This window comes from Scomber japonicus, chromosome 3 (genome assembly GCF_027409825.1).
Source record: "Scomber japonicus isolate fScoJap1 chromosome 3, fScoJap1.pri, whole genome shotgun sequence".
NCBI lineage: Eukaryota > Metazoa > Chordata > Actinopteri > Scombriformes > Scombridae > Scomber > Scomber japonicus.
In genome coordinates, this window is record NC_070580.1 from 24,062,303 (window position 1) to 24,350,660 (window position 288,358).

At 39.4% G+C, this 288,358-nt stretch overlaps 9 protein-coding genes and 1 pseudogene across 12 annotated transcripts; 5 read left to right on the forward strand and 5 right to left on the reverse strand.

Moving 5' to 3' along the window:
• Window positions 1-16,668: 16,668 nt before the first annotated feature.
• Window positions 16,669-31,372, forward strand: igsf8 (immunoglobulin superfamily, member 8). Its single transcript, XM_053316358.1, has 8 exons — window positions 16,669-16,799; window positions 17,021-17,183; window positions 21,013-21,393; window positions 22,747-23,208; window positions 25,929-26,107; window positions 26,786-27,038; window positions 27,652-28,104; window positions 28,784-31,372. Exons 2-8 carry the CDS (start codon window positions 17,129-17,131, stop codon window positions 28,909-28,911), a joined length of 1,911 nt encoding a protein of 636 aa, XP_053172333.1. The 5' UTR covers window positions 16,669-16,799; window positions 17,021-17,128; the 3' UTR covers window positions 28,912-31,372.
• Window positions 31,373-33,450: 2,078 nt separating this feature from the next.
• soat2 (sterol O-acyltransferase 2) lies at window positions 33,451-49,215 on the reverse strand. Its single transcript, XM_053316361.1, has 16 exons — window positions 49,069-49,215; window positions 46,673-46,814; window positions 46,117-46,175; window positions 45,757-45,875; window positions 45,577-45,630; window positions 44,926-45,033; window positions 43,771-44,053; window positions 41,127-41,202; window positions 40,179-40,263; window positions 39,574-39,619; window positions 39,132-39,261; window positions 38,457-38,554; window positions 37,598-37,696; window positions 37,213-37,348; window positions 36,516-36,661; window positions 33,451-35,263 (listed from the first exon to the last, which is right to left on the reverse strand). The coding sequence occupies exons 2-16, from the start codon at window positions 46,749-46,751 to the stop codon at window positions 35,207-35,209; spliced, it is 1,575 nt and encodes a 524-aa protein (XP_053172336.1). The 5' UTR covers window positions 46,752-46,814; window positions 49,069-49,215; the 3' UTR covers window positions 33,451-35,206.
• Window positions 49,216-60,059: 10,844 nt separating this feature from the next.
• Window positions 60,060-111,043, reverse strand: kif5ab (kinesin family member 5A, b). Its single transcript, XM_053316356.1, has 25 exons — window positions 110,915-111,043; window positions 93,714-93,801; window positions 91,619-91,692; window positions 91,170-91,274; window positions 90,676-90,724; window positions 89,644-89,699; window positions 89,369-89,456; window positions 88,995-89,119; window positions 87,411-87,515; window positions 85,245-85,393; window positions 83,712-83,860; window positions 80,471-80,697; window positions 79,530-79,598; window positions 78,145-78,351; window positions 75,321-75,467; window positions 73,961-74,149; window positions 73,182-73,299; window positions 70,497-70,561; window positions 69,153-69,262; window positions 67,568-67,669; window positions 66,997-67,057; window positions 66,804-66,875; window positions 66,538-66,642; window positions 64,387-64,603; window positions 60,060-60,367 (listed from the first exon to the last, which is right to left on the reverse strand). The coding sequence occupies exons 1-25, from the start codon at window positions 111,041-111,043 to the stop codon at window positions 60,060-60,062; spliced, it is 3,114 nt and encodes a 1,037-aa protein (XP_053172331.1).
• Window positions 111,044-112,572: 1,529 nt separating this feature from the next.
• dctn2 (dynactin 2 (p50)) lies at window positions 112,573-126,554 on the forward strand. The gene is made up of 14 exons (XM_053316365.1): window positions 112,573-112,750; window positions 113,041-113,109; window positions 116,315-116,411; window positions 117,423-117,484; window positions 117,714-117,812; window positions 118,595-118,755; window positions 119,326-119,479; window positions 119,689-119,754; window positions 119,993-120,031; window positions 120,256-120,333; window positions 121,247-121,318; window positions 122,342-122,444; window positions 123,930-124,021; window positions 125,726-126,554. Exons 1-14 carry the CDS (start codon window positions 112,715-112,717, stop codon window positions 125,810-125,812), a joined length of 1,215 nt encoding a protein of 404 aa, XP_053172340.1. The 5' UTR covers window positions 112,573-112,714; the 3' UTR covers window positions 125,813-126,554.
• A 6,902-nt stretch (window positions 126,555-133,456) lies between these two features.
• On the forward strand, window positions 133,457-137,764 carry ddit3 (DNA-damage-inducible transcript 3). The gene is made up of 4 exons (XM_053316369.1): window positions 133,457-133,579; window positions 135,035-135,096; window positions 135,546-135,754; window positions 135,974-137,764. The coding sequence occupies exons 3-4, from the start codon at window positions 135,599-135,601 to the stop codon at window positions 136,754-136,756; spliced, it is 939 nt and encodes a 312-aa protein (XP_053172344.1). The 5' UTR covers window positions 133,457-133,579; window positions 135,035-135,096; window positions 135,546-135,598; the 3' UTR covers window positions 136,757-137,764.
• A 143-nt stretch (window positions 137,765-137,907) lies between these two features.
• mars1 (methionyl-tRNA synthetase 1) lies at window positions 137,908-157,364 on the reverse strand. Its single transcript, XM_053316351.1, has 21 exons — window positions 157,123-157,364; window positions 154,174-154,264; window positions 153,750-153,828; window positions 153,295-153,426; window positions 152,213-152,288; window positions 151,779-151,963; window positions 150,528-150,637; window positions 150,173-150,289; window positions 149,032-149,235; window positions 146,893-147,094; window positions 146,285-146,359; window positions 145,822-145,992; window positions 145,259-145,354; window positions 143,681-143,798; window positions 143,264-143,477; window positions 141,648-141,779; window positions 141,132-141,236; window positions 140,573-140,768; window positions 139,873-139,944; window positions 139,142-139,273; window positions 137,908-138,493 (listed from the first exon to the last, which is right to left on the reverse strand). Exons 1-21 carry the CDS (start codon window positions 157,223-157,225, stop codon window positions 138,344-138,346), a joined length of 2,760 nt encoding a protein of 919 aa, XP_053172326.1. The 5' UTR covers window positions 157,226-157,364; the 3' UTR covers window positions 137,908-138,343.
• A 307-nt stretch (window positions 157,365-157,671) lies between these two features.
• arhgap9 (Rho GTPase activating protein 9) lies at window positions 157,672-199,538 on the forward strand. Of its 4 annotated transcripts, none has more exons than XM_053316352.1 (22): window positions 157,672-157,919; window positions 165,958-166,036; window positions 169,765-170,105; window positions 171,280-171,478; window positions 171,587-171,981; window positions 175,253-175,504; window positions 176,584-176,676; window positions 181,000-181,065; window positions 183,355-183,531; window positions 183,601-183,687; window positions 184,783-184,844; window positions 184,997-185,084; window positions 185,702-185,797; window positions 186,418-186,516; window positions 188,838-188,943; window positions 189,291-189,410; window positions 190,587-190,685; window positions 192,273-192,350; window positions 192,717-192,770; window positions 193,612-193,746; window positions 195,222-195,327; window positions 198,281-199,538. In XM_053316352.1, exons 3-22 carry the CDS (start codon window positions 169,884-169,886, stop codon window positions 198,465-198,467), a joined length of 2,721 nt encoding a protein of 906 aa, XP_053172327.1. In that variant the 5' UTR covers window positions 157,672-157,919; window positions 165,958-166,036; window positions 169,765-169,883; the 3' UTR covers window positions 198,468-199,538. The 4 variants fall into 4 exon arrangements, with proteins under 4 accessions (XP_053172327.1, XP_053172328.1, XP_053172329.1 ...); XM_053316353.1 differs by having other exon boundaries at window positions 183,355-183,501; window positions 183,589-183,687; XM_053316354.1 differs by having other exon boundaries at window positions 183,355-183,501.
• Window positions 199,539-204,088: 4,550 nt separating this feature from the next.
• Window positions 204,089-234,076, reverse strand: LOC128355892 (zinc finger E-box-binding homeobox 2-like). The gene is made up of 8 exons (XM_053316274.1): window positions 234,014-234,076; window positions 211,068-211,355; window positions 208,574-208,783; window positions 207,312-207,505; window positions 207,026-207,137; window positions 205,235-206,748; window positions 204,902-205,085; window positions 204,089-204,717 (listed from the first exon to the last, which is right to left on the reverse strand). The coding sequence occupies exons 1-8, from the start codon at window positions 234,072-234,074 to the stop codon at window positions 204,089-204,091; spliced, it is 3,192 nt and encodes a 1,063-aa protein (XP_053172249.1). The 5' UTR covers window positions 234,075-234,076.
• Window positions 234,077-241,327: 7,251 nt separating this feature from the next.
• gli1 (GLI family zinc finger 1) lies at window positions 241,328-252,040 on the reverse strand. The gene is made up of 12 exons (XM_053315765.1): window positions 251,970-252,040; window positions 249,393-249,641; window positions 248,692-248,783; window positions 248,358-248,556; window positions 247,064-247,232; window positions 246,804-246,911; window positions 246,295-246,435; window positions 245,938-246,087; window positions 245,345-245,509; window positions 244,731-244,973; window positions 244,192-244,510; window positions 241,328-243,891 (listed from the first exon to the last, which is right to left on the reverse strand). The coding sequence occupies exons 1-12, from the start codon at window positions 252,038-252,040 to the stop codon at window positions 241,328-241,330; spliced, it is 4,470 nt and encodes a 1,489-aa protein (XP_053171740.1).
• Window positions 252,041-252,333: 293 nt separating this feature from the next.
• On the forward strand, window positions 252,334-252,433 carry LOC128356314 (uncharacterized; annotated as a pseudogene).
• The last annotated feature ends 35,925 nt before the right edge of the window (window positions 252,434-288,358 follow it).

Below are 288,358 nucleotides of genomic sequence, written 5' to 3' on the forward strand. Positions count from 1 at the left end.
GTGTGTGTGTGTGTGTGTGTGTGTGTGTGTGTGTGTGTGCGTGTGTGTGTTTGTGTGTTTGCATTCGCGCACATGCTTTCCTTGCTGTCATACCTCCACTAATCAATTATCTGCTTTTTGTTTTTTTTTCATGTTAACTCTTAGTGATTTCTTTGAAGATTGTCATGTCAGATGGTATGGAGCTGTTGCCCACAAATCAGCCCACCACCTTTTCCTCTCCCCCCGCAGGTCTATACATATTTAGTCAGTGCCCCCAGACCCTGACAGCAGCTGGTGCTGAGGTTTGGGTGGGAGCTCATTACTCTTTGGCGGCGTCCTGCCAAAAGAGGGGGGAGGGTTTTTTAAAGGGAGTAAATTGAGGTTTTCTTTTTTGGGTTACTTTATTTCGTATGGGCAAATCCAACTCCATGCGTCGTGTGATCTGTTCCATGTGTCTTGTGTGCCACCAGCAGTCATCTTTGGTCCCCTCACCCTGGAAATAACTTCCGTTCTCCTTGATTTAATGAACTCCCCTCCTGGATGTTCTTGTTGAACTGAAATAACCAAAATTTCACTCAAGGCGTTCTGACATTTTTGTCAGCTTATGAAACCTTCTCATGTAACATTTTCTTTCTTTATTTAATAGTTAATGGTTCATTTCCTGCCCTACATTAAAAAACAAAAAAACAAAAACACTTTTGCAGGTTTTACTTGATGAATCTGATAAAGACAAACCTGTACACAGCGTAGGCCTGTCATTTAACTACAACTGTGATTGTTTCTGTCTGTATGGCATTTTTCTGTCCCTCATGAGATCCACTTCAGCTCTGTGGTCCACCACTCTCAAGACAAAGCCTCCATCTCTCTGGCTCCTTTTCTTTTAACAGAGGATTGTTCAGTGCTTTACATTTGATGTTTTAGTGCCATAACGATGTGGTTTGGAGGACTGGAACTATCGCTTATTTATGAGAGACATATTGCGCTGCAGGAGAGGATAATATCTTCAAGTGGGTCACAAGAGTGCATTTGTCTCTATGCTTTAGATGGGTGACCAACAGTATCAGATATCCCCATCTATTGAGTGAGTGTTGTGGAACATAAGTGAAGTGTTCTTGATTTGTATTTCCTCTTTTGGAGAGGAGACTGATGTGGGGACTTCCTGGTGATACTGATCAAAAAATGGGATCAAGGGGAGCAGAAACAGGTTTAGAAAGAGAGGGGCCATGCATTAAAACAGGGTTCAGAATTGTCAAAACAGTGCTTCATGTGATGCAGAAGAGTTAAAACTCAAACTGGAAAAAGGCTGTAAGCACTCATAGAAACGGTGAGAGGAGTGGGCAGGGCATACAATTCAGAAATAGAAATTACATTATAGGTAGGTAAAATAAGCATGTCGTACCTAAAGGGGACTTTATTACTTATAACCTAAAACCCCTAAAATCAAAACAAAAAGGCCAAGCCGCACCATATGTGTGCAAGAGGAAGCTCAAGTCTTCTCTTCTTCAGACCACCCAACGCTTCACCCACACACTCTCCTGAAAAACACTGAGCCTGTGCAGGACTGAATCAACCAAACTTCACATATTTCACAAGATCTTGGAACTAAGTTTAATTCTTTCAGTTCATCTATTCTTTTATGATTGGGAGAAACCCCAAACCACACAAGCAAAACAAATGAATTAAAGGTAGTATAATATGGGAGTTAAGTTATTTTGAATTAAAAGTGCTCTGTTGATGAACAAAAGTTAAAGCAAAACTTTGATCAGTTGGGACTTTTTTTTTCCAATTCCATCTACGAGATAAACAAATTCTCCACGCTGAGTGACTCCACTGGAGTGCAAATGTAGAAATTCTCCCAAAGTCCATGGTGCTTTGACTGAAAATAAAGAAGAAACCTTCCTTCCCCCCACTTGCCTGAAGCCACAGCATGTGGTCTACTCTGTTGCTGCTCTAAAAATGGCAGGCGGGCGGCCTCGGGAGAAGCCCAGAACAGCCTCCACCGTAATGGCCGTGTGGGTGTGGCCCCTCGTAGATGGCTTTTGAGGGGGCCCCTCCCGGACGCCCGCACCCCTTGCCAGCGCCCAAGGGCTCCAGGCTGCCTGACCAGAGACACCGCGATGCGGCCCACGCTGAACCCAGGCCGAGCCGGGCTAGGGTGGGCTGGGCTAGGCCAGGGCCAGCATCAGCTCCACAGCTGCTTCACGACAGGTTCCTGCAGTCCTGCCCTCTGCTGGGGTCACAGAGGAAAAGGACAACAGACATAAAAATGTGGAAAAAAGAGACAACTTCATACCAAAGCCATGTATGTCTATCTACGTATGAAAACTTTCAAAGACGACAAGGTGCTCAATTATGGAGCATTACAATAAAATAATTGTGTTTATCATGTATTACTGATTTCTTCAACTCCATGTTTATGTTTGCTGTTATGATATTAAAAGATTTTTTCTTAAGAATATAAAAAATAAAGGCAAACATTATAAAACATTACACATTACAAAACTGTGGGGCTAATGTTATTTACATGTTGAACTATATGCCATTTGTTCAAATCTAACTGCAACAATGTAGTGGTGGGATGTACCTAAGTACATTTACTCATGTACTGTATGTATATTTGTGAGGCAGTGTACTTTACTTGAGTATTTTATGCTAACTCCACTACATTTCAGAGGGAAATGTTGTACCCTTTGTTGCACACATAATATTCACAGCTTAAGCTGATACTCTATAATGAGTTTATGAAATATGATTCATCCAATGCTATAAGTTAAACTACCCAACATTAAATAAAGGAGCTCAAACACAACCAACCACAACAGTAGAAAGCTGCTTACATTTCAATTAATTTTGCATGAATCATAATAATCCAGAATGTTTTTACTTTTAAATTTGTAGTAAACTTTTGATAATGATTTTTAATTTTTTTTAAAATACAGAACATGTGATGGAATATTTTTACACCCTGTACTGGCAATACTAAAAGGCCTCGATATTACTTCCACCAGTGCAACAAATAAAGTTAAATCAAATAGGGGACAACACACTTATACAAAACACAGACAATGTGTACAGTCAGTAGTAGGTGCCTGGCAGTAGCTGACGCCAAAAAATGAGAGAATGAAATGAGCTGGTACACTTTGTGCTACCATTTCCCCTGTTTTTAATGTGGTGAAGAAAAGGCTTTAATCCTCAAAAGGTTCTTTGGCAGGTCAAACAAACACAGTACAATTCCATGTACGCATCCTGTAGAGGAGTAGCCTGTCATTGAAAGAAACATACTACAACAAACCTTTTAGAACACTGTCCATTTGAGTTCATTTTTCACATCTTAAAGCCCTGTAATACAGAGATAATTCAATGAATGAAACTTTGCTGCACATCATGTTGTAGTCTTACTGTGTTTGAGTTAAGTTAAAAGTCGCTGATCATGTTGACTTTTAACCCCTTGGCTCCTATAGTTGATATGCATTAAACATGTGTAATACATCACTGCATGGGTTATGTTTTGCATGTGAAACTGCACGCCTGATGGTAATGCTGCCTGAATGGTGATAGTAAGTGATAGGGTGAAGCCAGCCAGTCACCTTCTGGTTTGAATCAGCGGAAAGGGATTGGAGGGGGTTGCTTTCGATACGATGGCTTTTATTGCCTCTCCTCTTTGGTTTTAAACAGATCTGCCTGTTTGTGGAAGTGTGGCTGGCGGTTGGCTCCTCAGCTGGCAAGGCAGCGGCGTTTAATTGCTCTTTGTTGTGGCGGGTTGGGGGAGAAGGAGGCCCTGTGGTCGACGCTACACAATGGCACTTGGGCCTGCCAGAACACACATTGGGACACACATCACATGCACCTACACACTCACACAAGCATGCAATGCATATCTGAACACATACAGATTAGCATGCATGACCAAATTCACAAATGTATACCTAAACTGGTATATTTCTATAATTATTCACATTTTCCTAATAGCGCAATATTCTTGATGGTCCTGCCTTTTGTATTAAAAAAAGAAAAAGAAATTGATCTTACCGCTCTCAAGCCACCATATAATAGTGCACATAGGAAATGGCTTATTGGTGTAACAATGTTGGTTTAAAATGGATTAACTAAGTGTTGGAGGAAATAAAAGGGGAATTACGGGAGAATGAACAGAAGCAGCATGGTTTGTATATTTGTGCTGTTCTGTGAATGGGCAAGCATATAATTATCACATTTACGAGGAAGAGCTGCTGAATAATGGGTCACAGTGGGCGTAGTGGGGCAGTGTATCCTCCCTGGTTCAGCCCCTCCCAGAGTGAGTGTGTGCATGTGTCTGTGTGAGAGAGACAGAGAGAGAGAGAGAGAAACCTGAAGACTTTTGATTAACAGTCTTCTTTCAAGGTTAACCCATTTTGTACATCATGTGATGAGTCTAAAATGTGAACAGCATGCATCTTCCTGTAAACCAGATCACAGTCTGCCTTTCGCTACTGAATGTACCAATGACACGTCACATGTAGTTTTACCTTCCACCATCTCAACCTCACCGTCTCCAGTGATGTATTCGTCCCAGCCAAAAATTTCTTTGCCTTGTTTACTTTTCCTGCAGCCCCTGCACGTGTGTTTATCCAAAACTAAAGTATTCTTTTTTCTGCTCCTCCGTCACGGTGGCTTTTTGTGTTCAGCTGTGGTGAGTTTTGTGTATTTTGGTGTAATTTACTCCTACAATTGGAGGAATGATGTGCTCTTCTGCTCTGCCCAGCCCACCCCCCGTCCTTCCCTCCTTCTCCTCTTCCCTCCCAGAGAGGTTCTTTTCCATTGATGCACTTACTGTAAAGTGTTCCCTCTGCCTCCATCACTGACCACATCAACTTGGCCAATCACTGATGACTCATTATACACACATAAACAGAACAAAGCACAAACAGTCATCACAGAGTAACTGCATACGTTTACACATGCAACACAGCAGAGTGTCTCTTAGCTCCCTCTATCTGTGTTGTTCTTTTTTAACCCCCCCCCTATTCTCTCTCTCTCTCTCTCTCTCTCTCTCTCTCTCTCTCTCTCTCTCTCTCTCTCTCTCTCTCTCTTTCTCTCTCTCTCGCTCTCTCTCTCACACACACACACACACACACACACACACACACACACACACACACACACACACACACACACACACACACACACACACACACACACGCAGACACACAGACACACACGCACACAGTGTGGATGTGTGCAGAATGAACAGAATGCTACGCCGCTGTAATTTTTGGAAATGAAAATGGAAACTGGCACCAATTAGGGAAACCAATAAAGTAACCTCAGTTCTATACGTCTGCCAAGTGGTAGAGGGGATTCAACTGGAGAATATAGAGTTACATCCAGTCTTTAGGTTATCATCCAGATAACATCATCCAATTTTATACCATGGATGCAATTACATCTCTGCTGTTACCCTTGTCTCTGGCTTCACAGAAATGGGACAACATACTTAGATACACATACATACATTCATATGTATGAGGCATATTTAGTCTTGGGATGAAGTTGGGATGAACTTGTTATGTGCATTTCAACATCTTGTTATCTCATACATCACAGTTTCTTTCAGCAAGACAAACTAAATCAGCCAGCTTAGTAGCCTTTCATTAGGTAAGTCAATGTTTACTTCCGCTGGCTAACAGCGGAGCAGTGAGAGGGACATGTTTTGATTTACTTAAACACTTACTAATTGTGACCCTCATGGCTGCTGCGATTAATTGGTTCCTGCAGAAAACTGTATATAAGAAAGGAAAAGGAAGGAGGCAGATGGGGCGGTAAGTTTAATCCTGGCTCTGGTAGAGACAGAGTAATGGGGTAATGATTCTGTGGCCCTCTGGTGATGATGTGGTGTTGAGAGAGCAAAGGAGAAAGGAAAAGAGAGAGAGAGAGACCTGAGCTTCAGGAGAACCACTAAATGCTGCCACATTAATCCACAGCAGTGACGCCATGCCACACGCCAGTCACACGATAAGCCACACACTCATATATAGATGCACACACGCATGCACAACACACACGTACACGCACACACACACACACACACACACACACACACACACACACACACACACACACACACACACACACACACACACACACACACACACACACACACCTTTCTCTTTCTTCTTCTTGCAAGCACACATACATCAGGTACAATAGCCAGGTGGGCATGAGAGCTCAATGACTGCAACTCAAGAAAACACAAGCAAATATAGAAGACATCTTCATCACTATGACAACACAAAAAACAGATAAAACACAAGCAAGCTACGCAACATACATTTGACAACACATTTGAGGCATAAAGTAACAGGCTGAAAATACTAAAACACTACATACAGAAGGTTGACAAAACAACTTATGGTCCACTTACTAGCTTTTTCCATTGTATCACAGATTTTTCTGCAGGAGTTTAACATAAAAGTGTTTATATGTTTCAAATGGCCTCAGTCGAAGGCGTGTTGAAAATTGCCACCAAAGTGTCCTCCTGGCTGCATTACACTGCCTCCCAGATCTCTCATTCAAAACAACGGTAGTTGATGGAAAAGTCAGAAAAAAGCTAATAAGTGGACCTTGAAGGATTCAGTATGCTTGAAACAAATGTTGAGATGTGTTGTTCGATCAAATCTGAAGGTAGAATTGTTTATAAATGTTCCAAATGATCACAGTGGAAGGTGGGGTGAAAAGAGATCCTAGATTTCTCTCGAAGAACTTCATGCCGTGATGAATTGTACAAATGGGGAGAACAGTAGGCAACAAACTGTCAAATTGACCTCTTGTCAGTGATTCCAGAGAAAAGTTTTCTTTTAATTTTTAAATTGTGATTGCACAATTCAAATATTGCGGGAGATATTGGTTAGACACTAGCATTAGCCTTTCACCACCTACGAGCATGTTCAGATTTTTGGTCACGTCCCTGTTCTTGTGCGTGTTTATTATCTAGTGTGTGTTGTCAGACGGGTGAATGTGTTTCTCTTCTTTTTCTTATGTTTTATTTATTAGCAGTAATCTGAAGCAGCAATGTTAAAGTTCATGCTGTCAAAGTGATGAAAATGTTTTTCTCATTTGCTCACCTTTTGTGTTTCTTAAGTTGGAGTACATTGAACTGTCTTGGCCACCACACTCACACATGTATTTGTGTGCATGAATACACATGCTGAGACATTAAACACAATATGAGGAAGTATGTATACATGCTGCACAAATATGCATGAACATACAGACCAGACTCTGGTCTCTGCATGCACTGTTTGTATTGCATATGCATGTTCTATACACAGAAGCAAACAGTTGCATTGTTGCATTTAATTCACAGACAAGCACACACAGGCAAATAATATCTTACACGTAGGAAATGGCACAGAGATGTGCAAACATTCACTCCATATAAATACTATTCTGGGTGATGAAGTCACAAAAGTCTCAAAGTATGTTTTCTTTTTATGAATCCTCCCTTAAAATGATTCATGTATCAACTCAAATATTTTTTATTCCAGAGTGCAGTTTGTTTTTCAAAAGGAAAAGTCCCAAAACCAGTTCTATGTGGCTCTTTGTGAGCACCCATTAATCCGTGTCCTGACGTTTGCTTCCTTTATTGCTCTTTTCTTTCCCCTGGGCTGTCACTCCTACTTCACTCCTCCTGTTCTATACCATCTACCGTTTCCTGTCTTCCATCCCTCCCTCAGTACCCTCACTCCATCCTTACTACCCCCTCTGTCTCCCTCTGCTAGTCTTTCTGGCCTCTCTGTCTTCCTCTCTCTCTCAGTTGGACTCATGTGGGACTGATTGAGCTTGAGGATCCAGCCCTCATCAAAGGCCGAGTGTGGTTGAATGCGAGCAAGCCACTGAGGCTCCAATCTCGCACTGGTTAATGAGCCCCCTCTCCCCCCTTCCTCCTCCTCTTCTTCCTCACCCCCCCCAGCCCCGGCATCCCTCCAGCGGCAAGCTCATACAACACAGCAGCTTGCCCTCAGCCTCCCCCCTTTCCTTCTCTTTTTCCTCTTTCTCTTCCCCTCCTTCCTTCCTCTTTCCCCCAGTCTCTTCGCACTTCAGTATTATCATATAACTCATGTCTTTGTTTTGCTGCTACCTTTTCCCCCTTTCTCAGCTCATTCCCTGCTAATACAGCTTCCTCCTCTCCTCTATAATTCATCTAAATTTCAGTATTTCAATCGTCAAATTCTCTCTTCCTCTCCTCTTCTCCCTTTCTCCCTCGTTCCCCAGTCCCTCCGCTCTCCGTCAGCCACAGCCCCTCCACAGGCTCAGCTCCAAACCAAGGCTGGCGTCTGTCTCTCTGTGTCGGACCCCCTCCACCTCCTCCTCCTCTAACCACCACCACCATCACCACACTGATGATACATACACTCTCTCGCTCTCTTGCTGTGGACCCTGACTTTAATCACTGCACGCACTCAGGCACACTCCAGCCACACACTTGCAAGTGCACATCCTGTGCACACACACACAAGCAAAAGCTGTACACAGGTGGGCGACTTGTAAGCAGGGACATTTAAGCACGTGTGCTTGTAAACACACGCACACATTGGCATAATTTTGCTTAAGAATTCATGAATAATTTATCATATCCGCCGTTGGTTACATTTTACTGTAGTGCAGCAAGAAAAATGCCACAATAATTAACATGAATGCAGTAAGTCAGGGATCCAAAGGAACCACTTTTGATCCCAATCCAGATGGTGAGTATGCTTTTGGTCATTAAAATTCAAGAATTTCTTGTAAACATGAAACCAATGAAAAGATGGCACAATCTTGTGAAAAAATATAATTTAAAACAGTATGTGCTGAAGAAATATACAAAATGTATCTGTGTATCAAAGCAAATAGACATGAATGAACAGAGCATAAATAGAGCAAACTATTTTCATTTGAAGGATGTTGCCCACTCTCTGTTCATCAAAACCTAATTCAAATGAGAAATGAGTCTTAACATTTGCTGGCATAAACAATATTATAGATACATTTAAGCCTAACAAACTTTTCAATTACAGTAACAAGCCACACCTGATTATGAGTTATGTTGGTTTATACTGTATGTTCATGGTTATTTACTCATAGTGATAACATGTGTTCTCTGTTTGTATATTTCCTGATTAAAAATGCATGAATCTGACACATAATTCACACAATTTTGGAAGAAAGTGGAGGAAAAAATTATTACATTATTCATAGATATGATTTGTGAATTTTAAGACTTGAAATGCACATTCATCATCTGGAATGGCATGGTTTTAACATGAGTTATCTTAAAAGACCAGTGTGGAAGATTTAATAGGATGTAGCAGTGAGGCTGCAGATTGCCTCCAAGTGAATACCCCCTTGCTCTAAGCATGTAGGAGAACCTACGGTGGCTGTGAAAGGCCCTTTCTAGAGCCAGTGTTTGTTTGGCCGTTCTGGGCTACTGTAGAAACATGCTGGTGCAACATGGCCGGCTCTGTGGAAGAGAACCTGCTCCATATACTAAGGGGTCATTCTAAGGTAACAAAACACACAATGACTGATTATACATTGATTAAAACATAATTATGAATATTATATTCAATTTCTGCAAAGTTCCTTCCTCTAGATGCCACAAAATCTTACACACTGCACCTTTAACAGTTAGGAATGCACTTACCTCATCTTTTGAGGATTTCTATTCTGCCTAGTTATCTGCCAGTAGCATCTGACTACTACCTAACTATGAGGTTTCTATAATGGCTCTCCAAGGCATATTTACTGAAATCATGTGTCATGATCAGTACATAATGTTTCACTCTCATGTTTAGTTGCAGTTAGATTGTTTTATAGAAATGCCTTTGACTCATGTCTCTGTTGGTTAGTTTTGTATAGAAAAGAGTCACAGTCCAGTCTGGTGTATCTTTCTGTGGGGAACCATCTTTGGCATGCAGACAACGGCATGCAAAGCACATTTCACAGCCAAGAGCTTCATTTTATAATTTGGCCAATTTACTCATCAAATTAATTAGCAACAGCTGATGATTCAAACAGCACATCTCAGCTGACTAAAAAAGAAAAGGCAATCTGTGAATGTTTACACAATACGCTATTCAAAAATGTAGATATTCTTACTTTTATACATGACGTGTCATCTGCATTTGGTTACTTTTTGCTATTTGCCATCTTTCTTCCATAAAATACTGCCAGACGGCTACAAAACGCTGCCCATGTATCATCACTTTATCACTCAGCCTCACACCAGTTCTGGCCCATCTCCCGTCTTTGTTGTGTGTGTGATTGTCTGAATGAGGTGGAGGGGGAAGACCAGCAGTCAGACCACTGCATATGTTTCCAATCCTTTCTTCCAGACCTTCCCTCTCCACTCTTGGCCTCCTCTTGCCCCCCCATCTTATCCTCTCCTCTCCTCTGTGTATGTCTCTTTTTTCCATGTCCACCAAATTGCCCATTAGACTTTCTATTTGTCTATCTGTCGGCCTGCCTGTCTGTGGCGTGGCAGCCAGCTAAAACTATCCTCCAGCCCATGCCAATTACACCATGGGAGACCACTTCTAACATTTTATAGTACATGACTGCCAGAAGCCAACCAGGTCCTCTTACTGCATACATACACTTAGACCTAAACAGTTTATTGGGATAATGCAACATACAAATGAAACAAAAACCCCACTCCCATCTAGAGAAAATAGATCTTACATTTTTAGGAATACAAGTTCAAGGCTTTAGTTGAATGGCACAAAAAGAGTTAAGTTTAGAAGACAATAAAGCTCCTCTTCTATTCTGTTTTTGATGTTCATCATGTAACTGGACATAAAAAAGGGTATAACATGACATCTGGTTTTATCCACATGGAGTTTCACATATATGTTATTTATATGCTCTCAAAGCTTTTTTTTTACCTTCTCTTTTAAGAGAAGCTTGAAAAACCAAAAAGTCCTCTGTTCCAAGAAAAACTGACTGATCAACCTCACACATTTCCAGTCCAAGACGGTGACCGAAAGAAGTCAAACGATGCGGTCAAATGCTTAGCTAAACATTGTTGTTGCATTCTGTAATAAAGAGAGGAAACCTACAAAAACCCAAGGCTCTCTGAGAGAAAGTTATTAATATCCTGTCAGCAGTAAATTAGCTGTACGTGTACATGTCCCTGCGCCCTCTCTTTGTTTTGTCTAGCAGTGGTCCTCCCACCACCACTGCTGGCTGAGTGTGTGTCCCCTGTCGCGGTGAGACTGAGGCAGCATGGTGATAAAAGTGCTGACAGAAATGGAGCCCAAATGGAGCCCATATACAGTACATGTGTACATGTGCTTGCCTTGTGGAAGGATGATGTATTGCCAGCACCAGAACGTGTTTGTGTATGGACTCTATCTATATGTGAGAGAAATAAACCAAATAAGCGTTTAGACTGAGTCACAGTTGAGATGATAAATGGTAAAAGGATGAAAATGTGGAGAAAGAAACAAACACCGAGAGAGGGAAACTGTCTGTCGGTGCCAATGATAATAATTTTGGAGCAGAATGAACAAAATGAATGAACAAAAATGTCTATATACAGTCAAAAGTTTGGACACACCTTCCCATTCACTTGGATGAAAAAGTGTGTCCAAACTTTTGACTGGTACTGTATACCTATGAATTGATGCCACACACAGTGAAAGGATCCTCTTGACAGTCCTGGTGAGGTCCCGTCGATGACAGGGGTTTTTGCCTGACTGCAGAACTAAGTAATTAGAGACAGTCTCCAGTAGGTTACAGTTTAGTCTGTACTGGCCTTAAAAGAGACAGAGTGGGAGTGAGTGCACAAAGAAGAAGGTGAGAGGAGAAAGAAGACGTAATAAAGATCATTCATTGCTGCTGAATTGTGTCCTGGAGGCAGGAATGAATGAAGTATTCAGATCCTTTACTAAAGCTCCATATATATACAGTATATATATATATATATTATTATACTAACAATGGATCAAAAGACAATGTTAAATGTGAAAGGAGTTACTGATGAACCCACAAGGAATCATGAGCCCAATGAGCCAATATTTTCCTCCAGCACTATGGAGCTTTTTAGCCTCTTTTTGTTCATTGCTTTGGATTTCTAGCCCACAAATGCCACTATCATTAAAACAATTTTTTAGTAGCAGGCAGCTGTTTTCAGCTTTGATGCACCAACTGTGTGATACCTGCCCAAACAGACACCACAGAGAGAAGAAAGTCAAAAATCTAGCAAGCTAGAGAACTAGATATTTCCTTTAAGAGTTGGTGGAGACAAAAACAGAACTAAGGAGAGTGAATATTATTGTTACTTTGTCAGATTGCCCAAAGATTGTCTGCTGGAGGTAACAATAAACAATAAACAGGTCCTATGAAAGTTACACAAAGTTACTTTTCAGTTTGTTCTGCTGCGACCACGTTGCCACAACTATGAATGAATACAGCTTTAAAGCATCCACAATCAATATTTGTATATTACCAATGGATCATATGACTACATTGTTTACAGTTTACTCTTTCACTTCTCATCAATGTTGACTGGCAGTGGTTTTCAGTTAACTAAAAAACGACTGTATGCTACCCATCTACAGTAGCACAAAAATCACAGAAAGACAAAGCTAGAGACTAGTGAACTTTGTGAAGCATTTTGCAGCTAAAGAGCGAAAAAGAACTTAAAGGACTGAATATTGGACTTATACTCATCAGGTGGTGAGAAACATGACTCCAAATGAAGGATAATGTGCAGCTTAAAACACATTAAAAATAACATATAATGTATCCCAGAATGGCCCTTATCAAGTTATTGTTACTACACTACATGCTGTGAAGTGTAATAATTCACCACAAACAGTTTTTATATACTGTTTAAAATACTTAAAAATGACATTTTGTATGCTCATAATAGTTCAAAATTTTAAAAAAATTAAAAAAATCTTAATCAACAAATTAACTACAGTAGTAACTATGTCAAAGAAATACAGTCTTGTAAAAATTTCAATAGTGTATATCCCTCTGAATACAGTGTAGTAGATGTATGAAGGATAAAATAAAGATAATCAAGGAAAGTCTCAGCAAAGTACCTCAAAATTTTCTTTAAGTACAGTACTTTAAAGACAGATATCACTTTCCACCACCAACTCGAGGCATAAAAGCAATAGTTGGCATAGTTGAAATTAAACATCTACAGCATACAAACTCTAATAGCCGAGAGTTTGGGATTTTAGGATTGCCTTTCATAAGTAATAGGCTACACAGACTTGTGCACAACAAGCAGTGTGCAGATCAATGCCGCTTTTAGAGGTTTATTCCCCTGGAACAGGATCAGACTACATCATGCTCTAACTGTCCAACTCGGTTAAAATTGCGATACATTGGAAGGCGCAAGACTGAGGAAGTTTACTCTGCATGAGTGCCATCCCTCAGTGCTAGTGTAGGCTCCTGCTGAAGTCTGCATATCCTGCTCGCCGCCTTGTTAACCCAGAATACCCTAATGACTTCCCCTCTCCCTCTGCCGAGCCACACTGTGAAGTCTTCCATGTTTCCATGTAGCTCAAAATGAGGAGTGGAGACCGGAGAGGAGTGAGAAAGAAAGGAAAGGAAAACAAGGAAGATGGAGGATAGCTGGCACCACTAATGAGGTGTGCTCTGATGGCATGAATCCTCCTCAGAGAGTGCAGCATCAGAGTGAATCTATCGACTAATGAGCATCCCATATACTCATAGCCACATATAGGACCATATCCCGCCACACTCATCTGTAATGTTTCTCTATTTCATTACTTTAGCATTTCATATTTCTTGTGACTCCAGTGTGTGGAAAAATAGTCAAATAACTGATTAAACTAATTTATCGCTCCCCTTTGAGAGAAATATAAAAAAGAGACAGTGAGGTCAGGAAAGTAGCAGAGCTGCTTTTACAGGCCACAGAAATGTAAGCTGGGTTTTATCGCTGTTTTACATCATTGTCAACTCATGGAAAGTGTTGTTCAACAACCTCATAAGGATGATTCAGAGTTTTAGAAGTCAGAAGAGTGGATCAGTATTCATGGATTATTGCTACCTAAACTACATAAGCAGTGGTATCACAATTTATCTGTATCATTACAAGCAATCTGCCTAAAGTAACAGTGACAATTAAGCGGTCACTCTTTTTCATACTTATTTTTATTTTTATTATTTTTGTGTGTTGTGTGGTGCCTATAAAGTCTAGTATGTGCATGCTGTAGATGTTTGAAGCACTCAGTAAGGCAATTGGATGTCGCCATCTTGTGGTTGAGTTAAACTGTCCCTAATTTTTCATAGATGTGATTCATGTATAAAAACTCAATTGAGCAAGCTTGCTAACACGCACCAATGCTCAAATGCATAAAAGCACACAGGTATTACAGCGCATGTGTGCACAAAAGCACACAAATATTATAAATTCAAAAATAAAACATGCATGACATGTGAGTGTTCACACACAGACACAGAATAAAGGCCAAGCATTTTATAAAAGGGTTAAAAATGTGTTTCCTGTAGTTCTTCAAGAATTAGCACAATGTACTGGTGTCAGATATATATCACATGTCTACAGTATATAGATAGATAGAGGGGGTATAAAAAGCACAAGCACAACATACACATACAGTGTTGTAAATCATTTTCTTTCAATTATGATTTAAAGATCTGATCATCAACTTATGTTAAATTTTCACTTAATTGTCGAATTGCGTAGATGTTAATCATTCTTGTTCCTAACAATCCTCTGTAATTTCTAAACCTGTTTATAAAATGTATCAGTAATTATACCAAGAGCCCAGTAAAAGTGGATGACTGACAGTTTATGTTTCTTCTGAGATTTTTCTGTTTGAGCTATTAGTCAGCCAGACTAGAAGACAGAAGTGAGCCCAAGCTGCAGTCACACCTTTGCATTTTTTATTTCCAACAGCATCTCTACAAACCCACACTCCCCTTTAGATTCATTATAATTATGGAATGGATCAACCTGAGACTATACTGATATTTTGTTGTTGGTAGAGTTTCTATTTCAATTTCAATTTTGGCAATAATTATGGATTTTAAATATGAAAATTAAACTTTCACACATTTTAACTTGTCAATCATCATGTGTAGAAAATTATAAAAGATTAAAAGTGTAAATGATTACATTTTCATTTTATTTGCAAAACTGAGAAGGACAGAAGCATAATGCTGCAGTTTAAAGAGGAGACAAAGGTTAATTAATACCAGGTGTGTCAGTTGATTGCCCAGCTGTGTCCATTAGGCTGATGATGTCACAGGTCTAAACCAAAAGCCAGATGGGGGTTTCAACTTTACTCATATATGTTTCACACATCTAGATTTCTGTAAATATCATCAGTAAATATCTTAAAGGTAAAACATATACACACACCTAAAAAAAACTGTAGCCTGCTTTAGTTTAGTTGTGGTTACTGTGCAACAACAAACCACTACAGCTGAACATTTCATATCAGTATAATGTATCCCTTACTGCACATCTCTTCTTTTTATTGTGTGATTGCTGCACCTGCAAACTTTCAGCAATCACACAACACTACTTCTTCTTATTCCACATATGAACTTTTAACTCATTACTTTTCTGTGTTCTAGCATATTCCAATGATTATTATTTTTAAAACATTCACATTTATAAAGGCAGTCTACAGGAGGAACAATTACTTCTGTGTTAGGGAGAAACTACTTACATATAGTGGTGTTACATAATTGAAATACAAATTAAATGTAATTGAATCTGTCACAGTTATTGAGAAAAAAAATTTGTAATTAAATTACAGTTACTTATGAAAATGTTGCAAAGACCTTTAACATTTTTCTCAGGAGGAGGATTTTTGCCTCATTTTGAAATATTTAACATGTTATTGAATACATATATTGCTGTTTTTAATTATTTGAAATCAATATTTTTATTATGTTTTTTTAAAATAAATCATGACATGTGTTTAAATGGCTTCACAGTTACAATTAAGCCCATGTCAGACTTTTGACTTTTTTCATAAAATTTCTTTATTTTATATTCCAAAATCTACATGAATGAGTTAATACATTTTCAAATGAAAGATAAATCTTGCTTTATAAGAAATGATCTCCCCTATACATCATGTCAGTATCCATGAAAAAACATCTCAACTTAGATTTTGTTGGTCTTAATGGGTACACTTACCTAAGAGCTGAAAACATTCATTAGAAAAAATAAATAAATCAAAAAGTAATCAAATGTAAAAAGTTACATTAGTTTGATTAAGTTATTTAAACAGTTACATTACTTATTACATTTTAAATAGGGTCGCTAGTAATCTGTAACCTATTACATTTCCAAAGTCACCTTCTTAACCCTGCTTCTCTGTAACATAGTCTAGTATAAATCATTAACCCTTCTTGATAATCCCACATACCATAATACTGTATACAGCACAGGTCCATTTGTATTTTGTTCTGGCGCCCCCTTGTGGTTCAAATAAAATACGTGCATATTTCAACACTCTCTATTATCATTGGTTCAAAATGTCACCGTCGCTTTCTTGACCAATGGCACCCGTTCAATTTTCTTTTCTCACACTATTTGCATGCATGCTCCTCCCTATTTTTGTAGCCAACCACTCCTCCTCCTCCTCCTCCTCCTCCCCTACACACACACACACACACACACACACACACACACACACACTCTCTCAACCCCCTGTGATGCCAAACCCTCCTCGGTTGCATTGCACGGCATGTCTGTGTGACTAGGCGGTATAATCTAAAACCAAACCCGGCTATAATGGAGCGCTCGATTTGTTGACGGAGATGCGACGGTGCATGAAGAAAAGGTGATTTCATTTACAGCCTTGCAGATCAATTCTTGCATTAATAATAATAATAATAATAATAATGGATTCGTCTGGCTGCTAGCTGTTGGCGCTAACTCTCCTCTCCTCTGTCTGTGTGTGTGTGTGTGTGATCTCGTCAGTGTATTGCTACATTGTTACTCATCATCATCATTTCTTCTCCCTCATTAATAATCCCGTCATGTGTGTTGTTTCGTCTGAAGACAGTTGGTCTCCGCAGCTTGGTGAACTATGATCGGCATTAAACGACAAGAGGAACACGGAGAAGGAAATCTGAGTGAACATAATCCGTCTGGACAGCGAGGGGGGAGATGAGGCTCATGATGGCTTCAATGAGAGCAGCATTATTCGTTTTTCTGCACTGCTGTGAGTACAGCCGCGTCTGTTTTTCTACCTGTTTGAGTGCACACTGTGACTGAAACGGCCTGGCCATCTGTCACATGCACTTACATGATTGTTTCTTCATTCATATCAATCTGACTGTTCGTTTAGATGTGGAGTACCTAGCCGGGGCTCTTTAATAGTTCAGTCTGCCGTCTTTTTTTGCCTGTGGATATGGATTTTGTCTCTGTGGTTCATCAGTGGGGCACTTATCAGCATTTCATCTCACATGCCTGCAGCCTGCACGTTTCTTTTATTAACCACAAACCAAACATGGCTTTAATGGATGCTACTGAGACAGTGGTGTCATAGAAACAGGTGCATCTGTCATTGGAAGTGAATTGAAGGAAAGGTTTTCCCACACAAATGAAGTATAAAACAGATTAGATACACATGAGGGAAAAAAGTCAATATCTAAAGTTACTGGTTACTGTTTGTGTTAGCTTTATTATACACAATCTATATTTCTTTATACTTATCCCCAATTTTGTGTTTTATATTATGTACAGTAACTATTATTCTTCATCACGTTGTATTTGCACTACCTCCATGTGTGTGATCATTTTCTGTTTTAGTTGTGGCAGCTAGATTATCACTTTACCGCTGCATTCTTTTATTCTTGTGTGTTTTGGTGTTTTGTTTGTCTCGTATAAACTACTGGATGCCTACATTTCCATCAGGATCAATAAAGTATCTATCTCTCTATCTAGCTATGAGGTCAGAGGGAAGTGGAATAACCCAGAAAAGTCCCTCAACTAACACAACTCTTTATTGTTTTGTTTTCTTGAAGTCATTTGGTTTAAAATAAATTGGAAAATAGTGAAAAATGCCAGTCAAAATTTCTTAGATCCCAAGTTTACATCTTCTAATATTTATTTATTTATTAATATATTTATTTGGTGACCAAGAGAAGTAAATCTGGACCTCTTGAGGAACTGGAAGCTGGAAGTTGTTTAATTTTCTGACAAGCGACTTATCATTTAGATCAAGATTTTATTTTCTTGGCTAAATCGTAAATGATAAAAGGCTTCAAAAAGGGAATGTGACCCAGATAGAGGAAGGTAGTAAAGTCATGATCTGAAACTGTGTTTAAATATTTGTGACATTCAGGACATCTGGCTTTAACCTCATACTTCCCATTTTTAAAAATGTTGTGTGTTTTGACTCAACAGTTTGCAGAGAGAGACAATATAATAGTCTGAATTCTATCAGACACAGTACAGACAGGGGTCCCTGGGACATAAATAGGGTCAGTGGTCCATCATGCATCTCCTCGTGGACTCTAAGAGAATTTGGCCCCCCCTGGTTGCACGGTGTCTAATCCAGACAGTATTGAGCATTGTCACAAGCTGCAGTGTCTCCCAGCCCTATCAGTCCGAGCCCAATGTTAATTAGGGCTTGATCCGCTTAAGCCTCCCACTAGTCTCCCATGTCATTATCTATGGGCGTGTTGTTACTGGGCCGCGGATGGCCTGTGAGAGAACTCCAGTTGTTTTTAGGTCTGACACACACGGAAAGGTGGGGAGTGGCAGCACACACCCTTGTTGTATTTCTAGTTGTTCAGGTAGTTATCAGTTTTAGTTTAGGGGAAAGGGTGTGTTCGCAGGTGCTTGTTCTTTGTTGACTGTCTTGTCTGTGGATGTTGTTGGGTGTTATGTCAGGAGGGTCATGTCTCATTTGAATTCAGAGACGATGAGTTTATTTCTCAGCTTTTGGCACCACCTGCAGATTAATCACTTTGTAGGCAGCCAGTATTAAAGATGTGTACACTTCTTAGCAAAATCATTTCTTACCCTTTATTGTAACCTTAATAGAGCTCTGAACATGAATTCCTATCTCTCCAAATAAGCAGCAAGTTTACCAGAGATTGGCTGTGTGACCTCTCTCTCTCTCTGGCTACTTAAATCACTTAATGTCACTACAATTTCCAATGAAGACTGTTCCTTTTTGATTGACATTCATGTCTTTTGCTTTGTTTTTAATGTATACAACCACAGTTTGGAGAAGTGCTACTCATAGTTAGAAGAACATTTTTTATTATCTTTAAAAAACGTGAGGAACTGTTCTGCTTTATGTTTTTGTTTAAGGAAGCAAAACTAATTGGGGAATAAATATATGATATTTCCTGTCATCTTAGATTAAACTTCTCATTTTGGAAAGAGGAAATTATTACTTGTATAATACTGTATGTATACACATCTTTGGATGCAGAACTGATGTTTCCCTGTAAAACTTGGCCTCTCCCCTCTGACTGACTCAGTATCAGCATCGGAATATTTGGTACAAGTACCGTATGCATGAGAGAGTAGTAATGGCCTGAGCAGTTTCAGTGCCCGTGGCTGAAAGAGTTTCTGTTTTTAAATAGCCCAGGTTGGTCAGAGTCCATAACTATTTCAGAAAGATTCTAGGGGAAGTGGGGTATGCAGCCAGACAATGAGACTCATTGAAATACAATGACGCCTGAACCTGGCTGCTCTCAACCCCGAGGCACTCACTCACACTGAATATTTTTACTCATAACCAGAACACTGAAAATCTTCCACGTTGCCACGTTTCTGTTAAACACTACAGGGACAGGAAAGGAATAATATTTTATTTTCCATTGAGCCCTGAGCAGAATCACTCAGCTCAGGGAGTCTTAGTGTGAATTGTCTCCCCAATACAATGCACTCTGTGACCTTTAATTTTTGCTGCTTTGAGCAATGAAATATTACTTTTGAATAATGCAGCAGCTGCAGCTGGTTTTTCTAAGAGTTATGAAGTTGTGCATAAGTGTAAAAGGAAGACACTGTTTATATTAGGGCCACAACTAACAATTATTTTTATGATCCATGAATCTGGCTTATCTGGAGTATTTTCCATAACATGTTAGAAAAAGGACATTTGTGCTTATAAGGCTGGCTCTGCTGTTCCAATTCAGCCAAAAATGTTGACAATGGTTTCCCAAAGCTCAAGGTGATGTCCTTAAATGTCATCTTTTTGTCCCCAGCAACAGTCTACAATTCAAAGGTATTCATGTTCCTGTCACAGAGACCAAAAGAATCCAGAAAATGTTCTGAGTTTGAGTCATTCTCACTGAAAGAAATGATCAGATTCTCTGGTTCCAGCTTCTCAAATGTGAATAATTTCTGATGTGATTTATTCCTCTGTGATCGTGGACTGTTGGTCAGAACAAAAGAATACATTTAAGGATACCACTTTGGACTTTGGGAAACCATAAACAACATTTTTCCACAGTTTTGGCAGTTTTATAGACCAAAGAACTAAACAGTTCATGAAGAAAATGATCAACAAATTAATTGATAATGAAAATAATTGTGAGTTGTAGCCCTAATAATAAGTAATTCGAAGAAAAATAATGAAAATAATTATTTGCTGGATTAGTATTGGTTTATGCTTTGAACACCGCAATCTAAATGCCAATGAATTTGATTGAATTTGATTACACAGTATCAGTAAATGATAATAGCACTCTTTGTAAGACTGCAAACTTGTTTCAGTATTTAGTGGACCGTTCCTTTTTAATCAGTGAAAATAATTGTGGAATGAACTGAAATGATTGTTTTTCATTTATACTACGTTGTCATTGTATTTGGAGGAAGCTGGCCTTGTCCCAGCCCTAACTCCACAGCTATTTCATCTATTGATTCCCAGTTAGCCAGTCATCAGCTCACGATATTGATTAGTGAGTCCATGTAGCAAACATGCTGCCAGGCAACACTGTGACCTACACAAACCAAGATTGTAACAGTTTCTAAACTTTCCTTTCTGCTCATCGCTCATCATCATTGGTCTGTTTATTTCTCATCCGCAGTGCTCCAGTATGCTGTGTGTCGTGATGTAGGCCTTCCCTCTGGACCCCTGTACCGTGTAGCAGGGTTCTCCCTCTCCCTGCCCTGTTCTGTGTCAGGATATGAAGGCCCACGCACACAGGACTTTGAGTGGTACCTGTACAGGGATGATGCTGGTGGCCGGCAGATGGGAGTGGTGTCCACAAGGGATAAAGGTTTCCCCTACGCCCCGTTCCAGACCCGGGTGAAGAACGGGGAGGTGAGTGTGGACAGAGACTCTGGGGACAATGTCCGGCTTGTGATCCAGAGGCTCCGGGCTGAGGACCAGGGGAAGTACGAATGCTACACTCCCAGCACGGACAACACCTACCAGGGCAACTACAGCGCTACGGTGACTGTCAAAGGTAAAATATGCACATAACTTCATTTCAAGAAAGGCTGGTGATATTTTTTTTCTTATTGTTTAAAACCAATGTAGCCAGTGTTTCCAAAGCCTGATAAAGCTTATTGCTCTGTGACATACTCCTACCTTCAGAACACATCAGCTGCACTGGTTTAGGTGTTCCTTCATCACAATGAACACGACCACTGCAGTTTATTTTGAGTTAATCCTATACACACTCTCCTGCTGCTATAAATACTCACTGGTGCATCAAATGCCTAATAATCTGTAGCAGAAAATACATCCTCAACAAATGCTATGGCAACTCCTGTTTGGTAACTGTGTTGGTCACTGAGCCCCTTTTAGAGTGAAAATATCTTCCCATGTTTAAAGATTTAGATCTTCAGTGGGAAATAATGGGCTTGGGCTGACTACTAGAGACAAGGTCAGGAAGTTATAAAGTATGATTGGTTTTGGAATTTAATGGAATTTGTTGACAGTGGTAAAGGAAATGAATACAGAAGTTTCCCAACTATGATAGCAGCAACACATATAAGTTACAAAACATACGATACAGGCATAAAAACAGACAAAATATGAAGAGCGTAGTCAGGCCTCAACAGTACAGATGAGATCACAAAGATCATATTAGTTTAATAAAGACAAATACAACACATGGAATACATGCTATATATTAAAAAACAATCAAATCAAACAAGTACAATGGACAAATAAAATCATGGCTGTGACATGTGGTATAAACCAGGAAACTGATGTGATCATGTTCTATCTTGGTAGGTTTTATCAGCAGCTTTGTGCTATATCAGCCAGATGTAACACATTTTTCATTATTTAATCATACTATGTGTTTAACTTGGCACATGATGACATTCCTCATTCCTAGCTATCATTCATGGTTACCATCTGGAGTTTCTCTTTCTCTCTCACTATCTACAAACCTGTTACACTTACACAGAGATCCAGCTGTTCAAGCTAACAAAAATAATTCGGCAAGTTTACATCACCCATAAGGTTATCAGTTCTGTTTCTTTTCATCATCTTGCTTTGTGTGCTGCTCAGCTTATGTTTGTAGGATGCTGGGTGTTCGTTTTGCAGCAAGTGTATTATCGGTCATAATAGCCTGCTAATCCCACTTTCTGTGGCAAAGCTAGTGCCCAAAGCCAAGGGTGGTACAGTAAATGACTCGGAGTGACTCTTAGCAACCCCGTTTCATGATTTGCTTCTAAACATAGAAAGGTTTAAACAGCACACAGGCAGTGGAAAGTCAATTTGGCACATTTTTCTCTCTCATCAGGCTGCTGCAGCCACTTGATGTAATATGATTGTCTGTCTGTATCCCTTTTTGCACTCGCAGTGATCCCCGACACACTCCAAATCAGCTACACCCGCACACTCACTAGCCAGCCCGTGCCAGAGGGGGCCCAAGTAGTGCTGACATGCTCGGCCGGCATCCGGTCGGAGCAGCTCACTCACCTGTCCATCATGTTTGGGAAGCGCGGTGGTGGAGATGGATCAGGAGGCGAGGCCGGAGGGGAGGTCAGCACAGTCAGAGAGATTATCTCCATCGACAACATGCTGGGGGTCGTCCCCGGACGTTCTTACAAGAAGCGGTACGATAATGGAGACATCACGCTGGAGAAGAGGAACGGGGAGGGTGGACTGGGCACGTACGTGATGAAGATGACAGGGGTGCAGCCAGATGACTCGGGCGCATATTTCTGTGAGGCGTCGCAGTGGATTCGGGACCCTGATCGATCATGGCAGAAGATTGCACAGAGGACGCTGGATATCGGGAACTTGACCGTTCAACAACTAGGTCAGTGTAACTAAGAAACTGTGCCAGACTTTGTGCTGCCAAAACTATGACGGCATGTTTCAAGTGTCATTGCACATTGCACAACAGCGACTGTCCAAACAGCTTACGTTTAAAAATCACATGATGTTAGTTACGTAATTATACTGCAGGTAGTTTATAAAGTAGTAAACCACACTTAGAAAACCAGGTGTTCTATACATTTAGTTGCTTAGGTTAAACTCAAGACAATAAAAGTGAATGTGGAGCTGAGTCGTGGGAAACCGCTGAAGTTCAAGGTTGTCAGTTCAAGGTTCTTGATTGTGTCTTTGTGTGCTGTTGGAAGTGGCGTCAGTCAGCCTGGACTTGTAGCGCTTTTGAGTACATTGGACTCTTTCCAGATTTCAGACTTAAGCTCTTTATGCTTGTGTTTCTGAATGTGTAACTTGCTGGCTGGCTGAAGGACCGGTTTACTGACTAAATAGATTGGCAGCTGATTAAGTAACTGTATACACATCTATATAGAGCTTAGTAGTAGAGTTTCTGATTGTTACCTGGACGACTGCTTAGTTTCTGTTGTAGCTCTTTCCAACCTGGCTGGTGGGAATCTTCTTTTATTGTCATTATAACATTTCATATGTCTTACCCATGTTATATAACCTATGTAGTGATGGATCACATTTTCTTCTATGGCACACATAAATGACATGGGTTGGTGCGTCCACCAGTGAATCAATATGACAATAAATTAATATTGATAATGACAATACTTAGAGTACAGGTTCAGTACAGGTTGTCTTGATCTTCTGACTAACTGATTGTGATGCCCGCTTTCAGACTGCCAGATTGACAAGCTGGATGTTCAGCTCTCTTGTTGATTATCCAGCTGGATTTAATAGGTCGATAGCTGGCAGGCCTGGCAGCTGGAAATCTGCCCGTTGCTTTGCAGTTTGGCTCATTTTAAATTCTAGAGAGCTTGTGTGACTCTAAAGGATTAAGTAATCTTTTCTCCCACCTTGTCCTCTTGTAGCCCGCAAAGATACTATCTTTCTTTAAGACTGATCTGTCCATTCCTGCAAGATCAGCTCTGTTTTGTCTAGTAGCTCTTCCTCAAACTTTTTTTTAACTTACTGGAAAGGGAAGTTAATCTGATAGAGGAAAATACTGCAAATGTTTCGCCACCTCTATAGCTCCATTACATATGTTTTAGTGAAGGGTTCACACCCTGTTTAGTTAGATTTGAATAATTGGGTTACTCTAAACACATGTTTCATAATGTTTTATTTCAATTAATTAGTTCCTGATTAGATGTCCATTCAACTTCTTTGTACTAATTACAACTGCAGCAGTTACTCAATGAATGAAAATGAATGGCTAACTGTTTTGATAATCAGTTAATCATTTTGAATATTTAATTTATTTCTCAGTTTCAAGCTTCCTTAATGTACTGTAAATATTTCCTGGCTTCTTTAGTTCTCCGTGATAAAAACTGAATATCTTTGGGTTGTGAGTAAAATAAGAGATTTTAGGTTGAATCTTAAATTTTGAGAAACACTGACATTTTTCACCATTTTCTGATGTTAAAGACCAAATGGCTTATTGATTAATTGAGAATAAATTAGACCAATTAAACAATAATGAAAATAATTATTAGTTGCTGCCCTAGTGCTAAGTAACTATGTAATGGAGTTTATGTTATTTAGGTCATATTTTCTTCTAGAGAAGTCAAAGAATTGAATGAGAAACAATGCATGCATTGTCTTCACACAGTCACTGTCAAGCATTACTCAGCTCTACAATGGTCTGACATGTGTCCTTTTGTTTTTATAGATAATGTGTCTATTATTGAGCAGATCTGTGTTTGGAGAAGTGTTGTGGTTGAATGAGGCTTTGCTAAAACAATGAATCAGTGTTAATATCTAATTATCCAGGCTATTTGTATTTACAATATGAAACATTTTTAGTCAATCAAAGTATGTTCGTTAATCAGTTGTTTGTTTACTGTGATACTTTATGTCTGTGAATCAGTCACACAGTAATGTAATCTTCATGCAATGACAGACAACTACATTCAAATTATGGAACATATCATTTAATATAATACATAAACCAGTCAGTCAGATCTTGTGTTATATTTACACACACAGTATAATCCTGTTATTGGTTTTCTTATTGAATTATTTCTCTGTTGTTTCCAATATGGCTGCAACTAATGGTTATTTTCATTGATTAATTTCTTGATTGTGTATAGAATAAAATAAAATAAAATAAAAAGATAAAAAATGATGATCACTTTTTCCCCCAAAACCCACGAGGGCATCCTCAAATGTCTTCTTTGTTTTATTCAGGTTACAATCATAGAAGAAATCAGATATGTCCATGTTGACACAGAACATACAGAAAATATGATTGGTCTGAATGTGTGTAATGTTTGCTTTCTGATTAAAGTGGTTATCTTATATAATGCTGATTGTTGTGCCTCTCTTGTAAGTCGGTCTAGAAAAATCTGCTAAATAACAAAATGTCAAATATAATCTGCAGTTTGTCATCCTGAACTTTTGAATATGTTGCATCCTGAAGAAGCCATTCCCTATAGAAATGATACTCGCACTACTGTAGATCACTTCCAGTAACATTTTTTGTCATCATAGTCTAAGTGTTTTTTTTAAGTCCTCTACTAAGGAGGATTTCTGTTACTCAAACTTTATACTAATCTCCCTCCCTCTGTCTCTTCCTCTCTGCAGCGGAGTCTATGAAAGTGACATCCTCGCCCAAAGGAGAGGTGACACTGCAAATCGGTTCCCCTCTCATCCTGACCTGTGAGGTGTTGGGGCTGCCGTCTGACGTAAACTCAGGCCTGCTGGTTTACTGGATGAAGAGGGGCTCTGTAAGCAACGAGGAAGTTGGGGCCGGGGGAGTCGAGGTACCGTGATTCTTACTGTGATGACTTTATTTAGAGTAATTGTTTGTTATTCGCAGGTTACTGCTCAGTGTGTGCGATTGTCCTCAGAAGAACACTATAGGAGATTTGGTGTGTTTGTTTTGCACCTAAATGAAACAAAGTATTAATGTCTCTAAGGGGGCACACAGTGAATTTATCTTTCAGTTTGTGAGCGGCTACATCAGTCAGCTCCTGTGAGGGAACATGTCTTAATTGTAATTTCATGGCTAATTAGAGTTTGTGTCTTAGCACTTAGTCACTAGCAAAGTAGTTTGTGTTTTTTTTCTTTTTATTAGCACAGTATTACTTCCTTACACTTTGGGTGTCCTTACAAAATACTTTAACTGACAGTGAATATCATTTCCAACTGGGTAATGCATTTTAGTCGGCATAAAGTTATGTTTCTTCTCTTTTATAGTTGATGTGTTAATAATTCAGATAGGTTTGGAATATTTTCTAGTGTGGTGTGTTCAAGTGCAAAAGGCAAAGTTCTGACAAATGACAATGGAGAGCCTTTTTTATTCAAGAAGTAAAGAAATTAGTATTTGATCCACATCGTCAATCTAAATGTATTGACTGTTTCTAGTAAATGCCCTAAAATAAATCAGACTTCACTTCGCAGTCCATTATGTACTCACACACGCTATATTTTTTGTAAAGGTGGAGGTGGCCCGCATGAGCACAGGCGGTGTAGTGAGTTGGGGGGACGACCAAAGCCGATCCAGTGGCGGCTCGATGGAGAAAGTGTCAGACGGGAGGTACTCTCTGAAGCTGTTCTCAGCCCGCCCCTCTGACTCTGGGGTGTATCGGTGTGTGGTGAGTGTGTACGCTGGAAAGAGAGACCCTGGTCCCTCTACTCCTGCCACACTCACCCTGAGGTCTGAAGGAGTCACCGTCAACCTGAAGACCAAAGGTGAGAAGCACTATAGTACACAGTATGTCAGAAAGTAAAAGTTTAACTTGGAGTATAGGGCTGAATTGGCCACAGAAGTTTGGCAGGGATATTTATTTAAAAAAAAAAGAAAAGTATTTGAAATAAAAGTAAAAATACTTTCATGATTGTCTAGTCCAAAGTTGGTTGACACATTGAAACTGATGACTAACGTAAGTGATGTTTTATTTCCACTATTCCATTTCCTGTTAAGGAAACTCTAAATTGTTTGGGTCTGGAAAAAAAGTTTTTAAACTGTCATGGTGGCTCAGAGGAGGCCTGGGCATTGTGCCATTTGGCTTCAGTGTGCAGGTCTGCACCAGGGTCAATGGAATGTGTCATCCAAAACTTTCAGAAAAAGGAACATCAGGGATAAAATAATAAAGTATTTGGCTCAAAGGTAGACTATGGATCAGACAGAACAGGAATCTGTGGTTTGGCTCTCTTCATATTCATCACACGTGCGTCACATGTGTTAGCTAAACTTGGGTTCACTTTAATCATAGTTTTGATCTATGAACTTTTGTTCTACACTCAGACATGTTTAGTTGACACTTCATAAACTATTCTTCAAATGTATCACTTCCTTCCTTAGATGTGTTAGTTTCTGCTGTGGCTCAGCTCCCTCGAGGCCCGCTGTTAAAAAGAGGCAGCACCATCACCCTGATCTGCAACGCCACCGTGAAGACCACAGGTCCTGCCCAGGCACAGGTGCAGTGGCTGCGATGGCCAATCCCTGAACCACTTATCAAGAGGCAACGGAGCCCAGCAGTTTCTCCCCCAGACCCCCCAGTTGAAGAAACACCCAGACTGGTAGCTGCTCTCATGTATGACGGTGTTGTAAAGATCTACACCAACAGTAGCGAGGTTAGCGTCGACCGCTTGTCAGCTGTCAGCTACAGACTGCGGGTCCACACAGCCACCACGGAGGATCAGGGCATGTACGCGTGTCATGCTGAGGCATGGGGTCAGGACCCACATGGAGGCTGGTACAACACGGGGGTCAGAGCAGAGTCAAATGCAGTGACGGTTTACCTGTACGCCCGAGGTAAGCATCTCACAATGAATAGAATAAATAATTGATACATTTTCTAATTTACGACTCTCATCTGGAAGCTGCTCAGTAGGGCCCAGATACTGGATTTTTGTGGCCAATGCTGATATTGGGGAGTAAAAAAATTCCAATGTCAATATATTGGCCAATAATCTTATATACACAGAATATACATGTTGTGTAAAAAAAACATATCGGCACATATCTCACAACATATATGGGTGGAGGATAGTGCTATGTCCAGCACAGTGTTCATGATCAGTTGTACACTCATAACCCACATTTATGGGTTGGCAATGGCAGTAAAAAATTAGTTGTTGACCTTCTTCTCTCTGTTTTACATAACATCCTTTATTGAGACTAAATGGCTGAGTCACCGGGGCAATCTGTGCTTTTAGTGTATCCAGCAGCACAGTCCATTAACTCACCGCTAATCAATATGTGTGCTGTCTGTATTTAAGAAGCACTCTATACATTCATTTAATTTGAAGCAAACAAATCCTTTTCAGAACATATTTTTCTTTATGAACGTAGATTATAATGACATCATCTTTCACCCACTCTGCTGTGTTTTCCTTCTTTAAAAGAAAATAATGAGGTATATTTTTTAGTAATTGTTGTGTAGTTCTCTAGTCTTCATGCATCCTTCCCTCTTTTTTTTCTCTTCTACCAGCTGCTGACCTCCTCCTCATCCCTTTGGTTATTGGAGTGTCCTCCGCCTTGTTCGTGGGCATCCTCATCATCGCAACTGTAACCTGTTGCTTCATGAAGCGCCTGGCGAGACGGCGTGGTCAAAAATAAGGGCAAACGTTAGGTTGGATCAGTCAGAGGGACAAACTCTCAAGTGCGGTTAGGGTTGAGGTCAAAGGTTAAGGTTAGGGTTACGCATACAATAAAGAAACATGTACAAATCTTGTAATTGTCTCTCTGGCTTTTCCAATCTAGCATGAGCCCAAAAATAAGTGTTCACTATTACTGCCTGAAATGTCCACAGAGGCAGAAAGAGGAGATGCACTAAACACAATGACTGAAAAGGTCAAGAAATGACTTCAAAACAAAATGAAGTGAAAAATAATGTCACCTTGTTAGCTGGTTTTCTGTGTTCTGACCTACTTGTTTAACAGTCAATGCCAAAAGATTCTGTTTTATATTCTCCTATATTTTTATATCCAAATCTTCTCTGAAAACAACATATTTTAGTGCCCTAAATTTCTGAAGCCAACACATAGTGACTCCTCTCCACTTAAGTGGGCAGGGACATCGCTCCAGTTTCTGGGAGTCCCCTCCCACACCAACCCTCTTTTTAATCATTCCTTTCTTATAGCTTATCACTCTGTTTCAACTAGAAATTGGTCAAATTAGAGGAGCTAGACATACAATTTCATCTTGAATAGATGCGTTTTACGACAAGGTCAAAAGTAAAACAGGTACTGTAAAGTTTACAGAGATACTGCTACAGTAAAATGGTACTAAACACCATTCAGCCTCAGTTTGTATATTGCTGGTACTGCAGATCATCCTAACAAAGAAAAATTTTTTTTTTCACTAACTGTTGATACTGTTCCAGATGTTCCTTCTCCAAATGGCATGTTTTGTTTTTTGGTCACAATTAAATGTACATGCATGGTTAAGCCTCTAGCACTGCCACTGATGGTCACATGAATGCTGATGTGAAACTTAATACGAGCAGGGATCTTCCACTGCCTGCTGTCCAGCACTCCTCTGCATATAAACAAAGCATCTGTCTGTTGCTTAATAAGGAAGGCGCTGGCTGAGGACATTCTGATGCCAAGACCAATTGACGACTACCGATTCTAAACACAAGCATTCCTTGCCTGTGATGCTTCACGCTGTCATGAGTTTTCTATACAGACTTATGTAGATGGACAAAGAGAAATGGAGGAAATATCCATTATGCACTGAGCTAAAATATGTTAATACTCTATGGAGTGAAGCTGTTTTATTTTTCTTAATGCAAGTAAGACTTTGTTCTAATGATGTGTTTGTCTTTAGCGAGGCACCTGTGTTTAACATTCTGCAGCCGTCTGCTCTGTTCTTTTTAAAGCAGTTAGACAAAATGGGACTGGGACCAAAGCCCCTCAGTATCCTTCTTTTACTTGATTTTCTTCCAGCTGAAAAAGTGACTTTGCTGTACTTGAGGGACATTTGAGTTTTGTGTTTTATTTAATGTTTCCTTTGCTCTTGTCAAGTGACTGAGATAGAAAATCAGTACTGTGAAAAAGATTTCCCTGTTTGTTACACTGAATAACAGAAAAAAAGTTGTTCCACGCTTTGTCCCTGAGATGAAGATTTCCTAAGCTGTGCAGTCATATGACTAAATTGTTTAGTGAGGTCTCACTGTCGTCGTCATCGTAGTTGTCATGTGGTTAAAAGCCACGCATTCATTCTGCCAAGACGGCTGCTAGCCCAAGGAAATCTGTCGGACAGATTTGCTGTGGCTGTGCACTTAAATGGGTGAAATCCATCCTCCTCTTCCTGTTACTTTGGAAAAGTTAAGATACATGTTCGTGGAAAGGAGGAGGAAAGTAAAAATGTGTTCCTATCCAGCTAGTTGCAGGTCATCTTTCCAGCTTTTCTTAAATTGTTTGCACTGAACCATACTTCAGCCTCAGTCCCTGCTGTCAGTCTTTCTCCTGGTTGATTTTCAACACGAGAGTCCTCCTAAATCTGTCTGTCCTCTATAAACCCTGATTATAAATGTCGTTCATGAACATTAGGGAATAAAATCACAGCTCTGCTTGCTTCCTGAGCCACTTTGTTCCAGATCAACTCCTCAAAGCTGATTTGTTCCCCCAAGTACCCACCCACCACACGATAACACACACAAATCACACAGATGCACGCACAGCGCTGCCTGGCATTTCAGATGGAAGTAAGTGAGTATCTGTGTGTTCATCTCTAATCCCAGTTTATGGCTGCACTGTGTTCTGCTGCTGCCCTTCCCCCTCCTCCCTCAGTGGCCTACAGAGTCGGCATGGTTCGCTTTCTATTCATTTCAATCTCTCTTCCCTGAGAATTAACAGCCAGCTGTAAAAATTGTAGCACGTAACCTGTAAAGTTTGAAAACTGCTGTTTAAGTTGTGCTCTCGTATTAAACCCCTTTATGAAGGTGTTATGTTTTTGTTTGGATTGTTTACTCATGCTTTAATACCACTGTTCCTGAATGCATCTTGCTGCCATTGAAATATACAAAGGCGGGTTATTACTCAGTTTGTTTCTTATGGTGCTTTTGGCAAACCTGCCTATTGATAAACCAATAAACCACTATGGATTTATAATGTCACTGTGGTTTTATTTATTCCTTTATTTTCTACTGCTATGACAAAAGTCTTTCCTGGAAATGGAACCTGGAAATGTTCATATCAGAGGCCACTGGAGACAGTTGTGGTATTGCAGTACATTCTGCGGTGAGGAAAATAATCCAATCTGTCTGAAGAAGTGTTCTCGTGCTAGTTGAGCATATTTTCCATCCATAATATGAAAACCAAAACATTTCTTGTGGGTGCTGCAGTTTCAGTTTTTCAGAGTTAAAAGCAGCCAAGCAGGGGTTTGGATTTCAACTCAAGTCAACTCTCAGCACTTTGTGATGCAGGCAATAGACGTGTGTGTTGTTACAGAAAAAGATGTATTGTATCAATTTAGTAATGTTCTTGATGCAGGGTTGACAATTGTGTGGTGAGTTCAAAACAGCACAAAGGAAGAAAACACCCATCTCCAGGACTAAAACACACCAAAGTTTTATAGAGTTACAGTCAGAGATTACAGTCAAGATTACAAATCCTCATGTGTTTATACTGGCTGCATTACATACTCTATATAGTACATGCATTGTACAGCTCAATTTCTTACTTGACAGCTTTGATACATTCATGATGTCCTTTAGATTCAGTTAACAAAACAACTGATAATATCTACCAACCATACCAACAAATGATTTTGACATTACATCAGTTAAGCATTAGCAAAACTAAAATAAAGTTACAATAATAATGTTTTGTATTAAAAACTATCAAATGATCAAATGTGTAAAGAGAAAGTAGTCGCTCAGATGACAAATCTATCAATCGGTCAATCAAACTTTTCATACATCGTAATGTAAAACAAAGTGCTTTACATAGTCAAACAACAAACAAACAAAAATCAATAAAAACAGGAACTGAAGAAACATGATCATAACTCATGAATATGCAATGAGTAAACACCAGAGGTAGGATAAAAATGTAAAAATACCCAAATAAAGGTGATAATATATTAATAAAAATATAAGAAAATATATAATAAGGAAATAATAAAATAACCCACAGAGAATTATCACTTCGCTCTACAGTTGCCCTCAGCGTCATTTGATTTGATTTTACTTTATTGTCAGATTTCTCTGAAGTTGGTCTTGCATCACATGGTGACTGTTTTATATAGATAACAAAACACATAAAGCTGTACATCAAAATGAATGGATCCAGGATTTAGTTTCCTTACCTGCTTTCACCATTCAGTGCTTAGTTAACAAAAGTACACAGGTAGGCTAAGGAGGAGCAAAAGATTTGTTTCCATGAAACATTTTAGTGACTTTCAGCTCTTTGTTTTGGTTTTGCATACTGCAGATCAACTGTCTACTGTAGGTTCACTCTCATTGCTCTCATCATCCTTGTTTCCAATCATATAGGCTAAGAAAGACAGTGGGCAACTGATTTCAGCAAGAAAGATCTGACAAACCAATTGTACAGTACCTGACTAGCACCACATGGCAGACGACAAGGTTGGAGACTAATTGCTCTTTTCCATTGCGGGAGCCTAACCACCTGTAACTTGAAGCCTCCCATAGGAATTTCAAAGCAGGTAGAGGACAATGGAAACAAGAGCAAAACCTATAGTTGTAAATTCAGTGATGGAAAAACACTATTAACTGGTGAATATAGTGGATCATTTAGCAGCTCAAGAGCCAAATACTGTATTTCCCTCAGAAGTTAAAGGAGACCAAAACATAGCCAGGAGAGTGAATGCTTCACAAGCTGGCTAGAAACATGACTCCTGATGTGTTCATAGACTGTCTATAACTGTCTATAACTGTCTGCTAAAGATATTTGCTTTAACAACTTCATACTGTAGGGCGATAACATGGCAGTGTAGAGTTTTCAGCTTGTTCTGCTGCACCAAAGTGGCCCAAAAACCTCTGTTAATACTGGTTAAATGTGAGGGGATTAAGCAATGTGGAGGGTTTTTAATTTTTCCAAAAGTCCTTTCCCCCTCTCATAAAAATATCCCTGCAGACATAATCTCAAATTGAATCAGCTGTATGGAGGAAATGAAGTTGGCTTATTAATGGCTGACAACTGCATCCACCAAATAAATAATGTATGTGACAGCTCCTCTGATGTGCTCAAAAGAAAGCTAATAAAAAGGATGTCAAACAAACCTTTTAAGATATAAGACATAGATTAATTCAAACAGAACATTTGATCTGACATGTCAAAAGCAACTACAAATATAGTTCATGTTACAGTTGACACTGTCGCCTGCTGTGCCACTCTGAGCTTCTATAGTATTGCAGTATATCAGTTTACAGTGCATTACATCACTAATGCAAATACTGTACCCATTTTAATCCTCCTCTTCCTGTATGACTTCAGAGGGACGTGGCAGGCAGACACACAGGCTTTGTGGCTGACTGATAAGAAGCTGTGCTGCTTGGTTGGTTAACATACCTGCTCTCTCCACCAATCCCTGATGGCTGTATGTCAACGAGGCAGGATTTAACGTGCAGCAAACACTGTGGCAACACTTGTTTTAAACTGTCATTGATTTGGCCTGTCCTGTGTGAACTGTTTTCTACATCTAACAAACAGTAAAAATCAAAGACAATATTCTGTTAACAGGCAAAAATAAAATCACTTCCCTTTTGTGTTTTGTAACAATGTCTTGCTTTAATATAAATACAGCAGAAGTTAAAAAAAGAAAAAAAGAAGAAGCATTTATACATTTTATTTAAAGTCTACAATAATTCTTTCTTCTTGAGAGCGTTTCATATATAATTTAAAGATCCCCTCAAGACATGTTTTAAGATGTAGATAAAATGCTCTACTTGAATAATAATTTCTGTCTGGTACGGTTTTTCCACACACAAAAAGTTCAGTTATCAGGTTAAAATCAACAAAAATGAACTCCTTTTCCCCTCATTAAAAATGCCAGAATGGATGAATACATAAATACAAAGTCCATATAAAAATAATAAAAATAAAAGGTCTGTTTTCAAATTTCCACATTATATTTGTGTAAATTCTACGACTACGACTGGTTCTAAACTGGTCTTCTAGTTTCAAATTCTGCACATACATCATTCTGCACAGTGAAGCTCACACATCCAACTGAAGGAATGAAAAGAAAAAAACAATTGAGTGGAACGTTATATATATTTAATAATATAAAGAATCACATTCAAGGAATTAAAGAAATTAAGATTTCTTACTGCTTGTAAAAAATATAAACAGTAAATATTTTTCCCCCTGCACATTATTTTGGAGATTGAGCTCTTAGGCAATTAGCCTAGCTTAGCATAAAGTCTGGAGGCAGAGGGAAACAGTTAGATACACTGTCTCTAAAGGTGAAGAATTTGCATATCAGTGCCTCTAAAGCTGGCTAATTGACACATATCTCATATCTGTTTAATCCATTTTCACACAACTTTGCATTTGATAAACACTTTTCATTTTCAATAAAAGGTCTACCTATTAATTAAGGTAAAACTGTTTGCTTACAGAATCATATTCTATAAGCACTTCATAATAAAAAACAAAATGAAACACTTTTCAACACTATTAGTGCAATGATAAATTGGAATAATCCAGTGGCGATCAAAAGTAACGCCACATCTAAATAACAACATAAAGGTAAAAGTGACAGTCACATCTTGACCCACAACTTCTTTACACACTGAAAATAGAAAATATCATATATTTACATGTGTTTCATGGTGTCATACCCATCACATTTAGCTCATCATGACTCAATTTCTTTGCATTCTTCCATCCTTTCTTCATTCATCCCTCCAGCTCAGGAAAATAATCAGCTGTCAGCAGCTTTATCTCTGGATGCTGCAGGACCAGGAGCGAGGTGTCACCAGCTCCCAGAAACTATTCTGTTAGGAAACAGTCAGAGTTTGTCTAAATATTCATACAGCTCACCTCTTCCTCCTCCTCCTTCTAGTAACATTATCTTTAATCCTTTTACATATTATATATTATCATCATTTATTGTCAAATAATCTAATTTTGCAGATGTCACTTCTATTTTTAGCAGGCTAAAACAGGTCTGTCTTAAGTCATTGTGTGTGTGTGTGTGTGTGTGTGTGTGTGTGTGTGTGTGTGTGTGTGCGCGCACGTGTATGCATGTGTGTGTGTGTGCATGTGTGTGTGTGACAACACTGGATTTAGCTTGGCATACACAGAGATGGCGTAGTTCATAGTAGAGTGAGTAGTAGAGTAAGAATGTTAAGTACATCTGTGCCCATCTGTCATGAAAATCCTTCCCCCACATCTGTGACTTCATCAAATGCTTGAAGTTGAAGTGGGCTCTTTAAGGGTTAAATACATGTCAGATTTACACAAAAACTACTACAGTATGGGGTTATGTGTATCAGTGGGGTGTGTTCTGGGTGTGTTATCTCTTTAATAACACATTTATGCACATTGTACATGTACATACAGTATGTAGTAACAGATGCTCATGAATGAGTGCTGAGATGACAAAGCCAGGATAATGAAAGAGTGAAAGCAGTTATTTGTTCAACAGACACACTCATCTGGTTACTGACGTCTGTGTGACGTCCAATTCGAGCACCAGGGTTGTGTAATCTAGTTATGTCGTATATGTGAGTTTTTTTCTCGTGTTTTATTCTAGTCTTAGTGTCAATTGTATTTAAAGTTTATCTGTCTACTGTCTAATGATGTAATTGTAGTGATGTGTACAAACACACACTGAACAGTTTGAAATCCACAACAGTCACATAGTGTCTACTTATGTATCTGTAGCTCCGTCTATTTAAAGGAAAGGTTTTTGATCTTGTTTAGTTATGCACAACTTTTTGCCTCATCACTCCATTCTGTTGCATCTTCTCAATGCATTTAAACATCAGTCCAGTGGGACAGGTGTTTAGACTTTCAAACAGCTTAATAAATCTCTCAGAGGAAGAATCCCATTGATTCTACATTAAATAATATGAAACAGCATTTATAAAAAGGTCTAGGCAGATAAAAAGTAAACTTATTTTTTTAGAGCTGAAATGGTATCTATCTATAAAGATTCTAATTTAATCAGCACAGGGCCTCCTATGGTATTGCTCCTTGTGGCCTTTTCACCACCTGCTGAGTGTATGTTGGTGGAGTACTTACCCCTGTACGAGGACAGTGTATCTGTGCGTACCACTCCTGGCAGTACAGACACACCTGGACGCCCTGACCGAGGAAGAGACACGCCCACATGATGACATTGAAGACAGGGCTCTGCCGCTTGTCGTTCATGGTAAAGTTGAACACCACTAAAAGAGGACAACATGATATGAGTGGATGTTGTTGTTGTTGTTGATGTTGTCTATTTTTTTGGGTGGGTGGGGGAAATTATCTGTAGCTAAACAGTAACACTTTATTTGTGTAGGACATTAGTAAGGGACAAACAGTACAAATGAACACATTTTGGCAAATGACAACTTTGAGTTGCAAAGGACAAGGACACAATGCACATGTTTCTTGAAATATAATGAGAGCACTCCCCTGAAAACACCAAATGGATGTCTGTTAGAGTGAATAATTACAGATTTTAACTTTGAAGGCTTGAAGGCAGAGTCCAGGAAGTAAAAAGGGGAAATTTACATATTTTTAACAAGCTATGGACGTACAATTCAGAAGCGCTGCTTAGAATTCAGCAATGGTAATGATGCACTGTAGGCACTGAATATTTTCTTTCTTGTTCTTTTCTCAATTTAATGTTTCCTTTTTTATATTTTCATGTCATAGCAACCATGTTAGAGCATAGAATGGCAATCATTTCTGTTATGAAAATAATTCCCTGAATAATGAGTATATCCCTCACCTCCAATGACTGCAAAGAGGAAAAACATGACAGGATAGAAGAAGCCGAAGCCCATGGCCAAGGCGTACTCATGGACCACAGCAGAGACGATGAACACGGAGAGCATGGCAGCTGTTCGGAATTTCCTTTTCGACAGCTGCAGGGATCAGAGAACGAAACAGAGAAAGACTCAAAGTTCAGGGGTCAGGCTCGTTCAGAGGAGAATCTGTGTCACTAGAATTACGGGATGGATTTTAAGACAAGTATACACGCTTCACCATGTGACACTCTGCTTTGCACATGCAGACAGAACTATAATATGACATTTACATTTTGTTTGTAGTTGTTATTTATTTATCAACTGTATTTAATTTTGGTTTGCTGTACTGTATGATGTTCAGCTCACCCAGAGGAAGTCTCTGTATCCATAGTAATAAAGCCAGTCGTGAACCACCACATTCCAGGTACGATAATAGTTGGCAAAAGATGTTGAGTTCCACCAGTCCTGGAAAAAAAGAGGATAATTAAATTAGCATGTGTGTGGATAAAAATAAAAAGAGTTTAGGGGCCTGAATTCATTCATCCATTTTCAAAACTACAAAACAAAACGTCAGATTGTTAGTGTATAGATTAAACAAATGAGATGTGCCATATTATTTGTTTATACAAGCTAAGGTAATTGCCTCCTGGCTGTAATGTACAGACATGAGAGAGGTATTAACAAATGGAACATTTCCTGTAATGTACGTCTGTAGCTTTAAGATTTGGCCAAAAGACAGAAGTTGAAATGAGGTTTTTGGCTAACACATGATGCTGATCTGTGTGTATGGAAAAATAAATTCAAAAATAGTTCTGTACAGTGCACATTGTTTGACTTTTGGTTCACATACAGCAGCATTACAAGATGGATCTTTACTTCAGAATGACTTAGACCTAAATCAGTCAGCCAATAAGAGTATATCCAAATGCTTATGTATAAGCATGCATTGTGTACATTCTCAGTTATGGCAGAAAGTCACATGATCACACAATAAGAGGGGAAGTGGACAACAGAGAGGGTAGGCAGGTATTTTCAGACACAGTCTAAGTCAGAGTTTAGTTTCAAGAACAAATTGTACCAGTAGTATTTGATTATTTCAAACTGTTGTGGGACACAATGCTCTAATTTCCCTTGACAGTAATCATAAATTTCCCACCTGGAAAAGCAAGCATGTCTGAAAATAATGATTCACGTGGGAGGTGATGCCACACAAAAGCAGCCGTACCTTGTAGAACATTCTGTCAGCAAAACGCAGCAGCTCCCCAAAGAGGTTCAGCCAGCAGTGCAGGAAGGCAAAGAAACACAACAGAAGGAACATTATACCTGTGACACACAACACACACACACACACACACACACACACACACACACACACACACACACACACACACACACACACACACACACACAGACCGAGAGAGAAGAGGGGTTATAAGAAACACTTCGATTCTGGGCATTGCTCCCAGCTTCCTCATAAGAATTGTAAGTTGACACTGATGCTTTTATATCGGCAGTTACTCAAACAGCTATTCACTTAAAGAGAGTAATAAACATGCCAGTCTTTGAGTACCTGGTCTGATTGCATAATAGCATATTTAATCTTATCACTTAAAAACTGGAGACTGTTTCCTCCATTTGGATTGAGAGTAATATATTAACCAGTACTGACTCTCTCAGAGGACAGAAAATAGAGATTATAAGCAGAAGTTATAGTACTACAATGCAGTCACAGGTGAATTTGACTTTATATGTTTGCTTTACATGCAACTTCTTTCTAATATTGCCACTATTAATAATATTGTGCAACTTTGTACTGTGGTTGTATGTGTGTGTGTGTGTGTGTGTGTGTGTGTGTGTGTGTGTATGTGTGAGTTCATGCTTTTTGGCTGATAGAGAATACCTGGTAGTATTGAGTTGAACACAGCCAGAACAAATGTCCGTTTACTAAAAGGCTGGTTGGTCTCATTTTTGAAGAAGGGCACACAAAGTCGCACCAGGATGAAGTAGCTGTAAAACAAGCAGCCCAAGATCTGCAAATGAAACATAAAGAAATATAAGAAATATAAGAAAAGTTACAATGACACCCTTAAGAAAGAAAAACACCCAATATAGAGAACACACATATTGAGAATCAGCACTAGATATTTGAAGATACTGATGTACAGTATGATGTCAAAGACTAAAGCTATTAAGCACTTGCTTCACAGTGTGACACAGGGACAATCTCTCCTAAGCCAGTAACCCCACAAAGTCCTGCTTAGCATGTTGTATTATGTATTCCAACTCAAAGATGATTAAATGTGTAAGTGAAAATGAAAACATCTCGCAGAGTTTCGTCTTACCATGCCAAGAGTAACGCCAACATAATTCCATCTTATGTGGCTATTCCTACAAAGAACAGACAGAATACAACTACTTCAGAAATGCATACTGTAGTACTGTACATTGTGTCTGTTGTGTGTCCTTTTCTTTATGTCAGGTTGCCTCACACTGCCTGTTGGCATGACTATATATAGACATACTTTGTCATCCTAAATTATAGACTCCAGATCCCATCTCCTATCTCTCTAATTGGACATGATTGCTTTTAAATTAATCTCTCTCTCTCTCTCTCTCTCTCTCTCTCTCTCTCTCTCTCTCTCTCTCTCTCTCTCTCTCTCTCTCTCTCTCTCTCTCTCTCTCTCTCTCTCTCTCTCTCTCTCTCTCTGTTTTTCAGGTTCTCTCCTTTAATATAGATTTTCATTTGTCATTCTGGTGGGTTTTGAAGCTGCAGTTAATGACAAATCCCAACCACTACTTAGCTTCAAATTGTTGTACCAAGAGTTTACGCTGTAAAGATAAATATGACATTCAGCTGTCATTTGTATTCACATCATTTCACTAATTATAGGAGCAGAGCGCAGGATGAGTAAAAGGGATTGAGGGAACAGTAAAAAATGTATCTTACCGGGGATATGATTCTCTGTAGATGAGAGTTGGACAGAAAAGGAAGTAGAGATAACTGGAAAGTGTAGGGAATTTGGGATTCTCTCCTGAAAAAAACAACAAAAAACAATAACACAACAATTTATTGGTAAATGTGATTGGTCCAGTTTTAAATTCTTAGACCTGGTGATGAAAAAGCTTTTAACAGTCACAGGTTTCTTTTATTTCAAAGGTCTGTGGCTCCAACAAGCTTTGTGTTTCATTATGTGACATAATAGCCGCCATTAAACAGTTTCATTTGTGTTTTCTAAAGCTTCACTGTGCCTTAAAGTAGGAACCTGTAAACTAATGGCTGTCTTTAACGTGAAACTAGTAGGCTTATTACAAAATCATTAAGACATTATGTGAAATTGTCAGCCTTAAAGCTTCTAATCTCTTTTTATATATTATTTGCTGTATTTCAGTCAAGCTTTAGCAACTTACCATCACTGAAGACAGTTTTTTTATGGTGAAAGAGTGCTGTTTTTTGAAAATCTGTGTTAAACAAGGAGCTTATTTTCAAATCCACATTCAAACTGAGACATGCAGAAACTTCTATACTTCTTTTTGTTAGTTTTACTGTTTTACCCAGGATTATGTCAATTGGAGGTATTGACACTGCATAGAGTCAGTATTAAAGTTCATTACCATGAGAATTCACTGGCAAAGGCTAGAGAAACATTAGAGAAACATTAGTTTCCTAACTTTATCTCCTACTTACATACCTTTACAGTCCTCTTACCCCATGGGATGTATATACTTGTATGTGAGGGTATATATTGTTATTTTTAACTTCAGCATGAATCATAATGCAGTATCCTGCTGAGTTCTGTTTCAGTCATTTTTCTCCAGTGTCTCGGAGCAATGCCGTGAGTAATGATATTGCCTGAGGAATAAACACACCTGACATCAAAATAAATCAATACAGTACCTTCCGTTGGCTTATTCTTCATAATAACAGGAGCAGTTTCTCTCATGAATGAGTAGCTCTTCATCAGGAATCGAATCTGGAAGACAATCATATCTGCAGTTATAACGTGAAGTGAGACATGATGTATCAGTATTAAGAGCATCTATATTGTCTCTTAATTACATGAATCATCAAAGTGTCTGAAGCAAAACAATTTTATGGCTTCATCCTTTGTTTCCAATGCTATATGGTTTATATATATCATTGATATATGATTTTTTTCTGCACATACACCTTTATTCAACAGTGGACAGACAGAAAACATGGGAGAGAGAGGGGGGTCTGACATGCAACAAAGGACCTCCGGCCAGAACTGGGGTCGGCTGCATATGTGGCATGTGCTCTAACCACTTGACCACCTGCGCACCCCAATATATTGTTTATTTGAGTTACAGTTATATCTTCTGTAATGAATCAAGATGAAGTACAACTAAAGGGAAATGTATGACAGGACAGACTGACTCAACTACAGAACTGGTTTATCTTTCTTTTTTTTAGCAATTCAATAAATGTAACATTTACATTTCATTTGTGCATTAACATCTATATCAAACAGTGATAAATAGTCTCAGAGTTACAAATAGACTGATTGGACCAGGGTACAATGAGGATTGGGACTGGCTTTCCCAAGTGTATCTAAGCACTGAGATTATCTCAGTCCATCGAATGGAGCTGAAATGATCTAAGTACTAAGACGGTTTTGGGAGACTGGGGCCAGTATAATAAAGAGGATGAGAAGGTATTACAGCATGTGTCCATGGTGTACAACTGTTGGCTACACTGAGATCTGCTGTCTCTTTGATGGCTTTCCACTTGGAAAGCTCCCATCCCTGCTTTCCTTATTACAATGTTCTGCTGGTGGCAATGAATGGCTGCATTTAACATTTGGATTACCAATAAAAATACTGTTATCTACAGTGCAGGCTTTTTTTTCTGTAGAGGTTGTTTCTAATAACAATTTTTTTTTGCCTGGGTTTTATTCTGTCGGTTTGATTTCATGCTCAGCAGCAGTTCACATTGCAATAAAAATCACATTAATTGTTCTGCAGGAGTTATTGAAATATATGTGACACCAAACCTGAAAACCTAATTTTTTCAGGAGGAAAGCTGCTGGAACTGCAAGAACTAATGCTCTGCTTGTGTGAAAAATGTAATTTTGAATGACAAATTGTGGAGTGTGTATAGCTGCTATTCCCAGTGATCACACATGAAGCCTTCTGTTAGTTCACATAGAGCAGTGAAGTGCTCACATGAGCTGCTCTACATTAACTGTCTCATTCTCGCTCTGTATCACTGACTCATTAATGTATCAACTGTTTGACTACCAGCTGACTAGTAACATCCAATCACATACATATAAGAGTACTCAGCTGCTTTTATCAACTGTGCGTTCTCACTTTTACTCTGCTAATTTCCTATGCTTACTCTGCTTGCTGTCCCATCTTCTACAACAATAAACCTCCTTGTTTGGTATTGTTATCTCAGCTAAGCTCTGACTCTGTACAGGTGTGTTTCAATGGGGAGTTCTTTGTATTGTTGTTGTTTTGTTTTGTTTTTTGCAGAATTGTTATTGCTGCTTAGATTCGTTGAGAGTTTCCTCAAAGAGCAAAGTATTTTCCAGTAATTCAAACTGTATGAATATGAAATTTCTTCCTGAAATTATGAATTCATGTGTCCATTGCAACTATTTACAAGTGAATAGGCTACAATACATAGAGTAACACTCCACCTTGTTTTTAGTTTGATGCATCTAAATAACACATCTCATCTTTATTATGAAAGTGCACTGAGACTCAGGGGAAATTTACGTTTGCATTCTCTGTGTTCTTTGAAGTCAGCCTAACTGCCAACAATACTTTGTCTCCTCAAGTGGCGCTGCTAAAGGATTAGGAGGTGCTGACAGTATGACTGTCATAAAAGAACACCTCAACTTCTGCAGTTTTTTTAAAACCTCATGAATAGCAAGGGTGAACATGTTTTGACACTTATTTATGTTTAGGTATCTTTTCAGACTATTTTTAGTTCTTTGTGCTTTTTAGTTCATCTCAGTGTGTGCATGTGTCATCTATTTTGTTTTATTCTGTTCACTGATATTATTTCTGACTAGTTTATCAACTCACCTCTACATGGTTCTACTGTTTGGTGTGGATGACATACTGACTGATACTCAGTTTTTGGGGCCAATATTGGTATGTGAAAGTTTAAACAATATATTGATAAGGATCACTCAAATTAGGGTATTAAATGATTGTAACCAAGATACTTTATGTACTCAAATTGACACTTTTCATAAAGCCAGCACTGTTAATAAATGACCACAAAAAAATCATCTGTGCAATTCTGTACTGGAATTTCTTGTTACTTATTGTATCCTGATTCGTTATATGTGTGATAAGTTTAAAATGGCAAGCATACAATATTGTGGATGGCATTTACATTGAAATGTCCTGTGGGGGGGGGGCAACATTTTAGCACTTATAGCATTTACAAAGAACAATCTTTATAAATGAATGAACTCATAATACAATTGCTACTTGAAATTTACTTATGGGCCCAGTAAAAGCTTCACTATGTTTATTCTTGAAACACACACACAAACACTCACCTGCTCCAATATAACAATAAACCGTGAAGCTGGTGGCAGTTGGTAGTGTATGACCACATAGATGGGGAAAAATCCCAGCACACAGGTCTGTATGGCAGACAGCAATAGACCTGTCCCCAGGGACAGCCCCAACTTGGAAGGGAAGATGTGATACATTGACCCCCAAGACACCACAGTGTAGTAGGGAACCAGCAGAGTGTAAGAAAACATAAGCATCCACACCCAGGTGACAGTGCCCAGTTTCCCAAAAGCGTAGAAGAACAGGTCAAACTCCAGGACCAACCTGAAATTTAGGAACAAAATTAAAGTGGTCAGCTGGATAAAAGGACGCTACATAAAGTACATACAGAGTATTGCATAAAGACAAGAAAAAGTCATAAAAATGCTGTTTTTAGTCTCTGATTTAAGGCAGATGTTGGAAAATCAACAAAGTACTGTAGAAGCCAGTGGGTGGTAATTGTATGTGTATAACATTATTTAAAACCCAGCCACTTTGTTCTGTGCAAGTTAAAGTGACCATTAAAAAAAATCATATTAAAGCATGAATGGCTTTAATAAATGTGCAGGCATACTGAAACTCATTGCTCCAATTACTTTCTCCTATTTGAGCTGACGCCTCCGGTGATAATAGATGTAAATACCCACTCATTGGTGCATGTTGAAGGATTTGTTTAAAATTCATCAGGGCCAATTGCAAGGGTCATTATTTCTTCCATTGATTTACCCATCAATGTTAACTGAGGGCAGATATGTGGAATCATTTGCACACAATGGAATTGCCTGCTAGCACTTATTCCAGTGAGAAATGTAAGAATTAAACTTAGAAGCCTCCAACTGTAAACAGCAACCAAATCATTACTGAACTGCCCAAAGCAACAGCAGAAATACTCAGAGGGATTGATTGCTCTATCTTTCTCCTGCCAGAAGAGCAGACAGGCAGGGAGGGATGGCGAGAGGGATGGGGGAATAGAGGGAGGGACACAAGAAGGTTTAGCTGGAGAAAAAAAGATAAGAAGTGAGTAAGAAGTTTTTTTAAGGCTTCAAGGTAATTGAGTTTCTATTAGACTTGGTTCGTTCAGGGTCGTAAAGTTTGAGACCTGTCACTGCTGTAAACATATAAGACTCCACAGGGAAATGCACACATCTCACACACACCTGCCCTGGTCAATGTAGTCGACAGCTAGCGTGCTCAGGCAGAAGATGAGGAGCACGGCGATGAACATGTGGTAGATGGTCCTGATGTGGCTGATCTCAAACAGTTCACTGATGAAGAGGAGGAAACACAGAGACAGGATTAACAAATTCTCTCATACAGTAAAAGCGGCTCAACGTTCTATTTCTGGGCTCATCTGTATTCATACTTAATGTTTATGGAGCTAGAATAAACACACCTACAAACATGATGGTGGGTTTATGTGAATGATCTGTTTCTGTATAAACTGCTACATGTATATGTGGACCACATAAATACTGATCTTTGTTATAATGCCAGTCTTTCTTTAAAATGTTCTTCAATTTCAGAAAACATTCATGATTTCTCAGGTATCAGAATGGTATATGAGGCAGTTTTTAGGGGACTTAACAAGAGAAATATGTATTATGATAAATAAAAAATAAAATAATTATAAAATAAATACAGAACATTCAATATTGGCTTTAATAAATACACATTTTTGGTTTTATGTCATTTTATGTTGGAGTATATTGATTTAATGTTGATGACCTTGTACTGACTTCCACACTGGTCTGCACCTCACTGTGTGTGTTGCCAAACTTAGAAACAGACCGTCAGTCTGTCATACTCACTCCAGCAGTGATGCCCTGTCCATGAACACTTTGCCATCATCCATCTTGTGAGATCTAAAACAAAATGCACAGGAAAAAAGACATACAGCAGTTAAGTCATTTACAGTAGTAAGTGATACAAATGCATCCACTTAACAAGTAAGCAGTGTGAAAAGAAAGTTCTCTTCCTCTGCTCCTCACCTAGATTTTTTTGTCGCCTTTCCATTAACTGTTGGCTGGAATTCAGTGAAAGTCATAGTTTTGTCCAGAATATCACCGAGCTGATCCTGGACCTGCTCCATGATTTTCTCCTTCACTCTCTACAGGAGGACAAATGCAGAAAAAAAACATTTTTAATTTTCTCAACTATATGTTTATTATTCACTCCACATCCCATGTACATGTAGCTTCCTATAATATGCACAGTGTTATGTATCACTTTATGCTGGATCATGTTTACTCTGAGCAGCCTTAACTTCTGTATTTGCTCTTTTCAAATGAGTAAGACAGATGAGGGGCAACATTTCTGAGGGACTGTTGGCCTGGCTGGGAGTGAGTTACCTGTGCATGTTTCTGCCACTGTCTCTCGTCTTCTTCCTGTGCATTATTATGACTCCCAGCTGCGGAGAAAAGAACATACTTGCCTAAATCAGTCAACGGTGAGTAAAGTATGCTGCACACATGGCACGTAAAACAGGTTATTCAGTGCATAAATAGGGAGAAAAGGTGGAGAAATAAATAGTGGAACAGATGTTAGAAGAATCCCATATGTTGCACATATTTAAGTACATAAGTATTTCTACATGTAGAAAGTGAAAGAAAATCTTATTTTAGGACCATGAAGTAACCATGCTTAAAATGAGCTTGAGTTCAATGAGCTTTAAAGGGTTTTGTAATAGTACAGTAGGATTTTGTAAATGCTTTTTGTTCTTCTTGCTTTCCCCTTTCTAATAAAATATACATTGAAATTGAAATCTGCCTCAGTCTGTAAGTAATCATACAAATAAAAAGAACAAGAAAATATGCATTTACTTCCAACAAAACAATACAACACAATAACACTACATAGAATATTTTCTATGTATGGGGGAGTATGTAAATATATTATTATGCATACTGTGACTGGAGATCTCATCTGATGTACGGGTCTTGATGTTTCTTTGCCGCACTCCATTCGGTTTCTCTTCAGTCGTCATGGTAACCACTGACCCTGGCCACAACACTTAGGGCTATACGTACTGGAAGTCAGCTGGAGGATCCTGTGCATATCATAGTTGCAGATTAGTTTTAGACACACTGTTGCTTCCCTGAGGTTAAATGATGGAAATGTGTCGTTATGTGTCAAGTTGGGAGACCCTCAAAGCACTAGTAGAGCTTTTTGACCTTACTCAGAAAAATTAGGATACACACATGGTTCAGTTTCAATTCTTAATCTGAGGTAAATCCACATTAGATTTCTCAGAACAGAAATCAGATACTGCACTTCTTTCTTTGAACTGAAGCACCCCAATAACTGATGTCAAATTAAGTTTTTTCCCACTGAAAGGTAGAACAAGGGTGCAACATGCTTGTAGGCTTCAACCTTTAGTGAGCAGTGCAGAAATAACTATTGATCCTTTGCTGAAGTTTGACAATGTTGCACTGAGGATCTTACAACTATAAATTGAGAGATTAAATTAGGTCACAGGCCCATTGCTGAAAGGTTGCCTCATCCTAAAATGAATTAATATTCATGATGAGCCTCCGTGCAAAGGAGGTGAGCTTCATCATGTGAATACCAAACTGAAAACATGTACAAACTCCTGGTCTGAAAGCAAAAACATATAGGTCAAGGGTTTTGAACAGTGGTTACCTACTGTTAGTTTCCATAACAAGAGTGTTATCTGCAGTCATTGCAGTTTAAGCTAAACAATGTAAACAAATGATAAACTATGTCCCCAGTGGAAGTTCACTACAGACAGAAGACTGAAGGAGAAGCTATGTGAAATAGACTTCCATGGAGGAGGGGAAAGACAATGAGTGACCTCATTTTCTAATCCATGTGTTTTGATCACTCCTCAAGAGAAATGTCACTGAAATTTGCACTGATGAGAAGACAGATCATACATTATGTGGTTGCAACACATGTGATGGCAGAGAAAAAGACCATGTTTTGTTTCTGAGCAGATGAACCCTTATGTAATGCATCTTTGTAGAGTCATTTTTACAGCAAACTGAAGATGAGGAATCATGTTTAGTCATGTCGAACTTATCGGCTTGTGCTCCTTTTTACTTTGCCACTTTCAGCTTGTCTAACTTTGGTTAAAATGTCTTATTATCTTTAAGTATAAGATTTATTGAATGTTGCTGTTTGTTATGGGAATCATAATTGATAAATAGATTTTAAGAATACCAAATAATTTGCATTAATGTTTAACCTTTTCTATAACATTTAAATTTTTCAAGATTTTTTATCATTATATTATTACATTAATCTTATAGGAACGATCAGAACAAACACGACATTTGTGACATCAGCACCACATCATGGTTTTGATGGATTGTTTTGAAATTTGGATTTAGGTTTATGTCTCACTGCCATGTTTGACAGTAAATGGGGTCAGAAATTCCAAATATGGACAAAGAAAAGCATGCCTGTATTGAACTGATGTGAAAGCAATTGTAATAGCACTTGTATGATCATTCTTATACTACATCTTAAGGCATGTATGTATTTTGGCCCCTCTTCATTAAAGAGAACATTTGAACTCAGTAATTCAATCCACGTTCTCACAAAAAATATTTTTTTAATTGAAAGCTACAAGGTCTACATGTGACTGAGTTATAGCAGTATATGTTTAGATTTTCATTTTTGATCATGCTGTAGAGTTACAAGGTTATCTTAGTTTTTCAGGGTTTTAAATATGAACATTGAGCATTCTTGTGGTGTATTAGGCTCGGATCAGTAGATGTGACTAATAGCTTCATGGCATCCTTATCTTAAAAAGTTACCTCCAAATGACAGCTTGTGAAATGTATTACCATCATTAAAATAATGCTGATGATAGCATTTCAGATGATGCTCTTATTTAGAGGAATATTAGCCAACCTGAGCTTAATTGATGTTCAAATGATGAACACATCTTCAAGATTTGTAATACTGCGGAAAATAAAGCCAACATTTATGGTCATATTTCAAAACAAACCTTTCAGTTCAAGTCCTGATCTATATCTTATCATTACTGACATATGACTGTGCAACATCTAATTTATTGCTTTGTGACGCATTTTGGTTTCTTCATTTACAGAACAAACTCAGAAATGTCAGTAAGAACTTCCAGTAATCACACTGAGTTCATTCTGCTCTGTATTTGTTACATCTTTTAAAGTACAATTTGTTCAAAACTGCAGATAGTAGGAACCAAAGAACTGTCAAATTTTAAATCATAAAAGTGGCTGATGTTAGACACAGATGTGTCAGGTGGAGGTGACATTCACAATAAATATTTGTCACAGTGTCAGCTTTGTACTCACAGTCTTTTATCCTCTGGCACAGTCAGCGGTCCACATGGGGTGAGAGGCTCTGTTTCAACTGATGCTTCCCCACCGAGAGAGTTGATGGAGTGTTATAAGAAGTCTGTGTCACAGTTCTTGTGATCTGTGTCCTCTCCTTTTCGCTGCTGCTATTTTGCACTTTGCCCTTTTGGCTGCTGGCTCTGGGTAGACCAAGTCCTCTGCTGTCCAATCCCTTTACACCTCCTCTAGCGGATGTATGAGATCATGCAGCAAAACAATAAAATCGGATCTGTTCACTGGGATTCAAGGGGGCTGTTGTTACAAAATGCATTATTATTGATTTTTATGTATATTTTTTGGCCTAGCTGAACAACACTGAGAGTCTACAGTCATGGTAGGACTTCCTCATACTTTATTTAGGAAAAGCTACGCTTAGTGCTGACATCAGCACTTTAACATGCATTTCAATACAATAGTCAATTAGCACTAAACAAGTACAGCTGAGGCTGATGGGAATATCAGTTATTACTATTCATCTTGAGGTAGATATGATTGTCTCCACCAAATTTCACGTTAATCCGTTCAATAGTTTTTGAGACACCCAAAACCAAACATGTTGACCTCAAGATGGCGCTACAAGGAAAACTCAGGGGATCATCAAAGTCAGTAGAATTCATCTACTGGGGGTCATGAAGAAGATTTGTACCAAAATGTAATAACAATCAATCCCATACCTGATGAAATATTTCAGTCTGGACAAAAGTGGTGGCTTGATGAACAGTGCCATGCACAAAAACACACAAGAATATCTTATTAACTGTAACAAAATAATGCTGGGTGTCTGAAAGGTCTCAGTCATTCGGATTAAAATAAAACTTGTAAACTTTCTTATTTGGGGATACAATCATGTCTGCTAACGTGGATTTTACGCTAATAAGAAAGTATGACAGCACTTAGTGTAGGTCATACAACAACGTGCTGATCTCATAAAGATATAATAAGCACAGGAAGAGCAGTTACGCATGACGTAATGACGTTGAGAGAACAGAATGATGGCAAAGGTCATTTGACCAATGTCTAACAGTGTGATTGATTTACAAAATCAAAGCAACAGGAGACAGTGGTGTAACAAGGGTAAACAAGTCTACCTCATGGCAGCACAACCTCTCTGGGTCCTGGGTTACTCTAATCGATTTGTTTTGGTTGAATCACACTGTCACACTGTCTCACTGTTTTAACTCTAACCGACATGTTTTTTTTTTTCGGGGGGGTGGCAACAATTTGGAACATGTACCCATTAGTATTGCCATGCAAGAACCCAAAAATGCCTAAAATGTTCCAGCACAGATCAGAGTTTATCCTCATTGTACATAATCTAAATATTTAGAACATTGTGTCTAATGACTAAATCAAGAGCAAAAGTAACAATATTAAGCCTAGCATTACTGCTTCTGCTTTGTATCGTCTTGGGATGACATTGCCTCTGTTGTCAGGGCAGCTGTTCATTTGATTTGTTTTTTATGTATATTTTTACGTGCTAAAAATGGTAATGTGTAAGTGAAGAAACTGCTTAACATGTCAAATACAATAGGCGTAATAAAGTTATGACAAGACAGTGTAATAATGGTATGCATCATGGTATCATCTTTATTGAAAGGATTTTTCATGAGATAACAGTACTGTTTCTCAGCAGCTACAGAAGAAAGTACCCCATGCACTAAATCACACGCTATAAACAAACCAACCAACGCACAGATGTACAAACAAACACAGACATTTTGCCTCTGTCTTTTTTTTTATCACTCTATCATTCTTGTCATAGTTCTTGTTCTGCATATTTAGGCTACAGTATCACATATTATTTTTTTACTTTGCCAGAATATTTTCAGATCAGTTACGGTTACTGTAAGACAAACATTTAACTTCAAACAGTTCTGTATACAACCATAGTGCATGTCAGGATAATGGTTATTTCTTCATGGGTTTCATTGACTAACAGCAGGTTGAAAAAAAAAAAAAAAGAGGTCATTCACATTCCACTCCAGGTTTCTATAGGTTGTGTAAACACACCTCAGAGATAATGTAAAGTTTTTAAGTTCATGACATTTTTTAACCTCTGGAGAAAGTCAACCTGAACAATTACAAAAAGTAATAAATACTTCATGTAAAGACTTAAAAAGAGGAAGAATAATAAGAAAAAAAAGGAAGAAAATAATGTGATAAAGTGCTCCATGCATTTGTATTAAGCCTCAATATAAAAAGAAGAGATGGTCACAAAAAAGGTCGTAAAAAGTCAACCCAGTTAAACAGAGACAGCTCCTGTTCTCCACAAAACACACACACGTTCATCTTTAATGCATTCTGTAGCCCCTAACCCTAATCTTCACCACCACAACTAAATTCCTTAACCCAATTATTGGGTTATTATTATAAACTGAATGTAAACCCAATGCTAACCTTAATCTTAAAACCAACCCTTTGAAGTTGTGAGGCATAGATGTCCTCACAACACAGAAATGTCCTCACAATGCTGGTTTTCAACTGAAATGGTTTCTCTCAAAGGTAGAACGACATGCTCACACACACACACACACACACACACACACCCCTACACACACACACACACACACACACACACACACACACACACACACACAGTACATGCACACATTCACAAATCCAGTACTGTCCCTCCACTGTCAACTTTGACTCTCTCATCCTGACTGGCTGATCAGGAAGTCACTAAAGAGAGTGCAGCGGGTGAAGTGGAGTGACTGGCAGTGTGACAGTACACAATCTTTCAACTTATCTGCTCAGACAACTCAGACTGTACGCAAGTCATACAGTATAATGCAATATGTGTATATTTTGGGGTCAAAGGTCAAACACATCATTGGTTGACGAGGTGCTATATATGACTGTGTGTGTGTGTGTCAGAGGGATAAGATGGGATAAGACTCCTGATAACCGACAGTAACCTGAGGTTCACTTCTGCAACAGAGCTTATATGGGCTATTATATGGGCAGGATCCCTTTTGAAATGACTCACTACTGTACTGTATATCAGGGCTTTGGTTTCAATCTGAGGTGGTCCAACAAAGACCCATAGGATTAGTCACCTTTTCTGTACAAATTCATTTTGGAACAGCAGCTGCACACATGCTCGCATTTTCATCCATGGACAAAACAATGTAAATCTGAAATCTATAGCATTCTCTGACGTAAGAAACAATATCAACGTAGTATATCTATAACACACATCAAAACAAATGCTTCACATTCAACAACTGCTATAATCAAAGAATAAATAGCAAATAAATAACTTTAATTTAAAATAAAGCAAATCATAGATAATGCATATATTTATTTCAAACTAGAACTAGAAGTATAAAAATAGTTGCTACACAATTTTTTTCTTCTTCTTTTTTAATCTGCCATGCTTTAGGATGACATTATACAGTATTCTCACAGACGATCCCTGACTGCCAGTTTTTGCAGGGTTAAATTACAGGTTCAGAACTCTCTATGCTATGCTGCACTCAGCCCGGTCAAGATAATCAGTAATCATGTATTTTTGAAGTTACTGGTGGTTGTGATGAAGTTACTTTTCAGACCACACAGCCAGTGCTGGGTGTCAAAAGACAAACATGGTGACTGATGTTAACTGCAGATTATTTTAGTATTTCATTTTAAACAATGCTTTTAGAAACATCTTCATTTAGCGCTGTGGGTCTTTCTGTGCTTAATGAGATAGTGCCACTATCAGTTGTCAGGGTTAGGGTTAGGGTTAGCTAGAAACAGCAGTATGGATGTAGGGGATATTTGGTTTAAGGTTCCTTTCAGTCTAATAAGTGAAAAACATTGTAATATCTGAAATATATCCTACAAGGTTACCAAAATACAAAACTGTCGAAGAGTCTTGAGGAATTATATACTTATATATAAACTTTTGTTTCATTAATTTGTGTAAAAAAAAAGATCTGATCTGTCTGCTGTTGCTTTGAGAAACTGTCTACAATTAAGGCTTGGCCAGTCTTTAGTTACTGCAGGTGTGTGTATGTGTATATTAGATCCAGTGGTGTGTGTTCTTTGAGTGTTTATCTAAATGGTAACACTAGTCTACATGTCACAAAGCCTGGCTGACTATTGTTACTATGACTAGTGGGGCTGTTTCTAAATATGTTCATATAGTAATTGTAATATATTGTCATATTTTTTGGGTGGCAGCACAAATTAGTAGTATTTCTTTGAGTTTGGAAAAATTCACTTTAATGGATAAGTCTGGTGATATTCTATTGATCCTACTACCAAGTTGCTACATCCATTTCTCCTGGCCTGTCTTTTTTTTTGAAGAAGAAGAAATCTGTTTGTCTGTGTTTCAGGTCAGTGTCATCCACACTTGAACTTCAATTTGAACATCTTTTCAGTGGAGCTGTATATCAACCCCCAGAACCAGTGCTCCTGGGTGTTGCCGTTGCTGTTGCTAAGCTTTTTGCTACTGCTATACTTAGTGTTTTGATACTGTACCACATTCATACAGCTCAGGTTAGCTTTAGGATACATTTGTAGATAACTTTTAAGGAAGTATTGTAGGGGTTGTCCACAATTTATTTTGCTTTTCTTATTTCCTATTTTGTGGTTAGTCAGTGAGATTAGGGTTGTTCTTCTGTTTCATTCTGTAGCACAAGTGAGCCTTTGTTGTCCAGTTAGTGTGAGGTTTTTTTTTAATACCCTGATGTCTTACTTGCTTAATTTCTGCAGTTTAATTCTATTAATGATTTTATGTTAGTGAATGTTACATATTCTCATATTAAGTGTTTCTACAGTGCTTTAAGCAAAGAGTTTGGATTAATTTATGTTGCTCCCTGTGTTCCCTTAGACATTAGAGGTTGTAACACAAGTTTTGCCTGTGGTTTGAGTTACTCATATAGCTTATGTTACTTTGTTCAATAAATCTCCATTGTTGTTGAAAACACATCAGCAAGTCACACAATTACAGTGGCTGACATGTTCTTTCATTACAAAGAACAGAGACGCTGTGGTTTATTTTGAGTCAATCCTACAAACACCGTCCTGATCCTTTAAATACCTAATCACTAAAATACCAAATGTTTATTTATCCGTGGCTGAATACTCTAGAGGAGATCCCAACAAATGTACTCCTGTTTGAGCTGCATTTATGAAAAGTGTCCAACAGTTTTTGGAAATCACTGAGCCTTTATTTAGCCTGTTTTAAAAGATTTATGTCTTCAGTATGAAATAATAGAATTAGGGCTGTGGAAGTCTGACAGTAATAAAAGACAGACTAACACATTGTTTTATTTCCATCCCTCTTCTTTAAGAATGTGTTGATAGTAGGAAAAGAAAAGAAACAGAATATCACCAGCCTTATTCTTTAAAGACAACTAGTGTTTAAGGGAGAATTTCCCATTTAGACTAACTTCCAGTGAAATGAAACATTTCATGATTATGTTGCCTCACTAGAACTCTTCCTCTTTCATTTTTTTGCAAGAAGATCTGAAGCCCAAACATCAAAAATCAACATGCACAGTCAAAAGTAGTAGTGAAGTAAGCTTGAAGCTGGCACTGTTTTCATGTTGTTTAACACAGTTTAACTTGGATATTTCTGACCTATATTTATGTTTAATGTGAAGCTGACTGTTGGATGTACTGCTTTTATGTCTTCACTCATTGAGGCAAACAGCACTCTCTAGTGGTCACACACAGTACCACACCTTCTATTCCCCCATCTTTCTATTTGTGGTCCCTTTGTATTTAAAGTCATGGGGGAGGGGGGTGCAGCAAGATGCCAGGTGAGGCATTTGAGATGCAGTACTTGTCACGGCTTCTTCTCATACCCACAAATACCCCACATCATAGCAAAGGAAGGAGAGGCGATTGAAGAGGAACGAGCAGGGGCAGGAAGAGGTACAGAGAGGAGGAAGAGGAGGCGGGGACATAGAAGAGATTGAGGTTTGTTTACAGCAGGTAAAGGATGGAAGAGGAAGGGGGACAGTGATCAGCTGCATGCAGATTTACAGAGGAGGCCTTGGAAAAACATCTGCCTGGAGAGAGAGACAGAGAGAGAGAGGGGGAGAGAGAGGGAGAGAGACAGAAACAGAATATAAGGGCGATAGTCAAATACATTTGAGAGAAAAAAAGAGAGAGAATGATGGTAGAAAATAAGAGACAGCAGCCAGTGAGTCATGCTAACACTGCCAGTAACACATCACAAATCATTGTATTCCTGTCTTTACTGAGAGTTAGTGTGTTTGGAAATGCACAGAGCAGTCTGGGGTCAAATTTAGACTTCATAGAACGTACAATTCACCACCACAGTGAAAACTTCATATTTAGTCTGCAGAAAACTTTATACCACTTTATAGAGCATCAAAATTTACATTAAACATTTCTATTTCTATTCATAGTACACGTATAATATTGTCTGCAGTTCAGGCTGAGTGGTGTACTACTAGCATATTACACACTGTGAAAAACATATTAGTGTGCAAATTTTACAGCAATAGTTTTGCAAATTACGTGTACATTTTCAAATGAGGTCAATTCACTCATTTGTGATGGTGAATATTATTAATTACAGGAAGAAGGAAACTTAATGATAACCTGTCAGTACAAAAGTAGTGAGATAAGGTAAAACCCAGAAGTGGCGAATTTTATTTTCCTTTTTTTTATGGGTATTTTCAAGAGCAATATATTTTTTATATAATCTTTAACTCTGGTCTGGGATTTATAAAGCTTTTTTTTTTTTTTTAAGAGAGTGCTGATCTGAGACAGATGCTGTTTATGTCTCACAGTACACTCTGTGGCTGGAGGTATTTTTAGCAAGAGAGGCCACAGAAAACTGCCTGTCACAGCTTGTGTGTTGCAAATTTGGTTAACATGATTCAAGGGTGGAAGACTGAATATGAATTATGTTTGCCAACATTTAAATGTGATCAGTGGCATTGAATGTTGGCATTCATACAGTAAAGCGAGCATCTGCAGCATCAAACATTTTTTAAATGTCAACTATATGAAAACTATCAATTAGCAGATGATAGGAGGGAAATATGCTCATGTACTGTAGCTTTAAAGGCTTTAAGTTTTCTTTAGAGTAGAATACAAAGGTAATACATTCTATTTTTAATGTAATTTCCAAATTATTATGAATGGATTCACATGGGTTAAGCTATGATTGTTAATCAGTTAATCTTCAAGCTATTTGTTTGATTACTATTTTCTATCCTGTGTTTCATGAAGCTGTGTTATTTAGCAGAGATATTCCACGTTCTTACCTGCTCTGGTCTATTAGCTGGCTGAGGCCTCCGGTTGCAGGTTGTAGAGTTTGGCTGAGTCCTGATTGTGACAGACGTCACTTCTGGACACAGAATTGACATTCAGACACATGCTACCGAACATATCAGAATCACAGGCGGCCGCAGTATCAGCAGCAGCAGCATCCAGCGGCAGTGACAGGAACAAGGGGGCAGTGATGGAGCAGAGAGACACAGCAGTGAGGCAAGCAGATTAGTGATGTTTATTGGTGTTAAACAGAGGAGATAGGTGCATGCTGGGTGAATGTGGCAGTGCAATATTTCAAAATATTCATTGCCCATCATTGACTATTATTAATCACATTATAGAGAGAGATGTTAAGTTAATCACTAATGTCTTACAGAAACCATTCATGTCCAGTTTTCCCTTAAGTCTCCCAGACAGGACCTTCAATTGAAGCTGAACTGTTTGTAAATCATTGAAGTATTACCCACATAAACACGGGAATTCATCACATCTTACATAAAAGAAGCTAGATTTTAGAGATTTCTGCTCAAAGCCTTCAGTAAGACAGCAACACATAGCAGCAGGTGTTTTTCAGTAATCAAAGCGGGGGCACAAGTCTTACCTGTTGTCATTGATATCTGTGGTGTTTCCTGTGGACAGAAAGAGGTGTATAAGGAGGCAGGCAGGTGCACAGTGAGAGGGGTGGTGGGTAAAATAAGGTGAGATGTGAGTTTGTCACAGACACGTGGGTTTAACCAAAACAGCTCAAAGCCACTGAAGACAGAGACTTTGGGACAAGCGTCTGCATAATGAAGTAGAGCTCCTCATACCTGAATGACAAAATGGTTTGTCAGTGAATTTAAAATTACCCATATGACCAATTTGCTGAATCTGTGCCCCCACTGGAAATATAAAAATATCAAACTACTCCCTCTTCTGCTGCAGAGCACAGTAAATATTCACATAACTGCAAGAGGTCACTTGTCAGAATAATACACATGGGTCATTTTTGCCATTTATACAAATTACCATCCTGACATTTTTCTGATGAGGATTGCTTCTACTTCTACAACAAGGGTAAAAAACCAACAAAACAACAATAAATAAGGATGAAGTGGTAGAAGGTAAAAAAGGATTTCCTAAGGACCTCTAAACATTTCACCGTACACCTTGCACTTACACAGAAGGTAGGAATATTAGGATGGCTCCTGGATCACAGTTACATTCTGTAGAGCCCAATTTAGGAAATTAATTTGCGAGAGCAGCATGAGCAGCACTATGTCAAAACCTTTACTGCAGCAGCCACTGCATTTCTACAGCCACTTACTACGGAGGTGTGTGCTCTGCCTCTTAGCTACCCCAGCGGGGATCTGTCAGCAGATATTCATTTGGCTTTTTATTTCTACCCATTGACACCAGGACGCACTGCATGAAGGGGCTTCAGATGTTTCTCAGTCTCCAGTGAAAGTAAGACCTTCATTCATTGTTATTCATGGAAGGACGTTTACTTAATTTCTTTGCTCAAATTTGATGAGTTGGCTATTATCAAGAGGCCACATTTCTGACTGGATTATACTGAGTTTAATCTCAGTAGAAAAATTATATATTATCACAGTTAATAAAAATCTTACCCTGATGGGAACTGTCAAGGCTATTCCTAACTAGACTGAAAATTACAGAGAGAAAGTAAAAACTTTGAGGTACAGTACATGCTGTGCAGAGCTATTTGGCTTTACATTTTACACCGCTCTATCAGCTCTCATTGAAATTCATGACACTGAGTGGAGTTATATCCCAGAGTGAAAATTACCATGGCTGGACCAGATGGAATTTCCCTCCAACTTTGACTTCAGAATACATTACAGTATACAAGCATTTATTTCAACATGTCATGTTTCCATTTTAGGAAGAAGTGCTAAATAAAGTACAAATTGAAAAAAAAATCATAAGTTGCAGACTATCTTTAACAGTTCACATTTTTAAAAATCTGTTCAGATGACTCATTTTAGCAGCTGTCAGCATTATGGCTGCATATTTCTGAACCAAAAGGGCACAAATATCAGTGCTTTCCCTGTTTGTATTTTCAGGGTTGAAAATCTGAAACAGCGTAATGGAAATCAAACCCCCCCAATAAAACCAGCCTGGTTTAAAGGTCCACTGCCCACTGATGTGGCAGTGGACAGCATCACTGATATCTGACATTTAATAAAAGGAAGGTACTATCACAGCAGATTGATATATTATCTCTGACCCTGTTTCTGACTTTTATTGATATACGGGGAGAATCGAAGAGGTGTGGTGTTGTTATACAACTCTACAACTGTCAACACTGGGTCAGTAGCTGAGGTGGGCATCCAGCCTGTCCAGACGGCTATCTGTCTGGCTGAGTAATGACACTGCAAGCCTAATCTATCTCCTCCAGAGTCAGTGGTTGATGGACACACACACGCACACGCACACACACACACACACACACACACTGTAGAGGCAAATGTGCAAAAGTAACAAGCAGCATCATCGTCTTATAGCAAACTGAGAGCATTTTCGTTGGGATTTTTTAAGATATGACAGCATGTCATCTTATTAATATATATACACTTTATCCTAAAACCATTTACCTATGTCAAAACCCTCCTCCTGACTGTGCAATGGCTCAGAATTACATTTAAGAATGTTCTGACTACAACCTCATTACATGAAGATGAAAGCAAGAAGAAAAAAAAAAAAGACACAGCAGGCAGAATTTTTATGGTAGCAGCAGGGCAATCACTGTAAACTAGTTTAACAGCCAGACCTCTGTAAGAGTATATAAAATAGCATTCAAACATAATGGCTGGTAAGATAGCATAATGGAAATCACTAAAAAAAACAGCCGTAATAGCAAGTGCATTTACCCCCAGCTGATTGTGATCATAATATTTCTCATTACTTTAACAGGTTTTGTCTGAATAGAGCTCACCATTTTCTGAATCTAGCATCTCTGCAGTGTTGGTGTCTGCATGGCTCGCAGTTTCAGCTGGAGGCCTACAAATAGCAGAAAGAGATATTTCAGTAACACTGAAGGATCTTTATATTAGTTATATGAAGTACATGAAATGAAACTGTGATGTTGCACATATCCATCTACAAAAACCGCTAAAGCATTTTTCAAGCAGAGTAAAATAATGCAAAAATACTGATTATTTGCCAATACAGTACTCCCTATAGTAATAAAATGCATAAATTAACTTTGCTCTGAGTATGACATTCCACTACTAATTCCATTAGAATTAGTAGTGTGATAAAGTAATCATAATTCAATGTCTACTTACTAGCTCATTTTAGAACTTTCATCTACATGTCACTGTCTACATTCATGGAGGGTTGTCATGACAACTGTACTGAAACAGTTGAAAGTTCTGGAAAAGGCTAGTTACGAACATTTTTTGGACCTTGACCATGACTATTAACCTATTTAACCAAACTACTATGTTCATGGTCAAGAAGCTGAGGTGTGGTTGAAAGCACAAGAAAAAGTAAGTAACCTTGAGGTAATAACATTTTGTCAAAGTACAATTTCCATGTTCAATAAATTGAGGTATTGTTGAAAACATCTGCAGCAAAGAAGACTTTAAATAAAGATTATTTTGTAAAGCTATAATTTACAAAGAAGGTGCGATACATTTGAAAGCAGCCAAAATGAGTTAAGAGTAGCCCCTGTGCACCATACTATATGCTCCTGGGTTTACTCACATGTTGTTTTGAATGTCATTGTTGTGTGTATCGTTTGTTTGGGAGTCGGGGTGTTTCGTGGGGCTGTTCTGGTTGGAGTTGTCTTCAGGTAACCGGGGCTCGCTCTCTGGTGTCTGAAGAGTAGGAGGAGGAGCAGCAGCAGGAGCAGGAGCAGCAGCAGCAGCAGGAGCAGCAGCAGCTTGTTCGCTGTTGCTGTTGTGGAAAACAGCATTGCAGAAGGCAATGGGGTGCTCACTGTAGCCTCGGATGAAGAAGGGGTTGGTGGGAGAGCACACTGGGTAGTGGCCAGGTCGCACAGGCTTGGCTGTTAGAGATAGCACAGAAATTGATATATTGATTGATTCACTCATCCATGAAAGATAGAAACACTTATTTTGCCCAGTTACTGTTTACTGTTTCATAGTCTACTATGACACAAAATAATATAGCCTTTTCAATGTGAATGGAATACTAAGAATATATTAATATACACCACAACATTACAATTATTCTCTGTTGATTTATGATCCAAGAATGATTATTCTAAACACACTCTCAAATCAATAGCTCATTTTCTCCTAACAGCATTGCTTTCACACAGAATTGAAATGCATAAGTGCAATTATCTGATGCAATAGACAAGTTAGTGATTAAAATTGATTACACTGCTTTTCTAATGTATTTCTGTCAGAAGAGCATGCTCATAGAGTAAATCATTACATCCTAAATATTCCTGCCAACTTTCGTTACTTTTCGAGCATAAATGTTTTGTAAATTTGGTTTTATCATAATGCCAAAAGAATTAATAACAAGCATTTGATTTTTTGATTTTTTCATATTTTAATACAAACTAACACATAAATTGAATTTAGTTCATGGGTTCAACTCATGAGCCATCAGGTCTCAGGCATATTTATATATTCCACAGAGTTTCAAGTAGTTTGAGTTCCTGAACATGAAACATGATTGATACAGTGCAGCTCACTGATGGAGGAGGAGGCATATGAAAATGGTGATGATCTGGTGAGGGAAATGAAGGAGACAGATGACAGCGTGGAGAGGAGAGGAGGGCAAAGCAAAGGATGTTGCCTGTGAGGAAGTCACAGCAGGAACATGAAAGGGATGTTTGCACCGTGCCGAAAGAGTTTTCTCACAGTGTGTTGCAAGGGCAAATATCAGATGTGAGGAAGATGAAACATGGTGGCCAGACAGACAGAAGTGTTTACATGCGGAAGTGGTGGAGAGGATTTACATTTACATTCTTTCATTTCATTTCTAGACTAGTAGAGTTCCTATAGTAATCTACATACAGTAAATGTGTCTGCGGTCTACAGTGCTACGTATAAAGCTTTTCATTTTTAGTTTTTTACTCTTTACATATTTTATCACACACATAGACAAAACACACAAATAAAATATAAAAAGTACATGTGAGGGTGTGGTAAAACCACAAACATACAAAATCACCAATACATTTAAAATTTTGGTGTTCATAAATTGCACTACTTATGCAGATAAGCATGACTATTGATGTGTTAACAGTATGAATAACAGTTAAAATTAGTGATTATTATTGTTCCAAGTCAAATGTTTTTGACAACAGGGTGTTATTAAGTATTCTTTGTACATAGACAATAACACAAAATAATCCATTAAATTTTCATTCCACAAGAAAACTGACCTCTTAATGTTTTATACAAAGGCAGATGAAGATTCTTAGCCTGTCGAATTGGTTAATTATGATATTGTGAATTATTAACAAAATAATATGTAAAACTGTAAAGTTGACCTGCATTCTTATACCTTTAAAGACACATGTACATATTTGAAGAATACTAATGCCAAAAACAGTGGACAGTTGCAGTTTAAAAAAAGAAAGAAAGAAAGAAAGAAAGAAAGAAAGAAAGAAAGAAAGAAAGAAAGAAAAGAGGTGCACTTGGTACAAAAAGTTTGGAAAAAATTAATAAACTGTTTGTGCAGCTGCAGTATTTTGTCCAGATAAGTTGGGAAAGTACTTGCCCATTCAATATTACAGGATGTTAATTATGGATAAATGAAACTAGAATGTTAATATCAGTCACCCCCTTTAAGTCACTCAGATCAGAATAACTAAGAGGTGGAAAAGAACCCTTTATATAATCTAATGGATTCATTTTTGTATCAACTTTCGTTTTTGCAAGAGTTGCGCCAAAACTTGAAGAGAAATGATTGAACCAACAAGCTCAAAAGGATCAATGAAAGTCTGTAAAGTTTGAAGGAAATAGTGAGGAGGCCTTTATTCCTTTTTTCTTTGAAGTAGCTGTTTAATAATATCTTCATGTAGCCTTGATATTTTATAAAGTGATTACTGAAGAACCTTTTCATGGCAGCTCTAAGGAGGTGACCGTATTTGTTTTTGTACAGTTTATATGTAGATACATTTGCCTTATAGCCTTCTAGTGAGACAATTTGAGAGATTAAGAAATGATATATCTGATAAGCTTATGAAATTCATGACTTTGTTTCATAGTTAAAAGTATTAAATCATGCATTATTAATTTGTGTAGCAAATGTGTCTGTTGGTGGTAGGTTTGCTATGAGTGGGATAAAAAGAATTAGCATATAAATGATTTAGAAAATCTTCTTGGAGAATAAGTTTCACTTTTAGAATGTCCCTGAGACAATGGCATGATTTGTTTTCCTTATTTTACAAAAGTATTAATGAGACTGTTATTAAAACTATGTCAGTGTCTGGTGGTTGATAAATACTACCTATGACCACATTTTGATACTTTTGTCAAACATAATTCAATGAAAACTAATTCAACCTCTACCATCAAAATATAAAATATAAAATATAAAAAAGGTTATGTCGATTAAAAAATTTTGATGGACAAAGATCGAAAGTCCTACAGACCTGGACTGTCTGATAAAGAGAGTAGAGTTACAATATGTCAGTTCAGAAAGTCCTCATCCTAGTTTAGATTCTTCAGTAAGTACGGTTATAGAAAACTAATGATTTAAGGAGTATAAATAATTTACTTTTAGGGAGACTGTGAATATTTAAGTGCAAAAGGAATCCACAAAGCAGTTATATTGAAATTCATTGTAGCATTCTCAAGAGTAGGAAACGTTAGCAACTGAAAAGAAGTTATCATCAGGGTCAAAATCTCTATCATGACAAACATTTTCATCTCTGTTAAGTTCAAATGAATTAAATAACACACTGTTATTGACTGTAAACCTATGTTTAGTGACAACACTGTCAGACAAGGATACAAGGAATTCTTCATCATCAAATGCATAGAAAGGAAAGTGATGCACAAACATTACAGATCCATGGTGTCCAATTGCAAGATGTCATTTTAGGCAAAGGTGTACATTTTAACCTTTGTGTCGTCCTCTTGGGTCAAATGAAACCCATTTGTACAAAGTGAATAGCTGAACACAGACTTTTGGCATTTTGAGAATTTCTTTTCTGACTCCTGTAATATTTATATGTAACTGTTTTAAACAAAAAGTATATAAAATAGTTTCTTAGTTGCACTCAATCTAATCTGTATTGGAATCACTATTCCTGAGGTGTTTTCAGGGGACGGTGAGTAATCAGTTGATCATATCTCAGATAAGTGATGTCCTGTCTCTTTCTGGCCTCTCTCAGTGCTCTTTACAGATTCTGAGTAATCTTCATTACATTACTGTTGTTACAAGATTTATTCTATGAAGAAATACTTTTTCTTAAAACTAGTGGCTTGCATGTCATGGTGATAGATATTTTTAGATATATTTGATAGATATTATTCAGTCGGCTACAGAAGAAATTAAACTTTTAGTGACAGAATTTCAGTGGACTTACTCATATTGACATAATTTCATGACATTTACTGCCTTGAATTAAGCAATGAGGATAAGAAATTGAGATGCACTGGCTGATGAATTTATCTCATTGTGTTACATGAGTTGGAGCTTTTTGCCTATGTTGTGCAAAAATTACAGTGTTGATTGCACTTACTGCTCTCAGAAGTATTTCAGAAAACATACTTAAGCAAATGAGAAAAACTACTATGTACCTCCATATAAAATTAAATGGAAGGACTTGTAGACAGTTGTGTGTGTGATCTGATTCTGGACTGAACTGTGAAAGTTATAAAATAACATTGGAATAATGCATGTTAATACCCACAGATCAGATTTGAATGGATGGATGCATTGGGCCACTGCACTGTCTACCTACAGATTAGAAGATACAGTTGTATTATCATCGTTTTATCCGATTACATAGCTTTTACTGAGATATATCACTGCTGATGGCTGTGAAATTGTTTTGCAATGGTTAAATCCGTGAGTGTGAGGTGTATGTGTTACCTATCTGCGCGGCATGTGGCCTGCGGAAGGGATTGCGGGCTCTCATCACATCCTTGATTCGCTCCACCTCCTGCTGGTAGCGGCGCCGGTCCTTCATGGCCCCTTCCTTTGCCTCCTTCAGTGCGCCCTCCAGTGCCTTAACTCGCTCAGCTGTAGACCGAAGACGCTTCTCCAGTTTTGGAAGCTCACAACGAAGATCTGCATTGTCACGCACCAGCTGTGACACACACACACACACACACACACACACACACACACACACACACACACACACACACACACACACACATTCAGTATGTCCCAAGATGACAAAAAATGTCTATGACCTTGTAATAAATATTCTCTTACAAAAAAAGAAAATGTTTGTAATATTGCTAATATCTTTGTTGATCAGTTTCCATATTTGTCAGGGATACGATTAGTCCCCTCTACAGTTTTGCCTGATCGTTTTGAAGAGCAAGCAATGAGAAGAACTCAAAGACTGTTATACATTTTTAAATGTTTCCAATTTCAATTGTTCTGCCACCTCCACCAGAAAAGCATCCTCCTGTTTTGCAGTGTTAGAGATGCCCCCTTTAGACAAGAGCACAACAACGATTATATACGACAACTCACGTAGCAACCACATACAGTAAGCTCTTGATTTGAAATGGTACATTTTTGTCGGTTAGGTGCAGTGGGGTGGAACAGAACAACCTCAAGAGTGACCTGATAGTCAATCCGCCATAGAAAAAGACAGCCACACTGTCTTTGATGTTGGGGAAACATGGTCAACCACCTTGAATTGAAGGTTAGCTCACCTGAAAACACTGGTGTAAACACACTAAAATAATAAATAAATAAATAAATGAAAAAAATAGTATGATCTCCTCAAAGGAGGAAAAAATGTACAATACAATTTGTGTAATTACAGCCTAAAACTAGTCCTATGCCACATGATGTGGAGTATAATGCTGCTATAGATTATGGCTTTGCTCATATATGTTTAAACTCTTGAAACTAAATAAAGATTTACTGATGTTCAGGTTCCCAATAAGTGGAGAATGATTAAGCACTTTAATCACAGAGTCTACAGCAATGTGATCTTGCAAAACTAATTCGCATCCTGAACAGATACTGAACACAGTTCAAAGGTTAAGCAATGGATGAAGGATGCAGGAATTCAATAGAACCACCTGAGGGTCAGCTGAATTGGTTTATTGTTTGGTGGTGAGTCTGTTTTAAAAGAAAAACAAATGGAGACAGGTTCTCACTAGGGGTACGTATACTGGTATAAGATTGTGACAGTAGTACAGATAGATGGATAGGCAGACATTATCTGTACAGTAGCACAGAAACTCATCCATAGTGCTCTGTCCACTGCCTGTCTCTGGGACCCTTATCACTTTCCACTTGGAGTTTGCTGATTTATAAGCATGACTTTCGTCTTCCTTTCCAACAGTATCAGCAGGTGGTGGGTGGGATGGACTCTCCCAGCAGCCACTTTAGGATTGCTTTTCTGCTTGACAAACTGCTGCAGTGCAGCGCTCACCAATCTGCCAGACTGAGTATATGTGCCAGTCTGTAGAACATTTAGCACATCAACACTTAGTCCTCTGCTGTAGTCCATTTAGGAATATGAAAGAAAGATGTGAAGTTCTGTGGTTGTGTCATCTTTTTAAGCACAAGGGTGCTTTAGAGAGTTTGTGTGCAGGCTTAAAAGAGCAGAGTGTGTTTGTGTGCACCTGCATGAGGTTGAATTCATTTGTGTTTATCAAATCTAAGTAACAGTTTTATGCTGCGTGGCTTCCTTTCCCTGAAGGCAGCATGGTTTAACACCTCCTGCTGTTCTGTTTTCAAGGATACTTTCATGTGAAGTTGATGTAGCAGGATGATTGATGGTGCTTTAACCCATAGGAGAGCAATGACAAAAGGCGCACACTGCTCTGTATTTTAATACGGCTTACTCTTTATGTCTTTCTCTCACATTATATTCAACTAAGACATTTTTGCTTCACTGCTTTGCCACAGCATACTGCATCAGGCTTCCAGGCTGTAACAAATTGGATGATATGGCCTAATTCTTGAAGAAATACAGGACAGGTAAGATGTTATTTTCTGTTTTCCATGGCATGGAAATTTTTATATATATAGATATAGCTGCTGGTTTACCTGTTTGTGAACTTTTGTAAGCTGCTCCAGGTTGTTTTCAAGAAAGGAAATCTTCTGTTTCTGGGTGATATATCCCCCACTCTCATCAGGCTCCATCTCTGCACTCTGTTGACACAGGCAGTAGATAACAAAATATAGCTCACTGCAGATGCTGTAGTTCCAAAATAGTAATTTGCCACCTAGATCTACATGAACTCTAACTACAATGACTATATGATGGGTATAAAAGATTTTTATGCTGTGCAGGTTGCTTGTGTCTGGCTTACTTTTCTAACTCGAGCCGTGAGGTCTTGAACAAATAGCTTGCGGAGGTTGTGGAGGGTGTGGAGCTCACGAGCCTACAGTAGGAAGAGACAGAGAGATAGAGGAAATGGTGCTGTTGGAGCAGTTAGAAAGTATTTGGTGGATCAGTGGCCTCTAAGGGAGCCTAGTGAATCGTGACAGCAAATAATGACTTACAACAGTCTCTTCCAGCCCTTTGAGATCTTGCTTTGACTGCTCGTGTCGCTCATGGAGAAATCTGTAGACAGACAAAATGATAGATGGAGAGAAGTGCCACATTGTTGCCAGAATAATTCATGAATTAAGAACAAACGCAGCATGGACTGGCTGCCCCACTCATGGGCTGTTACCCATCTGCCATCTGATGTAATACACTGCAAAGGTTATTGCAGAAAAAGGCCCATTAGTATCAAGCTGCTACCTAGGTCCAAAACTCCATAATGAGGATACAAAGAGAGTGAGACAGAAAAAAAGAGACCAAGAAAGAAAGAGACAAAGAGAGGGTTAACAGGGTTGACTTCCAGCTCATTTTAGTCACAATCTCTGTGATTGTATTACCCCACAGAAAGAGACACATACTGTTAATAGAATGAGAGTCCGAGCCACAGAGTTGGAGGAAAACAAATAGACAAAAGGAAGACAAATGACAGAAAGATGGAAGATGGGAATCAAAAGAGGCAGCTCGCCTCAAGGTCTCCATATGGTGAAATGTTTGAAAGCTGTCCAGGACAGCAAAACAAAGACTCACGTCAGTTCCTCCAGCTGCCGGCTCTTGTGATGTTCTTGACTCTTGAGACGTTCAAAGTTGCTGTGCAGTTGCCTCAACTCCAACTGCTGTTTCTGGTTACAGCTAAAAAAGTTGAACACCGGCTGAGTCAGGGAATCACTAAATTGGTTCAATCATCTATATGTAAAAGAAAAAGCACAATCTCTTTCTGTCTATAATATTAACTGTTAGGGAGGAATCCAAGCAAATAAAAGTCCCTCAAGGGAGATGCCAAAATGTGAAAAAGAAACTACAACACAATAGATTAAACCTGGATGGAGAACTCACCTTCATTTTATTTAACTTAACATCTATTAACCTTATGTTCACTGCTGAATTGTATTTATTTTGTTATTTTGGAATAAATATTACAGTAGGTCACTGAACACAGATTTATTAAAAGATTTCTGACAGATAGTACAATTATTTAATATGACAAGTGCTTGTTATAATGATAGTTTTAAATCCCTTCAGTGCAATGTCATCACTTTACTGTCAAATAACAAGACAAAATTGTCCTGAGTGTGTGGACTACAGCTCCAGCACAGTGGCATTCAAAGTGACGGAAGCAAAAATGAAAGCAGGGCACCATTTACTGTAGAGTAAAATCAGATCAAAGACACACAGGCATTTTGGCTGGCCACAGGAACACTTAAGGGGCCCAACTGTGTCATTAGGTCAAGCATGGAAGTGTCAATTACGGTACAGACATATGCTGTTTTTTTTCTGAATGGGGCACTTTACAATTAAATATAATATTCCACAAGGGGCAGATTTTTACCTAAGGTTTTAACCATTTTTAAGTTTAATCTCGTCTTATCTTTTGAGAGGACTTGATTCTTACATCGGAAGAAGATTTATTGTATGCAATTGTATGCTTTTCTTTTTCTGAGGGGCCACTCTGCTCCTATTTCAGCTGTGTTTCACCTCACTGGAAACCATCCATCCATTTTCAAGCTGCTTATCCAAATCAGGCTGTGCCAGCAGGACAAGCAGGGCAGCCCAAATGTCTTTTTATTAAGAAATTCTCTGCAGCTGCTCCTTGGGTGTTACCAGAGACTCTCTAGGCCAGCTGGGAAATGTACTTTATTCCCTCCCAGTGGGTCACAGTACATCTTCAGAGCAAGGCACCTGAAGGCTCAATGGTTCCTTGCACTGAGGTTCAGCAGCGGCTTCACTCCAAAGTCCTCCCAGACTGCTGTTTCCTCAACATGTAAACCACCCACGGATATTGATTTTAGTCCCTCTTGAAGCTAGACAGGGCTTAGAGTTTTTTGAGAACTCAACTACTGAGACCATATATCCCCAATTTTAGCATTTCCACACTGCTTATGAGGGTAGAATTGAATTTCTGATTTGAGCCCGCAGACAGCTGACAGAGTGGGAAAATCTTCTCCCTTTGAAACTATGTACAACCTGTATTGTATAGTTTTAAGGGTAAAGGGTATATCTCCCGCTCTTCTCTTCAAACACTCTTTTACAAGTTAAGAATTTTGAAAGTAGACTTTTCATTTAGAAAGGGAGCCTGAATATCAAAGAAGGTAAAGAATTACAATGAAGCACTGACTCAGTTAAGTCGTCGATGATCTTCTGCTTTTCATTGATCTCGTCTCGCAGGCGGCCAAGCTGTTTGCTGTGCGCCTCACGGTGTGACTCCATCTGCTGCTCCAGAGCCCTCTGAGGTATGGGCAACAAGAGAGGGTGAGAGACATACATGTATAATGAGAGGAGAGAAAGAGTGACAGAGAGAAAGAAGCATATATTGGTTTAAAAAAGAGGTGGGAAACAAAAGGAAAACACAATGACTAAATAATGAGAGGGAAGAGAATTACATGCACCATTGCACATGTGGATATGCAAGGCCAGCTGGGCATTAAATGCGCGCACACACACACACACACGCACACACACACGCACACACACACACACACACACACACACACACACACACACGCACAGCAGAATGAAGAGAGTAAGGCTTGATGTCACACAACAGTACACATGCAAAACTATACTCATGAGTACATAAACATGTGCACACATACAAACAGATAATGAACAACAACAAACAATGCCAACTGCACAGTGTTTGGCAGCTGAAAACTTCATGTGTTGCATATTTACATGAGCACTCAAGGCTGGATTACCAACTGGGCAACTTCATGAGGCCCCAGACCTCCAGGCCCCAAAAAAGTGCTAGAGTTTACTGTGTGACAGCTGCTTTTTGGTAATTACAAGAACAAGCAAATGCACAGCTTGTACAGCTTTGTACATATTTTCTGTGAAGAGGCTCTGTCCTGTTTTATGAAAATCTGGTTCTAACAACTTCATCATTGTAGGTTATGTTATGTTCACATGGCAAATTACTAAAAACTAACAGGCATGCTGAAAACCTTGGGTCCAGTAGTATTCCACTAATAAATTACTTGTTGGTTTCTGGATCTTGTGCATTACACATGAAAATTTGACGACTACCGGAGACTGATAGAATAATGTTTCAATAAATCCTTTAGTCTATTGACAGAAAATGAAACATCAAGAATCTTGATGATTGATTGAGTCATTTATTGAAGAAAAATGCCAGATATTCATTGTTTCCTGGGTTTTAAATGTGAGGATTTTCTAATTGCTTTCAAAATTTAATATAATTGGATTTTGGACTGTTAATTGGACAAAAGCCAGACATCTTTCACTTCATTTTTCAAACATTTAATAGACTAAACAATTAATCAGTTAATCAATAATGAAAGTAATTGTACTTGCAGAACATGTACTAGTGTAGTGACACACACTCATGGATGCAGTTGCACACACACACACACATACGTACATGCACACCAGCAGTTAGCTGGCGCTGCAGTCGTATGATAAAAGGTCATTACAATAAATTGCTCACTGTCGTCATGGTTACCTTTATATCACAGGATTCCTGAATAGGCGTGTGATTCACCCCCTTGGCCACCTGTGACATGGTCTCTAAAACACACACATCCACAAACAGACACACACACACACACACACACACACACACACACACACACACACACACACACACACACAGTTAGAAAGAGAAAGACAGTGAGAGAATGACAGTGAAGGAAATGAAGACAGAGAGGTAAAACAGGAGTGAAACTCAGGAAGAGAAAAGCGGGCAGATAAAAGAGAGTATACACTGATGTAGATGAAAGAGGTGACAGTGACCTGACTTTGACTGCACAGTAGTACAGCGGTAGATGTTGACAACAAGGTCAGCTTGATCTAAGTCATGCCTTGGGAGTAACAATGTCTATTATTGCAAATGACAGCTATTGTGTCACACTGATCTGATCTGCTGTCGACTCACTATTCTTCCTGGTGTCTGATGATGAAATTACAAAGCGCCGTTCCCCGCAACAGCACGATGTGTGATCAACATGACCTGCAGCACTTTGTATTTATACCTCTGTAATGACTCGAGGACCGCCTGGCTTGGCTGTGAAATAGCGACAAAATTGATTTACTTGTCCTTAAATCTACCAGTTATTTAATGTAGTTCTGTGGGACTCCTCAGGAAGAATGACTTACATTGCCTTTGGCCTGATTTGTGAATTGTGTCAGTATCCTGGTAGCATCTACAGTCGGCTGTACCTCATATACTGCTGGACTTTAGATGAATTTCCAAATGTACCATTAATCTATTTGTGCCAGTATTGTGAAATGTTTGGGAGCTTAAGCTGTTCATCAGCGTTTACCCTTGTTTTTCTTTTTCTTGACAGGATAGAAAGGCCTCTGGCACAGACTAAAACTCTCCATTGAAGCCAATAAAATTGTTTCAAACAGGGAGGCACTTCCTTCTTGTTCCAGCCCACTGGAGCTGAAATGTAGTGGCAAATTTGTGGCCTTTTTACATTTTACTTTGTTCAGAGATGATTTTGTTTGACTGTGTCAAAACATTAAACTTACATTTGACTTTGGCATCTCAATACGGCAATTTGGCAAGATTTACAATGCAGATTAATCTGTCATCCTTCATTGGGCAGTGAATAAGAACGTTATACAGTCAAGTACTTGAAGATCATTTAATCATTCATCATTTTAATCCCTTCACCACAATGTCATATTAAAACACATGCATTTATTGGAAGAATATTCTATTTCATACCAGCAGTTCATGTCAGTTTATACTGAACACAGTTCGTTCTGTTTTCTTGACCACTTGACCTTGTTGATTGGATATGCTCTTGTAGCCTTGAATTTTGCCTGATTTATCAATTATAAGTCTGTTGTTTTGCTTGCCTGAGCATATTGATAATTTCCTCCTTCACTTTACACTCTAAATAACTTACACCTGGTTTTTCAATCACATATGTAAAATATCTCAACCTAAGCCTGTGGCTACAGCACTTTGATTACTGTACACATACACCATCTGGACATTTTATTTTATTTTATTGTACAACACTGATCATGTTAAAGCTGTATTGTTCCTTGGACTTTAGGTTTGGCTAGATTGTTGGATTTGACTTGATTCATATATTGTAAAAACATGCTGTATCCTCAACCTGATGGTATATTTCACCATTTCTGGATTAATACATTGAGGGAAGTGCTTTGCACTTCAAATCAGTATTTTTCATTCATCACTGTCGGGGTTGTGAAATGAATTGCGGGCTACCAGTCAACCAGTGCACCATTTTGTCCAGCCTGAAACATCTAAACACTAACATTAAGGTGATCCCCTTACTTTTCCTCGAGTGCCACCACGAGGTTAGCAGTTTTGGATATTAGTGAAGTTTTAAAAAACTGAATAATTGAAGTGAAATTTGAGATATTCATGGCATAAAAATTGGTCAAAATGTTCATCTGTAACATATCTGAACATCTATTGGATGGATTTATACAAAATCTAGACATTCATGGTTCCCTCATGATGTATTCTAATGACTTGGGATATGCCCCGATTTTCCTCTTTCACCACCATGAAGTTTACATTTGTGAAATTTGATTCATACATTTATATCCGCCTCAGAATAAAATTAAATACTTTTGGGGATCCTTGACATTTCATCTAGCACCATCATCAGGCCAAAATGTGAATATGTCCAATACTTTATGGGTTATGACCAAACACATGTATAACATCTATATTCCACCAGTGTCTGCTGTCAATACGTGTTTAGTGCTGAAAATGTTAGCATACTAACAAACTATTTAGATGGTGAACCTGGCAAACTTTATATTATGAAGGGTCGAGCTGCAGTCTTGCAGACTTTCCCTAAACTTACATGACACATTAACATGACCACCCAACCCCTAATCTTAACCATCACCCTCCTGAAGTCTAAACCTAGCCAAGTGGGTGTGTTATGTAGTAAAGTCGGTTTGTCATGTAGATACATACGTTTGTGCTGCATCAGCAGCTGGATATTTTTGATTATACTGTATCTGCTAAACATCAGCATGTTAGGATTTTCTTGTGAGCATAAATTCATTAGCATGACTTGGGATTTTTAGTTGGTTTGTTATCTTTTTATTTGTTTTTGATTAGATTAATACTGAGGGACCTATTGTTGTACTTCCATTGTTTACCACAGAATAATGATATAAATGACTCTACCTCGAGCTTGGAATTTGGCCAGCTCCTCGCTCAGAGAGTCGTAGCTGTCCTCCAGCTGTCTCTTCTTCAGCTCCACATTCTGCATGTAGTCTGTTAGAGAACGGATCTTTGCCTCATGCTGAAAGTCACAACAAAGGAACTCAGATGCAGAAAGTATACTGATGAGGAACGGACCTCTACCCAAGAGAGCACTCTACACTCACAGACTGACAGAGATTTCACACAAAGGATAAAATGTACTTTTAACTTACAGTTAAACGGATATAGTCCACATTGAATATTTATGATCCCTGTTCATTAGGGAATCAATTTAAATACCAAAAATAGTCAATTTCATGTCATAATGGCTCCAAGCAAGCACATCAACACAACGAAAACAAAACACACAATCTAAGAGTAGAGCAGCTGATGCAAATAATGTTTTATTGCCACAAACAGCAGAATGACATTTTGAGCACACAACTCTCCATCATAGTAATTACCATCATAAAAAGGCCTATGTAAGTATGTGCAATCTTAATTAGTTTGATGAAGAGCTGTGCGCTCGAAACGTCACTCTTGTTTGTGGTGATGATGAATGTTTTAGCACTTTGAGGTTTCAAAGTCTATTGTCCTCATTTTTTCCACATCAACACCAACGTTTCTCACTGGAATAACAGATTAAACAAACTAACATTAGATGTTTGCAGAGGTTGCCAGTTCCTCTAGCACTTACATCCACCTTTCCCTTTTTCCATATATTACTAGTAACCACATCATCTTTGTATCTGTGTCATCACCTGTGAAATGAGGAGCTGACACGAGGACAGCTCTCTGCCAGTCTCCTCCATCTTGCGGTGACACTCCATTTGAAGGTTCTCCAGGTGACGGCAGCGCTTCACCATGGACTTCACCTCTGACTTGATCTTGCTGATGTAGAGGCGAGCAACTGTGAACTCCTCCTCGATCGCACCAGTGATCTCCATGGGCTGTAGACAAATCAGGTAGAGAGGTGGAGAGACAGTTAAAAAAGAACTGGATTTAGTTAAGATTATTTAAAGATGGCAGAAGTGAGTCATCTAAGAAACACTTTCTGCCATTTTGTATTCACATCCATTATGTTAACAGTATCATTCAGCAGATGCTGTGATTCAGATGCTTCTAAATTAACTGTGGAAGATGTGGAATATACACATCAAAATCAATATGAATATGACAGCTAAGATATTCCTGCAGACATGCGTATAATCTTACCTCAGGTGTTACACTGAAAATGTATTGTCAGGGGTATTTTATGTGTGGCCCTTCAGCTGGGTCATCATTATAAACACACACATAGACACAGTGATTTGTTTTAAATGCTCATCAAGGTTTGTGAATGTCCACAGATGCCAAATATGTCGTGCTGAATTAGAGATAAATGTGCATAAAATCATGCACAGGACATCAAAAAATGTTCCACTCTGTCTAGAGTTTTAATGTCTCATTCAGTGCAAGTGTGATGAAGCTTTAGCTAAGCTTTGGAACAAAAAGATACAAAATACACATAAAGTTATATGACACATTGTTTACTCCCCTTATTATATCCGTATATCCATACACTGGAATTAGTGAGTTAGCGTTTGGCAACACCTAATTTTGGTGAATCTGCATGTTGTAGTGTTAGCTACTAGCAGCTCCTGTTTGAGCTGAAACCAGGGATGTACTGGCAACAGTCACAGGATTACATCATACTAAAAATATGATGATGAACAGGCATGCTCTTATATGGAGCTTCTTTTTTATATGATTTCTGTGTGTATTCGTAAACATTTATTCTCAATGGAGATCAGAAGCACTGCTATCAATAGAAATAATAGGTCTTGCTCACTGCAGGAATATGTGTTTAATGTTTCTGTGTTGTGGTTTAACAAAATTTTACCTCTGAGAAGAAGAGAGTCACTGTATCAATTGGGTATACATAGTTAAATGTTTTTTCTAACTCTGATACAACCTAAGGGGAACATGGAGATCCAAAAAATTCTAGTTAGAAGTTATGAGTATAAAACTAATAAATATTTAAAGAAACACTGCATGCATATCATCTTTTGTCACAGACATGAGACAAGAGTCTATTTTGACTCTTTCTTTCTGCCAACCTTCATCTTCTACTACACTCACCAGCTTGATATCCCGGTTCCCGACGATGGTACTGAACTCACTCAGGTCCTTCATCAGCCCGTTGAGAATCTCAGCAATGCGTTTCCTCTGGTGGCTGCTCACTTCCCGGATACGGGACAGCTCTGCCTCTAATGCCATAAGGTGAGCCTGTGGCGGGAAAGGAGTTAAACAAGAGAGTGAACAAAGAGGAAGATGAGAGGGGAGAGTGGTGTTGCGGTGTGAGTGGGGGAAAATGGAAAGGGGAGATAGAAAACCCAGGGGACAAACAACATGAAAAACAAGGGAATAATAAAGAGAGAGAACATAGAGATGAAAAGGATTGAAATGAGGATAGATCTCACACCTGAGAGCACACACTGCAGCAAAATGCACTTTAACCCCTGACCTCTTTCTCATAATGGTGCTAAATTACAAATCAATAAACTACAGAGGCAGAGATAGTGGGTGATGACACTGGTGCTGGATGAAAGAATCAGGGGCAGTGAATGATTAGGTTGAGCTTAACTTATCCTTCTCCATTTTGCTCAAGCATCGTTTGAACACCATGAACAATTTGGGATCAATCAATACAGTACAGGTGTGAACAATCTCAGAAACAAATTATTTAATCTTGCAAAATTGAGCCTTAGTTTTTCAACATGAGTAAAATTAGAAAAAGAAACAAATGAAGAAGACCTAGAATTTTTCTTTTTTTTTCTTGGTTCAGTGGTTCAGTGTGACCATGGCGAATTTGTATTCGTCCATTTCTATATTAGTGGTGCTATAGTAACCAAAAATTGTCTTGTTTCATTTTTTACTATGTGGATCGTCAATTATCACAAGAATAGTGCACCTGAGCTGTTTATTTAATGATGCATTTTACGTTATCGCCCCCCATGGATCATCAATCATTTGAAAGCACCATTAACCACCTGCTTCAATACAGTTGCATTCAATTCTTTATTAACCTCTCCATCTTCATCTCATTAATTAACTAAAGCCTCCTGACAATTTTCCAGGTCACTTCTCATGTCATAACATTAAGTTAGCATAAACAAATAATAATTAAATAATTAACAGAATCGATATGTTTATGAATAAGTAAAGGGAAGAGAGTAGAAACGCTGATAAAAAATGTTCAGTTTAGTTGATAAGAGATTTATGGAGGGATATCAGAGAGAATAGATGGCTGGGGGAACGATGAATGGAGTTAATCATAATGATACAAAGGGGCTTAAATGGATGGATGGATGAAAAAAGGTGTTTAAAGGAGCAGATAAGTGGCAGCGACGGTGAGCGATGGCATGGCCTCCTTCAGAAGGTGAGAGGAGTTTCCACTAGAAGCACAGATGAAGATGGCTGAGGGGACGGTTGGATGAAGGCAGTGATAAATGTACCCCATTGAACATCTTTTTCTAGGTCAACAGCCCTATTTCTACTGTAGATGTGGAACATTTAAAAAAGCTGCAACACTGCACATTAGCATAACAGCTGGGATGCAGCATGGGAAGAATTAGTTGTAAAGAGTGCCTCTTAGGCTGGAATAATTGGATTTTTTTTAGATCACTGTATAGTTGATTATATGCATGTCTTGCATACAGTTTCACATTTTGTCAAAGTCAAGGAGTAAAGTCATTGACGGAAAGGGTTGTAGAGGAGGAGTGAGATGATCCCACTTTCAGCTGGGTTTAGTACACTAAATTGTGCAATTATTGTCAGCTCTTTTTATCAATTTTTGGTTGGCTTCTAAAGACAGAAGGAGAGGGCAGGACACACTGTAAAATGGTGCATGAAAAATGTAAGCGTTTTTAAAAAGGTGAATAATGATCCACTCAGCCCACTGATCCAGTTACAATAACTTTATTAAGGATTGACCTGCTCTGCCAGTGGTCTTTCTCTTATTTCTATCCCTATTCAGCTTTTTCTTTTCTTTTCCAAATGTTCTCTGCCACTTATTAAAATTATGCACAAAGGTCCAGCTATATGCAACTTTTTGAAACCATCAATACACAGATAGAGCTGTTCTATCTATGTTTTTGCCTCACTGATTCGGATAAAGAAGAAATACAGCCTCCTCAGATTGTTAAAAAGACTGCATAAAAAACTGACACGAATATGACTGAATATAAATGTTGAAAGGCCTTTCTTCATAAAAGCTGAATATCAAAAATAAAATTTTGCAGGCTTTGTCGCTACGTTTTATTTGAATCTTGACATTATGTGCTTGCGATCATTGTGTAAAACAAGCAACCATGTCTCAGCTGAACCTATTCATTCAACCATACTGTCATTGCTGACATTAAGTGCAAATTCAGGGTTGTGCTAAAGAATCACACACTTCATGTCCGATTCTTGATTATTGTCCAGAGTGATGATGACAAATATCCACAAATATCCCAGTCCCATGCTTTTATTGTTAAGATTTTATGCCTTAACTAAGAGGTTGGTTGCTTACATTTTTTCCCATACAATCCTGCATTTTTTCCCCTATTACTTTCACTTTTTCTCACAGTGGGTATATTCATGATTAATCTTTGCACTATCATTATCTTTCCTTCATTGTAGTTTAAGTCTAATTCTTCTCATTAGCTCTCTAATTGCATTATGAAGATACATTTTTTTAATTCCTCAACACTCTTTCTCTCCCCTTTTAAGATGTAAATATATTCTAAATTATACAACATATCCATCAGTCCCTTTATTAGTTTTTGATAACAATAAGACAGTCATTTACATATCCTTCTCTGTCTTTGCCTCTCTGTTTTTCTTTTTCTCTTCACCCCCCATTTTAGTCACCTTCATGGCATGAAATATTAACAACTGAGCCTGCTGGCAGCAAACCCACCATTTTCTTTGCGAGCTCCTCAGCCAGCAGTTTGTTCTGCATGCTCTTCTCCTCAACCTCCAGGCTTTTCTGGTCGTAGTTAACTGCCAGCTCCTCCAGGGCTTGCAACACCTCCTTCACCTCTGCTTTAGCACATTCATTCTCGGTTTGCAGCCTGCCGAGCTCTGACTGCACTCTCTCACTGTCACCCCTGGATGATGCCAGAAGCTGAGGGAGACAGAGATGTAACAGTTAAACATAAACTGTAAAAATAAGAAATGAGCAGAGAGAGACAACTTTAAAGAAGCATTGCACACACCAAACAGACTCTTTATTATTTATAAGAAAGAGCTACTGGGTTTTTATAGGGCATAATTACAGGATGCATTTTGTTTTCTGGGAAATAACAGTATATGTGCAAACATTACTACACAGTATAGGTGTAACTTAACAGAGGAAACATTTTAATACTCATTTTAGTATATCTCTTGACACTGTAAGAGATGACATTATTTAGCCACAACTGTGTTTGCTTGCATGAGCACTACTGCAGCCCACTGTGGGTCATTTCACAGAATGGATGGTCATTAAGTGTGGATGTTTCTCTACCCAGGGTGCCTGCATGTTTGCACTGTAGCTCAAAGCTTCTGTTTGGCCAAATGGATGTAAAATCATATTACTGTCAACGAGCTAAAGTCGGTTGTTAACATCATGTCAGCTCAACCAACAGCAGGCCCATATTGAGATATGAATGAACTAATTTAGCAAATGTGGAATCTTTTTCTTGGCAGTGTATCACATGCCAAAGACTGTTATAGACAGATCATTTACACCCTGTAAATACTGTTTTAATCATTTTGATGGAATGATTTAATCGCTGTCTCTCCCACAAAGAGCATAAAGAAACTAACAAGACCATTTCCCGTATATTGACAAAGATGTTGGCACCAAACTGACCCCCAGCACATCAAATCACACACTGTATCATTTTTTTGGTTTATCAGACTCATGAGCAAACTGAACCAACATGTGTCTTCACTTTCTCATACAAAAACAATGTGTAACAAAATGAACAATTACCATATGTATTGCTCATTATGCATCCGTCCTTCATCTTTTTATTGACCCTTCCCTTTCCTTGAGCAGTCACTGAAACCTATTCTGTTCTAAAAGATGACATGCAATACACTTATGAATAAACAATAATGCTCCGTGTTCTTCAAGAGCATTCTGGCACCTGAAAAGAGTTTTTTTTTTCTTTATTTATCTCAAGGGCAGGGTAATAAACCTCTCACGGTGTAGTTTTATTCAAAGTGCGACTGTGATTACTACATTTGCAAGCGCTGCAGCTTAATGTAGGCCATTTAACCAAACTGATGAAAGGATGTAAAACTGTGGTCTTTTACCTCCTCCTGGTCCAGCATCTGCTCCTTCAGCTTCTCCACCATCTGGCTCTGGTGGTTGATCTCGTCATCCTTCAGTGGTGAAGACACATGTTGAAGAGATACAGGTCATTAACAGTTGTATGTGTTATGCACATGAACTGAACATGTGACATGAACATGGGGACTGTACACATTCAGAGATGATATGCAACAGTGTCAATACAAATGGTTTTTATTTGTTTGTCTATGCTCTATTAATCATGCATATCACAATGGACAAAGCTAAACCTCTCAGTGCTCAGCTGCTTGCAACCAGAAACAATGAATGTAATATAAAAATACCACAGTTGTGTCCTATGAAAAAAATCACTTGATATATGACATAGAGCACCCTGCATCGAGTCTACCATAGCGGGTATACCCCAGAAGTAGAGAAAACATTAAATGTATGCATCCCCAATGGATTGTCCTGTATGTGGAACCACTCACCTGGATATGACTGTAGGTGAAAAAATGTCAAAACGGTTATAGATTGCTTAAAAAACAATGGCTATTTTTCTCAGATGCTTTTCAAATAATAAAAAAAACAACTAAAGGTCACATTGCTTTGAAACTGGTTGTGTGAAATTCATGGTACTGTATATCTGCTGATAAATGTTTAAATGATACATTACAGCACTATGGTCCAGCATACACGTACATGGGCAATGCATTAAATAAATGAAAGCTTTAATGCTTCTCAATGTAGAACATTACTACTTCCCCAATCACATCTGTTCCTAAGAGTTGCTAAATTAGTCACTACTATGTGTCTGCTCCTGAATTGATTAACATGAATAATACATGTGTGACACACTCTTTATATTCATGCATGCATACTATTACTACATTTTCAGCCATGGTGTGTAATCAGCTCTAGATTCATGCACACAAATGGCCCTCATGCGTCATCCATTTATCACCTTATCATCAAGCTGTTTGTAAAGCTTGCGGATCTCCTCCTCATATTTCTGACGCTCTTCCTCAGATATGCGCACAACAATAGAGGAGGCAACAGAGCAGGGGCTGCAGGGGGTGCAGGGGGTGCAGGGGCTGCAGATGTCGTGAACCGGCTCCTCAGATTCGGGAGGCACCAGCGGGACTTCCTCCGATCCTTCTCTCAGCTGCTCTAACATGGCAAAAGCCTCACCTACAGATAAGGGACATAATATTTGATCTTTAGCAAATCTGTTGTTCTCACCTCTAGTACACCCCCTTTGGATTCATGCGTTAAATAGGGATTAGTGTGTTAATCGTCAGCATGTCCTTTCCCTACTTGTAGTACTGAATACATCCCTACTTCTGAATCTCAGTTTTGAGATATTTCTGTCATTGATCATTTATAGGCAAGCAGACCCTGCAGCAGTGCAAAATACTTAGACATTAAAATGTAAAATGTCTTGTATCTGGCTTTTGCTGAGACTCGTCTAGTAAATCACAAATAAAAAAGGAGAGAAGGCATTGAACACAGTTAAACAATAACACAGTCAAAATGCTAAATATGTGCACAAATAAAGGCACTTATTGGCAGGAAGAACATAGAAATGGGTTTGGACTGGTAGCTACTCTTAGATACAATGTGTTTCAGGCATTAAGAGGCTTATACTGACATATCTCTAGAAACAAGAAAAAGGTAGGACGTGAAGTCATAAATACATTGTGGGATGCTTATAATTGTAGGTATAATTGAGTGTGATTCTCTTAAATAATGGCATATTTAACACATAAATAATTTGTTATAATGTACTATATTTATTATTATTCTCAGTCCACTGAGACTTGCTGCATTCTATAGCTGCCCTCCTTTTTTCCCTTTGTGTTAGTACTGAACCATTTGGTAAGCCTTTATTCACTGTTTTCTGTGGACTCGTCCAGTGATCCACAGCACCGATTTGACTGAGAAAATGTAGCTGGAAAGCAGATCAATCAGGAAATTGAGTGCTTTGACCCTTCAAGACATGATCAAAATAATCAATACTTAAGATAGTACACCTTTCACTGATTAGTTCCTCCAGTCTAGTTGAAATTGTGCTAATCAATAAAAGCAGCTGTCAGGCCAAATGTAGTAAAAACCTGCATGCACGTGGCTCTGCAATGTACACTATAAGAAAGCCCTGCTAGACAGAAATGTAATTTGAATTTATTGTATGAGACAGCTGTTCCTGTCTTTGGGCCATCCTTGGCTAAGGAGTTGGGAACCATGGTACAAGATGGAGGTCAACAGCATTTGTCCTAGGGAGTTCCTGGCCTGAAGTGGACAACAATATGGGGAGCAGAGTGTGTGTTTGTGGGGAGGAGGGGGATTGTATGCATGTATGTGTGTCAAGCACTGAGGAAATGATATTCAATAAAAACACTGAACAATAATCATTACACGGCTTGAATGTCAAAACGATCACTAGCATTGATAGCTCTGACATTTGAACTGACTGCAGTGCAGCAGGAGTGTGTGTGTGTGTGTGTGTGTGTGTGTGTGTGTAGTGCATTATGTGTTTGTGTCTTTGTGTGTGCACTGATGCAGATGTGTGCATGTGTCATCTTCCAGTCCTACAGGCAAACACCTTCTCCCACTTTCCTTTTTGGTAAAGCTTACAGTTAGGGCCGGCCCAAGCTTGCCATCAACCAGACCCTAGTTATACTGCTACAGGCCTAGACTGCCGAGGGACTTCCCATGACGCACTGAGCTCCTCTTTCCTCCTTTCCCTCCATCTGTACACATGCATGCCCTATAAATGCATGTTACTAACTTGGCATCTTCCCCCAGCTTTGTGCTTCCTTGCCTCTCAGGTGACCTGCAGTTGCAAATCAGCTGCTGCCTGTGACCACCTGCTGTCCTCTTGGTTCCACTTGACGCCCACTGCTACTACTACTATTATTATTAGTGATATTTGCCCATTCCTACTGCTATTATTACGTGTCACATATCTATTATCATTATTGTTGTTGCTGTGTCTCTATGTCTCTCTCACCCCTCTCTTCCTCCTTCTTTCCAATCGGTCAAGGCAGATAGCAACATACCCAGAACCCGGTTCTGCTCGAGGTCTCTTCTCATTAAAGAGGAGTTTAAACTTGCTGCTGTCGTCAAGTGCTTAGTCATGGGGGAATGTTGTGTCTCTGTAAATTAGAGAGTATGGTCTAGGCCTGCTCTATGTGAAAAGTACCATGGGATAACTTCTGTTGTGTTTGGTGTTATAAAATTGACTTGACATGTGTGTGTGGTAACACGAGAGAAGACCAGGGTAAGTTCTGACTTTTCTGTAGATGGGGTTAGCCTTTGTCACTGCAAGGATTACTAATATATAAGGATTCATAAAACATAAAGTCTAAAGAGTTTTCTTGCCTTCAGCATATTGTGGGGGGATCCAATTATACAAAGTGTAAAAGTCTGTATAATATGTATTAGAAATAGCCACAAAAGGCATTTTGAAGTGTTATGGGCACAAATCCAGAGAGTCTGTTTGGCTGCTCTCTCCCCATATCTCTACTGGCATCTATTCAGATGAAATCAAATGAGGTTAAATCTGCACTTACGTGGACTGAAATGTAATGTCTGCAGCCTGGCAGGCTGATAAAATTTTAAGTCCTGTTAGTGAGCGCTGTAGCATGCATGAATAGGGACTTGAACAGGGACATGGAGTGTATTTATTTTTCTACAGAAGAGCATGTATAGGTTGTTCTCTGGATTTTACTATCAGTGGTCTCTAGCAAATCTCCTTAACTGAAAATACCACATTTCAAATATTTTACCATTCAGTTACCAAACTTTCATGGAAATCCATCCAATAGTCCAACACTTCACCCAGAACTACAAATGTGAACCTTGTGGTGTTAGATGAAAAGTCAGGGAATCATCACTCGTCATCATTAGGATACATCATCTGGGGATCATGAATGTTTTACAAAATTTCATAACATCCATTACTTGTTGAGGTATTTCAATCTGGACCAAAGTTGTGGACTGAACTGATCGACATTTCCAGCCCTAGAGCCATGCTGCTAGGATGGCCAAAAATATCCACTTATTATGATTCTGACATTAACTACAAAAGGCACCGATAATGTCAAAATGACAGGGCAAAAATGTTCATGCTTCATCCCAAAAGGAAGACTTTCAGTTATTCAGTGTTTTGGGGGCCGCCAGTGTGATATTAGTGCAAGTATTACCATTCTTCCAACGGTTCAGCTCAGCCTCAAGTCTCTGAATTGTCTCCTTCATTGACCTGTTCTTCTCCTTTTCCTTTTCATACTTCTTCTTCCACTGCTCCGCTGTGAGCTCCAGGTTTACTGATACAGTATTTCTAATGGTCTTGGCTCTAATTGGAGGGAAGCAGTAAGAAACAGAGGGAGAGCAGGAACAAAAGAGATGGAAGGGAACAGAGAGAGGGTAGGAGGAAAAGATGCAGCAGAGTGAGGAACAAAATTTATAGAAAAGACAGGAAAAAGTGTGAGAGAATGGCAGAGAATAGAGGAACTGTCAACAAGGGTATTTCAGCCCTGGCTGCTCAATGAAAATGGGCTGGCATCTCATTAATTTGTATGCAAATTGGGTTTCTGCCAACTGTGTTTGATGCATGTAGGCAAACGGAAGTATACTTTACATAGGCAGGAACTCAGAATGTAAAAAGACCTCTTGAGCATATTCACATCAAAATACAGCAATCATGCAATTCATAAGAGAAATAAATACATATGTGACTGTAAATTATTTCTTTTTTATGACATAAATGACGATGCTGCAGCGACAGCACTCGGTTCTGGCTGTGAATTTCACATCAGTAGCTATCACTTAATTTCACACTCAAGTGAGAAAAGATTGTGTACTTATTCATTTACTTCATGATATTAACCAGTCCTATCCTATTAAGTTGTCTAATCACATCAGAATTTAGGTAACACATAATTTGGACTGTGAAACACTGATAATCAAACATCAGGGGAAAACAGTTCAGAACAGATTGAAAATGGCATTATCCTTGACTGTATTCAAAACCAAAGCAAATGATTAAACCTCACTCTAAATGCTGAGTTTCAGTACCCTCCTTTGAATGCTGTAGAATCCCCAAAAACATTTTGTAGACCTTTTTACTGGAACATTATTATCATCATTATTATCATCGACATTGTATTTTTGATGTCATACTGATTTTCAAAGATTTTTTCTGCAGCTACTGTGGTAGACAGAGGGAAATGAGAGACCACATATTCTCTTCAGTAAAACTCAAATATCTTCTGTGGGTTGTGTCACTGCCTTTACTCGGTTGTACATTATTTATTTCAACCAACACTCTCGTGTCAGTCTCTACTCACGGAATTCATTGGTAGAGGAAAAAGGCTGGAGATGCGTGAGGCTTTTTTAAAGGATCTTTCTTTCCATCTGTGAGTTTTTTTGGGTTGACACTGAGAAATAGGAGTGGAAAAGCTGGCAAGCAAACCAAACGTCTGCTTGTGTAAGTGCAGTTTACCTTTAAGATTAGAAAAGACCCTCTTTAAGCAATCCCAGCACGATCACAAACCAAATTCTAATACAAACCCTGCCTCTAAAGCAGTGTGTGAGTAAAGTTGGAGGCAGCAATATGTGGACTGCATATCTGAATTCAACACATTTCAGCAGAAAAACATCCCAACAGCTGCAGCCGAGCGAGACAGTGTTGTGTGTTGTTCTGCTGCACAGTGCAGGCTACTTAGTGTGGAAGTTACCTTTGGCCAAACATCAGGGTGGATTTGGTCTCTGCATCATTGTAGCTAGAGGGAGAGCAACAGATGAACATAGTGGTGCGACAGTTCCCGCCCAGTGAGTCCTGTAAGATGCGAGTCATTTTGCTGTCACGGTACGGCACGTGGGATTTCTACAAAGACACAATGAGAAGGAAGGAAGGAAGAGAGAGAATCAAAGATAGTGAGAAAAGAGCAAAGGATCACAAGACTGTGGAAGATATTCTGAATTGTTCCACAATCATGCGCATTCCTTTCTGTAAAAAACTTCAAATAAGTGCTGTGAGCATCAACACAGAACAAAGAAAGAAAGGGTTTCTCTTGCTCTTCTGCAACAGTCACATTATTACCTTTTTAAACCTTTAAAAAGACTTCAGAAAATACTGTCCTTGCTCACTGGATAAATAATGAATGCCAGTAGATTTATGAAAGATTTGTGAGGAATTTCACTAGCAACGATCACACCATCAACAAGATGTTTAATGATTTATTAAAGATCAAGGATTGATGTGTGTAGTTTTTCCTCTTGCTGTGACCGTGTTGTAGGGAAGCTTCACAGGGAATCTGCGTAATGACAGACCATCAAAACCTCCAGTTACTCAAAATAAGATTGAGCGGATCTGAGGCCTTTGAAATCTGAACAGATGTAATGATGATGTGTTTTTTTTGGGAGGACCATGAGTTGGGGATGCTATTGCAGGAGCCTGAAGTAGCTGTGCTGATCCTGAAGGAGTTTGTTCAGTAATGAACGGGAGAAATGTCAGACAAGGAGAGTCCAGGGCATAAGTGGAACCTGAATCGAGTGGCCACAGAAGATCTGCCAATGTTGTGCTCTGAGATTTTTTCGGAATAGCAAGTAATTTGCAAGGGTCTAAAAGGGATTTAACATTTGGACTATAAGTAAAAGAGTGGCTGTAGGCTGACTAGATTGATTGGTTTGAGTTTGCTTTAAGTATTTAAGTATTTTCAGTTATGAGTTTGGGGAAGAAGCTGATGGCGCAAAGGTAAACTTTTATGGTATGTATTTTAATAGCCATCACAGAATTGGTATAGATTATGAAACAAGTCAAAGTGACGAGGTCAAAAAACAGGAGGGTTATCTCCATCTCTCATTATAGAACCCCCCCAAAGCCGGAGCGCCATCAGAAGGAGTGGTATAAATAGATGTCATGAGGTGAGTAAGTTGGTCGTCATTAAAGAAGGTGATTCTTTTCCAGTTGGCAAGAAGGTTGAGCCACAGATGGAGTTGTTCAGCATGGCTTAAATTGTCCGGGGAGATGGAAGTCAAGCGTGATGGTATGGAAGAAGTGATAGATAGTGACAGACAAAGACCACCCTTGGGGAATGATGCATAGGGTTGCATAAGTTGACTCGTTTTGGGAGGGAGAGAACTTGGCATTTGTTACATGATGGGATGAGGAGGAAATTGGAGATCGGAAGGCTGATTTGGTTGAGCTTTTCGACTGGGAGAGAAGCCAGAAACAGATTTGCGTCAAGTGTGATTCAGAGGAACTGACTGTAGTCAGAGTGACCAGGCCAGAAGCGGCCAGAAGAGGAAGGGGAAATGATGAGCTGATGAGAGATGAACAAGGAATGGAATCCTAAGGTTGTTAGACACGATCCAGCAGAGGGAGAAAAGTTTAGGGTCACTTTCGCAACTGAAAGCAAGCCCAACAGTGACATAATATGCACCTTGCTAATGACACAGAATTGCCAGATATTAGGAAGGATAGGGAGAACTTTGAAAGCGCTGGTGATGTTCACTTTTGAGAGCCTCGATCCTTTCCGGAGTATTTCTTGGTTGTTAAACCAAGGGGCTGATTTGGAAGTTAGGAAATTGAGGATGAGCAAATGGGCTAGTCATGAAGCCTTCTTTGACTTCTTTGGCAACAAAGCGAATAAACATATTTTGGGATTTTATGTTCTGTTATTTGACATCATTTAGCACCAACAAATTTTCCTCAGTGAGAAAATGTACGTTGATAACTTTTGACTAATTTACTGCAGCCTCATCTTAATTTTGGATTACATTGTTTTGGCAGCAAACATTAGCTGCCTGTTAAAGGCAAACAACTAAAAGAACAGGCCTTAGGCAGCCATGTTGTCCAAGAGTCTTGATAGATAAAGACTGATGAGATTTTTCCACCATACCGTTCCTTCAGCCAATGCTGAGATGACATTCCCCAGGGCCGACAGAGACTTGTTGATGTTCTTGGCTTCATCCAGCACGGCTCCCTCTGCACCTGTCTTACTGACCTGACACAGATACACACACATTGGAAGAATTAGATTGTAAAATACATATCATCATAAAAGTGTCATTAGGGGAACCATATTTATTTCTCTAACAATGCTTTATTTTATGAAGCTTATGGTTTCCTGTGTTGAAAGGAATTATATATAACTGTAAAATAAAGACGTTTCCTGGAAATGACCACATAATTTGATACTAACTATATAGCAAATGAGACAATGAGTGCAATTGGTAAACTATCAATCCATGATTTAGTAAGCTGGACATACAATATATATACACATATGTAGAATACTTCAACATTTTTGGAGAAGTCTCCAATAATAAATAAATAATGAGTGATATTTGTTTGGATTTAAATGGAGTTGTTCTTTCAAGCAAGATTCTCTGTAAATCAATAGCTATTACCAAACTCAAATAACTCTCTCAGAAATGTGTCTGTTTCTCTAATAATGAGTGTTGTGTTGTATTATGATTATTTAGAGGCAGACATGAAACACTGAGAGTCAACCAGCATTTGAGAAGATTTCTGCAAGACGTTGAACCTTAATTGGAATGGCACAACACATTATGTCATAAGTGTCATGGGACACAATTATTCACAGTATAATGAGGCGCTTAATTATAGAGGGTAACAAGTCAAAGCACTTCGTGGAATATGCACCGGCTTCCTCTTCAGTCAATAATATTTTGTATCGAAGTCTAAGCAATTGTAGGGCAGAATCATTTCATTCTTCAACCCCAAGACAATTAACAGATGCAGCATCCGCATTTATTAGCTAAAAACCACAGCCATCAGCACCTATCTGGCCATCCACTACTCGAAGCACACACTCTTCTATATTTCACATCAATACTATCAAACACTAAACTATATTCAGGAGCCAAGAGCTACGTTCCACTGTGTCTTTAATCTATTTTCTGTCTGCTTTGTGGAATATGACCTATGTCCTGGAGATAAATTGTTTTATAGATGGTGTGATGAGGCAGACTGGCTCTACAAGGCCTTGAAACAGGAGAATAATTAGCTGTTTGTAGCTACAAAACCAGCTGTTTGAAGCTTTTGTTTTGATTTTTCTATTAGAGTTGAGTGTTTATTACTTCTTAGAAAATGATTTTCTCTGTATCAGTGGAACTGATTGGATTACCAAAAATGAGCAAACACTAACCTTGATATTGCATCAACAAGAGACAAGGCCAACCCCTTAAAATAAAAATCGGCCCTCTGTATTTAAGAAAGACTGTTAGAATTTAATATCAACAGACTGCAGTGCAATAAAGTAAGCTTTCAACGGCTTTAAGGGTGAAGTTCAAAGCTTTAATACATTGTTTATCTGCGTCTTTGAGTTCTGCAAATACCAATTCTGAAAAAATACCTTTTGGTCTCAGAGTTTCAAAAATCCTGCTGAGAGTGAATCTGGTGACTCTGGCACTGTAAAGCCTTACTTTTAATATTTCACAAGAGGAAACATTTGTCTTACCTTCTCACTACCTGCTAGGTCAACAAGGTACAGCTTCCCACTCAGCTTCTGCTCTGTTTCAACATTTTCCTGTTTGATGTTTAACAGGAAGATGCTGTGACTGCGTGAACTGTGCTCATTCATATCTAGGGGAGGGGAGGAGAAGAGTCAAACACCTTTGAGAAAATGTCATTCAATGAATTATTTCCCTTAGACAGAGAGTTTTCAAACAAGATGTTGACTCTACACCTGATCATGCATTTCTCACCATGGCACAATAACCTCATTATCCTTTCATTGTAAATAAAATAAATAAATAAAAAATAATAGCATGAAACAATTGACAAGCACAAGCTACAGTATGGAATGACAGGAAGATCCACAGTGGGACTCACTGGTGACAGCAACGTGACGGTTGGCCTTCCCTTCATCTATCACATCCATCACTTCACCAGGACTTGTGACAAAGCGCTCAGTACAGCCCTTTGTGAAAGAAAGACACATGCACATTTTAACACAGAAGTACACATGTATTTCATGTAACAGCACGCATACAGAAATGAGAAAAGATGGAAGTTAACCCATAACATAAAATACATCTACATAGTAAAAACAAGTAAGTCAACATTTAGTGTCAAATTGAATCATATCATACTGTTGGATTACTCACCTTCACAAAAGGAACTCGGTGTTTGTCTTCGTGCACTGACAGGTTGGTTTTTGTCACTAGGGTGAAGGAAAATAAGGAGAGAGGTCATTGCGTTACCTAAAGCATTGTAGATATGTGTAAGCAAATGAGTTTCCGTATATGAATGTGTGTTTTTCCTTGCAGCGCAACTATAATCAGACATGACTATGGCCCCTGTATATCTGTGATTCAGACTCTACAAATGTGGCATGAAGAAATATGTGAGGCTCTAGCTATGAATGTTTTTAATGAAACTGACATATTTTTTTCCAAAGTTACTGAGAAGATGAGCAGATGAATCCACTATTGTCGACAAACAAAACTTACAGGCCCAGATTCCTGAATTAGTCATTTCACATTTGAAAATCATATCTGATCAATGATGATTACATTTCTCTGGATTGTAGTGGCTGCTTTTTTTCGTGGAGATTGGGCATTCTTGTGTGCAGATGCATGTGTGCAGCTGTGTGTGCTTGTTTTATCACCCTATAGTCCCTGTTCCTCTTTGCAGATACAAGGGATGTTGTTCTTTGTGCTGCCTCGATTCATCCTGCTTGTTGTCAGCTCTGTTTTTGTTCATAGCTTAAATGTTCCTCAGCTGCCATGGACTCCCTTGCATACAAAGGGGGGCTTTCACCACCGTCTCTGGCACCATTAAAAGTGTAATCACAAGGATATTGCCTAAAGCTCCCTGTCCAGGTCTCTCCATCATTTTATACTGGTTATATGTCTGTGTGATAATACTGTGGCATGTACTGCAGTGTGGGGCTTATGTGTATGGTGTGCAAAACAATAGCTTTATTGTGTGAAGCAAATAAACAGAAATATAAATGTAGTTTGTATACTTTTTCAATTTGTATTCCTAAATCAGAACCTATTGAGTTTTTATACTGCTACCCTAATTCATAATAATCACACTTTAACAGGTTATGTAGCTATAAAGGTTTGAATTTGCAACTGTGTACTGCAAGAAAATTGCAATTTGAGTTTCACCATCTCAGTGCACTAACATACCATCCAGCAGGTCCCGAATTTTATCCATGTATATCTCAAAGTAGGATACCTGCAGCAAAACAAAAAACATGTGGCAGCTCATCTTTAGAATAAAGGTATAGAGACAGAGAAAAAATGATACAGATAAAGTGAAGATATAAGGCCTGTTTATTGTACAGATAATCAATGTAAAATCATGTAGCAGTAATCTGTCATCCCATGAGTCTGTTGAGGTATTATCCCCTATTAAAAGACTGTGGTGTAAAAGGGAAAAAGCACAAAAGATATTGTAGGATTACCATAGGTTTATATATATATATGTCATGATTTATTGATGCTTGGCTGATTCCACTCAGCCTGTCCATGTGAGGGTTACATCAGAGGTTCAAGCTGAATTCCCACTGAATATATCATAGTGTTTGAGCATGTACATGCACGTGTGTGTCTGACAGAGCAGGACAACAGACTGTCACAAATGCACGCATGAGCAGACACACATGGGAATCCACACCGACCTTTATATGGAATTCCAAGTTCTCATCCATTGCAAATATGTGTTCAAATATGTCCTCAGCGATGCGTGGAATGATGCCCATTCCCTGGGGATCATGAAGGTTCCCCTATGACAGGAAAGAGGAGAGATAAGAACATGTCACTGAAGAGGTGGATAAATGCAGACCTTGGGTTGAATTAAGTAGAGAGAATAGTAAAAGAAGGGAGAGCAGGGAGACTTTTGACTTGAAAAGGAAAAGAGTTGTTTCCCAGAGAGAGTTGTAAAGGAGGTTAGTTCCCACAGAAGGCTGGGGAAGACTGATAGAGCACAATGACAGTGATGGAGGGAGATGTACTGTCAGGAAGAGCAGAGGAGGAGATAATCCATTTTTTAAACAAAATGTGTGCGTTTGTGCGCTCGTGTGTGCCCCAGCAAGAGGTCTACCTTTTGAATGATTTAGTATTACTGTACCTCCATCGTATGTGTCTTTCCAGAGGAAGTCTGCCCATAGGCAAAGATAGTCCCATTGTATCCACCAAGCACATCTAAAGTGAGAAGGGAGAAATGAAAAGCATGTTAAAGAAAGAAGAAAATAAGAAAATAAAGAAATCTTTCTCTTAGGTCTATTACCTCTTTTGCGGCTTCATGACTGCTGTCATCTTAAAACAACCTGTTCATACATTTAATTTGTATGTATTTGCAATTAAAAGTGAAATTGCTTTAAGTGCTCTCTGTACCAATGAAACTGATCTGATTTTCAGGTGATTTCTTGTATCCAGTTTTCTTGTACAACGGCTGAGATTTGAGGTTGGGGGTGGTTGAGTGTGAGCAAGCTCTTCTGCGTATGTTTGCTATGTAATGATGTCATTGTATGTATGCATGAAATGAGATGCTATATATCAAGGGGGCTATGCTAATAATAAATTCAAAGAAATTGAAGAGTGACATTGCAAGAAGCACCTTGAGTTTTTGACTGAAAAGCGCGTTACAAATTAAATATATAATGATTATGATTATGATTATTATTACGTCTTACTGGCAGTAGAAGTGTCAGATAGAATAACAGATTTCAGCCAGATATGAACATAAGTCAGGAACACAGACAGAGACACATATTTTTGACCTTTGTTCCAAAGACATCAGGCTGTGCCTCATAAAGCTTCTGTGCAGTGAGAAGTTCATGGTATTTAAGCTTGGTTAGGCACTGAATGACCTCTGTGGATGCGCACTATAAACAACATCTACCCTGGGTGTTGGAGTCACCAGGAGGCCCTCAGCAAAGTACCAAGCGAGCATAGATATATTATTCTCTTCATGCATCTGGTGGGAGCCACAGTGAAAACAATGCCTCCTGAACCGTTGAGGTTATAAAGCATCACAGTGTTTAATGTCATATCGCTGACACAGTCTAATAAACCCACCGAGCTAAAAGTCAAACATGGATAAATAAAAACATATCACCCTGAAAGACTGTCTGTCAGAGTTTAGCAGACCACAGAGTAATCAGAAAGGCTCACGACTGAAACCATGCTGCACCCTTCTCTTTCACTCCACTCTCCTCATCTGCACACCCTCTTGTGTTGCTTTTACTCTGAGTCTGTCTCCGCCTCCACACTGGTCATAGTGAGACAGAAACAGAGCACGACACATGAAAGAAAGAAGAAGAAAGAAGGAAGAATAATGTGTTCCAGCAAATGAAATGAAGAAAGCAGGAGACAAGATTGCCGGAGACCACAGCTGAAGGGAACACAGACCGGAAAGCGATACAGAGGGAGGACAGCATGAGTGTGAGAGAAAGATAGTGAAAAGGGCAAAGAAAGAGAGCAAAAACAGAAGAAATAGACAAAGTGTAAAAACGGATACACGTCTCTTTACTGCAGACCATAGCAGCCCTCTCTGGTCTCGCTTGCCCTCTCTGGTATTCTTTTATTCTGTCACATTTTGAATCTCACTTTTGTCATTCCCTCATTTTGTTAAAACTCTAACCTTGAGTTCCTCCAGCCCTGCCTGTGCTGCCATTCGTCTTGCAGTTTTATTTCTTCTTTCCTCAGCCTACATGGTAATCTCACACTTGGTAAGTAATCTCCCCCGAAAAATCAATCTCTTTTTCTTGCTCCATCAAGAACTACTTCAATGGAGTTCCACGCTAGCTTTGAAGGTGGCACAGAAAATGAGACGCTAAAGGGTGAAAAAAAGAGGAAGCAAGCAGATACAGAGAGATGCAGACGGAGGGAAAGGTGAAGGAAAGAAGATTTGACTCTCTAGGGTGTTAATTCCGTTTGATCTCAGGCCTTCTGGATATGCCAGTCCCACCATGCTGTGATAGGCATGCATCTTGTTAATCTGCACATTTTGATGCTGTATACCTGTAGGTCATGTGACTACATCATGTCATGGACATTTTTTTCTCACTGCCTGTAAGGAGCTGCTAATTCATGCAGGCACTGTATGGAGACAAAACTGAAAAATCCGATTGGAATAACCCAGGGATTCAAAGCGTATCGGCTTTCCCGCTCATTTTCACCTGTATCTTGGTCAAAAGAGACTAAATGCGTACGTGACTCACCTTTGACAATCTGCTTGGCGCAAGTGTTGTAGACCTGTACCTGGGTGGTGTTGGTGGGGAACACCTGGTCAAACACGTAGGACCTCCCCTGTGAAAACCAACACAAACACAGTCAGCTAAAAAACACAGACAGTTTAGAGAGTGCTTTAGCTTGTTGTCAACACCTCGTCTCCCCCTGTGACTCGCTGTAAAATCTGCCCTGGGAAGCTGATGAAGCTGAGCACAAGAGTGTGTGTGTGTGTGTGTGTTTTTTGTGTGTGTGTGTGTGTGTGTGTGTGTGTGTGTGTGTGTGTGTGTGTGTGTGTGTGAGAGAGAGAGAGAGAGAGAGAGAGAGACAGAAAAATAGAGAGAGAGAGAGAGAGTTCACACATCATGTTTATCATTAAAACATTATGTAAGGCCTTATTGCCACTATAAAAAAAAGCACATAAATATTTCCTTTACACACAAGTAAACATGCTTTATGGCTGCTGTGTCCATCTGTGTGTATTAGACCTGAATAGCAGTCCATATATCACATTTAGAGGCCCATCTGTCTCCTTTTGAGTGATGTGCATCCCATGCCTGTGTGTGTAATTTTATTTGTGTGTGTTTTGTGCTATTGAGAGAGCAGAGGGTGTTTTTGAATGAGCACAGCCTAGCTTAGACCTTGCGCAAAGGGCTTTGTGACCCCAAGAGAGAAAGAGAGAGAGAGAGATCCCATCTGAGGTGAAGCCATTAGAGACGGTGTTCAAGGACTGGCAACATAAAGTGATTGAGTGGAGAGAAGAAGTAGAGTGAAGGAGTAGACCAGAGTAGTGGAAATGCAGTGAGAGCAGAAGAAAGCATGTGACCTGAAACCAATGGCTACACGTGAGAAAGACAGAAGAAGAAAAAACACACAAGAAGCAAAGGGAAAACAAACAAATCTGTTTTTCTGCTCATTGCAGGTCATTTAACCGGAATGTTAGTCAGCAAACCAGCCAATGAACTAATCGCAACCAGAAATATGCCAGACAGGCTTGAATTTCCACTCAACCAGTTAATTAGTCAGCTAGCGTCATCTAGCTGAGAAGCCAGTTATTAGCCAGATATCAAGTGAACCATGCAATCAGACAGACTCGTATCATATCAGACAAGTTCTGGTTGTGAAGATAGTCATGGAGCACTGAGTTCAGTCTCATCTTGTTCATAAAAACTGCTAGACTGTTAACAGGTCTAATCTTATTTATGGTACAGTGAGTTTATACTGTATGTGGGAGTAGGCATGCATATGTGCTGACAGCTGACAGTTATCCAGTCTGGACCACCCACAGGAGCAGAAATACTGTATAGAACTGGCCAAACATACAGTACAAGACAGGTTTTTCTAAAAAATAAAAAAGAATCACTCTTGAATTGTTGTGTTTTTGTTTAATGACTAATATTGTGAGCATTAATGGTATAAAGTATATTGTAGTTGTTGTGGTGACTCTGATAGCATTTCTGTGCAAGCTTACCTCAGCAGGCTAGTGACTAGTACTTAATTCTTAATTTGTTTGCTAATTAAAAAACATTGAACGATATTTTTGCCTTATGATATTAAAAGTTTTTATTCCTGTTATTTTCATTTGATATAAAATGAACACAAAATACGTTAAACCACACAATTCTAAAGGAAGGTAGGAGGAAAGAGAAAAAAAGCTATATATCTAAATGAAATTAAGGAAAAGCAGGAGGCAAGGGATTGAGACCATTTACAGTAGGGTTCACTGTTAACAATATTCAAGTTGTTAAGGGTTGCAGTTCAGTTCATGTGGCAATAACCATCTGCCCTTTTCAGGACAATTACATTCAACAGTCACTTAGCTAATCAGCAGACAGTAATCATCCCATTCCTATAATCCCTTACTCATACAGTAACTTGTCCACTGAGGACAGTCTTATGTTGGTATTTAGTGCACTAAAGGAGAGAAATTCCTTAATTATTTTATCATAGGTGAAAACTGTGAAAGTGTTTCAGACGGCCAGCCGCTGACTTCATATTAAGAAGATATATTGTTCTAACCATTACTCTCTTGAAAAACAGGCTGGCAGATTTGAACAGCATAGAATCAAACCGTGAATGTTACAAATGTCTTGGTTACATGGTATATTTTTAAGCTATTCAACGACCAGAATGGGCCAATTAGTTTGTTTGATTACCGACATACGCATCGTGTCAAATTACTTTAGTGCTGTTTCACTCTGATTTATTAACAGTGAGGAAAACCAGACATCACACTCATTTGGGGTCTTGCCACATTACTAACCATAGAAACATGACTCATTAATGTCCACAGCATGTTTGCACAACAGCTGCAGACTTCTCAAATGGTAATCCATCTCATGACTGACAATAAAGGTTTACTGTTGCTTGTGTAATCTGGGTGTACATCTGGGCAGGACTTATATTGAACACACAGATCAGCAGATTTAGATTCTGTCACAAGGATTGCATAGTGAGTGGGAAGCACACAGTCTATGGTAGGAAGTGGGAGTGCTATGTTACATAAGCAATGCATTTAATCTATATACAAATGCCATGTGTCTTCTTCTGCTTTTGCCCCCGTACATGGAAAAAGGGTAAGGGATGTTTTCCTATGTGGGTAATACATTGTTATTGCTGTTAAGATAATACAAACTTTACTGACCCCTAAAAAAAACAAAAGTGAGGGATAAAAACTGTTTAAACAATGGAGGGGAACACAAAGTGAGTGGTGCTCCAAGAAGCACCCACATATCTGCACCATCATGTAATTATTTGTAATTGATGTTAACACACTGACCAGTCATCATGCTCAATGCTTTTTACTGTTACATAATCTACCATAAAGAAAATGGAAATCTGTCATTACATGTGTTTCTGCATTTAATATAATAGCCATACAACCCGAGAGAATGTTCTAAACCGTAATTATGATCGCACCAATAGTCTGGGATAAAGTATGGCAATAATCCCTTGCACCTCAGTATTACATATGGGCACCGCTGCTTCTCAACCTTTTAAATAACACAGTCAACAAGCAGCTAGACACAAAATCCCAAAGCACACACATTTGTAAGTGGCTTGAATAATAAGTTGTCTTCCAGGCTTGCATATATGGATACTTTGTAGTCTAACTCATAATTTATCATGTTTCTTCTCTTTTCACATGCACCTTTTTATGCTGTTTTTAAAACCACATTCAATATTAAAACCATGCATTTATTTGCCAGTTTGTGCACAAGAGGTACTTTCTTTTATTGTTTATATAATATGTTATGGGAAGTGTTAATCAATGCTGAAATTCTAATCTTATAAGGGCACCAATATTTTACAAGTCTTTTTATTAACCAGTGGAATTGGACTTTATTAGTTCAACATTCCAGTTTACTTGCATTTTCATCTGGTTCAGTACAATGAAAATGAGATATAAATACTGTTATACACAGCAGCATGTGATCCCTTGCAGTGTTGCTATGGTTTAACATGCTGTCTGGTACATAGCTCACTAATAGCTCACTCACTCACTCAGTGCTTTGAGGCATTGAAATCACCTGCATTAAGAAAAAGACTAATAAAAAGAACAAGAAAGTTTGTCCTTGTGATTTTTTTCACACCATTTCAAAAGTAATTATTTTGAGGCTATTATATTGAGTTGTTATCCTGAGATTAGGTAAAACTTTCTATTTTCGTCTGCCAAGAGAATCTAGATGTTTTTTCTCTTGCCAGTGAGTGCCTCTGTGCTAACCTATTTTATTAAGAAAAGCCGTAACTAAGGAAGCAAAAAAATGCAATTTGTGCCACTCCCAAAAGCTGGAGCTAAAAATCAGGCAGCGTTACTGCAGAATAAGACACTGAGTGGGAACAGTACCTCAATGACCTCCCACTTTACAGCTCTAGCTTTGCATAAAATAATTTGTTTCTGACAGAGGGTGGAGACAGTTTGGCACAATCTCGGCTTCAATTCTCTGTATTTTCCTTCTATTTCTTAATAAGATGAACTGCTTAGTTGGTGTTCTCAAGTGCATTAATCACAGCTGCAGGTATAAACAACCTCCCCATCACAAGTAATTAAATCTGACTCTATTCCCAATGAGCCATTTGTAATGCTACACTGTAGACACATGCAAACCATGCTAAATAACAGAGGGGGAGAAAGAGGGAGAGGGGGGATCATGATGTGGTCTTCATTGGGGTGAATAAAATTAGTCAGTTATATAAGCTGCATGAAGAACAACCCTTTTCCAATCATTTGTTTTGCTGGCTACACCGTTAAAGTGCTAATCTGCTCCTTTGCTGCATAAATATGATAATGGCATAAATGTACTAGACATTCTGTAAGCTCTCTATCTGCATCTCTCTCTGGCCCTCCTCTCAGAATAGGTACAGTATAGACACGCTTCCTTGTTTGTCTGTATAATTTAACAGATGTCATTATTTGCATGCATATTGATGTAGGAAGCTGGAGTTGGAAACAGAGTGTTTGTTCATGTGCATATGTGCAAATAATACATCCAATTATGCTTGTACATGCAGACACTGTTCATGGCCCTCAGCTTTGTGTGCGATGTCAAACACCCACATGCCCTGTCCAGCCTGCAATCTGCTGCTGTCTGCCAGCAGACAAAGAGGCAGTGGGCTGCAGGCACTGAGGGGGAGAGAGAGGTAGAGACCAACAGACAGACAGAGGGAGCGAGAGAGAGAATTAAAAACTGCAGTAATCAACAGAAACTGGTGGGGGATGGCAAAGAGTAGCCAATAAACAAAAAAAGAGCTGAACACAACTGAAGAAAATGGGAGACTGACCAATGAGAAGCAATGAGAGTAGAAACATCAAGACCTGTAATCAACATAAACTCCAACAAAGAGAGACAAAGGGAATGAAATGCAATCAAGATCGAAAACCCACAGAGGAGTAAGACAGAGAGAATATTACAAGAGAGGCAATCAACTGAAGGAAAGAAAATAAATGAACAACAGTCAGGAAAAGAAAAAAAGAGAGGGTGAAGGGTTACAGCGACAGATGTTGAATTTAGATGGAGGTCTGCTGCTAAACAGGGTTGAAAACTCTGGGGACCAAAGAGGCTCTGCACTAAACAGAGGGCTTGACATGGAGTACACATACACACTAAACCATGTATTGATGTCAGAATGCATCCAATAAGTATACCTAAGTCTTCCAAGTTTAAAGACAAAACAGTTTGTCAGAGCTGTGCTTTGCTGAGTTTTTGACCACTATGGAGCAATGTTTTGATGACTTGGTCCTCATTCTGTTTGTATCTAATATGCATGGGTGACATAACGTGCACCGCTGACAGTTGGTGGAGGTAATGCACCAAAAAACAAAAAACAACTTACCAATGGAGCAGGAAAGCAGGGAAGAGGAAGAGCTCCCTTGTAGACATGGATGTAAATAATGCAGATTTTAAAATGTCAACGTAAATGTTTAATGAGGAAGACAATGCTCTTAATATGTTTGTTAAGTGTAAAGAATACTTAAACTGCATTTAGGTGGGATAAAAGAAATGTAAACATAATCTAATCTGCTTACATGAAACTTAAAGGATTGGGTGTATCAATGATGTGTAACAAACATGTTGAGTGCCTGTCCTTCCTCATAAAACATTTACAAAGCAGAATTTAGGAAATATTTGAAACATGCAACATGCAAGCAAACTGGGGACCCGCCCATCACTATGGTTCAAATCTCCATAGAGTGCCTTTAAGATTAGGGGAATGACCAAAGTCAAGGTTAAAAGAAATCAATCATTGTTGAGAAACCAGTGACAATGATTGCTGGTAGGACACTGGATGCAAACACATCCATCTCCTTTGTAGATTGTGTTATTCCAACCATCTTCCCAACCTCCTCGCTAAGTACCTCATACTACATGTGCTTTGGCATTACTAATATGTCCCAAAAAGGTCACTTGCCAGGAAAATGTAACACTAGTCATTTTATCATAAATGTCTTTCTGGCTGAAGAAAGTCTCTACGGTGCAACAGTAATATCCACAAGAAAAGTCTGACATAGAAAACACCCTCTACATATGGTGAATATTTGGTAACTGCCAATACTTGCTGAGAGGAAACAATACTTTCCAACACAGAGACACCATTCAGAGAGGTTTAGCTCTTGTCACATCCTTCCTCTCCATCTGGTTTCACACCAAAGCGTCCCTCCCACTATCCTGGAGACATATAGCTAAATATTTTAAAGCGAGAGCTGTATGAGATGATAAGAAGATTAGGCATGTGTTCTCCTCCTCCTACACATTGGTGGGCTGACAGTCAGGCAGGGAGGTTGCTGCTCATTTTTTGCTCTATGGCTCCTTTGCAGTGGTTTGGTGTTGGTGTGTAAGCTCGTCTGAGGGCAGAGGAGGAGGAGAAGGAGGAGGGGTCTTATGTTCCCTTATCATACTCTGTGTGTGTGTCTTGGGTTGTGTCGGTCTCTGTATAAGTCTCTCGCACAAAGTCATCAACACTTCTCTCTACCCTCACACAAATGCACGTACAAGCACAGTGAGGGTGACAAGGAAAAGGAAGTCAGGCTGCCAATGTCTGCTCCATCCGTCAAGCTAATCAGGCTTCGAGCCCAAGATAACAGCATCATTAGGGGTTCTCTGAACAATAGAAAACCCCTCATAACTGCAAAAGCTCCAGTCACACAATATTACCAAACATTACTGTATTTCCTAATTCACTTTGCTGACAAGTCAAAGCAGAGTCAACTGGCACAATGCCTCCAGGGCAAAACCACTCTCAGTGCCTCAGATATAATGTGGTGAAGATAAATGCTGAGCTGCAATGGCAATGGTATTAATTTTGAGTTGTCTTCCAGCTATCTTTTACTTATCACAGCAATTTCTGTAGCTATTTTACTTCTTTTTTTTTACTTTATGTCTAGCTTAAGGGAACTTTAGTTTACCACCCAAGCTTACATTTTTAACACTCATCTAATAATTTCACTTATTTTCCTGCATCAAGAAGTTTATTAAAGATCCACACAGTGAAGTGGAGCAATTAGTACCCCATCAAAGTGAAATACTCTGCATAATTTATGAGGATGAGTGAGGGAAACAGGAGACAGAGGAGTGGAAAGTAGAGTAAAGCCTTGATTTGGCCTTGTTTGCTGGGTTTCAGTCTAGAAAAAATGAACAACATCAAATAACAGCAGAGTGAGAGAAAAAAAGAATTTGAGGCACAGTGAGGATGGTGAAAACATCTGATAGTGAGAATGCAATCCACTACAGATTAACTGAGATGGCAGACAAACAATTATAGAAATGATAGACACTAATAGAGAAAAAACTGCAGTAAAAACAATCAATAGAAACAATATTTTCTCATTGTGTCTTACTCCTCAATGCTCCTGTCTGTAGTAAATAGTTTGGAATACTGAAAGGTGGGTGTGAATGTCTGGTCAGATTTGTCATCTTTTTTACTCCTTCATCCATGATTTATATCTATTTTGACACTTGAGTTTCAGTTACACTATTTCTCTTGGTGAGGTGTACATTGTTTTTACCTTAATCATAAAACCATTTAATGTTGTCACTGTTACATGCTAAAATGTAGCACAACAGCAGCACTAATTGAGCAGATTCATTAGTTACACAGGAGTATCTAGCTAATGTTAGCTGACATTAGCCATCATTAGCTACTGGCAGTACTAGACATAGTGATGCTATGGCAGCCAAACTCCCCAGTTAATTGAATCGAGAAACAGTGCTGCTTAGAGGAGGAAGCATGTGTTATTTCTCTGAAAAGTAACATACTGTACTGTAGTCTTGCGTTGTCACAAGTCTTTAAAAATAGTAATTTGAACATTTACAACTCCATGACAACTGAGCAAAGTCTATCTAGTGATAAAGATCATGTGATAAGAGCAAATGCTCTAGAATATCTACTAAATTAACCTTGAGGTTAAGATAGTTTTTTCAGTTAAATCGTTGTAATTTATACAATTTTATTCAGTAGAAATTCTTGTAGAATGAGAAATTAGAGTTTCATAGGATTAATTTCATTTCATAAATGTCAGTAAAGTATTAAATAAAATATTGTGTATCAGCTCTATATTATCACAAAATCTCAAAAAAATAAATAGTTCTCCTGTCTTTACTGTGTTGAGAAAAACTAAAGCACACATTGACGACCAAGAGAGCAGAACAACCTCTAACAGCATAGTACACAAAAAAATTGTACCCAGTCCAAATTGACTGGAAATGAGGGTACTCCAGAGAGAAGAAGAAAATAAAAGAGACTAAAAGAGAGGAAGAGAAAGAGCAAGAAGGAGAGAAAATCACTTCAAAGATGATGCAGACATCTCCCAGTTTTTTTACCTTACAGACTTACAGAAATCCTACAAAAAATAGCAATGAACCTTGAGAAAGAAATTAGTTGTCTAACATGAATTGGGATCAGTGACCTCAGCCTGGAGCAAAGAGCTTCGATCACAACCTCAGACAGTCGGCTAGCCCAGCTATTAGCTGCTCTCCATCTCAAAGGGAATATTTGATATCAAATGAAATTTCTATGGTCTTGTGGGCTCGTAGTCATTATTTGCATTTCACCCTAGAGCCACCTGTTTTCAGTTCAACCTGCATATAAGTAAATCCAGTCAAAATTAATTCACATAGGATACAAGAGTACTCCTGACAGCAGCTTTGTCTCTGGCTGCGTTTCTCCGGCACAACAGGGAAACAAGCCAAACACATTTAGCATTTTGTTTTTCAGGTGGCAATCTTACCTCAAAAAAGTCCTAATGTAAAAAGATAAAGTGCTCTGAATGTGTAAAATCATCCAGTCAACACTTACTAACACTGTAGGAATAGACATCAGAAGTATAGTTTTATCTGAAAGATTTGTCGAATAGAGGAATATATTGTTCACATTATGAGGGAAAATATGAGGGGAGAGTGAAGCCAAGTTAAAAAATCAAAGCTATTAACCGAACCATCAATCCTCCTCTACTGGTAATTCAATTATGACATAAACCCGTGAGCCAACTGTATTGACTAAATTTAGGTGAGAAATCATGCTCCAGTGATAAGATAATGCAGGCAACATATTGAAAGAAAAAACTCAGACAACTCTAGCTCTGTGTAAAACTGAAATAGTTTTGTGTGGTTCTGGTCCACAGTACCAATTAAATCTGAATTTAGAGCCTCCACACTGTGACGGATCCTTTAAAAGTGCCAGAGGAGACGCAGTAATCCACCAACTATGCCAACGAGCTGCATCGCACCATTAGTATGAGCCTTGTTAATGTCCACACGTGGCACAGAATGAATACTAAATTAGACCATAAAAGGGTAGGACGGAAGAAGCTACAGAAAGGTATCATCATATGCAAACATTTCTATTAACCTGTATACGCTGGCAGCAATGATTAAATCCAGTGAAGCTAGGGGAATAGCTCGGTGGAAAATTAAGTAATCCTAGAACTAGTAGTGAGCAATTATTTAAATTTGCTGTAAAAGTCAACAACATGGTTATTCTCTTTGTAATTCAGCTGCAACTAATAACAGAGGCACGCAGTGAGGTAATTTAGATAATAAGAGGCCTCCAGAAAAAAAAGAAAGAAAAGCGAATGGCATTAAGAGTCTGCATAAAATTGAATTAATTAGAAACTCAGACAGAAAAGGTGGAATAAAATAGCAAATAACGAGCATCAATGTACCTAAAAAGAAGCAGCACCATGGGTTAGGGTTAGTGCTGTAGCCCGGATAGAGCTTGGCAATATATCAATATAATACTGTGATATGAGACTAGATATCATCTTATTTTGGATATTGTAATATCGTGATATGGCATTAGTGTTGTCTTTTACTGGTTTTAAAGGCTGCATTACAGTAAAGTTATGTCATTTTCTGAACTTACCAGTTCTAGCTGTCCTATTAATTGATAATTGATAATAAATCTCAGTGTGTAAAAAGCACCAATAGTGATCCTTACAATATTGCTGTAATATTGACATGGATGTATTTGATCAAAACTCTAACCCTCACCCAACCCTAAACCAATTTTGTCCATATCACCCCACCCAAAGCCTGGAGAAGTGTTTTTTAAGTCTAGAGCTGAGACAAATCCTGGGCCATGCAAAGATTAAAATAAGCTTGAAATGTATGTATGCCAAGATTTTCCAAGTCTGTTATGTAATGTAGCTTGAAAATTTTTAGCTGGTCATCTAAAATCAGGGTAAATTGGATTAACCAAATAAAAAGAAATGGTAGAGGAAAATGTGCTTGAAGGCGCTCCCTTGAGAAAGGTTTAAAAATAATCAGTGACCTAGAGTAGATGTCTGTGCTTTAAAGTGTCAGTTCGATAAACTGATCTGTGATTAATTGAGAGAGTAGAAGTCCTAGGCATGCAGAAGGCAGGGATGGCTCCTTTCATCTCCTGTTATCAGGCTAATATAGCCCTAACTGCTTGGGGTCTTGGCATGTGCATACACGTGTGTGAGCATGTGCCATCGGTTACGATGTGCTGCCCACAGACACCGACGGAAGACATGAGGACCATGCAGTATCCTGGGCAGGGCCGTGGCTAATGAGGAAAGGATGCTCCATTATCATTCCCTGGAGCTAAGAGCCTGGTAGTCACAGCCCACTTCTGTCATAAAGGGAGAGAAGTGGGCAAGAAATATGTTGACAGATTGGCACAAGCTCATCTAACCCTGGCACTCATGGACACTGAATAAAAATAAAGATGAGCTCAAGGAACTGGCAGCTAATATCCTGGTAAGTGTGGCTGCTAACTTAATTGGTGTCAATTTAATATGAATATTAAGGAAAAGATGAGAGGGAGAGCTGGAAGATGTTATTGGTATGAGTAGAAAAATTAGGTTCCCTGTAATTTAAAATAGGACATGTTAGCCACAAAGTAGTACTAATTAGAATATTGATTTCTTGCTTGAAATGCAGCCAAATGAATCTTAGCAAAGCTGTTGCTCATTTTGTAGGTCCTCACACTCTGGGCTGACTAGTAGAAGTGAACTTTGCCAAAGTTACTTGATCCTCTCATTTTCAGGCTCCTGATTGGCAGTAGTCTCCCCTTTGACACTATTAAAACCTGCTAGAAGCCTCTGCCAAACTTAATGAGACGAGGCTGAGCTTCTTCTCTTCAAATCTTCCCAAAACTCCTCCTGAGTCATGAGAAAATGAGCAACAGAATCATTACACCATGAAAAAAGACTAAACCGGGAAAAATACAGGGAGGCATGTATTGAAGAAGAAAGAGACAGAGAGAAAGTGGGGAGATGAGCTCTGATCCCAAGTGGTAGCTGCTCTGATGGCCACTTCCAACGGGAAAAATGAGTGCAGATCTTGACCCTACACAGCAATCCCATTACACTGCCTAATTGGATAGGGTGTGTGCACTGCAGTGATAGAATTAGAGCACTAAAGCGTGTACTGGTGGGGGTGAGGGGAGCTCTTCAGACCTCCATTTCTGGTGCTGTTCGGTTTTTGTAGACAGTTAAACCCATTGCAGAAAAATATCCTTGAGCAGAAACAGCTCCAATGGAGCTATAAATAACAAAAGGTACGAGACAGGTAGATGACTTTACGCAGCGCCCGACATGCACTGTCAACAGTTTGTTTCAACAACAGCTGTTTTCCCCTCCTATTGTCTCACTAATCAAAAAAGGAGAAGAGAAGAGAATCAGCTCTCAGCCGAGTACGACTGAGGAGAAGCCTCTGCCTCATCAGAAATCCAATAAGCAGACATCCTGTGAACCAAGTGGTCTTAGATAAATAATCAGTTAATTTTTAATAGCATTACATGCCTATTTTCTGAAACAGAGGCACACCATATGATCACAATTTCTTTTCATAAATGTCAGAAAAGCTTCAGGAGAAAATAAATGCCTTCCTGTGGAAAAAGCAAAGCCCAACTAAAAATGGAGAGCTTTACTGCAGAATATACTCTTGTCAGCAAACCTTTTGACCAGACCGTTGTAATCCTTTATTCTTCCTTAAAAAAAATGTAAACAACCAGCAGTGGATATAGCAGCCTTTAACAGTCTGAGTTTCTGTGGTAGACACAGAGAACAGCAGCCTGAAAAACTAAATTCATAGAATTATAAATGGTCTCCAGAAAATAAAGAATCAATAGTTCTTTAATGCGTACATTTCAATTGGACTCGTTAACAGTGGTGGAGGGACCCATTTCAATGCAAACAAGCTGGTCCTGCTCGCTATCCATCATAGTCAACAACAACAACAAAACAAAGAAATCAAACAGCTCCTTGTGATGATGACAGGGAGGTCAATGCAGAGATTACGGGCGTGATAGAAAGAGTTTTTAAAACTATAGTCAGCACATCCTCACAGCACATGCACAACACACACTCAGATTCAACACACAGTTTGAATCTGACAGGATTACAGCTGAAAATGTGTGTAACAAACATGAAGTTTTCTTGTTTGTCTTGTATGTTGGTCCAAAATCCAATTAGTCTGGCCTTCCTTGTGGATACAGGCTCATTAAAATGTATCTCTAATCTCTGAAAGTAATGGCCCATGATAACAGGGACCCACTGTTTCAGAGACAAAGTGACCTATAGTATATGACACCGCAGAATAAATCCACTGTGGCCATTTTAAGCATTTCCCATTACTTCTTTAAAACAGCCATATTTAGAAAGTGAAAAGGATCTAATAATCTGTATAACAAATTATGTCATCCTCTCTTTCCTTAAATTAAATTCAACCCAAGCATGTCGCTGCAGATAATCCAAAGAGTCTGCAACAACAATGGCCAAATGAACCATAAAATGATTTCATTTTGGAGACAGGGAATGGCAATGATGCTGTTTACTCTTTTGAGCACTAGTGAAGCTCTTGAAGGTCTTGCTACTTAAAAGACAGATGCGACAACAAGCAATCATAGAGTGAAGATGGCAGTTGGCAGACTCCTAACTCATACCTTTTCATCATATACTGCCACTGGTATCATGCATGAATGCATACAGTACATTTTAAATAAACCAAACACAGTTCACTAGCATATGATATCTATATGTAATAGCCTGAGGAAGAAGAGATTCCATATCTTTCTGCCTCTGTGGCGGCCATGATAACTTATTTATTCATAGTACTGAATCCGAAACATGAATCATCGTGGCGCTCTTTTTTCGCCTGCCAGAAGATTAGGAGGGACAATCTGGCCCCCGTGACGCCGCATTACTCCAGACAGTGAAATACAAGAGACAGCTGTGTCAGTCCACTGTGGCGCAAACACAAAGGCCGTGCCTCAGGGCAGTACAGGCTGAGTATGGCTATTACTGTCACAAAACACGGAGCCTTGAGGGGGCCATGGTGTCAAAAACTGGTGGCCATGCATGTGAGATGAAAAAGGAGATGAGAATCACGCTAATTGTAATAAACACGTTCATTTTTGTGTCACACAGGTAGAGGCTGTAACACTACCGCTACTGTCATTAAAATTACTCATGGGAGAAATGGTGTTGCAATGTGCTTCAAGGAACTGAGAAGAAACCTCATTATCTAAGAAATGGATGTGCAATACAATTTGCTGCACTGGAACACAAATATAGTGTACTGCTGTAGCACTGCCCTTCCACATTTCAGAGACATGGTACTGATTCCATACTGGTGTCCAGTGGACACAGTATAGTGGATCCTCATCAGCAGTCAGGTCACCAAACCTGAAGTCAAGTCAAGTCACACATCCTCAGTGTTACATGTGAGTCAAAGTTCAAGTCATTAAAGTGATGCTTGAGTAGTGTAAGCAAACTGAGTTGAGATCTTTCTACTCAAGTTTGTCTCCGTGCAACCAACTGAGGCCTCACTAATCAAAATTTTAATTGTAGCAATCAATCAAATGACTATGTGTAATTTGAAAGGGGTTGCTCATAAATCAACCCACAGCCTTCTCTGTACTTACCCACAGCCCTGCAGAGCACTTTTGCATCTTTCAGCTCATTGTTTTGCAACTTAATTTTGATTAGTCTTCCTTGCATTGTTAGTCTTGTTTATAGCAGCATCAGGTAGCTGTTTTAGTAAAAAAAAAAAGCTCTAATAAACCCATGTCTCTGCCCGGCATCAAATGGCAGACTGGCCAAAATTAGTGCTTAACTGGTGAATATAGAGGACCATTTAGCAGCTAAAGAGGCTGGTATTTCCCTCAGGAGTTGGTGAAGATTTAAACATATTGGACTTGTCCACCTGACGTTCATTAGGTGGAAAGAAAAATAACTCCAAATACACTAATGTTTCTCTGTGTGGGCAACTGTTTGCTAACTAACAACTTTATTAGGTGATTATATGTCAATGTTTTCACAGCAAAAATCTAATAAAACTGACCTTTGCTCAATTTTACATGAAAATGTCCTTAAATAACTGACTGAATAGAATTCGGGGTAATGAAGGTCATTATCCTGCAAAATACAAACTTGTGTGGCAAATGGAAAACGGTGGAAAATCTTAAGCAAAAGTTACAAAGCCTCACTTCAAGTAACCCTTGTTAGGATAAATAAAAATGTACCTTTGTGGCACTGAAGTCAAATTAATTCATCAAAACAGCTCATTTTCGTAACTCAATTGGTTTTTTTTGTGTGTTGTGTTTTCTGTGCTCATCAATAAGCTGTTATGTTGCTTTTTTCACAACTAATGAAAGGTTATTTATATTGACAGGTGTTTCAATTGAAATTTAGAATGATGCTTAAAAGGATGGAAGGCTAATATTTAAGTTAATGTCTTAAGTTCAATTACAAGGCTGAGTTAAAGTAATCAAAATTTCCCTTCCGAGCTGATCCGGGGGTCATCAGGATTTGACTGTGGTATGAAAACACAGAACATCTTATCAGTCACACCTCACCGCTTCCTAATATTCTGAGACCCAAGAGATGTTCCCTCATCAATTCAGAGCACACCAACACAACATCTTGCCAGATCTTTAATCTCTCCGAGTTTTCTCGTGCCTGCCATCCAGGTGCAGTCGAACCATCACTCAGCAACTCAAATCATTGCCTCTGTCAGTTAACAAGTTTGGAAAGGGGTCTCCCTTAAACAGATATATGTGGGGGCATCATCCCTGTCTACATGTAAATTGTTTTTATCAACCGTCAGAATGTGAGCGCTTAGTTGTCACTACCTGGTCCCTGCAGCATGCCCGCTTGCCAGTCGGCCTTATATTCTAAATCCTGATCTAATCTGACTGCCGCAGCATTTCAACTCTCAGGAGACCCATTTTTTTACAACTTCTTCTCAGAGTATTTCAGAGCTACAGAGGGGAAAAACACACTCAGAATACATTTGCACACCTAAAAACCCTGCACCTCATAAACGCCTCCACAGTAATTACCCTGACAAAGATGAGATCTGCGCTCATGCTTTAGTAATTACATTCATCTGCACAGAGGGAAATTGCGGAAATGCATGAAATGACTGAAAATACAAGAAAAGAGCTGCACGCTTCTGTTTCCAGACATGTTCAGTTTTGAAGGTACCTGCTTCTGTTGTAAGGGGAAAACAGCGGTACAGTGTACGGGTTTTCATTTGAGACTGACAGATCACAGTTTGCTTAATTGGGTAATATGATTTCAATTCATTTCCAGACTCACAGTTTCAAGCTGTCATCATCTGTAGGCTAGTATGAAGGATGCATTTCCTCCATCTGACACACTATGGCCTGGAGTAGAAACCACTGCATCAACAGAAGCACTGGCATCAATCAAGTCATTTTCATAAAAAGATTTAAGGGATAGTATTACATTTAAAATGGAGTAGTTCACATCAAAATAATACGATAATAAACATTCATTCTGGTTTTAGAAGACATTCTGCTGCTACATATGAAAGACAGCCAAGTAGGGATATCCAGGCCAACAATGCTGCCTTGCATTTCAATATTAAGGTTGAGTGTGTGTTAGTGTGTGTCTTTATGTGTGTGTGTGTGTGTAAAAACAGAGTGAGCGGAAAAGGATTTTATTCTATCTTCATCATCACTTGAAGTCAACCCTCAGGCCAAGTGGGTGTGGATTTCTCTCCCTTTGTGTTTGTGTGTGTGCACATGTGTATATGTGTGTGCATGGTGGAGAGGGATGGGACTGAAATGCATGCATATAGGTTTACAATGTATATGTGCATGTTTGATTAAATACATACTTGTCTATTTTTGTATACATGTCAAAGTCTATATGTGTGTGTGTATGTGTGTGTGTGTATGGTGGAGAACAGGAGCTGTCGGATGGGATTGAAATGTATGCATATAGGCCTTCAGTATACATGTGCATGTTTCATTACATACATTTGAGTCAATTTCTGTAAGCATGCCAAATTCTACATATGTGTGTGTATGTGTGTGCGTGTGTGTACAGTAGGTGTGCCTTGGCCCAGAGGTGCTTTACATCTACAATGAGAACATTTGCATCTAGAGCACTCTAATCTCCCCTCTGCAGGCCAGTGATTGTGCTAAAATGTCACAGTCAGAGAGATCACAATCACACTGTTAACCTCTGCCTCAGGTTTGTAGCCATCAGATTAATACACATTGTTATAGATTAGTTCATTTCCATTGCTGTTCCATTGACAGTAATCATCAGCTGCTATTATGACAAATGCAAAATCCATTCACTGGACAGAAACAACCCACAGAGCATAATTATGACTCATTACATTTGCAGCACCTAATGAATTAATGATGCATTAAAAACTGACTGCATCAACAACATCAATCAATCCTACATAATTTTCTGAGACAGGAAACACACCAAAATCCAGCAGACCAATATTACAGAGAGGCAGATAAAGAGGAACAGTGTGGGATCACTAAGGTGGGGTCCAGATGTTTTTTTTTTCAGAAACAGATTAGTTTTTTAATAATTTCTTTTCTTCTTTTTTTTTTAATCAAAACGCTGGGGCTTGTGGAGGTCAGTGATTTTGGGCAGCATTTCACAAAGACAGAGAAGATGCTGGCTTTTCATCAATTTGATCTAGCATGCTCCCCCTCTGCAAGACTTATAGCTTAAATGACAGACTTTGCCTCTTGCCTTTTAGTGGCAGGATAATGCAACATCCTGATCATTACAATATTGGTAAGAAATATACTTAGTTTGATCCCTGTCAGAAGCCTCTCAGCCTCTAGTCTTGTCTGGTCGGTATTTCATGTGTGTGAGATGAAAAGTGTAGCCCCTAGCGTTGGCGTTCATCGACTGCACGGACAGATGACAAAAGGGTTAGAAATAACTTACCCCAAGGATGACAGTGTCCTCTCCATGAAATACTGGGATGAACTTATCTCCGCGGATAATTTCGGACTTGTTCAGTGGACGAAAACGACACAACACCTTGATATTGCATTCTGCATTAGCGTCAGCCATTGTGCGGATAAAAAAACAGTGGACGCGCTTCCAGAAGAGGAATTTCTTAAAACATTAAAAAAAAAAAATTAAAATAAAATTAAAAATAAAATCCCTGTGCAACCTTTTCCAGAAGACCAGGACGCAGACTGAGACCAAAGGCTATTCCTACATGCAAAGCGAGTCTGGTAGGCGAAGCATTTAGAAGAATGGACAACTACGAGTTTTTGGAGAGACTACAGTCAAATTCATTGAAGAAATGCAAAACAAAGACCAAAAAAAGCCGGTTTGATGGTGTTTCCTGTTTAAAACGCCCCTCTGAGCAAACTCAATGCAGTTGAATTGTGGAGAACAGATGGAGAGTTGTAAGTCCTAACTGGTCCGGGAGGCAGTGTCTGGACAGGCTGCAGGCTCTCAGAAGCATGCCTTGCATCACTGTCATCCCCACTCTCTTACTGGGGGCGGGGCGGGGTGAAGTAGTGACTCAAATCCTCTCTCATCAGCACCACTGAGCAGAGGGGACCATGGTGCAAGGAGGCGAGCTCTGACTCTGCTTCTTATTCCTGCTACCATCACTATTCTGGCTTCGAAGGAAAAGTCACCAAACTTTCGTTTTAAGCATGCAACACTTAAGTTTCAGCAACTTCCACAAAAGTATTTATAGCATCCGGTGAGATGTTTGTGATCAGTAGTTTTGGAAGAGAGTATTTGCAGATCTGCTTGCACCAGTCTGGTCGCTATGGCAATGCTGTTTTGCATGACTGTTGAGCTCATTGGTAACAAAGGGCTTTATAAGTGTTACCCATTTATTTAAAGGGGCACGCCAGCTACTTAACACTACCCTTCTATAAAGTTGGCAGTTTTTATTAATGAACAGTTAAAGCCAAAGCAGCAGAGAATAGTTTCTTTATATAATGCAAGCAACTCAGTGGTGTTCATTAGACTCCACCAGCATCGGTACATACCCACACCTCAAGTTTGTAAAGAAGTGTCATCATAAGGGGGTAATGTTCTCCTCCCAACCACAGAATAAAATGTCTTCAAAAGCTAGAATAAACTGTCTTCACTAGCTGCTCATGAGTAAACACATTTAAAACTATAAAATGAATATGCAGGAGAGTTTCCATCAGAGTGATTCATCTTCTTAATCCTCCATCTTTGGCTCGTTCATTGAGTCGCTTGCTCTGGCCTCTAGCGCCACCGTGTGACAGCTCTGTTACAACTCAACTATTAAGCTTTCTGAAAATAAAGGCACAATAATGTTGTCGTTAGAGTGAAGCCGCCGTTAAAGCAAGATTAATACAACAGAAAATACGTGTTTAACCATAGAACGGCCAAATCCAATTAAAACGATGCTAATATCCGTAAACCGTATTGGCCAGACGGGACGCATGCGCAGAGATGCTCCACTTTTTCGGGTATGTTTGTTTTGTTGGCTTGGGTGAACCGTCGAAGTCTGTCCCGTTACTGAAGCCAATGTAGCACCGCCCATTCGCCAGCGCTTGCCACAAACCCAACGCACCCGCTGTCAAATGAAGCTAGTGACCACATCAGCCGGCTGAGAGACTGCTGGCTCATCTATCGATAGCTTTTGTTACTGTGTGATCCGATTCATCGATCATTTGAACGTTTGAGGATCGTTTATATATTCTTTCTTGACTTGTTTGTCTCGTCTTTGCTTCTCAACCAACAATGGCTGATCCTAAATACGCAAATTTGCCAGGAATTGTAAGTGGCTAACGCTAGCAAGACAGATTAGCTTTAGCGGTGACAGCTAAAGGCTAAGTTAGCCGACACCCCAGCTATTATTATTGTTTGCAATTACTATACAACTAATAAATGTTAATTATTACCTACTAAGTTTACAGCTAACGTGGTGAGATTCAATGCAAGCCACCAGAAACTCAGTGTTAGCAATAGTACATGTTGTTGAATGGGCCAGGGCGTTGGCCAGGCTAAATGCAATAAACACAATATCTGATAGCGTAATGTCATATTTGTATTAATTGTTTCTGCAGGCTTTTAACGAACCGGATGTATACGAGACTGGTGACCTGCCAGAAGATGACCAGGCTCAGTTTGAGTCGGTAAGTGGGCGTTTTGAATGCATTTGGATCTGTCCATTTCAAGGCTGTTAGCTCACGTTAAATCGCTGCACATTATATCATATGTTAAGAGACAAAGTACTGATTTTATGCATTTTAGTGTGTACGTCAATGTGCATTAGCAACCAAACCATACATACCCATATGGCAAATTATTCATTGTAGCATTAATTTAGCAAAAACTGAATTACTTACACCAAAATAATCTGATCAATAACTGAGCTGTATGAAACTGTCATTTCATTTGTCCTGTCTTCACTAACTCTGTAGAGGAAATTATAATTGTTTCCTTTGTTTTTCTTCTGAAATATGTACTGTATGTCCCATTCAACCACTGTTAAATATACAAGTTTGAGGGAACAAAGTTAGTTTAAAACGTTGTCATAATCAAACTGTTATTGCATCTAATAACCATCTAAAGTTAGTGGCAGTTTTTTTTTTAGAGTTCAGTGTTTTCAGTATAACGGTGCTGTTAACAGTAAAGCGTTGTTATTGGTCAGACTTTGTCTTTAAACTTGTTTGGGCTGTTCACCGATCAGCTGAGCGCAACCTAACTGGAATCTTCCCTTCCATGTTTCCACATTCGTTCCTCCCATACCCTTGCCCTTGTTTTGACTCTTACCCACCCCTCCCGGGACCCTAGTTTGTACAAGTAAGAGTGGCTCCATTTTACTCGCAGCGAGCTTAATGCCATGCTTTTTATGCATGTTTACGTAATCTCATATCCACTTTTCCTCCTTCTATTGTGATTGGGATGAAATGAGAAATAGATTGATGGAGTGACCCCGTTTGTGCTCTTTAATTCATCAATTTTTGATTGTGTTGAAGTGCAACGAATTGATTCTTTTCCTCCTATTTGCGTTGCTTATTTAAACCTTTTTAAGGGCATAATGAAGCTGATGGGTCTTCAGCAACACTATATTTTCCTCTTTCACTGACAAAGCAGTGAAGGCTAAAAAAAAGTGTGTCTGTGTGAGTGTGAGACACTACCAGGAGAAAGAAGTGTTTGTTTTAAAAATGCCCCTTTTTTAACCTGTCATGCTCTAGCAATTGCTTCCTGGCTAACCACTCTATTCTGACTAACTGGACGTTTTAAAGGCCTCTACACACTGTGCGATGACTGTAATCTTGTTGGTTTATTGCATGTCACAGTAAATCTTGGTCACAATCTGTATCGGACTGTACTTTATCCATTTTGAGGCATGTGGGATTGTACTATGAATGGATGGACTACGAATGGCTGGTGAATAGTCGTGCTATGATGAAAAAAAATAACGTGACAGAGACACATCTTCAGCTCATATCATCGCTCCCATTTTTTTGTAAAGGCAGCCATAAATAAAACAGGCTCTGGCTATAGCGCGAGCACCTTATGAGTCCCACAAAGTTCTTTTTTGTGTTCCCTTTCCATCTTGTTATCTAAAAGTTCTGATTAAATTTTAAGTGCATATGATGCCACATCACTCACTCTGCATTCATCCCATTGTGAGATTTTGCTCCTAACTTTCTGACACATTAAATATATTGACAGTGGCTGCTAAAGCTAGAAATGGGCTGCTGGTGTCTCACAGTGTTCTCTAGGACCACTGTTTTTAATGACTGGCCAAAGATGTCACCTTGTTTCACCTACAACTGTCAACTTTTGTTTGGGAAAGATCGCACAGTGTACAGGGGCCTTTCACTTGGATATATTAACTACTTTGGTATAGTCTAGAGGATCCTTCACTTTGGTTATACTGCATGTTGGTAAGAGTATACCTGACCTGAATGACTTATAATAGTAATAACAAAACACTTTACAGGGTTTTTAGGCCTTTCTTTACTACTTTTATACACCTTTAAATCACCCGTTACCACTCATTCTGACTCATGTGTTGTTGTTTTAAACACCACTCCCCTGCATCCATAACATAATGCTGTGAGACCAGTAATGCCCTCCATAAGAGCATGTGGTCGCACTGCATTATAAAGTACAGTATATTATTAAAAGAGAAAGTAACTTGGTGGTGTTTAATGGACCATCATAACCACCCTGACTTGGGAAAGAGAGAAAGAACTGGAGACATCATAAGTGTCTGAACAAAGTGTCTCCAGGGTTTTTTAGCAGCCACTCTCTGAACACTGCTTTCTTTCTTATCTTTCCCCAACCCTGGTCAACTGTTCCTGTTGTGTGCATGGCATGTGATAACCACATTAATCTGTGTTGTCTCTCTCTCTCTCTCCCTCTCTTTCTTTACCCCCCTACTTTTTTCTCTCCCTCTGCTCTTCCGTTACTTTCTCTAACTCTCTTTGGAAACCCAAGGAGCTGGTAAGAGCCTGACTAACTCTCCTCCGCTTCCTCCCCCCTACACTGTCTCGTGTTCTGTGTGTTTTATTGGTCTGTTTTTTGCATTTTTTTTTTTTAACAGAATCTGTGTGTGAGCTCACACTCATGTCATCTATCTGTTTGTGTCAGTGGTGTTTTAATCCTTTCCACGGTCTCTAGTTCATCATAATTGATCACTAGAAAGTTTTGATCAACAGATCCACAGTCTTGTGTGTTCCCCAAGATCACTAATCAAAGAATTATCATTTAGAAAATAAAGTGTAATGGCTTCCAGCTTTGGTTCTGCCTTTTTCATTCAAATAACTTTTTTTTTTTTACCATTGTAGACTTATACCACATGAATTACATATTTTTATAATGAAGTAAACATTTGAAAGATGATCTTAAGATGATAGAATCAGGCCTAGTTGAAACTATGGCTGTGATATCTATATTTCTTTTGCTAATTTGTCTCTTGCCTGCTGGTATTCTAAATCATGTTGAAATCCTGTTGTTCCCGTCAAGCCAAGGCCACAGTATTGCTGTGAAGCTGTTGTAGATTTTCATGATTTATCCCTACAATGGCTTTTAATTTCAGAGAGTATCTGACCTTGATAAGTAATGATACTATTGAGTCAACCGTATATTTCGATATCTTTAAATCATTTTTCCGGGGCGATGATCAAGTATAAGATTTCCTCTCAGATCTTGCAAACCTGTCAGCATATTTCAAGTTTACCTTGGGCTTTGAGACTTTTTGGCTCACTGACTCAAGAAGCAAAAGCAAATTATTAAGTCTTTTTCGTCTCTATAGTCTAACTTGCCTTTTATGACATTGTGAATATGTTCGCCTGACTGGATTTCTTGGTGTTTCAATGACAGGAGGAGCTCTGCAGTGACAGCGTGGAGAGGATTGTGGTGAACCCCAACGCAGCCTATGACAAGTTCAAAGACAAGCACATCAGCACCAAGGGACTTGGTCAGTTTATATTGGACAATCTTTAACTTATCAACTTAATTAACTTACTTAAGAATGAGGCAGGAGTTATAATACATTTCATTTTTATTTTGACAACAAATCCCAGGAGAAGACTAAAACCATTATGTTATGACTCAGTACTGTCTGACTTTCTAACCTCATCCATGGCACTCAGCTCCAAACTCATTAATTTTTTTAATATTTAGAAACTAAATCAAAAGTATAGTTTGTTTATTTAAAAGTTCAGCTACATTGATGAGGACTATTGTTTCTGGTGAACATTACTCAGACTGGAGTAATTACTGCATTTGCACTATTTTAATATATATGTGATGTAATGAGTATTTTGGGCACTGAGGTTTTTGTATGTGGGATTGACTCGAAACTAAAGTGTTTATGTGGTAATGGGGAAAAAGGAGGAAAGTAATATATACATGAATGATTACGCCAGGCCTTGGTTACACAAGTAACACTTTTTAGGAGAGTGAATTCATTTGAAGGTTTTTTTCTTATTTTGGGATTTGTTTGAAAAATGTGTATATCTCCCACCTTATAATTGCAGATTATGAACATAAAATATCGCTGAGACTGGAGAAGTTGATCAAGGCACACTATTCCTCTCTAGCACACTATCGTTAAATCATTTTCAGCTATCTTGCCTTCATTAGGGTGGTGGCTGAGGTGGTTTTCCAGTTTAATCTTTAACAGTCTAACAATTAGTCAACCATAACTACCCAGTGTAAGAAACAGCAGTTACAAAAATTCTTTCACATTTAAAAAAAACCAAAACAAAATACAATATTTACTCTTCATTGAGAAATAAATAATAAACATACAACATTACAAACTACTTTAAAATATTCATTAAAAAATACAAGAGTGTTTCTTTTGTTGACTTATATTGACAAATCTTGCTCTGGCTCAGACTGGGCTTCACAATGACCAGTAGGCTTTTGTTTTTTTTGTCAATTTCTCGCTTTCTCTTACAACCTGTTTATCTCCTCTTCACAGATTTCTCAGACAGAATCAGTAGAAGCAGAAGAGTGGGCTATGAGTCAGGAGAATTTGAAATTGTGAGTACAATCTGTTGAGCAGTAAGTCCTTACTTGTTCTGTTAGAAAATGTTCAATTTTGAAGGTTAAAGCACCATCATGAGTTTTATTTCACTCAATACATGTATTTCCCGATAAAGTCAAGTTTGAAAGTGGTGTGTGGTGACTTGTCTCAGGGCTCCTCTGTCTGTACTACCTACTTTGCTGTGTTGCAATATTCATACATTTCCCCGCTCTCGTGTTTGTTAAGCTGGGAGAGGGCTGTGGAGTGAAGGAGACGCCCCAGCAGAAGTACCAGCGCCTGGTGAACGAGATCCAGGAACTCAGTCAGGAGGTGGATGCCATCCAGGTGAACTATCATTCTCACACACACACACACACACACACAGACAGACAGACAGAAGCACATTAGTCCAATTACCCGGCTTATGTCTTGCAGTCTGCACATAAATTCAATAGCCTTACAGCTAGGGACCTTCTCCTGCTCTGCTTCTTGACCACATCATCATGTATTTATTAAAGGGAGTGCAACCTTTTGGCAAGAACAATTTCAGCAGTGTAATATTTATACTCAGTTCGTACAGTATCACTATAGACCAGAGGATCTGATCTAAAGTTCAGTGTTGAGTGTGTGCAGTGAAGCTCTAAATTCAACCTGAAAATGAGTTTTGACTAACACAAATCCCACATCTCAGAAACTAATTAAACTTTGGGTGTCATTAACTTGGATGCACACAGAGTAGGGGATGCCGCTGTTTGAGTCTTAACACCCCCATTCTAATTCAACCTGTGAACTCATACGTATAAATACATGCTTTCATTATCAATTAATCTGTTGATTATTTTCTCAATTAATTGATTAGTTGTTATGTCAATAAAATATCAGAAAATGGGCAAAAACCACTGAACAAGAAAATATTCACATTTTAGAAGCGGGAATCATAGAATTTGGAAATGTTTTTCTTAAAGAATGACTGCAAACAATTGATTTATTGAAACTATTGGCAATTAATAGTTAGCAACTAATTCATTGACTAATCATTGCAGCTCTACATTGTTGTACCCCCCTAAAAGTGCCATGGCTGTCATGAAGTAACTCACAGACTTTGTTGTTATCCCTTCTGCTTTCAGACCGCCACAAAAGAAAGCAATGCAGAGGAGCGCCTGACCCCAGTGGTACTTGCCCAGCAGGCAGCCCAGCTCAAACAGCAGCTGGTTTCTGCCCATCTTGACTCACTCCTGGGACCACAGGCACACATCAACTTGGCCGACCCTGATGGAGCACTGGCCAGGTATTACAAAGAGAGTGCACAAACATCTGGCAGCTGAAACTTGAGGCTACAACTTGTCAGACCCTGACAGAGCGATTAGATACTAGGCAGTGGATGGACGGACACAGCGGGAGGAAGAGGGTAGTATGGAGAAATTGGAGGAGTCAGCAAAAGATGGTCAGGGTGAAAAGCTGGGGAATTAAATTCACTGAGCCCTGAACTATGACCCAGATATTTGTAGTGCAAGTATTAAGGGTAAGGCTGTGCAGCGATTGAGAAAGGGAGAAGAAAACTGGAGAGGGTGAGAGATTAACTGTGAGAAGACAGAGAATAAAAAACATACTGCTGGTACATGTCTGACCCCACACTGGGCATGTGGGAGGGGAACTGTTTATGGAGAGGAAAAGAGGCAGCAACATAAGGGAGAAAAAAAGAAAGAAACTAATGTCTTCTAGAACAGATCCAAGCTCACTTTGACCTTGCAATTGAGTCTGAAAGTATTGGAAAGAGAGAGAGAGAGAAGAGAAAGACACAGTAGCACGTGGAGCCGATAACCATATTGAACAAATAATCCTTTTGTGTCTCACACAGGCGTCTGCTCACCCAGCTGGAGGCGGCCAAGGGCAGCCGTGTCAGCGCCACAGGAGACAGCAAACCGACGGCATCAGCTAAGGGCCCAGATGGAGTGGTACTCTATGAGTTACACAGCAGACCCGAGCAGGAAAAATTCAATGAGTCGGCCAAGGTACAGTAAGAGTGTATTGGATGAATGGAGTGACAAAATCATAATGGCTAGACGATTTTTGTTTTCGCTCTCGTGAGAGGAATGTCACAATATTGAATGGCAATAAACAGGACAAAAGGCAGGAAGGTATGTGCGTGGGTGTTTGCGTGTGTCTTGTGGGAAGCTGTTGTCATTGCCAGCCATGTGTTGCCTTGTTCTTGTCCCTGTAGATGGCGGAATTGGAGAAGCGTCTAGCTGAGCTGGAGCTAGCTGTTGGCTCAGGATCAGACAAGCAGGTAAACAGGGACTCACACACAGTCATTACACACATCCTCCCTAATGCTTTTTTCATTCATTCACACCAATTCTGTCGATCTGCTTCCCTCTTTGACTCACGCCACCAGCATTTTCATGCTCCTGTTGCTGTGTAACCATCCACAAAGAGAAATTGAAATAAAATCTTCCAGTAGATTCATGTAAATTATGGGGGCGGCTCTATTGTCTGTTGTGAAAATAAATGTGTTCATATTGTAGGGACCTTTGAGTGCCGGCATACAAGGAGCCAGTTTGATGGTGAGTAGTGAACTACTTTCTTTGGGAACATGTATGCAGTTTGTGTATTCATAACACTCTGTATCTGATGTGCAGCCAGAGAACTGGGTCATACTTCAAAGATGACATCAGCTCCAACCAGTTTATTTATTGCTGCTCTGCTAGTAGCAAGAACACAAAGTTTTGTACTCAAGCTTATATATAACTTGTGTGTGTTTGACTGTGCTTGTGCTTGTTTGTATCAGGATACTTTAGAGCTCCTGCAGGCGAGGGTCAGTGCTCTGGACTCTGCTACTCTGGATCAAGTGGAGGCCAGACTGCAGGTACGACTAAAGACTTCTAGAAGAAGCTCAATATTTCATTATTGGCATTGGGTACAGAGCTGGGCTCAGGATTTCACAAACCAGAAGCTGACAGTTAGTTAGGGTCTGGCAAAGGTGTCACCCAGGGAGATTTCAGACATCTTTCGTAGTGTGAAATTTTTTTTACTTATAATCCAGTGAATCAAAAGCTGTCTCATATATATGTTACATTTTTATAATGTAATGTAATGTATAATTAAATATAGAGAAATTATATAAATGGATTAATAAATAATAAAAATAAAACTTTATATTGTAGTGTGGATGATTAATTGAGGAATCTCAGATCCTTTTATATTTAATATTTTATTCCTCAAAGCAGTAATTGGACAATACTTCCAAGTGGTTAGGTGGTTAACCAACCAATATTTTACTAATGAAAAAATAACAAAACACCCCACACAATGGATGATTATTAAAACTCAGGGATGTATTTGATTTGTGGAATACTGATAAATGCTGAGCTTTAAAAATGTGTCTTTGTAAGTTGTAAATATATGTATATTTCTTTTTTAAAGATTTTTTCGGCATAGATGCCTTTTATTGAGCAGTAGACAGACAAGAAACATGAGTGAGAGGGGGGCGGTGTGGCATGCAGCAAAGGACTTCTGGCCGGGATTTGAACCAGGGTCGGCTATGTACGTGGCATGCGCTCTAACCACTTGACCAGCCGCGTGCCCAATATGCTCATTTTCATATGGTTGGCTTACCTGTGGCACAGCCTGTAGAGAGAAACTGTCAAAAGTTTCATCACAGTATTTACCACAGTGTTGACATTTAATTTGAATCTAATCAATCAGGTTTTCATCTAAATGCCTTTTTAAAATGCCACCTATCACTTAATGAGCATTAATGACTTTTCCCTCTCTTTTAGAGTGTCCTTGGGAAGATGAATGAGATTGCCAAACACAAAGCAGCCATTGAGGATGCTGATACACAGAACAAGGTTTGTAATCTTTTCAGTTTAAATCTCAAACTTTGTAAAACCATTAATGCACACTAAATGCACTAATAATCTCGTGTGTACATATTTAGTAAGACAACATAAAGTCCACCTATGATTCCTTTGCAGTTGTATAATACGTATATTAATCTTGGAGCCTCACAGAAGATAATCGGGTTCATCTAGGCAGTTAGACTAACCATTGAAGAGCAGCTCCATATTAACTAACAGCTGCTGAAGCCTATAAGCAGTCTGAGTCTTTTTGGTAGTGTGTTCATTTCGAGTCAGTATTTCATGATTAATTCATGAAAACTCATGAAGTGAAACTTTTTCAAGTTTTTATGTTAAATCCGAATTTAAAGTCTGCTCGATTTAAGTAAGTGAGTGCTGGATAGGCCTGTAGAGGGCATGCTAATAATATAATGGGTAGTGACAAACTCATGCAAAGTTCTTTATTGTTCATATATTTAAAGGTAATTGTACACTACTGTTTTGTTATTTTCAGATAAATACTGATATTGTGATTTTTTGAATAGTGTGTGACATAATTACTCACAGGATGATCTATAATAGTGACATTGAACCCACAATAACCAGGCCCATGTCCTAAACCTAAACATACAGTGGAGAGTGACCAGATCATCTAAACAAAGCTTAACAAGGACAAAATTTAAAGTAGTGTGAGGTGTATTTGTAGCTTTTCGTACCACTGTGAAATGTTGGAGTCAAATTGGTGTTACTGTTGATCATTATAATCAGTGTAAGTGTTTATGTTCAAGCTTGAAAGTACAACCACACATTGGCTTCACTGCTCAAATGTACCACATTAACTAACACCATGTTGATTACAGACTGCTTTGTGGGAATTCACTCATGAGTGTGTATCAGTACGATGATTATTATTTCATCATGGAAACTGAGGAAAAACCCAGGGCTTTGGGTTCAGAAAACATTCCCTTCCAGTCTTTTGACAAGTGTTTTCTCTGGTATTAACTCAGTGTGTGTGTATGTGTGTTTACCTGTCAGGTGTCGCAGCTTTATGACGTGGTGCAGAAGTGGGATGCCATGTCCACTTCTATACCTCAGGTGGTGCAGAGGCTCGTAGCTGTCAAGGAGTTGCATGAGCAAGGTAACACATTAAAATACATGAAACTCTCATAGCTGTGACACAATATTAGCTGTTTGTGTGGAAGAGGTTACTGTCATATCACATCAGTCCATTACAGTATGAGTGTACCAATGTTGACTACATGGTACATATTACAAATATTGTCATAATATTGCTCAAGGGTTACACTGCCTGGCCAAAACAAAAGTCAACACCAAAAAGAAAGGTCACACCCTCTAATATTTCGTTGGACCGTCTTTAGCTTTGATTACGGCATGCTTTCGCTGTGGCATTGTTTCGATAAGCTTCTGCAATGTCACAAGATTTATTTCTGTCCAGTGTTGCATTAATTTTTCACCAACATCTTGTATTGATGATGGGAGAGTCGGACCACTGCACAAAGCCTTCTCCAGCACATCCCAAAGATTCACAGTGGGGTAAAGGTCTGGACTCTGTGGTGGACAATCCAAAAATTAATGCAGCACTGAACGGAAATAAATCTTGTGACATTGCAGAAGCTTATCAAAACAATGCCACAGCAAAAGCATGCCGTAATCAAAGCTAAAGGCAGTCGATTGAACCCCAGTAAAGATAATGAAAACTTGGATCACTTATGTCTATTCTTTTATGTGAGCGTAGAAGAACCTTGAAATGGCACCCATGAGAGTTCAAGGAGAAGACGTATGTAGGTTAGTGGGGGAGGGGAAGTACCATTAAAGATTCAAAATATGTAGAATGAAACCACGGAACATAACAGGATGTGAACCCGGATCATGTTCGAGGCGGCATCTGTGCTGGGAAGTAATACTTAGTCTGGAAAATTTGCATCCACAATGGGAACATCTCAGTGTGAGACAAAAGATGAAAACTAAGCGAAAATGGGACTCAGACGGATAATGGAATTAGCCAAAACCATGCCATTCTATTACAACAAAGGGCAAAAAATCACTGAAAGAGAGGTTCAGAATGGTAATAGAATTAGACTAAATCTCGCAACACTGTTAAACACCCCCTTGGGGTGAAAGAGATGCATGATATTTTAGATCACATTATCATCTTTTTATTATTTAGCACATGAAAGCAGAACCTTGGCATTAATAGATTGTATTGATAATTCATTTCTGAGAGCTGAAAGAGGTCATTTATCATCCAGCGTCTCTGTGCACCAATTTGTCACAGTCTGAAGCTGAAGTGTTCTTCACTCTACAGGGTTTAGCTGCACTCTTTCTTTCCTCCCCATTTCTTTCTTGATCTTTCTTTCCTATTGAAAGCAAACAACTGAAATGCTAAAAGTTTTTTTTAATCACTCAAGCCGATCAGCCAAGATTAAATTCCTCCTTGTTTCTGCTTCACTTTCACTACAAGAAAAGCAAAAGACAACACTGCATATTTTAAAAGGGTGTTAATTTGATAACCAATAATCAATCCCACTTTTTTTTCTCCCTCTTTCTCTCTCTCCATTCCTGCCTCATGATTTCTCTTTATCCAACCCCACCCGTGTCGTAGCCATGCAGTTTGGCCAGCTGCTGACCCACCTGGACACCACTCAGCAGATGATCAACAACTCTCTGAAGGACAATAACACCCTGCTAACACAGGTAATACGTTCAAGCTGTATCAAATACAAAGACTGTCAAATCATTTCTAACTCAAAGTAGTTTTAACAGTAATGACCACCATTGGCATCACTGTTGAGATTTCAGACAATGAGTAGTTATCACAGAAGAGGTGAAGAGGTGTGTATCGGGTAGCCTGCTCAGATACCAGTAAAACCAGCTCCTGTGACGTTCGTTGTGGTTACTATGGCCACACTGGAAACAATGGAGGCGGCAGCAACAACTACTCACTGTCTGAAAGCACTGTCAGTGAAGCCAGTGAAACTGTATGTTTGTCTCATTGGTATACACACAAAAAGATTTGTTGATGACTCAAGCAAGTGTTTATAAAAAATTGTTGCAGGTTACTTTTCTTTCAATCAATGAATCAACTAATTGTTTTGTCTCTAATATTTAAAGCTATATTACACAGGATTTTTTAGTCTCTAAGGGCGCACTCACACTACGCAATCATACTGTGCCCAAGCACGTTTGCCCCCTAAAGTCCGGATTATTTGACTAGTGTGAGTGCAAGTGTACCGTGCTTGAGTACGGTACACTTCCCTTGCACGGTACAGTTGGAAGAGGTGTGCTTGAGCACGGTACACTTGGTCACGCATGCGCACTACTTTAAATCCCAGGAAAAGAAGCCAATTTTCCCAGGAATCCCAGGAAATCAACGATTTTTAAAAGGCAATTAGCTGAGACATTATGCACATATGGGTTCCCAATTCGACCATTTTTTGTGTATTATTTTATCATTATTAAGGCAAAAGTCCATCGATATTATAATGAATAGGCTATAGGCTTAATATTAGTTTGCATCCAGCGTGCTGCGTGGACTTCATTACATCTGCTGCACGGCTGCTACCACAATTATGAAATGGTAAGTTTATTGTCTGTGACTGTGATCCTCATAAAAGTAATATTTTACAAATCTGCATTATATAAACTAACAAAATTTGTTAAAGTAAGTCATTTGGCGACTTTTAAGCCATTCAATTAAACTAAGTCTTACTTTTACTGGAGTAAAGAGTTGAATCAGTACGTCTGCTTTTGCGAGAGTCTTTTTTACTCAAGTATCTGTAGTACTGCATACTACATAGGCATGACTCAGAAGAACAAGCTTGCATTTTTTAATCATAGTGCGTTGTGTTAATTGATCGGCTGTGTTGTGTTTTACCGGCGCACAGCACACGAACACACACCTGTGCATGTTTTATGAGAGTAAACTGTCTGACTATATGTTTTTGTGCAACGTATGTGTCGGTGGCAACCGTGCTTGAGTACACTTGGGTTTGAGGTAATGTGAGTGCGGGGGACAGGGGAGTGGGGACATTAGTGCTGGTACGGAACAACTGGCCCTAGTCTGTGAAGGACCTGAGCCAGATTTTCCAAATTTAAGAAAAAGGCATCTTGTGCTGCTGCTTGCCGCGTGAGCAACAGGATGTTGTTGTTGTTGCAGCTCACTTTACGGCCACCAGTGTCACTATTGAGAAGGAATTTCTGATTTTTACAAATTGAACCTTTAATTCTATCATTGACACGTTTCTGCCAGCACATTGTCCCTCCTGCTACTTCTCTGCCCAGACCAATATATTTCTCATCTAAACTCTTATCTACCTCTTTTTCCAACTCTTAACTCTTACCCCTTTCTTTCAGTGCCCACTTAACTGGCTTTTTGTCCCCCCTCTCACGCTCTCTCAGGTCCAGCAGACGATGAAGGAGAATCTGGGGGCTATACAGGAGAACTTTGCTGCACTAGATCAGAGGATGAAGAAGCTGTCCAAATAAATGGTAGCACAGTTTGGGCCCAAACTAGGAGAGTGTAGAACATGGACAAATAAGAGCTGGCTAGAGAGCACAGAGGGCGGTTGGGGTTTAACTCTGTCCTTTCTGGCCATCCCTCTCTTGCTCTCTTCCTCCGCCTCTGCCTTTTTTCACAAAGCGGAATGTTAGAAAGTTGGAATGATGGAAAAATAAAGAAGACCAAATGTTCTTGTCCCACCCTCCTTTCCTCTTCCTTTTTCTTGCATCAAATTGATATCAGCTGAAAACACATCTGTCCACTACAAATGCCACTGATTGCAGTCCCCTGTTATTGAGTTTTAGACTGATTGGTTTTTATTATTATTAGTATTAAATATGAGAAATTCTATTCCTATTCCTTCTGGAGCCTCACACTATTACTGGACTTGTACTGTATACTTTGGTCAAATTAAAAGGATCACAGTAATGTTGGATTGATAGATGACACATTTGAGATGTCAGCTGTGTAGGAAATAAAAAGATTTACTGTCTTGCAGTGCTGTAGCAGGAGCACGTTGTGCGAAAGTCAGGGCCGAGTCACAGAAGGAAAGCTTGTAAATATGCCTGTGTACCTTATTGTTTCTTCACGCTCAGTCGCTTGTAACTATATTATTATGACTGAGATCAGATGCCACATGAAAACTTTTAATCTGCTTTGTCATTGCCTACAACTGTATTGTACATCTGTGGTCATGAAAAAACTGATCAATAAAACAAAGTGCAAGAGGTTTGGCCCCTTATTTCATGGGTAAATGTTTTAACATATGTAACGGTTTTCCTGCTTTTTAATTACAGTAATATACTGCACAGTATTTAACAGTCCTGATTTGACTTATGAGAACATGTTATAGTCTTCTTGTTCATCTTTCAGAGAAACATACAGTATCTTCCTGTGTGGACAATATGAAAAAAATGCAGGTTCACAAAAGGTTATAAAGGTGAGGGACAGTAACATACATACTTTTGAAAAGCTGTGAGCACAGAAACAACTACCTGGTGATGAAACATCCTTGTTTTGCATTTTAAAATATGACCATGATACTCAATGTAAAGCAGTTTTTATAGAGAATAGCAAATGTATTATTTAAATAAATAAATAAAATCCTCCTTTCAGTGTTGTTTTGTAATAAAATGTGCGGTGCTCATTTATGAACACTAGGTGGCAGCATAGCATTTAACAAAGCTCAGACCCACATTGTATAATGTTTTCATAAGATACTCCCAACCATAGGTTGTGAATAATTCTGCCATACTTTTTTACGTGTTTCTTTACCATCAAATGTACCTGCAGAAACCAATTTTACTACACCACAAAAACAGTAAGCAATCTAAAATTTACAATTATAATTTGGCATTCTTTATCAAATGGATTTAAAGTGAATTAAAAAGGCTGTTTTTGGTTAATATGACACTTCCTACAATAAATTGCATTACATTACTACATTTAAAAGTACTTAAAATCAGGTGAAAGTCCAACGTTCCCAGTTACGGTCTGGCTATGATCATGTCATGGCATGTCATTCCCTCACTCTCTCTCTTTGTCTCACTCTGGTCATTTCCTGTCATCTCTACTGTCAGCTATCTAAGAAATGCATAAAAAGCTCCCCCAAAATTATAATAAAACCATTGTCCAAAAGCATTAAAAGGCATGAATACAACCACACCAGTTATACTTTCCCGTGAATGAAGGTGTGTGAGACAGTAAAATCAGAGCACAAAGGAAACAGGCCAGAAATGATAACGCATCTCTTCCAGCACTGTAATGGTGGTTTTACATACCATGGCTATTTTTGTTATCGCCCACAGAGTAAATTAACAGGGGACACCCAGTGAATTTCCCTGTGAGGTAAACCTCAAATCCATCTGGTATTATTCGGTTTATAAAAAGCATTAAAATAAAATGCTGGCTCATGTTGGAAGTCAGGTGATTGCATTAGTGTCAAAGGCTGAGTGATAAGATAATGTAGGGAAAGGATCAGGTGCTTCTGGTGAATCATTCAGACAAAGCAGCTCCTGTGTGTTAAGTAACGGCTACAACCCGCCACAAGTGGATTAATCGTTTACCAAGATGTGGACAGAGTTACCAAAAGCAATGTCCTCTTCAGCTGGATAGAGCCCTTTTTAGACATGTCTGCCACTGGATAAACTGGCTCTATAATAAACCTGATAAACCTCTGCTGTTGACCATAAGGATTTCTCATTAGCCGAACATCACAGCTGCCTTCAACTTCCTGTATCACATGTTTTTTTTATATATTTGAAAGACTAAGTAGTGATCGTGGACCCCAGTTTTCCATTTCCCCTTCACCAGCCGTGACGACTGGCCTGCTTGGACAGGACATATCAAGTGTGACTTCCAGGGAATTAGATCCAGAGCTCCAACTTAGAAGGGAATGCCCCAGATGAGCACAGGCATACCGTGCACTATATATCATGTTATACTGTATTTGTCCTTCTATTTTGGTTGTAGTAGATTAGGTCAGCACTGCTCCATTTGTTAAAACACATTTGCACACAATTACAAACTCAGGATTACAAGGGGATCAGCTCAAAATATTGTTAACAGCAACAAGAAACACAATTTCATTTTAGATTGAATCTCCCTGTGCCCATGAATATGAATGAGGACAATGAATGACTGATAAAACAGAACCCCCTTTAAAAACTAGATTATTATCAGCCAATTATAAATCTAAATACAATTTCATAGGAGGCTTTTAGTAACATAAATACCAATTTAACTCCAGTCATTTAAGAATCACGGCTACTTAAATGTGTCAGCAGCCCGCACCCACATTTACTCCACTGGACAAAGTAAATATTTAAGTCACGAGGTAGCACACAGCAGCTGAAGACAGAGGAGGCTGTGGGGAGTACCAATCGCTCCGAAATCACCGTTTCTGGTGCTGATATGAGAAACTGAGGTGGAGAGAAAGAGAACGATCGAGTCCGAGTGTGGAGTGTGTGTCTCGCTGCCAGTATATCCACCTGTTCATACAGACTTTTAAAGTTTAATGCCCTACAGTCTCTTGTTTTGGTTTGATTTTTGTTTTTATCTTTTTTTAAAAAAAAAAACTTATCTTTGACACAAATGTCTGTGCCAAGATATGAAGAAATCCTGGCACTGATAGATGTTAGAGGGTGGTAACAACACATTTTGTAATAATGTCTGTACTGTAATGTAGTTTTTTCAATAATGTCATTAAAATCATAAAAATGTCTAAAACGTAATCAGTCTGACTGAAATGAGTTTGAGCAATCGACAGGTTGTGGGAATTGATTACATATCAATCATGTAATCAAATATTTAACAAAATTCCAATTAATTACCTATACTGCAGTATTATTAATAAAATCACTAATATTAATTACATCGACTTGGACAAATAGTGGTTCAATTACTAATAATTGAATAATACTGATGAATACAATTGAAAATAAGCTACAGAGAAGAGAAAGCAAATAGCACAAAGGCTCCTCCATCTGTTTGTCAGATTTCCCGAATGGGTCTGGACAGGTGAGCAGCCTGGACTGAAGCAGAAACAAGCACACAAGGTAAGCGGAGTAAAGTGGAGTAAATCCCGTTGTGGGGCAGAAAGAGGCTTGTGGCAAATTAAAGCTAGAGACAGCAGGGTGAAGAAAGGTGAGGCTCGGAAGATAAACAGGGTTTAATAGACTAACAAGATTGTCGGCAAAGTCGTCCTAAAGCTCCAAACACAGACGTCTCAGCAAGTGGGTGTGACATTTAGCTGTTAAATCTGACTTGAGACGGGATTGAGTAGATAATATTATAAATTTTAAAGAAAAAAATTGCAATTTTTCCAACTTTGAGGACATAAATATAGCTGACATCTTACTTGTAAAGGAGATGATCGATGAAGAAACCTCAGGAGGAATTAAAATGCAAATTAGTTAATTAATGGGCATCTTCTTCAGATAATAAAGAACTGCAATAGTGGCCTCAGCTGAGATGGGCATTGACAAAAGAGACGAATGCAGCAACAACGGGGACCTAAAGCGCAAAGAAAGACAAAGCACTGTTAGTCATAATTGCTGGCAAAATGTCCCATTTATACATCCTTGAAATATCACGGTCTCAAGAACACATTTTTAAATAAAAAATGAAAAAAATATTTCATTACGGAAACATGCGACCAGAGATATTAAGAATATTTCTTTCACCAATAGACCAGCGTTTCTGATAAGGTGAGGTCTTTCTGCTTGTTGTCAGGGACTCAGGAAAAGAGTTGAAACACACAATGAGATAGGGCAAGGCAGGAGAAGGGAGTAAAAAAAATAAAAAAAGGATTTACTGTATCACCAGTACATGTTAACAGCTGTATCAGTTGGTCTCAGTTCAGAGACGGGAAGGATTCCGACAGCTGGTGTGTGTGAGTGTTTGTCAGGGGGGAAACTGGGTGTGGAGCCTTGACCAAGGGCACAGGACACAGAGAGAGAAAGGGAGCGTGGTGGCTGGAAAATTCCCCAGACTCTAACTGTGTGTAAAACAAAAGAAAACAATGACCAAGAACTGATTTCGGATGGACGATAACTTCAAACATTAACAACCACTGCTGTCGATTGAACATTTTTTTTGTTTCGTTGTTGAATGTCGGTTAAAAATCAGACGCCATCATTCATTCTCAATCAGTGGCAGTATGACAAAGGGCAGAAAGGAAATTAAATTCCTCTCTCACCACTTACACAAAAAACCCTCTACCATTTTAAGAATGAAAATAAATGAATCTTAGTCCTTGTCATTGTGATTTTGGTTGTTTTTATATGCAAGTCTGTCGTGTTGTATTGTCTGGTTAAGTTATGTGGGTGTAACCAGACTAGTTCTGGTTGTTTTGCTTGTTTAAAAAAATATACAGTATATGTGTAATAGTATATGTGACATAGTTACATGGTGGTTAAGTTTTTCTAACATAAAAATAAAAATAAAAAAGAAGTAAATTCAGACATGACAAGGCATACAAATGATTGGAATTAGGCTGCAGCAAGCAACACATCACAACAATGCTGTGGCAACTGATATCCTCAAATACAACCATCAGTCATGAGTGAATCTCATCCACAGCTTGTTTACACACTTGACAAGTGTCATAAAAAACAACAGGACGTGATGTAAATAATGAAATAATTAGTTTATCTCGTCTATAATTCACTATATGTTTGTTTATGTATACTTATTTCATAATAAAGATCTCAAATTAAACGACAATCAGTTACAAAAACAGAGACCATCATCATCATCATCATCATCAGACTATTCAGAAAAAAAAAGTGAAAACGAGGCAACCTAGATCCTTGGTTATAAACAATGTTTTATAATGAATACAACACAGACGACGGGACTGACAAAATAAACAGACGGCTGGGTGGAGAGGGAGGGGTGTAGAGAAAGTATGCTGAACTACTCAGCAACAGCCACTCAAGTCGTGACGTGTTCACGGTGCTTCCTGCAGCGCTTTAACCCGGGTCCTAGAGACAGTATTTGAGCTTTCTATTCGCTACTTGGCGCTGTTGCTATGGGGCTGTGCATGTTGAGCCGTGCACGGCGCACCATGCATGGAGAACAGTTTGTGTGCTGAGTTTGGGATTAGGGCAGAAAAGTGTCAGGAGCCCACATCAAGAGTGCGACATGACGAAACGTGGTCTAGTTTTAGTGTCATTCATTGGTTTGTTTTTGGTGCTGGTGGTGTTGTCGCTCTTGTTTACCTTCTTAATGGCTATGATCCAAAACGGTCATATAGGGTAACATATGACTATATGTCTGCTTATCTATCTCACTTACTGACCTCGTTGACCTTCTAAACTCATATTATATCTTTATTAAATGTTAATAGAGGAGTTGTATTGTGTGAACTATGATATATTATCAATTCTATTGTACTAAATCATGTTCTCAATGAGGAACCTGCATAGTGAGGTTATGTTTACAATACAATCTATTTAAGTCTTATCTGTAACATATAGGGACTGTAGTGGGTCTATGTGTGTGGGCCAGGCACACTTATGAGATTTCCCCCCTAATCACATTAGAGGACGAGCTATTAGTGAGTCTTTTTAATATCTATGGTACTCCGTAAGTAAATAGTGACTTTATATAGGTTATATGGTATCATAAAGCTATCTGCTGTTTATTTTTCAATAATGAATTCATGTTGACAGTAAACTAGTATAGAAACTAGTATAGGATATTTATATATACAAATGTGATAGTATATAGGGACAACAGTGGGTCTTTTATGAAAACTAACATTTAAAAAAAACAAAAAAACATCTGCTTTATTGCAGGGGCGTATCTAGGGCTGAATAGTGTTGTTTATTAAAAAAATAAACTATAGGCTACCATAATATGCAGATAAAATATTGTCTTGTAGTGACGTGCCAGCCTATATAATTCTTGTATAATCTAACCTTTATTTAAAGAGAGACACATAAGTAAACAATAATTGATAAGAATGTAAAAAAAAAAAAGGGAAATAAAATAGAAATAAACACACCTATATATGAGACAAAACACGATGGAAAGTTTGTTTTTGGTGTTTTGTATTGTGAGTTAATGAAGAATTGTGTTGAATTTCAAGAGCAGCAGCTGAAAACATAAGCGGGCATCAGACTGGGGGGATTGGGTGTGTGTGTGCAGGGGGGGGCAAGTCTTGCTTTCGGACCCCAGCCAAGCACAGCCACACATCGGCCAGCCGGGTCCTCATATCTCGCGGTATGAAATGCCCGAGAATACGACACCACTGTGCATGTGTGCGAAAAACTATGTGGCATATCACAAATAAATAACCCAGAAATACAAGACATGCGTCCAGCAGCACAATCACGCTGGCACTCACACACAGACACGTCTCGTTTTGGAGAGAAGGGCAGGTGATTTTTTTTTTTTTTTTTTTTTTGAGGTGTTTTTCTCCCCCTCTCTCTCTCACTTGGTTGCCATGGAGTAGCTAAAAAGGCGTGTGTGTGATAACATGCAGTGACAACGACAAAACTTTAGACAAGCACCTGTAATAAAAAGGCAGGTTAATATAAAACATCTCCAAACAATTCACCAGTAAATAACCACTAAATGAGCCCGTTACAGCCCAGTAGAAAACCATTGGTGAGAAAAATCGATTCAGCTTTTGTGTTCCCGGAAACAAACAATTCTTCGACATTGGATATCCATGCATATATGTATATTTTTAGATTTTTTTTTTTTGTTAGAGCCAACACTGTTTAATAAAACATGTTCTGATTCTGCTGGTGTTATCCCCAGCTAGAAATTGGTTGCCAAGCATTGCATCATTCCTTTCATGTGACTCCCATACGCCCCAAATTCGTCCTGGCCGTCTTATGACTGCATCACAATTGCTGCTCGTACAAACTATACAGGGCTAAAGAGAAGAGAGGAACAACCAGCTGGTACGTTACGACCATCCGCGCCCCGCCTCGGTGCTGATTTCCGCCACTCTAATTGGATGTCGCCAAGGAAAAGATCTTAACTCGGCTCTTCTGATTGAAGGCTCGGAACGTCAGTCATTCGTGTGTGGCCGAAGTTCGGTTGTGACGCAACTCTCGCTTCCCATGCATAGTTCGGTTGGCTTCTCGCTCGATATAAACACCGCCGGGAGTTTCCGAAAAATCACATTCAGCCGTCAAGACTGAACAATGGTTAACATGAGCTATCACAAATTTTCACTAAAATATCCACATTCAAGCTCAAGACAGTCGAGAAGGCGAACGAATAAAAGAAAAAGGGTAAGTGGAGCTTGTTGTCGTTAGTTTGATTATTATTATTTCATGTTTTCCGTCTTTTTAGAGGGACTATCCACTTTATTTAACGCACTCCTTAAGTATGTGAGCTGGTGAACTGGAGAGAAAAAACAACGTGGATTATTTAGGCAATACCATTAAAAATAGAATAACAAGTTTTAATCAGTCATAATAATGGAAAAGCTGCAGTACGTCCAAGTTTAGTTTTGTACGCGTTGTCTCTTAAGTTGCGAAGTTTTCAAGGTTTTGACCATTTTTGAAGCGTATCAGACATTGTGAAACAAATGTTGTAAAGCCACTACATAATCAGACACTGAAGTGTCATTTAATTTGAACATGTCTTATAGATATTTTAAAACATTAATGTTACTCCGTCCGCGTGACGTCTGACAGTAATTGGTGGGGCTGTTGACTCGATACTGAGCGGCTTGGTCATATTTGTGGTTTCAATTGTTGATTTTTTTAACAATCCCGTTTTGAGTAAATATTTATAACATTATTATTAGATGTTATAAATAGTTTGCTTCTCTTGTTTTTTTATTTCTTCCCCCCTCCTCAACCCACTCTTTTTCTTTCTCTGTACGTTTCCTTTTGTTTCGCCCATTCCTCCTGCTGGACTTACATTTCCATGACGTAATTGTCTTGGCTTACAGTGGACATGTAGCCCAACTAAAAAAAAGAGAGAGAAAAAAACAAATGTGTATTTTTTTGGCGTTCGAATAAAATAATAATTATGTTTTATTTAATAAAGTTTTAATGCCGGTAGGCACGCGTTACCACGGCATGTTAGATCAGTTTTTATTCTTCATGACTTTGTAACTGTATTATTAACACCAATACCAAACCTATACCTATGGAAGAATGTTTTATTATTTTTTTTTATTGTTAGAGGAAATGAGAAAAGTGGAAACCCTTATATATAGAAAATGTTTCCGTTTCGAGCTTTGTCTACATACATTGCAGTAATTATGAAGTATTTAGTTTGGTAACTTTTGGTCCAGATATCAGTAAACAGATAATAAAAGCAGCAGAGTGGACTGTCAGACCTGCACAGATCAATATTAGCGTTTACTCGTCATTTTTAACCACTTGTTTATCGACTCCAACCTGTTTTGAGGACCGTAGAAAGCAGGGGGCGCAATAGACAACATTTTGGTCTTTGTTTACAAGAATTAAGTGACAGGATTTTTTTTTTTTTATCCTTGTTCATCATTACAACAATTACTGGCAATATTTTTGTCTTATCAATTCTTATATTTTTTTTATTATTTTACAATAACTGCATTTCATTTTAAGGTACCTTTTTGTTTCCAGACTGAGCTTGTTCTGTATTTGTGCAAATCATCATTTTGATTGTGAAATCTCAGCAAATTCAGTCATCAGAAGAAATATCTTTAATAAAAACAAACTAATCAATAAACTACTTGTTTTTCCTTTCAGAATTGTTGGAACAAACTATCTCCAACACATTGGCAGACTTGATTAACAGAGACTTTCTAAAGGTAAATTGCTCTTCTTATGTTTGACATTCTGAATGCTGCATTCATTTTGAATTGATTTATTCTGTTTGTTCATTTGTACATGAACTTTGTGTTTGACTTGAGTTCCTGACATTTTCTACATATTTTGAATATTCAAAATCCTCTTATCAGCACTTTTACTGCAGTACTGTCATTCTGTGTCACTTATTCCACTTCATAAATCAGTGGATTACACAACATACTGGTCTATTTTCATCATCATTTAATCATTATACAGATAAATGCTTCTTGTAATATTTTCCTTTGCGATACACACCATCTTTTATCTTGTAATATCTACAAACCATAATTCAACCATTTGCAGAACTGTGAAGATTAAAATGAACAAGGCGGAGCCTATCGTGACGTGTCAGTCATTTAACATGTAGCTGCTTTGCACTTTTCACTTCATCCTTGTTTGCCCCTCTCAGGTCCAGTGTGAAGCGTGTGGCCGAGTATCTGTGCGTTGCGACTGATTGGCGAGATGACTGCCGAGTGGCTACACCTGCCCCCGCCGTACCCCCCTGGAGTGGGGCCGTTGTGTGGTGCAGAGTTGGAGGCGTGGTATGAGGACCTGCAGGATATTCTGGGCTCCGACACGGGAGGGGCAAAACTGGCGCGTGCCCCCACATGCACCGAGGTCAGTAGCTTGAATCAATTGCCTATCACACCCATGTTGGGTGAGAGCATGTGTGTACATTGTTTTTTCTATAATATTTCTTTTTTTTAAGGTTCGTTTTACTTTTTTTTCCTCTCCGTTAAAAAAAAAAAAATGTAACTCCCATACTCTAAAGTTAACTTACCCGGTGACATTTGAAACGTTTTAATAGGCGATGACATTTATGTTTTGTGTTTGTAGAAGGAGCCAGAGTTTCTGGATGTTCTGGAAAGTTGTTCTCTGACGTGGCTGACGGATGGGAGCCAGACGTGGGGCGAGGGTGTCCAAAGGGCAACAGAGGAAATCCACAACAGCCAGCCTCTGCATCACACCTCGTCATCGTCCTCCTCTTCTTCCTCCTCCTGCATGAGTCCAGCTGTTCCAGAAGAGCGGCGAGCGGAGGCTGAGAGTGGGAGAAGTGGAGATAGTTCGGCAGGAGGTGGCAGTGACCTGCTGCCCCCAGAGTTCTTTGAGTTGCTGAGCGAAGGAGGAGTGGGAATGGTTGATCCGAGCGGAGCGGTGATCAGCAGTGGCTATTATTACCACCACCATCAACACCACCAGGCTAATAATGTCCATCCTGCGTCTCCCTCAGCTAGTGAGGAGGAACTGCCTTGTGTCCCAGATTCTCCATCCTGCTCCTCTTCAGCCTCCCAGTCGCCATCTCAGAATTGTTCTTCCCCGTCCTCACCTGTCTCTTCTCCTTCCGCCTACCCATCCTCCCGCCTGGGAAAACGCAAGAGGACCACCAGCGAGAGGGCCAACAGTGCCTTGTCCTCTTACGCCTCCTCTACACAGCACACATCCTCATCATATTCGTCTGCCAAAAAGAGTCGCAAAGAAAGAGAGCAGGAGAACGAGAGGAAGGTACAGGAACTGACGGAGCAGAATGAGCGTTTGAAAGCAGAAATTGAAAGGTTGGGAGAAGAGGTACAGAGGACACGTAGAGCCCTGATAGAGAGACTAGTCAACACCAGGAAATGAGGGGGGGGGGAGAATGGCAGGATGGAAGAAAGGAATAAATGACAGGTCCTACAGAATTGGAATAAGCAGTGGTGGGGAAAGGTGTACTATGGTGGACATGAAATGCCTCTTAAGACAGGAAAGATATTTTTTTTAAGAAAGGATTTTTGGAAAAGAGAGAGAGTTAAAGATGGCAAGAAGGAGGAAAGTGATGAAAGTCAAGACAAGGAAAGGCACAGAAAGATGGGCTGCAACAGCACTGCGGCAAATAAAAAGACACAGCATGTACAAAGGAAAAGGAAGAACAGAAAGCTCTAAGTGCAAATCATGCAGTGGTTTTGATGAATGTTTGTCATTTTATAGAATGCCTAACATAAAGTTCCATCAAATAGGACTGGATATAGGACATTCTAGTTATGAGCATTTGATGATTTGTATGTAGGACAGAAAGGAACTTTATTCAGAGAGTGCATTTCATTGTCATCCCTTCCCACCATTTTGCAATAAATTGTAACTCCTACTTAAAAGGGCTGCAATCTGGCTAGCAGAGATTATTTGCCCCAATTTGTGGAGAGTTAAGGAGCTCAGGAAAAGTTTTGAAAGTGCCCATTGCAGTGTGAGTATGAGAGAATGATTTTTGTGGGAGAGAATTCATACCTTTTCTTACTTTTTTATAACCCATGGCTTGTGTGTATGTGTACTTAAATAAAGCAAGTAGGACCCGGCTATACTTTCGAAGCTGACCTTTTCTATCAATATGTGAATTAGTAGTAGAATTATAAATTGTTCTACCCTGATTTACTATTTTTATATAATGCTGTAAAATATACACTTGTACTGTAATGGCTTGTACTGTAATATTGCCAACATAGCCACTGTTATTTTCTCATTGTAGTCACATAAATTGTTAATCATAGAATAATATGCATGGCTTTTATCATTGATGGAATCAAATTCATGTATTTTACCATACTATTTCTTTTATCCTTCATTGTAATCTCAAATTTGCAATAAAAGAAAGAATGTGCATTTTTTGTGTCATGTGGTGGTTATTTTTAATGACCTGTTTATGAATTATTATATTTATTGAAACAAAATGGTGTTATAACATATGTTGCAGGTAATTGGGGGTGGGGGGGCGTGGAGTACAGACAATATTTAGGTGAACTTCATTTATTTTTTGGGATTCAAAAAGGGTATTTGTAGCAAAAAGCAAAAAAACAATTTTCCAGAGGATATAAAAACATGTTTAAATGCTCAACACACCTTCCAACGCTAATATCGTATGCTGACTTTATCACAGGGAGAGTATAAAATCAGTTTCTTTTGGTGTGGGGATTTGGAAAAATCCCTCCATTCTGTAGCTGTATTCATTTGACTCTCTCTTTGTGTGTTTTCATTTCCCCGTCGGCCTATCCAGCATTTCATTAGTCCTCAGTGCCAATACCACATTGTCTTAGATCCTGTCACGGCTTTGCCTTAAGCTAATACCCTCATCTCTCTTAGTGTACATCTTGTTCCCATTCTCCACTATCATACCTCAAACCATTCTAGTCTTTCCTTCCCCTGACTAACCTCCATCATTTTGCCTTCAGTTTTTTTCCTGCCTCACTTCTTCTTCCCCTTCTGAGGTGCAGGCCCAGGGATCTTCCCTTCCGCCAGAGCCAGCTGTTTCTTGAGGTCCAGTAGTTTGGCCACTTCTGCTGTGATCACGGCTTTCTCTGCCTTCTGGGCTTTGAGTTCTCGCACCTTGTCCCCCTGTGATACACAAGATGACAGGTTTAAATATATTTCTTACATGGAAATCTGTCTGATGAAACAATTCAGCTTATATGAATAAATATAGGTTGGCAGCTTTCTTCACAAACAGTAAATCAATTAACTAAAATGGCAATTTGCCCATTTGGAATTAAACTCCCATATCTTGAAGCGGTTTAGAAATATTGAAAATCAAACATTTGATTCTTGAATATTTAACGCCTGCAGTTTAAAAAGTATCACGTAAAACTGAACATTTATACATTTTATATAATACAATTTTGATCAATTAAATACAAATTCAGACATTACTGGATCATTTCCCAAACAGAGATATTAATAAAATGTATATTTCAAAATTATCCGTTATTTTTTTATCTGCGGCCAACAGTTTGTTGCGCGCCTGATTTTGATTTTTGGAGCGATCATTTTCATTCCCCTACGGAAGATGGTATCCATTTTTTTTGTCCAGTTATTAGACGAACATTTTAATAAAAAGCAATGAAATTAAAACAATTAAATTGAAAACAATATCACAAGAAAAAAAAAAAAAAAAAAGTGTTAACTGATGCCAAAATGTGTAGTTAGTAAGAGTGAGGTTTCCAGTCGATGGATTGACAACACGTTACCAACAGCCTGCGATCTCACCTGCTCAGCCACGGCTTGAGTGAGCTGCTTGGCTTTCTCTGGGTCCACGCCGTTCACCGCCGCCACCTCAGCAGCCGCAGCAGGAGCTGGCATAGTGGCGGACTGAGTGTTGGCAGCGCTCTGAGCCGTCATCTGAGGGTGGAAATACACAGATGTTTGAATTTGAAACGATTTGATGGTTATTATTTCTAGAGATTACTTACTTCATCTCAGACAATAACACTCATCACTCAAAATGCCGACGGGATTTCATGAGTCAGGATGTGTGAATAGACAATGAATCACACTGGACACACGGGGGTGAGTGAAAATTCAAATATGAAGATGTTAAATGAGCGGCTAGTATTAGTGAAGGCATGCGGTGATCAACATTAACAAAGCATCAACACAGTGGACTCCTAAACAAATGCCGCTTGGTACCTTTTTTTTTGGTGGTTCATCTTCAGGCTGGAAGCAAGCGGTTGAATAGAAGTTTTAAAAAGGGATTATTTTTAGCTAAATGATGGACGCTTAATAAATGGTTGAAGCATTTATACTGCGTTTGCTCCAAATCATGTTTCAAAAGACAAATAACCCGATTAAGTATAAATTTGTACTCTTGACGACAGTCTAACAGGGGCCCGTGAACACCATCAATTCTTTCTTATTTTATTATTGATAGTCAACCTATATTACAACAAGATCTGACTGAACTCATGCACCAACCATTAGACATCATAAACATCAAATACCTGCTGTCCACCAAATCTCTTCTTCAAAGCCTCAATCTGGTCCGCTTCTAATTTCTGGAACAACGGACTGACCTGGAAATAAAATGAGTTGGCAGTTGAAATAAAAGGTAGGTATTCAAAAAAAATATATGCACCAATATTTGAAAATTTTGTAATTGTGGATCCAGCCCAAGTGCAGTTTAGCTGGAAAATGTGATCTGAAGGCTCTATGCCCATCTTTGAACAAATAGTTAATGTAGTGTAATGTAGAACCACAATGATGATACAGGATGTAGTTGAGAAGGTGAGCATAGGAACACTGTGCAGTCTTGGTCAGACATGAGTAGTGCAGTCCTGCTGCTCCTTGTCTGGAAACCTTAGGACCAATCACAACAGCCTTGGAGACTGGATGCAGTGTTGGCAGGCTGCTACAGACACAGGTCACAACAATAAGGCCTGAAGGGACAAGTGGCCTGAGAGAAACTTGCTGTGCAAAGACTTAAGCCTAGAAACACCATCTAGCCTATTATACTTCAGTGTGTGCATGTGTGTCTTGACATAAGTACAATGTCCTCCAGAGCGTTGAAATACTGACACACTGTTGCATCCTCATTGTATCACCCAGCGTCAACATATTGGACACATTCTGTGCGTCTGCACATGTATGAACTGTGTGTACTGTGTGTGTGTGTGTGTGTGTGTCTTTTCAGGTCATACTCACAGTGCCGATGCGGTGGCCGGCACTCAGGACACATACGAACGTGCCGGTGCCTTGCAACATGGTATTCATGCAAGAGTTAGGGGCATTGAATTGATCCCTGATGGTTTGACTAACGGTTGGCATGTAAGGAAACAGCATCACTGACAGCAAGCAGGCGACATTCACAGACACACCGGTCACTGTGCCTGAACGCAACCTGAGGAGGAGACACAGACAACCATCAGTTGGTCTGATCATGAGCATAAATTTTACGTTATCTTGTATCTATCTCCTCTAGTTGGCAAGGGATACAATTTTTTTTTTCAATTAACTGATTTTTCTGAATTCGATCTCATATGTATCATTCACTTAAATATTACACATATTTAATTTCTATGCATTCTGAGCTACATGTGAATGAGTGAGTCCTTGTTAAAAAGGTGAGTGGTCATTCTCTGGTTTCACATAAAATGTAAATGTACACATCTACATCACAGCTACCAAAGTGCAAAACTCACAGATCCATCTACCTTGTATGTAATAACAGATATAGATACTGAGTTGATCAAGGCCATCTCACCTTTCTGCGTCTCCTCCCTTGATCTTCTTCCAGGGTTCATTGACCTGAATGTATTGGTTGCCATGGCGAGAGATGTTTAGGATGTGTTTAAGAGCATCACGGATTCTGGAATATTAAAAAGATATGTTTGTGTTTGTTTTTTTTAATAAAAAAAATCTAAATCCAATGATAACTAAAAAGTGACAGCATACCAATGTTAATTGAAATTTCAATTTTGTGACCACAACCAATGATACAGATTCTACTTCAGTATCAGTCCAAACAGTTTTTTCATCTTATGTTTCACCTCTAATGTTGAGATCAAACAATTAACAACTTAATGTTGCTAATGAAACTAAACTGACAACACACATAGAAATTTACTTGAATTATTTTTAATCACTAAATTAAAAAACACTGACCAAAAGAATTATTATTTTAAATTCTTTGAAGTAATTTCAACTAAAAAGATACATTTCTGTCATCATCACCTCACTTGGACTGCTTTTGATGGCTATGTGGTTCACATGTTCTTACTTGACTTTGTCCATGAGCTGGATGTACTGCTGCAGCTCCCAGCCCACCAAAGCCAGGAGCTTCTTATCTTCCTGCTGGAGCTCCATTGCAGGCACGCAGCCATCAAAGAACTTGGTGACAAACATGCCAGCTCTGGAGGAAGGAGGGAGAGGAGAATGAATGAAGATGAATAGGAAAGCAAGACAGAAAAAACTGGGGGTCAGAGAAAAATTTGGGAATGGAGAGATTAAGGCAGTGAGTAAGAGGGAGAGAGAGTGAGAGCTAAACAAGCGAAGGGCATGTTACTTGACTTGCTAATTGTTTATAAATTATAGATTTTGTTGCCAGATGTAATGCAGTGCTCTGCCAGTGTAAACCAACACAACAGTGTGCTGCATTAAGCCTCTTCACTGCTCCCTCATTGCCTCTAAACTGGGGCTGTGTTGGGAGTAAGTAATTTTTGAAACAAGTTTCATGTGTACAACAGGAGGATGTTCATAGTGAGAAAGTTTTTGTCATGTCTGATGCAACAGACCGTTCTATATTTTACTCATCTCTCTGCCTCTGAGGGAGCCAGACCAAAATGCTTTGACAGGGATGTAAAAAATGTATAACAAACAATAATCTTGATGTGTGAGCATCATGAACCTTGTGTGACCTGCATTCTTAATTGTTTAGTCATTTGATTAGTGAAGCTGTTAAGCCCCTAAGTATTTTTTATCTTGGCAAAATGAAGTCTTATTGTCAAAATAACTGAATTATCCCAATCAATACTGTAATGTGTACTGCTAGGAAACAATCAGATGGGATTTACCCATTTGAGATTTTTAAGCTGCTTGTGAAAATACAAAAAAAAAATGTTTCAACAGCAACTACCCTTAAAATGACACCTCGAATGGTTGATCAAATTTGAAAAAATTGGCATAAGATGGACAAACTGTCTCTAATGATGCAGTGATTTAGGGACTAGATCCAGGCAAGGACAGATTTTCTTTTCTGAAGCAGAATACTTTCTACCTCCAACACCTTAGGCTGGATGCAACCTACAAGATATTTTTGAACCAATTAGGCATCAACGTTGCTGCCCGAGACCAATTTTGAAGATCAAGGTACTTTGAAAAAAAGCTGCTGAGAAAAATCTTTGATGTGGGATTTAACCCTGATCTTTTAAAAATCATTTGAGGCAATGTAATTGGGGCTAAATTACGCCATCCCAAACAAATTTAGAAAACTAGGGTGAATCTCTTGTAATAGTTTCTGCTCTAACAGACTTTTTTCAACAAGTATAACAATCCCAGTTGTTAATTGGACTAGATGACAGTTTTGCTGTGTATTTACTTTTTGAGTAAAACTTACTGTACAGAATATGAGCAACTTGAGGTGGAGTGCCCCATTTTTTATTTCACTAGAAATCTAATCAAAACAATTAAAACAGAAACAATAACACACCCAAATGTCACAAATGCTGACAGTGGGGAACAAGTATAGCGTTGGAAAAGCTGTAAACAGAGAGGTTACGGTTATCTTGCTAGGACCATAGATTTAATACATTTCTTAAGCCAGTCAATGTATTACTGACCAAGTGTCCAACTTCCTAATTAGTTAAAAAGCTGGAAATCTATTCCACAATGACTAACCGGTTGATGAAGTTGCCCAGGTTGTTGAGCAGCTCTGAGTTGTTCTTCACAGCCATGTCAGCCCAGGAGAAGGCTGAATCCTGTCCCTCTGGACGCACATACAGCAGGTAGAACCGCCACACATCAGACGGGATACCCGTGTCCTTGGCCATGTCTCCAAACACACCAACACCACGACTCTTGGAGAACTTAGTGTCCTCGTAATTTAGATATTCTGAGGTAAAATTACAGAGAAAGTTACTAGTAAAGGTCAGCCCTCACCCAGAATATTTAATTTCCAGTGTGAATGTGATAATTGATCAACACAGGATAAAGTGCAAAGTAAAGATCAACTTTGAAGCCCAACCTGAGTTAAATAATCTATTAGATAAATAATTTATCAGCTGGTGGAATGAGTCAGTCATAATAAGCACTTACCAGTGGCAACAAGGTGATTGACCAGAGTGTAGTTGTCCTGAGCTCCCAGTAGGGAGCAGGGGAACACCACACTGTGGAATGGCACATTGTCCTTGGCCATGAAGTTGTACAGCTCCACCTGGTGGCAGAGACACAACATTGCACTGAGAAGATGACATCATATTAGATCATCATGAGATCATCCAGTTCAAAGAGGACTTATCAGCTCTCCCCAACCCCCATCGCTCTCTCCCTCTCTTCCTCTGTCTGGAAATACAGGCCATCACACACACATAACAAGCTCAATCCTGGGATTTTAGATGGAGAGAGATGAGATGAGTCAATGAGAGTGAGGAAGATAGCTACGATTATGAGAGCAAATGTTAGATTTTCTTTTATCTATAAGGTTGTAAGTATTTTTAATGAACTTGCAGTTGAATAGTCCACATGTAAAATAACAAGTGATAACTAGCAGTTGTTTTCCTGTTCAACACTTACTGTATGTGGGGGAAGTGGAGTAATGTGAAAGCTTAAAACAACATTCACATATTTGTACATACAAAACATCAAATAGTTCCCTTTCTGATAAAAGTATCATGAGCAAGAAACAAGAGAACATAAGTACAACCTGATAATGCTGAGAAGTTTATCTCTGAGGGGATGAATCTTGACAAGATGAGACACAACCACCCTACTAACACACCACCATACACAAAGACACACAATACCTAATCATAAGCCTGAGAAAACAGAACTGTTTTCAGATTATGATTGAATCTGGACACAGTTGTGATGGCTCGTCGCAGTTTGTTCCAGAGACCAAGACCAAAGTAGCTATAAGTGGCTTTTCCACATCTGGATCTTATTGTAGGTACAGTTAGAAAACCACCACCTGATGACCTCAAAGGTCTGACTGGATTGTATTCAGTGAGCAAGACAGAAATATACTGAGGAGCCAAACCACTGAGTACTCTAAAGACTATAAGTAGAACTTTGAAGTAAATTATTTCAGTATTGCAGGGGGAGCCAATGAAATGATTTAAGTACTGGAGTGATGATTTGGTTTTTGCGTGTATTGTATGTGTGAAGACCGCTGTGCTCTTGGTGAGCTGGAGGATTGTTGTTTGGGTAATCCAGCAAAGAGAGAATTACAGTAATATAACCTGGCTGAGATGAATGCCTGGGCCAGCTCCACAGAGTCACCCTGAGCTATAAATCCTCCTATAAAAGCTATAACTTTTGATACATTTTTCAAGTAATGTCACAGATCTGGATGGAAACCACAAAGAACAACACATATATAAATTGCTTTCAAGACAATCTACAGTGTTTACTTTGTAGCTGCGGGTATGAAACTAAATATGCACTGTAACGAAAGAGGTTACATCTTCCTCTTCTGTTTCACATTAGGGTTAGATAGGGATAGGAATTACACAGTGTTCTAATGGAGAGTGAAAAATACCAGATGGGGCAATGAAAAAGAAATCAGACCCATTGTGTGTTGAAAGAGGAATAAAAAAAATCTGTGCCAAGCTTGTGCATCAGTACTCTGCTTAGTTCACAAATTCTGACAACATGTGTGCTCGGGGTGGGCGGTACCTGATGAGGATTCTTCCACCACTTTTCCCATTTGTCAGTGTAGTTGGCTGTAATGGACAGATAACCAATGGGGGCGTCAAACCACACGTAGAACACCTGCAGAGGCAGCAACAGAGTCATGAGACATGACAACAGCTACAGTTCTTTGTTGTGTTGCAGAAATGAATTCTGGATGACAAGAATCAAACTGAGAAACAGCACACAGATTAACAGAAATGAAAAAATCCTGTGTGGGGTGTGAGGTGTATAAGAAAATACTTATTTTCTTATGTTTAGGCAAATAAGGCCTAAAAAGTCTCCCAGTGAGGCAAGTGTGTTCTTAGTAAGCACTGCAGTATCATCAGTCACTGCACAGTCATTTTCAATGTTTAATTAGGATACTGACCTTAGATATTAAGGTGCTTGCATTTATTATCTTCTTAGCAGGTAATATAGCTAAGCAGTGGGACTTTGTTACTTTCCACTGCATGCAGAAATACCAAACTAAAAACAAGCTAACCTTCTGAAACAGCAAGATTTATAATGTGAATAATTATGTTTTACTATAAGTGACAAAAGCAGACCTTCTCTTTAAAGTCAGGGTGAGGTACTGGTGTTCCCCATCGAAGGTCCCTGGTGATGCAGCGAGGTTTGAGTCCATCTCTCAGCCAGGAGCGAGTGATCTGTTTGGCATTTGCTGTCCAGTCTCCTGCGCTGGTTGACTTGTCTAGCCACTGCTCCAACTGAGCTTCCAGCTGAGAGAGAGAAAGAGGGGGAATGAAAATTCAAACAAAAGCACTCAAATGTCTTAACTGTCTTAAAAATGTCTTTAAACCACAGCTCTACAAAGAGATTAACCATTTTTATAAGACAGTTACCACAAGCATAACTGCCTTCCACAAACTGGCTGACTTTGAATGCTGCTGTACACTTGATGCTTGTATTTTCTAAACAGGCTAACTCTAGCTCAATCCCTGTGACAAACACCCCCCCCCCCCCCCAAAAAAAAACGAGTAAGAACCCCAGAGTTTAGTGCGAAAAGCATACCTTTGGCAAGTCCAGGAAAAGATGTCTGGAGGAGCGAATGACTGGAGTCTGCCTGCAGACTTTACACTGGGGTTCCTGGAAGGGACAGCCATCAATGATCAGGTTTAATTCAATATAACCAGATTTTTACCAGAATATTCAATTTAGATGAGTATATTTATCTACTGAAGCCTACGCATTTTCATGAGTTCCAGACAGTGATGTCGAAATGCTACATCTACAGTAAATGACAGCTTGCAATGTCTCTCCCTTTAAATAAAGAGAAAGGCTGTAGAAGTGGAATACATATACATATATACATATAGTAAAAGAGGGACAGCTGTCTCTAACAGCAGCCTATACTGATCATGTGTGTATGATGTGTGTCGCCCTTGTACTCTAGAGACTGTTGAAAGTGCTTCTGGGAAATGTTCATTAGGAAGTCACTAATAGAATTAGAACGTTTGGAAGGTTTTAAATATCAGAATATTTTTTGCTCTTAATATATTTTCACATGGATGAATACAACTAGTATGATGCTGTCACCATCATTCTCTTTCATCATTATCATCTGTGTCTTGCCCTTTATCACCACACTAAATATGTACATCTTGCCCCTAAGAACTCACCCTGAGCTCCACAGCATTGATGAGCCGCCCACACTTGTCACACTGGTCTCCACGTGCTTCCGGGTAGCTGCAGTGGGGACAGGTGCCTTCTACAAAACGGTCAGCCAGGAAACACTTACAGTTCTCACAACGCAGCTGCTCCACTGTCTCCTCAATTAGGAAACCACGCTCGTGGAGTCTCCAGAAAATATTCTGGGATATCCTGAAGGGATAAAAGAGGAAGGACATGGGTGAAATAATCTCCAGGGGTGTGCCTGGGATTAGGGCTGGGCAATTAATCGAAGAATAATTGAAACCGACATTCAGAAACTCTAATCGACTTAATCTTGCTCATGTTAATTAATGGTGGTGTTCACTGTTGCCATGACAGTAAAGGTTGCATATCTTTAAGGAATTTGAAAACTTGTCTCCAGTGATCATTTTAACCCAAACCATGATCTTTACATAGTTCTAATCAAGTAAACTAGACATTAACCACAGCGTCACACCTTAAAACATCATTATTTTCACTCCCTAAAGATACTCATGTGTGAGGGCAGCAGTGTAAAATACTAAACAAAAGAAACTGTGAAAATACATAATTGTTCATCAAGAGTGGAGATAATCGTTCATTAATTGTAATCAAGGTTAAAAGTTCAATTAATCGTGATTTTGATTTTTGCCATAATCGCCCAGCCCTACCTGGGATACAAAAAAAAGAAAGAAGATTTTTGTTTTTTGACCTAAGCAAAAAGTGCATGAACACACTGAACACACAGTTGTGTTTTGTGGCGACTGAGCAGACATTGATCTGTGACTCATTTTTGGTCTCAAGTGAATACTGTTATCTTAACTAACTGGATCTGTACAGCGATACAGAAAATATAGCAATATACTAGAAAAGGAAGATGGGAGTTTGTTTTATTGATTATTAAATGTTGGGGGGGGGGCAAAGCTTGTGGTAATCTTTGGTGGGTTGGTAAATCTAAAATGTAAGACCGAACATTCAAAGCACTTTTCATGAATCGAGTCAAAAGTCTTTAATCTGTGGGCTGTTTTCATTTTTTCAAAGAACATACTGCTGGTGTGTGATGCCTTTTATGTTGTACTCTATTAAAGCCAATGCTGCAAAACAAGAGTTTTTATCTTTGTAATCCTTTTCAATGTACAAGCTCAAGGATTAAAGTCTAATCTTTACTAAAGAAAGGTGCTTCTCTTTTGTTTCCCCATTTCCACGTGTGAATACGTTAACTCAGCATAAGCCTTCCCATTGTGACCTATATTAACTTCTACATGAATTAAAAAATAAATACAATTCTGACATTTTATCCATACAGCATGGAGAGCACTGTGATGCCTAATGACATGCTCTAACCCTCTCCGTTACTTTCAGGGTTTAAATAATTCCTTTGAAGAACAATCCATAACTTCAAAAAAAAAAAAAAAAAAACTTAAACTGAATTGTCAAAGTTGTGAAATAGGAAAATTCTTTTGAATAAATACATAACCAAACTTTCAGAATGATTCCTCACCCAAAGCTATTTTTACACACAACCCACGACTGGTGTCACACAATGACTGTATTTCCAAAAATCACCTTGTGTTAAACTTATGGGTACATTTATTATTTGCATGTACTATGCTGACAAATCTACTGAAGTATTTCTGCATGAAGCCTCCATTAGAGCACATATGGCAGCAGTAAGCTCTCCTTATAAAAGAACACGTCATATGATCACCAATCAACAGCAATACGAGCAAAACGTGGTAATATGATTTTTTTTATTTTATTTGGTCACCCTCTGAAAAGCAATATTACATGACTACAATCATGCTGAATGATCTCTGAGATTAAGTCAGAATTATTAAGCTGAATTTATGGTTGAGAGGGCTACACGTCCACACCAGTATTTGCTGCAAGATTCCAGTAATCCTATGTTACGCAATTCTAGGATAAGCGTAGTAATCGTGTGGAAACGTGTTTGCCTTTTCATACCAAAGCTGAGCATTGTCAGAGTCACATATAACCCAGATCAGGACCTGGGTCTTGAAGCCAAGTCTTGATCATTATTGGAGACAGAAAAGCCTCGTTTTTACTATCATACGTCGCCATTAGTCGTAAATAGGCCAACTACAGCCTCCTTCCCTGCATTTACTTACTGTGTTTGCTTCTCTGTGGTGGTCCTGCCAAAAAAGTCAAAGTCAATCTGGAACCACTTGTAGATGCTGGAGTGAATGGCATGGTACTTGTCACAGATCTGCTGCGGAGTCAGGCCTTCTTCTCTGGCTTTGTTCTCTGTAGCTGTGCCATACTCATCTGTGCCACATACGAACAGCAGGTTGTAGTCTCGCAGGCGGCCATATCTTAGAGAAGGTAGTTGGAGTAAGTGGGACAAGAGATTAGACACTAAGATCTCAAATAGTGGGTACTAAATTGCGTGCACAGTGCAATAGATTGCGAGTTTTGTTTGCGTGCGTTTTGCGGGTGATCTACTAAGAATAACTGCGTAAATGAAAACAGGTGTAACAGGATGGAGACAGCAGTATTTAAATGAGGGATTTGCGTGTCTGAATGGAGAGTTTGGACGAACAGAAAGCTGCAAGCGCAAAATGAAATGTGATCACATGGAATTAGAGGTTCTAGTGGAAGAAGTCAACAAATATATTGAGTTATAACAAAAAACAAATATTACCAGAAAGACCGACATATGGGAGAGTATTTGTGACAAAGTCAATGCTGTTAGTAAAACCAAAAATATTCCACTCCAAAAATATTAACACGGGTGGAAAAAAATCCATCCTGTCATTGTGCCTCCATCTCCTCCTCTCCACAATAACAGAAGTCATCTGTGCGCAGTGTGCAGTCGGTTAATACCTGCCCTTCAAAGCTATTATTTATAGTGTATAGTTAGCGTCAGAAATATTACCTTCAGGTTTGGTAAATCACAATGCGTGTGATTAATAACATATTTTCATTTTCACACGCAGACCTTTAGTAAATCAGGCCCAAAGAGTGTAACAGAGAAACAAACATAACAGAATGAATAGCAGGAAAGAGATGAATAAAGCAATTTGGAAAGTGGGGATGAGATGACAAACTGTCTGTGAGAGACAATCTCACAGTTTCCATTGTATTGTTCAGAAAGCAGTATATGCATATACAAAACTGTATTCTTTTATGTACATTATATTAAGATGAATTTGCTGCAGAGGTGTATGTGTCATGGTCAACAGTATTTTACAGGCACCTATGAGAATAGCCAAAAAGACAAAAGAGAACAAGATTCGACTGCTACTGTACCTGGAGAAGACATCAGCGCTGAGGACACAGCCGATGATGTTTCCCAGGTGGGGGACGTTGTTGACATACGGCAAGGCGCTGGTTACCAGGATGTTTCGCTTGCCCTCCTGTGGCAAACTGGGGAAAAAAAGAGAAGAACTGAATTTTAATCATCTCAAAACCCTTCTCAAACCTCCTCATAATAAAATGTTGAATGGAAATGGATGATGACTATACATTTACACTTATCAGGATGTGAGAACAAAAAACAGGTTGAAGAGATTTTTACAGTGTTTTTCATTAGACTGCACACTTGCAGCACGTCACAAATTATCTGACATGTCTGAAATAAAAAATGACAGCTTAAATGACTTACATTGGGTGTTGTCTGTCTGTAGTGAATGGACAGGAGTTTAAACCTTTACTCCAGGTAAGAGCAGCTGCCTCCATCTCTTCTTCTGAAACCACACGCTCCCCTTCGTCACTCTAAAAAAATAAGAGGATATAGAAAACTCATTAACCTGGGAAATGAACTGAAACCAAATTGTAAGGTAAGTAATCCCCACAATTAGACTTTTAAATAAAACTTAGGTATTTTAACCCAGCTGTTTTTTTAATTTTAAATGGCATGTCAAAGTGCTTACATAACTTAAAAGTTATTTTCAATCTTGAAACGTTGCAACTTTGAAAAACATTGTAATGACAAATGATTTATTCCATTAAGAATTTGTGATAATCTGACTTCAAACCATTATACCTAAATACCTCCATTGCAATGGTGCGCGTACAAAGTTGGTTTTGTTCTTTTGTGTAAGCTGTAAGACGTATTCAACTACAGTTATGGCTGTGACGAGAATAGTTCAAAAAGTGTTGCAAATGGGAGAATGTATGTATCAAGAAACATCTTAAACCATTAAATCAAAAAGACAACAATTAAATAAGGCCCTCTCCACTGTTAAATTGAATTCATTTTTGAACTGTTGTACAGTTGTACAGCTGCCACACATCACTCATCACATATCACCTCCCACTTGACCTACTGACCACTACCCTTAACCTCAAAGCTAAAGCATTTAGAAATCTGAGATCCACACATGCTGCGAGTTTCTCTGACATAGAGCCATAAATGCCCATGTTAAAATTTGAACGACACCTGTTCACATCCTCTGACGCTTTCACATGATAGAGAACAGAGGAGGAAAGAAATAGTGATGTAACCTCTGCATGCCGCATGTTCTATATCCTAACATGGGTGTTAATTTCGCTTTTATAGAGCCGGGTTAAGTCTCAGCCGTAGACTGTATCTGCTTTGCAAGAGATCCCTGCTTAGTTTAAGAGAGATGATTTCAAGCTTTGCAACGCCTTGAATGTTTTTTCTTCCAAATAACTAAGTGCAGTAAGGTGGCAAAGGTGTGAGCTAGTCACAAGAAATTATAAAAACATTTTCAAAAAATACATTTGTATACTGAGATGCTTTGTTTGTCTTTGTGTATCTATAGCTTGAAGGAATTAATAAATCTTATTGGAAACCTCACAGGCTGTACATGTTTCCTGAGGCAAATCTGATGCTTTTTGTTCAGCAAGAATACTTTAAGACTAATAGTTATCCTGATGATGCGGCTGATACCTCAGCAGGGCTGCTGTTGCATGGATGTGTGTCTCTGCACTGGCTGCTTTGAGGGGCAGGCTGCCTCTGCATGTAGCTCTTCATGCCCTGCAGGCCTTTACCCTGCAGCACTTTCTGAGCAGCAGACTTGCTACTGTGCATACCAGTGACGCGGTCAAACCAAGCCCTCACAGACTTGTGTTCACCTGAAAAAGAAAAAAGGGGTGGAAAAATGGAAGGGAAGGAAAATAAAGAAAAAAAGATACAAAAGCAAAGTGAAAGGTTGGCATAATTCAGAATATAATGGAGAATATGAAATAAGAGGCATGTCAGTAAAAAAGAAAATGAATATATCAGAAATTAAGTATATTCACAATTAGCTCTGGATGAACAATCATTCATAGGTTGGAACATAAAACAAGTATAACAAACATGAACAGATTTTGTGTACCTACCCAAAGCCAGTGAAGAGTCAGAGAAAACAGGGTACAGCGCAGCCCACAATACAATATCAGCAACTGAAACAACTTCCTGAAACACACAAAAATGAATAGACATTATTATTGCAATTAAGACCTGAACCTGTCATGTGTCAAGTGCAGGTGAATGAAATACTCTGTTTTTGCTGATCAAGTAAGAACACATTCTATGTAATGTTTTATCTTGTTTATTAATTCTATCAAGTGGACTTTATTTTCCATTTCATGTCACATTAATGTTTTTTTTTAAACATTATTTTATGTTATTTTATATCCTTTTGATGTGAAGCACTGCATGTAATTTATTTTGTTGTAAATCACTATGCTCTGCATTTCTTGTGTGAAAAGTGCCATACAAAATGATTATGTGTCTCCACTTGTCATTAAAACTTTTCATCAAAAAGTACTTGTTTTAAAAAGCCCCAAACAATGCAGAAGGGGGGTGCACCACCACTTATTTCAGATCAACTGTGAGGGAAACTATTTGCAATATGTCTGTTTTGTGTACTGGTGTCTCAATAAATATAGACTATATATACAGCTGAGGCTGCCTCAGTGTCTGAGCTTAGCCCACACAGAGGAATTTTCTTTAGTTTTACACAGGATTCCTCCAAACCATGCCAATCACCAAGAGACTTGGCAAAACATAGTTCTGTACACATGAAACATGTGACAGACTCAGATGACTTGTTGCCACAGGGGCCACCAGTACCACAGAGATGTGATTGCCCCCCACCACCCACAGACGCACTCAGGCACATCTGCAACATAAGGGACCTCCTCTCCAGATAAATCTTTTTTATTTAAAAATGCATCACTAGCTCAGCATCACCAGCTGAAAATAGAAGAGAAGAAAAGGAATGTTTCTGGAAGAGCATGATGTGTCAACGGAGGAAACGCTCAGTTAAACTCAGCGGTGCTTCCAAAGACACATCATGAACTTTTGACTTGATGTTATATGATGTAAACTAAAAATAGGATGTTTGTCTTTTGTCTCTTAGATGTGTACACACTACAAATGGCAACTCAACATGCAAACAGGATGTATGATGCTATACCCCAGTTAAATATGGCGTGATCCCCTTGCTTAAGCTTTGGTCCAAGTAGTTTAGGGGCCCCTTGAGGACTTTAGGGACCTCTGATCCCTTCCCCTGCAGCACTGCCATGTGAAGGGCCTGTAGCAGTGCAGGCTGCACAAATAAGACAAAACAGAGATTAATTAGAATTGATCAAACAGTAAACCAAAGAAGCATGACTGAGGTTAAATCACTCATCTTATTAACTTTAAACCCTACACACACCATGGGTTTCTTAATGCTGGTGTCTGTACATTGTTGTCTTGAGAGCTTGAATTCTATCATTAGTTGTATGAAGTTATATCCCCTTTAGCAACAAGAGAATGAAAAAAATCATAAATAAAAAATATTTTGCATCTTAAAGATGCTTAGTGTTTTGTATAACATATTACCTGCAAACTGAAAAATCTCTCTGTTTTCTTTAATGTAAATTTTACCTGAAAATCTGTGGCCTCCCATTCCAGCCACTGGTTGCAAAGCTCACTGGATTCTTGCCCACTCACTTCAAACATGTATCTAAGGTGTTCAAAAGCAGAAAACATAAAGAAGTCACATCAAATAGGTAGAAAGACATTACCTATTGTATGAGCCAAACAAACACACCCAGCATAAGCATACTGCATAATCATAACAAACCTATACAGTATATTACCAAATCTTTCTGAGCCATTAACAATTAGGGATATTTCAGAAATTCAGTGATTACCATTAAAACTGAACAAAAAAATGCCTTGGTCTCTAACAAATTTGGTACTCCTTTTTTTTCGTTATGTGAGGTGTTATATAAGGCAGCTCGACTGATATATTTCACACTCAGGCTAAATTGGCATTCATAAGCAGTAAAGACTACAGTCAACTGACCGGCAGATGGCATTGGAGCTGAAAAGGTGCTGTCCACTAGGTAGGAGCAGGGCTGGCAAGGCTGGACGGCTAAGGAAGGGCACGACTTTCTCTGAAAACAAAAACAAAATAAACCACAAAGTTTGTTCACATAATACCAACAACGACATACAAGAATGATTTGAAGTTTCTCAACAAGTTCCACTGTATTCTGTTTATCAAGTGTGGTTGGAACCATGTAACGCCTGTGCCTTAAGAGATGAAATTAAATCAACTTTTTAAATCAAGATCGTATTTACACCAACACACTGTCGGCAAAGATTGAATTCAACATTGCATCTTTAAGGAGAAGTAGTAGCACAAGACTCTTCTTCTAGTCTTCTGAGATAATCCTGTGCTCAATCAGTTAAGTTAATGAATTGATCTATGAAGAGAAAGATCACTTTGAAGGTCAAGGATTTGACTTTTTTAATCTGTAATTTATCAGAAGTCAGTGCAGATCACCACATGAGGGGATTCAGATAATACACAACATCTTTACCTCAACAGTTCAATCTGATATGTTATGTTGGTTCAAGGATTCAATACATTTCCAATACAACAGGGATAAAACTGACATTTACGTTCACTTTAATAAATGAATATATCCGATTTTGGACTGAAAAGATTTATAAATGGTGCTTTCAAGTACTGTTAAACAGATTTTAAATCAAATGTGCAGTGAATGGTTTTGATTCATGACATATTACATTTTTTTCCAACACCCCATACACAGATGTATATGTCTAAGTAAAGCTCACTGCATCCATGTACTGTGGCTGGATGCCAGATGGTCATGCTAATTCATCTCTGTGATTTAGCTCCTGGAGGAGAAGCTCACATCTGGGACTGGGAGTGAAGCCTCTCTTACATGTCTAAGACAATCAGCTCATAAGCCCAAAGCCAAGATGTATTACCATTACTATTACCAGAATTAAAATCCTTTATATAGCAGCATGTAGATGATGTTTCACTTGACTGTGTATTAATAAGAAATACCCTCCAGTCTGCACAATACCAAGAGTATATCCAGTCTATATGATCCAGCTGTATTCTATGTGATGGGGACTGGATGCAAAACAATGCACATGTTAAACTCATTGGTGAATTTAGCCTCATTATTTGATTTATTTGACTTATTTAACTGAAGACATTATAATCTGTGGACTGTGGAACGCAAACTAGTCTCATAACCATTAATAGCATCCAGTGAGTGATGTGGTTTAAATCAAAATTAAGATCATCATTAGGGCTGGGCGATAGAGATCAAATCAAATATTACAATATATTTGACCAAAGACCTCGATATCAATATTGCAACAATATTGTAGGGATGACTATTCGTGCTTTCACAAAATATTTACACAATGAAATGTGTGACAATGATAAATAATCATCAGTAATTTGGATATAATGACAAAGTGGATAAAGGCAGATAATAGAACAGCTAGAACAGTCTGGTAAGTTCAGAACATTACATCATTTAATTGTAATGCAGCCTTTAAAACCAGGAAAAGACAACACTTATGCTGTATCACGAAATTTCGATTTCCAAATTTTAAGACGATATATATAGTCTCATATCACAATATCAATATAATATCGATATATTGCTCAGCCCTAATCATCATACAGACGTCTGTCACTGTTAACACAATCTACAGTAATGCTTGGATGGATCAATTCACAAGTATATTGTTTTTTCCCCATATTGACCTTCTGTCTTCGCTCTCTCTCTCTCTGGAAATAAACCTGCCTATTTGTTTGTTCAATCAAGTTTTAAAGTCTAGGATTATATATCAAGGTGTGTTAGATGCTGCCTAACCAGCCTGGCAGGAATACTAATTGTCACCACAATATGCCAAATCCAATCTTGACTTAAAACTCACTTGTCTTGGCATGTCCAAGTCACTGACATTTTTTTTTAAAGAAAACTGCTTGCTCACATTGCATCAACATAAGTGTTCTTTGATTAAATGCAACATGTGATTGGTCCACTTTGAAGACTTTAAAAAAATGTATTTGTGTAAAAATCAAATAATTTAGATGTGTGGCATTTTATGCAATTTAATGCTTCTACTCACATGATGTGTATCAAATGAAATACTCAATTGGTATCAGTATCACTTCAAGGGTACTTGATTGTCCATGTCACTCACATTCCTTTGAAAATATTTCCAACATCTGAGTACTTCATACTAACTGGCTTGAGTATTTGAGATTTTAACAGTCTTAACTATACTCATACACAGGATGGTGTTAGGGTCTTCCTGGTTTTGAAAAAGATGAATGGAACAGCTGATTAAACTTGCTTGGAGTTGAATGAGCAGTAAATGAATCTAACTCTTTGGATATAATGTATAATTCCAAATTTGTATTTTATGTAATCATCTAAAAGCAACAAGCAACCCAAGAATATATCATCATATTATTTATATCAAGATATTGGGCAAAAGTAACCTGGTATTTGACTCTGTCTGTATGACACAGCCTTCAATGTTACAATGTAACCCAATCTAAGTAATGTTGGACTGTTCCAGACATAAACATTGTTAGTACAGGTTGAAACCTACTACCTGTAGCTATGCACTGCAAGACAAAGCTGCACCACCAACAACAAAAACTACTAAAACATGACAAAAAACAGACATGGGCAATGACAGATTTTTCTAGCTGCTTCTCAGGTGTAAATACAGTCAGATTATTGCCCCCATTCATTGGTTTGACACTGACAGGCAGCATATCTAAGAAGCTAACTTAGTATGCTATTACACAGTTAAAACCATCAGTTACACAACATATTCAACTTCAAACTGTATAAAACCATATGGAATGATTATCCAGAGCCACGTTAGGAAACAGTGGTCGTTATCAGGCGTTATTTGTGTGTGACTGTCCATCTTTAATGTGAGGCTAACCATGCTGTCTTACCTTCGTGGTTGACATACTGGACGTCACACTGAACTCCAGTTTCTTCTAACGTGGCTAACACTTTGAGGCAATGCGGGTTGCCTTCACTTACAAAGAGCTTCATCTGGCCGTCGGTAGCTATTCCTCAATGTTAGGACTGATGACTGGCTTTAATAGTAGCAATATTTTCACTTTAAAACAAGACAAGTGGCTGCTGGGAGGTAAGTTTGCCGGTGAGTGCCGTCCAACACACGCTGATGCAAGCGCTGCTGCTTCCGCTAAAAATGGCGGAGTTGTAGTTTTGGAACGTTCTCTGTGACGTTGACAGAGACTCGAGCACGCTCTCAAACATACTACATTTCCCATGAGCCATCTCCCGAACCGTGCTTCGATATGCACCAGGTGAGTTTGTTTTGAGTTTCACTGTAGCACCGCCGGGCGGGATTTGTCTGTTTTTTTCCCTTCTGTGTACCACACGCGCACCACAGCGCCGCCTGTTCTGTTATCTGATTGGTGCTTTATAAAATGGTAGTGTGCTAGTGTGGCCAATCTTAAAACACCAAACTCATGCAACGACAGCTATTTTCTATCTGCTTAAAGAGCCAGAAGGCAAAGCATCAAGGACTGAACTGGGTAACTTAGTGCCCATGTATGAGTGTTTATTTGCAAAAGTGCACGCCGGAGTTCATCCCTGTGCTTCCATTGCCTAAATTATATCAAGTTGTCAAGATTTTGCAAAAGCGCAGCAAATTAACCGAGACGCTCCTGATTTCTCCACTCAAAACATATTACTGAGCTGTCATCACGTCGCTGCAAAGGTGAGTGATGTTGCCTCTGATATAAAGATGAGATATCTGCTGAATTGTGAACTTGTTTTCTGCAGTGACATCACCTCGGTGCAGGAAATATTGTGTGCAACATGAAGCGCTATTTTAATCTATTGAGGTATTAGCTAAAATATATTGTGCCTAACTATGAGCCATAAAATGTTATTGTTTTTTAATAGTTAGTTTAATAGCATGTAGTTATTATAGGTGCACTGAAATACAATGTTATTGTTTTAAATAAATGTACTTTTCAAGTTGTTTGTTCACAATATTTTGTGAGTTGCCACATCTGGCATAAGATTATAGAATATCTCATTCCCATTCAAGTTTATCTCTCATTCAGAATAATAACACATGCTACTGTTGTCGTGGCTTCAGTGATGTTTCTAATGACGTCACCATTGTGTACATTTGTTGAAATTGTTTATTAATGTTCTTTAATGGGATTTTTTTCATTGTAAGTTGATTTATTCACTGCATGCATTTTCAATATATAATCAAACCCTGCCGTCTACCTGCTTTCTACATTATGTGCCAAAGGTTTCAGGCCAGTGCTGCAACTCCTGCGGTGATATAGGCTACAGCAACACAATAGCTCTCAGATTCACAAATAGGTCATACATGTTGCGGTTACTAAAGTAGCAAGCTGACTTTTTTTCAAAACAACTTATTTTTCCAAAGCATAGTGTCAACACACACATAACCTGTACTGTTACAGTCACTCAAATTCAGCTGGTAAACTGTAAGACCACCACAAACCCAACACAATCTTCACACCTTAACACTTAAACCCAACCATTTCCTGTGGAAGATCGTCTTCCACTTTTAATGCCCACCTCCCCCCTACACACACATACATATATGTAATACCATATCTTTCATATTTTTTCTACACTTTAATCCTTCAGAAGATGATGCATTCTCATTACAATGGTGCTGACTCCATGGTCATGTATATTTCCCTCTCATTGAATATCACACTGATAATTGGTAATCTCAATACTTCATGACAGACCTCTTTTTGTGCGGAAATATTTGCATGCTTCTGCAAGCGAGTTAGCCCTTGTACGCTTCACAGCAACTGCAATGGACGGGTTAACCACAGGGTTCCATGGAAACAGTTTGACTGACGCACACTACATTTTTGCTGTTTCATAATCTTTCTTAAGTCCATGCAAATCAGGAGATTTGCTCCCCTTTTCGCCAGCCTGTGACGACACCGGCTTGAAAGATTATTCTTCAGTTGCAACTTTGCTGATTAAAAGTGCCCTGTACCATGCACAGTATTAGCAGGAGGGTTGCAAGTTGACTGTAATCACTAGTGTGCCGCACAGACTGTTGTTGCGGATGAAGTGTCAAAGAGAGATTGAGAGACTGAAGGGTTTTACATTGTGCTGTGTTACTAGTGAGATTATTCTGCAGCTGTGGGATAATTGAGCAATCTGGAGAATTTCTCAGTGCGTCTACAATCTGTGGTTTATCACTTTTTTCCCATTGAGTGTGTAAGATGCGTGTCAGCTTGCATGCATGGTATCAGCTGCGGTGCAAAATTATACAGTACCAGATTTCAAAGTGCAGCAAAATCTCAACTTCACTTATCTGCTTCTGTTACTCAGACTCAGTGTCCCACACAAAGCAATTGTGTTGGTGCATGCAGTTTTTGAAGTTCTTTTGGTAAACCTGTGACTAATACAACAACTTGGTGAGACATTTGACCTGTATAGAGGCTATAACGTTCAGTTTCTAAAACGTTTTCTAGAGCGGAGTGGATTCAACTTTTTTGTTCATCTTGGGGGCTGCGGTGTGATGTAGTGCAAGTGTTAGGGTTAGGGTTAGGGTTAGTACTTTATCATGAATTGGTAGGTAAGTTATACTAAAGCAGTTGGATGTGGTTGGTGCCCTGTTTGCTTGTTACGGATGTCACATAACTGAATGATAACTGAATGTGGTTGAAACAGGATACTCAAATAACGTATCCTTCCTATTTACTCATTATACTGTATTGTACTCTATGGAAGCAGCCTCCCATGTGACAACTACAGTATAGTAGCTCCACCTACATTCACATCTGTTCTTTGTGTTAATCCAGATTAATCCTGCATTTAGTTTAAGTATCTATGCAATGATGTTTGCTGTCATCATGTAGTATTATGTATAGGTACAGCACTACAGACATCACCATGGAAGTTTAGACAGTACCTGTTATATTGTCAACAAGTCAACACTCTTACACTCAACACACTTTTAATAACAGGCATGGTGTTTCATACACTGTCACCAGATTTAAATTGAAATAAAGTTAGCATTTTAGCTGAAAGGATTAGTCCATCAACAGAAAAACAAGCTGAAATTATTTTGAGTAAATCATTTTTTTAAGCAGAAATAGTGAAAACTATTACACATCCTCTGATTTCAGCTTTTCAGATGGGATGAATTGTTGCTTTCTTAATGTGTATGATATAACATTGTAAAGTAAATATAGTTGGGCTTGATCAGAGAAAACAAGACATATAAAGACATCACCTTTGGCTCTGGAAAATTGTGATGGCCATTTTGTTCCCTATTATTTGATATTTCATAGAGTAAATGATTAATCAAAATCAGATAAATCAATTCCGAAAAAATAGTCCAGCAGTTGTAACCCTAGTTTGCATACACACATCAAGTCAATTTAAGGCAAAGTGAAAGGAAAGTAACGCTTAGAAGAACAATTGCACCAAAAAGTTCAACTGGTAGACCTGAAGGCACCATAAATAAACACAGTCTAATATCTGACACATCCTAACCTCTTATTGTTATTTGTGTAATGTTCCTTTATTGAACAAATAACCCCTGTAACCCTCTTTGGCATCAAAGACATGCTTGCGTGTGTGCCTTCTCTCTATGAAGCATTTGCCTCAGGAGGTTTAACTACTCTTCCTTGTGCCCCGACAGTATCGGGCTCACGTCAGCTGCACAAGGCCTGAAAGTGGGTCTTTGACTTGTCTGATAGCTTTTGACAGCTCACTCTCATCCCCAGTGGATCAATGGAGCTCAGCGCTCGTCATTGGAAACATCAATGTACCGTACATTCCCACAGGCTCAGCAACAACCCACCAGCCCAGTCAGAGGGAGAAGTTTTATTTTTGTATTACTTAAAAAGATCATTCTTGACTTTTATGTGACGTTTTTATTTGCTTCAGTTTCAGTCAAGAACCGATTGTAGAAATAAGGATAAAATGGTGAAAATTGAATATCTAGTTTGGTAGTATTTCATTTCCCTCACAGTGAAGTACAAGTAGTCAAAAACTAACCACAACGTGCATCATGTTGGTTAAAGATCACCCTGCATATGAAGGATTTACTGTTAACTGTATATCTTGGCATCTTGAAATAGTCTTTAAAAAGGGAAATAATTAATGCAGTTGTATACAGTTCTACAGGGCAGGATTGCGTCTTCTGAGAAAGGCATGAAAGGCAACATCTTCAAGTAATTCATTGTTCCTGTATGTGCTTCAACAGTCAATAATTGATTAGTAGACTGATAGAAAAATGATGCTGGCAATCAATTAACCTTTTCCTTTATCATTATTCGGGCAAACATTCGTCAGTTCCAGGTTCTATGATGAGCAGACTTGCTGATTTTGTATGTTTTATATCATAGTGAATTGAGTATATTTTTTTGCTTTTTGGCTATTATGATTCATTTTCTTCATTTTCTTTTCTTTTTGTTTGTCAAATGAGTAATCACTTATTTGAAAAAAAGATGACTTGATAACAAAAATAATTGCCAATTGCAGACCCCCTAACGATATTGTAATATTGGAGAAGATTAAAAAGCAAAAGTGTATCATTTAATTGGCTTAAATATATGATAATACCACAATACTATTTTAAAAGTAAAAAACTGCTCCCCGGAATAAGGAGCTTTTCTTATAAGCTTATTTCTCAAACAGCATAAAATAAGCTTATTATTCTTTAACTAAAATTACACTGGCTGCATGTTTTTCCACTCTTTTATAAAATGTATGAGCTAATTAAAAATGTGATGCTTGAATTAATTCTTTCAAGAGTTTAAAATGCCCCTGAGCAAACCTGCACTACTTTGCCTAACTGGCAAACACTGGTCTGTCTGGTTGTTGTTTATATTCAAATGGGGGTAAATGAGAGCTTGAATGTTATACAAGTGAACTCTCTGAAGAAGTTTGCTATGTGTCGATGCAGGCTGCAGGGTTCATTGTAAACAGAAGTATTGCATCAGCAAACGCTTGAAATGATGGCATCACACATGTGAGATGTTGTTATGTGCAACAAGAAGCACAAAGCACACATTCTGGAGAGTGTGTGCTTTGAGACACTGGAGATGGCGGTCGGTCACAGAGGTTGTTGTCATGATGATAGTAGTAACCGTGAGCCAATGGCTGCTTCTCTGTCATCATCTGCTTTTTGATTGGCTCCCTGACAATTTACACAGCTAATCACTTGCGTCCTGTGTGAAAGAATCCAGCCCACCTGTTTAGTCACACACAGACTTACATTCACACAGATATTCACACAGGCAGTCAGCCGTCACAGTGGGAAACGCAGTGTGTTTCAGTGTCTCTCTCTGGTCCAATCATCAATAATGCATGGCTTTGGGAGGATGAAAGGCTGTTTTGGCTTGAGGCATGTGTCTCATATGGAGAGAGAGACATCAGCGCTCGTAGTTATAGCTGTACATCCATAGACAAAGTGAATGCTCCTTCACACGGCTGTCTTCGGTAGAACCAGCCATTAAGCTGAGAGTGGGCTTATTTTAAGATAAATGTTTTGACTGGTTAATTAACTTATATCAAGGAAATTATCTTTTTTTTTTTTCTAAAATCCGTCGCTGTATATCTGAATTGTGTGTCTAAGGGTTGAAAGGAGTCCTAAAAGATTTTTTATTTTGAGTTATATAAGTGCATAGGTGCATTAGCATTGACTCAAATTGGTGGATTGCTGCTACTCCCTAAAAGTAATTGCTGTAATAAAAGTAGAAAGTCTCACATCATCAAAGTTTAAGATTTCTCTGTGTGATCATTTTTTATCTGTTTGGGTCAAGTCATGTAACGCACAGTGTGATTTAGCATTGATTTTAAGAAAATTTCAAGGCGCTTCTGGGCTTAGTCCAAGATATACTGCCGTGTTACAACTCCTTTTGCCCATAATGTATGATGTGAATATGTGATGCAATACTTCACCTCACACAGCCTCACCCAACCACAAGTTAGGACTCTTAACAGCTAGATGATTAGAGAAAACACAGGATGCTCGTTTGCATGACAAACAATAGGGATCATGCACAGGCAGCATGGCTCGTGTCACTGTGAAGAATTCAGATAGGAGCATTTGTTTGGGTGATATTAAACCAGCAGTCCTGGTAACTTTAATTGTCACACTTTTTAACTTACTTTTGTCGTTATAAAAGTTATTGAGCGATGTGTATCATAGGAAGCAACTTGTTCTCATCTCTCATTTTTCTGTGAAACCTTCGGTTATAGACATCCATATGTAAATACAGTAAAGCCTATGTGCATGTGTGTGTGAGTGTTTGCTGAGTGTGTACAGATATGGGAGTACACGCTAAAAACCCTTTGAAGTCTTCATTCACTCTATACTCTCTTCCCCATGTCTCATCTCTCTTTGAAGACCATGTAGCCATGATTATTAAAGCCGCCCTCTTTCGACTTCAAACATATGGAATGAATATGGATATGATATGACACCAAACTTTCCACCAACACCTTCCACTCTACTCCCATCAGTACCGCGTGGTGAAGTTTGATCGGCCCAGGCAGAGATCTTAAACATTCACTATGGGAGTTAAACTGGTCATTCAGTGGGTTTTCTTCGAGCTCAGGCATGATTTCAGGCTGATTGCATGACAGCCTGATTGCATGACAGCCAGAATGATAATGGAGCCACAGGGGATCATTGCAACTTCTTCTCATTTATTTATGTTTATCATATCTTATCTTTTAATACATGTTCATTTGCATTCATTATCTCTCACAGCCTGCCCTATAGCCTCAGGGTGTTTTTTAAAGGAGCCATGATAACATTAACTTTACATTATCTTAGTGGGTTAGCCCATAAACTACATATTGTCCATACTATACTGATTTTTCTGAAGAACACCATTAGAGCTGCAAATATTGGTCGATGAATCAATTAGTTAATCAACAGAAAATTAGTTGGCAACTATTTTCTTGGTTGAATTATCAACTTGGTCATTTTTAGGCAAATATTTGCAAGTTTTAGACTCTCAGGTGTGATGATGTAATGCTTTTCTGAATATCTATATTTATATCTATATATACTATTATATCTATAAGATATTCAAAGATGTAACCACTGACAGTGATCAATAATGAAAATATTAATGTAAAGCACTACATACCATATTCTTCTATATTCTCTCAGATGTGAGTGCCCTTGAAGACAACAGCAAAGAAAGTTGTCTGGATTGTGGTATGATGTGATGATAACACTTCTAACTAGAGATGCTTCAATCCGATACACCTGATACTTTTTAAGCAGACTCACCACTCAGTGCTGCAGCTTGTAATGTTGCCTTGTTTATCACTATAAGCTCAACTATTGAATCAATATTGGCTGATAACCAGAGTTCACGTATCTACATTGGTACCAGGAGAAAGAAAATCAAATTGGCGTATCTCTACTTCCAACCAAATGTTCACTTTAATCAATCTCAAGTAAGCTTCAAGTTGATTTTCATACCACTGTGGAAAGAAATCAAATCAATAACTCTCTGAAAGTAAGAAAATCTTTGTATGTATGCTTTGGAAAATGGTTGACTTAAACATGCAAAACCACTAGCTGGGCCTATAATCCTTTAAATATTTATTCTAATGGATTCTTTCAGGATTGTTGATTTGACTGAAAGTGTAAAATGCTAGTGGCATAACATCATACCCGTTGTACTGATGATTTTGTCTGGTTTATGGAGCATTTTATCTCAAAACCTCGAAAGGACACCTCTCCTTAAAACTACATTAGAGACCAAAACAAGTCCCAGAGTTCGATGAGCATTATGTCATCTGCTCCACTGCTTTCATCCATGTGGTGGATGTGGTGGATCTCTAATGTCCAGTGGCATTGTTGACCAGGCAGTTCTGTGTATGGATCAATAGCTCAATAAATCAACCAGACTGGTGGTTGCTTTTGTTTGGTCAGCACACAGGACCCCTCACGCTCAGTTTGTGCCTCTTGCTTTGTTCCTCTTTCTCAGTGTTGAAATATGGTTTATTTGCATGAATGTGTAATAGCCAGCGGATGCTCTTTATTTCTCCGTCTCTCTCTCTCTCTCTCTTCTCATTTCTGTAGAAAAATGTTGTCTAAATGACGCAGGGTCAGCAGGGGTTCAATGAGTAAAGGCAGGGTCATAAGGCTTAAGAGTAACTGTGTGTGTGTGTGTGTGTGTGTGTGTGTGTGTGTGGGAGCTGCTTGCTTGTGTGCATTTCAGTAGTTCTCTGCCCCACCTTTTCCTGGTTGTTCTCAAATACATTTAAAGTTGAGCTGAATGTATGCACTTCACTGTGAACAATGATGTATGCGCAGAGTTTGACACAAGAAGGCTTTTTTCATATTCATCTGCTGAAAGTGAAAAGGTGCTCTGGCATACGAGCATGATTTGTGATATCAGAACTAGTTTGGAAGCCAGTCCTGATCCAACCTACACAAGTGTGATGTGGAAACTTCCATAGCCTCTAGCCTCTAGTGCACATATATTGAGAATGGACTTGACAGTGAAGTTAGAGGCATTTTGTGTCCAACAGTGAGATATTTGAAATTAAAATATATTTGTATATTCATAGATTCAGCAACTTTGTAATGAGGGAGAATGATTTCAGTTTGGTAATTATACTTTATTTGTGGAAAAACCATATCAGACTGGCAGTATTGTTCCAGCACAATATATTTTTTTATCATTATCATCATCATGATCACCATCATTTTATCATATCATTATCATCTTCATCTTTTTGTTTTAATGGTTTATCGGCAGGATTGCATGCATGGATCAAACTTCAGAGTGAGCTGGTGACCTCGTTGACAAATAGAGACTCGCTTACTTCAGGACGATGGTGAGTCGCTCTTGTCCTTTCTCTCTATATCTGTCTCTCTCGCATGCATGCACAAATTGTATACTCTCCATTTCTTCAGCTCAGTCGGACTTGCATGCACAAAGTCTGAGTTGGAGTGAAGGCACTCAAGCGAAAGCAGACAAGCAAATCACATATAACTCTCAGTGTGAGTTTCGCTCCTCTCTCTTTGTGAAAGTTATCCCTTTTTCTTTTCCTATTCCTTACCCCTCTGTTTTCTTCCTCCATCTTTCTATTTGTGTTGTTGATTCCATGACATAAGCTCTGTGCCCTCAGCCCTTGGCACAATCTGTTATCAGCAGCCCTGACAGGGTGCCTGTGTGTCTGTCTCTGACACCATATGGGCCTCTCTGTATGTTTGGGTGTATGACGCCAGTGCCCTCTCCACTGCCATCTGACCTGCAAATAGAAACACAGTCTGGCCTCATTTTCCCTGGGTAGATCCTTATTTTTCTTCCCTCAGTTTGCTCTTGTAATTTTACAGCCACTGATGCCAAATTCAGGCTTAGCTGTTTTTGCATTTATAGTTTCTGCACTTATATATGATAAATAGATATAAAAAATATCTATAGCATTTTTTTGTATATACTTTAAGCAGATTTGTGTATTAATGGTGTGAATCAGACACAATTACTGTAACTAAGATATTTTCTGACTTATCCTGTGTAGGAAAAAGTGTGTTGCCGTTTGGGAGCATGGTTAAAGTGCTCTGAATAATATGGCCAGGTATGAGGACTTTAACCCTGCTGTAACAACTTCATTTGCACATGATATGATTAAGCCTACTGTACCTATGTCAGATATTTGTGCCTTTGCTTTCGTTTTGATAGCCTGTTGTTTTGAGCAGTGAAGACAGGAAAATGCAAACAGGTGTGCAGCAACATGAGAGGAGCTTCCTGTCTATGCAGGGAGAAGAATTCATGATAGAAAAATAGACCGGTTATATGAATGTGCACTGTTGTATGTTTCTGCCCTATCTTAAGATCCAGATTATGACCGTAACAGCAGGTGTGATACCGCCCTGCCTATCTTAATAGTAAATAACACTTCACACATGCCATGCAGCAGGGTACTTAAGCCACAAACAACTACTATTTTGTGCTTCAAGGCTCACTTTAGTAGTAATTAATGCTGCCCACACAGCTGCACAGTAGTCCGATGAGACAAAAGGTCACAGCAGCAACATAAACTCTACTGGCTCTTAATACGTGACAGGCAACTTATCTTTCTAAGGTGTCTCGTGTCACAAAAACAAATTGCAAGATAGAAAGGATATGACCCAAACTGTGGTTGAACCTTGATATGCATGCAGTTTCCTGTTTGCTTGCTTGCCTTGTTCCTCTGACTTCTGCCTCCGTCCCTCCGGATCTCGACTGCAGTGTTTTTGAGCATTCCTTCACCTCATCAATAAAATAGAGTCGCAATTTGTTTAATTTTTAAAACATTTTTAAAATCCCAGAACAAAGTTCCATCATCATTTATTTCAGATAAGATTAGATAGATTACACTTCTTTGTCAGATTGCTCTAAATGTGTCTTGTATTGTGTACTCTAGAATATCACAACGATATCTGAGTATTCAGTTTCACCCCAAAACATTCTGTGTGTGACATACATAGGCTATTAATGAAGCTCCCAAGCATAAATATTATTGGTCTTGTGACCAAAATGACACATTAAAGTCAATTGCAAGTGACGATACTGAGTGGGGCCATTTCTAAAAATGAAGAGGCTTCCTGCTCACTAGAAACTATCTCTTATTTGCTTCATCAGGCTCACTGAGCCATTAGGAGAATAACCCATTGGTGTGATACACATAGATCATTTCTAAAAAGTGAAAATATGTTCTGCTTTTCACAAATGTCAAGCTGAATTTATGAGCAGTTCACTGACTTTATGACTGTTCTCTACCTCTAAAACTGCTGATGCACTACTTTTTAGAATTTACCGTTGTGACTTGTGACCACAGTGGCTCCTACTCAGCTAAATGTGTGTATATATAAATAAACTTGTATGAGTAAACTTATATGTGTGTGTATACATATATATATACACATATACACACATATAAGTTTACTCATACAAGGAGTAAAGGGACCAAAGGGGAGTTTTGTTTGCTTTAACTATTGCTATGTTGATACATACGTATTCTAATTCATTACATTTTGATTAAGTACCTTTGAAAATGCATCTTTTCTGTGTTAGTCCATATGCTGGTTCAGAGGGGTTTTACTGTAATTCTCTGTAGCCTAGGAGGTCACAGATTCATTCCTGTGCTTTAATAACAGTGGGATTATCAAGGTTCAGCCAGCTAACCCTGCCCTCCCTTCCATCACCATCACACAGCTCACAGCTCCAACTCCATCCACTTCTACTCAGGATGTGTATTTTCCTATTTTCCCATCTAGTCCTAACTATCTGCTGTTTTTTGCATAGGTTGTGATATCTAAGGGATGTTTTTTCTTTTCCTCCCCTTTTCATGTACATCAGCAGTATCTAATTCTTCTGCACCCATGTGTCCCAGCCTTACTACATCCTCAGTAATGATATCCATTTCTCTTTTAATTCTCTGTTTGCTGAATCTCGTCTTCCCACCCAGACTGGCTGGGCCTCACTGTGACTGAAGCACTGTTGCTAGGTGCCGAGGGATGTTCCCCTCTGTGTGTACACTTGTGTGTGTCTTTACAAGTGTGTGCGTGTGGTGATGGGTGGGTGGATTCATGTATTTATGTGTGAGGCTGTATTGCTATGTTTCTGGCATAAAGTTTGATGTTCTCTTATGTAAGCGGGTCTTGGCTGGGGAGAGTTGGGGTTTAGCTTGGGGATGCTGGCTCAGGTGGAAACACAGAGACAGATGCTATTTTGGGTGTGCTGCTTTTCCTTACATCCTCCAAAAGCATGAGTTATTCACACACACACACACACACACACACACACACACACACACACACACACACACACACACGTGACTCTCAGTTATACCAGGATGACAGGACAATAGAAAGATGTATGCACAAATATCTGCAGTGGCATTTCACCCATATCCGTGTCTGTCATGTTAATAAATTTTAACTAGAAAAAAACATATGGCAATATCGTAGCACTTAACAATTCATTCCTTTATATATTGTTATAATTGATTAATCTTCATTAAGCAAAAATACCAAAGATTCACAAGTGGAATTTTCAATGAATTTGAAGATGGATTTGCCAGTTTTCTCTGTTTCATATAATAGTAAATCTAATGTCAATGGATTTAAAAGAAATTTAAAAAAAAAAAACATCATCCATTATGATCCATGTAATGGGCTATTTTGTTACTTTTTGTGACAATTTATAGGCTGAATGATGAAAAAGTTATTGAGAGGTAAAGCAATAAGCAATGGAAAAATTCTCATCACCATTTTCTAAAGCCCAAGGGCTTCAAGTTGCTGTATTTCTTCTGTTGACTGACAGGTAGATTCATTCTTTTAGCTCTGTCTGAAAAAATAATTTTTATGAGGGAGGTAGAGGCAGAGAAAAAAATAAAATAGATGTTTTAATGTCGTATAACAGGTTAGGGATTTTCCCCAGATTAACCCAGACTTCCGTTTTTAGAACTAAAAGGATTCATGTTCTCTCCGTTTGAAACTCTACAGAGCCAGGTGACATTTTTTCATTGTTCTCTGACAGCTTCGTTAATCTCTCTCTCTCCCTCTCTATCTGTTTCAGAGCATGGCACTGGCCTGGCTCCTGTCTCACCTGCCTTGTGCTAACCCAACCAATATCCCTATTATCGACCATCAGCACGCTCCCTGCAGAAGCTGCTGAACAGGCCTACTCAGAGAGCCATGCTGTCCGGTACTTGGCGACGTTCTGTGGGGCACCAGCAGCCTGCTGCTGCGCCCCCAGTGCCCACCAGGGGACTGACACTGTGCGGGGTCCCCAGTGGTACGGTGGTCCTGGAGGCCCAGTATGACTACAACTACCGCGGTGCCGATGGAAGGCAAGTCTGCATAAGGGAGGGTGAACGGTTTATTCTCCTGAAGAAGACCAATACTGACTGGTGGCAGGTGAGACAAGAGTTTTTTTCTTTTCTTTCTCATGTGACAATGAAGCCATTTATTTCAGCATTAACATGCACGTAGCATCTACAGTGTTCTATACAGTAGGTTTCTGATAGGAGGTTTCAAATTTTGAAACTGGATTAAAGAATAAAGCTGTTTATCTATATTTCTTATTGTCAACAAATTCCATGAAGAGATCAAAAACAAGTTTTCCAACCTGACTTTCCAACCTGTCTCGGTCCAAAACCCATCGCTTCAAAAGATGATATTCAAACAGGAAAAGCTAATGCATTTGTTTGGGACTATTTTCAACTGCGGATGTGTTGCCTTATCAAGCATGTACAGCAGTAGCATGGTGTGTGTGGGATTTGCTCAAAATAAACTACCCCATGTGCCCATTTTCATTATAAAGGTAGAACCTAGTGTAATGGTGTGGCTCTTTCTGGTGGTTTATGGCACAAAGGAATAAGGTATATTCGGTCCAAATTCATTGTTGCTTTTGGTCTTTTCATGGGATCTGTTGACTACAGGAAAAGCAGAGAATGCCGGTGTCCTTTTTACCACTTACCTACTTACTCATTCAAATGCACTGCAGCTGTGTGTGTGACATTCTGATACTTTTATCAATCAAATAAGCACACTTACAAATAGAGGTGAACAATATGGCTATAATCTCCTATGACAGTAAATTTTTATATTCTGAAATTGGTATATATCAGGGTATAGTACATTTTCTACAACATTCAGTAAAGAGACCCATTATAGATCAAATAAGCAGATGGCAATAATGGTTGGCCAGTCTTTTGGTCAGTTCAGACTGAAATATCTGAAGAAATGTATTACATATATCCATCCAGAGGACCTCCTGTGGTTTCTGGTGATCGATTGGGCAATGAGAGTCCATAATTTCAAGTCCATAATTGTGTAACAAGATAAAAATTTAAAAAGTACATCATAATAACTAATAATTACAAGAATAACATATTGTGTGTAGAGGGGTTAAAAGTTTCAAGTGAAACTCTTTTTTTTCAATAGATGATGTCACAGGACCTTAGAGTAACAGGAGATTTCCACACTGGCTTCAGCATTCGGCTGTGATGCTTACCACTGGATTGAACTCAATGGACACATGTGGTAGGAAATTGCTTAATCGTCTGCGTATCTGTTTTTTCTTTGAAAGGTTCGGAGGATAGGGGCAGCCAGTAAAACAAAGCCATTGTATGTACCTGCTACATATGTGACAGAGGTGCCTATTGCACCGATACCCTCTCCTCAGCGCTTGGTCATGTCTGCCTCACTGAGCTCCAACCTCAGGACACTGCCAAGGGCGTCCCTCTGTCCCAGATCAACAGATTCCACCTATAATCAGCAGCACCAAGGTAAAGTGTGAAAGAAAGAAAGCTAGTCAAAAATGAAGAAAATCATATTTTTTGTCTGGTTAATGCTGTATTGTAAAGGAGTCAATACCTTTTACTTACCTTCCACAGTGAACAAACCAATCTACCGCTCCATGGAAAACCTCAACTCCAACAGTGCCTTCCAGAGGCTGGAGAACAATACCAGCATGGGAGGAGGCCACTTTCCTACTTTGCCTCTCTCTGGATTCACCTTTACCCCCAACTCTCCCACCTCCCCATCAGGCCACCTCATGGTCCCTGGGTCCCCTGCAGCCTCCACAGATCAAACAGGGGCACCCCATCCCAGAGTGGTCCCCATGATTACACGGAGCCAGAGCTCCAGCAACTTGCCTGAAAACCTGATGGAGAACCCGTATGATGAAGTGGGCGGTGGCTTCAGCAACCGCGTCAACCACAGGGTCCCGAAGAAGTCTTGCAGCCAGTGGGACATGGTGGGGTCGTCTGGCAAGAACAACCACCTGCAGGTAGGGAGAGTCTAAATCTAACATGAAAAATCATACAGACAATTGTTACTCATCACATCTGGAAGGCCACAGAGGTGTGGTCTTAACCCTCTAATATTTTTGTCCAGTGTGATTTCTTGGATCTGCTTCTTATGTTCAGCTTAATTTCACACTTAGGTATGCAAAATTAATCAGAAGTATTGAGTATTAAGTAACAGGTTGTACTAGCAAGATTGCATTGTTGTTTTGAAATTTCACACAATTTTTAAAAAACTTACAATCAGACAAACTTTTCTGGTAGAAACAAATAACCACAGGAATATCCATTTTGGATTAAAATGAAAAAAGTGTGTTGACGTGTTTGTATCCCACCAGACTACTTAGAAGAAGCTTTGGCAGTATTTGATTTACGTCTGTACTTGACCTGAATAATCCTCCCAAAGCAGCAATCAAGTTAGCATTGTCATGACACCAGAGCATCCCTGTTTTACATCAGAGATTATGCAAGGCGCTGGTGAGAGAGACACTCAAGGTTATCCATGTCTCAGCTTAGTGCCTAAACTAGATTTCCAAAAGGAGTTTTGCCTCAAGTGAACCACTCTGCTGGCTTCCAATTTAGGATATCTGTGATCTCAGTGGAAATGACAGTGCTCTCACTTCCTCTCTCTCTCTTTCTCTCTCTCTCTCCCTCTCTTTCTGAGGACCCTCTTCGTTTGTGTCTTTAATCCCAGTAAGAAGGATTATTGCAGCCACATTCAGGTCTAAATTCCTTTTTTTCCTTTTTTTTCAACCATAAATCACACTCTCCGTCTCTGCCATGTGATTTTTTTTGTTCACCCTTTCCCAAGTGCTGTTGAGGAATTTTTTTTGAAAGCAATCTTCTTCCTCCAGGGGGCAACATTTCATTTTAGATTTGACAATCGCTTCAAATGAAATTTTTCGATATAAATTGAGGTGATAAGTTTTTATGTTGAAATTGTATTTCTTTGTTTTGGGTTGTTTTTTAAGATATTGTTCTTGTTGTAGTCAAAACTTACAACTTTACAACTTTATTTTTATGCCATTTTTCCTATATCCGTTAGTATACAGCATGACCAAAAGCATGTGGACAGATAGAAAGGAAACACAAGGAGAGAAAGTGGGGGTGATGATTCAACAAATCACAAAAGGCTGGAATCAAAACGGGAAAATTGTGGGTATGCATAAAAGACCACTAAACCACCAGGACGCCCCCGATTTACAACTTTACTCTTTACACTTTGATATTACATTAATACAAGGTTTCATGATGTGCTTCATGCAAGAAATCCAAACACATAAGCAAAATTATCATCACATTGAAATAAATTTACATCGGTTACAAACTTTTTATAAGAAACTATAGAAACTGAAAGCATAAGTCAAACACATGCCAGCATGCACACACACATAGACACACACCACACCTGAAATGTCTCCCCATCTGTCTAGTCCCTTCCCCCACACGGAAACCAAACCCTGCAAGCAAACGTTAGGACAGGAAACAGAAAGTTCACGCATCAGACCAAAGCCACACAGTGACACGTGCAACAGTTCATCTTTTGCACGGATCCCTTCCCTCTCAACCAAATTAACTAAATGCAATATTACAATATATCCACTGCTGTTCAATACATTACTGACTAGTTGTCACAGCTCTGGTCTATAAATGGCGCTCCTCGGTTTTCACACTTTTCTCACAGCAGATATTCTGACTTGTCATTGACAGAAAAAACAGATTCGTATCGTAACATTAATGATGACAACATTCACTTTATGTGTATAAGTAATCTATGCAAGTGAGTGAGTATATGCAATACCACAGTGGTATTGGTCATGGGGGAATGTAGCCACAGTTATTGGCCGCACCGTTGATGTTAAGGTCACACCTGGTTAGTAAAAACCTGCTGTGAGAAAAGTCTACTTGAGCTTTTTTTTAAAAGAATAGTATGACATTTTGGGAAATATGTTTACTATTGTCCCACACATCATAGTGTCCCACATCTCTTCCACTGATGGCATGTTAGGAAGGGAGCTTGAAATGGCTGTTATGAACTGGAGGCAAGCAGAAAGGATATTAATTATACACATGGGCATGCCACTATTGTTTTAAGATAGACTTGAAAAAATGTTAATGTATCCTTTAAATGATGGCATTGAATAAAGTCACAGGTGGACTCACTAGAAACCCTGCATCAACTCAAAGAGCCAGGCTATCAAACAATGTGACAGAAAACTGATACAAACAAAAATGTCTCCCTCAGGAGGCTTACAAGTATAGACAGGAACCTTAACCACTCAACCACCTGCGCGCCAAATTACATATTTTTAATCAGACGTGGTCCCACCTGACAAGTACAGTTGGTTTAGATATAACCACTGAGATGAACAGTAGGAAACAGAAAGCTTCAGGTGCACTGAAGTCTCTGTGCTGCCCCCTAGAGTAAACTTCCCATCCCTTATTACACGTGACTCACACATACACATTCATCCATACACACAAATGTTCTTCCTTCAGTTCCTTCAATCATGATCTGAAATGATGATGTGTTATGTAACAGGGATCAACCAGCAACCAACCAGTCAATCAGTTAGTGAATTATGTCTCAGCTATATTTCGTGGAAAGATGATCTTTCATGCATATCCTTTCAATTAATTTCATTGGATTTGTAGATATCTTGCTTGTAGCTGTTGCTTTAGTCCTCTTTATCTGTCTGGGTGAGCACATGCATTTCTATAAGCTCTGTCTTAATCCAAAGTCTAATGGGTTATTCTATAGTAAGAGGCGGGGGGATTTATTTGTTTGTCTTTATGGTTTCTGTCTCATTTTTACACACAGAGATGAGTGTTTTTGTTCAAGCTGTGTCCACTGTTACTATCTGTCATTTTTGTACACATACTATCATCAAGTCAAGGTAATTTACACTGTAAAACACAAAAACAGAAATTTATCAGAAAGGGCTCTACAATATCTGCAGTATACAACACCCTCTATCCTTGATTCAGGTACAGAAAAAACACAAAACACCATTATCAAGAAAATATGATTACAAGCATACTTGTAATACTGTACACACTTGCAGTAATGCCAGGCATTGAAATCATTATTTAATTTCAGTCCATAAATTACATTTTTATTCTCATTTATATGGCAATGAATCATATTGTTTTGAATTTTTGCAATTCATTTTCCATTTAATGTATTTAAGTCACTTTTTTCCTCTTTGTCAACATCTGTGTATCTCTCTCACTATCTACCTCTCTGCCCACAAGGTCCCCACAGAGACCTATCTGTGTCAGCTGTCCTGGCAGGACTCCCCGCTTCACAATGATATACAGCCAGACAAGCGTCAGTCACAGCCGGAGCCACCCAGCCCTGCCCCTGGTCAGCAACCTCTTCAGGTCAAGGACCTGTGGGAGCAGTACTTAGACCCAACTACAGAGAGATACTATTATGTCAATAGCATCACCAAGGAGAGGTCCTGGAAACCCCCTCGCCGGTCCCTTGGACGCTCCACCGGCAAGGTAAAGCACCCAGCACAGCAGGTGTCGCTTTGTTACTCCTCCTGAATTAACATCTTTTGCTTTTTTTGATATTGCCTCATAATTTTATGGTGGGCATTTTCAGAGCTGGATGAAGGCTTTCTGTCTCAAAGGGAAACATAGAGAGAGGTCAGGGTGTAAATAAGAGTCTCCTCATTTATATGCTCACATGGTCTGACTGTATCAGCATTAAAAGGAACATTTTCAGCCAATGAACTTCATTAAAAGCGCAACCTGGCTGGCATATTTTCTTTTTACTGAGATAATATGCAGAGAGGATTGCACACGTAGTGATAATAGGGCAGGTTTCAATAGCTCGGGGTTGAAGCCGAGTGCATGTGGGGAGACTCACACAGAATATTCTATATATTCTCAGTTTGGCACAGAACTTAAAGGATATTTTAAAAAGGCACTTAAAAAATTGCTTACAATGTAGTTAATGGGGATGAAATCCTTATTTGAGCAAAATGTATGTACATTTTTTAAATCTAAAGATAATATGTGGCTAATCAAATAAAGTGGATATTGCCCACAGTTACAGTAAAAAAAATATCCTTTCTGGCGCGGAGATGGTCGAGTGGTTAAGAGCACATGCGATATATGAAGCGGACCCCGGTTCAAGTCCCAGCCGGCGGACCTTTCTGCATGTCACACCCCCCTCTCTCTCCCATAATTTCCTGTCTCTCTACTGTCAAAAGAGGCGTCTATGAGAGAAAAAATCTTTGAAAATATATATATATATATATCCCCTCTTCGTGTCTCGGTGGAGAGTGTTTTCTTGTTCACCTGTAGTAGAAGGATCACAATTTGAAGTAACTTTGAAAGATATTGACTTGATTTGACAAATTTGTATGGCTGAAACCTCACTAGCCTCAAATAAACCTTTAAATACCCTTTAAAGCTTTGAGATTTGCTGAATTGAGGTTTTGGAGTTACTACAAAAACACGGTCACCTTACAATGATGTGATAACAAAACCTCTGTCAAACAGACGTTTAGTTTTTGTTGATTTGAAGATGATAACTTTCCTTCTCCACAATCTGTATATTCCTGTTTCTCCAGCAGGCCAGTCCAGTTCAGCCCCAAACGTTACCCAGGGAAACAAGCAATCTGTCGCTACCACTTACTGGTGCTGGCAATGGAACTATGCACAGGGTAAGGCGACTGCACTTCTAAAGAGATGTGATTTGATAGCTAGTTTCTGCGTTGGCTTCATTGGTAGTTGAAACGACAGTCATCATGAAATTTGAGCATCTTGGATGAGTATTGCCTTAATGACTTGAGTAGTTACACTTGACTGATTTGTGACACATGACTTGATTGATAAAACTGCTGTTGTCCTCACCACACTCACATGCAATAACCACAGAAAGCAACAAGTACCTTCTTTTGCATAAAGCAGTTTGAATCGACTGTATTATGTTTTAAGCACCTTATGAATGAAGTTCATTTGTGTTGAGTTATAACAAGATAGAAAGTTACAACAGGATAGAAAGTACTAGTTAATTGATATCATCGGTTAGAGACAGAAAATAAAAACTGTCCATTGCTGTCTAAAGTTTACTACAGCCCACAGAATGTATAAAAATAAATGACGTAGCCACTTTGATGTGACCATGACTCAATAGTGTGTGGAAGTATTGAGTGATTATGACTGTCGTGTCGTCATCTTGGATTTTTGAAAACCAAAAGTGATGAGAAGTGACCATATTTGGACAAGAAGGTGTAGAGAGAGAGAGAGAGAATGCAGATTTAACACATTTCTGCATTGGCTTCGCTTTTCAGACCCGGAGCTAACTGCTTACTACTGACTGATGATTTTTAAGTACACAGGAGTTTCTGAGGGGTGGAGATTTCGGAGGTAGAAGTGAAGTTAGGTGCATTAAACCTCAATGTGTACTCTGCCTACTGTCACAAATTCCAGTCAGGCCTGCTCTTAGTTCATGTCAATTCATGTATGTGCTATAGTTTGAACCTTTTGCATCTATATACATATAGTATTTTAATGAATGTGATATGTATTAGTATGTGTAACTCAATCAATTTAGTTGATAATAAACACATTCATCTCTTTTAATATCCACCCACACATTGTCATTGTACTTTCACTTTTATTTAATGAGTCTTGTGACAAGGAAGTTTTTTACTGATATAGTGGTGTGGGATCATCGGAGGGCGTCTTGACCTTCTTCAGCACAACAGTTAGGACGCCTTAATATTCTTGACTCTATGTTCTGTCCTGTGACACAATTAATTATTAAGAATATTAAAGAAAAAGACTTATGTAATGTGTTTTTAAGTTCATACAGCTGTGCTTTGGCATGCCTGTTAACACAGACAGACAGAACAAACCACAGTGAGGCAGAGTACAAACATTCCTGAGCCTCTCTCTCAATTTATGAATGTACTGTCAGCCTGTATTTGTCACCCAGAGTGCACAGTGTTCAGAACGGGACTGTGCACCAGATTAAAGCAGGGAGCAAAGCTGAGTGAAGCCAAATTAAAAAGGGGGATTACATCTTCATAGTTGCCCCATCGTTTACTGACCGACTCACTGCCTTATTTATTTATTAACCGCCCCCTGACAAACACACAAGTACTTCCTCTCAAATAGTGTGTTTTTGGGCTAATCCCCGAAGGGAATAACAAGGTAATGCCTCTTGATCTCATGCAAGATGAGCAGAAGCCATTAGGGCCACAGAGAGGGAGACATGGGGCTCTTTGAAATACAAAACATTACAAAACATTTCTAAATTTAAACCACTCTCTGAAACTTTTCATCAGCTGTAAATCCCCTTCTTCCTCCTCTCATCTCAACGTCATCGTAGTCAAACTTCCACTTGTTTTTATTGATTGCAACTTCTTTGTTAATTTGTCTTCACAATGGAATGTTCACACACTCTTGAGAGAGGAAGTACATTTGTTGTTTCAGAGGTTTTGGAAATGTATGCAACAGCTACCTATCAGTGGCTGAAATTGACCTGTCTACAGAATCAGTGACGACATCTACGCGCCGATGAGACAGAAGCAGCATGATCCGGATTGGTAGAGATAAGCATTTTGCATCTCAGTGTTACGTTGCCTCAGTGTTGCGTCAGTATTTCAAATTTAATGTTGCCCATCAAAAAAATACCCACATGATCAAAGACGTGATTCCCGCATCAAGTTAGTGTGAGATGCATACTGTTGACCTATATATGTCACCTTTTATTCAGTGGTACATGTATTACCATACAGGAACTCAACCAGTCATATATAATGAACACTGTGTGCCACATGCTTTTATGAGCCAGGTGTTAAAATCCAGGTGACCCATATTGTTTGCATACAGCACAGTACACACCACTCTATATTTTTATTTTTAAATACTATTTTAACCCTCACCATGTTGACTTATGTGAGCTCATGCTGACCCTGTTAATAATCACCTACTGTACTTATTTAGACATATTGCTCATTTTACTCCACAACATTTTGACTGTATTTTTTACTGTTTTTGACAGATGTAGTTACTTTGCAGTTTCAGACTTTACACAAAACATAACTTAATAAGATTGGATGTATTGTTCTAGATTAAACCAGTGTTTCTCAGTCTTGTTTGCCTGCTGTCACATGAGATCAAATAACCATTCATTGACACCACCCATCACAATCCAACTGTGTGCTTGTTTTATGTAAAGCACATTGAGTTGCCATTGTGTATGAAATGTGCTATATAGATAAAGCTGCTTTGCCTTGCCTTGCCTTGCCTTGCCTTTAAACTATTTAGTATGTAAAAGTCAATTTTAGCTTCATACAAGAAATAGTACTCGATGATGTTTAGGTTTGGTTTCTTTTTTTAGTAGCATTGATCAAATTTGCATTTATACTAAAGGACTACCATTTGGAGTGGCTGAATCTGCCACTTATTTTTGCCACTCTTTGAGCTAACTTATTTTTTACTTCTCTGCTCACTTAATAACTAGTTTGCACACTAACAGCAGCAGCAGGTGGTGTTGAAGTGTTAACCAACTCAAGTTGGTGGGAGTGTTGGTAGTTCTCTGACTATTGTGACAGTCAAAATGCAAAATATCAGCTTCCTTCTAATTTCCAATCTTATCTGTGTGTTCATTTTTCTCCTAAACTAAATCGTAAGTACTCACTGTGGTACATGTGCCAGTGGTTGGACATCATTGGTTTAAATTTTCTAAGACATTCACGTGAGCTCTGCCACTTAACTAATTCAATTTTTAATGCTGCATACACACCACTTACAAATAAACATAACATATACCTAAACTGTTGAAAGCTGAACCTGTACTTGTAATGAATCAGTTTAACTTTGTTGCTTAAAAATGATTGTCTCAATGTTCGCTCACTTCACAAAGTGGAAACAGAAGCTGTTGGACAGTGGTTAGTGTGGTAATGATAGCAAAGGTCTGGGGCTGGTGATTATGAACTTCACACATCTTCCTGGTTGAGCAGCTGTGCATGAAGCTGATTGTACCGGCTGATAAAGCTGGCTTCCCTCTAGAATAGGGAAGTAAAGACAGGCAGAGAGAGGAGGAAGAGATGAATGTTTTTTTACATTTTGACACTCAGATGACGAAGTGTCATGACATGAAACGACGCACAGCTGAGGACTCTAAAAACTTGACAAACAACAAGCCCTCAGACAGAGAGCTCATCTGGATTGTATAACTGGTTGATCAGCAACAATGAACACATATGCTGTAAGTTTGTTTTAGTTTACTATGAGAGTCATTTATTTCATGTTGTGCTGTTATTGGTGTGGAATTTTATGGAAGCCCGTTTGCGTAAAGACTGATAAATCTAACTGAATGTGCTATTCAGTTCATCGTCATTTTAATATGGTTTACTTACATTTGCTTTTCATTGTCAGAAGAGTTGGTGGTGATTTTCTCACAAAAAAGATAATATGATTGTGTTCTATGTGGCTATGTGTGATGTCCAATCTTGTTCAATAACTAGTTAATTAGCATGTTTGAGTCAAACAAGTACTATGCAAAGTATGTTTCACTCTTACTGATTAACGGCAGCAACTGCCTCATGTCACCTTAACTTAAATTGGGCGCGAGTGAGTGTGCATGTGTATTAACCTTTATGCTGTGGTTGGTGAATCAGAGAGCATTTTTAGCTGGCAGGATGTAAACGGAGAAGAGAGGGGCAGAGGAGTAGTTTAACTGAAAACATTTGTCAGCATCCTGTTTTTACACGTGGGTGTTAAATTCACCCAATTTATCCTACTAATTGTTGCACAGAGTGGCAAGTCTACTTGGCAGAGAATATCAAAACGTCTGACAGTAAAACATTGTTAAATTGTTGTGCAGGTCAGTTATATGAAAAATGAAGTATGCTTAAGCTGTAAATTAAAATGAAATATACTGTATATGTATAGTAACTGTTCATCTGTCTTTCCGGTCTTTGTCTTCTTGCTTCTCCACCTCTCTCCCCTCCTGTCTTTCTCCTTCTTTGTAGCTGTCACCTGATTTCCTCTTTGGGAGCCACCAGAGGAATACAGACAGTGGCTGGCAGATGAAACAGGTGAAACTCTTCTCTATCTGCTGCACCCTTTCGTTGCCAGAGGGCATCTAATGCATTTCACCTAGACATTCACCTTGTGGAAAAACACCCCTCAAAGAGTGGAAGTGGAAGTGGAAGATAAGCACACTGTACCAGTTTTACATATTCTCCCTACACAACACGATGCATTTGCTTAACAAAATGGGACATCACAGAACTCTCGTACCATGAGATAAAATCCTTCTTTTGTGATGCTTGGAGCAGAAACCTACAGAATCAATAATTATATTTTGTATTTTTTTTATATCATGTTTGTTTTGTACATTAGTTAATCTATACATTATCTAAACTGCCTGAAAACCTGTGAGATGGCAACTACTTCCTTGTTATTTCTGTTTGCATGCCTTACTGTGAAGGTAATCCCACGCATTTTGTCAGTGCTGAAAGGGCTTTTGATGGAGGGTATTTTCCTCATGAAAAGCAATGAACTCTAGTCCTTAGATTTGCAAAAACTGCATCTCCACTGTATTACTGTAGAATACATTAAAGTAATGCCAGCTATGCTCTTTAGATTCCCACAGATCAGCATTTATGCATATTAAGGTGGTGAAATAGCAACTCATGGTGTAAAAAAAGGCTGTTACCCAAACAGTTCTTACTGCAACGTGTTGCATCACAGTGGGGTGTGGGTGCGCCTGGTTAAAAGCCCTTTTTAAAGGCCTTCTCTTAGCAAAGGAGCAGATTTAGTTTTTAGTGCTAATCCTCCTTGCATGAAGTGATGGCAAACATTGGGAGGGATTTTTAGTTTGCCTGTTGAAACTAGGTTACAGGGATTGGGTGAGGTACTTAAAGGACCAGTGTCAAGGATTTTAATGTTCATAAGTATGTTTTCATTAGTGAATAATTACCTGAAGATAAGAATGATTGTGTTATCGTTGCCGTAGAGTGAGCCCTTTGTGTCTACATAGGGAGCAGGTCTTCTTCCACAGAGCCCATGTCACACCACCATGTTTCTACAGTAGGCCCTGCTAAATGCTAATAACTCCTACACACTGGTCTTTTAATTATGGCTGTTTCTGCAGGAAGTTGTATGAATATGCACGTTTGTGTGCATTCGTGCACTCTTGTTCATGCACATGCATTGGTTTTTAAGCATAAATATTTTGCATGTGAAGTGCAGATTCATACGCATGTATCATTGTGTGTATGGCAGTACTTCTCGGTTCTTCCTGTGAAGTGAAGCATACTTCTCAGGAAACTACTGTTTGTCACCTTCTGTCACTAAAATGCTCAATACAGACATTTTCTTTTTTCTCTCCACATAAAATGTGAAAAGTTAGAAGGCCAGATTGCCTCAGTTGATATACTTGCAGTTCATACAGGTGGATGAATTTACATTTTAGAAGTATTGTTCTTCTCCAAAGAGGATTGGTTTAAAATAGTTACAGCTTATTCAGAATTCATATTAAAGTTTCATACCACTCCATGATATCTACTGAGATAGCTGAGAGCTGACATGAATAAAAACACTAGTTGAAATATGGATGCTGAGCCAGTGAGCTTTGCTCCAGTGCAGCAAAACAAACAATGATGAGAAAAACATCCCACTCGTGTCCTCATCTTAGGTGTAGTACGGGATGAAAAGTTGAAAGAGCAGATGAGAAGATGATGAAGATTGCACTAACATGCTGATGTTAACCAGGTCAAAGTACAGCTGGGAGTTTTGCAGTTATTTAGTCATAAACCAAAGTATCTTATTTTACATTAAAGAGAGCACACAGTATGAGACTTTTTCATTGTATAGATGAAAATTCTAAGCCAACAGTAAGTAGAATCATTAATATCTTACTTGATAATTGTACAAGCTTTGCTACAGTGTTTGCATGCACCATATACAAACAGCAAAGAATTAATCTAAACTAAAATAACAATAATTCATAAAATCAATGAAGACTGCATGCATGAATTACTGAAAAGATCCTGACCTCCTGTTGCTCCTTACAGTTACTTGTTTGTGAGTTTAATTGTTCATTCAAGGTTGCTCTAGGCAAGAGCACCAGCCAGATACTAAAATATACAGTAAATATAATATAAAGAAAAGGTATAGTCTCAATGCAACAGAAAACAAACACCAACTCTCTCAGGCTTTACTAAACCAGGCTTGACCTAAGCCTTAAAAATAACATACTGTATAGAACATACTGTATCTATTATTCAGTTTACACACAATAAATCAGCAATTGGCCTTTCCTTTGTTTGTCTTTTCCATCTGACCCAAATATCTAACCCTGACCTTTAACCCCTGTGAAGAACATGCAGCGTGCCGCTTCCTCTGACACCCTGAGTACAACAGTGTTCAGCAATGCCAATGTCCAGTGCCATAACTCTGCACCTCTGCATGATGAGAAGCAGCAGCTGAGCCACTCCCAATCCATGATCCTGCCTGAGAATGGCAAGGTATTCACCTCCAGAGCACCTACACACAAGGTTGTACACATACAGACCAATGAACGCAGTGAATGATGTCCACATCCTGTCTTTCAGCTGGTCCAACAGTGCAGAGATTATTCATGCAATGTGACCAACATCGTCGTGGAGCCTCCATCTCCTGCGAGCTCTCCAGATAACGATGGCGTCACACCGGTGAGAAAACACCGATTTTTACTTTGTGAATGAATATCAATAAGCCACATTATATGTCAGTAATGTCTCCAATGCTGTCAGTATAACACTTTTCCAGAAATAATCTAATTTCCTGTTTCTGCTATCTGCTACCTACAACTCAATAATGTTAAGTAAGGTGAAGCAAATTTGGTTGTAGTTTCCCAAGTATTGAACAAAATAAGTCAACTTACCTTGCAAGGTAGCTGGATGTGCAAGATCACGACATTACAAAAAACCATCTTGTCATGTTTTCAAGTTTTGCACTTGTCCCAATCATTGTACCAAATCCAGCTGCATGGCTAGGTAAGACGGTGATAGGCATTTGGTTAGGGTTAGGTATTTTTTTAAGTACCTGCTCTTTTCCAAAGAGTTTCCAGGACGACTTCTCAGATGGTTCTTTGTAACAAACCATCTGGCCCATCAGGTTATGAGTCAACAGCATTTACAGAAAAAATATCAAGGTTAATCAGGATGATCTAAAAATTCTGTTTTAATTTGGAACGATGTAATAATGAAATTAAAAGTGAAAATAGAAAATAGAGAACCAGGATTACCGTGAATAGCTAGCTGAGATACTGTTCATAGAAATACACACCGCAGCAGAAGTTCACTTCTTCAAGCACAACAAAAAGTAAATAAAGTTTAGGTTTGAATATCTCTTGTCTTTCTCCGCTCTTTCTTTGAAAATTGTCTTCACTCCAGCTTTTCCTCAGTTTCTTCCCTCACTATCTTTATAGACTGTACTCATAACTTCATAGTTACGATTAATTCAGTTCTCTTGCACCTTAAACAGGGCCATACCGCAGTGGGAGATTTTAGAGCAGCTCCCCTCCTGCTATTTTTTAAATGATGCAACAGTCAAGTTAAATGTGCTCGCTCAGGATGCAGTATATTACACAGAGGAAAAGCCCTGTATCTGCTGTTTAAACGTGTCCTTATATACTCTTATTATTCCAGCCATCCCTGCCCATTGTGAATCTGACTTCAGATTCACAGTAACTTATTATGATAAGTTATTGGTGTTTACATAGAGCAGATTTTAATGCATTTTAAACGATTTGAACATGTTCCCAGGAGCTGGAGAAAGCCGGTCTCTTGAACAAGACAAAGATTGCAGAAGGAGGCCGAAAACTGAGGTGAGGGGTTATGAGGCTAATCTCATTAAAACCAAAACAAATTAGGTGAAATTAGGTGGCATTTGTTTTCTGTGAATACAGCGCAAATAAAGGCGAGCTTGCTTTGCTTAATTCAGTCTGAGCAGTCCAGTCTTCTGTTTGTTGGGTTGCAGGAAAAATTGGAGCCCATCCTGGGTAGTGTTGGTCGGGAACAGTCTGGTTTTCTTCAAAGATCCTAAATCACAGACACCATCCAGCTGGGTAAGCTCTAAGAAAAACCCTGTGTTTAATGTTTAATTTTAGTCCAGGTAATATGCAGTACTTGCAAAAACATGAGTGAGTTTTGGTCCAGTCTGTTATACAAAACTTGGAGGAAAATCAGTACATGAAGAATATCTTTCCTGATTGCAAAATCATTAGCCAACACTTGGTCTGTGTCACTTTACAAATGCTGATGTTTTTTTTTTTTTGGAGGGTGGATTTCTCATTTGTAGAATACAATACAGCAACATTTCACAAGTCATTTGAATCGTGTCAACTGCACAAACACCAGTAGCTTTGGACAAAACCACAAAGTGACACAGCTGGATATTTATGTCCCCTCTATTGCACACATTTATGTCAGTCACTTTCTCTTCACCCTTAAAATGAAATATGCTCACCAACACTCAAGTTCATCAAACAAGTTACACAAACCTGCTGCAGCTGTTTATTAGAATCTGTAATCAGGGCAAAATGTGGTGGCCCACAAATTACATAAACAACAGCCACCAGGCCATTAATAGAGACATATATGGGTCAGTACAGCCAGCTGAAAATTGACAAAGTCCAAAACATGATTTTTTTTTTTTGTCTTTTTTTCTGCTAATCAAAAACAGAAACCAGGAAATAGTCGCCCTGAGAGCAGTGTGGATTTAAGGGGAGCACAGCTGCACTGGGCCAATGAGCTGTCCAGTAAGAAGAACGTCTTCAAGGTAACAGACAAGAAAGAAACCAGTAGAATACTCAAGAGGAAGTCCAGTTAAAAGAAAATCAAGATATGAAGATTCTCAGGATCTCAGTCTGAAACTCTTGAGAAATTCAAGAAACATAAACATGAGAAGCAAGCATAGTTATTTTCAAAATGTTCAGATTTCAGTGACCCCTGACTTTTATTGTAACTGTTGCTGTGACCTTAAGTACAGTGGGGACAGTGTGATTGCAGACAAGCAAAAAATACAATAGAATCATATTTTTGTCAGTGTATGGTCCAGTGAAGGAAGTGAGAATGAGAAGTGTTTTTTTCACCCAGTCACCCTTTAGTGACCATCTCTGACTACTTTGGAACAACAACACTGTTTTTTATCTTTAAAAGATCCAAAAGGAAGCTGTACAATGAATTTCAAGTGAAGCATGGTACATTTATAGTAGGCGTTAGTGCTATAAAAGTCAAGCTATGTCCAACCTCTACTGAAACTGGTTGAGAGAGGTGTGAAAAAAGAATAAAAATACATAGTACAGGGGAGCTTTGGGGAGAGTCTCTGCAGTTTGGGTGACAGCAGTGGTATCATATGATGTGCGCACACTTTGATAGTGTACTGAAAATGTGTTTCAGCTGAGGACAGTGACAGGCAATGAGTTCCTGCTGCAGTCGGAGACGGATTCTCTGATCAAAGAGTGGTACAAAACCATCCAGAACGTTATCGACAGGCTGGTGAGTCTCTGAGCACACAAAGTGGCACTTTCAATCTACTCCCTCTCTATAAGTGGCTAAATTGGTCGTCTAATCTTTGGATATAGATAATGTCAGTTTTTTTTCTTCACTGACTAATAGTTATCCACTTAGCTTTTATATTCTGAACTCTGTCCTATCCTTTTTGTTTGTTTTCACCTTCCAAATTTACTTTATATTGAATTTCTTTTTCATTTGTGCTTTGAATGTCTCAATACTTTGAATTGCCTTTCATGTGTATGAACTGAGTAATATAATCTACTGTAAACCTAGCCTGGCTAACACCAGACCGCATCTCAATCTTACGTGAGATTGAGGTAGGGTCTGGCGAGGAGCCGTTCATTTCATGCTAACTTTCTGAGCGAAGTAGAATCTCGCTGGAATGAGAGCATGGGTATACCTACTGTAAATCACCTTGCCGACAGGAAACATGCTCAATCTTTGTTTTTTTTTAATGACAGGATATTAAACCCTGGTTAGAATCATTCATCAATCATTCAATCATCAAATTTCTCTCTGTCTATTTGTCTATAATGTACGGAGCCCGTAAAGGGACATGGGGAAAAGAAAAAAAAAAAAGTTTCTGGTGGGCACAAAAAACTTTCTCGTGAGCACGAGAAAGTATCTTGTGCTCACCAGAAAGTATTGCATGCATGCATGATGTCTGAAAGAGGAGACATTATGCATGGGTTCCCAATCAGACCATTTTTTGTGTATTATTTTATCATTATTAAGGCAAAAGAACTGAATTTATGTCCATCGACATTATAATGAATAGGCTATAGGCTTAATATTAGTTTGCATCCAGCGTGCTGCATGGACTTCATTACATCTGCTGCACGGCTCCTACCACAATTATGAAATGCTAAATTTATTGTCTGTGACTGTGATCCTCATAAAAGTAATATTTTACAAATCTGCATTATATAAACTAATGAAATTCGTTAAAGTAAGTCATTTGGCGACTTCTAAGTCATTAAACTAAGTCTTACTTTTACTGGAGTAAAGAGTTGAATCAGTACGTCTGCTTTTACTTTCTTGTACTGCATACTACACAGGCATGACTCAGAAGAACAAGCTTGGACTTTTTAATCATAGTGCGTTGTGTTAATTGATCAGCTGTGTTGTGTTTTACCGGCGCACAGCACACAAACACACACCTGTGCATGTTTTATGAGAGTAAACTGTCTGCCTATATGTTTTAGTGAATATATTTCCAATATTTTCACCAATGTTTTGTGTTTTTTTTATTTTTAAATAACAATATTTTTCAGGTATATTTAGTGTTTGGAGGAAAGAAAATAAATCCACTTCTGCTGCCATTCTTTGAGCAGCATTGAGGCTTAAGCACAGGAGCACAACTACTGCTACTTAATTATGCTACCTTCAGCTGCTTGTGAGCATGAGAAAATTATCTCGTGCTCACCAGAAACATTTCTCGTGAGCATGAGAAACCAAAGTTTTTTTTTCTTTTTACCGTGTCTGTTTACAGGCTCCGTAAATTATATATGAGAAATGAATTCATTTATTAATTTTAAATGAGAAACAACCATATTTAAGAAACTCTGCTAACATGCTTCATCAGAGCTGTGTTGCCAGTTTTGACTTGGCAACATAAGCAAACTACCCAACAGCTGTCATCAGACATGTATTCCACTGTTGATCCATTTGTTATTATTTTTTCAAACTTTATTGGCAAAATAAAATTGCAGAATGCGGAAATTTCTAATGTGAATATGCTGTAAGGAAGTTGGTGTGATGTTGTATAACTACTTAATAACAGTTGACTGGACTAAATGCTGTTTTCTTTTAAGATATCCCATCACGTATATTTTGTATCCATGGTAGACTTTATATCTTAATCACTGATACAAAATCATAAGTTTGTGTATTACTGTTTTCAGTGGGAAAAAACAGCCCACCACCACAGAGTTGGGCGACTAGTAACTTAGTGACTGGAGAACACAGTGGGGAATTTAGCAGTTCAAGAGCCAGATATATCTGTCAGGGGTTGGTAAAGACCTAAAAAGAGCTATGAAAGAGAATACTGGAAATAAAATATGCCTCCAAATGAATGCTAATGTTGCTCCATGTCAGCTGGGTGTGTGAATAAGCAGCAGTTTGCTAACTCGACAACATGATAAAATGTCAAAGTTGTGTTTACACGCTCTAAGTGAAAGCAATCTTTGGTGGCCTGAACCTAAACCAAACTTGTGCAATGTGTAAATGTGTCAGTATGTGGTGTAATTTTTGTATATGATGCAATTATCACTGAGTACAATTTCACTCTGCCTGCCTTCCAGGACCGTGAAAACCCGTTAGACAACGTCCTGCTGTACTCTCTGAGGAGAGCAGGCAGCGTGGAGCTGCTGGAGCACAGTGGAGACGAGGATGAGAGGAGAACGTCCCGTAAGTCTGCTTCCTTAATGTCTTCCTCCCTTCACACAATCAACCATCCCTGGCCTCCTCTCCTCACTGCCAGTCAGTCTATCATCATCTCTTTTCTCTAAACTTCCATACAGGCTTCTTACATCCCTCCATCTTGTCCTCCATTTTCTCCTCCATTCAGCCCACTTACATTTTCACGAGGCCACCTTGGCAAATAATCCCCCCGTCAGTCCTGTCTCATCTCCGCCGCCATCCGGCCCTCCCGCTTTTCGTCCTCACCACCATCCCCTCTCATCTGCTCTCTGTCCCCATAGCACTGACCTCCTCCTCCTCTTCCTCCTCTTCCTCCTTCTTTCCTCCCTTTGCAGTCCCCCGCTCGACGTCCAACCTGGAGAACACAGAAAGGAAGAGAGTGAAGACCCGTCTGAAGAAGCTGATTCTAAAGAGGCCTCCCCTGCAGGCCCTGCAGGAGAAAGGACTCATTAAAGGTGAGATTTCGTTTGAAGCTTTAGACCATTTGAATGCATGCATCCTTAATTTGGCTGTATGCAGTGGTGAATGATGGAGATACATGATCCTAGAAGTTATAAGATTGCACTTCTCCAGCAAAAACTATCAAGTTGAATAAGAAATACACTTTTCCATTGAACTGAATGGCTTCATCAGCTGCAATGGCAGGCAGGAAATCTAAGCATTTGTCTCTTGGGGATGGCACGCCCCGTACTGAAGATGTGTCACACATCACCTTACTGTTTAATGAGGCTTCTCAAGCTTGACATACAGAATGTGAGCACTTTCATATCGCTTGCCAACCTGTTCACTACACTATTATAACATCTTTAATCAATGTTTCTTAAAGTTGATTCAGTTCTTACACGTTTTGGCCATATTCTAAACAAAGCTTAAATGTGTACCTTAAGTTTCTTGTCCATATTCTACACACTAAAATTTCTAAGCACCTATATTTTGTAATTATTTTGGGGGAAGTTTTTGCTTTAATTTGAGAGCGAGCAGTAGAGAGGTGAGTAGAGAGAAAATCCAGCAGCATTGCAATTTTACAGGCGCTGCCTCAGACCCCTAGGTGAGCAGAACGCCTCAGCATCTCATATTTTTTATTTTATTATATTTTTTATTAACACTGAACATCTACTGCCCTGATAAAGTTGAACTTTTTATTACAAAGTAGCTGAGTATCTCAAAAAGGAACAATACGGCTTATGAGATACGTGGCCCCAGTCACATCCTCACCCAGTGGAAGGTGTAACATCATTTCCTGCATGTAATTAAATGTGATGAAGCTGTTGGATGAATGCCAATGTTTGTTTTTCATTTTATAGTCCTTATCAGAGGTAGTAAATTGATAATGGCACTAGTGTAGAAGGAGTTGCATGTGATTTTTTCTTTTTTTCTTCAATGAAACAGTATAGAATATATATTGCAGTGCATTGGTTGTGTTGCATCATCAAGTTTAAGCTTACATCTCTGCTGGGAAAAGAGCTGAATAAAGAAGCTTTCTTCCATAGTAAACAGTAAATGTATCACCAGATTAATGTAAAGATGAAGCTCTTACATCATGTCTTGGAAGTGTGTGCAGAAAAAAAAAAAAAAAAGCTCCCAACATGAAAAAAGAGTTGTGTTTGTGTCCGTCTGTCATCACCCTTCAGATCAGGTGTTTGGCTGTGGTTTGGAGATGCTCTGCGAGAGAGAGAAGAGCACCGTCCCACGCTTCGTCAGACTTTGCACCGAGGCTGTGGAGAAGAGAGGTACAGTCACTGCAAGCACACAGCCGGCTCCTGCTAACATGATTTTCGACTTAAAAGCGGACACATGCGAAAAATACCCTCAATCCTGTTTTGAGCATCAGTCACTTGAGCAGCAGTTCTGCAGCTACTGTTCTGTGACATGAATCAACAAACAGAAATTATGGGAAAGTGTTTGTGATTTCCTGACAGAGAGCTGACTAAAACACACAGATTCAGAGAAGAAGTTGTGACAGCTGCCAGCCAGAGCGAGATATAAATGAGAGAAAATTGAGTTGTTTGGTAACTGTTTAGAAACAATGCTGCAAATAAATATTTGATACACATGAAAAATCTGTGTTTTGACCACAGGGGGTTTTGAAACCTGGTTTTGATGAATAAAATATTTTTGGGGAGCATTTTTTGTAAACAGTGCCCAGACTATTTTCTTACAGTTGCAAATCAAGACATTTCCATTTAAGGCTGCAACAGATGGAGACACCAAGAAAGTAGCGAAACTTAAGCAAAAAAGAGGAACTAGAAATTATACTGATCTGCTAAGCACTGTAGTAGCAAGAGATGCAAGAGATATCCCTCTGTGTTTCATCCTGAGGGCTTTTACATGTTAAATGCTGTGGTTTAAAAAAAGAAAAAAAAAAGTTTTTCCTTATACACACTAAAAGCTCTAAGGATAGACGCTCCCATTAACATACATATTAATCTGCTAATTATATTCTTGACTAATTGTTTCTGGTCTATTGAAGTTTAAAATAGTAAAAAATGACCGTTGAGTCCAAGGCAACATTTTCATATTGCTAATTTTGTCCAACCAACAGTCCAAATGGTCATATTACTGTCACAGAGCACTAAGAAAACCAACAAATAATTACAGCTGAGAAGCTTGAACCAGCATATTTTTGCTGAGAAGTTATGGATTATCAATATTGTTTCTTTAAATGTTTTGTCAGTCAACTAATCAATTAGTCTGATTGTTTTAGCTGTAATACAGATGGTAAAACCCACAGTGATTTTGGGCTTTATAATTAAAATTAACTTGTTGGACATATACGCAACAACAAGGAAACCTAAGGCTAATATTCACAATTCTGGTGCGTACGAATATATGTATAGCTGTTTTATAGCAGTAAACATTATGAATATATACTTTTTATGTACATTCAATGTTAGAAACCAGTATGAAAAAGCAGAAACTCAATGTGATCACCAAAGTTTGTAATGTGCGCTTCACACTAACACACACTATGAAGAATTAAGAGGAAGTTTAAAACTATTCATGGGGGATCATGTGATCATGCTTATTGTTGAATTTGTTTCTAAAGCTACAGTACTGTAGATGTCTAAAAGAAGTTAAGCTTTTTCTCTACTTTATTCACATTTTTGGGCAAAACATGAAGTAAATGATTGATTTGCGAAAAGTGTGACTGCCAGGACCGGAACAATGACTTAAATCAGCTCTGATTGCCATCGATTCAGCTCAGTTGAGATTTCCATGAAAACTTGTTTTAATGCTAACCTTCTTAAATCTTAGTACATACAGTATCCACCAGTGGACACCCTCTGATCTGACCAGCTTTGTGTGGTTTGTTGCAGGACTGGACGCTGATGGCATCTACAGAGTATCAGGGAACCTGGCAGTGATTCAGAAACTACGTTACCTGGTGAACCACGGTGAGAAGGAAGAAGAGGAGGGGAAATACTCAATAGTACTGATGATTAATGTTAAGTTAATGTTTGTCTCTGTCAACCAGAGAGGGGAAATGTGGAGGCAGGAGAGGTGGAAGTTGGACTTTCCATGCATTTGTCACAAATAATTACCTTTTTTTTTATCTTCCTTTTTTTCAGCCACTTAAAATCAAAATAATTGCAGTTTAATACTATTTGATCTTCCTTATTATATTTGATTGTGAAGATATCAGTCATCTCATCCACATAAATGTTTTTTTCAGCACACACACACACACACTGTGCTTCCATTACATGAAGCCCATGTGATAAACTAGACGCTGAGGACTGAGTGATTGTTGGTTTTTACAGAGCGAGCGGTGACTACCGACGGCCGTTACATGTTCCCAGCGGATTTGGTACAAGGTAGATACAGACGTACGAGGAAAACTGCTGCTTTAGCGTGTTTCACGGAGCTTGCTTGTTTTGTGCATCATTTGTTGCAAAAAAATGTGAAGACCTCATTTAAAACTCAAACACCCACAGACTGACACGCAGGCCTGAGCTGCAGCGCAGACATGTGCCGTGAACAGTTTGGTGGTTGTGCTACCATTTGCTTAATGTATGTGTGTCCCTTAGGCATTCCTGCTTTAAGTTTTCTGATGTAATAACACGCAGCAGGTTGTACAGCCAGTTCTCACACAGTCCATGGCTGCCACCAAGTGGAGAGAACGGAGAACCGGCTGCTTTTATACTGTGAAGCTCTCTAATCCCACAGCAATATCTCACTGACTAATATCTCTCATCATAAGATACTTGTGTGTAGTGTAGACCTTGAACTTCTTGACACAGAGGTCAAATTAAAGCTCTTTATTCTATTATCTTTGTTTCTTATGATCCAGTTTGAGAAGCAGTGGTCAGGCCTGGATATTTCAAAAACTGTGCTTCATACTAAAAATGTGTGTTCTTTTGTTTGTGCTTGTGTGTCTTCTCTTACTTTCAAAGACCCTCTATATCTCCCTCCTGCAGCTATAAGCCTTCACGTTACGCCTCGACACTGACATGGATCCGCAGTCTGTTCTGTTCATGTTTGCTAAATGATGTCTTTACTGTAACTTCAATATTTTCTTGCTTTAATTCTCTTTGCCTCTCTTTTTCATATTGCCTCACCGTTCATTCCCTTCTTCTGACCCTGTCTGTCTGAATTTCTTCCCTTTCTACCTCATCCTCGCCTCCCCCCTCTCTCCTCCCCCTCTCTGTCTCTCAGAGGAGAAGCTGAATTTGGACGAGAGCGAGTGGGAGGACATTCATGTCATCACAGGAGCTTTGAAACTTTTCTTTCGTGAGCTTCCTGAACCCCTGGTGCCCTATGGTTTCTTCACCGACATTGTGGAGACAGTCAGTGAGTGACCAGCTTCAGTCCTGTTCAGTCTGTTTATCCTCACCACTTACAATGAGTGCCTGAGTGTCACTTCTTACAGAGTGACCCTATATTCCGTGTTTATAGGACATAAAATACTCGTTAAAAAGCATCTAATCGCCTTTATATTTGATGTGAGACATTTTTATGGGACACTTTTTAAATTTCATCTTGTTATTTTTCCACTTAATGTGCTGTGCTGTGGTCTTGATGAGTCAAAACCAGGGCAGCCTTGGTTAGAGAATTCGCTCCTCTTTACTTGAGTGCTTTCACACTTTGTCAATCTGTGGTGGAAGCAATTTTCTTTATTATATCATACAGTACATTTACAGCAACTCATTTTCCACCTCTAGAAAATACGCCACATATATCATGAAAGATATATGGACACAGTAAAATGGAACGTTCCCAAAAAGAAAATTGCATGAATCCCAAGGCAAGAGAAGAATAATTACATACTAACAAAACTAGAATTTACTGAGCAGCACTACATTAAATGAAGTGAGGAGTTCACTGAAAAAAACTTCAAATACACATTTTAGCAGCACTTTTTCATGTGACTCCCATAATCTTCTGCTTGTATGGCATCACATTTTGATACCATTTTTGTTATTCTGTATTTTTCTTTTTGTCAACCATTCTCATGGAAAGATTTCCTTAAAATGTCCTGTTGTCATTTGTAGCTTTTTGTTTTTCTTAGAAAATGTTACTCAAACAGGAACAGGAACTGAACTGAACTCTTTTCAATGTCTTTTCAGCTGTACATTAAGACGCATTTAGTTGTGTGAATATTTAAAGCAGCAGGAAGTGAGTAAGGGGTTGACTCAAAATAACTTTTGATGAGTGCAACAATTTGTGTCTTTGATGTTTTTTTATAAATAACAATGGAAGTCTATCACACACAGGACACTACATCAGGCTTTATAGACAATACTTGTCGATTGCATCAATGCACTGAAGACGGTTTAGATATTTGCATAGAATTTGTTGACAGTGAGAATAATATAGACTGTTACCAAACTTTTCCTTTAACTGGGTTCTTCATCTGGTCATTTACATGAATGCTGCAATACATTGATGCTGTAGCATTTTTGACGCACAACAGATCATCTGAAATGATCTTTCACACAATCTTGCACATTAGGAAAAAAGATAAGTTGAACGTGTGTATGCCCTGTTTCTTATCAGTCCATTACTTTTTTGTTTCTGGTTTTTTGCATGATGTGAGCTGACTGAGTGATCAGCATTTCACTGTTCTTCAAACCACAGCAGTGATAGTTGCAGTATAGATAATTGCATGCCACTGTATCTGATTAGATAGTGAATGCTAATAAGAGTACATGTGATATCTGTAAGTGGATGTAAATGAGCTTGTGCATGTTAATAAAGTACAGGAAATTAAATGCAAATGATGATTTCAACTGTTATCTGACATGTCTGTCACTCTTTGTTTGCAGAGATGTCAGACTACATGGACAAAGTGGACCGTTTGAAGTGTCTGGTGCTTAACATGCCTCCTCCAAACCACGACACGCTGCAGTTCATGTGCCGCCATCTCAGACGGTGAGAGGACGAAAATAAAACCACACACATAACGGGCACATTTCATAATGCTAAACATTCCCTCGGGACATTTTGGCACAAAGGAATGAACCAGATGCCCTTGTAGGAAAATAAAATCTCTTCCTCATAACTTTTTAAAAATTCTGACCACAAGAGGGGGTAGTTTTCTTGTTCTCAGTCATTTTCTGTCAGGGATTCTTTGGCCACGGCTCACGAAGTATGCCAGTGCTGTCCCAGGATCACACTGTTGTTAAGTTTGGGTCCCTGTGAAGATGAAAAGGCTGGAGGAAGATGAATGGTGTACGATGTTCTGCGAGCCAGTTCCTTTTACAGTACATAAAATGTGTGTTTTTTACCGCCTATGGTTTTTCCTTCCACTCCAGGGGTGAGTGTTCGTGTTCTGAGGCTGATGTTTGTGCCAGGGTGTGGTGGGCCTCATGAATTTGTCAACTCTGTGTCTTTCTCTCATTTTCTCTCCGCTGTCATTCCTTTCCCCCCTCGTTCTGTTTCTCATTTATTATCTCCCTGTTCAATCGCCCTCGTTGCCTCCCCACTTGCTCACTTGCTGCCTTTGTTTCCTTACTTCCCCTTCAATGTCTTCCCTCTCTTCTTCTCATCCTCCCCTTCCTCTTCCTCCCTTCTACCTCTTCCATTCCTCCTCCTTCCATCCCTTTCTCCTTTTTTCTCCCTCCCCCTTCCCTCGCTCTCCTCCTTGCCGCGAAGGTCCCATGGGAGCCTTGTGGTTCGTCTGCTGGAAGGCATACCAACACCACCGCCGCCACCACTGGAACCTCTCTCTTTCCCTCTCTTCACCCTCTCCCTCGCTCCTTTTTTTTCTCTTCCCTCTACTCTCTTTCTCTTTTTTCCTCCTCTCTTTTTAATGTGGAAGTTTTGAGCAATTGCTGGCTGCTTCTGTGGCTTGGTGGGAATGGCATTTTTAGAAGAATGCCTCATACTGTGGCTTTAACCCATTCCTGAGTCCCCCCCAATCACACAAGCTCAAACACACCAACATAGGTGGATACAGGCGATGGCTTTAGACAGTTATGTGCACACATCTAGACTGTAAAATGCAGATACATGAAAAAGAACATGTACGCAAAAACAAGATGTCACTGGTTAGGTGTACATGCTGATGCTTTTTAGTTGTCATACCGAGTTTGTAAGAATAATAAAGCTGTCACATGCTGTCTGCCAACATGAAGCCGTATGGGCAGTTAGTGGTCATCTGCCTCAATCTCAAAGATGAATTCAAATAAAAGAAGAGTCTTCAGCCATGTTGGCTCGGTGAGGCTACTTTTATGCATAGCAGTGCAGCATGCTCACATTGACAATGCTAATATGCTGATGTTTAGCAAGTATACTGTTTACTATGGTCTCAGTGTAGCATCCTGATATTTGCGAATTAACACCAAAACAACAGCTGATAGGAATTAGTTTTGGATGTAACCAAAGTGAAGACATTTTTGACTTGATGATGTGAAGTAGCGAAAAAAGATCAGGAGAACACCAAAGTTATTGCAATTCATTCTGACAGGGACGTGGATGTCTATCAAATTTAACTGCAGTGTAAGTAAGTAAAGTTCAGTAAGTTAAGCACCTTAAGTAAAGTTATAGCACCTTTTACAGACACTAGTCAGAAAGTACTTCACAGTCAAATAAATAAAGCAAAGATAAACAACAGATAAAACACAATGGGAAAAAATACATAAAACACAATGTTAAAACATAATATACCACATGCTACCTAAATGGCTGTCTGAACAGATGGGTTTTAACAGTTTTTTAAAATAGTCCACTGAGTCCAGAGATCTCAGACTTATTGGGAGACTATTCCAAAGCTTATAGGTGCTGCCAACTGGAAAGCATAATCTCCATGAGTCTTAAAATGTATCTGAGGGACACTTAGAAGACCCTTCATAAAGGACCTAATAGCTCGGCTCATGATATGGGGTGCAGAAGGTCCATGATATAATGTGGAGCCTGGCCATATAGGGCTCTGTAGGGCTCAGTGTAGTCAAGATTTTAAAATGAATTCTTAATTGAACTGGAAGCCAGTGCAGAGAGGTTAGAATAGATGTAATGTGTGGCCATCTGTTGGATTGTGTTAAAAGACTAATGGCAGCATTTTGGACAGTTTGTAAACGGTCCAAGGAAGATTTATTAAGGCAAGTAAAAAGAGAATTACAGTAGTGCAGACGTGATGAGATAAAAGCATGTATTAGCATCTCCATTTCAGCTCTTGACATAACAGACCTAAATTTGGATATGTTTTTTAAGTGAATGAAACATGATTGAGTCAGCGTCCTAATATGAATCATCAGAATTCATGGCTTGGTCAAAAATCACACTGAGATTATGCAGACTAGACTGAGTAGGTAGCTGAGGCACCAAGGTTCTGCCTGATTACTGAGAGAGGGTTACCATCGGCAATAATCAAGACTTCAGTTTTAACTGCAGAATTTTTTGGGAGATGTTACTGAAACTACTGACGATCTGCCCTTGTGGCCCCAAGACCGATCCCTGGTGGACAACACATGACAAAGCAGCAGTGTTCGAGACAAGTTCACATAGAGAGACTAAAAGAGTCCTGTCTGTGAGTTGCATCCAGTAGTTGTAAAGACATTTCACTCAAAACAGCACAGGTCAACTTCACGGTGCTAGAGGGAAAGTCAGGGGATTACCAATATTGTTAGGGTTTATCCTCTGGAGAACATGAATGTTTTTTTATCAAATTTCATGGCAATCCATCTAATAATCATCGACATACATTAGTCTGGGGGCAGTTGACCAACCAGCAGTAGTAGCAGTTGACCAACCAGCCAACAGACCAACATTGCCATCCAAATGAAATCCACAACATGCAATAATTCAAAATCTCTCATCCAGAGCATTTTTCTTAATGTTTTGGTTGATATTAAACTTGTATCTTCTTCTCTGTCATTCATTGCAGAGTGTTAGAACATTCAGACGACAACCGGATGACCACCCAGAACATCGCCATCGTGTTCGGGCCGACCCTGATGCGCCCAGAGCGGGACAACGGCAACATGGCGGTGAATATGGTTTACCAAAACCAGGCGGTGGAGCTCATCCTCAGCGAGTTCAACCACATCTTCGGAACGAGAGGCCCCTCTTGATCTTTCTTGATGGGGGACGAAAGGGTGGGGGGTTCAAAAAGTTCCTCCAGATCAGACGAAAGCACAAGTAGTGCAGCATTTGTCCTCTTTCCCTGTTGACTCATATGGTGTAAAATGGATTTCACATCAAAAGATAATTACGGGGTAAAAAGAACCAGGACAGAAAGCTGCTAATCATGACATCTGGCCTCCATATAAAGCCATGTTAAAACAATAATAATAAAACAAGCCAATTTTAGCTGCAATACTTGTGCCTTTGACTGCAGATGTGGAGCCCGATCCCGGTGTTCTTTACTGGTGGAGCAGACACCTCCTTGTCACTTTTCCATGATATTTTCACTGATAAAACTTGATCAGGATTAATTAAAGCCATAAAAGTGATAAATCTCCTCCAGCCTGTCCAGCTAGCTGCATATTAGTCAGTCATTTATCAAGAAACATGAGATAGGATGTGTCTTAACGTTGCACTGAAAAAAAACTTACCAGAACCATCTCACTGTGAAACACACATGCACCAGCACCTCTTGCAGCAGCGGACTGAAAGCAAGCATGGCCAGATCCTACCTGCAGTGTTAGCATGGATATACTGTAAATAATGCAAACAAACAGGAAGCAGGCTGGGTGTGAAAATGTGCCCACATCTCTGCTGAAGTCATGAAGTGTTTAGTTGAGTTTTCAGACTCGAGAGGCAAACTTAACTGAGAACACTCCTCATAGATAAATGAATTATTTCAGTAATGGGATGAACGTGCCAACAGGCCAGCAATGTTCCTTTGTACCAAATAGTACATTGTTGTGTGTGGACCTTCAGAGCTTCCCTTATTGTACAAGTTTGGAATTCTTTTCTATTTTTATTAGTGCAAACTTAAGATTAAGTTAAAATATGAAACTGTAAATATGTGAAATACTGTCTTTGTTAACTAGTAGCACTTTGCATACAGTGTGTAACCTAAACATTATATATTAGCCAAATTCTAACTGAAACTTTTGCTTTTAAATGAAACAGTGTTGTTAAACTATCACTTGGACCTGACTGTTAACTCTCCTGCAATAAAAAAGTGAACAAATTGATTTGATTTATTTTGTGATATTTGATCAGGATGTGTCTGTCAGGTTGTTTGTACGGAGCGATAGGTTGCGTGAGAGATAGAAGTGTGGAGGTATGCGAGCCTCAGAGACTCAGCGGGCGGAGGCATCCCCTGTGATTGGTGCAAATGCTGCTTTTAATAACAAAACAAAAGAGGAACTGGAAATGCATATGTTTAAAAAATGTGGATTTTCCCCAAACCCTTTCACTCTCTCACTCTGTGGCTTTGGTAATTTTATATTGACTGTGGGTTTGGCAGAAGACAAAAAAGAGCAGAAAAGGGGCACATGGGGGGGAAAGAGCTCATAGATTTTGCAAAGTTTTATTAGACGTATTTATTCATTTTTTATGTTCATTTTATTTCAAGTCATGTGAGGCTGCAGGGAGGGGCTAAAATGATGTGTAGCTGATTGATGTAGATTCGTCTGAACCTTTGATCATTGTGTGCATTTCCAAGGTTGTCCGTATGTTTGATTGACACAGAAATATTTTGTACTTAAACAGACAACCACACTTGTTTGTTTAATCCAAATGCATGTGTGCACAGTCATCAGTGCAATTACTCTAACTTGTATCTGAGTTTATGCATTTATCCCTCAGTCACTTGTGAAGTCTGCCAGAATCTTTAAGGTCTTTTGACAGCTGTGAGAGCCTCCTCATATTAGATTTAATGCTTCCATTCCATATTAACATCATGCAGGGAAAGTGTAAAATGCTGAAAAAAATGAATAAATCAATATTTCATAAAATATCTTTACTGTATGTTTTGTTCTTGCCAAATTCTGAAACTGAAGAGATTTTGTCTCAATAAAAAGCAAGTGGCATTAAACGGCTATAGACTGAGATCTGTTTTATTTCACTTGGTGTGACAGTGCTAATCACTCCCTAAAATGAAAGTCAGTCCATCAGAGACACAATCAAACATCCCTTCCACCTAATCAGCAGTCTGTTAGCAGCAAAAGTCAAACTTTATTACTTCATCTTTTAATGCTGCCCCTTTTTTCTTTTTTTTCTTTTGACTTATTCACTACATGCGGTTTAATGATGAGACTCAACCTATACTAATATATTACAAACAATGCAAAATGTGCCTCCGTATGATAAGATTTATAATCAAATCTGTAATAATTTCAAATGTAGACGAATGAGCTGAAGCACGGCAAACGTTTGGAGAAATTTGCTTACAACAACAGAATTTTTGATAGATGGACTGATGAAATGTAACAGGCTGACTTTAGTTCAAAACCATTTTGCATCTGTAGGTAGTTATTTTGTTTGCTGCAACACTGAAACGAAATGTTTCTGAGTATGTGTAAGTATTTATTAAATTCGTGAAAGTAAAAAGGATGACAAGGTTGTGAAATGTTTTCATATGTTCTATGGTATTTTTCCAAGTTACTCTAAAAAATTAGTTTATTTTTTATAGCCCTAGTTTCAATGAACCTTTTTAGAATATGCACTATGCAGTAATTTGCTCGGCAGCTCTATGTAAATCAATTTGTATGGTTTATTCTTGCAGGAAGAGATACCACTGTGACAGCATATGGCAAACAACTGCAACGTTGTGTTAACTTAAAACATTTAGATTTATCATTTGTCTTTTGTTAACTTGTGTATAATTAATTTCCTTGGGGCTCAGAGGAATTGATATGTCTTATATATGTGCACAAAAAAATCACACTTAAACTTTAACTTGATGGTAATCAGTGTATAGCTGTTTTTAAAGACACTTCAGCGAGGTGATGACTGACACAGGTGCCTACACCTCTGAGTAAAAGCTCTGTCTGCACACACCAGTAAAATGATCTTTAGCTGTGTTTGTTCTTTATAGCTTCATAGCCAGGTGTACTTGCTTTGTGGGACTGAGAATAAAACCAGCAAACTTTAAAATTCTCAGCACCCAAACTACCAGCGTGTTGCTCATCATAGGTGGGATTTGCAGCATGTTGCAAGTGATGCTGATGGCGGGACTGCTGTCTGACTGTGGTGACTGTTGTACACCACACCGTATATATGTCAAGCCAGTGCTCTGTTAAATGTCATCTTAGTCAGTCTTCTTATGGTCGAGCCCAAAACCAGCCGCGCAATTAGACCATTGTCATAACATCACCAATTGTTGGTGCAACAGCTGACTAAATGCTGTTGATCCATGGCACTGAGACATATCTAACCTGAGTCACCCAGCACAATTTGTTAATGTTATGGTTAGCCGATTGTTTACTCAACCTGCTGTTAACCTAAAGCTCAGTGGATCAAATATCTGCAGGGCTGCTCAACCCTTCATGCCACAGCCACATACACAGGTTCACAAGCACTCAACAGCCACCTCTGATGAATCATCTTGCAAATACACAATCCCACAAAAAAAGTTAGTGTAACAAAGCCATCTACAGATGAGTGGTGATGGAAGACTGTTTACCGTGATGGGAAACCAATGGGCCCTGGCCACAGCTGAGCTTCAAAACTGTCTTTTGCTGGCAGATGTTTATGTTTACACTGAAATGGTATTTGATAGTTTAAGAGTCACACTTTTGCTAAAGGGTCGTTTAAGGTCACTTCTGGTTTACTCTAATTCAGTTCAATCTAATTCAGTTACTTGTAGAAAATGTTTACAGCAGTTTACAACCTGCTAGTAAGATTGTAATTTTAAGTTTTATAAACCCTGCAGGATGAGATTATGAATCAGAACAAGAGAACACTTTGATATTTTTTAATTGTTCAAAAATCAATAAAATACAAGATTCAGGTGACAAAGTATGTACAATTTTATTACAAATATCCACAAACATGCAAAAAAATATAAAAAGTTAATACAAAAGTTGCATGGGTTCCAGTACAAAAGAAGAAATACTGCTTAATATAAAACGTGTGTAGAAACTGAGAGAAGGTAAGCAATTGTTGCCTGTTTTTTTGGCCCAGAAATAACAGGTAAGGAACTATGCAAGAGTAGGGTGGCAGTTGGCGTGTCACATATGCATATCTTTGGTGATAAACACACACAGACGCACACACACATACACACACACACACACACACACACACACACACACACACACACATTATGACCAAGAAGTGTCTTTGGCGCACGGTATGCATGAATGCTACAAGCTTAGTCACACCTCATGCACCACCGTCTTATCTCGTTGTACCAAGGCTTTGTCGGATTACTCACAGTGTCTGAGTACATCTAAGGCACTTTTCATGTTGACTACACCGCAGTCAAAAAGAGGAAGTTAAAACTGATGTATGTGTCCTGAGTCTTGACCCTCTCGCCACACCTCAACAGACAACCCAAAATGTGTGAAACATTATTGTTCCGGGGGGGGGGGGTGTGTGAAAACAGGTTGTAGCACATGTGAATTATTACAAGAAATAGCAGACATTTTAGCATTGAATGAAATAAAGCAGCTCCGTGTGATTATTACACAAACAGTGAGACAGTGCAAGTTTTATTTGCTCCCTCAGAGGAAAACCCCCAAGACTGACCTCATCTTTTTCCACTTTCAAACCCCACGCAGAAATGACTGTTCCCTAACAGCATGCAATGAAAAATGTGCAGTCCACTGCTTTTTGTTTAAAAAATAAATAATCACCCTCCAGTTTTGTCTCGAAGAAATTCTTGCTGTTTTGACAGCTTTCTTTAAACACTAAATAAACTGCTGATTAATTAAAGCGACTGAGCACCACAGTTAACCCAAAGAGACAATCTGATTGTACCTTCTGATTTCACAGCATAAATAACATAAATCCAAATAATTCTATATACTTGAGCACTTAGTGGCTTTGGGACAAAGTGATAGCTGCATGTGTTCTTTTCATGTAAAACATTATACATTGTTCATTTCCTAAAAGAGAGGTAAAGATTTGTAGCGAATAATACCACAGGATATTAAGAGGTGAATGTCACTTGCACTTACTGGAAGAATAAATAAAGTTTCAGAGCTATAGGCAAATCGGATGTATATGGCTGCGTCTGTAACCTTTCACCTCTGGTCTTGCATGACATGCTGCTTTGGTACTGCAGCACTCTACAAACAACTTCCTCAGCGCCTGATTTCTTAACCCACTTGCTGGTGTGCATCTACATGCATCTCACAGTACCAATATTTCAAATAAAGTAACTATTTTTTCTGCTGGATCTTGGATTTAAAATTTCTTCTTTGTTCAGAAATCTGCAGCAGCAAGCATCTAAAAAGTGAGATTTGATCTGAATGTATGACACAAAATCCAAACAGCCAAACCAAATGTTTTAGCTGTCCTGACACATGTTAAATAGCCTAAAAAACACTATAGATACATCAAGTCTATTTTGCATGATAAAATGAAATACTGTATTTTGTATAGTCAGATATATTTGGTTTGTATGGCTTGATCCATTTTAAGGTCATCTCTGCTTGGCAGTTCTGTGCATTTTTCATGGTGTAAAATTAGTTAAAAAAACATTTAAAAAAATCGTTGTTATATATAAGAGGAACAATCTATCAAATGTCTTAATATATACAGTATATGCATTGATTTGCCTATTTAAGTCACCCTAAGTTTTTATTCTGGGTAAATCTGTTATATCCAGGCTCAGTTCACATTTGTCCAAGTCTCCATTCTGGTCCTCAGTGTCTCGGTCCCAGAGGCTCTCTGAAATGTCAATATGGTGCCCTACATCACAACTGTTTCTTTCACTTTGCTCTCTGCTCTCTTCTCTCTGTAATTCTTGGTTGGGGTCACCTTTCACCTGCTCCCCTAACAAACTCACATTTGCCTCTTCCATATGACCATGACCTCCTGCCTCTTTATCTTCCTCATCTTCCTCCTCCTCTTTGAGGACCTCTGGAGGTCCATCCAGACTGCAGTCGCTGAGGAAAGAGTGTGGGGTTTGAGTGTCCTCCATGGACAGAGGGGTCTCTAGAGCCAGACGGCTTCCGAGGTTGATGCCTGCCCCTGGGGTGAGAGGCATGTCCTCATGGTCTTGGTCTGGATCCTGGTCTTTGCTGCAGTAAGCGTAGCGGTGGTTCATGTGCTGGGAGTAAGAGCCGGAGTGAGAGAAGCGCTTGCCGCACTTGTCACATTGGTAGGGTTTCTCTCCAGAGTGCAGCCGGCTGTGCTCGATAAGATGGTGCTTATGTTTGAAGGCCTTGTTGCAAATTTTGCACTCATGAGGACGCTTGCCTGTAATGAATACAGATTTTATTTTTAAATGTTAACATCTTATGAAAGAAAGAATGTGCAACATTTTTAAAATATTTTAAATTAACTAAAATCTCAGCAGGGTTTTAAACATTTGAAACATATATTTTAGAAATCTATACAGGAAATGGCACAAGCTAAATATGTTTGTGCACAAGCTACACACCTGTGTGCTCGTATTTGTGTCGGAGCAGAGAGCTGCTCTTCTGGAAGGTTTTTTCACAAATGTCACAAGCGTAGAGCCCCTCATCTGTCTTCTTCAGTCTCTTCCTCCCTGGCCCACCATCTCCGTCCAGCCCTTCATCCATCAGAGAGAGGTAGTCCAGAGCTCCACGGTGTAACACCTCACCCTGAAAAGAAAACATGAACATTTATATTACTATACAGTAAATTCTGCTTTAATTCTAATATTATACAACCTTATTCATTCATGAATTTCTTATTACCTTTGAAGCTGTCAGTATTTACACATCATATCTTAAAGAGAAGCTGTACTCACAATGAGAGCTTGTCTTTCCTGGTGGATCTTTTTCAGTGCAGCCTCTGGGTCTGTATCCATCATGAATGCCATCGGAGAGAGAAATCCAGGGCTGTTTGCTGGCTGGCTGAATGGAATAGATGTGATGCTGTCATGCCCTGAAAGCCCTAAACCAGACTGGTTGAAGATGGGAAATCCATTGTATAAAGAGCCTGGAAACAAAGGAGCTCCAGGCCTGCCGTACATCGGGTGATGATGAAGGGGTAGATTGGGTTGGGTTGGACTCAGTTGACGAAGCTGCTGGGTCCCGAGCTCTCTCCTCTCTGCTCTGGCCAAGTTGCCGTTGACAGTTTTGTGTTTAGCCTCTTGGTCTGTGATCAACTTGGGCAGTGAGAGGTCCAGAGGTTCGTTCTGTGCAGACCAGGGGCTGCCGATCTGGTTCTGAGGCGAGGAGAGTTCAGGAGGACAACTAGTGAGGTCGAGACAGACAGGAGAACCAAATCCTGAGGATGGAACTCTTCTTCTGGCTCGAGGTGATGACAGCTCTGAGGAATGGTTAATGGCCTGGCTGGGGCTGCCCTTTTCCTGGCTGGACCAGTACGTCCGTGAGGACAGAGGGTCGTGGCAAGGCTGAGGAGGAGAGTGCACTGCGACCAACAACTGCTGTGGTACAGACTGCCAGTGAGTCTTCTGTAATGGTGATTTGTTTCCAGGGAGACCGTTAGGTACCTCACTTGGTTTGCTGTTCTCAGGCTGCAGAGAAGATCTAGGGAAGAATAAAGGTGGCGATGGGTGGTCTTTGCTCCGAAGACCCGCAGGCACTTCCACTGCCTCGCGGTTAATCTTACAGAGGTAGCGTTCGTGCTGCAGGAGCACCGCCACGTTGGGGAAAAGTTGTGAGCACCAGCGACATGGCACTCCAAGCACACCCCTCTCCCCTTCTCCTGACCTCACTGTCTCACTTCTAGCACTCCCGTCAGTTGACACCTTCCTGTCAGGCCCTCCACCATTGTAAATCACCCTCCTTTCTTCCATTGCGGATCCTCCTGCTCTATCAATTTCCTCATCTTTCTTCACCTCCCTGTGAAGCATCTCCTGCAGCATCTGCTCAAATGTCCCAGAGTGGAGATATGGCAGTAGGGTGGTCCCTTTTAGGATACTGCTCCTCATGGAGAACTCTGCTGACGGGTCCCAAAGACGAGCCAGGTCTGACGCTCTGGGGAATCCTGTGGGGTTCTGGTTGGGGTCCTGCAGAGAAAGCTGGTGAGGCAATGGCCTGGCATTATCTTGGGTAAGTGAAGTCAATGAACAGCCCTTGTCATTACTGTTTCTCCCCCCGCCTGCAGAGGGAGATGTTGGAAATGAGTGATGGTAGGAGCTTTGGCTATGTCCATTAAATGCGCCGTTGGTCCCTCCTGTACTTCCCCCTCCATTTCCTCCACCACTGAGGCACTTTTTGCTGCTTAAGTGGGAGCTGTAAGAGCCAGAGTGTGAGAAGCGTTTCTTGCAGTTGGAGCACTCATAAGGTTTCTCACCTAAAGGATGAAACCGAGAGGACATTAGTCAAAGAAGGCCAAGAGTAGGTTGTAAATACCGCACATAAATGTGCGTGGGTGTGATCTTATCCTCTTTTTCATAATTCTCTTTTCCTGTCATAAGTTATTTTTACTTGTTGTCTGTCTCCATGACAAACTGTTTCATCAATCATAGCATATACAACTGACACACAAAAGTGAGGGGTTAGTCATACTGTGAAAACAATAGCTATAATTGATGGGTGACTACAACTATTTTGATGTTATTCTGTCTCACCGCTGTGGATGCGAAGATGCTCTTTGAGGTGGTGTTTGTACTTGAACGCTTTCCCACACTGCAGACATTTGAACTTCCTGGTCTCAATGCCTTGATCCAAAGAGATGGCATTCTAGGAAGATAGGACATTGTTATTTGTTTCACACTTTAACAGATTCAGGGAGCAATTACAGGGATGGTGGAGAAGTGTGGGTGTCACTGTAAATATGGAGTTATACACTAACTCAATATGAAAATTATACAATTATGAGTTTTGAGTTTTTCTTGCTTTCTGAGTATATCTCACCTTGTCCTGCACTTGGTTGTGAAGTGCCAGGTGCCGCTCCATCTGTGCCCTAAGGGTGGCAGTGTATCCACAGAGCGGACAAACCATGTGGCCCCCCTCCCTTTCCTGACAGTACTTGATGTGGTCCCTCAGAGAGGCTCCTCGCTGGTACATCCTGTGACAGAACGGACAGGCCTGCTGACTCCTCCCTGCATCTGGAGCACACATATCCAGAGAGAGGTGACATTTTTAAAAAGGAACTGTGGAAATGATCACTGCATTCATTACATGTATCCATCTACAGTATATATACATTTTCTAAATTGTTGATCCCGTTCAGGGATATTGAGGTAAAACCTATCCCAGCATGCATTGGGAAAGATACAGGGCACATCCTCGATAGGTTGCCAGCCTATCACACGTCATAACACATATAGAGAAGAAACCACTTTACTTAACTCACTTTTCATTTAAATATAATTACAGTAAACTGTATTTAAAAAATAAAATCCATTGTTGACTTTTTACAGACCAAAACAGAAAAACAATTTAAACATTGCATTTTAAAAAGTTCTGCCTTCATCATATAGGTTGCATACTGATCTAGAAAGCTGGACACAACCGAAATAACATCATACTGACATAAGAATGAAATATATCTACTATCATGTCTCAGACTCTCGAGACCCAAGTTAAATTTTAGCTCAGCTCATCAGTCTTTTTTTAATTCCCTATTTATACCCTAACCCTAACCCTAACCCTTGTCTGAAAATATTAGAGCATTACTATGTTTTTTTGTAGTTGTATTTAACCTGCTGACAGAACTATAATGTAATATATTGTTTGAATTTAATTAATTGTACATGTATTTATATTGTGACATTTAAATAAATAATCTAACTAACTACATATGACATACTTTTTTATGAACTCAATATATTTTATATCAAATGTTGAACAAGAAAAATATTATTGTGTAAATATATAACAACAAACTACTGTAAAGAGTATGTTCATGAAGTGCTGGAACATAAATGTGTGAATATGTTGGCCTCTCTCAAACTCTGATAACAGCTCTGGTCAAACCATTTGCAGTTGATAAACTGGTGTGTTATGCGCGGTCTTCATTTTCCTTTACATTTTCTCAGAATGACATTCTGACAATCTGATATGCACTTTATCACCACTATTTACTGTCAGTTGAGCGATTCACCAGAACAAACAGGGGAAACCTTTCATTATGCAGACTTACTGATTTTCTATTCACTATCATTAGAACCTACCTGCTCTTTCAGGTGAGCGGTGCTGAGCTCCTGGTGACCAGATGGCGGGTGGCAGCTCGTCGTGCCTGCTGCCGGGGTGGTACATGGCTGCCGTACCATTATGGGCCAGATGGTCCAAGAGACTGGCAGAGGTAGAGGCCTTCCTCAACTGGGCCAGGAGTTCATAGTGAGCCAGGTCCTCAAATGCATTCTGGGAGTCCGAGGTCTTACCTGGGAACAGAGAAATTTTTTTACATAAAATACTGATGCATATATACGAATTATTCATTACATTAGCAGGAAAATATAATCTCTACATATCAACTCTAACCAGCTCTTTCTATCAGATTCTTCTTTTTATTATTTAACCTGATAAGTCTTTGAGATTGGCTGAGAAGGAAGAACATGAACTCCATATGAATGTGATGAATACAACACAGACAAGAGCAGGCTAAGAAAAACACACACAGCATTCATTGTAGATGCAGATTAATGTGTGGAATTTCCATGTGACTGTTTGTAGATTGTTGTTTAGCAGCCTTTTGAATTTAACCTTTTAGAACTGTTCTCGTGTGTGTCAGTGTGGTTGAAACTGAAAACGTGACAATTACATTTTCATGTTCTATATGTTTAACATACATTTGCATATATACTGTATAGTGTGAATGTATGTATGTCATGCTTTGTTTATATGCTTTTATGTGCAAAGACTGTTAATAGAGTGTGATACTATAAATATCAAGGTTAATTAAAAACGTACTTTCAGAGTCCATATTGCCATATTGACTTCTTGTTATCAAAGCTGTGATTGAACTCAGGCTTTCTTTTTAAAAATACATTTTATTTTTCTTTATTTCCAAGAAAAAGAATTGTTTAAGCAGTTTTCCTCTCTGTATTGGGTTATGGGGATGTTATTTATTGGCAGGTGGCCACTCTCAAAGATGCAGTATACCACTCCATATTAAAATTAATTACTGGAGATAGTTACTGGACACACCATTGTCTTCTTTACCAAAAAACAGGTCAGTCTGCTCTATCAGAGAGGAGAGATCAGCATTTGTTCTTATTTATTTATAAAGCTGTGCTTTCTTGGAACGCTGGTAGCTGTTGTACCCGCTCAGAGACATGGCTCACCCTCATACAGAGTTAGGTCTGCTTTCTGTTACTGTGCCCCACATACTTGGAATATGCCTCAGAAAAACTTTAAGATGACCTCATTAACACAGCTGAGACAATTCTAAGTTGTTTTTTTTGCTAATTTTGTGAATTGTTATTGTTATTAGTTTTGAATCTTTTAATTGCTGTTATTATTTTACTTATTTATTTGTCTCATTGTCAATTCCTGCACTTTAACCTTTTAACATTATTTTCTGTAGCCATGCATTCTTCCTTCATTGCTGCCTCCCAGCTTTCTTTGGTGATTTGCGTTGTGTCTGCTCTTACTGTATGTCTGTACCTCGGCACCACTGTAAATTAGTTTTCTCCCTCAATGTGTTTTCCAAGGATTTAAATAAATAAATGAATTAATTAAATAAATGTGTGTACAATGTACAGTATGTGTGCAGCGAGAGTGGGGATACATTGTAAAGTGACACTGTGAAACTGAATCTAATGGGACTAAATTGTTTACTCAAAGACAGACAGATAAAACAATAAATTCTGGGAACTAGTTGGCCAGATATAAAAACAATATTTTAAGAATTCTTTCTGCCCTTAAGTGCAGTGACAGGCAGAGAAAGAAAGCCACAGATGTACGTGAAGAAGAGGGGGCGCCTCCTATCTCAACTCAAGCCAGTCAGCTTTGCTTACAGCGACTTTGAGGAAGATTTTTCAAATCTTTGCAGATGTTGGCATATTTTGAGCTGTTTTTTATGTGGTGAAGGGAAGAGCCTATGTGGTTGAGTGTTGTAAAAACTCAGCTTTGCCTTCATCAGGCAAGGCCAAATCACGCGAGGCGAGGGAGCTAAGTGATTGTTAGTAGGCAAGCCGCGTGAGCCTTTGATCTCTCCTAAATAAAAGGGAAAGCCTCACGTCGCGCAGTGCTGATTTCAGTACCGTAACGTCACCTCTTTGATGCATGGAAATATTGTGACATTGTGTGGGATGAGTTCTTTTGTCATGCTTTCAGAAGGCTGCCTTTTCAAAGAGAACAGTGAAAAAAGGAACAGCTTGTAGGGAAGGCATGGTTTCACAAGGAGCTGATATGAAGGTGTATCTAGAGGGCTTTGAAAAGCATCATGAAACTGGAGGGGGTCTTGCATCAGAAAAACAGTGTAAATGTGTTTACACATACTGTAGTGTCCAACACAGCAGTCTTATTGAACTGTCTTACTGTACTGTAGTTTACAGTATACAGTTACTATTTGCTTTCCTGTGCAGGCTATCTACAGGGACAGAAACAGGACTACTGAGTACTTTAGAAAAACAGTGCTGTACTTAAAATAGCATTTAGTTATATAGCAACAGTTTTCAAACAAGACAGAGGTATAGTTTGTTTTGTAAGGATCTAACTTACAGTACATCCTCATGGGTTCCTGATCTCCCTCTCTGTCGGTGGCGGAGACAGCGGTCCCGTCTTCCGTGACCTCAGTCTCTGGCTCCACCTGCGCCCAGTAGTTCCTGCTGCCAGGGCTCAGGCTCTGCGGCCGTGTGGACTGAGAAGGGCTGCCAGGCTCCTCCGTCCCCTCGCTGGGCGTCAGGCTCGTCTTGTCCAGGCTCTCCTGGCAGTCCTGGGGCTCCAGGCTCCACAGGCCCACCTCATCCTCCCCCTCAGACCCCAGTGAACTCACTTGCTCAGCATCCACTGTGAGAAGGGAGAAGCGAAAAAAAGTTGAGGAGAGAGAAAAGAGTCTGACTCCACCTGATGAATGAGGTTTAAACGTGAGTCTGCTCATCAGCGACGTACCCCTTTGCAATGTTAGATTGTATCCTCAAATGAGTTTAAAATAACATCTTATGAACATGTGTCTTACATCCACATTTAACATCAGATGCCAATTAATATTTTGTGGTTTTTGATGGCATTTAGTGGGCAGAGCTATAGATTTGGAACAATGGAATCCAGACTCAGTGCTACATTATTGCAAAAAAGAAAAGACAAGAAAGAAAACATCAGGAACTGAAACCAAAGCGGGGAAAAACACAACCAGAAATTCAAAAAAAAATGTTTTGTAAATTCTTACTTGTTGTTTGAAGTCAGAAAAAGAAGCAACTGCATTACTATTTGTTTTCAGTTTTGTATGCATTTATATTTGTTGTAGCTGTGTTCCTCCGTAAGCAAGAGTAATTAAAGCTTCATGTGAAGTTGTTCAGTGTTCTTCTTATCATGAAATTTTACATATGGCTTTTAAGTGTTCAAAATATTCAGTATGCAACATTAAAAAATGATGCAACAGAAGTTCATAACTGCAAGAGGAGGGTTCATATTGGAAATTATGACATTTCAAATATTTTACAGACTACAAAAACTACAAAAAGGAAATATAACGTATTAATAGCAGTGGTCTCTGGTTCATTTCAGCTCAGCTTTCAAAGGGAAAGCTTTACTCGGTTAGTACTGAGTGAAGTGTAGCTCTTATTTTCAGATTGACTTAACAAAATACATTTTAAAATACATTTTAAAATGGTATTAAGAATATCTAATTAAGGTCAGAGCTATTTTGGTGATTGAACTTCAACAAATCATTTTGTCTAATCTAATTATTTTGTCATATTTTTAAAATCAATCTCTTCCAACTTTCTTTATGTTAAATAAGTCTTAAATCCTAAAGAACATAACGTGTTGAAAAATAATTTTATGTCTAAATTTATGTTTTTAGGAAATATGCAACTTGTACAAATCATTTATAAGAATGCAGCAGGGATGTAGTACGGCAATAAGAAGACATATAAATCAAATATTGAAATTTAAAAGTATACCCTCGGTGGTGCCCAGACTAGAGTAGAAGTTGAAAGGCGCATTACTTTTTCCCATGGCAAAGACAATATATAACAATCACAAACACATGCCTGGGATTTCAGCTGTAGACTCTTATTTCCAAGGCTTTTTTGAGGACTCTCTGTTTTCTTTTCACTGATTGGCAATATCTAATCACAACCAAGTAATGACCATTTAAGAACACAAGTAGACTCCTTGCCAGCGCCTTTGAAATACATCATCAGAAAAAGCCAAAATGCTGTCGAGGGGGTAAAATGGACTATGCCAACATACAAAGAGCCAACTCTTCTTATCGTGTTGTTGTGAATATAAAGTTTCTGATCGGTATATGATAAAGGTCGTAAGACAACATCTTCGTCATACTTCTTGTTTGTTTTGAATAAATTTGGCCGTGACAGAATGTTGTGCCTCTTTTCACCACATCAGAGTGAAAATAAGGTTTCATAGCTCATTCAATTTCACCAAACGCAAACAAAGTTTAATCACATAACTGTCAAAACAACACAAAGTCACTCTTGAAAGATTTTAAATTTAGTTAGAGATGATCCAACTACACCCTTACTGGCTGGTGGAGACAATTATTGATGAGAATTTTGCTCTTAAACCCTCTGCACACAGTTACAGCAACTCACAGTGATAAAAGAAAGTAATTGCAGTGGGGTAGGGGGGGGGGTGGTGGTGGGTGGGGGCATTGATGAGACACATACAGATAATACACACACTCACCCTGTTACGGGAAGAGAAAAAGGGAACCCAGAGATGTACAGGGGGGCCGCCCGCAACACACACCTAAAGCACTTCGCTTGAACAATTTACACATATTCTGCTGATGAGCCTGTTGCTAATCTCTAAATGTAACGCCTACATATGTATCTGTTTGTATCAGCAAGTTGTATGTAGTGCCCCTACTTGATTACGCCCCTGTTAAAACTTAGCACATGCAAAACTCTGATTCACCCGGGGGCCAGTAACAAAGCCTCTGCTCTGTGCAGTGCTGCTCTGCTTACATGAGGAAGAATGACTTGTTCTTATGGGGGATGAAATTGGTCATCAAATGTGCTTCTCTACAGCAGGCAGCTATGAAGTTATATGATGTAGTTGAGGTCGACCTATGAGCCCTGCAGGAGTTTCCTGGGATGATAGGACATACCACTGAGCCCAAAAAGAGAAAAATCTGGTCCAGATTAGCGTCAAATTGGCTCTAATTTTCCCTCCCATGACAGTGAGTGACACTGAGCCTATATGCGCTGTCATTAAAGCAGCGCCATGCTGGGATGGCTTTCATTATCTGGCCCGTTGATTTATTTATTTGGATAGCAATAGCATCCTTCAAATAAGTCTTTTTTTTTGTTGGAGCAGGACAGCTAAATCTTTGAACAGCGCAGGAGGTTTGCGATTGCCTGCAAATAGAGACTGTGTGTCAAGGTACAAAGGAGTTTAAGAGAGATGAATTCATGCAATGTGAGCCCTTTAAGAATGTGTAATTTGTTGGAAGACACTGAACACACAGCACAGCACAGTAGAAAACAGGAGTGCTATTTTGCATGCACTGTAGTGTGCGTGGGAAGAACGTGACTCATATCCAGAGAGTGTTAACCGAACTGTGCTGCATCATGCTTGACAATGTTGATCACTAGGTCTACTGGGGACTCTTTTTGATGGTTTGTGTTCAAATTAAACAGTGCAGCACTATTTTAATCTGTCTGTCGCTTTCCCGAACTGACAGTGACTGAAGATTGCAAAGATTGACAGCCTTCCTGCCAGAAACAAATCTACATTTATAGCCTAAGACACTAGTCAGAAATTCAGAATTTCATTTTGATAAATCATATTATTGTTCTTGTTATCTGGAACATAAAAAAGGCTTGTGATTCATCATTGATCTAATCTGAAGTTTAACAAATGATGACCTTTATAAGACAGATAGCAAGATGAATAATGTCTGAATATTTCCATGTGCAAAAATGTGTGTGTGGCATGCAAAACTACATTTTACCACATTAAAATGTAGACCACAATAAAAAAAAGTCAAGATAAAGGGGAAAAAATCATCTCAACATTTCTTTTACACTAGTTCACAACAGCAGAGAGATAGTTTCAGTGCTAGTCTGATTCTGCACTGTTTATATCCCAGAGGGCATCTACTGTACAGCAACACGCTAAGCTGCAGTTTATTTTACGATGCACACATGTGATCTGCTATTGGCTTAGTAATTATGTGGCCAAATGGTAAGCACGCAATAATTACCTAGAAATTACCTTGTTTGTTTCTTTTGGTTTTAAACGGCAACAAACAAGGCCAGGCCTCATTTACCGCATAATGTAATCGTTACTGTTCTGTTCATTTTTACAATTCACAATCTTTACATACACGGCATAATAATGGTAAAGAAATTGTATCAATAGTTAATAGATTATTATTTATCAAATAGTTTAACAACTACCCAATTAATAGCTTTGGGAGCTGACAGAAATACTACCAACATCCCACATCCAAACTAAAACTTCTACATAAAAATGTAATTAAATGTGTTAGAAATATTTTGTCTGAATTTAATATGAATGCGTATAGTTCTTGTTATACACACATAATTAGAACCAATTAAAATAGATCATAGCATACTGTAAAAAATACAGTATGCTATGCTACAGAATATTACATAAATGTACAATATGTAGAGTATGAAATCAAATAGGTATTTTATGATCTATGTTTTATCTATAATAAAAACGCATTTCTCGTTCTATTTTTTTTTGTCATCACTTTTTAATATAATATATAGTTTTATATCATATCACTTTCCAAACTTTTAAATCAAATAAATATTTGTTTTTTCCCATTTTCCAGATGAAATAATATCAGTGTTGCTCTTCATGACATAATGCACAAGTTTGATATGACAAATATACAAATTCCACACTACAGTGACATTTCATCATTTTATACGACACAACATGTACGTGGTAAAAATGTCAGAGACAAGAAGTGACACAGTCAGCTGAATACACTGAGGCATAATTAAAACCTGATCCAACACATTTTGGTAAAATAATTCTTATTGATATAAAAATAAATACATATACCTTACATACTTTATATAGTTTCAGTTAGTACTTGAAATCATGCCTCTCCAATGCTGTTAAAACTGTGACGTGTCAGAAGACACGGTTTCACACACAACACTTACTATTTTGAAATCAATAAATTACCACATGAGAGTCATGGACACCCACACACTAAACAAAAAGCTAGCGCAGGAAAATGTTTGTACTGTCATTTTACAATACCTATGAGAGCAGTTCAGAGACGAGGTAATCCATGTTCATCTGTAGATCACACTCATGTCGACATAGTGACTACTCCTTTAAATATATCTCAGAAATCCAAAATGTCATTTAGAAAGGTATCAGTGTGTCGGCTCTCCAATTCATACCTGCTGACTGACATTCGTACAATGAGTCAGGGGAGGACCACAACCAAGAACAAACACCTCCCACCTGATATCCTTCATCTTAGAAGCAACTCACGCTCTCTCTATCTCACAGAGTGATTCTTGCTTTTGACTCTGGCACCTTGGCCTGCTTTGGTTTAGTTTGGTTTGACCTGCCCTAACAACACTCAGAGTGAGAAAAAGCACATGCCCACGTGTAGTTTGTGCTTTATCTACCTGCTTTTGTTATTGCAAATGCACTAAATACATAATGAACACACTATCACTCACTGAAAACAGGTATCATTTCAAAATGTTGTCATCTCTAACATCATAGTAGAGTGTATGATATTAATAATATTTCAAAGTGAATTTAATTTACTGAAAACCTATTCCTAAATTTTCCCCTGGGTGGTTACCTCACTTTGGAATGCAACTCTTAATTTCAATTTATCCAAATGTTTTATAGATTATATCATGAATGCTGACAGCAAATTGAGGATTAAATGCTCTAAATTACATGTTAACCAATAGGAATGGTGGTAATGCGATGTTTTGCAGCAATTTTATTGCATTTTTGTGGTCAGAGAGGAGGAAGTGCAAACATTCTTGTCTAATGATGGTGAAAATAACCACAAACACATTGATATGAAAGACTAAGTCAGTCAAGTTTTCATTCAATTGATTACAGTCATTTCTTTGCTGGTTGGCAATGAGCCACAAACAAACAAACAAAAAGAAGCAGAAAATGGTTGTTGGTGTGAATAAATGAGACTAAAACTGTGACCCTGAAATGGGGATTGTAAAAGTCACATTAGTGTTGAGATGGAGATGGTAAAATGTCATGTGTGGTGCAGTATATGATTTGCGTTGTTGCAGTGTGTATGTATGGTATACAATGTTGTGGTGTGTCTGTGTCTGTAAGAGAAAGGTGGTGACAAGACAAGAGTGAGACTGAGAGTTGCAGAGACACTGCTGCATGAAGAACACAGTACTGAGCACAAACTACACTGAGAGCAAAGAAAGAAAGAAAAAGAGAGACAACATAGAGACAGTGGGATTGGGGGATTAGAAGACAAAAAGGATGAAAGAGACAGAAAGCAACAGTGTCGAACTGTCCCTGACACAAATCCTCCAAGTGATGTTGAACTGTGAAAAACATGCTACAAAGGGAAATTCCCTCAACACACAGTCGCACATACAGATACAAACTAGGGTATAGAGAAATACAGAAAGCAAACAAACTTGTATTGTCGGCACAAACGGGGAGCAACGCTGGCTTGCTGCTGCAGAGGACTACAGCAGGATCAAACCCAGTAAAGAAGTACATGACAATAATTGTGTGTGTGAGTGTACACGATGCTCCAAGAATATCTGAGTGAGAGATAGTAAAGTTAAAGCTCATGCGGTACCACAGCAGCAAAGTCACGGCTCCGTGCCTTTAGATGTCCCACTCATTAGGAGACACCGCCCTGTCAGAGCATTTATACCACCACCACAGAATGTGTAGCCGAGGGGGAACATCTGCACTGTGAGAGACGTAGAAGTGCGCAGAACAATCAGCTCAAGAAATAAACACCAAGCCAATTTCCTCATATTGATTACGACTCTGCAAAGACAAGAGCTCGTGCAACAGCAGCGTAAATTTTGCACAATAAGCAGTGATCTCTAAATTGACAACAAACACCGTATTGAAACTATTTCGTCTTTGTTCAATGTGGCTTTTAATGATTCTGCTCAATTAGGGCCCTTGTGACATAAAAACAGAACCCCTTTTGGCATTTTATTAGCTTCAAAGCCACTGAGCCATTCACTGATACAACTCACAAAGTTGATTTGTCAACGAGTTGTGCTTTTAGTGTGACTGTGCGCTAGTGTTAGTTTCATTATTCACATATGAGCTCTCACAACGATTTCAGAAGGGCCTCTGCAAATCAAAGCACAGCCCCAAGACACCAACTGTAACATGCTCTGGTCTTGTGTATAGCTGCCATGGCTGCTCTGAAAGGGCCCAGGCATCTGAAAATCAATTGATATCAGTATTACTGATCTGTTATTCTTTATCTACATGTCACATCACTGCACCAGACACTGAACCACATCTACTTAGTTGGAAACCTGCTTTCATTTGACCTTGAAAAACACCAACAGATTAAACCAACAGCAAACAAGCTGAAATAACTTAGAACAAAACCACCAAACATAGTTAACAAAGCTGTAACTTACTGTACAGTCCGTGTGCTGCCGGACAAACTAATCAACCTCATGTAGAGACTGAGAGGATAATGTCTTGTCTGTTATTGTCTTCATCTTTCACCTTCAATCCTAGACTTTTTTTTTTTTCATCTGATAGGCCTAATCTCCTCCTACTCATTTTGCACTTCACCCATGCATGCTACACATCTTTGCTTAGCTTTGGTGTTCTCTGAGTACAGAATGCATGAATTCACTTAATGAAGATTATAGGACAGTTTCATTTGCCGCACATGTGGGACTTCTAACTACATGTATTATATTGAAATCAAAATGTTTCTGGTGCCAACATTTTTCTGCTGTGTCGCAAAGATGCTGTGACAGAGTGTTAAACACAAATTCATTTTAACTCTTGTTGCTATTTTCTTGAGAGTTGTGTGTTCTGTGTTTTTAAATGTATTACCATGACTAAACATACACTCAACAGCATTTTCTGTGTTTATATGCCGGCGTGTGTTAATGTGTTTGAGAGAGAGACACAGAAACAACAAAAGAAAAATGAGTAGTGAGAGTGAACATGAACATGGACAGGAAAAGAGTCCCAAATTACTTGTGGCCTAGACCAGTAATCACACCACAAAGGTGCACACGTGCATATGTGCTGGTGAGGTGTGAGAACTGTGAATTGTGACTCAATTGGAGCTACGGTGTACAAAACTGCATATACAGACACACATGGAGAGGTGGCGTGAAGAAGGAGAAACATGCTCGCAGGGTATACTTTCATACCCTCTTGTAGATTCCCACCCAAGCTCTATATTCTTAGATTGTGGTGAGTCAACTCTATAACAACCATGAAATATTTTTGTAGCCTATAATGATGTTAACTTACACATAGTTGATATCTGCCTCCACAGGAACTTCAAAATGAACAGTTTTGAATTTTCAGGTCGATCATAAAGAGACAATGACACATTACTCATAACTAGATTATCATTCAGTGTGTACTTATAATAACGGTTATCTTTTACAGAGGATAAAGTGCTGTTTTAATATATTCAGTATTTTACTAAAGGTGATCACCAAAAACAAACCACAGGGTTAAAAACGGATGAGCACTTCAGTCTCATTTTTATGGGTTCTTTTGTTTTCAATGACAGCTGAAAACAGAAAAGAGTAGGAGTGAAATGAAAAAGAACAGTGACCACAGTTAAAATTCAATTTGAGAAAGTTTTCTCTATGACTAGGGTCAGCCCCCGTTTCTTTACCTAACTGCTATGTGGTATAGTGCGAAAATGAGGACTGCTGAAACGACAAAAAAAGATGTACTGCTCTGACAATAACACCTGCTACCGCTTGCTGTTTACCAAACAGGATTAATAATTTGTATGCACAAAAAAATGCAGCAATCAGTTTTTCTTTCTGCAGAAGTGAGGCAAGGTGTGAGTGAAGAGGTGTGCAAAGAGCCTATGTGGTTGTCTTCTTCCTTTAGTGGTTTCCTGTATGCTGCTGCCTACATGTTTGCCACCATGTTTACCTGTCCTGTAGACCACCACTGTGACATTTATCAAATGATTTCACCTTTTTTTACTGCGGCCTTTACCTTCAAAGCAGTGTGACTTCTGTTGAAGTGCTACTTTCTGAACAGTGGCACAATAGCCTCTACAGTAACAAGTTAGAAGGATAATGAATTAAACTGTTCTGCTGTCACAAATTGCAAAGATACAGCCAGTTTATGTAAAAACTACTTTTAAGATAATTTGATATTTAGTTCAATTTTCTAAACAAATTCAAACTATTTATGAATCTTCTAGTTTTTCTATCAGAAATATAACATTCAGAACATTCACACAGTTTTCTACAATCATGATTACTTACCGCCCTTGATCTCATGTATTATCTCCTTCTCGCTTCCTTATTACACAGCTTTCATAAAATGTCACACTTAAACTTAGAAACATTACCAACATCATTCTGGACTTCCCTACTATGTCGTGCTGGGTTGTATCACTTGAGTCATTTACCGTGTCAGTGACTCACCGGTAGTGACAAATTGGCCTAACTACTGTATGTATGATGTGTATGAGAGTTGGTGTGTGTACATATGCATCACTCATGTTTGAGTTTGCATCCATGGCCTGTACGCATCTGGTGCACTGAAACCAGGGCTGACGTTGGTGAGAAAGGTTAGCTCGGTAAGAGGAACACGTTATTTCGAGTTGGCCCTCCGCCTCCCCCTGTGGCCCGCACTGGTTTCCGTGCAGCGAGGGATCGGTGCTGGAATGCAGTAACGGTCACAGAGGGACCCACGCACTCACCACACCGTGAATCAAAACCCAAACTCCACTTCATTAGGCTCCTGTCATTGCAAAGACTCTCACACCACTCTATAAATACCCCTGTCTCCCCCCTCCAAATTTGTTTTCCCTCTTTTTTCTTTACACATGAAAATGCTCAGGGACTGTTCCAGCTTTCTGATGTGGCTCTTTATTTTGTACGTTGGCGCAAGAAACCACACAATAGTGGCTCCTTTAGAATATTAAAACATTCTCTGACGGAGCACAAAGGTTCTGAAGTTTTTTAATAGGGGTGCACGCTAAATAAAACTTCTCTTTGAGCTTAACAGCTATACAATGTGGGATTTGGTTAGTTCAACTAGAGCTGCAACTTTCAGTTACTCTCTACGGGAGATTTGTTTTGAGGGGAAAACAAATATGCCTGGTATCCCACTGACTTTGTCTACTTTAAACATCTGTATATAAGATCTGTTCGAGGTGTTCTGCGTGATGTGGTGTGGTGTTCTTGAAAAGGACAATTAACTGTATTAAATCCTAAAATGTCTCAATCTAACCACTCAAAGCAGCTTTAAAATACAAGATACAGAAATCCCCTTATAATGAATTGTGAGGAACCCATTAAGATTTTAATTAACATTCAAATTTCAGTTCTCAAAGCAGACTATATGAAGGTATTGTCAACACATGCTTGTAGAAAAATAACTCAACTCCTATTATGTCTCTTACTACTACCGCCACTTACAACATTAATAATCTTGCCCTGTTATTCCTCTACATCTACTATTAAAAATAAAAAAATAAAGTCAGACAAGTGTTTTGGTAGTTAGCACAGAACATGAAATGATACTGATAGACAATAATCTACTGATGCTCAGCTCAGAAGACATTCAATACATGTATAAGGTATGAAATGTAACTTTATAATATTACAAAAGATTTTGTTTTTGTCGTGATAAATGTTGTTTTAATTGACACAGCCTGTAGATGAGACTTGGCAGTCAGTTCCTGCCTGGTTAACATACAGACGGGGCGCCATCCTCTGGCGCATGTTGACATTACATTCTCCATCTGAGAGATGGTGCTACTCGAAACTTTTCCAGTGACCACATGTGACCTCAAAGACTTAGAAACAGAGAAAAATCGCCTTTCTAATGTGTTGCTCTCCTGTTATCATCTTTACTTTGCACACGCCATTTACTTTCTCTCTCTCTCTTTGTCCCTTCTGCGCTGTCTCTCTGCTTTCTTTTGTCACTTTGCCTTTTTAGCATGCACACATAAGAGATACAGAGAGAAAAAAAGAGGAAGACACACTATTAAAGTTATGTGTCTATGCAGTTCTGATAAGGGTGATTTATGAGTCATACTGGGTATTAATTTACCTACATACTTAGCTGCAGCTTTATGTACTTGAATGTGTGATTGCTGTGTTGTACATGTGAAGCCTAAACCAGTGCCTTGAAAAAGAGACTAATTAAAGTCACAGAGAAAAATGCAAAGGCAGCACAACGGCACAAGAGAGTGTGTGCATGTCATTACTGACCTGGCGCAGTTGAAGAAAGAGAACGAGAGTGAGAGAGAGCAAAACCTCAACCAGTGAAATAACGTATATAAAAATGACTCAACAAGAAGAAAGGTTTAAAAAGCAAACTTGGGGAGTTTAAGAGGATCTTTGATGTGTATCAGAAGAGGAAAGCAGCCTTGCGACTGGGACGACAGTAATTTTAAGTCGAAGCAGAAGGCTGGCTGACTGGCTGCCTTGCTGGCTGGCTGGCTGACTGCCTGGCTGACTGACTGTGGGCTTTGATGGCGCTGGCTGTTTGAAGTGGTTTTCGGGGGATGGGAGCAGCGTGTGGTGTCAGTGGGACAGGGGAGGCGCTCAAGGAGGGGGGGCCGTGATGGCGACTGTACAGGGTTGGGGGAGCCTGAGTGGGGAGGAGCGGAAGATGGATAGAGATGTTGGGAGAAGGGAAGAAATGAGGAGAAAGAATGGATAAAAATGGAAATAGAGTGAAAGAGATAGGAGGTGGAGGAGTTGATGTAGTGGGAGAGGAAGATAAAGAGGAACTAAAAGGATAAGGGAGAAAGAGGAGGAAAACAGGGAGAGAAAAAAAGAAAGGCAACAGATGATAGACAGAAAAATCTGTGAAGGGAAGAAAAAGAAAACAATCACAATGAAGTCAGTGAAATACTGTAAACCCTCCAGATCTGTGTCTGACATGCAGAGCCCCATCCACATATGAGGCCTGGACACATTCACACCTATCTATTACTAGTATCATTTAGATGACGTTACCTCCCTCTGATATGCTGCCAGTTTGCCTTATAACTTACTTCCCCTTCCACCCCTGCTCAATGTTGGACACATGCACTGTATAATCATAACTACAGTGTTTCCCTGAGGTACAAAAGTCGACCGCACAGCTGAAAAGGAAAAAGAAATTGATTTTGTTCAACCTCAGAATGTTTTTTGTTCTCCTTGCCTATTCATTTTCATTTATTAGTGAATGACGTTTAAATTGACCTCCTCCCCCACTCTTTTCGTAATTTTGCAATAGCAACAAAAATGTAACCTGCCACGTAACATGAGAAATTCTTTTAAAAAGATGAGATAAGAGTATCTACTAGATTGTTATTCAGTGATAAAAGACAGAGTGGACTAGTGCATACTGATAAGTTTCTTTGCGTTGCTTCCTTTCCAGCCCCAAATACTTCCGGTGCATGGATCCTGTTCTTTATCATTACCTGAGCTACCAAAGATTACTTTGCATTGCACACTGCTAGCAAACATCTTTGCTCTGTTTGAGGTAAAAGTTGGTGTTTAACCAGTGTCCGTTTCCTTTCCAAAAACTGTGACTGACTGAATGAATGAATGTTCATTTTGCTGGTGATTAGTTAACAATATGAATTTCTTAATGAATCAGCAGATTCAATGGCTTTATTGCATAAGTTTCTAGTAGAGACAAATTGAAAATGTGTTAAAATGAGACACTGACAGAAAAAAACACAGATTGAGAATGAGAAAAGGGGAGTCCGACAGAAAAAGATGCGTGCAAAATTTAAAGATCCTTTCCAGAAGACATGGAATAATAATGTCTGAAGTGTGTGTATTCTGTATTTAAAATCCTAAAAATGACATGACAATTAGTGATATAGCATATATCAGACTTTTTTCATGTTTGTTTTTAAGACTGCAAGTTCAACAGTATTCAAAAAACATTATCGTCTATCACATAATGATGTGTAAAGTTAGAGGCTCACAACATGGAAGAATGAAATACTTTTAACACAATTTCATGAAGAAATAAGAGCAGGTGTAAAAAGCTGCATTAAAAAGTAGTGGCAGTCTATTGTTTAAAATGGATATTGCAGTTGGACACCAAACTCACAGTAAAACCAAACTAATTTCACAGCTTAAAAGTAAACAGTTGGTGTTGTTTAGATGCGTTATGTGTGTTGCTTTGGATAACTAGCAGTACGCACACCAGTTAGCAGGCAAACTAACCACTAAACATTTACCTGCAACCAAGCTGTCAGTTTAATGTGATGTGCAGAAGGTGAGTTTCCTAGCAGGACATTAAAACTGCTGTAGAGTTCACCAGCAGACTGCAGATGTGATACAAGGTGCTTGCCACGTTGGTGCTAGCAGACTTTGCTCCTTAATGGAGCTGAAGTGATACAATTTGCACTGTGGACTAACATTGTCATATCGCACCCCACTACATCTACTCATTCTCCATCATTAAAAATTGCGGAATCTCTGAATATGGAAATAGTATCAGGGCGGCGTGCAGCAGTGCAGTGGCGAGTGTTTGGGACTCTTCTCTTAACCTGAGAAAGTGTACAGACAACACAACTGGGGATGGGAATTGAGAACTGGATTCAGTTTAGAACTGGTTCCAAATTGTCTGATCCATTGGGATCGTATGACTCCAAGCTTATCGATGCCCAGGTGTGTGGTAACAGAACAGAAAAGGCGGAACTCATCTGTGAGGGAAGTGCAGCCTCCCAACTGTCTATATTGTGCACATTCTAAAGTTATCTTCAGCTATCTTGTAGTTCATCTTCAAAAAGTGTGAAGTTTACTGTGAACTTTGTACACCATCACTCAGTTAACACTAATGTTAGCAGAGCTAAATCCAGCAGTAACAAACAAGCAAAATCCAGCAGTAACAAACAAGACCAACTGACCAACACACACTGCATCATTTAACAACTTAAACCAGCTCTGAGGTGAAGAAAATAACTTGGTGCGCAGCCTGTCTCACCTCGACGTCCCTGCAGCTCATCAGTGTTGGACAGTGATAGACAACTTTTTTCCACACAAAGAATTGATCAGGAACTGAGAAGGCAATTGATAAAGAATTTAATCGATAAGCAGAATCGATAATGGCATTGATATCAATAAAATCTTTTCAATTCCCATCCCTAAACACGACACAACCTTGGTCCTTATCCACAACCTTGCAGCCTTGCTTCCACCAAAGCTCAGCATGGTGCTCAGCAGACTGCAGCTCCTGAGAACACAGTGCCCTGTGGCAGGGAACTGGCATAGCAGACTAGAAAGAGGCAAGAGGAAGCTGTGTTCATGGAAGCAGAAGAGGGGTTAGCGGGCTGGTTTGTTAGGCAAGCTAAACGATACACAACCAGGCCAGCCATTGCATCACTTTTTCTGGTAAACGTTTGCTCACCGAATAACAAAACGAATCTGCGACATGAGGAACTGTTGTGTGTTTGACTGACCTAAACTTTTCTAGAAAGCAATATGCTGGACTCAGCTTTCCACGCAGACTGGAATCAGCTCTCAGTTAAAATTAGCAAATGCAGATGCAGCAAATAATTATCTTTCATTATGAATGATTGGTTCCTTAGATTTGTGACATAGGAAATCCTGCCTGACTGTGTTTTTCAGACTGTCCGTGATACAAAGCAAGAACAGTCAAAATGGAAATACTAAGCCATGGCGTTGACTGCTTATTTCGCTGCTTATGTCTTTCAGCATGTTAACAAGGTTGAAAACTTGTTTTTGTTTGGAGGGGGTCTTTAATATAATATTTTATCATTACAGGTGGGCCTAAAAATCACTGAAGCATGTTCTCTCTACAGTGGAATGTGTTTACTCCTTCTCAGGTAACTATGTCTATATCTATCTGTGTGTGTGTGTGTGTGTGTGTGTGTGTGTGTGTGTGTGTGTGTGTGTGTGTGTGTGGGACAGAGAATGGGATGTTCAGGTCAGATGAAGGTGGTACCAGGTGATCACAGGTACAGGAAGACAGAGGGAGGGAGGGGGAGTTGCTTGGCTGTCCTCTCCCATGCCGTTCTTGTTGTCAGTCCAAGTTTAACTTTTTTCAACTGGTTTCAAGCCTGGTTTGCAGACAGAATTTATGTTGATCTACTGGGCATGACAGCAGGACAGATTGCACTTAAAATGCCTTTACTGGACAGTCTCTATGGTTGTAGTTATCTGTTTAATTATTAATAATTAGGCCTGAAGCAGAACCAATTAGAAATACTTCTTTACAGCAATATTGATTTTTTTATTACTTTTGTACAGGATTGGACAAGTGAAGTGTGCACACCATGACTTATGCAGAAGACATTATGTAATGCACATTCAAGCTGGGCCGAACCCTTCAGTCCTTGATTGTTAGATACCAGACCACACACAGGTGGCAGTGATACATCTCCATTAGACTGATTAGTCAACAAGATCCATCTAGCATAATAAATAACCGATGAGATCAGGAAAAGCCCTTCAGGAAAAATAATACAGTAGAGTTTCTTAATTCCCTCGGTGCATCTTTACAAAAAACTCACAAATTTAAATATTATGTGTAAGAAATAAACCGAAAATGTTTCTCTATGGAGCAAAAATCTGTATGCTACAGCCATATAGCACATATAAACAATATTGATAGTCTATTTCTCATCTTTTATCAAGCAAAAATGCCAAACTTTCTCTGGTTTCAGACTCTCACTTGTGAGGATTTTCAGCCTTTCTCTGGTTTATATACAGTTATTGTAAAAACAATGTTTTTGCGTTTTAGCCTGTTGTTTGGACAAAATTAGCAGTTTTACAGACTGAAAATAGTTAGATTGTTACAGGGTCCAAAATTAACACCCACCAATTGCTAAATGTGGGTAGATTTTCCGTTTGGCAAGTAAATCTCAGAAGGCTATCCGCCACACTGGCGGGTAAATGTTTGTACCAAAATAGTCATGTAATAAAATATCTGGCGTGATCACTTGGAGGAAATTACTTGTGTTTGTCCCTATACAGTGTAGACACGCACACCATATGTGTTTTTTATGTTTGTCTAAACCATGGACTTTTAAGAAATAATGGACATAGCCACTGTAACGTCACCCACCGGTTTGTGGACTCCTGTTTTGCAGCCTCAAGTTTGGCATTTTGACCACCACCATCTTGGATTTTTGGAGACAGAAGTGACCATATTTGGACGAAAGGGTGGGGCTAACCCTAACAGCAGCTGCTGGCTGCTAGCTTGGTTAGCATGGTCCATTTTACAGTCTGTGGTTAACTGTGATAATGCTAACGTGAATGTTAATTTTAGCTAGCAAAAAACAGGCATAAAACAAAATGCACTTACTGGAAAAACTGAAAAGCCAACTCCTTAGAGGTTTTTTTTAGTACAACTGAATACTGAACAAGATTTGAGACCAAAATATTAACGATTAACTTTGATGAACTGAAAACATACTGAAATAGGCCTAGTGACAACTATGCCTATAATCTGGTGCTACGATACATGACATGCATATACAATGTTGCTGTGGTAGAGACTTGTCAGTCACAAGATATTCACACCTTAAGCATTAACCCTACTTTATGCCTATTTTAAAGGAACCATAATTTACAAAATGAACATCATGCTGTATTGAGGTAGTCTTGAAACTAGCGATTGAGAACATAAACACATCAGGAAAACGTTTACAAAGGCAATAAATCAAGTGAGAAGTAGGGTCACTATCTCATAGAATTAGACTTTTTGGAGCCAGTGAAGTTGCCAGGCACCTCTGAAGTGGCTTCACTTTTCAGACCCAAAGCTTGCCACTTTGTCTACACAGTATCAGGAAACTGTAGAAGCGCTCGAGACTGTCTGACTGAGGCAAAGGAGTGCCAGCCACAGACCATCTTGAGCACTCCTAGTTTCGAGGCACTGTTTACTGTACGAGACATCAGCTACTCAACATCGCAGCTCTCAGCTAAACTGTTACTTGCTGCTGGTCTGCTGCTAGCTACCATTAATTAAATAGCTAACTATGTGGCAATATTTACAAGGAGTTAACCAATCTTTAAAATGAGAACATACCGAAAAAGAGGACAAAGCACGTGAAAAAAGAAGTAGAGGTGTGGAGATTGAGGCGGCTACAGTATGATGCTGAGGTTGTGGTGATGAGTTGTTCTGTGTGTCACCAGTATGTCAACTACAAAAGCAGAAACAACTCATTTGTCATTGGAAAGAAAATGAAGCTGGGGAACGTTTGTGACCATGAACACAGTAAATGTCATATTGCCTTTTTATCTTAACGAAATGTACTGAAACTAATGTGTATGTGGAGGTAAACAGAATGCTGGGCTGGTGGATTTTTCATCGACCAGTCCCTTTGGCAGGTATGACTAAAAACTCATTTCCAACACTGATGGTGGAAACTTTTCTGACAATTTATTTTCAGTTTAAGTTTTATAATATTTTTAGACACCATGTCCAGTGGTTGGTGTGTGTTGCTAATGGTGAGTGGAAAAACAGATAAAAATTAGTAGAAAAAAAAGTTTAAAATATACAAATATTTGCCTTAAAATATTGAAAGAAATTATTTTTTAATGATCTTAGTTAAAGACACAAAGAGTGACAGAATAGGGATGTTGCACTGTAAACTGGTGTGTTAAACTGGTACACCACAAACACTGCTCCTTTTCTCAAACCAGTAGGTGTGAGGTTTTCTGGCTTTAGAAGTGATCAGGGTAGTTCCTAAATGCCAGCCTACTCCTGTCTGTTGCTCATACACACCAGATATCGAGCTGTTCCTATTTCAACCTGCTGCCTTGCTATATCTAGCTCGCTTGGTAACAAATACTGTCACACTCTGAGCCAACTGAGAGGGTCTGCTTGCCAGGCTCATCTCCTTGTCTCTTTTTCTTTCTCCTCTCTCTCTCTCTCTGCCACCCATCTGGGCCTTGTAATACATGACAGCTGAAGCAGGGTTTCCAAATTTAATTTGAGGTGTGATAAAACAGCACATATCTATAAATTGTGTGCAGAGAGCCTGCCTATCTGGATAGTTTTAACCTCTTTCTTCTGTCAAACATGTGCAGCATATCAAACACACAATATGCAGGCTGTCTGCACAAAAGGAAGATCCACAAATAGACTTAATGGTGAGAAGTCTTGCCAAAGCAATGACAAAGAAAGTACTAATAAAACTGCAAATGGAATATGTCAAGAATGAAAACGAATCAATTTGCAACTTCAGACTATATAGCATGTAAACTTTTTCTATCAGATAAAACGCCTTTGAGTGAGAAGTTGCCAGAAATACAGTAGTGGGTGTGAAATGTGTGAAAAGTGCACACCTCATGAGCTCTGTGGCTATTAGTGTAATCTTCACAGTTAAAAGGAGTATGATCCTTACAGTCACAATGCTCATGGTTCCTAAGAGAGACATGTGTTAACTATTGTGCTGTTATAGTCTCTTTAGACCCAACTAAAAACCTTTAGAACTGTGTTGGATTTGACCGTCAACCACTGAGATAACAAATTGCACATGATTGAATAAAAGTTTGATTCATTTTCCTGGAGTACACAGGACTTAAAATATAATAATAATATAAATAAATCATTTCATTGCAATGTTGTTTTGATGCACTACTTGACAAAAGAGTTTTCAAAAAGTCATGTGCAAGGGCATATATAGCAGAAACCCCTTTTGTGTGTATTAATTCTGCAATGGCACCGCAAATCTTTCCAAATAATTCCTCCCCGACTGGATCAACAGTGTGGCAGCCACGCGGCAGGAATGTACAGTAAAGACATGGGACTGATTTGGTTACATCTGAAACATCAGAATGAGCAATAATTGAATAAACATGTGAAAAATACCAGAGGGACTCAATCAAGGGATTCCCCGTTACTGCTGTGTAGATCTGGCATCAAACACACAGAGTTTGGATGGGAGAAATCTGTGACACTTGGAGCTGTGGGAACATTGAGGAACAAATGAGGAAACACTTAGATTATCCCACATTCTGTCGCCCGTCCTGTCTCTTTTCTCTCTCCCCCTCATGCCCCTCAACCCTTCCATGTCTTGTCTTCTCACGCCGAAGAGCTGTTTTTGCTGTCTCCAGCCCTGTCAACCCCATCAGCTCCCCACCTCTGTCATCCTCCTCTTCTTTCTTCCTCCTCTGTCCCTCCCACCCGCTGGTCCTGACGCCTGAGCTGAGCCCCTTGAAGAGTCCTGGTAATAAACTGTGGTGCCTGGGCTCTTCATTGCTGTCTCGCTCTCCCCACCCTTCATCCCAGAGCGCCGATTCATCTGCCGTTATAGTAGGCCCGGTCCAAAAGGCCCAGCCCCTCCACTCTGTACAGTACAAGCACGTCAGTCTCTCTCATTCCAATGTTTTCCCCCCTATTCTCTCTCTTTCTCTTTTTCCCTCTCTTTTTTGCTGCCCAAGTCCTTTGTGTACAGTGTGCTATGCTCACTGTGGCAGCACTGTGCCAGAAAAACCCACACAAACACACACACTCATGTATGCACACACATACACAGTCACAGACACACAGCTGGGCCCCAGCTGCATACAAAGACTGGGGTTTGGAAATCAATGAAGGAGAAAGAAGAAAAGGGGAAAGGAGTTTAAATAAATTGGCACTTGAAAAAAGAAGAAAAACGAGAAAGAGGGAGTGAGGGAAACAGGGAGAGAGAACGCTCTCTCTTAAAAAGGCACATCAACTCAACAACATAGTGAGGTTTTTCGATGGACTGACAAAACATAAAGTGCAAGAGACTAAATATGTTTGTGAGGGTGCTCATGAAATGCAATCCTACGTGTGACACAAGTTTGAATGAGTATGATCAGTTGTGCGGATGTCGTTCTGGAAAAGATGCCCGCTGAGTTTGCGGCAGGGGAAAGCCCACACATAACACAGCTAGAATTAAAATGAATGACAGCACTTAAACATTTTAACCCCAAATGCATTGTCTTCAGTTAAAGCTGTCTTCTATAAACTCAAATAAACGTAACGTTATTTTCTTCAGTTATTTTTAAATAAATTAATTTAATGGATAAGAATGACAAATTTACTTTATCTGAGAAAAAAAGACATTTTCTCCATCATTGCAAACATATCGTCAACTTTTACAGAGTTTTTAGCTCATATATAATAAAGTGCTAGCTGTGTTATCCAAATAAAGTACTTTTGATAATTAAAACCTGTGTTTTGCATTATCTCCGTTACGAGGGGGGAAAAAATCATTATCCTATTCAAAGGCTCCTCGGATTCAGAAATCATTGGTTTCACTGTGTATACATGAAGGGAGGATGTTGAACTACTAGATATCAGTGCTCAGATAATTAATTCACACTCAAATCTCTCACTCACAGCCAATAAGTACAGGCCATCATTTCAAATAAATATGTTCTCCTTCTTCAGCCCCAGGACTGTTAGCAGGACTGCTTTCAATCTGGAACGAAGAGTAGTAATTTCCTCACGTTGTTTGATATTGGTGGACATTGACAGTTTTATTGGAAGAGACAGAGACATAATCAATAGGCGCCTTGGAGAGAGAAGAAAAGTCAGCCTATGTTTTTTTCTCTTTCTTCTGGTTTGGAAAAGATCCCCAAATCGTTGTCTTATGAGTCGGGCCTGCCAAATTTATTTGGTTTTATCAAGGACCTTTAACTCCCTTCTCACAAAGCTGCCTCCAGCCCAGCACATTCCAAATCTTCCACACAGCTTTAATACACACATTTGTACGTTGACATGAGGACGTACCTGCAGCAAGTAGACTCCACACACACGAACAACGACCTCACACATGCACTGACACATATGCTATGTATACGCATGCCAGCAGACATGCATGCAGATTAATTTGTAACATACAAAAGAGAAAAAGCCCAAACTAATGTGCCAACGGATGATATATATTAGATGTATATTAAAGATAATGCATAATATTTTACTTGACATTTACGACAGTTTTCCAAATTTCAGTTTATCAATTTGTCAGTTTCCTTCACTGTGGTTTCACTTTTAAGACGCTTCTTCAAATCCCACCATTACTCAGTAAAACTGACTGGAAATTGACCAGAGGTGATGTTAATCTCTTCTCTGAGGTCACTGCAGGAATTGAGGGAACTGGACTGCTTTTGCTGTTAGTCTGATAAGTGACAGGTCCTTGTCAGTAAGTGTGCCTTTTTGCTGATAGCTTTCACGGTAGTGTGATGCTGTTGATTTGAGAAATAGAATGCAGTCAGTCGACAAACTGCTATGTGACAGTCAAAGGTGAGAGTGTGTGTGTGTGTGTGTGTGTGTGTGTGTGTGTGTGTGTGTGTACGCATGCACACACGAGTACCCGTTAATGCTAAGCAGTCAGAGAGGATCTCACCCTGGTGACACTCCACCGAGCTTCACACCTCTCTCAATAAAATGAGGAAACACTTACTGCAAACTAATAAACTATATAAGTAAACACACTCCTTACAGCAAATTAGTTTGTGGTGGTTGCATGTCACATCAGAGACAAACAAGCACGTAGCATGGTTTGCAATTGCTTTCATTAACTTTTGGAGTTAAGAATAAAGCAGCAATGTGTCCATGTATCCTCAGTGATTGCAAGAAGAAGAAACCGGAAACCAGAACCATAGTGAACAACTTAAATTATATATTTTTTCTAAGTTTACGCTTGCATTTAGGATAATGGTTAGGTTTGTGGAGATTATCCCATTACTTTCACTGCACCTAACAACTTTGAATTTAAATAGAGAGCCACTGAAAAGACACTGGCTGACACAGATTACCCATTAACCCCATTAAAATCTGAATAATTTAGAGTATGGTTTATTTAAGTTTAAGGGTTTACGGCTGGGTGTACTTTTGGGTTATTTAAAAGGGGGTTGCAAGTGAAATTTAGGGTTGCAAAAACATTCAGTGTTGTGGATAATTTAGGAGTTTGGGGTTTCGGGTTAGAGAAAGAGGATTAGATTCTGATTCTCACATAAACTTTCAGTCCTCATCAGAAGGAAAGACGGACACATGTTTATAAGTGTATCCACGCACAGGTGTTTGTGTCATTGCTTGGGTTTGTGAGCTCAGAGCAACACACTTTAAAATAAAGCATTACCTCACGCATGTACAACAAAGTCCCAACAAAGTCTCTAAATTCAAGTAACTGTCTTGTCTAGAAGCTCCTCTCAGCAGTGTTTTAGGAAGTACATTCTACAACTGATTACTAACATCATCCAAAGCTTAAAGGTCATCTGAAGCCTTCCATCTATTCTTGATAATGAGACTGATAAGGATAGTCATGTAGTAATTAGAGAAAGTTCTAAAAAAGATTATAGTATTATGTACTTTCACAGCAAGTACAACAGATTTAATTTCATTTGTACATATACTTCTTAAAACAAACATCACATTTTAATGTCTGTTGTATTATTTGGTGGAAAAACTAGATCATCTAAATGAGTTATCACTTTTTATATCTCTACATAATTTTGAAACACTGAATAATGTTTACTATTTTTTATTTAAGTGCCTTGGAGGTGTGATTAGAAAATGAAACTTTTATCAAATCACATAAACAATTCCACATCAGCTCTCTTTTATTGTCGTCTAATGCAATCTAATTTCTATGGTAAAAACAACAACAACAAAAAACCCGCAACGTTAAATACAGTTTCAATCTCGCTCAAACTTGATGTTAAAAAGCTAAATCACGTTACAACGCGGGCCATGGACTACATATGACAACGAAACAAGATCCTTGAAAGTTTCAGTCTCGGAGCAGGTTCGCTTTCAAGAAGAACCGCAAGAAAACTAAAAAGCCTGCTTTTAGGAGAAACACGCATTGAAGCACAACATCACTAAACTGAGTGGCAAGATTTCTCAGTTAAAACAGCAGAATCAAAGTCTGGCTGTGACTTCACGTTAACTTTTTAATGACAGTGTGGATCCTTCTAAATCTATGGTCTATTTTTGATTTGGAAAATACACATTTAAAAATGTATTATAGGCTATATATGTCATGATATTTCACAAAATATCATAGTCTACGTGACACAACAGGCTGTCTCGCACCTTTTACGTGCACAGGTATATTAATCCCAGACAGTGATTGGCAACCTGACTAAAGTTGACAGCTCATCACTACAAGTTATGTTACAAACCATAAACGCAAAAAAGAAAAAGTCAAAATGCAGTGAGATAAATTGCTACACATGGAAGATGCAGTGTTCAAAGTTTCTCCAGAGACTCCAGAGGACATGAGCGCGGTTCGCATGAGGGTTTCAGTCCGCTGCAGTAACATCTGCCTGCATCATTTACCAACTTATTCAAACTTTCCAGCGCTGCGCGTTTCTTACCTCGGTTTCTCCTAGGGTTGGCTTGTTTCCTTCGTTTGCCCCTGCTTTCTTCTGTCATCATCACGCTTTATGCCGTTTCAAAAAAGTTGTCCAGGGAGAGCTGCGAGCGTGTGTGTGTGTGTGTGTGTTTGTGTCCTGAGTGCCTGCCTGAGAATGAATGGTGTTGAGGCATCGCCGTCGGTCACAGCGGGAGACTCAGACCTTGATGGGACTCCAAGCAGAGGCGACGAGCTGTGGGGAGGAGTGATGTCAGCAGCAGAGGTTGGTCCTGAGGTCAGTTTTGGAACCGTGAACGCACACCTTTACTCATTTACAAAGTCTATAAGACTCGTTGATATAGCCTAGACATGTTAAAACACTAGTTATATTTTGACTTGATAGCCATTGTCCCGATTTCACTGCATTGCGCCTCCTCTCCAATTAGGGAATCCCCGAGAGCGACGATGTCCCAACACGGTCTTGTTTTCTCCTACAAGCGTAAATAATCTATTTTAACTCTTCTTCCATGTGTCATCTAAACAGACAGACCAAATATGAAGCTCTTACCCGAGTTTTTTTCTGTTTATCCCGTTTAGTTTTTTTCATTACTTGTGTGATTGTGATGTTATCGAAACAGCAAACTCCTTTACTTCAAACTACATGTCACTGCAACTCTTCACTTAGAGATTTTTAGGATGCATGGATTTATTCGAGTAGGTGCAAATCAGTTACCTGCAGCGTCCCATCTTGTTACATTTTTTACCAATTAGAGATTACACTAACAGCAGGTTAATGAGAACAGGTAGGGCTATACACACCCCCCGCCCCCCCTCCACTGCACCCCCCTTCGCCTTCATGTTTTATGGCTTGACTGTTATGCACGTCGCACCTGCGCTCAAGTACCCTGGAGTGGACCCCGTCCTGCGCCCCATTCACCCCTGGATGGCTGTAGGAAGTGGTGCATTGACAGTCTTTTGTGTTGCAACCTGGACCGTAATCTGTTTTGCAACTGAAAAAAACATCCGAAATAAAACTCTAACGCAGCGTTCAGGACCCCCACCTTGGCTTTCTAGAGCCCCCCACCTCTTAGTAACTCTGCGAGATAATAAGAGCGAGCTGGGCAGCTTTACACGAGACACAAAGCGCCCTGCTAGAGTCTGTGCGCAGTAAACAAACTGGGACCTGACGGTGAAACCGATTAGTGAGGTAAAAAACAGATTACCTCGAAGACACATTTTAGAGATAGGTGATTCACATGATTACTGAAATTCATTCACAAATGTATATTGATTTAATGTTTACTACAGCCATCAAAGCATACAGATTATTACAACCATGCCATTCTAGACTTCAATGAAAAAGTCCTTATCAATTGGTTGCACAGTCCTAATAACCAGAGCAGTCCTAATGCAACGTAAGGCCGTCAGAAAATGATGTTTAGTACAACAGACATTGTCAATATTGAAGTATAGCATATATTTAAAAATAATAATATTTAGACATGTGATAAGAAACTTAATCATGACACTATTATACTTTGTGTAAAGCTATAACAACTATGAAATTATTTGATGTCCATCTTGATACTTTTACATCACTATATGAGCTCAAGGTCACATTTGAACCCCCTTTCCTATATTATAAGCTCATGGTTAAAAACAAAAATGCCTGCCCTTCATTCCTTCACCCATCATGACCGCCTGGGGTTTGTCTGTCAATGGATTCTGGAAGAGAAAGCATCCTGAAGGTGGGGAGGGAGTGAAGAGTTGAAGAAAGAGAGGGACAGAAGGGTCATCACGGCCCTTTGTGGCAGGATGGATAGAGGAGAGGGAGGAGAGAAAGAGGGAGGAGAGGAGGGGGCCATAAACTCTGCTACAGATGAGGGTCACAAAGGTGCAGAGGTGCTTCAGGGGTCCTGGGAGCTGTTTCTTCAGTAATGTTCATCTGTTATGCCAGTAGACTACTCTTTCAGATTAAATGGAGACACATTTTCACAAATGTTTTGCAAAAATAATTAAACATTTTTTTGCAGGCCTAATTTGTGAAAACGTATATACGGATGCATTCCTGTTGATTGTTATACTTTCTGAAAATCAGAGCTATGTCAAAGTTTTTTTTTAAACTCTGATTCAATAAAAAGGGTCAAACTGCATTTCCCTTAGTGAGTTAAAAGTGTTGAAGATAAAAAAAAAATAAAAACACTCACAGGATGCCCCTTTTAGTTTACTTTTCATGCACCTACTGCAGTTTAATACACCTCTATAAGAGCACACACACACACAGACACACACACACACACAAGGAGGACCATGGAGGAAGCAGTCCCACTGGGGTTTTGTCCCTGTCTGTGGTCTATGGGTTCAAAGCTTCTAGCATGGGGAGGAGAGCCCTTAAACAGCATATTAAGCAGGAGTTAATTATATGCCAACCGAAGTGACAAAGGAAAAGAAAAGCCTCCCTCTGAATGGCAAGGCAAGAAAAGAGAAAAGTCATTATGCTGCCCTCTTCTTTGCATTTGAAAAACTCAGTTCTTATTTTGGCATTTCCATTTGTAACTCTACAGAGAAGTGGAGATCATGTTGTATAGAGTCGGCAACACTAACTTTGCATTAGTGCTAACTTTTTCTTTTATTTCTCACATCAGAATTCAACACAAACCTGTTCAAGAAGATAGTTTAAAAATGCACACGCACACATGGCTACTCACTCTCTAATTTTGTTTAAAAGAAGCTATGGTCGCTTTGTACAAACAATCACTTTGGTCTGAGGCAGCGGACAAGACAATGTTTCCAAAATGTCCATTTTGGGGGAAAGAATCAGTTAATGTAGGTCACTGCGCAGCAGCTCTGAGATGTATGTCATTGTGTAAAACTAGGAGTTAGGTTACAGGCTAACTACTAAACAAAACACAGCAAGCATAGTCAATGTTTACATCAATAATTCCCCCATCAAAGCATACCTCTGATCTTTGTTTAGTTTGTTTTGTGCACCTCATTGCAAGACCAAAAATTGTTAAGTTTGAATGTAGTTTCAAATGAGTGAGTAATGTGCTGTAAACATTTGGAGCAACTCACTCTGGCACATCAAAACAATGGATTCCTCATATTCTCAGGCCGACAGCTGTAACCCTACTGTATATGTCCCTTATAGATGTTTTATAAGTGTGGAGGAGGAGCTACAAATTGTTTTTTGATATGAAATTTGGATTCTTTTTCCATTCATGTTCTTATCAAATGCTCCTCCTGCACACACCGTATTTGACCCGACTGTGGAAATTCAGCTATTGTTTGAAATCACAAGTGGATATGCTAGATTGCAAATCAGTAGTGCGTCAGGAGAGCTTCCCCTCGCCTTGGAGCAAATGAGTCAACTTTAGCACCACTGCCAGGCTGTAGTGGCTGCCTTGAGTCTACTGTGCCATGCCACAACACCACAATGCCAATATAGTCTAAGCACACTGGGGCCCCTGAACCAAAATGAGCCAAACACTGTAAAAAGTAATGGTAACGTTAGTTATCACTTTATAAATAGCACCCCAAAAAATTACTGTAAACCAGTTTTTGAAACACAGCAGATGAAATGAACGCCCTCACAAGCTATCATTGACATATTAACTAATGTTTCTGATGAGGGGGAGAAGTCCATTACTTTCTGCATCAAGATATTTACAAATCATCTACATTTGAGTTTATTATCACTTACCGTAGGTGTGTTCAAATCATGATGCAGCTAAAAAAGTTAGTTTGTTGTCAGTTTAACCCATGGTTGGAGTCCGTTAGTAAGTGCAGTTAGCTCGCTAGCTAGTAAAATTGCATGTAGCACATTTAGTGTTGCTATAGTTACCTGCAATTAAAATAGCCTGTGCACTGATTTGGAAAGGTGATCGTTGACTGGAGCTATTTTTTACGGACAACTGCCTACCAACATGTAAAAAAATCATTATTTTAAAGACCATTTTTAATCTTCTGAAGTCACTTTTAATACATTTGTAAGGCGGCCCTGGTGGTCTGGTCTTGACCCTCCATGGGGTCCCAAGAGGTTGAGGGGAATTACTCCCATTATACAAAATTATAGGGTGTCTATTTTTTCCCTATTTTTTGTTTTTTTTCCTTGTGACATACTGAACACAGAATGCGTGTAAAAATCCTTCAAATCAAACAATCTGAGAGGAAAACCACTCCTTGGTTGAACAGCTCATAAGTCCTGTCCACACCACCATATCCTGTGCTGTGGACTCACAAATAAACATGACTTCACATCAAGGGATCACAAGCCAAAAGGGTTGGGAACCACCATGTACGGACAGTATCATGGGTATGAACATTACTCATGTCCCCCCTTTCTCCCATCACTCATTCTGTGTCTTTTAAAGCGGCCATGTTGATGTCATGTTGATAATATTTTACAAGCTAGATTTGTGTAGTTTTTCTTTCTTACAGCATTCAGCGGCCATGGTGCCAGTCCTGACCACAGAGAGTCCGTCCAGGCACTGATGTCACCAAGAGCAGCCATATTTAGCACTCATTAACTGTTCTACTGCAGCAGCTCACTGCAGGTCATAATAGGCAGCCGTGACAGGTCTGTGCTTTATTCATACAAAGAAGTTCATAATTAGCCTGTGGGAAAAGGATAAAAGAAAGGCTGATTTTGGATGAATGCCCTCTGTTGACCACTTAGATTTTCATTAATTTGGGGGTGAAATAGTGTTGGATCACAATTTGGAAGAATATAGATTGACTGCTTAGAGGGGTGATAAGCTAGTCTGTGTGTGCAGTAGTCAATGGGCCTTCATTTGTAGTGAATGAAAGAAAAACACAGTGGTCTATCGGAGCTTGTTCTCAGGCTCTACTGCACTCTGATGGAGGAAAGAAGTCATTGCATAAAGGCACCAGGCATAAAAACATCCAGTTGAGCAACGTCCGGATGGCGGCCTTGAAACTTGTTTTTAGAATTTGTGACCTCTCATTTGAAATCTACAATGATGTAACATGAACACCCAAGTTTCAAATTGTAAAAAACACAGAAACACATCAACTTAAGACAGAGGACATGAAAAGAAAAGTTACACAAACATTCTGCATCCATCCCAAACTGAACATTTTATTCATAAACTGGTAAAATATAGCACATTTGTATAAAAATGTAGAAAATTGTACACAAAATATAACACTTGGGTTTTGTCTATTATAGTTAATGCTACTATTATAGCTTTCTGTTGCTAAAGATGATATTCTTTTGCCAGCAAAAAAGTCAGAATGTAGGATGACAGTTATAAAAAAAAACACACACACACAAACACATAGAAGGCAACATACATAAAGTTCATTAATATAAAAAGATAATTTTATACAAAACATCTCATACATTCTAAAGAACAGCACTATCAGTCAATGTTCATGTCCTTATTGCTAGTATTAGTGTTGTGTTAAAATAGACTATTTGTGCATCTTCTCAGTCATTTTAAGGTGTCTTTGGTAGGTTGTACACTTTTTCCAAAATGAGGAAATATTCATTCCTGCTTATGCCTAGTTACACTTTGAAGTGATGCTACTGTTTCATTCTGAAGTCACATGAAAAATGCTTCAACAATACTTTTTTGTGGCCTTAGCTGTTCTTATATGTGTTCTTGAATGACTATTTTAAAAATACTGTGAAAATTCTTTAGGTTAATGTGAATAGTCATAAGAGTCAGAGACCTTTCCACACAGTGCTGTAGTCAGTGCAAAGCCACAGTGTAAAATTAGTTCTCCTACCAAGAGCTGCAGTCTACTTCTGTATGATACAGCTCAATAGTCAAAAAGTACCTCAGTGTACCTATACAATATGTATTTTACTACAGTGGTAGTGATTGATAGAATCCCCACTACTTGATTCCCTATCCTGAATTAATAATGCAGAATTTTCCAAATAACTCCTCTTTGGGATAAGAACAGAAGTGCAGCAGCACTGTACTGTGAATGTACCTCAGCTTCACAAATATAGGCAACTACTACTGGTTTGTTAACAGATACATACTAGCTGACTCAGGTTTTATTAAAAATGACCATCATCCTCAGCTGAGTCATGTACGCGTCGTAGGTTGGATTAATGTTGAGCAAAGAAATTATCTTTGACTATATCAGGCATAATGTGAAGGGGGTGGTTGCACACAAATTATGTTTGAGCTCTACTCTTTGTCCCCCAATGTATGTACCTTAGAAAGAGACAAGCAATTTCTATTTTACAGTTATATACACCACTGAAAAAAAAGTATACAGCTGCTTTAGGAACACTTACAGTAAACATGTGGAGTGCAAACTCTCTGTCTGGAAGGGCAATTACAACCTATGTGTAATTTGAACGTCAAGGGTTCAAACACCAACAAGTCCTGAGTGTCTTTGTGTAGGCTACGTGTGTGCATCTGTGCATGCTGTGTGGAAATACTGATATGCCACTGGTACAGAGGGTGTTGTTCATGACAAGGAAGAAATCTCTAGCAATACAGATTAATATTTAGTAGCACTGAGAAATGATTTCTCAATCACTAAAAGCACATCTTTAGTCTTCACTCAACTCTTCGAACAAACATCTCACTACCTCCCATCTGAACATTGGCCTTCAGAATCAAAGCGGTCTATCATGGGACAGAGGAGGGTTTGTCCACTGTCCCATTGTCATATACACAACATATATAAATGTATATATAAAATGTATTTACATGTATCCTTCTCTGCTCCACTGTTGTCACAGCCGTATGTTACTGGAATGCCTGTTTGGAAAAAGTTAATTATCATTTTCATATCAGGCATATATCTCTATGTCTTACAGTAAGGCACAGAGAAATACCAAGTACAAAGGCAGCGGCGGAACAATACAGCAAGGGAGGTTGATTAGGCACCTTTGGTTTTAAGGTTTTGGGTAGGGATTCTTACAATGTTTTAACCTGGGATGGAAACATATTTCTAGCTTAATGTCAACCTGCAAACCAAACACATTACAATATATTCCTGTTGCATTAGTATCCAGTAGGAATAGACCTATTGTCACTTGCAGGCTCACTGGCTGACTCTTTGAGAAAAGAGTTAATGTGTTAGGTTTACATGTAAAGGCTTATGGAGTTTTATAAAACAGCCCAGACTAATGATCCATTACATGAAATGTTCCATTCAAAAGTTTGTCTCTCTTACCTGAATCGAACTTGCATGTAATGAACAAGGGACAGTCACCATAGACAACAGGACTGGTTACCTATGGCTATTGGGCTACATATATTTCCATGTAGTAGCTCAAATTAAGAACTTAACAAGGCCTCTATTTGATTGTTAGTGTGAAAAAAGATGCCCCAGGGTCTTTCTTCTAAGACAGTGTGTTCAGGTATTTATTTTCCCCAGCCAGTGAGGTAAGCATAGACGTCATGTCACCAACAGCCATGTTGGACAGGCCAGAGCTGCCAGGTAGGCTGACAGAAGTCTGGGGGGTGGTGAGTCGGGACAAGGCCTGGGAGGAAGACCCTGGCTGACCTTGAAGGGGATTGTTGACTGGGCTGAATGAGGAAGAATCTGCATCATCGATGATAGAGGTGAAGTCTATGCGAGCATTGTCCAGATCCAGGTTTTCTAAGGCATTGGAGATGGGGCCGGATTCAGGATAGGGAGCCAGAGGGGCAGGCTTAGTGCCACCTGTTAGGTCTAGGTTTGACCCCATTACAAGCTGCTGGTTGAGACAAGGCCCATTCTGGGGGTCTATGTGATTATCCATATCCATGTTGATCTGACCCGAGTAGTAAGTGTTGTTATTATTGGAAGGAGAGAACATTTCATGTTGCGGGTGCTGTGGATGTTGGACTGGAGGCAGTCGGACCGCTCGTCTGGGGCTGGAAGTGGAGTGGACAGGACTCAGGTGGGGTGGGCTACCTAAGTAGACTCCTGCTACCTGTGACAGGCTGTTCTGGCGAAGGAGAGGTTTCCGTCCCTGAGGGGGCCTGGGGACCACCATCTCCTGATTATAGCATGAGCCTTGGAGACCGGTCACTTGTTGGTCTTTAGGTGTCACAGTGCTGGGCCCTCGGCTATGGGCCTGGGGACTCATGACCAGATTCTGGTTGGGGTAGGAAGGATAAGGTTGGCTGGAGTAAAGGTTCTGGTTTTGGTGCTGTGGACTGTGCTGCATCATTGCTGTCTGGCCAGTCAAATCCGTATTATCAGAAAGAGGAGGAGGTTTTATCCCACTCTGCTGCTGCTGTTGTTGCTGTTCTTGTTGCTGCTCCCACAAGAGTGCTTGCTGGGACTGAACATAGTTCCTCACCATCATCTCCTTAACCTGCATCATGGGGGTTTCTGATCTTTGCCCCTCAGACAGTGCTGAGCCAGCGCAGCCCAAACTCAAGCCCCCTCCACTGGGGAAATTCTGGTTCTGTCCTTGAAAGTCACAGCTGGGATTGTTAGAGTTCCTTATCATAACCTGGCCTGTCTGTTGTGGGTAACCCTGAGACTGCTGGGTGAGCAGCCGCTGCTGTTGGAGCTTAGAACTTTGACAGGCATCTCCACCTCCCATCAAAGGGTGGAAGTGATGTTCAGGTTTGATGGTGAGTTTGTGGGTTGCATCTGGACTGTTATAGAGGCCTGTCTGATTGTTGAAGTGGGCCTGTATCTGTTGAGGCGGCATGCTAGGGTCTGAATACTGCATCCCTTGCTGGTTCTGGAGAGCATGGTTAGATGTTTGGACCTGGCTGTGGGTATCACTCCAAGGGCCTCCACCAGCTCCAGCATCAGCACCTTGGCCTAAGCTAGGATAATGGGGGCCAGAGGGACTTAGCTGGCAGGTGCTCATACTGTACTCAGTCTGTTGGAGAAGTGTATTAGACATGCCCTCTGGGTGAATAGGTCTTGCTTGTCCCACTGGATTTCCACTAGCCCTGGAAGCAACTTCCCCTCCCTGGTTCTGGTAGTGCCCCTGCATGTAACCTTGGTCTGGGCAGCCAAGAGAATCGTGGCTAGGAGACAGTTGGTTTGAAAGAGGTCCTCCCCCTCCCCCTCCAATGGTCTGATGCTGTTGCTGATATCCCCTGAATGGCATCATCATGGAACGATCCCTGGCATCCACAGGGGCAAGGTGGGACTCCATACCCATAGCCTCCATCATTACATTCTCTGTGATTTTAGGTGGACGAGGGGATAACAGGTGGCGAGCAAGACTGGTGTCAGAGCCACGGTGTTGCAGTGCATTCCTTCTGCCCATCATGGCTACATTATTCAGGCTATTGAAGCGCTTAGGGAGAGCTTGTGGATCGACTGCTGATCTCACTGGGTCACTGGCTCGCCTACTGTTGTTACCCGGAGCCTGGTGAGGGTAGATAACACCCGTACCATACTCTGTGTTGGCACTGTGCCTACGCAGGCCACCTTGCTGAAGGAAAGCAGGCAGAGGCTGCCCCTGGTATTCACTCAAAATACCTCTTCTAACTGGAGTGCCTGGCTGCTCCATATTGGGTAAAGGAGTGGGTGGTGGTCCCCCAGTTGCTGCAGCATATTTGGCCTTTAGACTGTATTGCTGGGCAGGTGTTAAATTAGGAAGACCTGGCAATCCACCTCCAGGACAGGAAGGTCCTCTGCGATTGGTCTCAGGAGAGAGGGTGTCTCCCCCTCCCTGATCTGGGCCTAAGAGGTGGCATCCTCCCCCTCCAGGTCCTCCAATTTGTGAGACCTCACTGGAGCGCCGGCTAGACAAGTAAGGAGACACCATAGAGGACCGACGGCTCACAGTATAGGCGGAGCTGAGACTGCTGGTGCCACTTCCTCTCCTGTCATTAGTAGTGCAACCAATTGAAGTTCCACCTCCTAACTCATGGTTGGAAAGCTCCATAACACGTCGATTTGAGAGAAGTGGAGAGGCTGCACACATCCCCATAGGCTCCACTGAACCTGAAAATGTACATCCAAGGAGAAACAGTTCACATTTTTTTAAATTTTGATTTGTATGTCAAATTATTATTTAAATTATTACTTCTTTATTTTGGAGAATTATAATGTCCCATACAAACAATCCCTAAAACTGACCTCCAGTTATAGATCAGTAACAATGCATGTTGTAACAATGAAATTAGCCATGGTGAAAGAACTTACTCATATTTCATGAGTAGGCAAACTTTAAGCATACTTAAGCATAAATCAACAAAAACTAAGAATATGTCCATAATTACAGGGCATATATGTAGAACGTACCAGGAAGTGCAGGCAGCTTGTTGTTGACACAGCGGCTGGGAGGGGTAGGCCTTCGGATTTGCTTCAGTTTGTCAATCTTTAGGTTCTCCAGCCTCTTCAGAGCCTGTGCTGACATTCCCAGTGGTCCCCCTACACTACCTGGCTCCCCTCCTCCTCCTCCTCCTCCAACTGTTACTCCATCCTCTAGTGCTGTGAGATCTTCCAGACTGCCTGCTGCATTTAGGTTCATCTCCACCCCGCTATCATTGTTGTTGGTGCTCCCCAGTGGAGAACGTTCGCTACTGCAGGAAGACTGACCACCAGGGCTTGGCTGGGATTTCTGAAACAAGTAACATAATGTCATATAATGTAATGTCATGTATACCTGATATTATGACAACAATTTTACAATGGCAGAATGGTTAAGTATATGTGATTTTTACCTAGAAAAAAAGTATGACTGTGGTGATCATTAGTTTTCTGCTTGACAATACTCAAACACTGAATTGGAGTTTAGTTTTAATATTCAAAGGCCCTTGCATTCAAAGGCCATCACTCACCAGAGCAGTCTCAGGAGCCAACAGTTTGCAGTCCTCTCTTCGTGTCTCTTCTTTCTCCAGCAGCAGTTCAGAGTTCTGGCCTCCAGGAGTCATAGCTGAGCCAGGCGGTCGAGGGCCTGTGTCTCCTCGATGCTTTTTCGTGATGTGGGCCTCAGGGCCATGCACTGTCTTCACGTGTTTACGCAGAGAGCTTGGATCTGTATAACGCTTAGTGCAGCCAGGGATCTTACATACGTAAGGTTTCTGTAAAAGAGCAAAGTGACACGTGAATACACAAAATAGTGTAGACAGGCTTGCATACCAATATTTACTCCAACTTTACCACAACTTAAAGGATCTCATGTATGCTATAGGTCATTATGGAGATCCAGTATATTTGTAGAAGTGTGAAGTTTTATACAAGCCTCTAATATAAACTGTAAATGATTAATTATTGAATTATTTAATGTAACATTTTTTAATTAAAAATTCATTAAGCTTATCTCTTCAACTTAGTAGGATAAGTAAGTATGGTATGCTACAGTATTGCTGTTAATAATGTACAAAGCCAGGTAAACAAATTCATTTAGCTGTCAAGGTATTGTTCACACTCAGACTGGTGTACACTACAGTACCTCATTGGAGTGAGTTCGGTTCTGGTGCTTGGCCCGGTCCGAAGCATTGGAGAAGGCCTTGTTGCAGCCTTCATGTTCACAGACATATGGTTTCTCCCCAGTGTGAGAGCGCAGGTGGGTCTTTAAGTTCTCCAGGCGAGAGTAGGCCTTATTACAGCCTTCAAACTAAAACAGAAATATAAATATTGGTTTTGTAACAATGGCCAAGTGAAAATAAAGAGAAAAACTTCCAATAGTCTTAATAATTTATTCAGAATTCAGAATATCTTTTCTCCATCTTGCAGTGATGATTTGAACAAAGCTTGTGACCCCTGAAGTCTCATACTGAATCTAAAAAAGTGTCCTGGTGCTGCAATAAAAAAAAGTCCTAAACACCCAACACTTTACAATAGAGGCAGTTAAATATTTAATGGTTGACTTTATAAATAATGTTATGTTGTAGCATATTATGACGACACAGACAGTAAAATCTGACAGTGTAAATGGCAGCTGTCATGCTTTAGGCAATTTACTGCTTGCATGTGTAAAAAGAAGAAAGCGTGAAAAACAGAAACAGAGTGCAAGAGAAAAAGACTTGAATAATGTACACTTACTGTGCACTTATGTGGCTTCTCTCCGGTGTGTCTGCGCATATGAACCACCAGCATATATTGGGCTTTGAAAGGCCTCTGTTCTCGAGAGCACTCCTGCCAGTGACACACAAACTCCTTCTTCTCTCCGTGGATGTGCTCATTGTTAATGTGCTGCAGATTAAACAGACAAATATTAAGACCCATTAAGAATCAAAGTCATACTGTATGCTGTAGATACTTCTGCTTACTATTATACAAAAAGAAAGGATTAAGAAGGATATGAAAACATAACTGATTAAGCACACGTTATCTTACTCTTTCTTTCTGATTGTTTTGTCTCTCCATTCTAATGCATGTATTGTTGTATTTTTCTCTTACATGAACAAGTTGGTCTTGTGTGTCAAATTCCTTGTTGCAGCTCTCCCAGTGGCAGTTGGTTTCGTAGACGGCCTCTGGTTCAGGTTTCCCGTCTTCCTTGTCCAAGTCATCTCTGCCATCCAGTAGACCCAGGAGAGGGTCCTGATGAAATGTGTGCAAAAAAAATAAATAAAACATAAAAAATAAAAAATGTTTTTAAACAAATGTTACAAACATATATAAATTTTACACTCTGCATTTGTCTTAAAATCACTAGTATAGGACCATTGCCTTATTTGATCTATCTATCTATCTATAGATAGATAGACCTACACATGTATGTGTGTATGTATACACACATGTGTGTATGTATGTATGTATGTATGTAGCCTACTGTATGTATGTACGTATGTATAAAACACCATTAAAAAATCCTGCATAAGTATTACAAAGCTTTTTGGCTGAAACTAACATGTACATGTTTGAGTAAAAACAACGTGCAGATAGTGAGAATAAGACCATTACTGTACCTGAGTGCCAGTGGAAGAGGGGCTTGCCACATCTCCCTCTGATCTCTCCTCCAGGCTCTTCACATTCATGCCATCTATCACACCTACCATCCCTGGCTCTGTCTTCAGCTACAAAATAATACACACATAATAAAGCCTCAGTTTTTTTCAATCTCTTCAATCTGTTTCTGACTCTCAAAGTGATTTAAATCTCTATCATAGATCTTTCATAGCTGAATTGCTCTGACTGACTTGTAAAGTGAGTGAGCGAATAGTCTTACATGTCCATGCTTGGGGAGAGCGTGAAGCCGAGGATTATGGGGAGGCAAGCGGGAAGCTTGGCAGGGACCTGGTGTGTGTCCACCCAGAGGCGTCCCCCCACCTCCTCCATACATGGAAACCTGTGGCCTGGATTGGCAGTTTATATTGCTGGAATAGCCCAAGGACGGACTGCAGAATAACAGAAGAAACAATAAATCAAAACTCTAGAAGAACAAAGGCTGGTGGATGTATGACAATTACAATCCATTTTGCAGAAATATTGAAAAATGGAGGTGAACATGGGCACTACTCAATATTTGCCTAGTAATGTTTTTTATCTTTCTGTATGTACCAGAATGCGTACATTTTTTGGTCAACTTTTTCTGTAAGAATTTGAATATTGTATTATTCTTCTTTCATTATGTAATCCTTTTGCCTTGGCATAGATCAAGATCAAGATAAACTATATTGTCCCACCAGGCGGGAAATTTGTCTTGGGTTAACCACCTGTACTGCAGCCATTATAATGACTAAAAACAACAATAAAAGCCATAAAGCAACAATGTACACATGGAGAAATACAAAAGATAATGCAAACATAATAAATACTCAGTGCCAGATAGCCGCTCTGATAGGTGAATAAAAAAGAAAACATACACACACCTACAGCCACAGTGCAAAGACAAAAATTCTCATCAGCACCAGCTTGATCTGGCTTTTATCTGCTCCCATTTAAAAAGCCTGATAGACGCAGGGATGTATGCATTTTTGAATCAGTTTAACCTGCAACGAGGAAGTCTGAACTTCCTACCAGAGGGTAGGAGCTCGTACTCTGTATACAGAACATGAGACGAGTCACTAATGATCTTATAGGCCTGACGCAAGGTAGCCTGTTCATAAATACTATGCAAAGATAAGTGCTCTTTAACAGCAATGAGTTTCCATGCAGTATGAATTAAACGGAACAGTTTATTTTTTGACTGTACAGAAAAGGTTACAGAACCAAACTGTAATGCCGTTTGTGTCTCCTTGTGTGTGAATAGATATAGAAAATAGAAGACTCATCAAGGTTAGGTGACAAATGTTGATGTATGAATGTGACCAAATGAGGAGAGAGAAATATATTAACTTATTATCAAAGCAAAGCATTGCATACAGTAAGGCTATTTTAAAAACAGGGAATGTGTAGTAAATCTATTTTATTCCAATACCTTGAATATTAGACCTTACTATTCTGGGATAATAGGTATGGATGTTGCCGTTCATGTTAAAATGTTTTTTCTTGGCTCAGCATAGAATAGAGAAATATCTGACCTCATGGCACTGACGGAGAGATGGCCATAAGAGCTGGCCCCATTTACGTTGCAGCGAGAGTTGACAAAGGCCACCAGGGAGTTGGGTGAGGTCCGGATGACGGTCTGCAGGTCTACACTGGCATCAGACAGAGGGGAGATGGACAGAGCTCTTTTCTTACTGAGTTTCAGAATGGAGCGAGGAGTGGAGAACCTTGAGCCTGAAGGAAACAGAAGGAGCCAAGCAGGACAGTTAGCTTTGCTGATAAAAAATATTTTAGAGACACTATTTATGCTTGAGACTATACTCAGAAGCACTTTTTCAACCAATGAGTTGACCATGAGTGTTTCCTTACCGTCACCGGCGCCAATCTGATCAGAGCCAGACTGAACCTGGCAGAAGTTATGATGAGAGGACATCATGTTGTTCTGGTTACAGTAGGGGGTGCTGTTGCCTGTAAGAGATTACCAGTAGACAGGAACATTGAATCATTTGAAGTAGTGGAGTAGACAAATGATGATTTCCAGGTAATTGTAGCTCAGTGTGGTGTGTTCAAAATCTCAATTACATTATCATCACATTGACCTGAAGTCTTGTGTACAATGCTGATTGGTCACAGAAGAATATTTACTTGCATCAAGTTTGGACAAACAACAATTATGTCATTTGGATACAACTGCAATGATCACTTGAACAGTTGGTTGTGAAATGACAACTATGGAAGGGAGACTCTTCAATTTATAGAGGAAATAAGCCAAAATAGAGGGAACAATTGATGGAATGATGTGTGTTTAGGTCTATTTATTTAGAACTCTTGCTCTTCTAAAGTTAACTGAGTGATTTGGACACACTGTGGTTTAAGCTGCTGGTTTTCTGCAATTCCACATTTCAGAGTAACAAACACATTTACATGTCAGTAGCACACTCAGCCTACTGTTGACAGCTGATCTTTCGTGTAGTAGAAATCTGGGGAGTTTCTGCTTCTTACTCTGTCTCCCAGGTGTTTTTAAGGCCAAATCAGTAGCAGCTGGGAGATTAAGAAGATGTAAAAGATACTCTGACTCACCCTCTGTGGGCGGCATGCCCCTGGGGCACATCATAATGTGTGGCGGAGGGGCGTGAGGGGGCCTCATATATTGATCCAAGCAGTGGCCAATCCCCTGTCCTGATCCTGATCCTGATCCATGAGTCATACTGGGAGTCATGGGATTATACATAGCTCTGCAGTCCTGAGGAGGCCCGTTGAGGAGCGGGGCACGCAGCGGGGACACATCACTGTAGGGAGACTGGTCCGATGGGACTATGCTGTAAATATCAAAGGAGCAGTTATGAGTTAGATGGGAAATAATCCTGAAATACTGTGCATGTTGACCAGTGCAAAACTCAAGATCAAAATGATAAACAAGTGATAAACAAGTGTAACAAGACACATTTGCTTATTTTTGTGTTCTGTAAATGTCAACCTCTGTAACTGATGAAGAGTCAGTTTAATGTAAAAAAACAGTGTCTTCAACAATGTTGTTGTGCATCATTAAACAGCAGAAAACATCATTCAAGGACATATATTCAGTAGTGGTATGTGAGTATCAGGGCCAAAAGTGAAATGGAATAAATACACAGCATGAAAACTTGCTAACAAGTAAATAGATATTTTTTATTTATCATTACTATTATTATTTTTACAAAAAAAATTAAAATAAATAGTCAATATATAATTAAATGTTTTATTTTTCTGTTGACATTATGCTAATTGGAAAACTTTTATAGGCATATATAGTAACTAGTAAGAGTTTTTTTTAGAATTGTTACGCAGTCTAGAAATAAGTACTGTCTGAGGAGCCGAACTCCGGGATTAAAATTTCCAATGAATCGCACTCCAATCTGTTGTGATGTCTCCTTCTCACCACTAGATGGCGTACAGTCATTATCTTGGTCTAAACTGTGGAAATTTACTCATCTGGGTTTTCCCCTTCTCTACTAGAGAAGAGAAGCTTCACTGGAACTTTCCAGCCCTCTCGTGAATTTCAATGTATTCTCTGACCTTTCTTCAGTCTTACTGGTTAGTTCAAAATCTGACTCTCCTGTTCTTTTCCTCTCTCTTTGTCTCTCTTGCTTCTCTCCAAAAGGGGCAGACTTCATCTATCCACCTTCTCCTAAGTCGTCCTTTCAGTTCTTTAATTCTTTCACCACAACGTGTATTCCACACAGGAGCTTAATCTGTCCTCTCTAATCCACTGTGCTGGTTCCCCCCGAATTTACCTCCCTCCCATTCTCACTCTTTTTTCCCTTTCTCTTCTCCCATTCATTCCTTCTGTTCAACTTTTCTGTTTTTCCCTCTCTCTATATATCTCTACCCCCTCTCTCCCTTTCTATCTCCTCTTCCTTTCTCTTTCCTCCTCCTCCTCCTTCTCTTCTTCTCCTCTTTCTCTGTCCTGACCAGCCACCTTTCTCTCCAACTCTCCGTTTCTCCCTCACTCCGGGTAACCTGAGCGGGGCGCGAGGCAGTCATGCAGAGCGCAGCGGGGCCTGGTCAGCCTGTAATTAGCAGCTGTCAGAGAGAGGCCGAGTCCACCCGCAACCTGGGTGGCATGAGAAAAGGAGGGAGGGAGGGGTGGGGAGTGAGGGGCTGAGCTTGCACTGTGTCCACAACAATTGCAGAGAGACCTGAGTTTCTGCACCCTCAGAATATCTGTGAGATTAAAATAGAAACTGTTCCTGAGCTGTTAAGATGAGTAGCATCTCTGCTTTCTAGTGAGGGGCTTCTGTGATTCCTGGTTGTGTGTTGGTAAAAAGAGTGACACGAGAAGAGTAGTTGTAGTTGTAATGGAGTAAGATCAGTGAGAAAAGTGCCCAAGATTTAAAGAATTGGTTTAACATTTTGGCGAAATATACTTATTCTGTTTCTTTTTGTGAGTGAGATGAGATGATCAATGTCAATCTGAACATAATGAATGATAACAGCTGGCATGGTTCTGTCTATCGTTCTAAAGGAAAACAAAAAAACCAAACTGTTTCAACACTTTTAAAGCTCACTTATTGACTGAATTGTTCCTCTATACAGTAGTTTGTGCTGGAACTGTGTCTTGACAACAACAAAAAATGGCCTGGTGCAGCTTCTCAAAGTGTTATTGTCTTTAACAGGTTTTATACCATTGCACCTGCACAGAACCTACTGACCCGATCTAGCACAGAGGTGCTGGATGGGGTATACAGTACTTTTGACTGGTACTGTACTGTTTTCATTAAAAAAATAGCTGTTGTTAAATACTGATACTGGTATTGGCCTAAAAATTCCAGCATTGGTTGTGCTCTACATGTAATTCACCTGAAATCACACTTTGTTTTTTGTTTGGACAAGTTTTACAAAGCAAGACCAGCTATTTATTTGTGATTCTGGTCTTTATGCTAACCTAGGCTAACCAGTCTAACTCTGTACTTGATGCATAAACATGAGAGGGGTGTCAACGTTCTCATCTTACTCTTGGAAAGAAAGAATATGGGCATATTTCCTAAAATGTTCAACTATTCCTTAAAGTTTATCTTACGTAAGAGGGTTATGGAGTTCACCATGATAAATAGAAGTTAAAATGCAGCTGCAGAGTAGGGCGTAGCACATGCTAACTGCTGTCTTACCCTCTGGAGGGGTGGCTGGGTGAGGTCTCATAGTGATACAGCCCCTGGTGTGGCTGCATGTCCACTGGCATTGGAGCTCAGAGACCCACTGCTCCCCTTACACCCTGGACCTGAAACATAGAGACAAGGACATGGTTAGAGTTGAGAGAGAGGCAAACCAAACAAACCCAACCCAACCAAACTAAACTAAACTATACCAGAAAGAAAAGGCAAATACACAAAAACAATTGTGGTTGGGAAAAAGAATACGTAGGATGTTAATAACAGACCAAACCAAACCAAGCAAAACAAATGAAGGGCTAAATAAGCTCTCTCTGAAAGACTTGGGTCATACTTATTTTAAACAGTGCCTGTACAAACTCCTGAATCCATGGCAGTACATATGAAAAATTGGAATCGATACAGAGAAGATTAGGCCCCTGCAACAGGATGACACGTAACATCATGAAGCGTTTCCATATTTTTGCTTCACAGCAAAAGCAAACACTTTATTAAGAGTAAACATCACACATTATAATTTTTACTTCATTACAAAAGGTTATAGGTGAAATATTCTTGAGCATAGTGCGTAGTGAAGAATGTTAGTTTAATAATCCTTTACATGTTGTAGATGGTCCAGATGGTGCTATACTTGCTTTAATCCATCATATTGTATTTGATCAGTATACATATTTTTAAATATAAAAATTTCTAGTTTGAATGTTTTTAATGGACATGACTTCAAAAAGTGCTCTGTCTTCACCTCATGTGTCTCTCTGTAGGTTGCAGAGACTTTAAGGGCAGGTCATGTGATGGTACTGATGTGCCCTGACACACTCCTACAGATTAGACAAAACCCTGTGACACAAACATTGGGCTTGCCTGTAATCTCTCTTCTCTAAACAGAGTCGTGCACCTCAAACGCTGCTGACAGACACCAAAAACTTACCACACATTCCCATGCTGGAAAAGTAACGATCAAAATGGAAAAGACATACCTAAAGAGAAAATCTGGGTTTTGCCTTAAAGCTTACAAGACAGGTAGTTAAGGGCTGCTAGTAACACAAACAGAGAAGAACAGAGCAGCCTTTTGTATGAAACTCATATTGAGATGGTATCTTTCAGCAGGAGTATATGTGTAAGGTAATTCTAGCTGAGAGATTTTGGGGGCACGCACCTGCTCATTACACCCAACCACATCAGTGCAAGTACTAATAGTAAGAGCTGTAGGCTCTTACATGGTTACAGTAATTATAACAAAAATAATGACTGCATGCACGGATGTCATAGATACCACAAGTGGAGAAAAGCCAAAACAACGTGCTCATAAATATTGATTTCTGTAAACTAAATTGGATTAATCCAACTTGATTAAATATGCCTGTTTGAAATAGTTTTATTTTCTTTCTTTGGTATGTTTTTTATCTCAGGTTCAGGTGCATTGGAAAGTCACTTCAGTCCTGAGAAAGGAAGATCCTGCACTCTGCTCTTGCTCGGCATCACAAATTATTGATCACACTAATGTCTCAGTCCCTCTGGACCTTTGTCAAGTATATTTTAAACAATTCTTACAACAGCAATCTTAAAAAGATAATGTCCCAGCCATTCTGTGTACACAACTATTTTCCTGTGTGAGAGTCTCTCAATAATGGACAAAAAGTCACATGTGTACTATCTGTCACACTGTCGTCCACACATAAAAAAAGCTAAGAAAAACAAGCGACACACCACAATATTTATGTCTATTCACAAGGATATTTAGAGAAGTTGCATGTCTAATGAATGAAAACGTCAGCCTGGCAGCTTTCATAAGTCATTCAAAGTTGTGCAATCGTATGAAATACTTGTATCTTGGGAGCACCATAAAAATGTTTATTTGATCCCAAAGCTCCTTAGAGCCTAACATGCCATAAAATGTCATTGTTCAGTTCTTTTGGGGATAAAATTTGCAAATTAAATATCCAGTACACTTCTATTAAGTATTTCATCCCACCTCTCTCTGGCAGAGTCACCTTTTCAATGCTGGATCCTGAATGATGTCATGTTTGAAGTCACTGAAAGATACTTCTATTGGGTAATCAACCATCATTTCTCCTGATGGAGCTCTTGAGTTCACTTATTCTCTGTTTAAATGAACATGATGTCTTATCTACACAGGCTTACCCACAAGTACATTTGATCATATAAATTGCACGAGAAGTGGAAGTGACATCAGTGATCAAATATTTTTTGTTACTATGAGGATGTGTTGTTATATTTGAGCATATCATCACATTTAGCACACCCACTGCATTTGTAAAACCCATTTGGAAGAGGTCTTAACAAGGCCTGTGTACTTTTTCATTGATTATACATGAGCATGTACAAGGCTATTTTTGAGATAACATCCTCTTTAATAGACTATTTATGGTGTTGTTTTTTCCAAATCAATGCACGTAACTGGATCTGATGATAATATGTGCCAATGGGGGGATTTTTTGTAACAATTAATTTCTTAATTTCTGCAAGACCATATGATAGGCTTCCTCCACACAATCACATTGACAACCCTGTTCTAAAAAACCTTTGTTTCATGAGCTTCAAAGTGGCTCCAATGCAAACCAACAGGTGACATCACAACTTGTTACTTCCATCTATGGTTCAAACCCAAACTGGGAAAGCTCCTGTCCACTGGAGATGAAAGCTCTGTGGTTTGAGTGAAACAGTTGCCTGGACTGATATGAAGTTGCACATGTGTTAAAAGGGCAGTGCAAAGCTATTTAAGCCCTCGAGCCACTAGGGGGATTTGGTACGCAAAGTTAGCAAGTGGCTAAATGATGTGGGCGGTCCGCCAGTAATTGCACATATTCAGCACCAGCTTTGGATGTGTGTATGAAAATTAGCCGGAAGTACTAAATAGAGATCTCGCGGAGCACCTCAGCTGTCCAGAACTAATAAATACCAAGAAAGGGGTCCCCAGACAGCCTGACACAAACACACACATGCTGACACACCTGTCAGTCTCACCAGTGGGTAGCACAATAATCCAGAAGCCACCAGGTTTAAAGAGAATGTGTGTGTGAAAGAGTGAGTGTGACTGTGAATATGCTAGCAGTAGTTTGTGCTGTGTAAGCCCAGTAGCAGGTGTGTGTCAGTGAGTGTAGCAAGGGTGTTTTGGAGACAAGTGTATTTGCAAAAGATTGAGTATGTTAGAGAGTGTGTGTTTGACATGATGGAGGTAGATCTACAGAGTGAGACTGAATAATGTATGAGACCACCTGTGCAAAAGCAAGCTGGAATTTTTCAGAAAAATATGTTTGCGAGTGTTTCTCCAGGGAGCAAGGCAGCGAGAGTGTCTGAGTGTTACCATTGTAGGTCTATGTATACTCACACTTGACTGTGTGTTGTGTAATTCATTTGTACATTCCCACTCGAGAAAGTGTATCCAAATGTTTGACTGGCACTGTATAAAGAGTTTCATTTTCTTTTAAGTTTTCCACACAAACATTTCTCCAAAACTGTACGGTAAAGTTACATCATGAGAAATAACACTGACTCACAAGAACTGATCGTTAGGGTGAAGATGAACACATAATGGGTTATTACTGAAGCAGGAGATATTTAATCATACAAAAAAGTAATTTGTTATGACTGTATATTTTTCATACACTGACTGAAAATAATTTATTTACATTATGGAATGAGACAAATCCTGTTCTCTAAGTATGTTGGATGTTTTCAAATATATATGGTGCTGACACAGGTGTTGTGGTATTGTGCTATTTTGGGTTGATATTTTGTGAGAAACTCTAAAGGAGTTTGCTTCCCGGTGTAATTTTGTGGTGCTGGGTTTGAGAGGGACGGGGCAGCAGCATATTAAAAACCCCAAGGCCATAAATCAAACGGCTAACTAAACAAGTCTGCTTCACTGTGGCACAGCGAGCTGGGCAAGAACCAAGGAGCTAAGGATGAGGAAAGGATGTCCATCCACTTTTCTACACGCGAAACCTCCCAATTCAAGCACTCCAGGTTTGGTACCACTGTAACGTCACCACCTATACAAAAACAACTACATCAAAAACACAACGTCCCTAACATGACACAATTAGTTTGTCCTCATCATCATCAAATAAACAAGATAATCTAATGAGGCCAGTGCAATAAAAACAGGACATAATATAGCATTATTATATGCAAATGTAGTGTTAATGAATGCTACTATTAAAGATGAGTTTTACATCATGCAGAGATGCAATAAACACATATTTTCATATATAACTTTACAATTAATTCATTAATAATTTAGTCTGAAATGTAAATAACAGACCCAAATTGATGTCAAATCAACTAACTGAATGACTAATCTATTAATTAACTGATTATTTTTGTGTTTGATGTGCATTTTATTACTATATTTTATTATCTATTAAAAAAATACCATTTCCCAAATAAAGTTCCAAAATCTTGGAAACTCATATATTTGATGTGTGAACAACCTAGTTCACTTCTTCAAAACCAATCATCAATCATCAAAAGGTTGACTCTGATGTAATGACCCTACACAGGACACATGTCTGTGTATTTTTAAGTTAATTCCTGCAGTTGGATGCTGTCCTGTGGGATGATGTTAACTGAGCTTACCTCAATTACACAATATTTTTAAAGCAGCCAGAGGAGTCCTAACTGTGGTCTAGCGTAATAAATTTCCATTCCGACTTGGTCACCAAACCAACAGAGCTTACCACCAATAAATAAAATATGGTTTTGTATCCTTAATGGACTATTACTCATTCCTTGTCAGAGACACAGACTGCTACACAGTAAACACCCACCATTCTGCTATAAAAGAAGATCTGGTCTCCTGTGAAGGAAATCAGTTTTTTAACAAATGTGACATTTAACATTTGGAGTCTTGTTGTATTACTTTTTTTTACAGGAACATGACAATAATATATTATATTAGTCGTTTTTGATGACATTAACCATTAAACTCACTACTGTATGTACCATTATCCTAACTGCTCAGCAATGAGTGTCCATGTTTAGTCCAGTTAAAATGTCTCATGTATAAAAACGGACCATTATACGTTATACATCTGTAGTACTTGTTGACTGTTGTGAGCATCATCTGTTTCAGCAAAAGTCCCCAAATGACATGTGTTAATGTTTACATTTTCAACCCCTTGGTGGTGTAGGAGCTGTATTACAATGTAGAACACAGTGCAACATTATAGAGCCACAAAATCTATAACTCTGCAAATGGGAGGTCGGGCTATGACCATGATCACTTCCTAATTAAGTAAGTGGCTACAACCAAACCCTTTCCCATAGTGCTGTCTGATCAGAACGTTGTTTAATTCCTGCAACAATGATTTGTAATGGTTTTTGGAAGGCACTGGTAGTAAGACAGTCTTTCATATGGTGGCGTCAGATCAGTTAACTCTTATAATTTCTCGATTATTTGGAGGATGTGTCATATGTGTTGCAAGGCTTTGACTGAACTGGACAGCATTTGGCTACCCTGTGTCCCACTAAATTCAGCTCTCAGGTGATTAGTTTTATTTGTGGTATACAATGAGAAACATTGTTTAGTCTTGCATGGTTTGGTCATTTGTGACATTCCCATAAAGCATCATTCCTCCTCCTTGTGAGGAAGTCTCCAGAGAGGACAGACATTTCTACAGGTCACTGCTCGTGTCAGACAAAAGGCCCTTCTCCACTATCCCTGCAGTCTGCCTCTACACTCTTCTACTCCTGGGTGTAACACTAAACTGAGGCTTGCACATGTCCCCTCAGCTCTCCCCAGCTGATGAAAAAAGAAAAGGCATTTAATGATAGCCCCTCTCCTCTTAACCTAATTTCTGCATTACTCTTAGAAGGGACTGTGAATATACAGAATTTGTGCTTATATGTGTGTGTGTGCTCATTTACTGGATAATCCAATGCTTGAACAACATTTACACTCACAAAACAGCCTGAATAAAACTCAGTACACATCTCTGGAGCATGTTGCACAGTGTAAACAACCATCTGAAAGTATTTTGTCCTTTTCTTTCTCCCCCCACCCTCTCCCTAGCTCCCACCTTTCCTACTCTCATTCTGCCTTTTCATTGCTCTGCATCTCTATCTCTGACTATCTTCTGCTCTCTCCCTCCTTCTCCCCCCACTGCCTCCACCCTCTCCCTCATTCCCTCTCTCCCTCTCTTTTTCTCTCTCTCTCTCTGGGCTCATTCCTGCTCTTGCGACCTCTCCCTCGCCCCTCCCCCTCCTGGCGGAGCTGCAGGCGAGGTGGGTGTTCTCTGGCTGTTATGACTTGAGAGACGATAATGGCAGCTATAATGTAGCCAGCCGTTCCTGATGTGGCTGGGCTTGTGGGGGATTCTGTTGTGTTAGGGCTGGAGACGGAGTGAGGGAGGGAGGGGGGATGAAGGCGGGGCTCGGGGCCCTCAGCCAACCACAGCCCAGATCCTACCTCATTTTCTTTTTTGTTTTTTTTCTCTTCTCTTTCTTTCTCTCCTCACCATGCTCCTCCTCACCCACCGACTTTTTCTAGCCCTGTTGTTTTTCTTCGGTGGTAAACTTTGTTTTTAAATTCTGGCTTTGTTTTTGTAACCCCCTCCCCGCACACCCCCACCCACCCAACACAGACTCTCCTCCTTCCCTGCTTTCCCCCCCACCTACCCTCCCCTGTGATTTTTACCGCTTTTACCCAGACTCTGTGAATTCCACACAGCTGCTGTAATGTGATGGGGGCCATGGTGTAAGGCCACAGGGCTGGAGACATCACTGTAATGTACAATAAGCCCTACTCACTGACCTGCTGCAGGGAAGATTAATGTCATATCAACTTATGAACAGCCATTTTGAGTTTTATTAAACAGCTTAAATTCCCTTTAAGTCTATGACTGCCTTTCAAAAGATACTGAACAAAAGTAAGCATAGCTGTGACAAAAAGCTGCAGATAAGCAGGCATTTACTGTACAATTATAAGTACTTGTGCTTATTTTTGTAAGTACGATTGATATAATAATATATAAGTGCTATTATGATCATACACAATTCTGCTGCCCTGAATTGATGCTTCAAAACAAATATCTTAATGCATTTTTTATGCTATACTTCCTAATCAATCAAACAATATGAAACACTGTAATCACCAGAAAAAAGGGAAATAAGTGGTATTTTTAGAAATACATTAAAATGTTAATAAACCAAAACAAAACTAAAATCTGATTTTTCAAACATATGTGATTTTTACCATAATGTGATATCTATTAATATCATGACATTGATTCCATTACAAATAGATGTATATGGACAGGACAGAAATGAATTAAAGAAAGGTTTTGATCCATGTATTGAACACAACAAGACAACAACGGAAAAAATAATAATACTGGAATGACTTATTCAGAATAGAATATAACTTTTTCTTTGAGTATATACTAAAAGTTTGACAGTGTGGCAGATAAGTGGTGATGTCACAACCAGGTTTCAGAGTAGAAAACTACAAATGTGTCATGTGTCAAGAAATAAGCATCCATGCATCCCTAAACTAATGTTTACTAGTCTGGCACTGTAGTTTAAAACAGTTGACACCATAACCCGGGTTTCAACCCCACTGATTCACACCTCACATATCCCTGTACTGTAAACTGTGGGCTGAGGAAGCTCTGGTGCTGATTTCTCACCGCTGGGGTTCTCACCTTGTCAAAATGGTAGAATGAAATGTTGAGCCCTTGTTGCTACACAGCCAGAGTGACTGATGACAGACATCAGGGCACTAGAGGGCTTGTGTGCGGCACCTCAATATGACTACAAACATTATAAATGGGAGCTGAGCTCAACCAAGCACAGTGGAAAAGAATAGAGCAAACAAAGCAGAAAACAGCTACACAAATGACACTGATGAGCTTTTTTTTAAAGTTTATGTTAGCTGAAATGCATTTTGTTATCATACATGATGATAAATGAAGCTTTGTTAGAGTCATACACAGCTTTGTGCAACACCCTGAAGGTTGTCTCGTGAAAAGAAGGCAAATTTACTAGACAAATACAATGACAGAGAACCCATTTTGATGCAAAACATATGGTAAGTTACTGTCATGATTACTATTTTGCCACCTTTGTAACTGTTGGCTTCATCAGTCAGTGACTTGATAGTGTTTGTTTTAGGATTAGGAGTGGTTCACCTCTCCTTGTTTTCATTTGTCTGTACAAGCAGAGTTTTGTAGTGCTGGCCACCGAGTCGCTTCACTTTCTCAAAGGCAGTCAGATGTTTGATGTTCACTCTGTCCGTGCAGAGATTTCAACCAGCGACTCTTTAAACAGGACAGATGTAGTGCCACCAACACATGTGAGAGTGTTTCCTTCCTCTTCAGTCTCCCCATAACTTGCTGTTCCTTCACTCCACAATCCCACTTTTTCTCTCTCTGTCCTCTCTCCAGGCCACCCACCCGCCATCCTGCACATACCTGTGGTTTCCTGTACCCCGCTCCTCTCCTCTTCTCCCCTCCCTCTTCCCTCCTCTCTCTTTACCTCCAGCCTTTTTTCCACCCTTTTCCTCCCCCCACACACCTTCTTCTCCTCTGTGTCTAGCATGTAACATTGAACTGCTGTCTTGTCGTTCCCTCTTCTTCTTCTTCTTCTGCTTCTCCTTCTTCTTCTGTTGTACTACTACTTCATGTCTGTGTGTCAGCGCCGCCATGTATCAGGTAGGTAATGCCCTAACCACAAATATTTCTTTGAACTCCTTTTAAGGAGGGGAACCCGGAGGAAACAGGGGGAGGAAAAAAGAGCTCGAGAAGGATGGATGGATAAAGCAGATGAGGAGAGGTTGATTCACACAGCTGGCTCCCAGCTGTAGACCAAGGCAGCTCACTGAAATGAAGTATCTATAAACAACTAAGAGCCCAACCCCCATTTTCAAGAAAAAAAGAACAGAGCTTTGTCCTCGTAAATCCAGCTAAGCACTCCTCTTCACCTTCACCAGCGCCTGTGAACGTCATCCAACTAATTGCTGCTCTTTTCCTCCCGTCCTTTCTACGGTTCTCCTTCATTTTCCCTCCTGGTATTTGTCCACTCTACTCATCAGTGCTGAGGCTTTACTGTCATTGTGGCTACAAACCAAGGCCTTTACTAGCCAATCCTTTCCCTGATACCAGCAGGAGGAACATTTCTTGCGCAGAAATTCACTGGAACTGTCTGCTAACCTCTGAAACAGCGACCCGCACTGAGGAACAAAAACCAGATAATAATCTGTTCGGTTTATAGAAAGACCGCAGTGATTATAAGAAAAATAATAATCCTAACAGTCTTGGGTGGGCAGACGATATTTATAGCTGGCCTGTTGCTACTTATATTCCTTAGCTGTATAACACAGCTGGAAGCGAGGGAGGAGAGAGGAGGTGGAAAACTTGTGAGGAAAAAGAGAGAGAGGAAAGAGAGACAGAGGGGCTCCAGGCAATGCGAGTGGGATGGGAGTGTGTGTGCGTGCGGGGGCGGATACCCGGCGCATGTGTGTAGCTAAGAGCAAGACAGACAAAGAAAGGCAGAAAAAGAGAGACAGATTCATAAACAGAGACAGAGTGTACACTACACGAGCGTGCGTTTGTGTGTTTATGTGTGTGTGTGTTTGTGTTCGGTGTGTGTGGGTGAAACCGCGGCACAGCCCCTCTGAACGACGACAGCAAGAGACGAGGCCTGCAGGCCACCAGGCGAACACAGTGACCACAGCTCTGAGAGCCTCTCACAGAGGGGAAACGAGGAGAAATATGACACAGACTAGACATCCATCAAAATGAAAAGGCAGGAATAATCAAGAGAAAAGTGTTCTCTCTTTTCATGTGGAATTTATTGACCACAATAACTTTTTATTACTGAGCTTTTTGCTTCAGGGTCTGAAAATTCTTTGGATGGACAGGAAGAGTGATACTGATGTTTAGAATTAAAGGAAGGGTGAAACACAAAAAGGCAGAGAGATACTATAAATTGAATGACTGGCAGGTAAGAGACAGATGAATCACCTGGCAGAGAAGATAACGCTTGATCAGGTCAATGACCATATTTCAATAGATGAAGTATTAATCATTGTCATCTTAGTAAATTCTCCTGCTCATACTTGTGATGTTTATTTAAAGCAGCCAATTTTTTATGTTAAAATGGTGTGAAACATGATCACAGTTAAAAGATCTTTTGCGTCAACATTAAGACACAAATGAAAGGATTGGGACTGGGTATTAATTTGGATGCAAAAATGATCTTTTTCAATTCTTCAGTGTTTTATGTTGTCTTCACAGCTGTAAAAGATTCATTTGAAGTTTTGAAACAGGACAAGTCTGATCAAAGACTAAGAATCGGACCTGAACAGTTTTCAGTCCTTAATGCTATAGACACATTTAGCCAGAACTCAAAAGCTTACTGTGGTCTGATAGCCTGCTCCAATCAAATCAGAGAAATATTCAACACTTGAAATGAAGCTCAGCAGCTAGACTGACCTGAACTCACCGACCTTAAATCTTTCACTGTCCTCACTCCTTTTAGAGTCCATTGATATGAAAGCCTCATAAACGTGTCTTTGCAGTTTGCAGACATCATGTTACATGGTATCTGGTAACAGTCACCTCTAAAGTTACCATGTGCAAAAGTTGAGCTGTCAAATGTGCATGTCAAACTGGCAACTTGCTGTAAGAACAGATGTCAGCCATAAAGTAAAGAGCTGAAAGTTCAGGTATTATTATTCAACATCAGAATCTCTGCAAGTCATAAACGTCATGGACAAATGAAGTTGCATCCTTATAACAACCCAGTCTCTCTCCTTCTCACTCTTCATCTTTCTTTCTCAGCAAGTACATATTCAATTTGTTGGAGCAGCTGAACACACATGTGGAAACTTGTCTTCATCAGTTCACAGTTGTATAACTAAACATGTACACCTGTTCAACCTGTGTGTGTGTGTGTTTGTGTGCACACCCTTGATAAGGGTCATTATATTATATTGTGTTACATCATCGCTTTCACGCTTGTGCTCTCCCTCACCCTGCCTCATCTACCTCTCACCCTCTTTTTCCTTCTATCTGTTTCCATTTTCCCTTTTTTTTTTTTTTTTTTTTTTTTTTTTTACAGTTTTGAAGTTGATGCTTCGTTTTTTATGCCTGTCTTGTTCGTGTTTTTGTGAAAGGAATGTAAAAAACTTCAACATGTTCTCCCCCCACAGTGAACATCCTCAAATTTGTCTCAGTCCACAACTCATCCCCTTTGCGCCCCAGGGGAATGTACAGTACACCATAAATCAAATGAGAGCTGATGACTCTTGCGATCTGATGACAAATTAGTTGATACAAAACAGTAGGGATAAAAAATGGTGTTCTCCTTTTTCATTCTGCTTGCCATTTACTTAAACAAACCTCATCAATTTACGCAGTGAACAAATTACAGAACGACTATTTGGATCATACACACATACTGTAAAATGTGCACTCCTCCTGTGTGGTCCTCCTCAGAGCTGCTGACTTCATAACTAATATATCGCAGGCGTTTAGTTTAATACCCAGATGTTGGTAGGAGCGAGGCATGCAGGTCTGCGTTAGCTTTTAATTGGCTGGGATCCTTGAGCTGATTTTTGGGGCTTAGCATGTGACTCAGGGAGACACACACACACACACACACACACACACACAGGCAAAAGCGCCCACACACACAATACATACACACACTTTCCCCGAGCGAATGAAAGGCTTGGCCGGGCTCTGACAGGGCGGCAGTCTCATTTGCTGTCAGGAAGAGACGAGTCATGGCTGTCCAGAAGACTCTACAAACTAAACAAATGCAGACAGCATACACACACACACACACACACACACACAGAGCTCCCAGGACTGAATGACGCCACGCTGCTGACGGTTGCGCCAAACAGCAGCCATGATATCTGCCAAGCTGATTATTACAGCGTGAAAGAAAGATGCATGTCGGAGAAAGAGGGAGGGTGAGGATTGAGAACAAGAACGTTCTACATTATGTTTTGGGGCACGCATTTTATGTCCACACAGGCAACCTGCTTGATTGCTGTGTGTGTGTGTGTATGTGAGTGTGAGTGTGAGTGTGAGTGTGAGTGTGAGTGTGAGTGTGAGTGAGTGAGTGAGTGAGAGAGAGAGAGAGAGAGAGAGAGAGAGAGAGAGAGAGAGAGAGAGAGAGACAGAGTCTTGAGTTCCCACCAGGGCTGTAATTAAGTGGCATTAGCATAACTAAAAGGCAACAAATCAGCTAATCAGCTGGCTGTGAATTGAAGGGGGTGGGGGTGAGGAGCTTAAAACACGCACACACACACACGCACACGCACGCATGCACGCACACACACACACTGATGCTCACGCACATTCACTTTAACAACTTGCTAGGCCCTTATTGTAGCCACATTTTATATTTTTCTCTCAAATAAACACATGCACAAACTTGTGAGCTCTTCACAAAACCATATGAGGAATTGCACCAATTTCAATAATCAGGACTGCAGCTCATTTAAATTGAAATCAATCATTAAGCTGGGAACACAAACTTTTCCAATTTGAAGCTGTAAGAGACCCCACACGTAAACAAGTTCTTCACCCGTTGTGTCTCTTCATGTTGTTGAAGCTAACGCGCTACATGTTGTGACAAAGTACAGCCACCACACATTACACAATAAGTTCAGACAAACCTCAGAACTGTCAACAAAACGTACGTTCCTGTGATTCTTTTGACCAGAAAGTCTTTATATTTCATTCAAGAAAAACAGAAAGATTAAGAGAGATAATTCTTTCACCTTAATCATGCTGTCACTGCAGCAGGCCGAGGAGCTGACTTATGAAACATGCTTCTTCCAAATTGGTAAGATGCCCTAACCAAGGTTTTTACTCTACAGCTTCCACAATCATTTATTTATCAGTAACTTCAACAAGCTGTACACACAAAGAATCAAAAAAACATGTGGTTTAAAAGGTAAACGCAAACCAACAATAAAAAATAGGAAACCCAATCTGCAGTAAAGCAGAAGGTTTGAATGCATTAAAAGATTATTTGCAAATGTTTCATGAAATGCATCCAGCATGTTTTCTACAGACCTAAAGGATACACACCATGTGTTCTGGTGAAAAACGTAGAATGTAAACAAAACAGGATTTGTATATAATGAGAAGTCCACAGGGTACATTTATACCGTATATGAAGAGTAACAATGAGTGCCAGACAGAGTTATCTACTATTACTAAAGAGGGCAGTTCAGCTGGGACCAGGGCTGGTTCCCATATCAGATCTTTCATGATTTAAAGCATTTCTCCTGCTAAAACAGCCATTTCTCAGCTGGTCCTGGCCATAGACCCACTGATGAAGTATGACAGAGAAAAGCAACAGTGCCCACTGAAAACCACAGAAAAAGTGCCCAACAGTAAAAACCTAAACACAGGTGACAGACTACAAATAGTGGCATATTAGACTATATAATGCAGTACAGAGCATGGGGTGAATTCTGACTTGCCAAAAGCTCAAACACAGACCAAAAAAAAAATCAACTCACTGGGACATTCATTCATTAAATCCTCTGTCTGAGGGCTTGGGTAAGACACAATAGATGATTCAAGTAAATTCACACCATTCTCCACATTGGTGTTACTTGGTATAGACTAATGATTTTTGCAAGGGAACTCTCTCTTACAAATATAAATCTCAATACAAACCAGAGTGTATAACTGCTTTTAATAAATACACTGTTTTATTCTGTTATATATTGTCTGTAAAACAGAATATCAAACTAAGGGCCCTTTGACTGACTACTAAACATCACTGTCATCACATAATCAATTCAACAAGTTCAAATTCTACAAGCAATCTTGTATGTTTCCTTTTTAATCAAAGACTGGCCAGATAAGGATGCTGCACTGTCTGTCTGAAGCTGTCGAAAGCTGCAGTTTCCTTCAGAAAAACTGAAGAGATGTTTTGCAATCACAGGAGCGTTCTGCTATTTGTGCATGTAAACACTGATCCTATCTCATACATGAGGAAGGGGCTCCCTTTCACCACGTCTCAGCCCTAAATTCCAGTCTGTATGTTCGTGCAGCGCTTGGCAATGTGCAGGGTACACGCACATTCTCATAAAACACACACGCATAAACACATAAACTCTCTCTGACACCCACTCAAGCACATGCATGCTGTACACAGAACACACTTATTTACACATAACCTGTCATATATACACTAAAAGAGAGACAACATGTGTACACAGGCACAGATATACAAACTAATACACAAACACATGCACACACACACACAGGGAATTGGGAGGCTGATGACCCAGGGAGTTGATGGAACAAACACAATAAGAAGGGCGCAGTTTACGTCAGCTGCTTGTGAATGGGTCACTAAAGACACAGCCCACACACACACACTTTTCTTGTCTTTCTTGCTCACAATTTTCGTAAGAGCTGGAGAAACAGGACATAGCCCATAGAAAATACAGGACACTTATCATTATTCATGCTTTTATGTCCTCACTGTTATGATGATGTGCTGTGTGACAACTACAATACTGTGAGAGGTAGATAGAAAATTTTTTTTTTCTTATGCTGTAAATTGAATATTGTAGTCTGTATTTAAGTAACTGTAAGTCTGAACAGCAGCAGCAGCAGCGGCCATGACTAGTACACTGATTTACTCTTCATTTCCATTGATTCTCTTGAGTCACTTTTTTGACTTAATCATTAGGATTAAAGATAATGACCAGCATTTTTTATCCTATTCTTTTTTTTTTAATTCTTCACACAACTATTTCTGCTGTTTTTAACAACCAACAACATGAATGGTTTCAGCTGGAGACTACAAAGACACTCAAATACTCAGAGTTGTTAGCAAGAGATCAGGGAGGCAGTGTGTCACAGCCAGGAAGAGACTATTGACACTCAGCTTCTTGCTCTTTCATCTTTGAGTGTGTCCATTTGGGAAAAAAACATGTGTGCCTTTTGACATGTCCAGACAACACATCATACAAACACTTAATTTGAAGATTTCTAAGAGCAATTTCATACAAAAAAGCAGCGTTAACGGTAGCAAATATCCTGAAGTAAGTTGCTGGAACTGTCTCTACTACATCAGTATCAGTAACAGTAATAATAATAGCTACATTTAGCCATAGCCACTGATCATACTTGACTGAGTGAACACACAGATAGGCATTATATTGTACTAAGATTCTCTTTTTTCTAAACTCAATTTAGTTAAAACTAAATAGTAAACTTTGGGTGTAATGGCTTTGTAAGAGGCAAAACTCAACTACTAAACAGCTTATTACTCTTCTCATACTGCAATTAGACACATAAGAAATTCATTTGAAGAAATGCTTACATATACACATTCCTTGCAGATGGATCTGTGTATCCATATCCTGAGAAACAATTCTCAATGAATAAAAAACTCATTACATAAACTCAATAAAAGAGATGGCTCTTGGATACAACATAGAGGAAATTAAAGATAAAAGGAGAGCAAGGAGAGTACACTTTTACCACTGCTTCCTGTAGAGAGAGAGAGAGAGAGAGAGAGAGAGAGAGAGAGAGAGTGAGAGAGCAAAAAAAACGAGGTAGAGTGATTCACTTGAGATGGAAAAAATCTGGCGGCAGTAATCTTGCTGTGCAGTGAGTGACTCAAAGTCTGTGTGTGGTATTCATGCCCTCCTTTCTCTTTTACAAAGGAGGAAGGGAGGGAATCAGAAGGGATCGAAAGAGAAAGAAAGACAGCGAGGTAGGGAAAATGAGAGTGACAAAGAGGAACAACTGAAGAAAAAGCGAGTTGATGGAAGGAGAGAAACTGAGAGAGAGAGAGAGATCGAGAGACAGAGACAGAGAGAGAGAGAGAGAGAGAGAGAGAGAGAGAGAGAGAGAGAGAGAGAGAGAGAGAGAGAGAGAGAGAGAGAGAGAGAGCGCAGCGCTGAGCGGCACTATGCTTGAGCAGTCCTTTTGACTGACAAGAGAAGGACTGAAGACCTATTGTTGAAATTCCATTCCTCACTGTATTGTCCGACCTTATCAATGCAGGGTCACCAGCAACAATAGTGAACGCTCACATAAGTTCTCATTTGTTCACAGTGTAGTTGCCCGCAGCAAACAGGAAACACAGGTGCTGATGATTCATTGAAACTTTTAAAAAATCTTTAAAGCTTTTCAAGAAAACGTATATTGGGAACTACATATTAATGATCATATTAACATGAATCATTTCAGCACAGTTTTAGGATTAGCAAGGATTTTCTCCACTGGGATCGTTTAAGGGGCCCTCCACTGATTTTACAAATGAAGTTCAGTTCAGACCTACTCGGCCTGTGAAAACACTCGTATAAAGTCTTCTGTGTTTCTGGGGAAGATTTCCAAACTTAGAAAAAATAACCCTGATGAGGTCATGGTTGAGAGAAAGGGTATAATGAAATATAGTATTTGATTGCATGGTGGGAAATGTAGTATCCAGTGTTTTTGGAGCTTTACCAGGGACCAAAAGTTTGGATGACTCAGCCTCTGTAGCTTAAATTTGGATGATTATTTAATCTATCTCATGTGATTCCTCCATTATTATGGAAGAGCACTACAAAATTACTTTCGTACCTCTTGAAAGAATCATTTTCTTCTCTTAATTTATCTGCATTTTATCAATGGAAAAATAAAAAAATGTACAATCTTATTTCATTATAACATTTATTTTAATAGAAGCCTTCATAATATCTCTAAAGAATTCATTTTCAAAATGTGTTGAGTAATCAATTCTAAAAAGTTCAGATTTACTCTGGAGTTTTACTGGAATAATTAATGTAATTATTCCACTATAAAGGAACAAATTACAAAATGGTAAATTGTTGATACAAGGTGACTGCAATCCAGATTTTTAGTAAAAAACATACAAACCTACTGTATGTCCTCATAATACTGCACAATGCCTCAAGTAAGAGTACACACTGTAATTATATGTTTAAAAATCCCTCATGAGTTTTAGACAGAGACAGTACACTGGATTCATAACTTCCTCATCCCCTGTAAGAACCTACATTTTACTCCAGGCTGACTACTCATCAAATGTAAAAGAAAATTCCACCTGTGCGTTGTAAAATAAAAAAAAGTGTCTCTCCTTTTGGGTCACCAGACGTTTCTTATTCATTACTAGCTATAAAGCTTGACAAAGAGAAGGCTTCATGCCCTTCATCTGCCTCTTCACTCCCTCGCTTCTTCTCCCCCTCCGGCTCTTCACGGAGAACAGAGAAGGGGAATCATTCAGTGGCTGAAAAGGTTAAAGTCTAGCTGAGGGCTGGAGTTCCTGCGTCTGCCAGGGGCACCTGAAGAGGGGCAAACATTTACCGGCAAAGAAAAGAGAGGGAGAAAAAAAATTAACAGCCTGCCCGAGAGCTGCAGGGTCCGCGGTGAGTGGTGGTGTAGGGCCCTTGGAGAGTTTGTCTTGTAATTGAGTCAATTGTTGACCCCCTGTTCAGCCTGCCTTGGCAAATCTTGGGTGGAGAAGCCTGCCGAATAATTAATGTTCTCTCTCGTTCTCTACCTCATGCTCTTCATCTATCCATCTCCTACTCCTCTTCACTTTCCCCCTCTCCTTTACTTGTTTTCCGTTGTCTCAGAGGATAATTGTGCTGTGAGTCAAAGGCAGTCATTTGGGGAGGGGGGGGGGGTGCTGTTCAGGGATCTGCTGAGGCTTACAATCTTCTTTTCACCCCAAATCTTTCTTGCCCCCTCCCAATTCTCACTCTCTCCACTCTCCTGCATTCTCCCCCTTTTTCATTCCTCCTTTTGTTTGCACCGTGGGATGAATTTTAATCACTCCTCTCTCCACCTCCGATCTCAGTCCACCCTCATTTTTTTCCCTCTTTTTCCCCCAAAACTGGCCACTCATTCCCTGTTTCTAACTTATATCCACCACCACAGCACCTTCTCTCCTTACCACTCCTGCACCGATCACCCCCCTCTCAAAGGATCGGAGAAAACAAGGACACAGATATAGCCCCTTGATGACGAGAGGAAGGGAGTATTTGTCACTCCAGGTTTAGCACAGGCCAAATGTCTCTAACAGGCACGGGGGACAGATGAGAATTGGGAGAGGGAGAAAGAAGGCGAGAATGGCAAAAAAAAAAAAGAGTGAGAAAAGAGTATGTAGGAGGAGGGTTAGGAGGAGCGGGGGGCATCAGGAGGACAGAGAGAGGAGGGTCACATTCTGTTTGTGGAGAGTGATCATTTTTAAATGCCTCCTTCATTCAAGAACACTTTGTTTGCATAAGGGCTCTAGTGTTGCGCTCCTATTGTGGTGGCTTATCCCGAGGGACAGTGCAAGTCAGGGACACTGTTGTCATTCACATCTCACACAGTTACTAAATAGCAGGTGCTCTTAACACAAATGCATTAATGTAAGTGTAAAAAAGTGAGAGTGAAAGTAGAAACAAGTGACAAAATCGGTAAGTGGAAGAAAACAAAGGAAGTAATAACAGGTAGTGCCAGGAATAAAAGCTGAGGGCCACCACAGCCAATGACAAGCCAACGGGTGACACTTATGATTGTTTTTTTTTTTTTTTACAAGGTCCCACAGTCTTTGCTCATTTCCTCTCCACAGGCCACAAGTGGTCAGCCTACACATTTGTCCCACTGGCTTTCACCAGCCCAAGACATTTACAAGACGTCCAGACAACCTTGATTCTATGGTGATGTCAGGCCTGAGTGCAATAACTTGTGGCACACATTCATTAAACTTAAATTACTGAGAACTCTTGATCCTTGTGGTGATATGATTACATGTATGTTTGTAGAAGAGGAGGGTAACTAAATAAATTGATCATTTAAAGTACTTTAGTCCATTTTACATTCTTTATAATTCTGCTTCGCTACATTTTGGAAGGAAAAATGATACTTTTCACTACCTTTATGTGATGTTCAAAATCAATCTCTAGATAAAAATGTGTTTGTTTATAATTTAGTTATATATATCAACTTTTGTTCAAGTTAAGTCTCTCTCTCTCTCTCTCTCTCTCTCTCTCTCTCTCTCTCTCTCTCTCTCTCTCTCTCTCTCTCTCTCTCTCTCTCTCTCTCTCTCTCTCTCTCTCTCTCTCTCTCTCTCTCTCTCTCTCTCTCTCTCTCTCTCTCTCTCTCTCTCTCTCTCTCTCTCTCTCTCTCTCTCTCTCTCTCTCTCTCTCTCTCTCTCTCTCTCTCTCTCTCTCTCTCTCTCTCTCTGCGGAGTGTTTGTTAGGAAATCCTGAACAAACCGCGGCTGTTTGTTCTCTCTTTGTCAATGACAGGTTTTTATAGACTTCTACTATTGACAATCGTGCGACTCCTGTTGGCCTCACACAAGCTGGATAACACTGAGCAAATAGGTGTATGTACACACACATTCACAATCTGTCCGAAATACACTCACAACCTGCATCCGAATCACCCGGAGTGCAGGGAGTGGGGGGGGTAAGTCAGATAGTGAAAGAGATACTTTATATAAATACAAGCTAAACTGTTAATGTACATACATGGTTCAGGTGGGAAAATCTGCAAATACACCACATGCCCAAAAGTATGTGGACACCTGAACACGTCCTTTTTGTTTAGCATCCCATTCCAAAAACACGCGTATTAATCTGCTGCTGTAACAGCTTCCACTACTCTAGGAAGACTTTCCACAAAATTTTGGTACTAGGCTGCAGGTGCTCCCACAAGAGCATTATGTTATGGCCTGACTCACAAGTCATGTTCCAGTTGATCTCAAAGTTCCTGGATGTGGTTAAGGTCAGGGATCTGTGCAGACCAGTCAAGGTTTCCATACCAAACTTCTGAAAACATTTCTTTATAGGTCTCGTTTTGAGGATGGGGACATTGTCATGAGTCTTCTGCGAAGTTGGAAGAACACTATCTCCTTTGTATTCTGCAGCATTAAGATTTCACTTGAGTGGAACTAAAGGATTTTCTGGAAATTGGGATGTTAATGGCATTAAGAGGACAGCACATTCACTGGTGACACACTCATTATAAATGCTCGATTTGTTTAAGTCTGATTGTGATATTTTCAGACAAAAAAGGCATCAAATAGTCTATATCAAAATTTAAAAAATTAAACATTAAAATTGAAATGATATATATATGAACAGTTAAGTGAAAAATAAAATGTGAAATTCCGACATATATCACATATATACAGCAGCAGTTGACATGGGTGAAACAAAGCAATAGTGGTGTCATCATCGCCCATCATTCTGAATCCAGTTAACACGAGAGAGGAGGACTCCAGATTCCTTGGCTGTGACTCACAGTGAAGAGAGAGTCGAAGAAAAAGAAGAAGAAGGAGGGAGGTAAAGAGACAACTGTGTGCAAGAGAGTGAGACAGAGTAGTGAGAAAGAAGTTGACAAAAAACACACAAAGTGAGCGGAGCAGAGCTTCTGTGTCAATGGAGGAGATCATGGATGCCAGTAGGGGGCTCAGCCTTCAGCACAATAGACCCCCAACTGAGGCAAGACCCTTAATACCCATACTCCTATTTCACACATCTTTTCAAAGCACCCATACAACCCCAATCCACCCCCACCTTGATACTCTGGCTGTGCCCTGTGATTGCAGCCAAATGACAATAGCGAGAAAGCCTACGTGTAGCAACTAGGGGCCATCCAGGGACTCACGCATGGGCCATCAGGGGCCATCAGGACACCTTGTCTTTGTGTATTGGAAGACAATGGTGACATCTCAGGAACAGTAGTAAAAGCTTCCTCTGTCCTAGCAGGGAGCTGTTAAGAATTACAGGGGCATCAAGTGTCGGTGATAAATGGGTCATTATCATCTGTTCTGAGGTGAAGTGTGGAGCTGATAATGAGCCTCTGTGTCAAAATCACAGTAAGCAGTGAGACGCTTGTTGTGCTGCCACTCAAATGACTGTCGCAATTGTTTGAGGTCAATTGATGTTGTTGAAGTTTTCTCAGAGAGAGAGGACGTTTTTAACATTGTAGTGCCTGGATAATGTAAAAAAACTATGTCGAATTATAGTAAAAAATATTGCTTCGGTATCTTTTGATACATGAAACAAAACATACTTCCAAATTTTGTAACATTCCTTCCACGTCGACAAGATCCCACCACTAAAATATTATATAAATGACTTCAGACTGTATTTATTAAAGATCTCAAAGTCTTTTGGGTGTGATCTGGACGGTGTAATGAGAGAGACATGCAAACATTTCTCTTCTGCCAAAAGAAAACATCTTGAAAAAACTAATCGTAGGGAGCGGGGAGGAAAAATATACCTCAACATCCTGGGCAGTTCCAAGGGAATTCTGGCTCAGACCCAAACACTGGAAACAGGGTAAAGAAGGCCGGGCTTTGTGGAGTAAAGGGGTAGGGAGCATAGTGAGGGGCGTTAGGTTACTGAGAGATGATTTACTTACTTTACTTATTTTACCTAAGGCTATTTTGAAAATGAGAAATTTTGAATGCAAACAGACAAAATTTTTGCTTTAAATGTAATATTTTTCCAAATTCATGCTCAAACTGTAAACTGCTCTTAAACTGTAATTCTCTTTTGCTGCTGAGGTAGCTCATTGCATCAGTATCCCTGGCGCATTATCAGGCGAACAACCTAGCCTTTAGTCATGACCTAGCATAGCTCCACTAGCCTCTCAACCCGGCTACTGGCCTCCACTCAAGCAGTCCCCCTCCTCCATTTACAAGGCCCTTCAGTAGCCGGCTGGTTGCTAGACAATGTGCTTGGTTATGTGGGTTATGTAAAGACCCTCCTGCACACAAAAGCCAATGTGGTCGCCTGTTATGTGCAGCTCTTCAGAGCCCTGGGTCAGTTAGCAGAAGAGCTCTGGCGCTAACACTCCAAGTTAAAAACGTTTGCTCTTCAACGTGTTTACTGAGAGGAGAGGAGAAGAGAGGAGAAGAGAAATGAAGAGAGACCAAGAGAGGAGAGGAGAGAAGAGGAAAGGAGAAGAGAGGAGAAGAGAGGAGATGAAAGATAGTTCAGTGAATTATAATTTCACTTCCTCTCAACTTCCAGATGCCACTTGACTGAGGTTAAAACAACCTGCTTGTTGACCTGCCGCTGTGTTAGAGGTTGTATTAGAAAAAGGTGAGTGTGTGAATGTGTGGATGTATACACATTCTAATTGTCACTAATTGTGGTTCTTACAAATCCCACAAAAACAACACATTTATGCAATCCTATACAGTGAAAGTTCTACATTTTGTAACATAAATACAAATTCATATATATTATAAGTAATAATAATTAACTTTATTTTTTTTGTATAATTCTGGTAAAGTTTAAAAGTTATTTTTATGGATAAAGGTGGTTTTCCCTGTCTAAAACAATATGACAGAAATATGAGTCACAATCTCCAATATCAATATCAATACCTTTTGTTAGTAACAGCATAATATGTGTTATAATTTGTGAGGTGAGAATTAACTACTTCAAAATGCATTTTCACTACTATAAATTAAGTTGAAAATCATAAGGCATTTATTTAGCTATTCTGTTAATCATATCTGTTAATCATTTAAAACTCAAGACTGTATTTAAGATAAATAAAACATGTTCATTTGTTCCTAATACTAGTATCAACACAAACCTTATTATAGGCCTTGATCAGCCCACCATTAGTTGTAATTTCTCTTAATTTAATACAAAAATCTTCCTTGGATTTGGCCACATTTTGCATGTTGCCACATTATGAGACAAAAACATTCATTATTATTACATGTTAATGCCGATGGTGGGGGTTTCTTTCATTTTGGATCAATAACAGAAACACAGCAACTGTGTGTGTGTGTGTGTGTGTGTGTGTGTGTGTGTGTGTGTGTGTGTGTGTGCACGCGCATGTGCATGCTCTAATAGGTGACAACAGACAGCAAGAGCCCTCTAGGCAATGACATGGTGGTAAGCCACACACCTCAGACACACCACCAGTATGCTCTGATGGCTAACCAGCAGGGAAAGAAGTACCGAGGTAAAGCAAGCCCCACTTGTGTGTGAAGGTTCAACTTAAAGATACATAGCATTGCTTACACTCAAATCCTGTTGATGTTTGCATACCACAGACTGTTTCCCAACACACTGCCTGTGAGTGATCAGGGATGATATGAAACCACAAAACATGCCAAAACTCTGACTGTGTGAAATTATAGTACCATGTGACATCAGTCTTATGAAAAAAAGGTTTATCATTACCATCAGGTTCACTTTTTAAAAACATGAAAAACAAATAAGCTATAGCCGATGTTGCTGTTTTTTTGTCTGACGTCAGTACATTGGTCATTTGGGTGGGGGGGGGGGGGGGTTGACGTGTGTTGTTTAGCCAAAATAAACAATTTGAAGACATCAATTGTAAAAGGCATTTTATAAACTAAACTGAATTAAAAAATTAAATTAAGCAAATGAAAGGCAGATTAATCAACAATGAAAATAATTATTAGTTGCAGCAGAAAATTTTATCAGACAAGAAAACTGCAAAAATGCAATGTTTTACTGTGCATGAAACACATAACATCCAGATTTTCACAGGCTAAATCTCAATATATAAAAACTAATTTAGCATGTTAGTGACAACTTGTGCAAAAATCATTTGATAACAATTAAAAACTGTGGTTCTGACTCTAATCTATGACCTATCTATGAGGTTTGGTAATATGAGAGAAGATGTTGTGAGTCCACACTAACTTTTCCTGTGTTTATCTGAGATAGTTGAATTAACAGTCATCCACTGAAGTATCATATTTACATGCTGTTTATTTTCCATTGCAACAGGAGACAGTAAATGTTTTACAGAGTCTTTTAAATTTCATAGATCTTCCGCTGCTGTCCCAGACATAAAACTCACAAAGGCAAAGATGTGTTTAGGAAACCTGAGACGAACCTGGACCGCAGTGAACTCCTACTAATTGAATTTTTCATCATGTCCTAGACAGTCACCTCCACCCACAGTGAAAACACCACTATCTCTGAGCATCTAAACACACACCGACACACTTGAACAAGGAGACGGCCAGAGACACACAGACGTATAGGCACTTACATGCATTCTCACTCTGACACCCAATCACCCTCCCACAAACTCAGGCTGACAAGCTGGAGCATGTGTGATAGAGCTAGCTGGTTGGAAACAGACATCCCTCTGCCCTGAGGCTCGGCTCTATCCCACAGGAAGCTGGAGTGTGAGCTGGGACACACAAGACGAGGGCGGGTGGGGGGAAGGAGAAGGAGGAGGGAGCAGCCACGAGGGCTCAACATCAACTGGAGCTGCATGCAAAAGGATCTGATCACTCTCTGATCAGTTTCTTCATAATTATAATGTCATAGTATTGATTTGTGAGTGTAACTGAAGCTTCTTAATACTCAAAATGAAGTACTCAAATGAAAAGGTGCATGAAAAAAAGGGTAGAAAGAAATGTGACATTCAGGTCAAAGGTCCTGTCTCTACAACATCAGGTGTAGGTAGTCCACTTAACCATGAGGACATGACCTTTCTTCATTAAATTAAAAAAATGCTGCTTCAAAAGTACTGAAAATAGATGCCTCCCATTTCTGCTGGCCTATTATTCATGAACTTGTGAAGATACTTTTTATGTTAATCCCTATTGCACTACTTTTTGTATCAAAATTAGGGTCTGAAAAAGGTTCTACTTTGTGAGATGCTTTCTTCACTCCCCATCTAATTGGATTTAAAAAAAGATTATATACAAGCAAGCGCTATGCACACCATTCACAAGCCAGAACAGCAAATAACAAAACAGTATTATTGTGTCAAACTGTATACTATGATTTAATTCAGCAGTCTGTGGCCCAGACTTATCACTTGTGAGCAAATGGAAGTGAAATATTTGAATTTCATATAGTCCTCTTAAGTAGAGCCATTCAATGTTTGAACCAATCTTATCACAGCATCTAATCTCTTGGCTAAAACGGATCCAAAAGTTCAGTTAATCACCAACAACTTCCCTCTGCACAACATCCACAACATCTGGGACCCTTCGCCCACTGTACACCCAAGCACATGCACACAACGCTCAACATTCACACAGACACATTGACACGCACTGAACGCACAAGTGCTCACCACATTTCTGCTCCACAGCTGTGCGAGAAGACAAGACTCGATAAATAACCTCTTTGAATTGGATCCTGTGGGTTTCAGTGTTTGAAACTTTGAACATCCAGGGATTGTTCTCTACAGCATAATCATTTTTCCGCTCATATCCCGAATGAAGTGTTCCTCTCAACGCACCGAGGACTCAAAGACAGCATCTATCTGTCAGTCTGTCAGCAGGCCAGGGCTTTTAATGGACTACAGGTGCCAGCTAATAAGGGCCAATAAATGTGCCACAGCAGAGCAACTGCCTGTCCTGTCCTGAATAGAAATAACGGGAACACAGTAGTGGACAAGGGGGTTTAACTGCTGGGGAAATAATCAGCAGTCGGGAAAGTCCAACAAAGTCAAAACCTGCTGCAGAGTCATATGTTTTCTTGTGAGTATTGTCTTTTAATGCATTGGTAGCCCCAACCACCCACAACCTGAACTATGTCAACATCACATATATTTTGATCATGGTTTCATTTCCTGATTGATCACTTGTATTTGTGTTCTCCAGGTTTAGTATTTTACAACTTTAACTTACTCCAACCAGGAACCTTAAAGAGACAACGGCTATCATACATTTGGTTTCAAGGGACAAATTAGCACATCTAAAACTATAAAACAAACCAGAGCTGCAACAGTTATTTGCAATTATTTGATTACATTAATCAACAACTTTTTAGATAAAGGATTAATCATTTTGAGATCTTTGGATAGTGAAGTGTTGCTCAGGACAATTTTAGGTTCAATCTTGGGCTTTGGGAAACAGGGTTCAAGATTTTTTATAATTTTATAGACCGAACAACTAATTGATCAGTCAAGGAAAAAAAGACATTAATAATTGCTAATAATTGTAAATTGCAGGCCTACAACAGACAATATATGTAAAAGTATGAAACTCAATTTTTGTCCAGTTTTGTGTGATGTATAGAGAATGTTGTATGATGTATAAAGATACTATTATACAGCCTGGCAGCGCTTTTCATCTATTCATCCTTCTATTCTCTCCTTCAGTTCAAGGAGGCTGGAGATTTCCCCAGCATGCACTGGGCGAAAGGCAGGGAACCACCCCGCACAGGTTGCCAGTCTGTCACAGTGCGAACACACAGTGCTGCACTCTGTGTGAAAAGAAAAGTGAGCGTGGATCCCTGTTGACCCTCTGTGTATTCAGCTGAGTTTGGTCCCATAAGCCTGGCATAAATGCCCAGCATGGTACCTCCATCCTCCCCGCCGTCCAAAGACCAAGAAACTCACTCTCACAGCCTCTTCCTTTCACTGTACCATGCCCTCTCTTTCTCTCTATCTCTCCCCCACTCAAAGAAAGACAGTGTCTCTCCCCCACCAGTTGCTCTTCCATTGTCTCACGCTCTCCTCAAACTTCTGCGAGCAGGTGCATTAGGGTCCAACTGCACCATTGTATTTAGATATATATTCCTAACTGCACTGTAGGGCCACTGCAATACTTTGAATATCATATCTCAGTTGCTAATATATTTTCTTTTTTTAAAATCATACTGATTTATATCGTATTGTTTTATAGGTTAGAGCAAATATATACATATCTTATTTATATATTTAGCTAGTTTGGACTATTTTCTATTCTTAATTGTCGTTTGTTATGTGTCAATTTTATTGTACTCTATGACAATGAAGGAATTATATTCTATTCTATTCCTGTGTCTCACCTCGCTCTGCACCTGGCATAAAGACAGGGATGAGACAGAGCATCAAGAGAAAGAAGTACAGGAGGAGGAGGAGGAGGAGGAGAGGACAACAGCTCCGGACCTGAAAAAACAACAGCTGCGACAGCCGCATTGTCATTCCAACATTTGTTTCATGCTGAGTGCAGCAGCAGGTCAGTTCACGGCACGGGAACCACACAACTAACGCCGTAGTTCATCCTTGCTCGCGCCATTTTGCATCCTCAGCTGAAGAAAGCTGAATGAATTCTGATTGTTCAAAAAAACTGAGCTTTGGGTGTGTGGTAAACAAAAAAAAAGGTCACTAGCCAGCATTACAGGGTCATGGGACATTTTAAAAACAGTTTTTTAATTCTCTCCAATCATCCTGAAAGTACAGTATGTGCTAACCTTAGATTCCAATCACACAGTGGCTCTCCCCAGTAGCACAGTCATGGTGTGAAACCCACCACAATCATCACACCTGCACGCATCCAGTCACAACATGTAGGTGAATCCTGGAGAAATGACCTGCAGGGAGCTTTGTGTGTCACCAAAAACAGAGGCTACTGATGCTGAAGCAACATCATCATCGAGAACAGTTTAAACTAGCAGCTGTTACCACGTCACCTCTCTTAAATTCCACTCTAACATAAAGATGTAAATTAATGTTAGCATCATGCACCTTCACACACACTTTCCTTAACATAAAACTGGTAATACAATATATACTATGTGGCTTTTTAACCTTGGACTGCTCTTACACATGGGAGGCCATGCTTCATGTTTCACCACACACACTATAATCATGTGTGTCTTAGAGTCCTTCTTTACTAGCTCTCTTTTTTTGTTAGTTATTGGCTACCAGGAAATGAAGGCCCTCCTCATGTAATTAATGGGCACAATTATGTAATTGAGGAGTGGTCTGCCGTTTGCTGCAAATAGGACCAGATGTCCCCTGAGCATGCTTGTTGAGAATTTTCAGATGTTTTGATCGCTTACAGTGGGGTCAGCGCCCGTACCAAGACCTAGCTCGCCCCCGTACAGCTACCCAGACCCTCTTTTCTTTCTCTTGTAAATAAAGACTTAATGGTTTACAAGCCTTCCAATAACCGTAATACCTTCAGAGTGAATTAGCTTGCAAAGCAGCCAGACGCACAAGCTGGAATGACTGCAGGGAAGAAAAAAACAAAAACAAAACACCCACATGCATTTCTTTTCAAAAGCAGATTGTCTTTGTCAGCTGAAAATACAGTTTTTATGTTGTAACTTCAAGGTTAATGTGTATTTTACTGACTTTACTGTTTGTTAACTTTTTTGTGACATAACATCTTAGTAAAATGTATATATAAAATAAAAGTATTTCAATCTATATATATCTGCTGCTGATACTTAAGTACCTACTGGTTTACTTGTTTCTGGCCTCTTATAGTTGTAGTATGAATGCATGCATGGACATGTGTGTTTGTGTGTGTAGGTGTGCTCTTTCATAGACTACTTCTGGGGACAAATTTCAGACTTAGGAACGGTTAATTAGGGACAGCTTGTCCAATAGGAAACAAAAGCTGTGTCACCATTTGGGAAAAAGCAGATTTTTGGGTCAGTGGTTACGGTTAGGGTTAAACAAGAAGTGGTTATGCTTGTAGTAAGGATAAGTCTCCAGGAAATTAATGTCTATGTCCCCAAAAGTGACTATGATTTGATGTGTGTGTGTGTGTGTGTGTGTGTGTGTGTATGTGGATGTGTCAGCACATTATCATGGTCAATCAACCAACCAACCACCTTCTAAATTTGAAGTTTAGACTCTTGCTCAGCTGCGAGCTGATTTACATGCTGCTGATGTCATCTCTTGCTGTGTATTCAGTCCTCTGTGTGCTGCTACCTCAGTGATTTCTAAAGTTAAAAGAAACTCCACACTAAACAGGCCTTTCAGTGTTAAAATAGGACACAGCGTGAGGAAGTTTTAACGGATGTATATTGTTTGATGAAATGAGGTGTTTCACCAAGTCAGAGAACTTCAACATTAGACAATCTGTTAAACTACAAGCTAGAAATCCTTGATAAATTTACTAAAGGATTATTTTCACATTTTATATTTTAGTAGATGTTTCTTGAGCCCTGAACCTTCACTGTAAAAAAAACTGCTTGATAGCTAGTTGTTGAGTGAGCTACTCCCCTTCATCCTAAACATCAGGGAATCTATTCGAAGGCTAGATGTGGGCCCGGATCTTTCTCATGCTGAGCAAAACAAACAGTCATTGCTGGCACGAAATACAGAGGAGCCAGAATTATGCCTTATCTGATCCAAGTTCTTGAGTTGAGACGTGAATTGTCTCTGCTGTTTCACGAGTACAGACTACTTCTTAGGTGTTACAGTAGGAAATGACTTTAACTCTGAAAAAGTTGGAAATTGATATTATGTGACCTTATAGGAAAAAGAGCATAAACTACAAAACACCATAGCAGTTTTTACTTGCGCAAACTTTTAAATGCTCCCTACAGACAACAGTTATGTTGTAGCTTCCAGCAATGTTCCAGGGTGCAATGTTCCAGTGATAAAAATCATGTCATTAAAATAAGAAATACCATCTAACACATTGAAAATTGTTGTTGCTCAATAAACGGCAGAAAAGTCAGTCAGTGTAGTTAACTCAAGCAGGGCAGGGCCAGCCAGTCAGGACGGTTGAGTTGTAAATGTGTTCCAGCAGGAAAAGCCAAGCTTCAGAGCAAGGCGAGCAGTCTGGAGTCGGCAACTTTCCCCTGCTCCAGCTAGCGCACCGCCCCTCCCGGCAGCCCACCCAAGAAGCAGCCCATGGGCATAAATTTGAGAGCCTGACTCGCTGCGGATTTAAAACAATCTGCATCTCTCTCTCCCTCTCTCTCTCTCTCTCTCCCTCTATCTCTCTCTCTCTCACTCCTCCGCTCTCCTTCCCTGCACTCTCTATGAAATGTTTCTCCCGTTCACCCTTTACTCTCGTTTGCCCTTCTTTCCTTTCAAACAAATTCCACTGTTAATGAAAATGGAAAGCTTTTTCTTGGCTTGTGCCAATAACATTATTTTTCTAAAGGCTAATTAAGTTTGCAAATGCACAGGAACTGTATTTTTGTGTGTTACTATGCAGTCTTCACAAGAGATTTTTCTTCTTCTTCTCTACTGTACAGAAGACACTACCAAAGCTTTGTTGAAATAAAGTTAATTACATCTCACCAAACATAACCTTCCAAAAGTTTGTTGCTTCCTGAAGAGAATTATTTTCTCAATAACAACTTCAACAAAAAGTCGACTGCTAGTTTCCATTTACGTTTTATGGCACCACTGGGAACACAAGTATAAACAATATTTGATGCTACAGAAGAAAAAATCCAGTCAGTTCACAAAATCAACATAACAAGGACACCACATCACTTTTGTTAATCATGTGCTATTTAGCCGAAATGGGTTCGGTTTGGTCACAGACGCTTCTCTTTGAAAGGAGGATTTATCATCTTGTTTCTGCTACGAAAACAGTCAACAGATGTTACTCTTAAATTTAAATGAAGGTGCAGAGTTGTCTCTGAATCACCAGTGAGAGTCTGTGACTTTCCACATTGAGGCTGAAGTCTGATCAAAGTGCTCTGTAGACTGACTGTCATGTCAGATCTGTTGTAGTAAATATGAGGCTGTTTGACTGAGGGTGCAGTTACCTTTGACCCACAGCAGATTCATGTCAGTGTATCAGTGACGGCTCTGCCTGCATTTGGCTTGAAGTGGTAGTAAGTCATGTGTGTGTGTCACAGTTCTACGTCCATGCATGTGGACTGACTTCCTGTTATGGCATCTGATCTGGTTAACGTGGCATCAGCAAGCCACTGTAGCTTCTCACAACTGTCACTTACATACAGAGCAGGAAAACAGGAATAGAAAAAGACGTAAGAGGCTGAGCAAGCGGCAGAGGAAGAGCAAGAGGAGACGGCATGAGAAAGTTTTTTTTTTTAAATGACTAGGGGAAGAAGCACATTTATACTGAACTGGAGAGATTTGAAAAAGAAAAAACAAAAAGAAGAGAAGAAAACATACAATAAGAAAAAAATCCCTTTTTCTTTGTGGTTCTGGAAGGCTGGCCACACTATTGAATAACAGTGTGGTTTGTGTCATCCATTGTTTAAAATGTTTTTGTGGCTCTATCAACCTGGAATAAATGGAGATCTCTTTCAGTTTACATAAAAAAATCACACAAGTGGGTTCAGTTTAAGGTTAATGCACATAAACTCAATTTACTCACTTTTTCACAGATTTGAAAAAGTTGTGGAAAATCCCCTTTCTTGAAAATTTGGGGATCGCTCAGTTTGTCGATCACCAGATCTTTACATGATGACTGAGCGGCCATTAACCCACTGCCTAGTCATGCAAGGTGGATTTAGAAACAAAGGTACCCTCCTACAGTGATATGCCAAGGGTGCCAGCCACAATGAAGCCACCAAAGATGTTTGAGCAGAGAAGTGAATAACGTAGTTGATAAAGTCTACTGAACCGATTTGACATAATGATGATTGGTGATGGATTGCTTGTTAATCATTTATGTTTCATTTTTACTGAAACAAGTCCTACAAAATGCATTTTTAAAATATCACCCATGTTGCTTGCTTACACCTACAAACAAGGTCCATTGTAATTTGTGTATTTTACATACAGGAATTTGGTATGAGCATTGTTAATTCAGAGGCTGTTCAGTTGGACGGTGCTTTCAGTGGACACACCCCGAGAATAATGTTTATTTTTCCACAATTCTAAAACCTAATTTTATATACTCTTCAATTTTTTTAATCATTCAAATTTGGCTTGAAGGTTAATTACATACTGCTTTGTGGTGTGACAAACTCAGAACACATATTTATTATTGCTTAACATGGATTTTAATGGGAAGATATTTGCTCTACACATTAAGGAGGGTGTACTGTGCGGTATGTGGAACTGCAAGTTGCCCAGGAAATCTGCCAACCCAAGGATCTGGGGATGTTATCTCATCTCAGATAGCAGAGTTGTTGTCCAGAGGGCTCATCATAAACACACGCAATATGCCTCTGCACTCTTTCGCAATTTCGCCTCACACAAACTATCTCCTTCTGTCTCTCTATCTCTCTCTCTCACTTTGTGGAAGTCGGAAATAATTATTCCAGCTGTAAAATGTAATAGCTTATCACATAAAATGGTGCTGGGAATTTAGAGTCTTGCATACAAACTGCAAGGGAGGAGTAATCGAACTTCTCTGCATGGTTAAAATGACAGATGCAGTTTTGTTTAAGAAGGAGGAAAAGAGAAGAAAGCATTTTTAAATCCATAGAAGTGTTTTTGGTTCCTTTGTCTTTTGTTGGAGAAGTCAAAAGCATTCCAAAACTCATCCTATCCCACCAAAACTCTCTCAGAGAAAATACTGGTCTTTTTTTTCTGATTGGCGACGCAAGCAGTGAGGAGGGTGACCGTCAGACACTGCGTTTTAATTACACTGACGATGCCAGCACCCAAATGCACCGTAGCTATGGCAACCTGATGAAATAATAAACACTGCCTCCTCTTCACTTTCTGCCTGCCGACAGGACAGCGTGCCGTGAGTCATCAGTGGCTGAGAACACACACATTGAAACACACAGCTGAAGACACACACATACTGTACATACAGGTACAGAATCATGCAAGAATCTCTATACTCTGAATGAATCTGCATACACAAACACACAAACACTCACATGCCTGTAATTAAATCAGATTTCAAAGTGTGGCAACAAATCCATTTAGTTTAAACCTGCAGCCATTAGACTCATTTTTATTAGTCTGATCAAACGGACTGAAATACAAGATCCATTTTCTTTCTATTCCTCATCAGGCACTGCTAATGTTTCACCTTTGTCATCCACAGTCACCCACCACCTTTCAAAGAAACCCCAACCACAAGCCCATTGTTACAAACCCGGCTAATGTAACAGTGGGAAATGAGTAAGTATTACTGTGGCTTGTTTGTGCACACGAAAGCGATACACAGTTTCACCTGGATCCCATTAGCACCAGTTTGATTTCTAATATCGACCACATGAGTTGATTGTTAGCAGTCCGCACGCCTAATTGCCTTTACACACGTGCACACACACACACACAAAAAATGTGTCAAGAACTGCCACCCTCATTCAAAGAGGAAGGAGGGACGAAGGGGAATAGATCGACTCCACCTTTTACTATCAGCAGTGTGCTCAAACCTATATCAACACACACACACACACACACACACACACACACACACACACACACACACACACACACACACACACACACACACACACACACACACACACACACACACACACACACACACACACACACACTTTCTTTCAGGCACACGCTTGAACAAAAGCACTACATTCACTTTAAGATACAGCCAACATTACTCTTAATGCTACCCGCTGCCATACATGTGACTTGACATAGGCATTAGACTAAGGCATTAGAGCAATGAGTTACGCAATGGCTAGACAGGAGTATTTCCGCACTAGAACCAGGCTCACTGTAGACTGTGGGACGACAACTTTGTCCACTGACAAGGCTTAAGTTAAGTTGGTACTCCATTTTTTCATATCGTCCTGACCTCATATGCAGCCCAGTATGTTGGGAATTATTAGATGATTCCACAGCTCAAGATTTACATTGAATGCCACTGCAGAAAGTAGTGTACTTTTTATGTAGCAAGGAGGAAAGTAAGAGCGTGGAGATAGTGGATGGATGCATGCTTATAGTTTACATCTTGTCACCGACTTACAATTAATGTGAGCTTTGTATAAAACCATAACTAGCATCTTTTGTTAACTTTGACCAAGGCTTTTAGTTGTCTTACCCTCACAATAATATAACAATAGTGTATTTGCCAAAACCACAAACTCTGACTGACCTTGCACTGTACATGCCAGACACTAACATTTAACATAATCTGAGTTTTGGCAGAATTGTTGAGAATCCATGTTTTCTCTAGCACTAGGGGTTGTAACATTACATCAAGACAAGAATATCAGTCAGCTACTTTGATTAAACAACTCTTTGTGGGCGCCAGCTTTGTACATTCTTGATTTCTCATGCTAATGCTGTAATTGAAAAATATGTTTTTCTAAAATTCGTTTCAGGCAGCGACTAGCAATTGTTCAATTCATTGTTTTGTCTACAAAATTACAGAAGATAGTTTGAAGTTATGTAATCAAACAATAGTAGGGATGTTCAGTCAACAGAGTGGATCTTGGTCCTTGGAGTAAAACACTACGGGTTACATATCTCGTGGCCTATTGGGTAAAATGATTATCTTAAATCCAGCTGATCTCCGTCTTTTTTTTTCTCTTGCTTTGAACTGATTGTCTCTGTAGATCTTTTTTTTTAATCCCCACTGCTGCAATTTGTCTGATACGCCTTCTAATGTGTGGGAATGCTCCAAGTGACCATGAACACTGATTTGCAGAATATTTCCCATGACTGCAACATTTCCCCTTTTCTATTATGTGTGGCCTTTGACTAACGCAATTCAAGCTTTCTAAGTGTCTAATGCCTTTGCCCTCTGGTGTCAGCCCACTACTTAGTAACCCCCCCCTTCTTATTCCTCTGACTCATTTCAGCATCATTTGATGTATTCAGTGTTATACTTCTAGGAGGAGGGATTGTCCCCAGGAAACTTAGTGAAATAATTTGTGCAATTTGTTCATGCATAACAAAAATCCACAAAAAATGCAGAGAGGTATACAAGATTAATGTGGCTTCTTCTTGTTATATTCAGGCGACTCAGATGGGATAAAGTTTGGCTCAATAATAACCAAAACAACAACCACGACCAAAATCCACTCCCTCTGATCTCAATGAACAATGACCATGTCCATGAATGACGACAGACAAAGTGAATAAAGACTTTTCAGCAGTCTGAAAACAACACAAATTCAGTCAGATGGATCAACATAACCTTCAAATACCAAACCCTGACATCAGAGATCTTCGGGATCTCTTTCTGAGCCTTGAAGTACGGCAGGAAAAGTAAAGGATGAGAAGAGAGAAGAGGAGCGAGATATAAAGACATAAAGGGAGTTTGTGAGTGTGTCTTTGCTTATGTGTCCTTTGGAGCATCCCCAGGCCTGTCTACTCTGTTCTCTGTGCGGACTGAAGCTGATCAGCTCTGCACTGAGAGCCTACACGGTTGTAGCCGGGGCCAGCACAGACAGACAGCTGCTATTAAACCCTGATTGTTTCAGGTTCACAGGGTGTGAAAGGGTCTGATTGAGGGGCTGTGATCCCAGTGAGGGTGGTCTCCCCCCCACCCCTCCCTCTTTCTTTCTGGAAGGTGGGAGGAGGATGATTGGGAAGAGGAGGAGGAGTGAGGGGGGGATTGCAGGCATCACGTGACACATGTTTCTTGCTGAGCGGACCAAAATGGGATCTGGACAAAAACACACCACTAGTTGCTTGCCTGCCTCTTGGTACGTGAGTCACATGACTGGCGACCCATAGTGCCAATACTAAAAATTAAACACGTTATCCACATCATTAATGCCAAATTGAAAAACTATGTTTAGATTTTCCATATTTCATATTGCTCTCACAGTTACACACCCCTTAATGACACCAATGTCAATGCACAAATTGTCTCTGCTTTACATCTTGCTTAAACACACATTAGATTGAACATACAACTGACCTTAAAATAATCTAACTTCCTTTTTTCTTATTGGCCTCAAATGATAAGATTATCACACTGATAGAGGCTTATCACTGCTCTGATATGGCTGTGATGAACCAGATCAGACCTCTCCTGTGACTGGCTGTCGGAGGACAGTTCCTTCCTGTATGATCTATTTGTTTAAGAGCATTCCCATTAAGGAGCCTTTTGGCCTTAACACACTTGATAAAGAGCAGGGAGGGTGAGGAAGCTCCCCTGCAGAGCTTTTCACACGTGGCGAAAGGACAAGTGCACTTTCCTCCCTCGAAACTTTCCCCCGTCTCAACCTTGAGAAGGACCAAAGTGCTCCCCTGTAATGGATTATGTGGCCTATAGTTTATATTCAAAAATCTGTTTTCTTTTTTAACTTTACTATATTTTCTGTTTTAATGTAATTTAACAAAAGGTCAAAAGGTGTTCAACTGGTTTGGCTGGTTCACGTAAGCGTGTTCTCAACACAGGAAAACCTATGATATGATGGATTCTATTTACAGCTTGACACAATTTCTGCAGGTTCACAAAAAAATCTGGCCAGAGTTCTTTGTCTTGGGTCCAGTGTAATAAATCAAAACAATAAATAAAATATTGCTATTTGGTAGCTAATGCATGATCCATAAGTTGTTTCAAATGTGTTCATCCATGTCTATCTATCTCATAATTTTGGAGATCTACTTTAGACCCATTGTGTGTGTGCCAGTGTGTGTCTGTGCAAATACTGTTTAGGGAGGTTGTGAGTTTGTGTGCTTAGCACTTCTCACTGTCACTTTGGAATAAATAAGTGTTTGGCTGTTCTATTGAGTCCAGTGTTGACGCTCTTCAGTCCAGGGCCACTACATGAAGACCAGCAGCCTAATCTTCCCACATTAGCAGCTACAGTCAACTCTTTTCTGAGATAATTAGATTTAATTCTACAATCTCAGTCAGAT

Coding starts and splice junctions, on each gene's coding strand:
- arhgap9 (XM_053316352.1), top strand. CDS start 169,884: ATGCTGTCCGGTACTTGGCGACGTTCTGTGGGGCACCAGCAGCCTGCT. Junction 181,066..183,354: donor GTGGCTGGCAGATGAAACAG/GTGAAACTCTTC, acceptor ACCCCTGTGAAG/AACATGCAGCGTGCCGCTTC. Junction 192,351..192,716: donor ACGTTACCTGGTGAACCACG/GTGAGAAGGAAG, acceptor TGGTTTTTACAG/AGCGAGCGGTGACTACCGAC.
- dctn2 (XM_053316365.1), top strand. CDS start 112,715: ATGGCTGATCCTAAATACGCAAATTTGCCAGGAATT. Junction 120,032..120,255: donor TACAAGGAGCCAGTTTGATG/GTGAGTAGTGAA, acceptor TGTTTGTATCAG/GATACTTTAGAGCTCCTGCA. Junction 122,445..123,929: donor CAAGGAGTTGCATGAGCAAG/GTAACACATTAA, acceptor CCCGTGTCGTAG/CCATGCAGTTTGGCCAGCTG.
- kif5ab (XM_053316356.1), bottom strand. CDS start 111,043: ATGGCTGACGCTAATGCAGAATGCAATATCAAGGTGTTGTGTCGTTTT. Junction 89,457..89,643: donor ACCGAGTTCCTTTTGTGAAG/GTGAGTAATCCA, acceptor TCTTTCACAAAG/GGCTGTACTGAGCGCTTTGT. Junction 87,516..88,994: donor ACCTAGCAGGTAGTGAGAAG/GTAAGACAAATG, acceptor TATCTGTGTCAG/GTCAGTAAGACAGGTGCAGA.
- ddit3 (XM_053316369.1), top strand. CDS start 135,599: ATGACTGCCGAGTGGCTACACCTGCCCCCGCCGTACCCCCCTGGAGTG. Junction 135,755..135,973: donor GTGCCCCCACATGCACCGAG/GTCAGTAGCTTG, acceptor TTGTGTTTGTAG/AAGGAGCCAGAGTTTCTGGA.
- mars1 (XM_053316351.1), bottom strand. CDS start 157,225: ATGAAGCTCTTTGTAAGTGAAGGCAACCCGCATTGCCTCAAAGTGTTA. Junction 150,290..150,527: donor ACAGACAGACAACACCCAAT/GTAAGTCATTTA, acceptor TTTTTTCCCCAG/TTTGCCACAGGAGGGCAAGC. Junction 143,478..143,680: donor CAATCACCTTGTTGCCACTG/GTAAGTGCTTAT, acceptor ATTTTACCTCAG/AATATCTAAATTACGAGGAC.
- LOC128355892 (XM_053316274.1), bottom strand. CDS start 234,074: ATGATGACAGAAGAAAGCAGGGGCAAACGAAGGAAACAAGCCAACCCT. Junction 211,356..234,013: donor CAACCCTAGGAGAAACCGAG/GTAAGAAACGCG, acceptor CCCTTCTCACAG/TGGATGCTGAGCAAGTGAGT. Junction 208,784..211,067: donor GGAACCCATGAGGATGTACT/GTAAGTTAGATC, acceptor CTCTGTTCCCAG/GTAAGACCTCGGACTCCCAG.
- gli1 (XM_053315765.1), bottom strand. CDS start 252,040: ATGCCAGTGGACATGCAGCCACACCAGGGGCTGTATCACTATGAGACC. Junction 246,912..247,063: donor CTCTCCCCAAGCATGGACAT/GTAAGACTATTC, acceptor ATTATTTTGTAG/CTGAAGACAGAGCCAGGGAT. Junction 243,892..244,191: donor CAAGCTGCCTGCACTTCCTG/GTACGTTCTACA, acceptor GTACATTTTCAG/GTTCAGTGGAGCCTATGGGG.
- soat2 (XM_053316361.1), bottom strand. CDS start 46,751: ATGACGACTGAAGAGAAACCGAATGGAGTGCGGCAAAGAAACATCAAG. Junction 44,054..44,925: donor GACTACATTGACCAGGGCAG/GTGTGTGTGAGA, acceptor CCTAAATTTCAG/GTTGGTCCTGGAGTTTGACC. Junction 35,264..36,515: donor TACACTGTCCTCGTACAGGG/GTAAGTACTCCA, acceptor GTTTCCTAACAG/AATAGTTTCTGGGAGCTGGT.
- igsf8 (XM_053316358.1), top strand. CDS start 17,129: ATGAGGCTCATGATGGCTTCAATGAGAGCAGCATTATTCGTTTTTCTG. Junction 27,039..27,651: donor CGTCAACCTGAAGACCAAAG/GTGAGAAGCACT, acceptor TTCCTTCCTTAG/ATGTGTTAGTTTCTGCTGTG. Junction 28,105..28,783: donor GGTTTACCTGTACGCCCGAG/GTAAGCATCTCA, acceptor CTCTTCTACCAG/CTGCTGACCTCCTCCTCATC.